At 46.9% G+C, this 230,102-nt stretch overlaps 2 protein-coding genes across 4 annotated transcripts in view; one reads left to right on the plus strand and one right to left on the minus strand.

Annotated features, from left to right (window-relative positions):
* Positions 1-18,450, minus strand: part of ZC3H3 (zinc finger CCCH-type containing 3) — a 367,048-nt gene extending 348,598 nt beyond the window's left edge. For both annotated transcript variants that reach the window (XM_068238126.1, XM_068238125.1), the window contains exons 1-3: positions 18,118-18,450; positions 12,044-13,739; positions 5,117-5,304 (exon numbers count right to left, since the gene is read on the minus strand). In XM_068238126.1, the coding sequence (XP_068094227.1) occupies positions 5,117-5,304; positions 12,044-13,739; positions 18,118-18,421 (2,188 nt within the window). In that variant the 5' untranslated portion in view covers positions 18,422-18,450. The remainder of the gene's footprint in view (positions 1-5,116; positions 5,305-12,043; positions 13,740-18,117) is intronic.
* A 19,468-nt stretch (positions 18,451-37,918) lies between these two features.
* LOC137519253 (1-phosphatidylinositol 4,5-bisphosphate phosphodiesterase gamma-1-like) lies at positions 37,919-213,584 on the plus strand. Of its 2 annotated transcripts, none has more exons than XM_068238128.1 (32): positions 37,919-39,068; positions 100,031-100,180; positions 106,059-106,152; positions 113,591-113,638; positions 117,663-117,747; positions 124,760-124,840; positions 130,578-130,612; positions 131,766-131,838; positions 132,466-132,567; positions 133,019-133,137; positions 134,658-134,743; positions 139,557-139,677; positions 146,713-146,881; positions 147,346-147,465; positions 148,159-148,266; positions 150,681-150,868; positions 165,570-165,770; positions 168,997-169,116; positions 170,147-170,330; positions 171,039-171,116; positions 172,146-172,249; positions 173,272-173,368; positions 176,414-176,498; positions 176,575-176,738; positions 179,723-179,819; positions 181,181-181,405; positions 184,025-184,173; positions 184,760-184,874; positions 191,928-192,089; positions 199,195-199,283; positions 200,470-200,696; positions 208,752-213,584. In XM_068238128.1, the coding sequence occupies exons 1-31, from the start codon at positions 38,849-38,851 to the stop codon at positions 200,656-200,658; spliced, it is 3,858 nt and encodes a 1,285-aa protein (XP_068094229.1). In that variant the 5' UTR covers positions 37,919-38,848; the 3' UTR covers positions 200,659-200,696; positions 208,752-213,584. The 2 variants fall into 2 exon arrangements, with proteins under 2 accessions (XP_068094229.1, XP_068094228.1); XM_068238127.1 differs by having other exon boundaries at positions 200,470-200,654.
* Positions 213,585-230,102: the final 16,518 nt, after the last annotated feature.

Consider the following 230,102-nt stretch of genomic DNA (forward strand, 5'->3'; position numbering starts at 1 on the left):
TGCCTACCTTTTCTGATGCCAGAAGAGAGGCGCGGGACTCTCCTTAGTATGTGCCTACCTTCTCTGACGCCAGGAGAGGGAGGCGGGACTCTCCTTAGTATCTGCCTACCTTCTCTGATGCCAGGAGGCGGGACTGTTCTAAGTATGTGCCTACCTTCTCTGACGCCAGGAGAGGGAGGCGGGACTCTCCTTAATATCTGCCTACCTTTTCTGACTCCAGGAGAGAGGTGCGGGATTCTCCTCAGTATGTGCCTACCATCTCTGACGCTAGGAGAGGAAGGCGGACTCTCCTTAGTCTCTGCCTACCTTTTCTGACGCCAGGAGAGGGAGGCGGGACTCTCCTTAATATCTGCCTACCTTTTCTGATGCCAGAAGAGAGGCGCGGGACTCTCCTCAGTATGTGCCTACCATCTCTGACGCCAGGAGAGGGAGGCGGGACTCTCCTATGTGCCTACCTTCTCTGACGCCAGGAGAGGGAGGCGGGACTCTCCTTAGTATCTGCCTACCTTCTCTGACGACAGGAGGCGGGACTATCCTAAGTATGTGCCTACCATCTCTGACGCCAGGAGAGGGAGGCGGGACTCTCCTTAAAGGGAACCAGAGACGAAGCACCCTTGTGTATTTTACCATGTATATCAGTAAGAACATTAGAGAAAACACTTACCATGCTCTCTGTTTCCTCCTCACTGCTAAAAGTGTCTGTTAACAGCAGTCACAAGAATCCCAGACTGAGCAATTAAATCTGGCTTTGCTGGGAATGATTATAGCTGAGTCATTATAGCAAAGCCACAAGGGGGCAGGCTTGGGCTTGAAATAACACCACAGAATACAGACTTAGCTATAATCTTTCTGTAGCAAAGCTAGACGGAGCAGCCTGACTTCTCAGTCGGGGATTCTTATCAGACGTGATAACAGTCAGATTACACAGAGAACAATGAAACAAAGGGCAGATTAGGTGTTTACTGTCATGTTCCCACTGATTTATAAGGTAAAATACAAGAGGGTGCTTCATCTCTGGTTCTCTTTAATATCTGCCTACCTTTTCTGACGCCAGGAGAGAGGTGCGGGACTCTCCTCAGTATGTGCCTACCATCTCTGACGCTAGGAGAGGAAGGCGGACTCTCCTTAGTATCTGCCTACCTTTTCTGACGCCAGGAGAGAGGTGCGGGACTCTCCTCAGTATGTGCCTACCATCTCTGATGCCAAGAGAGGGAGGCGGGACTCTCCTCAGAATGTTGCATGCTACACAAGAAAAAGGGATGTGTGCTCTAACCAGTCAACACCTGACTTATATACTGGCTGCCTCAACTCAACTGATTAAAATGGCAAAGCGTTTGTTTGTAGTATTCACCTACCAGAATATGCAGGATCTAAAGCTACCTCCATGCTCTTCCTGCAGGAGTTGGCCCACGCAATATACATTGCATCTCAACAGGGGTGCTGCGTGTAGGCCTCCTTGTACCCCCAAGAAAGGAAGGGCAGCGCAGACACCTCCACAAGGCATCCACTGCCCAGGAGCGCTGCAACTGCCCCTCAGGGAGGAGGGAGTGAGAGAACATGGCTGGTACACCCCCTCCCAGACACGGACGATGGCTGGGGGGGGGGGGGAGAACGACCCATGCTGCCCCCCCCCCAAAAGAATAGATTCCCTACCTTTGCAAATTTTACTTACCTGTGGTGCAGATTGCATGCCCTGGGTGGTCCCCCCTGAACGTCAGCCGTGTCTTTGGGGGCGGGGGTTGTACCAGCCATGTTCTCTCGCACCACCTCCCTGAGGGGCAGTTGCGGCGCTCCCGGGCAGTGGATGCCTTGTAGAGGGGTCTGTGCTGCTCTTCATTTCTTGGGGGTACAAGTAGGCCTACACGCAGCACCCCGCGTACGAGATGAATAGGCACCAGGAGATTTGGGTGCAGGATACAGCCGGTATGTGGCTGATCCTGCTGCCGCACAAGTCCCGGGCATGTTAAATACTATTCCCCCTCCAGGCCGCCATGGATGGTGGGGAATGAAATATTGTCTTTTAAAAGTAACTTCAGCTCCGTCTTCCGATGGCGTCGAAGTTACTCCCTGTGCGCCCAAGTCTCCTGCGCTGGATTCACTGTGTTCGCAGCACCCCTGTTGAGATGCAATGTATATTGCGTGGGCCAACTCCTGCAGGAAAAGCAGGGAGATAGTTTTAGAACCTTCATATTCTGGTAGGCGAATGCCACACGCAAACGCTGTCCCATTTTAACTAGTCAATTGATTTGAGGCAGCCAGTGTTTAAGTCAGGTGTTGGCTGGTCAGAGCACACATCCCTTTTCCTTGTGCAGCATACTCTCCAAAGTGTGTGCCTACCTTCTCTGACGCCAAGAGAGGGAGGCGGGACTCTCCAAAGTGTGTGCCTACCTTCTCTTATGCCAGGAGAAGGAGGCGGGACTCTCCTCAGTATATGCCTACCTTCTCTGACGCCAGGAGATGGAGGCGGGACTCTCCTCAGTATGTGCCTACCTTCTCTGACGCCAGGAGAGGGAGGCGGGACTCTCCTCAGTATGTGCCTACCTTCTCTGACGCCAGGAGATAGAGGTGGGACTCTCCTCAGTATGTGCCTACCTTCTCTGACGCCGAGAGGGAGGCGGGACTCTCCAAAGTGTGTGCCTACCTTCTCTTATGCCAGGAGAAGGAGGCGGGACTCTCCTCAGTATATGCCTACCTTCTCTGACGCCAGGAGATGGAGGCGGGACTCTCCTCAGTATGTGCCTACCTTCTCTGACGCCAGGAGAGGGAGGCGGGACTCTCCTCAGTATGTGCCTACCTTCTCTGACGCCAGGAGAGGGAGGCGGGACTCTCCTCAGTATGTGCCTACCTTCTCTTATGCCAGGAGAAGGAGGCGGGACTCTCCTCAGTATGTGCCTACCTTCTCTGACGCCAGGAGAAGGAGGCGGGACTCTCCTCAGTATGTGCCTACCTTCTCTGACGCCAGGAGAAGGAGGCGGGACTCTCCTCAGTATGTGCCTACCTTCTCTGACGCCAGGAGATGGAGGCGGGACTCTCCTCAGTATGTGCCTACCTTCTCTTATGCCAGGAGGAGGCGGGACTCTCCTCAGTATGTGCCTACCTTCTCTTATGCCAGGAGATAGAGGTGGGACTCTCCTCAGTATGTGCCTACCTTCTCTTATGCCAGGAGAAGGAGGCGGGACTCTCCTCAGTATGTGCCTACCTTCTCTGACGCCAGGAGAGGGAGGCAGGACTCTCCTCAGTATGTGCCTACCTTCTCTTATGCCAGGAGGAGGCGGGACTCTCCTCAGTATGTGCCTACCTTCTCTTATGCCAGGAGATAGAGGTGGGACTCTCCTCAGTATGTGCCTACCTTCTCTTATGCCAGGAGAAGGAGGCGGGACTCTCCTAAGTATGTGCCTACCTTCTCTGACGCCGGGAGAGGGAGGTGGGACTCTCCTCAGTATGTGTCTACCTTCTCTGACGCCAGGAGATGGAGGCGGGACTCTCCTCAGTATGTGCCTACCTTCTCTGACGCCAGGAGAGGGAGGCAGGACTCTCCTCAGTATGTGCCTACCTTCTCTTATGCCAGGAGGAGGCGGGACTCTCCTCAGTATGTGCCTACCTTCTCTTATGCCAGGAGATAGAGGTGGGACTCTCCTCAGTATGTGCCTACCTTCTCTTATGCCAGGAGAAGGAGGCGGGACTCTCCTAAGTATGTGCCTACCTTCTCTGACGCCGGGAGAGGGAGGTGGGACTCTCCTCAGTATGTGTCTACCTTCTCTGACGCCAGGAGATGGAGGCGGGACTCTCCTCAGTATGTGCCTACCTTCTCTGACGCCAGGAGAGGGAGGCAGGACTCTCCTCAGTATGTGCCTACCTTCTCTTATGCCAGGAGGAGGCGGGACTCTCCTCAGTATGTGCCTACCTTCTCTTATGCCAGGAGATAGAGGTGGGACTCTCCTCAGTATGTGCCTACCTTCTCTTATGCCAGGAGAAGGAGGCGGGACTCTCCTAAGTATGTGCCTACCTTCTCTGACGCCGGGAGAGGGAGGTGGGACTCTCCTCAGTATGTGTCTACCTTCTCTGACGCCAGGAGATGGAGGCGGGACTCTCCTCAGTATGTGCCTACCTTCTCTGACGCCAGGAGAGGGAGGCAGGACTCTCCTCAGTATGTGCCTACCTTCTCTTATGCCAGGAGATAGAGGTGGGACTCTCCTCAGTATGTGCCTACCTTCTCTTATGCCAGGAGAAGGAGGCGGGACTCTCCTAAGTATGTGCCTACCTTCTCTGACGCCGGGAGAGGGAGGTGGGACTCTCCTCAGTATGTGTCTACCTTCTCTGACGCCAGGAGATGGAGGCGGGACTCTCCTCAGTATGTGCCTACCTTCTCTGACGCCAGGAGAGGGAGGCAGGACTCTCCTCAGTATGTGCCTACCTTCTCTTATGCCAGGAGGAGGCGGGACTCTCCTCAGTATGTGCCTACCTTCTCTTATGCCAGGAGATAGAGGTGGGACTCTCCTCAGTATGTGCCTACCTTCTCTTATGCCAGGAGAAGGAGGCGGGACTCTCCTAAGTATGTGCCTACCTTCTCTGACGCCGGGAGAGGGAGGTGGGACTCTCAGTATGTGTCTACCTTCTCTGACGCCAGGAGATGGAGGCGGGACTCTCCCCAGTATGTGCCTACCTTCTCTGACGCCAGGAGAGGGAGGCAGGACTCTCCTCAGTATGTGCCTACCTTCTCTTATGCCAGGAGGAGGCGGGACTCTCCTCAGTATGTGCCTACCTTCTCTTATGCCAGGAGATAGAGGTGGGACTCTCCTCAGTATGTGCCTACCTTCTCTTATGCCAGGAGAAGGAGGCGGGACTCTCCTTAGTATGTGCCTACCTTCTCTGACGCCGGGAGAAGGAGGTGGGACTCTCCTCAGTATGTGTCTACCTTCTCTGACGCCAGGAGATGGAGGCGGGACTCTCCTCAGTATGTGCCTACCTTCTCTGACGCCAGGAGATGGAGGCGGGACTCTCCTCAGTATGTGTCTACCTTCTCTTATGCCAGGAGGAGGCGGGACTCTCCTCAGTATGTGCCTACCTTCTCTTATGCCAGGAGAAGGAGGCGGGACTCTCCTTAGTATGTGCCTACCTTCTCTGACGCCGGGAGAGGGAGGCGGGACTCTCCTCAGACGATGCTTGGAGATGTGGACCAGCCCCCGCGGGGAGACTCTTCTCACCGTTACTGGTGACTTTACTCGCGGTGAGCTCTTCCTGAGGCTATAACGACTCTTCACAGTGTGAGATGGGAGCGGAGGAGCCTTCTTCTCTACAGGAGACCTGAAAATCGGAGGACATAGTCAGAAAGTGTGTGGGTGGAGTCAGACCTATGAATAAAAGAGGGAGGTGCAAAGTCTTCCTATGTACAGGAGACCAAGAACTAGGAGAAGATAGTCACAGAGGATCGGGTGGAGTCAAACCTATGTCAGAGAGAGAGAGGGCACTGACTGCCACGTGTCATTGAAAGGGGGACTAGAGGTCTGTTTTAAAGCCCAATTAAACCCAAAAATAAACAAGACAAAGACTAACAGCAGCCATGCCTTGGTGTTCTGAGGAGGTGTAGCAACAGGCAAAACAGCTGTCGGCACAGGTGGCTTAAAGAGGAACTCCAGCCTAAACAAACATACTGTCATTAAGTTACATTAGTTATGTTAATTAAAATAGATAGGTAATATAATCTCTTAACCACACTGTTTTAAAAGAACAGGCAAATGTTTGATTTCATGAGGGCAGCCATCTTTTTGGTTGAAAGGAGGTGACAGGGAGCATGATACACAGTTCCAACTGTCCTGTGTCCTGATCACCTCTCCCAGTTGCTAGGCAACGTAAATAAAAACATAGGAAATCCCATCATGCTTTGCACAGCATCAAGGAAAAAAGCTCGGACTTTTTTTCTTTGATGGGTGGAGCTTAGCTGAAAATGCAGCTAAAAATGATGCTTTGGTAAGAAAAACAAAGTGCTGATGCTGTGAAACTGTAAAAGAAACACCAAGCCTATTCGGTGCTGCTGAGTAGATTTTTAGTCCGGAAGTTCACTTTAATGACTAAGGAAAGACGTGTCCCTATGGGGAACGCACTGTGGGAAGGGGGGGGAAGCCTTTGGATGCTGAAACGGCTTCGTCTGTCCATCTCCAGGCACTGGGACCCCCGTAAAGCAGCTTGTCGGCAGCTTGTGCATGTGTACCGGCACAGACCTGCTTGGACTTCAGCAGGAAAAGCTGAGCCCGATGGGGTCCGTACTGCTGCGCATGTGCAAACCGCCAGTAACATGGACACCACTGCGCTTGGCATTTCCCACCTGACCCCGAGCGGGTTCGTGCTGCTGCACAGGCACAGTGCGGCCGCCCGTCAGGGGTCCTAGCATTGTATCAGACTGGGTGAGGAGGAGGGTGGAAGGCCCCTGAGGTAAGTATTGAAATACGCCTGCAGCAAACCTCACAAGATTATCAGTAATGGAGATGAAGATTGTGCGGCGCTTCCCTATGCGGTACAAACAGACAGCGGAGGCAAAATGGTATCTCACCACTGCTGTGGTCTCCCCAGATTATCTGAGGTGTACTCCACTGAGCAGTAGGAAGAAAGATGCTCATATGTGGATTAGAAGCGTCCTCGCCTCCTCCTGGACACTTGGTCACGGTGCGTTCATGGAACACAGCATGACCAAGCTTCCAGACGCAGGTGAAACGGCCGTCGCAGGTCCCACCATAGCCCCCGACCAGCCACCGCAGCTCCCACTGCTGATCTTACTACACAAGATGTCTATGCGAGTCAAGTGTATGGATTATTGACTTCTACAGGATGCAATAAACCAAGCTTGGTTCAGGACAAATGGTGCGTGTGCCTTTGTCTTCTAATCAACATATAAAACCTCACAGGATTGCTTTATTATCGACAGAGTCCTTGATAGAATTTCTGTTTCATGGGAGAAACGTGCTTGTCTCCGCCTTACAGCCTGCCTCCTATCCCGCCTGGATTTAGCTGCTGGGCGGGTCACTCAGACTACACTTCCTGAATTACAGTAGAAGACATGTGGCTGAAGGTGGTGACAGGGGGCGGTGATGAGGGTGGAGTATGGGAATAGTTTGTACGTTTGTTTGTTTTTTCCTGCACAGTTCCCCAACCACCTCATCCATATTCAGATTTATGCAAAAGAGATGGGCGGAGCTTGTGTCAGTGACTGCTGTAGTTCACAGGAAGTAGAATCCCAAAGCCTAGTAGTATTGATCAGTAAATCAGGAAATTCCAGAGCTCTTGTGACTGTACAGACAGGTGCACAGCTGCAGGCAAGCGCAGCCATCAATTCAGATTTATTTCATTTATCTTTTAAGTTTAGAAAATGCAGAGCCAAAAGTAATACTTAAAATTAAGGCTAACAATTCATTTTCAGAATTTAACTACTTAAAGTGAACCAGAGACGAAGCACCCTCATGTATTTTACCATATATATCAGTGGGAACAGAGAAATCACCTACCCTGCTCTCTGTTTCATTCTGCACTGCACAGCTTGTTTCTTATCAGCCCTGATAAAATCCTGACTGAGCATTCAGTCTGGCTTTGCTATAATGACTCAGCTATAATGATTCCTGAGCAGAGCCAGCAGGGGGCAGGCTTGGACTTGAAAAGACATGAGAGAACACAGACTGAGCTATAAATATTCCTGAGCAAAGCCAGACTGAATGCTCAGCTGGGGATTTTATCAGGGCTGATTAGAAGCAAGCTGTGCAGTGCAGAATGAAACAGAGAGCAGGGTAGGGGTTTTCTCTAATGTTCCCACTGATATATATGGTAAAATACATGAGGGTGCTTCCTCTCTGGTTCCCTTTAAACAATACCAGTTACGTGGCAGCCCTGCTGGTCTATTTGGCTGCAGTAGTGCCTGAACACCACCAGAAACAAGCATGCAGCTAATTCTGTTAGATCTGACAATAATGTCAGAAACACTGATATGCTGCATGTTTGTTCAGGGGCTATGGCTAATAGTATTAGAGGCAGAGGATCAGCAGGATAGGGAGGCAAATGGTGTTGCTTAAAAGTAAATAAATATGGCAGCCTCCATATCCCTCTCACTTCAGGTTCCCTTTCAGTCTTGGATTTAGTGGGACTTTGAACAGATGTAAATGATGGTTTTATTTATAAAGCTGTGCTGAATTGTGCGGGGTCTGTGAATTATCCATATTGCCTATATTAGTCCATTGAAACGTGCCAAGAACGATGCTGATACTACTGCTCTAGACCCTGTCATTCTTGTTTATGTGCACAAGAGGGCAGCATTGTGCTAAAGATCATCTTACATAAGCATATGGATACCGATTTAAAGGGCAACTGAAGTGAGAGGTAAATGGAGGCTGACACATTTATTTTCTTTCAAACAATACCAGTTGCCTGGCTGTGCTCCTAGTCTATTTGGCTGCAGTAATGACTGAATCACACCTAAAACAAGCATGCAGCTAATCTTGTCAGATAATAATAATGGCAGTATTTGTATAGCGCCTTTCTCCTGTCGGACTCAAAGCGCTTGCGAGGCAGCCACTAGAGCGCACTCAGTAGGCAGTAGCAGTGTTAGGGAGTCTTGCCCAATGAACTCCTTACTGAATTACTGGCTTACTGAACAGGCAGAGCCGAGATTCGAACCCAGGTCTCCCATGTCAGAGGCAGAGCCCTTAACCAGTACACCATCCAGCCACTGATCTGACAATAATGACAGAAACACCTGATCTGCTGCATGCTTGTTCAGGGGCCATGGCTAATGGTATTAGAGGCAGAGGATCAGCAGGGCTGCCAGGCAACTGGTATTGCTTAAAAGGAAATAAATATGGCAGCCTCCATATACCTCTCACTACAGTTGTCCTTTAATTACAATCTGCTCACAATATCGATTTTTAAAAAATCTAAAGAAATTGTCTGAATGGCTTTATGCTAAATAAATAAATGATTTCACTTTTATTACTTTGCTATTATATTTACCTTGAAAGTTACCAAAATCAAATGCATCTTGCTAAAATGTCAATTCCATCCAAATATTTACTGTATAAAATGACACCTGAAGTAAGAGATACATGGAGGCTGCCATATTTATTCCTTTTAAACAATACCAGTTGCCTGGCAGCCCTGCTGATCTATTTAAAGTTGAAGAGAAATCGAGAGCCCAATATGGTTAGTATGTCAAAATTGATTGGATAAATGAAACAGTGAGATGGTAATACTCACAAACACGGGTTACCACCTAGGTAACCACTCATTAGGCAGGTGAGGAGATTAGACCTGTCCTCACTCAGGATTAAGAAGTCGCTCTCTGTAGATAGGAAGAAAGGGGGTAGATCACCCCTCCACCTGGGGTGGACTCAAATATATTGGTAGGTGAACAGAGGCGCCAGAAGGATAAAAGTACATAAACAATTTTAAAAAATTGCTGGGAGGAAGTGGTGGACTCGCCTCCCTTAAAGCAGACACCAAGGACTGTAAATATATAGATATACACATTTATTGAAAATACCCCAAAGATGCAACGCGTTTCGCGGGCACAGCCCACTTCTTCAGGCAATAAGCAGGGGATAAACAACAGCAATTCAGTTATAGCAAGCAGAGCACCTCTGGGGTGAGGTGCTCTGAGGTGCTCTGCTTGCTATAACTGAATTGCTGTTGTTTATCCCCTGCTTATTGCCTGAAGAAGTGGGCTGTGCCCGCGAAACGCGTTGCATCTTTGGGGTATTTTCAATAAATGTGTATATCTATATATTTACAGTCCTTGGTGTCTGCTTTAACGGAGGCGAGTCCACCATTTCCTCCCAGCAATTTTTTTTAAAAGTTTATGTACTTTTATCCTTCTGGCGCCTCTGTTCACCTACCAATATACTGCTGATCTATTTGGCTGCAGTAATGCCTGAATCACAGCAGAAACAAGCCTGCGGATAATGCAGTCACACGTCAGTCATAGACACCTGATCTGCTGCATGCTTGTTCAGGGGCTGTGGCTAAATGTATCAGAGGCAGGGGATGAGTGTGGGAGTGTGTTTGGGCGGAGCTACAAACAGCAAATCAGATTTCACCCATTCAAGTCAACGGAAAAAATGTAAAAGGCTGCCATTCTCACAGTAATCAAGCCAGAGTCCCCACACTTGGCACAGTTGGTCACTTGGTGACTGAGGTTACAAATCCAGGAAAAGTGGGCGGAGCATAAAACAGCCAATCAAATTTCAGCCATTCATTTTAAATGGGAAAATGTAAACTGCAGCCATTCTTAGACTGTTAATCGCAGGGTTCGTTTTGTACCGCGTAATCGAGCCGCTGATGGCTCAATTGATAATTTCCGACCTGTCCGATGCCTCACCGGATCGATTCCCCGCTCGATACCGCAGGCAGGACAATAGTAAAAAACGAAAAGAAGATAAAAAGCCGCCCGCGGGGATGAGCGTGGACGCGCTGGAATCTATCGCGCGGCTCGATACGCGGTTCAAAACGAACAGTGTATTCCCAGCATAAAGGGGCCTGTATATGACTGGAGCTTCCTGTTTGATCGACTGCTCGATTTGACCATTTTATCAGATTGTCTGAGAATGGATTGCGTTCCATTCTGCTCGATTGATGGAAATTGGCTGATATCTGCCTGAATTGGCAAATGTACTCGATTGAGCAGGGTGGAAAATATCGGTGCATCGTCAAGGAATTGGCTATTGTTCACATGATTTCGATCGCCACAGAATCGATTTTTGGTTACAGAACTCTGTTCCAATGAATTGGTGAGAGAGAATCGGCAGGATCTCGCTCGCAGTGTGTGGGCCACTGGTCAATTTACTTTGGATTGACCGCACTGTTGTTGACAGTCCAATAAAGCTTAACCCCTCGATAGAAAAAACAGGTAATGTATGGACACCTTTATTTTACCCATCAGGCCCTCTAGTGGTGATGAGGTGTCACTGCCCGGTACCCCAGGTGTGACCCCACTACAGACATTATACCCTTTCTTTCAAAGATTACTTTTTAAAGGATACCCGAGGTGACATGATGAGATAGACATGTGTATGTACAGTGCCAGGCACACAAATAACTAGGCTGTGCTCCTTTTTTTCTTTCTCTGCCTGAAAGAGTTAAACATCAGGTATGTAAGTGTCAGTTCCTGTCAGAGTCAGGACTGAAAGTTGCTTCTGAGAGCAGGAAAGAGATAAAAAGGGTCAATAGTTCAGAGATTTTAGCTCTGGCATAGTACAATGAATTTGTCTTTGAGCAAAAGCAAAAAACAGTAAAAACTTAAAAAGTAGATTTAAATATAAAATAAAACTGTGGAATATCTTAAACAGTCATTTTAAGAGAAGGAGGATAGATACAATTGTTTATTTCATTCGTTTATGTTCACCTTGGGTGTCCTTTAAATTACGCTACATACAGATATCCAACTTCTGATGGCCCAAATGACTGTTCCTGACCATTTGACTGCCAGTGTGATAAGCAACCAGCCAGACCGGTTATTTTTGACCAAATGACAGGGCATTTGGTTAAAAATATCCAGTCTAACACAGGAGTCCACTGCCTCCAGCCTCCCCTCCCCTCTCCATAGTACAGCACACACCACTCAACCAAGATAAATGCGTGTGAACTGTCACTGCCTGGCTGCATACTGTCAGCTGAAATGATCACAAATGGTTATTTTGGTTGGCAGAAGATATGTCAGTATATGGTGTTATTTTCGTTGTTATGACAAGTGATAGACCTTCTGCTGAAAAGTCCTGAAAAAGATCATATCAGCTGAGGATTGACCCATACTGTAAAAATGCCTCACTCTATCTGGCCCTAGATATAAGAATCTGTCAACCTTTCCCCATAAAACACAACCTTCAAACCTCTGCAGCCAGGGTTCCAGAAACCTTCTACACCTACAATAACACTTAGGTTTGAAAATTCCATGGTTCTTTGGCACCCTCTCCAGCAAGTGGTGCCCCAGGAAACTGCCCAATCTGCCCATGCCTAAAAAGGGCCCTGCAGCAAACAGTAGTGTTTAACCACCCACCCCACAGTAGCAGTATACCTGGAAGTGCTCCTCCTCCTCACTAGCTTGGTCCGGCTCTTGATCTTGTAGCTGGAGTTTGTGGCATCTCTGAAAGACTCAGCAGTCCTCACAGAAGGTGCCACCTTAGAGTACAGGGATTGTGACCCTGGCCTCTGCACAGTCCTGTGAACAGCAGCCTGGCCAGGAGTTGGGGGTGCAGAGGTTGAAGGTTCCGCTTTCCACTTATAGCGATTTTTGGGGGAAGCCTTTTGCTGGGACACCTTCTTCCCTTTTGGAAAGTTTGGTGCCGGTGGAGATTTGACCCTCTCCAGATTCCCACTCTTTCCGACAGGACTGGGTCTTTTCCCGGGAAGGTTTGTTTTGGAAGAGGCCACCCAGGTGTATTTAGTCCGCACGGATTTTGAGGGCCTGGCAGGTGTCGCAGCTGGTAAGGTACTTTTAGGTAGATTTGGGGAAGGGGAACTGGAGATGGGTCGTTTCTTGGTAGCACCACGATCCGAGACGGTCGCAACAGATTTCGTAAGAGCAGCAGAAGGCTTCTTAGAAGGTGGCAGTGTTTTGGTAGATCCCTGAGCTGGGCTCCTAACCTCCTCGGAGGTCCATGTAAGCTTTCCCTGGGCTGTTTTGGTAGATCCGTGAGCTGAGCTCCTAACGTCTTGGGAGGTCCATGAAAGCTTTCCCTGGGGTGTTTTGGAAGCTCCCTGAGCTGGGCTCCTAACGTCCTGGGAGGGCCATGAAAGCTTTCCCTGGGCTGTTTTGGTAGATCCGTGAGCTGAGCTCCTAACGTCCTGGGAGGTCCATGAAAGCTTTCCCTGGGCTGTTTTGGTAGATCCGTGAGCTGAGCTCATAACGTCCTGGGAGGTCCATGAAAGCTTTCCCTGGGGTGTTTTGGTAGATCCGTGAGCTGGGCTCCTAACATCCTGGGAGGGCCATGTAAGCTTTTCCTGGGGTGTTTTGGTAGATCCGTGAGCTGGGCTCCTAACGTCCTGGGAGGTCCATGTAAGCTTTCCCTGGGCTGTTTTGGTAGATCCGTGAGCTGGGCTCCTAACGTCCTGGGAGGTCCATGAAAGCTTTCCCTGGGGTGTTTTAGTAGATCCGTGAGCTGGGCTCCTAACGTCCTGGGAGGTCCATGAAAGCTTTTCCTGGGGTGTTTTGGTAGATCCGTGAGCTGGGCTCCTAACATCCTGGGAGGTCCATGTAAGCTTTCCCTGGGGTGCCGTCCTGGAAGACGACTCTTGTGCACTTGCCCTCGTTCTGTTGCCCCAATCTGCAGAGGTAGACGGCAGAGCTGGATTGTCTCTAGCCATGGCAGGTTGGCATTTCGTTTTAGGCACTACGACTGTTTTATGATTGATGAATGAGAGGTTTCCCGACATTGCCGGATTGCTGAGGGTTCCCGACTTTGGTAGGTTGTAGTCCGTGGTAGCTTTGTGCACGTGTCCCCCCACCGGGAAGCGTGGGGCGTGGCTTGAGGGATTCACCACGGGAGGGGGCACTGTGAGCTCTGCTGGAGTCCGATTTACCAGGGAATACTGCGCCCTCCAGGTCTTATTCTGCCCAGGCTGCCGGGGTTGGTACCCTGTCGTAGCTGCTGCCCCGCGGAACGTCCTCTGAGGCCTGTACTGAGGCTGGGATGGGTTCCGCCATCTTAAATGTGCTGGTGCCACAGGAGCGGGGGCATCTCCATGTACGTGCTTGTGCCTGCTAATAAGACCTGCCAGACACAAGACATGTTCATTGAACAGGTGTTAGAGAGGACACTACATTCTAGTGAACAAATACAGTAGAAGCTCGTTATAGTAAAACTGCAATATAGTAAAATGCTGGATATAGTAAACTCGACCGTCAGGTCACAGCAAGTGTGTCTGTATACATATACCATGTATGACCAATTCTGATATAGTAAACAACTTTTCCTGGTCCCTTGGAGTTTGCTACAAAGGGATTTGACTCCCTCTATGACCCTCCCCCATGGCCATTCTCCCCCTGTGCCCTTCCCCCATGGCCTCTCTCCCCCAGGACCCCTCCCCCATGACATTTCTCCCCTGTTATCATACACCTTTGGGACTCCTCCGAAGGCTTCAGAAGTACTGGTATACTCCCGCGTGTATCCAAAGACGAGCCAAACGGTACTGCATAGTACAGACTCTCCTGTGGGCAGGATAGATCTGCAAGTCTTAGGAGGTACTCAGGGATATGAGTGCTTCCCAAGGCAGCGCCAGGAGTATCATAGGCGTATTCACCTTCCAGTACAAATAACTTGAACGGGGCCCGGCAGACAAACATCTAAAAAAGCCACGGCCAAACTTCGGTGCAGGGTGAAGGGGAAAGACAGCTCACCCTGTACCTGGAGAAAGGCCAGAGTAGCTTAATGCTATTCCCCTTCCAATTGTTGAAACCTGGGAGGGGGGGGGGGGGGGGGGGGGCACGTAATTTGGACAATATTTCAAACACACTCAAAAGAACGGGGAACCAAAGTTCTCTTATTTATTCTTCATACTTTATCTCTTCAGATTGCGGATAATAAGACTCTCTTGTAGCCCATTCAGCTATGGGATCCAGTGTTCTCCCCAGGCTCTTTTAGCTGGGCGCTCCACCCGGCTAGTTTTGGTGAGCACCCGGCTGTCATCAGCTCACCTCCTCCTATGCTGTAAGCAGAGTTGTGCAGAAAAAGCGCATGTCCAGCATTGTCTCATCTCGCCCCATCCTGCTATTTTTTCCTGCCACCAGGCTACTATTTGATGCCAGCCGGCTGGAAAAAAAAATCTAGGGAGAACACTGGGATCACCGCTGATTGCAGCTTCATTCTAGACTGCAGATTGCGGCTAGGAGCTTGACGTAGGTCCACGGATGTTCTGTATACGGTGTGCCTCTGAGGAAGCGGCTGTAGGCCGTGAAACATGTGTCAGGCATTTTGTGATGTGAAGTGAAGGTCTAATGTTGTATCTACACATATTATCTGCAATCTGAAGAGATAACGTATGAAGAATAAATAAGAGAACTTTGGTTCATAAAAAAACTGTTTTTTTTAGTGTTTGAAATATTGTATATTTTGGGGTGGGACCGCACCATTTTTTATTGTGTCAGTGCTACTTAATTTGGACACCGGCTATTACCAGTGGCCTTATTACCTCGTCCAGCAATCTCCAGTGCCCAAATCATAAGCGCAGCTCTGCGCTAAAATTAGCTCCCTCATTACAGCGGTGGAGCGACAGCATAGAAAGTGAGAAGCTGGAGGGCCTATGGGATCCAGAGAATACCCTCTACATGGCGAACACAGTAAATGCAGCGCTGGACACTTGGGCGCAGCAGCGCAGGAGACTTGGGCGCAGCCGGCACCACCGTAGGCCGTAATAGGAACTATAGCTATCGCAGGCACAGGGAGTAACTTCAGCGCCGTCAGAAGACTACTACCACTATCCATGTCGGCCTGGAGGGGGAATAGTAATTAACACGGCCCGGACTTGTGCGGCAGCAGGATCAGCCATATACTGGCTGTGTCCTGCGCCCAAGTCTCCGGCGCCATTCTCTCTCGTACGCCTACATGGGGGAGTATCTAACGATTTCTCATCCTACTTCAGGTTCAGTTTCACCAACTTTCCAGTAGAAATAACGACCAACAGTTTCCCTATGAGGATTCCCCGGGGTTTAACTCAAGCATACTAACTCCCACAGCCCCCCCTCACCTCCCCCCTCATACCCCTCTCCCCCTGTCACCCGTACCCCTCTCTCTGGGCCACCCCCACCCTCCCCCCTCATACAATATCTATAAAGCTTTATTGGCAGGACCAAATACATTCAGCATTGCCAAAGCAAAACTAAGCAATAAATGATACAGGATGTCAAGAAAACCTAATATGCAGTGGGTAGGGGAGTAACAGCTAAAACTTAACACTCCTTCCATTCAGCCGCCGTTCTCCTGTAATCCTTCCCGGTCTTCTCCGCAAATCAGACTCCTCTCCTGGCTTGTATTCCGGACATACTGCACCGCGCATGCGCAGTATGTCCTTCCTGCTTTTCCGTGGCTGAGCATAATGGTTGCTTTGTCATTATGCACGGCCACGGAGAAGCAGGAAGGACATACTACACGTGTGCCGCATTATGTCCGGAATACAAGTCAGGAGAGTCGTGTGACTTGCAGAGAAGACCAGGAAGGATTACAGGAGAACGGCTGCTGACTGAGTGTAACGGAATGAGCGGTAACTATTAGCTCTTACTTCCCTACCACCTGCATATTAGATTTTTTTGTCATGTGTTATCCTTTAACATGGGGAGGGGGGGGGGATTGTGGGAATAGAGGGTTAAGATATACAGTCTATAGGGGTGTGGAGATTGTAAGGGACAGTATAAGGGGCGGGGATATACAGTCCATAGGGGTGAGGAGGGTATGATTGGCAGTATTAAGGGTATACAGTCCATAGGGGTGTGGAGGTTGCAGGGGACAGTATGGGGGGCTGGGATATACAGTCCATAGGGGTGTGGAGGTTGTAAGGGACAGTATAGGGGTAGGGATATACAGTCCATAGGGGTGAAGAAGGTATGGGGGGCAGTATTAGGGATATACAGTCCATAGGGGTGAGGAGGGTATGGGGGGCAGTATTAGAGGTATACAGTCCATAGGGGTGTGGAGGTTATGATTGGCAGTATTCGGGGTATATAGTCCATAGGGGTGAGGAAGGTATGGGGGGCAGTATTAGGGATATACAGTCCATAGGGGTGAGGAGGGTATGGGGGGGGCAGTATTAGGGATATACAGTCCATAGGGGTGAGGAAGGTATGGGGGGCAGTATTAGGGATATACAGTCCATAGGGGTGAGGAGGGTATGGGGGGGCAGTATTAGGGATATACAGTCCATAGGGGTGAGGAAGGTATGGGGGGGCAGTATTAGGGATATACAGTCCATAGGGGTGAGGAAGGTATGGGGGGCAGTATTAGGGATATACAGTCCATAGGGGTGAGGAGGGTATGGGGGGGCAGTATTAGGGATATACAGTCCATAGGGGTGAGGAAGGTATGGGGGGCAGTATTAGGGATATACAGTCCATAGGGGTGAGGAGGGTATGGGGGGGGCAGTATTAGGGATATACAGTCCATAGGGGTGAGGAAGGTATGGGGGGCAGTATTAGGGATATACAGTCCATAGGGGTGAGGAGGGTATGGGGGGCAGTATTAGGGATATACAGTCCATAGGGGTGAGGAGGGTATGGGGGGCAGTATTAGAGGTATACAGCAGTGTTGCCAACTCATCCCTTTAAATACAGACGCTTATGAATTATACATGTCCCGTGGCTAGTTAGATGCAGTTTAGGCACTGATTATGTGTGAGAAGCCCCAGAACCTGTATAACTTAGATGTGTCAGTATTTAAAGGGATGAGTTGGCAACCCTGGTATACAGTCCATAGGGGTGTGGAGGGTATGATTGGCAGTATTCGGGGTATATAGTCCATAGAGGTAACGAAGGTATGGGGGTCAGTATTAGGGATAAACAGTCCATAGGGGTGTGGAGGTTGTAAGGGACAGTATGGGGGCTGGGGTGTATAGTCCATAGGGGAGGTTGTAGGGGACAGTATGGGGAGCTGGAATATACAGTGCATAGAGCTGAGGAGGGTATACTGGGCAGTATGAAGGGTATACAGTCCATAGGGGTGAGGAGGGTATGATTGGCAGTATTAGGGGTATACAGTCCATAGGGGTGTGGAGGTTGTAGGGGACAGTATGGGGGCTGGGATATACAGTGCATAGAGCTGAGGAGGGTATACTGGGCAGTATGAAGGGTATACAGTCCGTAGGGGTGAAGAGGGTATGATTGGCAGTATTAGGGGTATACAGTCCATAGGGGTGAGGAGGTTGTAGGGGACAGTATGGGATGGCTGGTATATACAGTACATAGGGGTGTGGAGGTTGTAGGGGACAGTATGGGGGCTGGTATATATAGTACATAGGGGTGAGGAGGTTGTAGGGGATAGTATGGGGGGCAGTATTAGGGATATACAGTCCATAGGGGAGGGGGGTATAGGGGGCAGTATAAACAGTCCATGGGGTATGTTCCCCTCAGTTGGTGGCATACCCCCCCAGGCCAGCCCCTCTTACCCTGCAGCTGCTGGATCTGCCTCCTCAGGCTCTCCCTCTCCTCCGCCATGTCTGCTGCTTGTGTGATCTCCGTCACCAGCGCTGCGCCGCCGTTACCCCCTAACAGCTGCCGGGCGGCCATATTGGAATCTGGCAGACGCCCAAAGCCCGGGCGGCTGACCATCCACAGCGGCTCCTCGCACCGCGCACAGTCCCGGCTCGCCTTGCCCCGCCCCCCGCACACAGCGGAGCGGCTCCAAGCGCCGCCTCCCTCCGTCTCCGCTGCGGCGGAACTCCGCCCAGCCCGTCTGCCAGCTTCCAACATGGCGGAGCCCGGCTGCGCGGGAGGGTCACGTGACGCAGCCTGCTGCCCGTATCCTGGCAACCAGGCAAACAGCTGGAGCACGTCACGTGAGCTGCCAGAGGCGCCAGCAGCTGTCACACGTGTCATGCCTGGCCTCCTGTGCTGAACTACAAGACCCAGCATTACATGGCAGCACAAATCCTAGAGAAAAACCCCATGTACATTGATAGGCTGGGCTGATCAGAGCCAAATCCTCCAATATTCCTAAAGGTGGCCACTAACAATGCAATATGGCGATCAATCGTTATTAATGGACGAAAATCTAACCAATCCGATCATATTAATGAAATCGATACGATTTTCAGATCAATCTCGTAAAACTGATCAGATTGGTTAGGGGAATTGTCCGCTAGTGGTCCCAAAAAAATAATTTCCAAATAATAATTTGTAAACAATTGTTCAGCAAATTGTATTGTTAGTGGTGGCCTTAAAGGGAACCTGAAGTGAGTAAAATTATTTAAAGGTAACCTGTACTGAGTAAAATTATTTCAAATAAACACATGAGGTAACTTCAGATGAACATTACATAGTTACCTCGCCATCAGTTCCTCTCAGAAGCTCACCATTTTCTTCTGACAATGATCCCTTCCAGTTCTGACAATATTTTGTCAGAAATGAAATATATCAGTTGCTGTCAGTTATATATTAGTTGCTGTCAGTTACAGCTGAGAGGAGAACTGATGTACCAGGTAATGTCCATGTTTCCCTATGGCTCAAGTGGGCGATGTTACAGTTTAACTGTGTGCTGACCAGAAAGCCGTTATGGAGTAATGGGCATTTTCAAAATGGAGGACAGAAAATTTCATTGATCACAGTGGACGAACAGGACGCAGGAGAGGAGAAAGAGATTAATAAGTAGAGTACACGGAAGGTAAGTATGACTTGTGCATGTTTATTTTGACTTTTAATTTTCAGTTCAGGTTTTCTTTAAAATAAACATGACGTAGCTGCAAATTAATATTACATACTAACCTCACCATCAGTTCCTCTCAGAAGCTCACCATTCTCTCCTTACAGTGATCCCTTCCAGTTCTGACAATATTTTGTCAGAACTGAAATATACCAGTTGCTGTTAGTTATATATCAGTTGCTTTCAGTTATAACTGAATGTGCAAGGTAATATCCATGTTTCCCCGTGGCTCAAGTGGGTGATATTACAGTTTAACAGTGTGCTGACCAGGAAGCTGTTAGGGGGTAATGGCCATTTTTAAAATGGAGGACGGAGAATTCCATTGATCAAAGTGGAAAAATGGGACGCAGGAGAGGAGAAAGAGTTGGAGGAGTAGACTACACAGGAGGTAAGTATGACCTGTGTATGGTTATTTTGACTCTTTATTTTCAGTTCAGGTTCTCTTTAAAGCAGTGCAAGCTAGACTTTGTACATACCTCCCAACTTTTTGAGATAAGAAAGACGGATACGTTAAAACACGCCCCTGCCACAGCCCTGATCACGCGACCACCTAGTCATGCTTACCACTAAATATTCATAAGCAAAAGATGTAATTTTAGAATTTAAACCACACTGGTCTGAATCACACCAGGAACAAGCATGCAGCTAATCTTGTCACACCTGACAATAATGTCAGAAACACCTGATCTGCTGCATGCTTGTTCAGGGGCTATGGCTAAAAGTATTAGAGGCAGAAGATCAGCAGGACAGCCAGGCAACTGGTATCAGGAAATAAATATGGCAGGCTCCATATACCTCTCACTAGTAGTTGCCCTATATATCAATTTCAAGGATGGGAATAAAGTTTACAGTCAATAAAACACATTTTGCAGTAGAAAAATACATATATTTACACAGATCCGTACATCAGCAGGGGCAAACATAGGATTTTCAAGGGGGGGATTCCAAAAAGGTCTCCCTCAGCCACAGACACTGCAGTATAATAATATGGTAGGACATCATGCTGGGTACACATAATGCAATTTCCCATCTGACTCACAGGATCTAACAATTATTTCCTAAATATCCAATCTGCTCCCGATCGTAAACGGGATCTATCAGGAGCAATTTAGATACAGATAATAATGAGGACAGCTGACATTGGTAATGAAGGGGAAAGTGAAGCATTCACACATCAGGGCACAGGGCTGTGCTCATACCTGTTAAGTTCCCCAGAGCTTCTCCATGCTCTGTACACACTGCTGCTCTATGCTCTGTACACACGCTGCTGCTCCATGCTCTGTACACATGCTGCTGCTCCATGCTCTGTACACATGCTGCTGCTCCATGCTCTGTACACACGCTGCTGCTCCATGCTCTGTACACACGCTGCTGCTCCATGCTCTGTACACACGCTGCTGCTTCATGCTCTGTACACACGCTGCTGCTTCATGCTCTGTACACACGCTGCTGCTCCATGCTCTGTACACACGCTGCTGCTTCATGCTCTGTACACACGCTGCTGCTCCATGCTCTGTACACACGCTGCTGCTTCATGCTCTGTACACACGCTGCTGCTTCATGCTCTGTACACACGCTGCTGCTTCATGCTCTGTACACACGCTGCTGCTCCATGCTCTGTACACACGCTGCTGCTCCATGCTCTGGACACACACTGCTGCTCCATGCTCTGTACACACACTGCTGCTCCATGCTCTGTACACACGCTGCTGCTTCATGCTCTGTACACACGCTGCTGCTTCATGCTCTGTACACACGCTGCTGCTCCATGCTCTGTACACACGCTGCTGCTCCATCCAATGTCAACTGTAGCAGGGAAATAAAGGGGGCAGTGCTGTGAGCTGCAGGATGCCTGCAGATATTCTGGTGTCTCAACTCATGCCTGTCCCCAGACACTGCACTGGCCCTGGTCTGAGGGGGGATTCTGGGCAGCTGTAATATCCCCCTGCGTTTGCCTATGATCAGTCCTGAAATAGGGACAAATAAAGAATAAAGAGGGACAGAGGAATTTGGTTCCCAAAGAGGGAATGTCACTTTGAAAAAGGGACAGTTTGGAGCTATGTTTGTAGCAGCCCAGCCAGAGGTTTGTAGAGAATAAGCCCCGTCCTGCAGCTGTGTAATGTGACTGAATGGCAGCGGTTGTCACCACAAAGCGAATCCGCAAATGGCAGCAATGTGCTCACTGCACAACACAAAATATTCTCATATCAAGCCTGACAGCCCCTAATATACAGTATTAATGTCTGGGGCAGGCAACCCATTACCCCCCCAACCCCCCCCCCCCCCCCCCCCCCCCCGGCCGCCTGTGCCGGGCACCTAGAGTGACCAGACGCCCTCCTACAAGAGGACATGTCCTCCTTTTTAACTCGGTTTCCTCCATCCTTCAGGCATTCCAAAATTTAATAAATATGTCCTCCTTTCACAGAATCATGGACAGAGTTGGCCATGTTTTACTAATTACATATTACATATAGTGCCAACACTCCCATTAAAGAGAACCTGAAATAAAAAGTCAAAATAACCATACACAGGCCATACTTACCTCCTGTGTAGTCTACTCACCAATCTCTTTCTCCTCTCCTGCGTCCCATGTGTCCTCTGTGATCAATGGAATTCTCCATCCTCCATTTTAAAAATCACCATCACCCCATAACAGCTTCCTGGTCAGCACACTGTTACACTGTAATATCACCCACTTGAGCCATAGGGAAACATGGATATTACTTTGAACATTCAGTTGTAACTGACAGCTGCTGATATATAACTGACAGCAACTGGTATATTTCAGTTCTGACAAAATCTTGTCAGAACTGGAAGGGATCACTGTCAGAAGAAAATGGTGAGCTTCTGAGAGGAGCTGACAGTGAGGTTAGTACAGGCGTGGGCAACCTCGGCCCTCCAGCTGTTGAGGAACTACAAGTCCCACACTGCATTGCAGGAGTCTGACAGCCACAGTCATAACTCATAAAGGCAAATGCATTGTGGGATTTGTAGTTCCGTAACAGCTGGAGGGCCGAGTTTGCCCATGTCTGGGTTAGTATGTAGTATTCATTTGCAGCTACGTCATGTGTTTATTTTAAATAATTTGACTCAGTTCAGGTTCCCTTTAAGGCAAAGGGGCAATTGCCCCAAGACCCCTGACCAGCGCCGAGCCCCCCTCACCACAGTGCAGTCTTCTTCATTCTATTGATGTCCTTGAATTTTGTGATTTGCATGCAATTAGAAATGGATCACAAACTGCAGCAAATCGAAAGTAGGTGTAAAACAGCCCTAAAGCTGTCTTCTGGAATGATGGGCAATGCTTGTTCGAGACGCCAGCAAGGCCTTTTATCGGGGGATGGGCGGCTGTTGGGCGGGCTTACTGGTCCACTCCGCCTCTGATCTGGGGGCCACAGAGCAGCTTCCGGCTAGAATACAGTATAATGCAGCCGATTGGTAGCATTTGGAACCCTTCGCATGTAAGCGACTACGTATGGCACCTTATGGTTACCTGGCAGCAAGAAACCCCTTCATTTGGCGTATGAGTCTGGCTGCATTCCGATGGGTCCTTGTGAGATAGATACCTCCTAACTGCTCATATCTGACGCTTCCTAGCACCGACCGGGTGCACCGGATCAGCTGAGGATGGTCGTAGTCAGCCAACTTCGCTGGAACTACACGTAGTTTTACGCAATTACGCTTTGTCAAACTACGGCTTCGAAATCAAATATACGCTTCGTATGCATTTCGTAGACTACGCGTTAAAATACGCAATTACGCGTAGTGTGAAGTGCACGGGAACTCTTCTATGCATACATTCCCCTTTCAAATGCGTAAATTTGTAAGCATACGATCACACGCGAAAAATTAGACGCAAGTAACGCGTTCGTAACATGTTAACTACACATAGTGGGCGTAAGCTACGCATAGCGGTACTTCGCTACGCGTAAATTCATAAGCGTAGTTTTGAAACTTCACCTACGAACTACGATGTGTAAATTCGCATTGGCGTAGTTTCTTCTCATCCCCAGTGTTGCCAACTCATCCCTTTAATTACTGACACATATGAATTATACAGGTTTCGTGGCTAGGTAGATGCACGCACTGATTATGTGTAAGTAGCCCCAGAACCTGTATAACTTAGATGTGTCAGTAATTAAAGGGATGAGATGGCAACACTGCTCATCCCTGAATTATTCATGGCCTTCAGCTGATGTGCAAAACGGCCCCAACACAGAGTGTGAACCAGGCTCTAGTTCTGCTGGAACTGGAAGCCCAGATGCCTCTGCACTGTGAGGTGAGGAGGGCGTCCTGGTCCTACTGAAACCCGTTGCTCAACTATGCTTCAAATCCCCCAGGCAGTGGCACAGCAATATAGCTAGGGGGTGCAGAGGAGGATGCTACAGCATTGGGAGCACTTTGTGAATATGCACTACATAGGACACATCTCCGGGCTGCGCCTGCGCACTGCTCACCGACCCGCCTGACCCGGAAGTAAGCTTCAGAGGGCCGTTAGAACATAACAGAGGGGGACAGAGGAGAACGGGGGGTGTGATCGGAGTGAGGAGAGCCTCCTGCACATGCTTGATCCCCCCTGTTTTCAAATTTTGAAAAGGGCTAAGGTATCCTTTCGGGAGTTAATGATTGGTTCTTCTTGCAGTCCAAGCAGGGCCGGTTCTAGTAATAATGCAGACCCTGGGCGAAATTAACCACTGAAGCCTATCTGGCCGAGTATTCTCGTCCAGATAGGTGCCGCTAAAGGCAAACTGGAAAAGTATTCTCGGCCAGTGTTTAAAGAGGAACTCCTGTGAAAATAATGTAGTAAAAAAAAGTGCTTCATTTTTTACCATAATTATGTATAAATGGTTTAGTCAGTGTTTGCTCATTGTAAAATCTTTCCTCTCCCTAATTTACATTCTGACATGTATTACATGGTGACATTGTTACTGTGGGCAGGTTATGTAGCTGCTCCTAGCTGTTTTGGCTGTTAGAGACAGCTGTAAACAGCTAATTCCTGTCTGTGAGCCTTGTTACATTGTGGCAGTTTGCCCAGAGTATAGCGGTACTCAGAGCTTCTTGTGGGAGGGGTTTCAGCACAAAATCAGTCATACAGCGCCCCCTGATGGTCTGTTTGTGAAAAGCATTATATTTTTCATGTAATGCTTTTCACAAATTTCACATATTTTTCATTTCAGCTACTGATTGGGATAAAGTTCAATTCTAGGTTGGAGTTTCTCTTTAAGTGGAGGTGCGCACACATGCGGCAGTATTTCCGTGTCCACGGTTGAGGAAAAGAAGCAAGGGTTCCCCCGAAGCAATCACAGTGCCTGTAATGAATGGACACATGACCCCGATCAGGGGCCATGTCCATTCATAAGTAAGAACGTGAATGGGCAAATAAAATAGGTGTGTTTTATTTATAGTAACATTGCTTATTTTAAATCTACAGGAGATGGAATTGGAGAAATAGTGTATTGTTTGTAGTGCGCATGTGCGCACGCAGTACATTGAACCGCTGGGACAGGAAGACGGGCCAGGGAGCAGGGCGGACGGACGGGTGCGCGCACACTGACTGGCGGTGGTGGCGCGTGAAGAGACCTAGAGCCCGTTTTTAAACTGCTTAGGTCAACTAGTTTGCCTATAAATTGCATAGAAAATAAAGTAATTACTGAAAACAAGTATCACCTACGAAAAGCTTAATTTGCGGCGATAAAAACAAGATACAGATAATTTATGTGTGATGACTGATGAGTAGTGATAAAGTTATTGGCGAATGAATGGGAGGAGTGCTGACAGGGCAAAATTGCTTCCAACCTGAAGGTCAAAAGACCTGCAGGCTGAAGTGGTTAACTCCCCCCCCCCCCAATGGACCCCTCCCTTCACTGACCAAAAGGTGGTATTAGGGCCCTTTGTTGCAGCCAAATTTCCCCACAGAGCCCCTGAGTTGGCTGCCGAGTCCCCCAAATCACCCCCCAACTGAACTGAACTCTGGCAGAGTGGCATCTCACCTGTCGTGGTGAACACACTCCTCCGTTAGTCAGTGGCTTCATGCACTCCCTGACTTCACCCACCATTGGCCGCATCTTCTCTGTGACCCGCAGCGTAATATCACATAATATTTTGCCGCCAGATCACAGGGGAAAAAAATAAAAAAATACATATATCCAGGGCAGGCACATCGCCTCTAGTTAGGACATTAAATACGTTATTAAGGAAAGGGAGGTGCTGAAGGGGGTGTGGCTAGAAAACAGCAAAAATCTATTAACCCTTCGCACACTCGCATGCAAATGTTCAAACAAATGCATTCACAGATTCACTCATCCAGGCACAACTGTTATCCCTACAGCTAAGTTAAAAGCCGGGTTTTTAGTTCACAGAAGAATGCATTCTTATGCTTAGTCACCTATACTGCGCAGAAGTACCCAGGTAAACATAGGTGTCCTAACTCTGGCCCTGTAACATGCATAGTGCAGACATGCAAACACATTCATTGCATCAAACCTATCAATGGATTAGGAGCACACATCCTGACGTCCTCTCCTGGGACAGATAGTGCATCTTACCAATCGCACAAGGGAGCTAACGTTATGTATCCATGTGCACCATGCCCATACAACAGCATAAGCTGTGTGCATGCTGACAAACACATACAGGGGAAGGAGGGAGTGCACTGAATTAGACCCTAGCCACAGGGGTCAGTAACAAGAAAAAAATACATATATCCAGGCACATCGCCTCTAGTTAGGACACCTATGTTTACCTGGGTACTTCTGCGCAGTATAGGTGACTAAGCATAAGAATGCATTCTTCTGTGAACTAAAACCCCGGCTTTTAACTTAGCTGTAGGGATAACAGTTGTGCCTGGATGAGTAAATCTGTGAATGCATTTGTTTGAACATTTGCATGCGAGTGTGCGAAGGGTTAATAGATTTTTGCAGATCACAGGGGAGGCGCCCCTGAGAGGTTGAAGACGAGAGTGCATGAAGCCACGGGCTGACAGAGTAGTGCGCCTGCTAGAACATGTAAGACACCACTCTGCCGAAGACATTGCAGGTGCATACCTTCCAACTTTTTGAGATGAGAAAGAGGGACCCTTAAGCCACACCCCTGCCACACCCCTGATCATGCCTCCGCCACGCCCCTAGTCACGCATACCATAAAGATTTCATGAGAAAAATATGTTGTTTTATAATTCAGGTTTGCATATGTTTATCAGCGCCAAGGAAACAAAGTGGCCGCTGCTGAAAGAAGAACAACGTCCAGAGTTCACAAACAGGTCAATTATAAATGATCAGCGCAGAGTCCTGTCAGGAACCGGCCCCGCGGCACGCCTGCAGATACGGTTCCCGACTGCGGCTTTGACCAGATCGAGAGGGGAAGCAGCCTTATTCAAGCTACAACAAGGCTGTCGCCCCTCAAAGCACTTCTCACTGCCACCACTAGCTGCTGCTAGACACTTCACGATTCTCACTCTGCTGTCGAGTGATCTACACACAGTCCGCGTTTTCTTATTTGGGTCAGCTTTGCACTGTAGGATGAATACGGGAACGCCACGCACACACACACAGTACAATCGTACAGTAGCAAGGCACAATCAGGCACTGAACTTTGTAACGCAAGTTACACTGCAGACTCTCTCTAGGCTATGAGCGTTGGCTTAGTACAGCAGAAGTCAAACTTATTAAATAAAGGTTTAATATTCCAGAAAAAAAGTGGAACAATGCAGAAAATAATATATACAAAAGATTTACAAAAACAAAGTAAAAATTACAAAGGATAAAAGTTACAAAGATACACAAGACAGTTTGCATAAAATAAAATGGGGATAAACGTTATCGGCATATAGATCTGAGCGTTGTTTGCGAGGAGAACGCAGTTCTGGTCAGGAACTAGGATTGTCCTAGCGTGTTGCTATCTCCAAAGAACTATCAGTTGTGACTATCCTAGCTGATGTTTTATAGCAAAATGTGTGGCCCGGGGCCACTCAAATGTCCAGATCCAGGAATTTCCTCAGGTGTGACAGCCCATCCTTGCTGGCTATGACATGCCACTTCAAAGCTTTTCCTGTTCATACACATAGACTTCAAAACACTTCACACACTTCCAGCAGGCTGTCATATGTAAACTTCAAACGTTTCTGTGTTAGCTTCCAATGGTCCATACTCATTTAGTCCGGATTGTATATTTGGTCAACAGGTACTGGGGTACTGTACTAGCCATGCTGGGCACTATACTAGCCATCCCGGGCACTATACTAGCCATGCTGGGCACTATACTAGCCATACTGGGGCACTATACTAGCTATACTGGGCACTCTACTAGTTGTACTGGACACTATATTAGCTATACTGGGCACTATACTGGGGCACTACCTACCCATACTGGGACTATACTAGCTATACTGGTCACTATACTAGCTATACTGGGGCACTATACTGGGGTAACTATACTAGCCATACTGGGGCAACTAAACTACCTATGCTTGGGCAACTATGCTAGCAACGCAGCTGCACCCCAGAACCCCCCCCCCCCCGGAACCCGCTGCGCACGACACTGTTCACTAGGTCGCGCACCACACTCATTACCCCATAACACCCCCTCCCCCCCCCCCACCGGGCCCCGGTGAAAAATTTGGTCAGAAAGCGGTCCCCGGGCCGGAAAAGGTTGGGGACCCCTGGTTTATGGTATACACGGCATAAGTGTATAGCAAACAAAGGAGACACACATATGGGGATTACAGCATTGGTTCAGCGATGCTGGGGTTCTAGAGAGGTTGGTGTGGGAGGTTTTGCTGGGGAGGGAGCTGGAGTTCAGGAGGAGGATTGCTTGGAAGAAGAAGGTGTTCTTGTACCTGTAGGATTTGGCGGGGATGGACTTGTAGTGCTGGCCTGAAGGGAGAAGGTTGAAGAACTGACTGCCGGGTGGGAGGGTTTCTGCATTATCCTGTTTGCCCTGGACCTCAGTGTAGATGTGTGGAGGAGGTCCAGCGGTGGCAGGGGTGACCTGATGATCTTCTCCTCAGAGTTGATTACTCTTTGAAGCTTTTTTCGGTCTCTTGCAGTTGCGCTCATGTACTAGACGATGATGGAGGAGCAGAGGATACATTCGATGGTGGCAGCTGGTCAGCAGCTCCTGCGGCGTTCCAAACTTTCTTAGTTGTCTCAGGTAGAACAACCTTTGCTAAACCTTCCTTTGTATTTTGGTGGTGTTCTCTGCCCATCTCAGATGGTTTGTGATGGTAGTTAGAGTTGGGCCGAACGGTTCGCCTGCGAACGGTTCCATGCGAACTTCAGTGGTTCGCGTTCGCGTCCCGCAGGCGAACCTTTGCGGAAGTTCGGTTCGCCCCATAATGCACATGGAGGGTCAACTTTGACCCTCTACATCACAGTCAGCAGGCCCAGTGTAGCCAATTAGGCTACACTAGCCCCTGGAGCCCCACCCCCCCCCCTTATATAAGGCAGGCAGCGGCGGCCATTACGGTCACTCGTGTGCTGCCTGCGTTAGTGAGAGTAGGGCGAGCTGCTGCAGACTGTCTCTCAGGGAAAGATTAGTTAGGCTTAACTTGTTCCTGTCTGGCTGCATACCTGTTCTGTGAACCCACCACTGCATACCTGTGCTGTGAACCCACCACTGCATACCTGTGCTGTGAACCCACCACTGCATACCTGTGCTGTGAACCCACCACTGCATACCTGTGCTGTGAACCCACCACTGCATACCTGTTCAGTGAACCCACCACTGCGCACCTGTGCTGTGAACCCACCACTGCATACCTGTTCAGTGAACCTGCCACTGCATACCTGTTCTGTTCAGTGGACCCGCCACTGTATACCTGTTCATTGAACCCACCACTGCATACCTGTGCTGTGAACCCACCACTGCATACCTGTTCTGTGAACCCACCACTGCATACCTGTGCTGTGAACCCACCACTGCATACCTGTTCTGTGAACCTGCCACTGCATACCTGTTCTGTTCAGTGGACCCGCCACTGTATACCTGTTCATTGAACCCACCACTGCATACCTGTGCTGTGAACCCACCACTGCATACCTGTTCTGTGAACCCACCACTGCATACCTGTTCAGTGAACCTGCCACTGCATACCTGTTCTGTGAACCCGCCACTGTATACCTGTTCTGTTTAGTGAACCCGCCACTGTATACCTGTTCTGTTTAGTGAACCCGCCACTGCATACCTGTTCTGTTCAGTGGACCCGCCACTGTATACCTGTTCAGTGAACCCGCCACTGCATACCTGTTGTGTTCAGTGAACCTGCCACTGCATACCTGTTCTGTGAACCCGCCACTGTATACCTGTTCTGTTTAGTGAACCCGCCACTGCATACCTGTTCTGTTCAGTGGACCCGCCACTGTATACCTGTTCAGTGAACCCGCCACTGCATACCTGTTGTGTTCAGTGAACCTGCCACTGCATACCTGTTCTGTGAACCCGCCACTGTATACCTGTTCTGTTTAGTGAACCCGCCACTGTATACCTGTTCTGTTTAGTGAACCCGCCACTGCATACCTGTTCTGTTCAGTGGACCCGCCACTGTATACCTGTTCAGTGAACCCGCCACTGCATACCTGTTCTGTTCAGTGGACCCGCCACTGTATACCTGTTCAGTGAACCCGCCACTGCATACCTGTTGTGTTCAGTGAACCTGCCACTGCATACCTGTTCTGTGAACCCGCCACTGTATACCTGTTCTGTTTAGTGAACCCGCCACTGTATACCTGTTCTGTTTAGTGAACCCGCCACTGCATACCTGTTCTGTTCAGTGGACCCGCCACTGTATACCTGTTCAGTGAACCCGCCACTGCATACCTGTTGTGTTCAGTGAACCTGCCACTGCATACCTGTTCTGTGAACCCGCCACTGTATACCTGTTCTGTTTAGTGAACCCGCCACTGTATACCTGTTCTGTTTAGTGAACCCGCCACTGTATACCTGTTCAGTGAACCCGCCACTGCATACCTGTTGTGTTCAGTGAACCTGCCACTGCATACCTGTTCTGTGAACCCGCCACTGTATACCTGTTCTGTTCAGTGAACCCACCGCATCAGTGCGCATACCTGTGCAGTTAAGTGAACCCACCTACCTACGTGAGTGCACGCAGTGTGATATACCACTCCGTGCATACCCGATATGGACAAAACAGGTAGAGGAAGAGGTAGTGCCAGAGCCAGAGGAAGGCCACCCGGCAGGTCTGCGCGAGGTCGTGTAAATGTAATTTCGTGTGGACCTGGCCCACAGTACAGTGCTCGGAAGAAGGCACGTCCCATCACCTCCCAAGATTGTCAGGACGTGGTTGAGTATTTAGCGACATAGAACACCTCATCTTGCTCAGCCACCAGCGCTACTACTAGCACCACTTCCGCTGCATTTGACACTTCGCAAGAATTATTTAGTGGTGAAATCACTGATGCACAGCCATTGTTGTTACAGCCAGATTAATTTTCACCAGCTCATATGTCTGAGTTACGCGGCAACACTATGGATGTAACGTGTCAGGAGGATGAAGGACCTACTGATGGTGCAAGTTTGGATTTGTCTGAGGCAAGCGAAGCTGGGCAGGATGACTACGATGATGACGGTAATTGGGATCCTCTGTATGTTCCCAATAGAGGAGATGAAGAGGGGGACAGTTCAGAGGGGGAGTCAGAGAGTAGTAGGAGGAGAGAAGTTGCTGAAAGAAGCTGGGGCAGCTCTTCGTCAGAAACAGCTGGTGGCAGAGTCCGGCACCATGTATCGCCACCTATGTACAGCCAGCCAACTTGCCCTTCAGCATCAGCTGCTGAGGTCCCCATAGTGCCCACATCCCAGGGTGGCTCAGCGGTGTGGACATTTTTTAATGTGTGTGCCTCAGATCGGACCAAAGCCATCTGTTCGCTCTGCCAACAAAAATTGAGCCGTGGAAAGGCCAACACTCACGTAGGGACAAGTGCCTTACGAAGGCACCTGGAGAAAAGGCACAAACAGCAATGGGATGGCCAGTGCCACCTGAGCAAAAGCAGCAGCAGCACACAAAAGCAAAGCCACCCTCCTTCTCCTCTTCCTCCTCCATCAGGTGCATCATCTGCTTCTGCCGCTTTCTCCCTTCCACCTTCACAGGCACCCTCCTCCACTCCGCCTCTGCCCTTGAGCGCTTCCTGCTCCTCTGCCCACAGCAGCAGTCAGGTGTCCGTGAAGGAAATGTTTGAGCGGAAGAAGCCAATTTCGGCCAGTCACCCCCTTGCCCGGCGTCTGACAGCTGGCGTGGCGGAACTGTTAGCTCGGCAGCTGTTACCATACCGGCTGGTGGACTCTGAGGCCTTCCGTAAATTTGTGGCCATCGGAACACCGCAGTGGAAGATGCCAGGCCGCACTTATTTTTCGAGAAAGGCCATACCCCAACTGCACCGTGAAGTTGAGAGGCAAGTGGTGTCATCTCTTGCGAAGAGCGTTGGGTCAAGGGTACACCTGACCACGGATGCCTGGTCTGCCAAGCACGGGCAGGGCCGCTACATTACCTACACAGCCCATTGGGTGAACCTGGTGGTGAACGATGGCAAGCAGAAAGCGGCGGACCAAATTGTGACACCTCCACGGCTTGCAGGCAGGCCTCCTGCCACCTCCTCTCCTCCTGCTACATGCTCTTCGCTGTCCTCCTCCTCCTTGGCTGAGTGGCAGTTCTCCTCTCCAGCTACACAGCCCCAGCTCCGCAGGGCCTATGCTGCATGCCAGGTAAGACGGTGTCACGCCATCTTAGACATGTCTTGTCTCAAAGCGGAGAGTCACACTGGAGCAGCTCTCCTGGCTGCTCTTAAGAAACAGGTGGATGAGTGGCTGACCCCGCACCACCTGGAGATAGGCAACGTGGTGTGCGACAACGGCAGTAATCTGCTTGCCGCTTTGCATATGGGGAAGCTGACACACATACCCTGCATGGCACATGTCATGAATCTAGTGGTTCAAAGATTTGTGGCAAAGTACCCTGGCTTAGCGAATGTCCTGAAGCAGGCCAGGAAGTTCTGTGGGCATTTGAGGCGGTCTTACACAGCCATGGCACGCTTTGCGGAAATTCAGCGCAAAAACAACATGCCGGTGAGACGCCTCATTTGCGATAGCCCGACTCGCTGGAACTCCCGCCTGCTAGAACAGAAGAAAGCCGTGACCCACTACCTCTACAACTACAGTAGAATGAAACAGTCTGGGAAGATGGGGATGTTCTGGCCCGACAACTGGACACTGATGGAAAATGCATGCAGGCTCATGCGGCCGTTTGAGGAGGTGACCAACCTGGTGAGCCGCAGTGAGGGCACCATCAGCGACTTAATTCCCTACGCTTACTTCTTGGAGCGTGCTGTGCGTAGAGTGGCGGATGAAGCTGTGAATGAGCGTGACCAGGAACCGTTACGGCAGGAACAGGCATGGGACCAATTTTCATCAGACCCAGCTGTTTCCTCAACACCTGCGGCAGCACAGAGGGGAGAGGAGGAGGAAGAAGAGAAGTCGTGTGCAGAAGACGAGTCAGACTCAGAGGATGATGAGCAAGGTGTTTCTTTGGGGGAGGAGGAGGAGGAGGAGGGGACAGCGGCAGGAGAACAACCTCAGCAGGCATCGCAAGGGGCTTGTGCTGCTCAACCTTCCCGTGGTATTGTTCGCGGCTGGGGGGAGGAGGTTGACTTACCTGACGTCACTGAGGAAGAGCAAGAGGAGATGGAGGGTACTGGATCCGACTTTGTGCAGATGTCGTCTTTTATGCTGTCCTGCCTGTTGAGGGACCCCCGTATAAAAAACCTCAAGGGGAATGAGCTGTACTGGGTGGCCACACTACTAGACCCTCGGTACAGGCACAAAGTGGCGGACCTGTTACCAACTCACCGGAAGGTGGAAAGGATGCAGCACATGCAGAACCAGCTGTCAACTATGCTTTACAATGCCTTTAAGGGTGATGTGACGGCACAACGCCAGCAAGGTACCACTGCCACTAATCCTCCTCCCGTGTCCACGCAGTCAAAGACAGGACGCTCCAGCGATCTCATGGTGATGTCGGACATGCGGACGTTCTTTAGTCCAACGCCTCGCCGTAGCCCTTCTGGATCCACCCTCCACCAACGCCTGGAACGGCAGGTAGACGACTACCTGGCCTTAAGTGTGGATGTAGACACTGCTGTGAACAGCGATGAGGAACCCTTGAACTACTGGGTGCGCAGGCTTGACCTGTGGCCAGAGCTGTCCCAATTTGCCATCCAACTTCTCTCCTGCCCTGCCGCAAGCGTCCTGTCAGAAAGGACCTTCAGCGCAGCTGGAGGCATTGTCACAGAGAAGAGAAGTCGCCTAAGTCACAAAAGTGTTAAGTACCTCACTTTTATCAAAATGAATGAGGCATGGATCCCGGAGGGCTGCTGCCCGCCCCAAGACTAAGTCAGTCCCTGCACACACAGCATCTCTGCCTGCACGCCGTGTGACTGGCTGCCTGGCCTGCCCCAAGAAGACTAAGTCGCTCCCAGTCCCTCCACACAGCATGTCTGCCTGCAGGCCGCTTGACTACCTTCTCCGCCACCACCAACAGGGTCCGGGACTCCAGGCGGATTGCTGAATTTTTTAGGCCGCTGCTAGCAGCGGCCGCTGTAATAATTTTTCTGGTGCGTGAACATGACTGCCTAATTTTTCTGGCTGCACTGCGGGCAGCTGCAACAACAAAAGAAAAGGCATGTACATGCGCCCATTCCCCTTCGTGATCATTACCTTGCCGGGGTGAAGGGGCTTGCGTATTACAATGAAGCAATGACCGGCGCCTAGATGAGTGTCTCGGGGGGCACACCCACGATAATAAGGTCGTTGCCTCATTGTGGTCAGACCAAATTTGATCAGCTGGACAGTCACTGTTCTGTCATTCAGCTACATCAGCCAGGCGACCATATGGGCTGTAAAGCCACCAAAACCTGCACTCTCGCCATGGTGCGCACCAGTCCAGCACGGCCGTCACTACACAAACAGCTGTTTGCGGTGCGTTACACGGTGAGTTTGGTGTGTCAGTGTGAAGCAGTACCTTAATTACACTACCTGATTGATGTATACACATGCAAGATGTTTGAAAGCACTTTAGGCCTGTCATTTAGCATTCAATGTGATTTCTGCCCTTAAAACGCTGCTTTGCGTCAAATCCAGATTTTTCCCCGGGACTTTTGGCATGTATCCCACTCCGCCATGCCCCCCTCCAGGTGTTAGACCCCTTGAAACATCTTTTCCATCACTTTTGTGGCCAGCATAATTATTTTTTTTTTCAAAGTTCGCATCCCCATTGAAGTCTATTGCGGTTCGCGAACTTTAACGCGAACCGAACCTTCCGCGGAAGTTCGCGAACCAGGTTCGCGAACCTAAAATCGGAGGTTCGGCCCAACTCTAATGGTAGTGCCCAGGAACCGAACGCTTGGTAACCTGGGAACCTCAGTGCCATCGATGGTGATCCAGTTGAGTGTGGCTGGGTTCCTTCTGAAGTTTATGCCGTGTTTAGGACGAGATTGTTGTCTTTGAACCAATTTCAGATTCAGAAATCTCTCTGCGGTATGCATGCTCCCCATTATCCCTGATGAGGCCATGGATGGCGGTATCATCCACAAATCTGATGACCTTGAGTTGACAGATGAGGTACAGCTATATATAGTTACATAGTTACATACTTATTTTGGTTGAAAAAAGACATACGTCCATCGAGTTCAACCAGTACAAAGTACAACACCAGCCTGCTCCCTAACATATCCCTGTTGATCCAGAGGAAGGCGAAAAAACCCCCACAAGGCATGGTCCAATTAGCCCCAAAAGGGAAAAATTCATTCCTGACTCCAGATGGCAATCAGATAAAATCCCTGGATCAACATCATTAGGCATAACCTAGTAATTGTAGCCATGGATGTCTTTCAACGCAAGGAAAGCATCTAAGCCCCCTTTAAATGCAGGTATAGAGTTTGCCATAACGACTTCCTGTGGCAATGCATTCCACATCTTAATCACTCTTACTGTAAAGAACCCTTTCCTAAATAAATGGCTAAAACGTTTTTTCTCCATGCGCAGATCATGTCCTCTAGTCCTTTGAGAAGGCCTAGGGACAAAAAGCTCATCCGCCAAGCTATTATATTGCCCTCTGATGTATTTATACATGTTAATTAGATCTCCTCTAAGGCGTCTTTTCTCTAGACTAAATAAACCCAGTTTATCTAACCTTTCTTGGTAAGCGAGACCTTCCATCCCACGTATCAATTTTGTAGCTCGTCTCTGCACCTGCTCTAAAACTGCAATATCTTTTTTGTAATGTGGTGCCCAGAACTGAATTCCATATTCCAGATGTGGCCTTACTAGAGAGTTAAAGAGGGGCAATATTATGCTAGCATCTCGAGTTTTTATTTCCCTTTTAATGCATCCCAAAATTTTGTTCGCTTTAGCTGCAGCGGCTTGGCATTGAGTACGATTATTTAACTTGTTGTCGATGAGTACTCCTAAGCAGTGCCGGTGCCGAGGCATAGGCTGGAGAGGCTCCAGCCTCAGGGCACATTGTAAGAGGGGGCGCAGAATTCATTCAGCTGTCATTCCTAATTGTGTTTAAAGCAGAAAGAAATAAGAAAAGGGGATACATGGCAGTGACTGCAAGCCAGATAACTAGATATTAAGGTGTTGGGGAGGTTGTGGGCCCTGTGGCGCCTCTTAGTCTAATAGCAGTCAGTATGTGATGGCTGGGGTGGGAGGGATGGGAGGGGCCTCTTAGTCTAATAGCAATCAGTGTGTGACGGCTGGGGTGGCAGGGATGGAGGGGCGCACTTTGGTGTCTCAGCCTTGGGTGCTGGAGGACCTTGTCCCGGCTCTGCTCCTAAGTCCTTTTCCAAGTTTGATGTCCCCAACTGTATCCCATTTATTTTGTATGGTGCTAGACCATTGGTACGACCAAAATGCATGACTTTACATTTGTCAACATTGAATTTCATCTGCCATTTATGTGCCCATATAGGCTAGCCATCCTATCCAGATCCTGTTGCAATATGACACTATCTTCCTGAGAGTTGATGATTCTGCACAATTTTGTATTATCTGCAAAAATAGCAACATTGCTCACTACTGTATCTACTAGGTCATTAATAAATAAATTGAAGAGCACTGGACCCAGTACAGACCCCTGTGGGACCCCACTGTTAACAGTCTCCCATTTTGAGTACGATCCATTGACCACAACTCTTTGTTTTCTGTCCATTAGCCAGTTCCCTATCCATGAACACAGACTCTTCCCCAGTCCTTGCATCCTCAACTTTCGCACCAGACTTCTGTGGGGAACAGTGTCGGAGGCCTTTGCAAAGTCCAAGTATATCACATCTACAGCATTCCCAATATCCATATTAGCATTCACTACCTCATAAAAGCTGAGCATGTTAGTCAAACAGGACCTGTCTTTAGTAAACCCATGTTGATGCTGAGAAATAAGATTATTTTCTACTATGAAGTCATGTATAGTATCTCTCAGTAACCCCTCGAATATTTTGCATACAACTGATGTTAAGCTTACAGGTCTATAATTTCCTGGATCAGATTTTTTGCCCTTCTTAAATAATGGGAAAACGTGGGCTGTACGCCAATCCACTGGGACTCTGCCAGTTGCAAGAGAGTCACAAAAGATAAGATAAAGGGGTTTAGCTATAACTGAACTTAATTCCCTTAGGACCCGAGGATGCATGCCATCCGGGCCAGGTGCCTTGTCTATTTTTAATTTATGTGTGTTACCCCTGTTCTATCCTTCATGTGTACATGAAGGATGGAACAGGGATAACACACATCCTTGCAGAGTGCCTGTGTTAGTGTTCCTTACACCCGAGGCGCAGCTGCAAACTTTGATAAGTTGCGTTGTGTGCAACCACCCATTCCATGTGCAGCCCCCTTCTGTATAGAGCAATTATTATTATTTTATTATTATTATTTAGTATTTATATAGAGCTGACATCTTCCGCAGCGCTGTACAGAGTATATAGTCTTGTCACTACCTGTCCCTCTGAGGGGCTCACAATCTAATCCCTACCATAGTCATATGTCTAGTGTAGTGTATGTATCATAGTCTAGGGCCAATTTTTGGGGGAAGCCAATTAACCTATCTGTATGTTTTTGGGATATGGGAGGAAACCGGAGTGCCCGGAGGAAACCCAGGCAGACCCGGGAAGAACATACAAACTCCTAGCAGATGTTGATCTGGCTAGGATTCGAACCGGGGACCCAGCGCTGCAAGGCGAGAGCGCTAACCGCTATGCCACCGTGTGCAGCCCATTCTGTAGTGCAGCCACCATTCTTTTTAGTGCAGCCCCTTCCTCTATGTGTAAAATCCTTGAACAGCAACTCCTTTTTTCATGTACAGCTAATGGTGGAGTTTCACTTTAAATACTGTGTAATAAAAGTACACCTGTTTTTTGGCTCCTTTCCCTCCAGTTCCCACCAGTCTCCACTAGATGGCGCCCTCAGCCTCCATTTCCTGCTCCTCACTCCTGTTTTTTTCCTCTTCACTCCAAGATCCAGCAAATATTTATTTTTTTAGAAAAACATTCTTTTCGGTGCTCTTTCCGGCCATGTGTGATCGCTGTTTCCTCTGGGCGTCCATTGTAGCGAGCTGGGAGCAGAGACCAGCTGAGAGCAGCAAGATAAGGAGGACTGCAGTGACCTGCCACCCCCCCCCCCTCCCTCTCCCCCATGCACAGGATCTCTGCCCAGCACAACCCTGGGGGAGGAAGATGTGTGCAGAAGCTGCCCTCTCCTCCTGTCACTGGCTGCCAGGCACCTTGCACAGCACTGGGGCTCCAGGCAATAGCTGCTGAAATTGGATTACACTGATGACTAGCTGCTAACCCCTTCCTACCCCTTCCTCCTGCCATTTACGCTGGACATTATCGTTGTCATGCGCGCAGGAACGCCGGCACCATTACCCAGACCAGCCTCAGTCTCCCAGGAGCATCTCAGATAGTGGAGATTATCCCTGTAAGTCCATTAGCGCTCTCCGCCGCCTCTTTTAACCCCTGAAGGACCTGGAGGGCGTTGAGAACCTCACACGTCCTCGGCGGAGCAGGCTTGGGTGTAGATTGCATCGTGTGACAGCACAGGACGAAGGAGGGGTCTGTCCCAAGGGCCATGCATCCGATCTGCCTATCAGGAGGGTGGGACTAGGAGGGATTAGGAACCTTCATCAGGATCCAACAACATTTACTCAACACAGGGCTGCTATCCCATAACACCGGAATAGAACTTTGCATCACAGTTTTCGGAATCAAGTCCCCCCTTTAATGAACGTGACCGATCAGGATCTGGCCCGCCGCTGCCGGACTTTCCACCGGACAGAGGAACGTTATCCTACCCTTGGTCAGAATTGTTCCTAATCGTGACACTTGTAATGAGGGGCGTCCTGGCTTGGCGGATTGAGCTGAGAGTTTGGAAAGACTCAGGTTCTGGACCGTGAGGGGGACCTCCACACTTCGTTTCTGGGGCTCGGAATGTCGGGGTGCTGGATGGCCATCATGAACGGGTTTGTGGGAGACCACAGGATGGAGACCGGCGACATCAACCGGATCATGAGGTGGTTGGAAACCGGGACGGTGCTGACCCTCTTCTACCAGAAGAAGTCCCAACGACCGGAGAGGAGGACCTTCCAGGTGAAGATGGACACAAGACAGGTTGTCTGGTTCCGGACATCGGAGAAGGTGGAAGGAGACAGTAAGTACTTGGGAAGTTTGCAGCTCATATTTTGGGTTATGCAGGTCTCAGAGTGTAAGGTTGCCAAGAAGGTTCCCAAATTATGGATAATAATCTAATATCACAGTATGGGACGTATTACATATATATAGAAAATGTTGTGTATGTTTATATATCTGCCCCCCCCCCCCCCTTCCCATGACTTTCTTATGCCAACGTTCCTTTACTTCACAAGCCAGCGTCATTACTGATGGAAAACACAACGAGACGCCAAACATTGTGTCCGTTCCATTATCTGGAACATCAAGTGATGAGTCAATGGGAGACTGTCTGATTCCAGCTTCCTCTCTGAATGTTATCATCCCTCCATCTCCAAGAGAAGGAAATAGCTTATCTGCCCACCCAATAGGAATGTCTGAGCCAAAGCCAAACAAGAATGTTATATCCAAGGCAAGAAGACCCCATAGGCCACCACTACAAAAACTATGGAGGAGGGTTGTCCTATCTGAGAGAAATGCATGAATCATGTCTGTAAAAATAGATCTGTCCATTTCATATACGCTCCTGACAAACCTATGGATTAGATATTTTGGCCATGTTACAGAAACAGGCCAATCGTGCCTGAGGACATCCTTATTCTAGACACACAGTTTGTCTTTGAGAAACAACGTTCTAAAAAACAGTGTTTTGTAACAACCGTTGAGATGATATGAGCCCCCAAGAAACATAAATAAAATAGCATTGCCAATACCAGTCTTGCAGAAGTGTCTGTGCCAGTGTGGGGAAATACAAATGCCATAGCTGTAGAAGATGCAGTCCCTGTGGTCACCGGTACGGAGGGAGGGATGGGATCAGATTGGGATCATTTTTTCGTCTCATGCTAGGTGGTGATGTAATAATTCGTCAGTCACTTGTTTCGGGAGCTGTGTTTAGTGAATCAGCATGAAATATTAGAGATGTGAAGGGGACTTCACTGACCACATGACCATCTCCTGGCCTGTGGCTGGTCCCCACTGACCACCAAGATGAGGTCCACTGATAACGGAGTGAATGAGCCCCAGGAATCTGATCCATCATGTGTAGGCGGGCTACGGAATAAGTTCCCCTATATGTGGTCTGAGTGGGATGAGCACAGATGTTTTGTATGTTTAAGGCCACGAAATAAAGAGGATATTTTTTCCAAAAATTGAGATTCTGGAATAAACGTGGAAGCCCCTGTTTCAGGGGGACCTGCAGCGGTTTGTTGAGGGAACGGGTCCTTTCTTTTCACACAGAATCTCTTAGCTACACTACGGGGCCTATTGATAATGATTGATATGGAGAATGCCTTGTCACACTGAGGGTTAAGTCAGTGATGTCATTGTGTATTGCACCTCTTGTCATAGCGGGTGCCAGAGAGGAGGGGGAGTCAGCGTGGTGCGTACCAGCGGATGCAGGAGAGGAGGGGGAGTCAGCGTGGTGTGTACCAGCGGATGCAGTAGAGGAGGGGAAGTCAGCGTGGTGCGTACCAGCGGATGCCGGAGAGGAGGGGGAGTCAACGTGGTGCGTACCAGCGGATGCAGGAGAGGAGGGGGAGTCAGCGTGGTGTGTACCAGCGGATGCAGTAGAGGAGGGGAAGTCAGCATGGTGAGTACCAGCAGATGCCGGAGAGGAGGGGGAGTCAGCATGGTGCGTACCAGCGGATGCCGGGGAGGAGGGGGAGTCAGCATGGTGCGTACCAGCGGATGCCGGAGTGGAGGGGGAGTTAGCGTGGTGCGTACCAGCAGATGCCGGAGAGGAGGGGGAGTCAGCGTAGTGCGTACCAGCGGATGCCGGGGAGGAGGGGGAGTCAGCATGGTGCGTACCAGCGGATGCCGGAGTGGAGGGGGAGTTAGCGTGGTGCGTACCAGCAGATGCCGGAGAGGAGGGGGAGTCAGCGTAGTGCGCACCAGCGGATGCCGGAGAGAAGGGGAGGGGGAGTTAGCGTGGTGCGTACCAGCGGATGCCGGAGAGGAGGGGAAGTAAGCATGGTGCGTACCAGCGGATGCAGGAGAGGAGGGGGAGTCAGCATGGTGCGTACCAGCGGATGCCGGGGAGGAGGGGGAGTCAGCGTGGTGCATACCAGCGGATGCCGGAGAGGAGGGGGAGTCAGCGTAGTGCGCACCAGCGGATGCCGGAGAGAAGGGGAGGGGGAGTTAGCGTGGTGCGTACCAGCGGATGCCGGAGAGGAGGGGAAGTCAGCGTGGTGCATACCAGCGGATGCTGGAGAGGAGGAGGAGTCAGCGTGGTGCGTACCAGCGGATGCCGGAGAGGAGGGGGAGTCAGCGTGGTGCGTACCAACGGACGGTGGAGAGGAGGGGGGAGTCAGTGTGGTGTATACCAGCAGATGGTGGAGAGGAGGGGGAGTCAGCGTGGTGTGTACCAACGGACGGTGGAGAGGAGGGGGAGTCAGCGTGGTGTGTACCAGCGGATGGTGGAGAGGAGGGGGAGTCAGCGTAGTGCGCACCAACCTCCTAAAATAAAAAAGTTAGATACTCACCTAAGATGAGGGAAGGCTCTTGATCCCTTAGAGCCCTCTTGCTACTCTTTGCGTTCCCTCATTCCTCCGCTGGGCCCCGTTCAAACTTCCCGCTGGCTGCATCTTCGGGTCTCCTCAGAACTACTCTGGTCTCCAAATACTTCCGAAGACAAGTGTCTCCATACCGCGTGAGCACGAGCTGCTTGTTTTTATGATTATTAAAGAGAGGCTGAAGTGATTTAGAATACCTGTTTTTATTCAGCAGGCAGCTTCAGCATCATAATCCAAACTGATTCACTGCATTCCCATGGCAGAATGAGGTCTTAAACCCCCTGAAATCCCTGGGGCTAAATTCTGATTCTGCTTCCTGGTAGAGGCAAAGCTTTGCGCAGTAGCTCTGCCTCTGCTCCAGTCACTCTCTACCGATCTCCACCTGTCCCCGCCCCTCTCAGTCTTCTTTCACTGAGAGGGGCGGGGGAGAGGCAGAGATTGACTGTACTGGAGGAAGAGCTACTGCGCACAGCTCTGCCTCCCCCAGGCAGCAAAATCTGCGACTTGGAAAGTCGTGGAAATTTGTCCCCGGGATTTCATGGGGATTAAGACCCCTGTTCTGCTGACGGAATGCGACTATTCAGTTTGGATTGTAATGCTGAAGCTGCCTGCTGAATAAAAACAGGTATTCTAAATCACTTCAGTCTCTCTTTAAGAGACCCGAGTACTTCCACGGCCTTCCGAGGTGACCCGCAGGCCTCTTTGACATTGTTGGAGGATGGAACGGGGGGGGCCCACTGGTGGAGCGAGGGGACACAGAGAGGAACGAGAAGGCTCTGGGGCCCCATTCACCTACCAGCTGCATTCACGATTTTGCATTGTGATTTTTCAGCGATTGCATTTTGCGATTCTCATTGTAGTGAATGAGAATCAGGATGCAATCGCCAGGACAATGCTACATGCAGCACGTCTGCGACTGTTGGAAATCGCGCAGCCAGACATCGGCCAATCCCTGGAGAGCTTGGACCTCCTGCTGCTGTCTTCTTCCTGGGGAGTAGCAGTGTAATGACACATCTTGATGCCCTACTGCTGCCCTGTCACTGCGCCGTGCGACATCATGCGTATACTCAGTGTAATCTTCAATAGAGTCAATTCTTTAAAGAGACACTGAAGCGAGACTAAATCTCGCTTCAGCTCTCATATAGTGCGCCCCTGCTAAAACGCCGCTATCCCGCGGCTGCACAAGGGTCCCTGACCCCCCAACCCACCCCCCGCATACCTTGGTCGCAGATTTGGTCGTGATTTATTGCTTCCTGGAGGCAAGGCTAATGGCTGCGGCCCTGCCTCCAGTCGCGTCTATCAGACGCGCATCGCCGCCTCTCCCCCGCCCCTCTCAGTGAAGGAAGACTGAGAGGGGCGGGGGAGAGGCGGAGATACGCGCTGACAGACGCGCGTGGGGCAGGGCTGCGGCGGTTAGCCCTGCCCCAATGCGGAAGCGCTCCCCCGCATTACGGATGGGATTTTGGGGGACAGGGACCCCCGTTAAGCCGCGGGATAGCGGCGTTTTAGCAGGGGCACACGTGCCCCTGCTATATATGAGGTCTGAAGCGAGATCTATTCTCGCTTCAGACTCTCTTTAAAGCAAACTTAAAGCAAGAAAAAACAAAAACTTATCATATAATGACTTGTACGTGTAGTACGGATGATTTATAGAACAATAGTAGCAAAGAAAATAGTCTCATATTTTTTATTTTCAGTCACATAGCTTTTTTTTATAACATTTCATCATTAAGTCATATTTGCAATTACAAGCCAAGCTATTGAACAGAGCAGAGCAAATTACCCTTTCAACTTCTCTGTGGTAGAAATCTTATCTAAATCTGTCTCTGACTGTTTCTTTGATGTATAAGTGCTTCAGGAAACTAGCCGACTCAAGTTGGGTCGGAGAGCTCAGAGAAGCTCTTTTGCACAGATAACAGCTGAAGTTTCTTAAAAAAAAAACGTAACCTAGAATTGAACTTCATCCCAATCAGTGGCAGATACCCCCTTTTACATGAGAAATGTATGCCTTTTCACAAACGGATCATCAGGGGGCGCTGTATGACTGATATTGTGATGAAACCCCTCCCACAGTGTGATGTCAGGACCGTGGTTCTCACAGTTTCCTGTCTGTGAACCTCATTGCATGGTGGGAAATAACAGCTGTTTCCACCTGCCAAAAAAGCAAGCAACATCTTCCAGTGACATCACCTGCCAGCAGTAAAAATGTCACCATGTGATAAATGTCAGAATGTAAATCAGGGAGAGGAAAGATTTTACAATGAGCAAACACTGACTAAATCATTTATACATCATTATTGTAAAAAGGAAGCACTTTTTTATTGCATTATTTTCACTGGAGTTCCTCTTTAGCTCTTCCTGTACTGGAAACAATATGAGACTCATATTTGTGCTACGAATGCTCAATTTCTCAGCTGCACTACAAATACAGTTCATTATTGCATACGTTTATTTTCACTTCAGATTCCCTTTAAAGAGAAACTCCGACCAAGAATTGAACTTTATCCCAATCAGTAGCTGATACCCCCTTTTACATGAGAAATATAATGCTTTTCACAAACAGACCATCAGGGGGCGCTGTATGGCTGATATTGTGGTGAAACCCCTCCCACAAGAAGCTCTGAGGACCGTGGTACTCCTGGCAGTTTCCTGTCTGTGAACCTTGTTACATTGTGGGAAATAGCTGTTTACAACTGTTTCCAACTGCCAAAAAAGCATGCAGCATCTCCTTCCACTGACATCACCTGCCAGCAGTAAAAATGTCGCCATGTGATAAAGGTCAGAATGTAAATCGGGGAGAGGAAAACTTTTACAAAGGGCAAACACTGACTAAATAATGTATACATAATTATTGTAAAAATGAAGCACTTTTTTTTATTACATTATTTTCATTGGAGTTCCTCTTTAAGGGCTCGTTTCCACTAGCGCGGAAACCGAATCTGCTGAGTTTCCCCGCAGGCAAATCGCTCGGGGAAACTCTGCCATAGGAAATAATGGGCCGCTGGCCGAATCGCTTGCCCTAGCGATTTGGCCGGTATTGCCTTCAGATTTTGCGCGGGAGGCTGCGAATCCCATAGCCATGCCGGCTTCTAGGATTCGTCAGCGTTCCCCGCTGACCAGGAAGTGCCACCGTGCGTCTCGCAGTGACCATTGGAAACGGGCCCTAAGTGTTTCAGAAAACAGCACTGTAGCCACCCAGCTTGGGTTGAAGTGCTCAGAGAAGCTCTTTTTCATAGATAACAACTGACGGCTTTTAACTCTTTCTGTACTCGAAAACCACATGAGACTTTTCTTTGCTACTAATGTTCTATTTTTTAGCTGTGCTACACATACAATTCCTTATATCATAAGTTTATTTTAAATTCAGGTTTACTATAAATACTATACCTCCTACACACCCCAAATTATGCAGCCCCCCGAGTCCCGCTGCTTCACAAGATAGGTTCATACGCCATATCTTGGGCACAGGAGTAGTTCAGGGGGGTCCCCTACATGCCCACAAAACGTGGAGCGGATAGGAGGCGTGGGATATCGGGCCTCAAATATTATCAGCACAAACTGATAGAAAATATGGCAGCACAGGGTCCTACTGCTAGAAAACGCTGACGTGGTAGGAAAATAGGATCATTCTGCGCATGCGCGCCAGAAAACAAGATGATGTAGTAGGAAAACAGGATGCTACTGCACATGCGCGCTAGAAAACAAGATGATGTAGTAGGAAAACAGGATACTACTGCACAAGCATGAAAGAAAATACAACAACAAACAACATTTGTAGAGCGCTTTTCTCCCGTAGGACTCAAAGCGCATAAGCATCGCTCCGACCATCGTGAATTTTATAAGTCCGGAAATGCCAGGCTAAACAGGTGGCTTTTCAGTCTGGATTTGAATAGCTCCAGGGATGGTGCTGTCTTTACTGGGTGTGGCAGGGAGTTCCAAAGAGTAGGGGCAGCATGACAGAAGGCTCTATCTCCAGATTTTTTGCACTCTGGGAGTGACCAAGTTTATAGAACCTGCTGATCTGAGATTGTGAGAGGTGTGGTGCAGCTTTAGCAGGTCCTTCATGTATCCAGGGCCCAGATTGTGCAGGGATTTGAATGTCAGCAGTCCAATCTTGAAGAGTATTCTCCATTCTACTGTATACAATACAGTTTACAATATACAATAACATTGTTGGAACAGCAACACATATATGGGGATGCCCAATTTTTCCTTTTCTCTATAGGAGAGGGAAGTGTTTGGCACCCTGTAGATGACACTTCTCTATTGCGCACTGCAGTGAATTCCTGCCGTTCGGCTATGATACAGGTTGGGGGGGATGCTTAGTAGAATGTAGCGCTCTAGTTGAGACTTTGCTTCTTAGTTTTGGGTGAGTAGAGGAGGTTTAAAACATTCACTAAGGCTTCTTTCCTTTCCTTCTAACATTACTCTGAGATAAAGTGTTTTGATTGTTGTACGTGTCGCTGCTGCAGAGAGCCCGTCTCACTTCCTGTTATTGGCGGCCTTGTCCATGGAACAGGAAGTGATGCGGGATATCGCCAGCTGGAATACACACAGAAATTCAATCCTGAGGCCAGAGGTCCAGTATACTGTAAGTGAAGAATGGCTGTAACTTTGCAGCATTTTACAATTGCAAAAGTACCCAAAAGTTGGTGAAAAACTACTCTCAAAATTATTCTGAGTATTTTCTTGCTGGTGGCATACAAGGCATTTTATGACAAGTTGTGAAAAACTCAGGAATTGCGTATGGGCCCAGGTCCACTTTAAAAGGAGATAACTATGGCAGCCTCGATATATCTCTCACTACAGTTGTCCTTTAAGGCCACATTTCCACCACTGCAATTACCATCAGATTTCCCGCACATGAATACAGATGCAATTTTTCAGCCTATTGAACTCAATAGGCTGCATCCAAATTCACCTGCGGGGAAAAAATGGCAGGCAGCATAAAACCACATCACTCGTCTGTATCTATAGCCATGCGTGGCACGGCTAAAAGGATTCTGATGTAATCTCGGATCACAGCAAGTGCCGGCATCACATCTCACAGACACATGCCGGTACAATGGAAATGGCCACAAAGAAAAGAACATCGTGCCTACTGTGAAACATGGCGAAGGCTCAGCTGTGATCTGGAATTGCATTGCTGCCCTTGGAACAGGGTGCTCTGAGTCTGCAGAAAACTGTGAAACTTCAAAACTTTACAGACATTCTGGAGCAAAAAGTACAGCATACTGTCTTACAGAGGACCTGTGGTGGAAATGACTTAAAGAGAACCAGAGCTGTTGAAGAAAAAAATGTTATAGATACCTGGGGCTTCGTCCAGCCCCATAAGCCTGGATCGCTCCCACGCCGCCATCCTCCGCTTCCTCTATCCTCCGGTACCGGGTCCCGTACTTTCGGCCAGTCGACGTAAGCGTAGTGCGTCACGGCTGGCGGACGCGGCCAATTTTCCGCATCACAGGGGCTCCCTCCATATACTTGCGCAGGCGCCTTCATACTGCGCAGGCGCATGCATAAGGATATGGAGGGACCCCTGTTCATGCGGAAAATTGTCCGCGTCCGCCGGAAGTGACGGAACCCGGTACCGGCGATAGAGGCAGCTGAGGACGGCGGCATGGGAGCGATCCAGGCTTATGGGGCTGGAGGAAGCCCCAGGTATGTATAAAAGCTTTTCCTTTTTTTCAATATAGGTCGTCTCTGGTTCCCTTTAACTAGTATAGCTGCTTCTTTTTTAACAATATTAATTTAAAAATTCTTTAGTCAGTGTTTGCCCATTGGAAAAAATGTCCTCTCTCTGATTTACATTCTGAAATGTATCCCTGGTGGCAACATCTTTATTCTGCCAGGTGCGTCTGTGCTAAATGTTTGTTTACTGAGAGTTCCAAAGCCAGTAAAAATAATGCCTTGTCTCCCTGAGGGGAGGAACACACTAGGCAGAATCGATTTGCATATGTGTTTTTCATAGCACAAAGTGGAAAACGCATATACGATTCTGCCTAGTGTGTTCCTACCCTGTATGCTCTGGGGGGAGCCACTGGCGTAGGGCCTGTGGTCGCAACGGTCGCCGTGGCGACTGGGCCCACCTCCTGGAGATTCGGGGGAGGGGCCCGGGGGCCTGGACCCCCAAGGTGTGGAAATCCCCGCAGCACACTGCAGGGACTGGCTCCCGGAGGCAGAGCAGGGCTACGAGAAGATGGCTGCCGAAGCCCTGCACTGGAGACTATTTGTGTCTCCAGTACAGGGCTTCGGGCGCCATCTTCCCGTAGCCCTGCACTCAGCGCGGGAGAAACTGGCTGCAGGAGAGGATCGTCGCTGGAGGAGCTGCAAGGGGGAGGCTGGCTGCACGTCGGGGAGCTCACGTCAGAGGCTGGCCAGGTGAGTGAATTTTTCTTTTATTTGTACGGGTATTTTTCTGGTGACTGCTCCCCACATAGCGTTTATTTTCTGGTGACTGCTCCCCACATAGCGTTTATTTTCTGGTGACTGCTCCCCACATAGCGTTTATTTTCTGGTGACTGCTCCCCACATAGCGTTTATTTTCTGGTGAATGCTCCCCGCAAAGCGATTATTTTCTGGTGAATGCTCCCCACATAGCGTTTATTTTCTGGTAACTGCTCCCCACATAGCGTTTATTTTCTGGTGACTGCTCCCACATAGCGATTATTTTCTGGTGAATGCTGCGCACATATCGATTATTTTCTGGTGAATGCTCCCCACATAGCGATTATTTTCTGGCTATTGCTCCCACATAGCGATTATTTTCTGGTGAATGCTGCGCACATATCGATTATTTTCTGGTGACTGTCCCCACATAACGATTATTTTCTGGTGACTGCTCCCCACATAGCGTTTATTTTCTGGTGACTGCTCCCACATAGCGATTATTTTCTGGTGAATGCTGCGCACATATCGATTATTTTCTGGTGAATGCTTCCCACATAACGATTATTTTCTGGTGACTGCTCCCACATAGCGATTATTTTCTGGTGAATGCTGCGCACATATCGATTATTTTCTGGTCACTGTCCCCACATAACGATTATTTTCTGGTGACTGCTCCCCACATAGCGTTTATTTTCTGGTGACTGCTCCCACATAGTGATTATTTTCTGGTGAATGCTGCGCACATATCGATTATTTTCTGGTGAATGCTCCCCACATAGCGATTATTTTCTGGTGACTGCTCCCCACATAACTATTATTTTCTGGTGAATGCTCCCACATAACGATTATTTTCTGGTGAATTCCCCCACATTGCGTTTATTTTCTGGTGAATGCTCCCACATAGCGATTATTTTCTGGTGAATGCCCCCACGTTGCGTTTATTTTCTGGTGAATGCTCCCACATAGTGATTATTTTCTGGTGAATGCTCCCCACATAGCATTTATTTTCTGGTGAATGCTCCCACATAGCGATTATTTTCTGGTGAATGCTCCCCACATAGCATTTATTTTCTGGTGAATGCCCCCACATTGCGTTTGTTTTCTGGTGAATGCTCCCACATAGCGATTATTTTCTGGTGAATGCTCCCACATAGCGATTATTTTCTGGTGAATGCTGCACACATATCGATTATTTTCTTGTGAATGCTCCCCACATTGCGATTATTTTCTGGTGACTGCTCCCCACATAACTATTATTTTCTGGTGAATGCTCCCACATTGCGTTTATTTTCTTGTGAATGCTCCCACATAGCGATTATTTTGTGGTGAATGCCCCCACATTGTGTTTATTTTTTGGTGAATGCTCCCACATAGCGATTATTTTCTGGTGAATGCTCCCCACATAGCATTTATTTTCTGGTGAATGCTCCCATATAGCGATTATTTTCTGGTGAATGCTCCCACATAGCGTTTATTTTGTGGTGAATGCTCCCACATAGCGTTTATTTTCTGGTGAATGCTCCCACATTGCGTTTATTTTCCGGTGAATGCCCCCACATAGCGTTTATTTTCTGGCGAATGTTCCCACATAACGATTATTTTCTGGTGAATGCTCCCCACATAGCGTTTATTTTCTGGTGAATACTCCCCACATAGCGTTTATTTTCTGGTGAATGCTCCCACATAGCGATTATTTTCTGGTGAATGCTGCACACATAATGATTATTTTCTGGTGAATGCTCCCCACATAGCTATTATTTTCTGGTGAAAGCTCCCACATAACGATTATTTTCTGGTGAATGCTCCCCACATAATGATTATTTTCTGGTGAATGCTGCGCACATAACGATTATTTTCTGGTGAATGCTGCACACATAGCTATTATTTTCTGGCGAATGCTCCCACATAGCGTTTATTTTGTGGTGAATGCTCCCACATAGCGTTTACTTTCTGGTGAATGCTCCCACATTGCGTTTATTTTCCGGTGAATGCCCCCACATAGCGATTATTTTCTGGCGAATGTTCCCACATAACGATTATTTTCTGGTGAATGCTCCTCACATAGCGTTTATTTTCTGGTGAATACTCCCCACATAGCGTTTATTTTCTGGTGAATGCTCCCACATAGCGATTATTTTCTGGTGAATGCTGCACACATAACGATTATTTTCTGGTGAATGCCCCCACATAGCGTTTATTTTCTGGCGAATGTTCCCACATAACGATTATTTTCTGGTGAATGCTCCCCACATAGCGTTTATTTTCTGGTGAATACTCCCCACATAGCGTTTATTTTCTGGTGAATGCTCCCACATAGCGATTATTTTCTGGTGAATGCTGCACACATAACGATTATTTTCTGGTGAATGCTCCCCACATAGCTATTATTTTCTGGTGAAAGCTCCCACATAACGATTATTTTCTGGTGAATGCTCCCCACATAATGATTATTTTCTGGTGAATGCTGCGCACATAACGATTATTTTCTGGTGAATGCTCCCCACATAGCTATTATTTTCTGGCAAATGCTCCCACATAGCGTTTATTTTGTGGTGAATGCTCCCACATAGCGTTTATTTTCTGGTGAATGCTCCCACATTGCGTTTATTTTCCGGTGAATGCCCCCACATAGCGATTATTTTCTGGCGAATGTTCCCACATAACGATTATTTTCTGGTGAATGCTCCCCACATAGCGTTTATTTTCTGGTGAATACTCCCCACATAGCGTTTATTTTCTGGTGAATGCTCCCACATAGCGATTATTTTCTGGTGAATGCTGCACACATAACGATTATTTTCTGGTGAATGCTCCCCACATAGCTATTATTTTCTGGTGAAAGCTCCCACATAACGATTATTTTCTGGTGAATGCTCCCCACATAATGATTATTTTCTGGTGAATGCTGCGCACATAACGATTATTTTCTGGTGAATGCTGCACACATAACGATTATTTTCTGGTGAATGCTCCCCACATAACTATTATTTTCTGGCGAATGTTCCCACATAACGATTATTTTCTGGTGAATGCTCCCCACATAATGATTCTTTTCTGGTGAATGCTGCGCACATAACGATTATTTTCTGGTGAATGCTCCCCACATAGCGATTATTTTCTGGTGAATGCTGCGCACATATCGATTATTTTCTGGTGAATGCTCCCCACATAGCGATTATTTTCTGGTGACTGCTCCCCACATAACTATTATTTTCTCGTGAATGCTCCCACATAACGATTATTTTCTGGTGAATGCCCCCACATTGCGTTTATTTTCTGGTGAATGCTCCCACATAGCGATTATTTTCTGGTGAATGCTTCCCACATTGCGTTTATTTTCTGGTGAATGCTCCCACATAGCGATTATTTTCTGGTGAATGCTCCCCACATAGCATTTATTTTCTGGTGAATGCTCCCACATAGCGATTATTTTCTGGTGAATGCTCCCACATAGCGTTTATTTTGTGGTGAATGCTCCCACATAGCGTTTATTTTGTGGTGAATGCTCCCACATAGCGTTTATTTTGTGGTGAATGCTCCCACATAGCGTTTATTTTCTGGTGAATGCTCCCACATAGCGTTTATTTTCCGGTGAATGCCCCCACATAACGATTATTTTCTGGTGAATGCTCCCCACATAGCGTTTATTTTCTGGTGAATACTCCCCACATAGCGTTTATTTTCTGGTGAATGCTCCCACATAGCGATTATTTTCTGGTGAATGCTGCACACATAACGATTATTTTCTGGTGAATGCTCCCCACATAGCTATTATTTTCTGGTGAAAGCTCCCACATAACGATTATTTTCTGGTGAATGCTCCCCACATAATGATTATTTTCTGGTGAATGCTGCGCACATAACGATTATTTTCTGGTGAATGCTGCACACATAACGATTATTTTCTGGTGAATGCTCCCCACATAGCTATTATTTTCTGGCGAATGTTCCCACATAACGATTATTTTCTGGTGAATGCTCCCCACATAATGATTCTTTTCTGGTGAATGCTGCGCACATAACGATTATTTTCTGGTGAATGCTCCCCACATAGCTATTATTTTCTGGCGAATGTTCCCACATAACGATTATTTTCTGGTGAATGCTGCGCACATATCTATTATTTTCTGGTGAATGCTCCCCTCATAATGATTATTTTCTGGTGAATGCTGCGCACATAACGATTATTTTATGGTGAATGCTCCCCACATAGCTATTATTTTCTGGCGAATGTTCCCACATAACGATTATTTTCTGGTGAATGCTTCCCACATAGCGATTATTTTCTGGTGAATGCCCCCACATAGCGTTTATTTTCTGGCGAATGTTCCCACATAACGATTATTTTCTGGTTAATGCTCCCACATAGCGATTATTTTCTGGTGAATGCTTCCCACATAGCGATTATTTTCTGGTGAATGCTGCGCACATAACGATTATTTTCTGGTGAATGCTGCGCACATAACAATTATTTTCTGGTGAATGCTGCGCACATAATGATTATTACCTGGTGAATGCTGCGCACATAACGATTATTTTCCTTCAGACTGGCATCTTGCTACTAATTGCCCTATTTCCTCTGGGTGCTGCGTATGTTTGCAAATTGAACGCCACGTGCTGCTGGAAAGCGGAATTGATATAGCCATGCCATGCACAGCTATGGGGATTCGGATATGTGTGTGCTTCGGGTGTTGCGGGGGGGGGGGGGCTGTTGTTGCCGGGAGGGGGGGGCCCACATCCAGATTCCGCATTGGGGCCCAGAGGTTTGTAGCTACGCCACTGGGGGGAGCATACCACATAGCTGAACAATACAGGAATACAAGAAAACCAGATCACACAGCACAATATGAGTACAAGGTAATGCTTAGTCACTGGATGGAGCATGGAGATCACACAGCACAGTATGAGTACAAGGTAATGCTTAGTCACTGGATGGGAGCATGGAGATCACACAGCACAGTATGAGTACAAGGTAATGCTTAGTCACTGGATGCAGCATGGAGATCACACAGCACAGTATGAGTACAAGGTAATGCTTAGTCACTGGATGGGAGCATGGAGATCACACAGCACAATATGAGTACAAGGTAATGCTTAGTCACTGGATGGAGCATGGAGATCACACAGCACAGTATGAGTACAAGGTAATGCTTAGTCACTGGATGGTAGCATGGAGATCACACAGCACAGTATGAGTACCAGGTAATGCTTAGTCACTGGAGGGAGCATGGAGATCACACAGCACAGTATGAGTACAAGGTAATGCTTAGTCACTGGATGGAGCATGGAGATCACACAGCACAGTATGAGTACCAGGTAATGCTTAGTCACTGGAGGGGAGCATGGAGATCACACAGCACAGTATGAGTACAAGGTAATGCTTAGTCACTGGATGGTAGCATGGAGATCACACAGCACAGTATGAGTACAAGGTAATGCTTAGTCACTGGATGGTAGCATGGAGATCACACAGCACAGTATGAGTACCAGGTAATGCTTAGTCACTGGAGGGGAGCATGGAGATCACACAGCACAGTATGAGTACAAGGTAATGCTTAGTCACTGGATGGAGCATGGAGATCACACAGCACAGTATGAGTACCAGGTAATGCTTAGTCACTGGAGGGAGCATGGAGATCACACAGCACAGTATGAGTACAAGGTAATGCTTAGTCACTGGATGGGGCATGGAGATCACACAGCACAGTATGAGTACAAGGTAATGCTTAGTCACTGGATGGGAGCATGGAGATCACACAGCACAGTATGAGTACAAGGTAATGCTTAGTCACTGGAGGGTAGCATGGAGATCACACAGCACAGTATGAGTACATGGTAATGCTTAGTCAGTCACTGGATGGGAGCATGGAGATCACACAGCACAGTATGAGTACAAGGTAATGCTTAGTCACTGGATGGGAGCATGGAGATCACACAGCACAGTATAAGTACAAGGTAATGCTTAGTCAGTCACTGGATGGGAGCATGGAGATCACACAGCGCAGTATGAGTACAAGGTAATGCTTAGTCACTGGATGGAGCATGGAGATCACACAGCACAGTATGAGTACAAGGTAATGCTTAGTCACTGGATGGAGCATGGAGATCACACAGCACAGTATGAGTACAAGGTAATGCTTAGTCACTGGATGGGGCATGGAGATCACACAGCACAGTATGAGTACAAGGTAATGCTTAGTCACTGGATGGAGCATGGAGATCACACAGCACAGTATGAGTACAAGGTAATGCTTAGTCACTGGATGGAGCATGGAGAGTATGAGTACAAGGTAATGCTTAGTCACTGGATGGAGCATGGAGATCACACAGCACAGTATGAGTACAAGGTAATGCTTAGTCACTGGATGGGAGCATGGAGATCACACAGCACAGTATGAGTACAAGGTAATGCTTAGTCACTGGATGGGAGCATGGAGATCACGCAGCACAGTATGAGTACAAGGTAATGCTTAGTCACTGGAGGGGAGCATGGAGATCACACAGCACAGTATGAGTACAAGGTAATGCTTAGTCACTGGAGGGGAGCATGGAGATCACACAGCACAGTATGAGTACAAGGTAATGCTTAGTCACTGGATGGAGCATGGAGATCACACAGCACAGTATGAGTACAAGGTAATGCTTAGTCACTGGATGGGGCATGGAGATCACACAGCACAGTATGAGTACAAGGTAATCCTTAGTCACTGGATGGAGCATGGAGATCACACAGCACAGTATGAGTACAAGGTAATGCTTAGTCACTGGATGGAGCATGGAGATTACACAGCACAGTATGAGTACAAGGTAATGCTTAGTCACTGGATGGAGCATGGAGATCACACAGCACAGTATGAGTACAAGGTAATGCTTAGTCACTGGATGGGAGCATGGAGATCACACAGCACAGTATGAGTACAAGGTAATGCTTAGTCACTGGATGGGAGCATGGAGATCACGCAGCACAGTATGAGTACAAGGTAATGCTTAGTCACTGGAGGGGAGCATGGAGATCACACAGCACAGTATGAGTACAAGGTAATGCTTAGTCACTGGAGGGGAGAATGGAGATCACACAGCACAGTATGAGTACAAGGTAATGCTTAGTCACTGGAGGGGAGCATGGAGATCACACAGCACAGTATGAGTACAAGGTAATGCTTAGTCACTGGATGGGAGCATGGAGATCACGCAGCACAGTATGAGTACAAGGTAATGCTTAGTCACTGGAGGGGAGCATGGAGATCACACAGCACAGTATGAGTACAAGGTAATGCTTAGTCACTGGAGGGGAGAATGGAGATCACACAGCACAGTATGAGTACAAGGTAATGCTTAGTCACTGGAGGGGAGCATGGAGATCACACAGCACAGTATGAGTACAAGGTAATGCTTAGTCACTGGATGGGAGCATGGAGATCACGCAGCACAGTATGAGTACAAGGTAATGCTTAGTCACTGGAGGGGAGCATGGAGATCACACAGCACAGTATGAGTACAAGGTAATGCTTAGTCACTGGAGGGGAGCATGGAGATCACACAGCACAGTATGAGTACGAGGTAATGCTTAGTCACTGGAGGGGAGCATGGAGATCGCACAGCACAGTATGAGTACAAGGTAATGCTTAGTCAGTCACTGGATGGAGCATGGAGATCACACAGCACAGTATGAGTACAAGGTAATGCTTAGTCACTGGATGGGGCATGGAGGTCACACAGCACAGTATGAGTACAAGGTAATGCTTAGTCACTGGATGGGGCATGGAGATCACACAGCACAGTATGAGTACAAGGTAATGCTTAGTCACTGGATGGGAGCATGGCGATCACACAGCACAGTATGAGTACAAGGTAATGCTTAGTCACTGGATGGGAGCATGGAGATCACACAGCACAGTATGAGTACAAGGTAATGCTTAGTCAGTCACTGGATGGAGCATGGAGATCACACAGCACAGTATGAGTACAAGGTAATGCTTAGTCACTGGATGGGGCATGGAGATCACACAGCACAGTATGAGTACAAGGTAATGCTTAGTCACTGGAGGGGAGCATGGAGATCACACAGCACAGTATGAGTACAAGGTAATGCTTAGTCACTGGAGGGGAGCATGGAGATCACACAGCACAGTATGAGTACAAGGTAATGCTTAGTCACTGGATGGGAGCATGGAGATCACACAGCACAGTATGAGTACAAGGTAATGCTTAGTCACTGGAGGGGAGCATGGAGATCACACAGCACAGTATGAGTACAAGGTAATGCTTAGTCAGTCACTGGATGGAGCATGGAGATCACACAGCACAGTATGAGTACAAGGTAATGCTTAGTCACAGTATGGAACATGGAGATCACACAGCGCAGTATGAGTACAAGGTAATGCTTAGTCACTGGATGGAGCATGGAGATCACACAGCACAGTATGAGTACAAGGTAATGCTTAGTCACTGGATGGAGCATGGAGATCACACAGCACAGTATGAGTACAAGGTAATGCTTAGTCACTGGATGGGAGCATGGAGATCACGCAGCACAGTATGAGTACAAGGTAATGCTTAGTCACTGGAGGGGAGCATGGAGATCACACAGCACAGTATGAGTACAAGGTAATGCTTAGTCACTGGAGGGGAGCATGGAGATCACACAGCACAGTATGAGTACAAGGTAATGCTCAGTCACTGGATGGAGCATGGAGATCACACAGCACAGTATGAGTACAAGGTAATGCTCAGTCACTGGATGGAGCATGGAGATCACACAGCACAGTATGAGTACAAGGTAATGCTTAGTCACTGGATGGAGCATGGAGATCACACAGCACAGTATGAGTACAAGGTAATGCTTAGTCACTGGATGGAGCATGGAGATCACACAGCACAGTATGAGTACAAGGTAATGCTTAGTCACTGGATGGAGCATGGAGATCACACAGCACAGTATGAGTACAAGGTAATGCTTAGTCACTGGATGGAGCATGGAGATCACACAGCACAGTATGAGTACAAGGTAATGCTTAGTCACTGGATGGAGCATGGAGATCACACAGCACAGTATGAGTACAAGGTAATGCTTAGTCAGCCACTGGATGGAGCATGGAGATTAGGCAAGTTAGGTTCACTCAGATGCATAGCATGGGTTCACAGTAATGGAGGTGCATGATCAGGTAGGACACAAAAGGAGGAGGACCCTGCCCAAAGGCTTACAATCTAGAGGGAGAGGTAGGGACACGAAAGGTAGGGGTCCAGAGTTCAGCTGCAGGTTTAGAGCACCAGTGAGGGGTGATAGGTCAGAGTGAAAAGGTGAGTTTTGAGGGCCTTTTTGAAGATGTTAAGGGAGGGGGGAACCCTAATGGGTGGAGGTAGGAAGTTCCATAGTGTTGGAGCAGCTCTTGATAAGTCCTGGAGACGTGTATGGGACTGGGTGATGCAGGGGCGGTCAGGCGAACTTCATTGGAGGAGTGGAGTGAGCGGCTAGGCGTGGACTAGACTAGATAGGAAGCCAGTGGAGGGGTTCACGGAGGGGAGCCGCTGTGGTTAAGCGATGGGAGGAGTGGATAATTCTGGCTGCTGCATTCATGATGGACTGCAGTGGGGCAATTCAGGTCAAAGGGAGACCATACTGAAGGGCGTGGCAGTAGTCAAGGCGGGAAATGATGAGGGCATGGATGAGGAGTTTGGTGGTGGCAGAGGTCAGGAAAGGGCGGATCTTGCAGATGTTACGGAGGTGGAAGTTGCAGGACTTTGTGAGGTTTTAGATGTGGGGGTTGAAGGAGAGTGCGGAGTCCAGGATAATTACCATAAAATTTGTATCCTGTATAATTGACTGCATTTTACTATATGTCACTACAGGGCCTCATAACATTTTTTATCTTTTAAATTCAATCAATTTTTCTGATTGATTGATCAATCTCAATGAAAATAAAAATCACAATGTTTGGAAGAATAATTTTCCATCCTGGCCAGTAGATCAAATGGTAGGTTGGATTTTTCTGTACAGTCAATTTTATTATGATATATTGATCATTTTCGTTGATTGTTTGGCCACCTTTAGTCACAGGTCATGGATCCTCCAATAGGATAATGACCCAAAAGATTTTTCCAACATGTCCGATCAGATCTTTATGGAAAAAAAGGGATAATCGTTCGTTTTTCTTGATTGAAAAAAAGATTATTTTTTACTTTCATTCCATTTGATCGTTTTGGTTGAATAAACGGGAAAATGTAACGCTTTTATTGTACCGTGTATGGGCACTGTAAGGTTTTGTTCACATCTAAAATCGAAATTGCTGATGCCCGCGGTTTGCTGTTTTTTTGCACGATTTTTTTTCACACGCGCTGCGTTTTTAGGCAGGCGTTTTGTAACCGTTTTTTGGGGGGGCGATTTGCAATTTTTAGCTAGTTTTTGGCCAGATTTAAAGAGCCTCTTAAAGTGAATGTTTACCGCTATAAAAATCAAAAAGTCAGATACTCACCTAAAGAGAGGGAAGGTTCGGTCCTAATGAGCCTTCCCTCTCCTCTCCCGGTGCCCTCGGTGCTGCGCAGGATCCCCCGTGGCAGTATTCTACCAGTTCGGTCAAATACTGCCACTTCCGCAGCCGAAGGGATGTTTCGGAAGCCTTCAGGAGCACTCGGGCTCCCGATGACGTGGCCGCTCCATACTACGCATGCGCGAGCGCCCTCTATGATGCACTCCCGCGTGCGTAGTATGGAGCGGCCCGTCTTCGGAAGCCCAAGTGCTCCCGAAGACCTCCGAAGTCCCTGCGGCGGCGGACGCGAACGGGGAGCCAGCGCAGCACCGAGGGCACCGGGAGAGGAGAGGGAAGGCTCATTAGGACCGAGCCTTCCCTCTCCTTAGGTGAGCATCTGACTTTTTTTTTTTTTTACATGGTACCCATTGGCTTTAACTAAACACTTCACATTGAAATAGTCACGGAACAAAAAGCGTGAACGCAATGGATGCATAAAGCGATTTTGTGAGCATTTTGCGATTTTCCTATACCTTCCATTATAGTAAAATCACCCCAAAAATGGTGCAGGCAGCGCTTTCGTCAGCAGAAAGAAGACGAAACGCGCAGATACGAAGAGTCCCATAAGGAATCATTGCACAATTGCTTTTAGGTTGATTTTGAAAATGGCCACCGCTGAAAAATAGCGAAAAACGCCCTAGGTGTGAACAAGTCCTTATGGTGGCCATACATGGTACAATAAAAACGTTAGATTATCCCGTTTATTCCATCTAAATGATCGAATCGAATGAAAGTTGAAAATATTTTTTTTTCGATCAAGAAATTCGAACGGTTATCCTGTTTTTTCGAGAAAAATCAGATCGGACATGCTGGAAAAATCTTTATATTCGATCTAACGGAATTATCAAACTAAATTATCTAATCGAAAAAAAATGAAAAATTGTACCATGTATGGCCACCCTTAGGGAGAGTTCTGCACCAGCCAGCAGGTAGATTGGCTGACTCTTCCTGAACTGACTGCTCCGGCTCTGTCAGGCTCTGTAGAGGGATTTCACAGAAAACCTGCTTCAGTTCTGCCCATAGATATCCCATCGCATTCACATCAGGGATCAGAGGAGGCCACATAGTCCAATGTGTACATTTAGCTATATATTCCATCTAACAAAATCATCATATATGGGCACCATTAGAGGGATTCCTTGTTTGCAGTGATTAAAGGACAACTGAAGTAAAAGGTATACGGAGGCTGCCATATTTATTTTTTCTTGAACAATACCAGTTGCCTGGCAGCCCTGCTGATCTATTTGGCTGCAGTAGTGTCTGAATCACACACCAGAAACAAGCATGCAGCTAATCTTGTCAGATTTGACAATAATGTCTGAAACACCTGATCTGCTGCATGCTTGTTCAGGGGCTATGGCTAAACGTATTAGAGGCAGAGGATCAGCAGGACAGCCGGGCAACTGGTATTGCTTAAAGGATACCCGAGGTGACATGTGACATGATAAGATAGACGTGTATGTACAGTGCCTAGCACACAAATAACTATGCTGTGTTTCTTTTTTTCTTTCTTTGCCTGGAAGAGTTAAATATCAGGTATGTAAGTGACTGACTCAGTCCTGACTACAGTGCCTGAAGTGTGACCCTCACTGATAAGAAATTCCAACTATAGAACACTTTCCTAGCAGAAAATGGCTTTTGAGAGATAAAAAGGGTCAATAGTTCATAGATGTTAGCTCTGGCATACTTCAATGAATGTGTCATTGAGCAAAAACAATACAACAGTTAAAACTTAACAAGTAGATTTAAACATAAAATAAAACTGTGGAATATCTTGAAAAGTCATTTTTAGGAGAAGGAAGATAGATACAATTGTTTATTTCATTAGTTTATTTTCGCTTCGGGTGTCCTTCAAAAGTAAATAAATATGGCAGCCTCTATGTCCTTCATGCTTCAGTTATACTTTAAGGTTAAGTGTCTCATCAATTTTTTCTTATTTTGTGAAATATCTGGTTAAATTAAAACTCTAAATGGAAGCCTGTTTTTTGCTAAATAAACATTGATGGGTGGGAATTTACTTTTATCAGTTTTAAATTATTTCAGATACAATTCTGTGGTATAAAAATGCCGAGCTTTCTACAAAGCTGCTGAGAAGGAGCTGTAAGCTGCTGTTCCTGGCCACACTCGGGTACAGCGGTATAGATCCCTTCGGGGGGATGTTGGCGAGAGTGGTACGTAGCCATGGTATTCTGGTTCACTGCTGAGGGTTGTGGGTTGAGACACGGCCAGTAGACAGCTTATTTTCATAGTGATCATGTCCGCAACGGGTAGAATGGTTTTTGATTCTGGGAGACTGGCCATTTGCGGACTTAAAGTAATGGTCCAAGCAAAAATGAAAATCAAAATCCACTTACCTGGGGTTTCCTCCAGCCCGTGGCAGCCGTCCTGTGCCCTCGACGCAGCTCCGGTGGCTCCCGGTCTTCTCTGCTGGCGCAGTAGTCCTGCGCCTGCGCAGTACAGACCTGATGACGTCGGCAGGACCACGTGACCCGCGCCATGGAGCGCACATGAAGCCGACCCGGAAGCCGATCTGGCGAGGTCGGCTTCTGCAGCGCAGGACACCGGGAGCCACCGGAGTTGGGGTGAGAGCACAGGACGGCTGCCACGGGCTGGAGGAAGCCCCAGGTAAGTGGATTTTGATTTTAATTTTTGCTTGGATGTTTCTTTTAAAGCATAGCTGAATTCAGGAACACCTTTACAGACAAAGCTGTGGGGGAGTCCTCTTCACAAAGAGTATTCCACACATTTTTTTCAGTTGCATGTCTACAGCGGTTAAAAAATAATGGCAGTGGATTGCTGCTGGTGAGTGAGGACTGTGTTAGGGTGGGAGAGGATAGTGTTAAGGTGAAGGTGAGTGAGGACAGTGTTAGGGTTAGGGCTTGATTCACAAAGCGGTGCTAACTGTTAGCACGCCTGTGAAAACCCCCTTAGCACGTCTAAACCAGCTTTTCGCACGCAAAACTTTATGCGCGTAAAACTGCGAAGTGCCCATTAAAGCCTATGGGACTTAGCGCGCGCATAGGACTTTGCGCGCAAAACTTTGCGCGCTATCTGATTGAGAAATATGGTCCTAACCTACTTAACACCCTGGTTAACACGTCTAAAGACTTTAGACATGCTAAGTAGGTTAGCACTGTTTTGTGAATCAAGCCCTTAGAGTGGGTGAGGACAGTGTTAGGGTGAGGGTTGGTGAGGATAGGGTTAGGGGGAGGATAGGGTTAGGGTGAATGAGTGAGGACAGTGTTAGGGTGAAGGCGGGTGAGGATAGGGTTAGGGTGAGGATAGGGTTAGGGTGAGGATAGGGTTAGGATGAGGATAGGGTTAGGGTCAGGATAGGGTTAGGGTGAATGAGGACAGTGTTAGGGTGAGGGTAGGTGAGGATAGGGTGAGGACAGTGTTAGGGTGAGGGTTGGTGAGGATAGGGTTAGGGTGAGGATAGGGTTAGGGTGAATGAGTGAGGACAGTGTTAGGGTGAAGGCGGGTGAGGATAGGGTTAGAGTGAGGATAGGGTTAGGGTGAGGATAGGGTTAGGATGAGGATAGGGTTAGGGTGAGGATAGGGTTAGGGTGAATGAGTGAGGACAGTGTTAGGGTGAAGGCGGGTGAGGATAGGGTTAGAGTGAGGATAGGGTTAGGGTGAGGATAGGGTTAGGATGAGGATAGGGTTAGGGTGAGGATAGGGTTAGGGTGAATGAGTGAGGACAGTGTTAGGGTGAAGGCGGGTGAGGATAGGGTTAGAGTGAGGATAGGGTTAGGGTGAGGATAGGGTTAGGATGAGGATAGGGTTAGAGTGAGGATAGGGTTAGGATGAGGATAGGGTTAGAGTGAGGATAGGGTTAGGGTGAATGAGTGAGGACAGTGTTAGGGTGAAGGCGGGTGAGGATAGGGTTAGAGTGAGGATAGGGTTAGGGTGAGGATAGGGTTAGGATGAGGATAGGGTTAGGGTGAGGATAGGGTTAGGGTGAATGAGTGAGGACAGTGTTAGGGTGAAGGCGGGTGAGGATAGGGTTAGAGTGAGGATAGGGTTAGGGTGAGGATAGGGTTAGGATGAGGATAGGGTTAGAGTGAGGATAGGGTTAGGATGAGGATAGGGTTAGAGTGAGGATAGGGTTAGGGTGAATGAGTGAGGACAGTGTTAGGGTGAAGGCGGGTGAGGATAGGGTTAGAGTGAGGATAGGGTTAGGGTGAGGATAGGGTTAGGATGAGGATAGGGTTAGAGTGAGGATAGGGTTAGGATGAGGATAGGGTTAGAGTGAGGATAGGGTTAGGGTGAATGAGTGAGGACAGTGTTAGGGTGAAGGCGGGTGAGGATAGGGTTAGAGTGAGGATAGGGTTAGGGTGAGGATAGGGTTAGGATGAGGATAGGGTTAGAGTGAGGATAGGGTTAGGATGAGGATAGGGTTAGAGTGAGGATAGGGTTAGGGTGAATGAGTGAGGACAGTGTTAGGGTGAAGGCGGGTGAGGATAGGGTTAGAGTGAGGATAGGGTTAGGGTGAGGATAGGGTTAGGATGAGGATAGGGTTAGAGTGAGGATAGGGTTAGGATGAGGATAGGGTTAGAGTGAGGATAGGGTTAGGGTGAATGAGTGAGGACAGTGTTAGGGTGAAGGCGGGTGAGGATAGGGTTAGAGTGAGGATAGGGTTAGGGTGAGGATAGGGTTAGGATGAGGATAGGGTTAGAGTGAGGATAGGGTTAGGGTGAGGATAGGGTTAGGATGAGGATAGGGTTAGGGTGAGGATAGGGTTAGGGTGAGGGTTGGTGAGGATAGGGTTAGGGTGAGGATAGGGTTAGGGTGAGGGTTGTTGAGGATAGGGTTAGGGTGAGGATAGGGTTAGGGTGAATGAGGACAGTGTTAGGGTGAAGGCGGGTGAGGGTAGGGTTAGGGTGAGGATAGGGTTAGGGTGAGGGTAGGTGAGGATAGGGTTAGGGTGAGGATAGGGTTAGGGTGATGATAGGGTGAGGGTGAATGAGGACAGTGTTAGGGTGAAGGCGGGTGAGGACAGTGTTAGGGTGAGGGTTGGTGAGGATAGGGTTAGGGTGAGGATAGGGTTAGGGTGAATGAGGACAGTGTTAGGGTGAGGGTAGGTGAGGATAGGGTGAGGATAGGGTTAGGGAGAGCATAGGGTTAGGGTGAGGATAGGGTTAGGGTGAGGATAGGGCGAGGATAGAGTTAGGGTGAGGATAGGGTTAGGGTGAGGATAGGGTTAGGGTGAATGAGGACAGTGTTAGGGTGAGGGTAGGTGAGGATAGGGTGAGGATAGGGTTAGGGAGAGCATAGGGTTAGGGTGAGGATAGGGTTAGGGTGAGGATAGGGCGAGGATAGAGTTAGGGTGAGGATAGGGTTAGGGTGAGGATAGGGTTAGGGTGAATGAGGACAGTGTTAGGGTGAGGGTAGATGAGGATAGGGAGAGCATAGGGTTAGGGTGAGGACAGTGTTAGGGTGAGGGTAGGTGAGGATAGAGTTAGGGTGAGGATAGGGTTAGGGTGAGGGTTGGTGAGGATAGGGTTAGGGTGAGGATAGGGTTAGGGTGAGGATAGGGTTAGGGTGAGGGTTGGTGAGGATAGGGTTAGGGTGAGGGTTGGTGAGGATAGGGTTAGGGTGAGGATAGGGTTAGGATGAGGATAGGGTTAGGGTGATGATAGGGTTAGGGTGAGGGTAGGTGAGGATAGGGCGAGGATAGAGTTAGGGTGAGGATAGGGTTAGGGTTAGGGTTGGTGAGGATAGGGTTAGGGTGAGGATAGGGTTAGGGTGAGGGTTGGTGAGGATAGGGTTAGGGTGAGGATAGGGTTAGGGTGAGGATAGGGTTAGGGTGAGGGTTGGTGAGGATAGGGTTAGGGTGAGGATAGGGTTAGGGTGAGGATAGGGTTAGGGTGAGGGTTGGTGAGGATAGGGTTAGGGTGAGGGTTGGTGAGGATAGGGTTAGGGTGATGATAGGGTTAGGGTGAATGAGGACAGTGTTAGGGTGAAGGTAGGTGAGGATAGGGTGAGGATAGGGTTAGGGTGAGGATAGGGTTAGGGTGAGGGTTGGTGAGGATAGGGTTAGGGTGAGGATAGGGTTAGGGTGAGGATAGGGTTAGGGTGAGGATAGGGTTAGGGTGAGGATAGGGTTAGGGTGAGGATAGGGTTAGGGTGATGATAGGGTTAGGGTGAATGAGGACAGTGTTAGGGTGAGGGTAGGTGAGGATAGTGGATGCCAATGTGTTAATAAACAGGATCAGTTAACGCTGCGTCTCGTCTGGTATGTCTGTGCTGTATACAACCACAATAACAATAATAATATACATCCCTAATAGTAATAACTGTACACATCCACAATAATGATAGTGATCCAGTAGAGATCTCTCTCTTGCCCCCTCCCGTGTACATAGATGAGGACTGTGGCGGCGCTGGACTTTGGCGTGCGGTCGCGGAACGATGCACATGGGCGGTCAGTGTGAGTGGAAAGTGCGCTGTGACGGCAGGCTAAGCACACACGTGTTCCGTACATACATTGTGAGTCACGTGCTGACCCCACCCATGTGCCGGCAGGCTGAGCACACACGTGTTCCGTACATACATTGTGAGTCACGTGCTGACCCCACCCATGTGCCGGCAGGCTAAGCACACACGTGTTCCGTACATACATTGTGAGTCACGTGCTGACCCCACCCATGTGCCGGCAGGCTGAGCACACACGTGTTCCGTACATACATTGTGAGTCACGTGCTGACCTCACCCATGTGCCGGCAGGCCGAGCACACACGTGTTCTGTACATACATTGTGAGTCACGTGCTGACCTCACCCATGTGCCGGCAGGCTGAGCACACACGTGTTCTGTACATACATTGTGAGTCACGTGCTGACCCCACCCATGTGCCGGCAGGCTGAGCACACACGTGTTCCGTACATACATTGTGAGTCACGTGCTGACCCCGCCCATGTGCCGGCAGGCTGAGCACACACGTGTTCCGTACATACATTGTGAGTCACGTGCTGACCCCACCCATGTGCCGGCAGGCTGAGCACACACGTGTTCTGTACATACATTGTGAGTCACGTGCTGACCTCACCCATGTGCCGGCAGGCCGAGCACACACGTGTTCTGTACATACATTGTGAGTCACGTGCTGACCCCACCCATGTGCCGGAGACCCACTAGAAAAGCAATCACGACCGCTACGCGCTTTTCTGTAGCGATTTTAGCAGCGTTTTCCAGAGCCATTTCTGAGGATTTTAAAGCACTTTTAAATGTTATGCTAATGATTTGTACAGCGATTGCGATTGTAAAATCGCATTGTATGGCGATTGAAAAGCGATCTTGCTGTGATTCTAACCTTTATATTAAAGCCCCATAGCTCCAAAAATTCAGCAGGACCTGCGATTGGGGAGATCGCTCCTGTGGAATGACCCCAATTGCCTCTCATTCGCTTTTGTAACTATGCGTCTGAAAGTGTTCCTGCGGGCCCCATCCTTTACTGCACCGGGGTCTGGGGGTCGCTCTCCAGCCTGCGTAGCTCCCAACTGTCCCTCTTTCGGACGGACAGTCCCTCTTTGGGAGGCCTGTCCCTCTGTCCCTTTTTCCTCTTCATTTGTCCCACTTTCAGGACTTTGTCCCTCTTTCTATGTAAATATATATATATTTCTCTACTAAAAAATGTGTTTGACTGACTCTAAACTTTATTCCCATCCTTTAAATGGATATATTACTAATTTTAAAATGTTAATATGAAGGGAAATGAACCAGGATAGAAAGGACCAGTGTGGTTTGAATTATAAAACAACATATTTTTCTTATGAAATCTTTATGGTATGCGACACTATGGTTGTGAAAGGGGCATGGTCAGGGGTGTGCAAAGCATTCAACTATTCACAGATTACAAAAAGAAGAATAGCACTCAATATACACTGGACAATAACATCCACAGCCTAGCAGAGGAACTTAACAACTTCTTTGCTAGATTTGAAAAAGACAACAATCGGCCTCCAGTCAACTTTGGGCCCAGTACAGACTCACAGTCATTAATCCTTCACATACATGAAGTGCAGCAAGCACTCACAAATATCAACACCAGGAAAGCTGCAGGTCCTGATGGTGTGCAAGGACGTGTGCTCCAGGCCTGTGCTGGTCAACTAGCGAAAGTTTTTACACAAATATTCAACCTCTCTCTGTTCTTGGGTGTAGTCCCATCATGCCTTAAATCCACAACCATTGTGCCAGTTCCAAAAAATCCTAGGATAACCTGTCTTAATGATTATCGACCAGTTGCTCTAACCCCTGTCATCGCCAAGTGCTTACCGAACAAATAGATCGACTGAGGATGCCATCTGTGTAGCTCTCCATGCTGCCCTCTCACACCTGGAAAAGCCCAACTGCTATATTAGGATGCTCTTTGTTGACTACAGCTCAGCATTTAACACCATTGTACCTAGCCAGCTGACCAACAAACTCCATGCATTAGGTCTTGCTCCCTCCATATGTACTTGGTTATTGGACTTCCTTACTAATCGCCCTCAAACTGTCAGACTAGGAAAACAGACATCCTCCACCCTTACCCTGAGCACTGGCGTGCCACAGGGCTGTGTATTAAGCCCTCTCCTCTATGCACTTTTCACCCATGACTGCCAGCCTATCCATACCTCAAACATAATTGTTAAGTTTGCAGATGATACGACTGTCATTGGGCTTATATCAGACAATGAGGAAGCTGCATACTGAGAAGAAGTTAGGAACCTGACTGCATGGTGCGACATTAACAACCTGTTATTAAATACAAAGAAGACCAAAGAAATTATTCTGGACTTTAGGACCACCAAAAAGACCACTCACCTACCGCTAATGATCAATGCAGAGGCTGTGGAGAGAGTTTCCAGCTTCAAATTTTTGGGAGTCGCCATCGCAGAGAACCTGTCCTGGGCTGACAATGCTTTAGCTCTAACCGGCAAAGCACAACAATGCCTCTACTTTCTGAGAAAACTAAGGAGCGCTAACCTCCCACAGAAGCTGCTGGTTAATTTCTACAGATGCACTATAGAAAGCGTTCTGACCAATTGCATGACGGCCTGGTACAACAGCTGCACCAAGGCTACTAGAGAAGCCCTGCAGCGAGTTGTTAAAACAGCAGAAGCCATTATTGGCACTGAACTACCATCACTGGAACTCTTGTATAATACTCGCAGCGTAAGAAGGGCCAAAAACATTATCAAGGACAACACTCACCCTGGAAATGCCCTGTTTGAGCTCCTTCCATCAGGTAAACGTTTTAGATCAACCCGCACACACACAAACAGACTGAAAGACAGCTTTTTCCCATCCGCCATAAACTTGATGAACTCTAAGGGCCCTTTTCCACCAGCGCGTTTGTGCTGGCTGAATCGCAAAATCGCAAACCGCTAGCGATTTTACAATCGCTACGGTTTGCTTTTTAACATAGGAATCGCGGTAGGTCATTTCCACTACCGCGATTCGCTTTTGTCGGGAACGCGAACGCGCGGCGGAGCGATAATTGCCGCGATTTTGCTATGCAGTGCATAGCATAGCAAAATCGCGGCCGCAAACGTCGGGGGAATCGCCGGTTTTGCGATTCAGCAATCGCTAGCGTTCAGCATGAACGCTAGCGATTGCAGGTGGAAAAGGGCCCTGAATCCTCTCTGAAATAATTAACACTGTGTACAAATTGTTTAAACATCTGTAATACCTGGCATACTTGTATAATTTCTTCTCTTCCTTGTTACTATCACTATGTTCCCTATATGCACCGTGGGGTTGTCATGAAAAGTAATTTAGTTGTGTTACACAATGACAATAAAGTGAATTGAATTGAATTGTGGCTTAAGTGTCCTTCTTTCTCATCTCAAAAAGTTGGGAGGTATGAGCCTGCCAGCCTGCCGGGCGTGTCTCTCAGTTTGTGCCCCTTCCTCACATAATCTTAAAAGAAGATTTGCTGCTCTCTAATTAAAGGGGAGGAAAATGACCTGTCCTCTTGTGAGGTGTAATGTTTATTAGTTTATATATATTGTACAGCCATTCCTCTGTGTTCCGGAGCAGAGCTGGGAGATGGTGATGCCAGTAAATCGATTATATCAGGTATTTCAAATGAGTGACAGTGGCTCCTGCTCTGTGTAGCCTAGGGCTCCTGTAATTTTTGGTTTCTCTGCCCCCTCCCTGTGTCTCTCTGCCCCCTCCCTGTGTCTCTCTGCTCCCTCCCTGTGTCTCTCTGCCCCCCTCCCTGTGTCTCTCTGCCCCCCCCCCCCCTCCCTGTGTCTCTCTGCACACTCCCTGTGTCTCTCTGCCCCCTCCCTGTGTCTCTCTGCCCCCCTCCCTGTGTCTCTCTGCCCCATCCCTGTGTCTCTCTGCTCCCTCCCTGTGTCTCTCTGCCCCCTCCCTGTCTCTGCCCCTCCCTGTATCTCTCTGCCCCCCTCCCTGTGTCTCTCTGCACACTCCCTGTGTCTCTCTGCCCCCTCCCTGTGTCTCTCTGCCCCCCTCCCTGTGTCTCTCTGCCCCCTCCCTGTGTCTCTCTGCCCCCCTCCCTGTGTCTCTCTGCACACTCCCTGTGTCTTTCTGCCCCCTCCCTGTGTCTCTCTGCCCCCCTCCCTGTGTCTCTCTGCCCCCCTCCCTGTGTCTCTCTGCCCCCTCCCTGTGTCTCTGCCCCCTCCCTGTATCTCTTTGCCCCCCTCCCTGTGTCTCTCTGCCCCCCTCCCTGTGTCTCTCTGCCCCCCTCCCTGTGTCTCTTGTCTCCTAGCTGTACACAGATGACTGTCAGTGTTTGTCCAGCCTTCTGTTTCCGGATGGAGCTGAGAATAGAGATTCCCGGAGGGGTGGAAGCAGCGCAGGATTCAGCTACTCTTGCTTTTAACTTTTTCCCTGCTGAAAATCAGCCGTGAGTGAAATAAACAGACCACAGTTATCAATAAAGGTTTATATACGGTCCTCATAAGTACGCTGCTAAGATACAGGACTGCTGTGCAAAATCTGGCCATTCAGCCCCCAGCCTCACTGCCTCCCTCTCACCCAGACTCACTGCCTCCCTATCATCTGGCCTCACTGCCTCCCTCTCACCCAGACTCACTGCCTCCCTATCATCTGGCCTCACTACCTCCCTATCGTCCAGCCTTAATACCTCCCTCTAGCCAAGCCTCACCACCTCCCCATCATCTGGCCTTACTGCCTCCCCATCATTCAGCCTCACTGCCTCCCTATCATCCAGCTTCACTGCCGCCCTATCATTCATCCTCACTGCCTCCCCATCATCTGGCCTCACTGCCTCCCTATCATCCAGCCTCACTGCCTCCCTATCACCCAGCCTCACTGCCTCCCTATCACCCAGCCTCACTGCCACCCTCTCACCCAGCCTCACTGCCTCCCTCTCACCCAGCCTCACTGCCTCCCTCTCACCCAGCCTCACTGCCTCCCTCTCACCCAGCCTCACTGCCTCCCTCTCACCTAGCCTCACTGCCTCCCTCTCACCCAGCCTCACTGCCTCCCCATCATCTGGCCTCACTGCCTCCCCATCATCTGGCCTCGCTGCCTCCCTATCATCCAGCCTCACTGCCTCCCTCTCACCCAGCCTCACTGCCTTCCTCTCACCCAGCCTCACTGCCTCCCTCTCACCCAGCCTCACTGCCTCCCTCTCACCCAGCCTCACTGCCTCCCCATCATCTGGCCTCACTGCCTCCCCATCATCTGGCCTCGCTGCCTCCCTATCATCCAGCCTCACTGCCTCCCTCTCACCCAGCCTCACTGCCTCCCCATCATCTGGCCTCACTGCCTCCCCATCATCTGGCCTCACTGCCTCCCCATCATCTGGCCTCGCTGCCTCCCTATCATCCAGCCTCACTGCCTCCCTCTCACCCAGCCTCACTGTCTCCCTCTCACCCAGCCTCACTGCCTCCCTCTCACCTAGCCTCACTGCCTCCCTATCATCTGCCTGTCTACCGTTGGCACTGAGCGCTAGCGAGCGTCTAGCGTGTAGGATGAGGAGCTGACTGTGTACCACCGGCACCAAGCACTAGCGAGCATCCAGCGTGAACAGGAGCAGCTGACAGGCTGAAATTCACCTCCAGCCTCCCGGGCTATACAGATCTAACAAGCAGTACTGAACTCCCACTACTCCCCCTTTACAATAAAACTGATTGAAGTCTCTATACCCTTTAAATTGTAATAATAAATTATTGGCGTGTACAGGTCTTCCTGTACATCAGTACCGCCACACAGGTAAAGGCCTCACTTCCTGTTTCCATCTACATCAACAGCTGATGGGGAAACAGGAACTGAACTCTGACTCCTGGCTGCATCCAGCGATGACTCCAGCGAGTGTGTGGGGAGGGGTTGGTCTGAGCGTTAGTTATTGTTATTAAAGCTCTAGGTCCAAATAAACAATCAACTATTATAATATATGTTACATCTTCTGAAGCACTTTACAGAGTACATAGTCATGTCACTGACTGTCCTCAGAGGAACTCACACTCTAATCCTACCATAGTCATAGTCTAATGTCCTACCATATTATTATTATGTATTTATATAGCACTGACATCTTCTGTAGCACATTATAGAGTACATAGTCATGTCACTGACTGTCCTCAGAGGAACTCACACTCTAATCCTACCATAGTCATAGTCTAATGTCCTGCCATATTATTATTATGTATTTATATAGCACTGACATCTCCTGCAGCACATTACAGAGTACATAGTCATGTCGCTGACTGTCCTCAGAGGAGCTCACACTCTAATCCTACCATAGTCATAGCCTAATGTCCTACCATATTATTATTATGTATTTATATAGCACTGACATCTTCTGCAGCACATTACAGAGTACATAGTCATGTCACTGACTGTCCTCAGAGGAGCTCACAATCTAATCCTACCATAGTCATAGTCTAATGTCCTACCATATTATTATTATGTATTTATATAGCACTGCCATCTTCTGCAGCACTTTACAGAGTACATAGTCATGTCACTGACTGTCCTCAGAGGAGCTCACAATCTAATCCTACCATAGTCATAGTCTAATGTCCTGCCATATTATTATTATGTATTTATATAACACTGACATCTTTTTCAGCACTTTACAGAGTACATAGTCATGTCGCTGACTGTCCTCAGAGGAGCTGACAATCTAATCCCTAGCATAGTCATAGTATAACTTTCTACCATACTTAGTTACATAGTTACATAGTTATTTTGGTTAAAAAAAGACATACGTCCATCGAGTTCAACCAGTACAAAGTACAACACCAGCCTGCTCCCTCACATATCCCTGCTGATCCAGAGGAAGGCGAAAAAACCCTTACAAGGCATGGTCCAATTAGCCCCAAAAGGGAAAAATTCCTTCCCGACTCCAGATGGCAATCAGATAAAATCCCTGGATCAACATCATTAGGCATTACCTAGTAATTGTAGCCATGGATGTCTTTCAACGCAAGGAAAGCATCTAAGCCCCCTTTAAATGCAGGTATAGAGTTTGCTATAACGACTTCCTGTGGCAATGCATTCCACATCTTAATCACTCTTACTGTAAAGAACCCTTTCCTAAATAAATGGCTAAAACGTTTTTCCTCCATGCGCAGGTCATGTCCTCTAGTCCCTAGGTTCTCAACGTGTGGTACGCGTACCCCAGGGGGTACTTCTGATCATTCCAGGGGGTACTCGGGCTTGAAAAACTTAACCAAGAATAACTAATTTAGAGTTTTAGAAAAGGATAAATACTATTTAAACAACACCAAATTAGTGTTTTAGCTAATTAAAAGCAATTGTAAATGCTTAGAAATTGTTCAGAACCAATTATCATGTACTATGATTAAATATATATTTCTCAAGGGGTACTTGGAATAATGTTTACTATGCTAGGGGGTGCTTTGCAAGTACAGGGTTTGAAAAGGGGTACATACCAATAAAATGTTGAGAAACACTGCTCTAGTCCTTTGAGAAGACCTAGGGACAAAAAGCTCATCCGCCAAGCTATTATATTGCCCTCTGATGTATTTATACATGTTAATTAGATCTCCTCTAAGGCGTCTTTTCTCTAGACTAAATAAACCCAGTTTATCTAACCTTTCTTGGTAAGCGAGACCTTCCATCCCACGTATCAATTTTGTTGCTCGTCTCTGCACCTGCTCTAAAACTGCAATATCTTTCCTGTAATGTGGTGCCCAGAACTGAATTCCATATTCCAGATGTGGCCTAACTAGAGAGTTAAACAGGGGCAATATTATGCTCGCATCTCGAGTTTTTATTTCCCTTTTAATGCATCTCAAAATTTTGTTAGCTTTAGCTGCAGCGGCTTGGCATTGAGTACGATTATTTAACTTGTTGTCAATGAGTACTCCTAAGTCCTTCTCCAAGTTTGATGTCCCCAACTGTATCCCATTTATTTTGTATGGTGCTAGACCATTAGTACGTCCAAAATGCATGACTTTACATTTTTCAACATTGAATTTCATCTGCCATGTATGTGCCCATATAGCCATCCTATCCAGATCCTGTTGCAATATGACACTATCTTCCTGAGAGTTGATGATTCTGCACAATTTTGTATCATCTGCAAAAATAGCAACATTGCTCACTACTGCATCTACTAGGTCATTAATAAATAAATTGAAGAGCACTGGACCCAGTACAGACCCCTGTATTATTATTATGTATTTATATAGCACTGACATATTCTGCAGCACTGTACAGAGTACATGGTCATGTCACTGACTGTCCTCAGAGGAGCTCACAATCTAATCCTACCATAGTCATAGTCTAATATCCTACCATATTAATATTATGTATTTATATAGCACTGACATCTCCTGCAGCACATTACAGAGTACATAGTCATGTCACTGACTGTCCTCAGAGAATCTCACAATCTAATCCTACCATAGTCATAGTGTAATGTCCTACCATATTATTATTATTATGTATTTATATAGCACTGACATCTTCTGCAGCACATTACAGAGTACATAGTCATGTCACTGACTGTTCTCAGAGGAGCTCACACTCTAATACTGCCATAGTCATAGTCTAATGTCCTACCATATTATTATTATGTATTTATATAGCACTGACATCTTCTGCAGCACATTACAGAGTACATAGTCATGTCACTGACTGTTCTCAGAGGAGCTCACACTCTAATCCTGCCGTAGTCATAGTCTAATGTCCTACCATATTATTATTATGTATTTATATAGCACTGACATCTTCTGCAGCACATTACAGATTACATAGTCATGTCACTGACTGTCCTCAGAGGAGCTCACACTCTAATCCTACCATAGTCATAGTCTAATGTCCTACCATATTATTATTATGTATTTATATAGCACTGACATCTTCTGCAGCACATTACAGGGTACATAGTCATGTCACTGACTGTCCTCAGAGGAGCTCACACTCTAATCCTACCATAGTCATAGTCTAATGTCCTACCATATTATTATTATGTATTTATATAACACTGACATCTTCTGCAGCACATTACAGAGTACATAGTCATGTCACTAATTGTCCTCAGAGGAGCTCACAATCTAATCCTACCATAGTCATAGTCTAATGTCCTACCATATTATTATTATGTATTTATATAGCACTGACATCTTCTGCAGCACGTTACAGAGTACATAGTCATGTCACTGACTGTCCTCAGAGGAGCTCACACTCTAATCCTATTATAGTCATAGTCTAATGTCCTACCATATTATTATTATGTATTTATATAGCACTGACATCTTCTGTAGCACATTACAGAGTACATAGTCATGTCACTGACTGTCCTCAGAGGAGCTTATAATCTAATTAAGTGGAAACAGCTGAATGATTTTCACTGGACGGTCACGGTGAATGCAGATTGTGCATACGTTAGTGGCCAGAATTCAGATACAAGATGGCCCCGAACTATCGCCTCGGCTGAGTTCAGCCTAGCTTTTGTCTGAGGTTCTAGAGTCAGCTGGGCTGCAAAACGGAACAAATGTCTTCCGTTTGCTTGTTTAAACCTCCACAAGCCTTATATCCTCTGGTAGGTAAGCATGCCCTCTAACGAATTTTGCGGGTTTCGGTCAAAAAAAAGTTGTAACTGACTGTACAGGAGCCGCCGAACGGCCGCAATTTCGGGTCCGTCAGCCATCTTGGTTCTGCTCTGCAGGTCGTTTCTTCCTCCTCATTGGAGGGATTGTTGGGTGGGAGCATGCCAGCTTCTGTCAGCAGCTAACAAAGCCTCCAATGAGGAGGAACAAAGGACCTGCACAGCAGAACGAAGATGGCCGACGGAACCGAGATGAAGGCCGTTCGGCAGCTCCTACACAGCCCATTTCAACTCTTTTTTGGACCGAAAACCTCACAATTCGTTAGAGGATATGCTTACCTATCCATGGGTATAAGGCTTGTGGGGGTTTAAACAAGGTGAAAGCGGACATTTGTTCCGTTTCTGCAGCCCAGCTGAAAGTGTCTATGGGGATTTGCGGTGGGTCCCCTAAAGTAGACTAGCTCCCAATCACCGGCAACAGTTGTTGCAGCAACCGTCCCTAGTTTCAAGTCGGTGCGGTCGTGTGTATGCTAGTCTCTAGCAACTCTTGTGAGTCCGACAGTTCATTGAACCTGCGACAGAAGTTGCTGAGCAGCAGTTTCCGCTATGTTGCAGGCAGGTTGTTGCCGCGTGTATACAATCGTTGCTTGTATACAACTGTTGTTGCTGGAGACTTTCACCTGTTGCTTGTCTCCGTGCAACTGCAGACATCCGTGCCTCGTGTGTATGTAGCTTAACAGCTAATCAGTTACGGTGCCCATAGATCTAGCAATTTATGGGCAGATCGGCTAAGAGACAGATCTCTCTTTGATGGAATCTGATCGTAGAGAAATCTGTTGGCTGCCCATACACCGCAGCAGATTCCCAATAGATATCAGCTTTGTGACTCCGCCTGGCCACTGTCCCCCCAAATCTTAACGTAACCCTACCCCCCCCCCCCCCCTCCCCATTGCCCATGCATTCTAATCTCATCTGCTGCAGCTGCCCTGACAACTGATCTCCTTGTGAAGCATGTGTGTCATTACGCATGCACCAGGGGGCGCTCACGGGAGATCGGGATCGCTGCAGCGCGAGCAGGTGGTGTTTACAGTGCCGGGGCACCAGGGAAGACATTTGCAGTTGTGGGGACAGCGGCTGGGGGTCCGTCATGTTTGTTGGTTGTGGCGATATCACACACCATTACCCACACGCACCTGACCGATCATATTGGAGTGAGATTTTCCAGCTTGCTCGATCGATACATTTGACCAATTTCAACTGAAAATTGGTTGAATTGTCGATTGGGCGTACTTATTGCACCCCCGATTTTCAACATAACCGATAAAACTATCAAATCGGATGATCGATCGGGCTGCAATATCGTCAGATGTTTGGCCAGCTTTAGAAAACTGCACTGTGTGGCTGGCCTCATAAAGACACAAGAAAGGGCAGCTCAAGGAAGGGGCTGCACATTGAAGAAGGGACTGCACAGCGAATGGAGGGGTTGCACAATGAATGGGGGCGCACAGACACAGCTGCGGGTTTTGCAGAATGTCGTGCTCTTTGTCCACAGAAGATTAGCTGTGATGTCGGCGGGCTGCACTTAAAATGGTGGCTGCACATTGAATGGGGGCTCACAGACCCACCTGTGGGTTTTGCAGAATGCTGTTCCCTTTGTCCACAGAACTTTAGCTGTGATGTTGGTGGGCTGCACATAGAATGAGGGGGTTGCACATTGAACGGGAGCTCACAGACGGAGCTGCGGTTTTGCAGAATGCTGTTCCCTTTGTCCACAGAACTTTAGCTGTGATGTTGGTGGGCTGCACATAGAATGAGGGGGTTGCACATTGAACAGGGGGCTCGCAGACGGAGCTGCGGGTTTTGCAGAGCGGCATGCCCTTTGTCCACATAGCATTAGCTGTGATTTTAGCGGGCTGCACATAGAATGGGGGGCTGCACATTGAACGGGGGGCTTTCAGAAGCACCTGGGGGTTTTGCAGAACGCCGTGCCCTTTGTCCACAGAAGATTAGCTGTGATGTTGGCGGGCTGCACATAGAATGGGGGCTGCACATTTAATGGGGGGCTGCAGGTTTTGCAGATTTTTGTTTCCTTTGTCCACAGAAGATTTGCTGTGATGTTGGCGGGCTGCACATATAATGGGGGCTGCACATAGAATGGGGGCTGCACATTGAAAGGGGGACTGCGGGTTTTGCAGAATATTGTGCCCTTTGTCCACAGAGCATTAGCTGTGATGTTGGCGGGCTGCACATTGAATAGGGGGCTGCACATTGAATGGGGGCAGACAGAAGCACCTGTGGGTTTTGCAGAATATCGTCCCCCTTGTCCACAGAGCATAAGCTGTGATGTTGGCGGGCTGCACATAGAATGGGGGCAGACAGAAGCACCTGCGGGTTTTGCAGAACGCCGTGCCCTTTGTCAACAGAACATTAGCTGTAATGTTGGCGGACTGCACATTGGACGGGGGCTGCACATTGAACGGGGGCTGCAGGTTTTGCAGAGCGCCGTGTCTTTTGTCCACAGAGCATTAGCTGTGATGTTGGCGGGCTGAACATAGAATGGGGGCTGCACATTGAATGGGGACTGCAGGTTTTGCTGAATATTGTGCCCTTTGTCCACAGAGCATTAGCTGTGATGTTGGCTGGATTTTCCGTAGTCTGTTCCGTCACCTTCCTGTTTCCAGGCTGTAAACCTGCTTCTGGTGTGTTGCACAATATCCTGTGCGGTACGTGAGGCCTTGGCTGCGGGCGCCATCCGTATCGCACGTACTTCATATGTCTTTATTGCCACCTGCTCTTATTAAACCCATTATAGGTCATTATCCGCCATCCGCTTCATGTCTTATCTCCTGGACTGACTTTAATGAACACATCTGTGTCTGCAGATCACAGGACGACATCAGCGCGGTCACGCCAGCAACGCCAGTGTTTATGGTTCATATACAGCCTGGGTAAACTCAGAGATAATGAAAAGGAGCAGAGCCCTTACTGTACTCCGCTACCCATCCCCCTTATACTGCTGTCACCCCGGTGGCATACAGTTCTCATAAGTGCTCATAAGTTTGCACACCACAGCAGAATTTGTGAAGCAGTGTCCTTTTTGTTGCTGTTTGTTAGTTTTATTTAATTTTTTTATAAAATATGATTGGGTAACACGGCTGCCTAGTGGTTAGCGCTTTCGCCTTGCAGCGCTGGGTGCCCAGTTCGAATCCCAGTCAGGGTACTACCTGCCCTTAGTTTGTATGTTCTCCCTTTGTCTGTGTGGGTTTCCTCTGGGCACTCTGGTTTCCTCCCACATCCTAAAAGCATACAGATAAATTTAATTGGCTTCCCCCTAAATTAGCCATAAACTATGATACACACACAGACATAGGACTATGGTAGGGATTAGATTGTGAGGTTCTCTGAAGGACAGCTATGTAACAAGACAGTATACTGTGTACAGCACCGCAGAAGATGTCAGCGCTATATACTGTAAATACTAAATAATAATGATTGACCTTCTCCAGAATGATTGGAAGCCCAAACTGCCTTGAAAAAGGTTTGCAGCTTTGGACTGATATTTAACTCACGGGTTTCACTGAATATTAAAAGGATCAGATTATCAAAAATGTATCTACCGGTACTTACCTCACCCCATCCTCCTCCATCCAAGTGCTGGAACCCCAGAAGGTCCACAGAGCTCCTTCATACTGCATAGTAGTTTGGAGTCGCTGTTTGGGCTGAAGAGGCAGACCCTGCTCAGCTGTGCCGGTGCGCAAGCCATTTGCACATGAGAAGTGCAGGAGAGCTCGTCGACAAGGGCATGCGGGAGTCTCAGTGCTAGAATGGCGAGCAAAAGGGCATTGGGGAAGATTCTGGAAGATTCCCCGAGATATGTACCCAAATTGAGGTGTTTTTTCCCTTCCAGCATACTTTTAGGCTGCTTTTACATTGGGGCGTTACAGGCGCACGTTAGAGCAGCCTGTAATGCAGCCCAACTCATAGTAATGAAAAATCAATGGGCTGTTCACAGTGCCCACGTTGCGTTACAGTGTTACGCTGGACGTTTAAAGAAAGTGCAGCATGCTGTGCGTTATACGCGGTTTTAGCCGCGTTAACTGTTTGCACATTCTCAGTAATGTGTGTTTTTTTTATTTTTTTGTGCAGGAGAGGAGGAGGGGAGAGTCCGCTATTGTGGTCAGCCACATGGCTAATTAATATGCACTGCACTGCAGTGTTTACTTCCTGGAGCGGCCGCTTATTGGCTGGCGGGGTCACGTGATGCGGAGTGTTCCGATCACGTGGTCTCCACAGTCTATACAACAAAAACGGCGCACCAAGAGCCGCATAACGCGGCTCTATGTAGCGTCCTACATAAACACCACCATACGTTGCGTTAGGGGCACGTTTTGCCACCTAAACGTCCCCTCTAACACAACGTCCCACTGTGAAAGCAGCCTCAAGGTCCTCACCTGTGACTTGTTTGCTTGCAATTATTGTAGTATCTTGTTAAAAAGTCAGGGAGATTCTGGGCTCCCGACAGTCACCCAGGGCTGTGGAGTCGAGGAGTCGGAGAATTTTGGGTACCTGGAGGCGTAGTTGGTGATTTCCTAAACTGATTTTTGTACTGACTCCATAGCCCTGCAGTCACCTCTACATTTCAGCCCTAGGGAAAGCAAAAGAACGGTCAAAGGACCTGTGAGAGAAGGTTGATCAACTTTAAAAAACATGAAAAAGGATATAAAAAGATATCCAAAAAGTTGAAAAAGCCAACCAGCAGTGTTCAAACTCTCATAAAGCAGAGGAAATTGAGGGGTTCTGTTGACACCAAGCCATGGTAAGGTAGACCAACACAAATTCCAGCCAGAACTGCCAGGAGAATTGTTCGGGACACAAAGAAAAAGGTAACTTCCGATGTCATCCAAGCTGCTCAGAAAAGTGGATGTTTACAGATGCTCAATAAAGAGGCTATTGAAGACAAATGGGCAGTTAAAGCACATCCTGTTCGTTTCAAATCAAATCCGTTGTGATTATGTATAGAGCCAAAAATGTTAGAATGGTGTCGATGTCCCAAAATTTATGGACCCGACTGTAATTCACTTTTTTCTCCTAAGTGGTCATTTCTAATCTTCTGTTTACAATAACTTTTCAGCACTTTAAAAGTGTAAAAATGCCAAAAAGTGGGTGAAACAGAACTAAAAAGTAGGTGAAACAGTACTGTTGAAATTATTTGGAGCATTTTCTTGCTTGCTGGTGGCTTAAACGGCATTTTATTTACGAGAATATATCACCTTGGAGAAAAACTCAGGACAAAAAGTGAATTGCATATGGGCCATGTCCTTTTTCTCCTGAGTTTTCACCTAGGAGATCATTTTTCAACTTCAATTTAAAATACCTTTTCAGCACTTAGCAATGGAAAAAGTACCCAAAGTGGTGAAAAAGTACTGCCAAAATAATTTTGAGTATTTGTTTACTTTTTAGTGGATCACCCAGGAGAGAAAAATGAAACCGTGAATTACATATATGGGCCCAGGAGAGAAAACTCTTGAGAAAAGAATGTTGGAAACAACCCTTGTGTAGGAACGGGCGCTGACTTGTGAACGTTTGTCCAATGTTTGGGAATGGCCCCGGAATCCGCAGCGTCCCTCGTGGTTACCACCGTGCCCGGTGTGTGTCAGGTCTTCATACGGGACTTGCTGGAGATTTTTTATCTTCTTTTTTGGCTCAGGATTTTATTGGCTCCTTGTCCCCCAGTCTAGTAGCAGTGTTTCCTTCCTCTTAGGAGGATTTTATTGGCTCCTTGTCCCCCAGTCTAGTAGCAGTGTTTCCTGCCTCTTAGGAGGATTTTATTTGCTCGTTGTCCCCAGTCTAGTAGCAGTGTTTCCTTCCTCTTAGGAGGATTTTATTGGCTCCTTGTCCCCCAGTCTAGTAGCAGTGTTTCCTTCCTGTTAGGAGGATTTTATTGGCTTGTTGTCCCCCAGTCTAGTAGCAGTGTTTCCATCCTCTTAGGAGGATATTATTGGCTTGTTGTCCCCCAGTCTAGTAGCAGTGTTTCCTTCCTCTTAGGAGGATGTTATTGGCTCCTTGTCCCCCAGTCTAGTAGCAGTGTTTCCTGCCTCTTAGGAGGATATTATTGGCTCCTTGTCCCCCAGTCTAGTAGCAGTGTTTCCTGCCTCTTAGGAGGATTTTATTGGCTCCTTGTCCCCCAGTCTAGTAGCAGTGTTTCCATCCTCTTAGGAGGATGTTATTGGCTCCTTGTCCCCAGTCTAGTAGCAGTGTTTCCTTCCTCTTAGGAGGATTTTATTTGCTCGTTGTCCCCAGTCTAGTAGCAGTGTTTCCTGCCTCTTAGGAGGATTTTATTTGCTCGTTGTCCTCCAGTGTAGCAGCAGTGTTTCCTTCCTCTTAAGCCGCATCTACACGCGTAGATGCGGCTGCGATGCTCCTTATCAATCGAGCCGCTAATGCGGCTCGATTGATAAGATCCGACAGGACGGATCTCCGCACCGCCGATTTCCTGCTCGCTCCCCGCGAGGGGACAATGGCAGGGAATCGAGCGGAAGATAAGCGGCGCCGGCAGGCACGAGCGGGGAATCGAATGCGGCGCACGCGCGGCGAGCGGGGACGCGGCGGGCACGCGGAAGAGGCGATCCGGCGGCTAATCGAGCCCCGTGTAGACGGGGCTTTAGGAGGATTTTATTGGCTCGTTGTCCCCCAGTCTAGTAGCAGTGTTTCCTGCCTCTTAGGAGGATTTTATTGGCTCCTTGTCCCCCAGTCTAGTAGCAGTGTTTCCTTCCTCTTAGGAGGATTTTATTGGCTCGTTGTCCCCAGTCTAGTAGCAGTGTTTCCTGCCTCTTAGGAGGATTTTATTGGCTCATTGTCCCCCAGTCTAGTAGCAGTGTTTCCTTCCTCTTAGGATGATTTTATTGGCTCGTTGTCCCCCAGTCTAGTAGCAGTGTTTCCTGCCTCTTAGGAGGATTTTATTGGCTCATTGTCCCCCAGTCTAGTAGCAGTGTTTCCTTCCTCTTAGGATGATTTTATTGGCTCGTTGTCCCCCAGTCTAGTAGCAGTGTTTCCTGCCTCTTAGGAGGATTTTATTGGCTCCTTGTCCCCCAGTCTAGTAGCAGTGTTTCCTTCCTCTAAGGAGGATTTTATTGGCTCCTTGTCCCCCAGTCTAGTAGCAGTGTTTCCTTCCTCTTAGGAGGATTTTATTGGCTCCTTGTCCCCAGTCTAGTAGCAGTGTTTCCTGCCTCTTAGGAGGATTTTATTGGCTCATTGTCCCCCAGTCTAGTAGCAGTGTTTCCTTCCTCTTAGGATGATTTTATTGGCTCGTTGTCCCCCAGTCTAGTAGCAGTGTTTCCTGCCTCTTAGGAGGATTTTATTGGCTCCTTGTCCCCCAGTCTAGTAGCAGTGTTTCCTTCCTCTAAGGAGGATTTTATTGGCTCCTTGTCCCCCAGTCTAGTAGCAGTGTTTCCTTCCTCTTAGGAGGATTTTATTGGCTCCTTGTCCCCAGTCTAGTAGCAGTGTTTCCTGCCTCTTAGGAGGATATTATTGGCTCGTTGTCCCCAGTCTAGTAGCAGTGTTTCCTTCCTCTTAGGAGGATTTTATTGGCTCCTTGTCCCCAGTCTAGTAGCAGTGTTTCCTGCCTCTTAGGAGGATTTTATTGGCTCCTTGTCCCCAGTCTAGTAGCAGTGTTTCCTGCCTCTTAGGAGGATTTTATTGGCTCCTTGTCCCCAGTCTAGTAGCAGTGTTTCCTGCCTCTTAGGAGGATTTTATTTGCTTGTTGTCCCCCAGTGTAGCAGCAGTGTTTCCTTCCTCTTAGGAGGATTTTATTGGCTCGTTGTCCCCAGTCTAGTAGCAGTGTTTCCTTCCTCTTAGGAGGATTTTATTGGCTCGTTGTCCCCCAGTCTAGTAGCAGTGTTTCCTGCCTCTTAGGAGGATATTATTGGCTTGTTGTCCCCCAGTCTAGTAGCAGTGTTTCCTGCCTCTTAGGAGGATATTATTGGCTCGTTGTCCCTAGTCTAGTAGCAGTGTTTCCCTTCCTCTTAGGAGGATGTTATTGGCTTGTTGTCCCCAGTCTAGTAGCAGTGTTTCCTTCCTCTTAGGAGGATATTATTGGCTTGTTGTCCCCAGTCTAGTAGCAGTGTTTCCTGCCTCTTAGGAGGATATTATTGGCTTGTTGTCCCCAGTCTAGTAGCAGTGTTTCCTGCCTCTTAGGAGGATTTTATTGGCTTGTTGTCCCCAGTCTAGTAGCAGTGTTTCCTGCCTCTTAGGAGGATTTTATTGGCTCATTGTCCCCAGTCTAGTAGCAGTGTTTCCTGCCTCTTAGGAGGATATTATTGGCTGGTTGTCCCCCAGTCTAGTAGCAGTGTTTCCTGCCTCTTAGGAGGATTTTATTGGCTTCTTGTCCCCCAGTCTAGTAGCAGTGTTTCCTTCCTCTTAGGAGGATATTATTGGCTTGTTGTCCCCCAGTCTAGTAGCAGTGTTTCCTGCCTCTTAGGAGGATATTATTTGCTCGTTGTCCCCCAGTCTAGTAGCAGTGTTTCCTTCCTCTTAGGAGGATTTTATTGGCTTGTTGTCCCCAGTCTAGTAGCAGTGTTTCCTGCCTCTTAGGAGGATATTATTTGCTCGTTGTCCCCCAGTCTAGTAGCAGTGTTTCCTTCCTCTTAGGAGGATTTTATTGGCTTGTTGTCCCCAGTCTAGTAGCAGTGTTTCCTTCCTCTTAGGAGGATGTTATTGGCTTGTTGTCCCCAATCTAGTAGCAGTGTTTCCTGCCCCTTAGGAGGATTTTATTGGCTTGTTGTCCCCAGTCTAGCAGCAGTGTTTCCTGCCTCTTAGGAGGATTTTATTTGCTCGTTGTCCCCCAGTCTAGTAGCAGTGTTTCCTTCCTCTTAGGAGGATTTTATTGGCTTGTTGTCCCCAGTCTAGCAGCAGTGTTTCCTGCCTCTTAGGAGGATTTTATTTGCTCGTTGTCCCCCAGTCTAGTAGCAGTGTTTCCTGCCTCTTAGGAGGATATTATTTGCTCGTTGTCCCCCAGTCTAGTAGCAGTGTTTCCTGCCTCTTAGGAGGATATTATTGGCTTGTTGTCCCCCAGTCTAGTAGCAGTGTTTCCTGCCTCTTAGGGGGATATTATTGGCTTGTTGTCCCCCAGTCTAGTAGCAGTGTTTCCTTCCTCTTAGGAGGATATTATTGGCTTGTTGTCCCCAGTCTAGTAGCAGTGTTTCCTGCCTCTTAGGAGGATATTATTGGCTTGTTGTCCCCAGTCTAGTAGCAGTGTTTCCTGCCTCTTAGGAGGATATTATTGGCTCCTTGTCCCCCAGTCTAGTAGCAGTGTTTCCTGCCTCTTAGGAGGATTTTATTGGCTTGTTGTCCCCCAGTCTAGTAGCAGTGTTTCCTGCCTCTTAGGAGGATATTATTGGCTTGTTGTCCCCCAGTCTAGTAGCAGTGTTTCCTGCCTCTTAGGAGGATTTTATTGGCTTCTTGTCCCCCAGTCTAGTAGCAGTGTTTCCTTCCTCTTAGGAGGATTTTATTTGCTCGTTGTCCCCAGTCTAGTAGCAGTGTTTCCTGCCTCTTAGGAGGATTTTATTTGCTCGTTGTCCCCAGTCTAGTAGCAGTGTTTCCTTCCTCTTAGGAGGATTTTATTGGCTTGTTGTCTCCAGTCTAGTAGCAGTGTTTCCTGCCTCTTAGGAGGATTTTATTGGCTCGTTGTCCCCAGTCTAGTAGCAGTGTTTCCTTCCTCTTAGGAGGATTTTATTGGCTCATTGTCCCCCAGTCTAGTAGCAGTGTTTCCTTCCTGTTAGGAGGATTTTATTTGCTCGTGTTCCCCAGTCTAGTAGCAGTGTTTCCTGCCTCTTAGGAGGATTTTATTGGCTTGTTGTCCCCAGTCTAGTAGCAGTGTTTCCTTCCTCTTAGGAGGATTTTATTGGCTTGTTGTCCCCAGTCTAGTAGCAGTGTTTCCTTCCTCTTAGGAGGATTTTATTGGCTTGTTGTCCCCCAGTCTAGTAGCAGTGTTTCCTGCCTCTTAGGAGGATTTTATTGGCTCCTTGTCCCCCAGTCTAGTAGCAGTGTTTCCTTCCTCTTAGGAGGATTTTATTGGCTTGTTGTCCCCCAGTCTAGTAGCAGTGTTTCCTTCCTCTTAGGAGGATTTTATTGGCTTGTTGTCCCCAGTCTAGTAGCAGTGTTTCCTGCCTCTTAGGAGGATTTTATTGGCTCCTTGTCCCCAGTCTAGTAGCAGTGTTTCCTTCCTCTTAGGAGGATTTTATTTGCTCGTGTTCCCCAGTCTAGTAGCAGTGTTTCCTTCCTCTTAGGAGGATTTTATTGGCTTGTTGTCCCCCAGTATAGTAGCAGTGTTTCCTTCCTCTTAGGAGGATTTTATTGGCTTGTTGTCCCCAGTCTAGTAGCAGTGTTTCCTGCCTCTTAGGAGGATTTTATTGGCTCCTTGTCCCCAGTCTAGTAGCAGTGTTTCCTTCCTCTAAGGAGGATTTTATTTGCTCGTGTCCCCCAGTCTAGTAGCAGTGTTTCCTGCCTCTTAGGAGGATATTATTGGCTTGTTGTCCCCCAGTCTAGTAGCAGTGTTTCCTGCCTCTTAGGAGGATATTATTGGCTTGTTGTCCCCCAGTCTAGTAGCAGTGTTTCCATCCTCTTAGGAGGATATTATTGGCTTGTTGTCCCCAGTCTAGTAGCAGTGTTTCCTGCCTCTTAGGAGGATATTATTGGCTTGTTGTCCCCCAGTCTAGTAGCAGTGTTTCCTTCCTCTTAGGAGGATGTTATTGGCTTGTTGTCCCCAGTCTAGTAGCAGTGTTTCCTGCCTCTTAGGAGGATGTTATTGGCTTGTTGTCCCCAGTCTAGTAGCAGTGTTTCCTGCCTCTTAGGAGGATATTATTGGCTCGTTGTCCCTAGTCTAGTAGCAGTGTTTCCCTTCCTCTTAGGAGGATGTTATTGGCTTGTTGTCCCCAGTCTAGTAGCAGTGTTTCCTGCCTCTTAGGAGGATGTTATTGGCTTGTTGTCCCCAGTCTAGTAGCAGTGTTTCCTGCCTCTTAGGAGGATATTATTGGCTTGTTGTCCCCAGTCTAGTAGCAGTGTTTCCTGCCTCTTAGGGGGATATTATTGGCTTGTTGTCCCCCAGTCTAGTAGCAGTGTTTCCTGCCTCTTAGGAGGATATTATTGGCTTGTTGTCCCCAGTCTAGTAGCAGTGTTTCCTGCCCCTTAGGAGGATATTATTGGCTTGTTGTCCCCAGTCTAGTAGCAGTGTTTCCTGCCTCTTAGGAGGATTTTATTGCCTCCTTGTCCCCCAGTCTAGTAGCAGTGTTTCCTGCCTCTTAGGAGGATATTATTGGCTTGTGGTCCCCAGTCTAGTAGCAGTGTTTCCCTTCCTCTTAGGAGGATGTTATTGGCTCGTTGTCCCCCAGTGTAGCAGCAGTGTTTCCTGCCTCTTAGGAGGATGTTATTGGCTTGTTGTCCCCAGTCTAGTAGCAGTGTTTCCTGCCTCTTAGGAGGATATTATTGGCTCGTTGTCCCCCAGTCTAGTAGCAGTGTTTCCTGCCTCTTAGGGGGATATTATTGGCTTGTTGTCCCCAGTCTAGTAGCAGTGTTTCCTGCCTCTTAGGAGGATGTTATTGGCTTGTTGTCCCCAGTCTAGTAGCAGTGTTTCCTTCCTCTTAGGAGGATTTTATTGACTCGTTGTCCCCCAGTCTAGTAGCAGTGTTTCCTGCCTCTTAGGAGGATATTATTGGCTTGTTGTCCCCAGTCTAGTAGCAGTGTTTCCTTCCTCTTAGGAGGATTTTATTGACTCGTTGTCCCCCAGTCTAGTAGCAGTGTTTCCTGCCTCTTAGGAGGATGTTATTGGCTTGTTGTCCCCCAGTCTAGTAGCAGTGTTTCCTGCCTCTTAGGAGGATGTTATTGGCTGGTTGTCCCCAGTCTAGTAGCAGTGTTTCCTGCCTCTTAGGAGGATTTTATTGGCTTGTTGTCCCCAGTCTAGTAGCAGTGTTTCCTGCCTCTTAGGAGGATTTTATTGGCTCCTTGTCCCCCAGTCTAGTAGCAGTGTTTCCTGCCTCTTAGGAGGATTTTGTTTCTCGGCCTGTAATCCAGTGCTAGCCAGCGATGGCTCCAAAGTCCTCCGGTCACTGGGTTACCATGGAAACCGCCCAGCCAGAGGCCCGACCCGATGGACTGTCCCGGCTTCCGGATTACTCCTCACAATGGCCAGCAGGAAGGAATGGCTTAGAGGCATTCTGCCGTAGAATGTTTGGAAACAATGTAGACGTCACCGATACTGGTGACATTTGTGCTGCTGACCCCCGGCTAGCAGGGGACCCCCTCCCCCTCCTGTGTGGCTGTAATCACCTCTGGTTAACACGTCTTGAGCTCTGATTGTTACATTATTGTTCTGTGAAATACTGTTTATTCATTCACACCAAAGTATTGTAACATTTATTTCTTCCAAAAAGATACATCTCATTTTCTGTGTCAGTACTGGAAATTAACATAATGGGTTTGGCTATACTGGAGGGATACTACATGGTGGGTGTGGCTATACTGGATGGGTACTACCTGATGGGTGGGGCTATACTGGGTGATACTACATGATGGGTGGGGCTATGCTGGAGGGGTACTACATGATGGGTGTGGCTATACTGGAGGGATACTACATGATAAGTGGGGCTATACTGAGGGATACTACATAATGGGTGTGGCTATACTGGAGGGATACTACCTGATGGGTGGGGCTATACTGGGGGATACTACATGATGGGTGGGGCTATACTGGAGGGGTGCTACATGATGGGTGTGGCTATACTGGAGGGGTGCTACATGATGGGTGTGGCTATGCTGGGGGATACTACATGATGGGTGTGGCTACACTGGAGAAGTACTACAGTGGGATGCGAAAGTTTGGGCAACCTTGTTAATCATAATTTTCCTGTATATATCGTTGGTTGTTGCAATGAAAATGTCAGGTAAATATATCATATAGGAGACACACACAGTGATATTTGAGAAGTGAATGAAGTTTATTGGATTTACAGAAAGTGCGCAATAATTGTTTAAACAAAATTAGGCAGGTGCATAAATTTGGTCACTGTTGTCATTTTTTTTTTTTTATTCCCAAATCTTTAGAAATTATCGTAACGCAAATTGGCTTGGTAAGCTCAGTGACCCCTGACCTACATACACAGCTGAATCCAATTATGAAAATTAGTATTTAAGGGGGTCAATTGTAAGTTTCCCTCTTCTTTTAAATTTATCTGAAGAGTAGCAACATGGAGGACTCAAAACAACTCTCAAATGACCTGAAGACAAAGATTGTTCACCATCACGGTTTAGGGGAAGGATACAGAAAGCTGTCTCTGAGATTTCAGCTGTCTGTTTCCACAGTTAGGAACATATTGAGGAAATGGAAGACCACAGGCTCAGTTCAAGTTATGGCTCGAAGTGGCAGACCAAGAAAAATCTTGGATAAACAGATGCGATGAATGGTGAGAACAGTCAGAGTCAACCCACAGACCAGCACCAAAGTGTAATGGATTGCGGAGACACCGCCGCGCGGCTGTCTCCGCGTTCAGACTGGCGGTTTCCGCACAGCAGCATGCGTCTGGTTTGTCTGAGCCTAGTAGTGCACACAGATGGAGAGCTACGCGCGCGCGCTAGGAGGCAGGACCTTTATGCCAATAGGAGAGGGATCAGCTGATCAGGATGATCAGCCGATCCCATCGTAGTAGGTGATTGGCTAAGTGGGGCTGGGCGGCGCTGAGGAGCGCTGCTCGATATATACATCTTGCCTGTCAGTTGCTGGTTGTCTGCCGTTGCGAATACTAACGTGTGAGCACTCAGACCAGTCAGATCCCACAGTGTGTTAGAACCAGGAGGACCTGGGAATTCACACTTAGCCAGATTACGTTTGTGTTATATGTTAGACCAGTTCCAGGGTGTTGTGACCACGGACCTCACACCCAAGCTTAGGGATACTGTGTCATTGCTGTGTTATACTTTAGACCAGTTCCAGGCTGTCGAGACCACGGATCTCACACCCAAGCTTAGGGATACTGTGTCATTGCTGTGTTATACCTTAGACCAGTTCCAGGGTGTTGTGACCAAGGACCTCACACCCAAGCTTAGGGACTCTGTGTCAATACTGTGTTATACTCTAGACTAGTTCCCGGGTGTCGAGATCAAGGAGCTCACACCCCAGTCTAGGACTGTTATATTTATAATTTATGACCATTTGCTCTGTCGACCTTTCTCTTGCTTTCTGATTCGGTACCTCTGCATATCTGTCTATCTGTTGTCGACCTGGCCTGCCCGACCACCCTAGCTGTCACTCTCTCTGAGTGTTCAGTTTACCAGTATTAGCAGTGACACCATTCCTCCAGGTGTCAGCTGCAACCAGGACTCCCGCACCTCAGAGAGTCCGGCCTGTTAGCAGCCAGTAGTCACTTCCTTTGGCTGCAGTACAGTTTACCATCTAATACTGTTATCCCTGGTTACCAGGCTCTCACTATCTAAGAGATAGTTTCTGCACTGCCCAGAGCCACCTGCCCCTCAGGTGGCTCTTAGGCCCGGTTCACATTAGCGGTCGCCGTCCGGAATCGCCGTGCCGGAGCCGGACCGCATGCAGAACGGACGGAACGGACGCACGGCATAGCAATGAAAGTCTATGCGTCCGTTCACATGCGTCCGTTTCGTCCGGACCGGATCCGGACTCCGGCATAAGACCCAACATGCGCTATTTTTTGGTCCGGCTCCTCCGGCAGACGTATTCGGAGCGGAGCCGGACTGCATCATCCGGCCAATACAAACCAATGAGAACCGGAGAGCGCACAACACACTGGCTATAAAATCCGGATGTTCTACCCCACTTCCTATGCGTATTGTAGCGGCGATTTTGGATGGGGACACATGGGCAAGCATTTTGGAGTGGAGCAGCAGTGACTTTAAACGTGCTGGAGATGTTGGCAGTATGTCGGAGGTGGAGGTGAGTGCTAAACAGCGGAGGGCCTGATTCCACAGGTCCACCTTCTGCTGACCTCTCAGACCCCAACATTTTTATTTTATTTCTACTCTCTTTTGCCAAACGGATCCGGATCGCATCCTGATGTACACCTGATGCAAACTGACCGGATCCGGATCGGATCCGGATCAGAACCGTACGGTTCCGATCCGGATCCGGTCCGGATCCGGGCAGGTCATCCGGTCCGTTTGGCAGAGAACCGCAAGTGTGAACCGGGCCTTAGCTGAGTCACTTATATCTCCCGCTCCTCGGGAGATAGCCTACAGTTCATCAAACACATTAACTCATTAGGTGTCCAGAGGTTAGTCATACATGTATTATTGGTGATTCTGCAGATCATCCATAATCAAGTATACATCTGTATTGTTGATGATTCTGCAGATCATCAACAATCAGATTCTCTCTGTGTGCTGACACCTATCGTTACACAAAGACCTACAACATCATCTTGCTGCAGATGGAGTCACTGTGCATCGTTCATCCATTCGGTGCACTTTACAGAAGGAGATGCTATATGTGAGAGTGATGCAGAGGAAGCCTTTTCTCTACCCACAGCACAAACAGAGCTGCTTGAGGTATATGGAATAAGGTGCTGTGGATTGATGAAACTAAAATTGCTATTGCTCCGTTGTTATTGCCTGATGAAGCGGGATCAAACCGCGAAACGCGTTGCATATTTGGAGTTCCTAAATACAATATATTGACTGTGTTTACTACAGTCATTGTGTGTCTACTTGGAGGAGGTAAGTCCACCACTACCTCCTCTATTTACCAAGAATTTGGTTTTTAAGCTCACTTACCGTATTTTTCGGACCATAAGACGCACTTTTTTTCTCCCAAAACTGGGGAGAAAAAGTAACTGCGTCTTATGGTCCGAATATACCATGGGTATGGTCCGGAGTGCCCAGATTTTCAATAGATCACACTGGCTAATATGAGCAAATAGTGCCGAGCCTGAATCGGCACTCGAGGAGGCTTTATTACCTTGATACATAAATCCTCAGAGGTCATTCAGAGCATCCTGCGCTATTAGGAAGAGCCAGTAATTTAAAATGCTTTAATTTGACTGGCCCGATGGTCTCTGAGGCAGGATGATGGCTGTGTCATTGGACCAATCACTGTACAGTCACTGCACAGCGATTGGCCCAATGGCAGAGCCATGATCCCGCCTCCGAGACCATCGGATCCAGTAAAATAAAAGCATTTTAAAATTAACAGCTTTTCCCTCAAAGCCCGCTCCTTGCAGATGAGGTGAATCGCCTGTCACGACCCGCACTTCCCACTGAGAGAGGAGGCAGAGAAACGTCCAAAAGCTGCAGGGCAGGCAGAGCACACAGGATTCATGGCAACGGGCTGAGTGATCCAGAGCCGTCTCAGCTGAAGAGCGTCAGCTGCTTTACAGGGACACTGGATCATAACCTCAGCCTCTCCTTCTCTTTCTGGCTGGAAACAAGTATCAGATTTTTTTCCAGCTTTTTGTCCTCTAAACCCAGGTGCGTCTTATGGTCCGGAGCGTCTTATAGTCCGAAAAATACGGTAGCTTCCTTTTATCCTTTTGGCGCCTCTGTTCTCCTGCATATTGCAGAGGAACAGGTACAACGTTCTGGAATGGCCATCTCAGTCCCCAGACCTGAATATAATTGAAAATCTGTGGTGTGAGCTAAAGAGAGCTGTCCATGCTCGGAAGCCATCAAACCTGAATGGACTAGAGATGTTTTGTAAAGAGGAATGGTCCAAAATACCTTCACCCAGAATCCAGACTCTCATTGGAACCTGCAGGAAACATTTAGAGGCTGTAATTTCTGCAAAAGTAGGATCTACTAAATATTGATTTCATTTCTTTTTTGTGGTGCCCAAATTTATGCACCTGCCTAATTTTGTTTAAACAATTATTGCGCACTTTATGTAAATCCAATAAACTTCATTTCACTTCTTAAATATCACTGTGTGTCTTTTATATGATATATTTAACTGACATTTTTGATTGTAACAACCAACGATTTATACAGGAAAATCATGAGAATAAACTTCTGGTGGTTTGCGTTCGCGGAGAACCGCAAACTTTTCCAGAAGTTCGGTTCGCCCCCATAATGCACCGTTAGGGTCAATTTTGACCCTCTACATCACAGTCAACAGGCACATTGTAGCCAATCAGGCTACACTCCCTCCTGGAGCCACTCCCCCCCTTATAAAAGGCAGGCCATTTTACTCACTCGTGTGCTGCTGCTGCTGCTGCTCCAGACTCTCGTAGAGAAAGATTAGTTAGGCTGTTATAGGCTTCTTAGCTTGCTCCTGGCTGATTCTTATTGCTAAAATAGCACCCCACAACAGCTCTTTTGAGAGCTAATCTTGTTCTTGTGATCTATTTTTTTTCTGTGTGTCCCACTGACACTTGTGTTGCATAGACAGCCTTGATAATCCATACTATGTGTGTGTCACTGCCAGGCCCAGCACATTCAGTGACTACCTGTGTGTGTGACAGGTGCACATTGTAATACCCATTACTGCATATACCTACCTACCTGTTGTTCACAGTGCACCTACCTACCTACATGAGCTGAGCGCACGCAGTGTCACTGTGCCTGTCCAGTATCTGTCTGTGTGTGACAGGTGCACATTGTAATACCCATTACTGCATATACCTACCTACCTGTTGTTCACAGTGCACCCACTATATGAGTGTCTTGGGGGTGGCACACCAAAGATAATAAGGTTGTTGCTTCATTGTGGACAGACCAAATTTGATCAGCAGGACAGTCACTGTTCTGTCATTCAGCTACCTCAGCCCGGCAACCATATGGGCTGGAAAGCCGCCATCACCTGCACTCTCATCATGGTGCGCACCAGTCCAGCATGGCCGTCACTACACAAACAGCTGTTTGCAGTCACTGCATACCTTTCACTGCATCTGTGACTGCACATTGTATTATACTTGGCAGTCAGTGCATACCTTTCACTTGAATGGATGGCAGACTTGCCCTCCATAACAGATTCTTGTTAAAGGATTTACATTTGATTCATCTCATATACAGCAGGGCCTCGAAAGTCCTCCTGTATTGTTATTTTTGGTCACTACCTCGGGACGTGCATGCCTGCCTGCTGCCTTCCTTGGATGTGTGGTGGTGTAGCCATTTCTTAGGCTCCCACTCCGAACCGGAATCAAACCAGGATTCCCCGGCCATTACCCGCCGTGGTCACTCGCAATGGCAGACTTGCCCTCCATAAAAGATTCTCAATGCAGGTACTGAACAGCAAGCAGAACAAGTATTTAAAAAAATAGACGTAAGCTTTATCAATGGTAGAGAAAGAGCCATTGAAAGTTGATAAGGCAGTCAGACATTACCTGATATCACTGAGGAAGAGCAATCTCGCCATGTTGCGCAGTAGTCCAGCACGGCCGTCACTACGCAAACAGCTGTTTGTGGTGCGTTACACAGTGAGTTTGGTGTGTCAGTGTGAAGCAGAACTCTAATTACACTCCCTGATTGATGTATACCCATGCAAGATGTGTTAAAGCACTTTAGGCCTGCAATTTAATATTCAATGTGATTTCTGCCCTTAAAACGCTGCTGTGCGTCACATCCAGATTTTTCCCCGGGACTTTTGGCGTCTATCCCACTCCGCCATGCCCCCCTCCAGGTGTTAGACCCCCTGAAACAACTTTTCCATCACTTTTGTGGCCAGCATAAATTTTTCTAGTTTTCATAGTTCGCCTCCCCATTGAAGTCTATTGCAGTTCGCGAAAGTTTGCACGAACCGAACATTGGCGGGAAGTTAGCGAACCTAAAATCGGAGGTTCGGGCCATCTCTATTGATAATTTACCGCATGAGAAAAATCTAATTTTGAATTCACTAAGGTGTTATAGATTTATTGAACGTTTTATAGATAAGACATTCGATAAATCTATAACACCTTAGTGAATTCAAAATTAGATTTTACCCATGAGGTAAATTATCAAAGTTTGATAAAGTGTTTGATAACGCTTAGTGAATTGAGGCCATTGTGTGGATAGCAGTGTCGCAGCAAAGGGGCGTGTCCATGAAGCATTGTACTCTGTGTCGTGACTGTGACGCGAAGGGGCGCGTCCCTGAAGCATTGTGCTCTGTCATGTGACTGTGACGCTGCTGTACATCAATAAACAGGAAATCGCATGCTGGGTGCAGCTTCCAGGCTCTGAGAATTTCCCTCTGTGATGTTTGTGGTGGTGAAATCTTCATTATATATTATGAAGTCATGATACAGTCTGTGGATATTGCTTGTTCTCATCAGTGATCTGGATTCCCAGAATATTGTACCATGACAGCCATCAGTTAAGGAAGAGGCTTCTGGATCCGGATAATATTGTTCACTGGATAACTGAAAGGGTACCTAAAGTGAAGAAAAGATGCCAGTTTAACTTGAAGCTTCTTCCAGCCCCCTGATCTCCTCCTTGTCCCACGCCGTCATTTTGCGCTGCTCAGTTCTGCGGCAGCGGCCGTCTGAAAGCTGTCCGACTTGGCCAGTGGCGGGCTACTGTGCGTACCTCCTCAGTTGCAGTCCTGTATCCAGCACCGTTCTGTGTATGGGTACTTTCAATTTTAATGGTCTGCGCAAGTGCAGAATGCTCCCGGCCATGGGCTGCGATCAGGAGGTGTGCGGCCACGCATGCAGCTGTCAGAAGGGCTTATCGGAGGAGTGAGAAATAATGGGAGTACCAGGTAAGTATCTTTTACCTTGCTTTAGGTTCCCTTCAAAGATGAACTTTACTTACCGTATAGACTCGCATATAAGCCAACCCGTGTATAAGCCGAGGTACCCACTTTTCCCTCAGACACCAGGAAAAGTGATTGACTCATGTATAATCCCCTCCCCAATGTAGCCCCCTCCACAGTAGCCAGATGTGCCTCCAGTACAAGTCAGCCCCCCTCCCCATAGCCAAATGTGCCCCAGGATCATACAGCTGTGTCTCAGGACGCCACCAGGTGGCGTCATAGATATGAGACACAGCAATTGACGCACAGGAAGAATCCCCGATCATTGCACCGCTGACACGTTGCTTGCACGCTCCGCTCCACAAGCCGGGGGACACATGTAGCCTTGAGCAGAGCACTCTGCACACCATGTTACAGGGGATGGGGGGGACACAGCAGGGAGCAAGCTGGCAAGAGCAGGATCACTAGTGCACAATCCTTACACTCCTCTGCCAGTAACAAAACCTGCTCCACCATCCGTTCTGCTCCACTGACTCGCATATAAGCCGAGGGGGTCACTTTTCAGCACATCGTTTATGATGAAAAACTAGGCTTATACGCGAGTATATACAGTATTTAGTCAGCATTTACCCATTGTAAAATCTTTCCTCACCCTGATTTACATTCTGCAATGTATCACAGCTGGCAAAATCGTTACTGCTGGCAGGTGCATCATTGCAGAATGTTCGGTTACTGGAAGTTCTGAAACACTAGATCTCCCAGAGTGCTGTGGGAGGATAATTCTGCATAATAAACAGCCTAAGCTATGACATCACTGGGAGGGCGGGGCTGCGTAAGAATTTACCAGCAACACAGTGCAAAGCTTTAGGAAGTGTTTCTGATGCAGAATTACATTCTGCTAAATGTTGTTACGGTGCCTTCTTCAGACAACCTTGTTCTGTTTATTCTTATATAACTCGTACATCCAAAGCCAGCATGCAGCTTGTTTTACTAATACAAAGCAATGGGCATGAATCACTAAGCTTTTTCACCTGCTTTCCTCTGTTTTCACCTTATCTTTGTTACATTTTTAAGCTACCAAAGAGCAAAAGTATAAAATAATTAAAATAAGAAAAGTAATATTGAATGAAGTTAAACAGAGACTTTGGCCTAGTGCACACCAAAACCCGCTAGCAATCCGCAAAATGCTAGCAGATTTTGAAACGCTTTTTCTTCTTTTTTTGTAGCGTTTCAGCTAGCATTTTGCGGTTTTGTGTAGCGGTTTTGGTGTAGTAGATTTCATGTATTGTTACAGTAAAGCTGTTACTGAACAGCTACTGTAACAAAAAACGCCTGCAAAACCGCTCTGAACTGCCGTTTTTCAGAGCGGTTTGCGGTTTTCCTATACTTAACATTGAGGCAGAAACGCATCCGCAATCCAAAATCTGCAGCAGCCCGGGAGTATGCGTTTCTGCAAAACGCCTCCCGCTCTGGTGTGCACCAGCCCATTGAAATACATTACCCTAGCGGATCCGCACCCGTAAGCAGATCGCAAACCGCAGCGGAAACGCTCCGGTGTGCACTAGGCCTTTGAGTGATTGTTTTGCTTGTAAATGGCCTGAAAGGTAATTTTTATCAGTTAGGTGATAGATAAAGCATTTGTGAGAAGTTTTGTGAATAGAGCCCAACGGCCCTTGGTTCGTAAAGCATTACCGCATGCGGAAAACAGCTGACTTTACCGAGCACTTAGGAAAGTGTCAATTCATAAAAGCTGTTACTGCATGAAAAGCTGAAATTCCCGAGCAGTGCAGTAGATTACCGCCTTGTGCAGTGATAACCTCTACACATGTCAGTAACTGTCAATTCGTAAAGATTAGAACAGGTGATAAAGCACAGAAACAATACCGCCTGCTTTGAATGGGTGATAAGAGAGTGATAGGTGAGGGGGACTGTGTGATGTTAATGGAGACTCAGCAGAAGCAGTGAGATCTCCCCCCAGGAAGCAGCAGAGCGATCGGAACAAGCAAGGCTTCCCCTGAATACCCTGGGCTGTGTTTTAACCTCTTGGGTACCTGTTTTTCAGCTGTGTATTTGTCTGGAGGTGAACATCAAAAGCCAGGCATGTGTAAAGTTTCTTGAAGTTCTTCTGAGCTGCGGCAATTAGATTGTTTAGAAAGACTAATAGACAGATTCAGCGTAGATTCAGGGCAAACAGAGGCAGTATTACAAAACATGCACATCTAAAGGGAAGTTGGGGATACCTCTTTTATTGTAATGCTGTCTCTGCAGGGAGAACAGCCAAATGTAACAACAGCCAGATACTCTTCTCATGTTACCGACAGTTTAGCTCAGTAAATTCCCGCATTTCTATCCCAGCTGGGAAAATGTTTATGAATTAGCACACAGAAGTCTAAGGCCCCGTTCACACTTGCGGTTTAGTAAAAACCGCACCGGATGTCCGGACCGCACCGTATCCGGACCGGACCTGATCCGTACGGTTCCTATTCGGATCCGGTCCGTTTGCACCCGGTTTCCGTGCGGTGTGAACACGGTTGCGGTCCGGATCCGGTTTCTTAAGGAGATAACATCCTTTTAATTACCTGGGGTCTGGGAGGTCAGTAGAAGGGTCTGGGGTCATTGTTGGAGACAGGTGGACGTGTGGAGACCATCCGTGGATACAGAGACTGCAGTTGGGACCATGGATCCAGGCATTTTTTACTCGTAAACCTGGGAATTCTCTCTGTTGTTCGCCTCCTTCAGACATATCAGACATGTTGCTGGCAAAAAGAGCTCCAGCATGAAATCGCTGCTGCCCCACTCTTCGCTGGGCCCATGTGGTCCCCATCCAAAATGCATAGGAAGTGGGGTAGAACGTCCGGTTTTTGTAGCCAGTGTGTTGTGCGCTCTCCGGCTCTCATTGCTTTGTATTGGCCGGATGGTGCAGTCCGGCTCCGCTCCGGATACGGCTGCCGGAGGAGCCGGACCAAAAAATAGCGCATGTTGGAACGGACGCCGGAGTCCGGATCCGGCCCGGATCCGGTCCGGCTCCGGTCCGGCAGAACGGACGCATGTGAACGGACGCATAGGCTTTCATTGCCATGCCGTGCGTCTGTTCCGTCCGTTCTGAAAGCGGTCCGGCTCCGGCACGGCGATTCCGGACGGCCACCGCTAATGTGAACCGGGCCTTAAATACCAAATGCGATATTTTCACGACCAGATTTTTTTACCGCACAGCCATTTATGAATTAACACCAATGTCTTTAACGTGATCAAACGTTAGTTCCAACAACCAGATACATCCTCCTGAGTACTTCTTGTAAACTCTGGGAAGTCTGATCATAAATCCACGACTCATTCAGAAAAGAGGAAACAGCAGATTCAGTATTTTTTAGACGGAACAGAGATGAGTACATCACATTCAGCCTAAATCACGCATGCTCAAACACTGATCTGTGTTCAGTCCTAGAACAAATGGAACCCCAGATGAGAGGGAAAGTCCTAGAACAAATGTTTTTAAGAATTTAAAGGGAACCAGAGGTGAGAGGTATATGGAGGCTGCCATATTTATTTCCTTTTAAACAATACCAGTTGCCTGGCAGTCCTGCTGATCCTGTGTCTCTAATACTTTTAGCCATAGACCCTGAACAAGCATGCAGATCAGGTGCTCTGACTCAGCTGACTCCAATTTTACTGGATTAGCCATATGCTTTTTCCAGGGTTTCGACTCAGACACTTCTTATGCAATGGGCAAACACTGACTAAATCATTTATACATAATTATTGTAAAAATTAAGCACTTTTTTATTACATTATTTTCACTGGAGTTCCTCTTTAAGCCACACCCCTGGCACACCCCCAGTCACACATACCATAAATATATCATAAGAAAAATATGTTGTTTTATAATTCAGACCACACTGATCCTTTCTATCCTGTTTCATTTTCCTTCCTGTTAACATTTGAAAATAAAAAATACATCAATGTAAAGGTTGGGAATTAAAGCGGAATATAACCCTGCATTTCAACTTTGCTCTAAAACATTATTTACAGTATATTATATGCAACCAGCATTTTTTTTTTTTACTAGACCAGCATTGGAAGGGTTACACAGAGCTTTCAAGTTCCTGGACAGAACTGCAGACGCATCCGAAGCTGACATAGATACATTTTGTTTACATAAATGTATCTAAGTGTGGAATGTGACTCACTCTCTCTGACTGAGAAGGAGCTGGAGGACAGCCAAAGAGTGTGTAACATTTATCACTTGTTACATTCTATTTAGTTAAATGTATCTAAATGAACTTCTGCATATCTCTCCACGGAACTTTAAACCTCTGTGTTTAACCCTTCCAATGCTGGTCTAGTAAAAAAAAATGCTAGTTGCATATAATATGTTGTAAATAATGTTTTAGAGCAAAGTTCAAATGCAGGGTTATATTCCGCTTTAAGTTTAATCAATTAAACACTTTTTTCAGTAGAAAATTCATATATTTACATAAATCTGTACATCAGTCCTGAAAGAGGGACACATGAGGGAGAAAGAGGGACAGAGGGAGATATGTTCCTGTTGCGTGGCCTCGGCAGTGATGGCGTCAGGTGCTGGAGATGTCAGATCACACTTGTATTGGGTGTGTCGGGAGGAGGCGTGGGACAGCCGCTAATGATTATTTTACAGGGGAAATAAAGCTCTTTTGTCTCTGTTACAAACCCTTTCTTTTCCTGGGAGTTCCACAGCGCAGCCGACACAATCCTCTATTCTCCGTGAGTGTCAGAGGTAGTCACCTGACCGTCCCAGGGGATTGTGGAGGATTGGTGTTCGGGCGTGGCGCAGCAGAGAAGCCAAGGACCCCATTGTTTGTGCTGCCTCTGGCTGCCTATATAACCGTACAAAGGCTTTACAATATATCTGCAGAAGCACCAGGATTCTCATAGTCTGTTATAGCGTAGTACACATGCCACCTAGAGGGGTGGTTGTTGGGTTCAAGGGGTACCTGGAATCCACGGGCAACCCTACATACAGTCTAATCCTCAGTCGAGGTCTACATAGGCTTTCTCCTCCATACATTTCCTTATAAATCTCCAGATATCATCCATCTCGAGACCTTCGCTCCTCCCAAGAGTCCCTCTAGTTGTCCAGCCTGGTCAACTCTTCGCACTCTCACATTCAGGACTTCTCACGAGTGTCACCTCGCTCCCACAGCCTGTCCCTCATGTTCCAAGCCTGAAAATTTTCAAACATTCTCTCAAAACACCCCTTGTCAGACAGGCGTATCATTTGTTACATCTAGAATTTAAGGCTCATTGCCTTGTCCACCCACCATATCCCCACTACACTCTATTGACTGACCGCAAGTATGGTTGCTAAGGTTGCAAGGAAGACCAGGTTGAGGTCAATTCCAGATTTGAAAATTCAGAGCTTGCTGCGGATTGAAATGGAACAATCATTTGTAATTCAATTCAAGCATTTTATTGTCATCCTGCAACACAATAAAGTTACTTTTTATGACTTCACCACAGACCACAGTGCATATAAAGAACATAGTGGAAGTTATAAGGAACATAGTGATAGTAACAAAGGTAGAAATAGGGGACTTATACAAGTATGCCAGGTATTACAAATATTTAATCAATTTGTACACAGTGATAATATTTTCAGCGTTTACAAGTTTATGGCAGATGGGAAAAAGCTGTTTTTCAGTCTGTTTGTATGCGGATTGATCTAAAGTGTTTACCTGATGGAAGGAGCTCAAGCGGGGCGTTTCCCGGGTAAATTAAAGGAAGATTTGTGCAGCGATAAGGTATGCGTATGGTAAATGTGTAATGATGCTGGATTTTAATTACTGACACATATGATCTCGTTGCTTTGCAGTTGATATCCGGGAGATAAAAGAGATCCGACCAGGGAAGAATTCGCGAGATTTTGAGCGGTACCCGGAAGATGCGCGGAAAGTGGACTCCTCCCTCTGCTTCATCATATTGTACGGCGCGGACTTCAGACTGAAGACCCTCAGCGTTGCAGGTATGTGAGAGTTCGCTGCTATATATTAGACATAGATATGGGGGTATTACAGCGCTGCATGCTGGGTAATAGCCGATCAGCTGATAGGATCCATAAGCAGGAGTTCTAGGGTGGGCTGTGCCCGCTGAGGGATGTGGAGTGATGACAGAGGCATGATGGGAAAGGTGAGGTTTTCCTGCAGGAATAGAACATATACTTTCACATCATGGAAAGCGATCATTATTTAGTCGTAAGGCAAACACATCGCCCACCTTCCAGCCATAACCTGTGTCTGGAATACTCACCCTGCGATCTGCGCCCTCCTCCACAATTACGAGATGTTTATTTGTAACACATTGCCCAGCTTCCAGCCATAACCTGTGCCCAGAATACTCACCCTGCGGTTTTCGCCCTCCTCTACGGCTCCCATCTGTTTATTTGTAACACATCCTCCATCCATCCAGAACCTGTGCCCAGAATACTCGCCCTGCGGTTTTCGCCCTCCTCCACAGCTCCCAGCTGTTTATTTGTGGAGCTGGGCGGGGCTGCAGGCAAACATCGGAGGTGCAGCATGAAAATACTCATAATAACTCTAACTGCAGCCGGTACAGCTAACTGACACTTCTTTAGAATGGTCAGCGAGGCTTTAAGGGGAACCTGAAATAAGAAAAAAAAAATAGTTTCACTTACCTGGGGCTTCTGCCAGCCCCCTGCAGCTTCCCTGTGCCCGTGCCGTTACCAAATGATCCTCCGGTCCCCCGCCACAGCTCAGTTTTGATTCTAGCAGTCGATGACCACAGCGCCTGCATGGCCTTGGCCGCGCACATCCTCGTTCATGCTTCCGTAGCCAGGTGCGTCCCGCGCAGGCGCAGTGACCGTCTGCCTGCAAGTCGGTGGTAACAAAACTTAGCCGCGGCGGGGACTGGAGGGTTGTTCCAGGATGGCGCGGGGTGTGCAAGCCCCAAATAAGTGAAACTCTTTTTTTTAAAGTTATTTCAGGTTCCCTTTAACAATTCAAGTTGATGCAAATGCTATGCCAATCTTAGGTGAATGTACAAAATTTCCGTTGTTACGTGAAACAGATTCTGATTGGTCGCAGTGAGCCATTGCAGCAGTTCACCACCAGTGTTACCACGAATCAGGGCTACTGTGGCGGAAACACATGGGGGAACATTATGGCGGGATGAGATGGGGGCCCCTGTGGCCAGGGGCGTAGCAATAGGGGGTGCAGAGGTAGCGACCGCACCGGGGCCCTTGGGCCAGAGGGGCCCCGAAGGGTCCACCCTCTATCACAGTATTAGCTCTCTATTGGTCCTGTGCTGGTAATAATCACTTCTATAGATGCTTTGAATAGTAGTAATCCTTAACACACAGTTCCCAATCCCCTTCTTGCACCTCTGACACTGGGGTTGTCCTTGGCAAGTTTTGGTGCGCTGTATCAATTGCTATGTATAAAGTTCTTGGGGGGCCCCATGTAAAACCTGCACCAGGGCCCACAGCTCCTTAGCTACGCCACTGCCTGTGGCGGGATCAGATTGGGGCTACGAGATGCAGAGTTTCTGTGGTCTCAGTTGGTGGAAAATGATGGTATCCCCATGAGAGTTCTAGTGATGTTTTAGTGATAGAGGAATTGCTGTAATGTTCTGGCTGCCTTTGCTATATTGATCTGTTCACTGATCACACGGGAGAGGTAACGGCACAATCACTGCCTACATAATGCACGGAACACACTTTCCACCGCACACCGGATATTACCTTCCTCGTTTATAGAACACTGGAATATTCATGGAAAACAATCACCTGAGTTTCCTCTGCTTATGTCCATACCGTCCTCCTGAGTGGTTGTCACATAGAAACCGCACTAAGGAATTATATCCCAAATAAACAACTCTGATAGCAGCTGTGCACCTCTCCATACAGGCTTACACCTCTCCTGCCTGCAGCTGTGCACCTCTCCATACAGGCTTACACCTCTCCCCCCTGCAGCTGTGCACCTCTCCATGCAGGCTTACACCTCTCCTGTCTGCAGCTGTGCACCTCTCCATACAGGCTTACACCTCTCCTGCCTGCAGCTGTGCACCTATCCATACAGGCTTACACCTCTCCTGCCTGCAGCTGTGCACCTCTCCATACAGGCTTACACCTCTCCTGCCTGCAGCTGTGCACCTATCCATACAGGCTTACAGCTCTCCTGCCTGCAGCTGTGCACCTCTCCATACAGGCTTACACCTCTCCTGCCTGCAGCTGTGCCCCTATCCATACAGGCTTACACCCTTCCTGCCTGCAGCTGTGCACCTCTCCATACAGGCTTACACCTCTCCTGCCTGCAGCTGTGCACCTATCCATACAGGCTTACACCTCACCCGCCTGCAGCTGTGCACCTCTCCATACAGGCTTACACCTCTCCTGCCTGCAGCTGTGCACCTCTCCTGCCTGCAGCTGTGCACCTATCCATACAGGCTTACACCTCTCCTACCTGCAGCTGTGCATCCCTCCATACAGGCTTACACCTCTCCTGCCTGCAGCTGTGCACCTATCCATACAGGTTTACACCTCTCCTCCCTGCAGCTGTGCACCTCTTCATACAGGCTTACACCTCTCCTGCCTGCAGCTGTGCACCTTTCCATACAGGCTTACACCTCTCCTGCCTGCAGCTGTGCCCCTATCCATACAGGCTTACACCTCTCCTCCCTGCAGCTGTGCACCTCTCCATACAGGCTTACACCTCTCCTGCCTGCAGCTGTGCCCCTATCCATACAGGCTTACACCTCTCCTGCCTGCAGCTGTGCACCTATCCATACAGGCTTACACCTCACCCGCCTGCAACTGTGCACCTCTCCATACAGGCTTACACCTCTCCTGCCTGTAGCTGTACACCTCTCCATACAGGCTTACACCTCTCCCCCCTGCAGCTGTGCACCTATCCATACAGGCTTACACCTCTCCCCCCTGCAGCTGTGCACCTATCCATACAGACTTACACCTCTCCTGCCTGCAGCTGTGCACCTCTCCATACAGGCTTACACCTCTCCCGCCTGCAGCTGTGCACCTCTCCATACAGGCTTACACCTCTCCCCTCTGCAGCTGTGCACCTCTCCATACAGGCTTACACCTCTCCTGCCTGCAGCTGTGCACCTATCCATACAGGCTTACACCTCTCCTCCCTGCAGCTGTGCACCTCTCCATACAGGCTTACACCTCTCCCCCCTGCAGCTGTGCACCTCTCCATACAGGCTTACACCTCTCCCCTCTGCAGCTGTGCACCTCTCCATACAGGCTTACACCTCTCCTGCCTGCAGCTGTGCACCTCTCCATACAGGCTTACACCTCTCCCCCCTGCAGCTGTGCACCTATCCATACAGGCTTACACCTCTCCTGCCTGCAGCTGTGCACCTCTCCATACAGGCTTACACCTCTCCTGCCTGCAGCTGTACACCTCTCCATACAGGCTTACACCTCTCCCGCCTGCAGCTGTGCACCTATCCATACAGGCTTACACCTCTCCTGCCTGCAGCTGTGCACCTCTCCATACAGGCTTACACCTCTCCTGCCTGCAGCTGTGCACCTATCCATACAGGCTTACACCTCTCCTGCCTGCAGCTGTGCACCTATCCATACAGGCTTACACCTCTCCTGCCTGCAGCTGTGCACCTATCCATACAGGCTTACACCTCTCCTCCCTGCAGCTGTGCACCTATCCATACAGGCTTACAGCTCTCCTGCCTGCAGCTGTGCACCTATCCATACAGGCTTACACCTCTCCCCCCTGCAGCTGTGTGCCTCTCCATACAGGCTTACACCTCTCCTGCCTGCAGCTGTTGTGCACCTCTCCATACAGGCTTACACCTCTCCTCCCTGCAGCTGTGCACCTATCCATACAGGCTTACACCTCCCCCCCCCCCCTGCAGCTGTGCACCTCTCCATACAGGCTTACACCTCTCCCCCTGCAGCTGTGCACCTATCCATACAGGCTTACACCTCTCCCCCCTGCAGCTGTGCACCTCTCCATACAGGCTTACACCTCTCCTGCCTGCAGCTGTGCACCTATCCATACAGGCTTACACCTCTCCTGCCTGCAGCTGTGCACCTCTCCATACATGCTTACACCTCTCCTGCCTGCAGCTGTGCACCTCTCCATACAGGCTTACACCTCTCCCCTCTGCAGCTGTGCACCTCTCCATACAGGCTTACACCTCTCCTGTCTGCAGCTGTGCACCTATCCATACAGGCTTACACCTCTCCTGCCTGCAGCTGTGCCCCTATCCATACAGGCTTACACCTCTCCTCCCTGCAGCTGTGCACCTCTCCATACAGGCTTACACCTCTCCTGCCTGCAGCTGTGCCCCTATCCATACAGGCTTACACCTCTCCTGCCTGCAGCTGTGCACCTATCCATACAGGCTTACACCTCACCCGCCTGCAACTGTGCACCTCTCCATACAGGCTTACACCTCTCCTGCCTGTAGCTGTACACCTCTCCATACAGGCTTACACCTCTCCCCCCTGCAGCTGTGCACCTATCCATACAGGCTTACACCTCTCCCCCCTGCAGCTGTGCACCTATCCATACAGACTTACACCTCTCCTGCCTGCAGCTGTGCACCTCTCCATACAGGCTTACACCTCTCCCGCCTGCAGCTGTGCACCTCTCCATACAGGCTTACACCTCTCCCCTCTGCAGCTGTGCACCTCTCCATACAGGCTTACACCTCTCCTGCCTGCAGCTGTGCACCTATCCATACAGGCTTACACCTCTCCTCCCTGCAGCTGTGCACCTCTCCATACAGGCTTACACCTCTCCCCCCTGCAGCTGTGCACCTCTCCATACAGGCTTACACCTCTCCCCTCTGCAGCTGTGCACCTCTCCATACAGGCTTACACCTCTCCTGCCTGCAGCTGTGCACCTCTCCATACAGGCTTACACCTCTCCCCCCTGCAGCTGTGCACCTATCCATACAGGCTTACACCTCTCCTGCCTGCAGCTGTGCACCTCTCCATACAGGCTTACACCTCTCCTGCCTGCAGCTGTACACCTCTCCATACAGGCTTACACCTCTCCCGCCTGCAGCTGTGCACCTATCCATACAGGCTTACACCTCTCCTGCCTGCAGCTGTGCACCTCTCCATACAGGCTTACACCTCTCCTGCCTGCAGCTGTGCACCTATCCATACAGGCTTACACCTCTCCTGCCTGCAGCTGTGCACCTATCCATACAGGCTTACACCTCTCCTGCCTGCAGCTGTGCACCTATCCATACAGGCTTACACCTCTCCTCCCTGCAGCTGTGCACCTATCCATACAGGCTTACAGCTCTCCTGCCTGCAGCTGTGCACCTATCCATACAGGCTTACACCTCTCCCCCCTGCAGCTGTGTGCCTCTCCATACAGGCTTACACCTCTCCTGCCTGCAGCTGTTGTGCACCTCTCCATACAGGCTTACACCTCTCCTCCCTGCAGCTGTGCACCTATCCATACAGGCTTACACCTCCCCCCCCCCCCTGCAGCTGTGCACCTCTCCATACAGGCTTACACCTCTCCCCCTGCAGCTGTGCACCTATCCATACAGGCTTACACCTCTCCCCCCTGCAGCTGTGCACCTCTCCATACAGGCTTACACCTCTCCTGTCTGCAGCTGTGCACCTATCCATACAGGCTTACACCTCTCCTGCCTGCAGCTGTGCACCTCTCCATACAGGCTTACACCTCTCCTGCGTGCAGCTGTGCACCTCTGTCTAGCAATTATGCAAATGGAGCAATGCAATGGCTGGAATTCTTCTGTCTCTGGGATACTACAAGTCCCAGCATGCCCTGACATCATGTAGATGTATGATGTGATAATGGTTCTTTTATCCTCATCTTGTTAGCTCACACTGACATCTTCTCGTCTTTTCCTGGCAGCCTTCAGTGAGGAGGAGGTGAATCTGTGGATCAGTGGCCTGAACTGGGTGTTGGCAGACACAGCGCGGTCCCCGGGGCCCCTGCAGGTGGAAAGGTAAGCACTGATCCTGTGCTGTGTGCTGTGTATATGGCGTCACAGTCCAGTGGGGTCCGCAGCGCCCCGAACGCTGAGCTTACAGGGGCGCTGTGATCAAATATCTAACAGAGGAACTGGAGGGAAAATGATGTATGGAATACATTTTTTACCCAATTTTCATTTATACATTATTTAGTCAGTGTTTGCCCATTGTAACATCTTTCCTCTCCCTGATTTACATTCTGACATTATTAACATCTTTAGTCCTGGGAGGTGATCTCTGCTGAATGTTCGTTTACTGAGAGTTTTAAAGCCAGTAGAAAAATGTCTGATCTGCCAGAATTCTCTGGCAGGAAATTTCTGCATATCTAAACAGCCTAGGCTAAGCATTACTGGGCGGATGGGGCTACATGCCAATTTACAGCAATATATAGATGTAGGGGGTGTTTGTGATGCTGAGACCAGGTTATTTAATGTAAAAGTAGATATCCTGAATCACTCCCTCAGGGGAGAAGCTCAGTGCTGGCTTTTTATAGAAAGCATACAAACTGCAACGCAAGGCTGTGGAAGGATAAGCAAAGCAGTCTAATGTCCTTTCACAACCGCCCTGTGGCCCAAGACTATGGTAAGAATATTGGTAGGGACATTAGACTATGACTATGGTAGGATCAGAGTGTGAGCTCCTCTGAGGACAGTCAGTGACATGACTATGTACTCTGTACAATGCTGCAGGAGATGTCAGTGCTATATAAATACATAACAATAATATGGTAGGACATTAGACTATGACTATGGTAGGATTAGAGTGTGAGCTCCTCTGAGGACAGTCAGTGACATGACTATGTACTCTGTAATGTGCTGCAGAAGGTGTCAGTGCTATATAAATACATAATAATAATATGGTAGGACATTATACTATGACTATGGTAGGATTAGTGTGTGAGCTCCTCTGAGGACAGTCAGTGACATGACTATGTACTCTGTAATGTGCTGCAGGAGATGTCAGTGCTATATAAATACATAATAATAATATGGTAGGACATTAGGCTATGACTATGGTAGGATTAGAGTGTGAGCCCCTCTAAGGACAGTCAGTGACATGACTATGTACTCTGTAATGTGCTGCAGAAGATGTCAGTGCTATATAAATACATGATAATAATATGGTAGGACATTAGACTATGACTATGGTAGGATTAGAGTGTGAGCTCCTCTGAGGACAGTCAGTGACATGACTATGTACTCTGTAATGTGCTGCAGAAGATGTCACTGCTATATAAATACATAATAATAATATGGTAGGACATTAGACTATGACTATGGTAGGATTAGAGTGTGAGCTCCTCTGAGGACAGTCAGTGACATGACTATGTACTCTGTAATGTGCTGCAGGAGATGCCAGTGCTATATAAAGACATAATAATAATGTGGTAGGACATTACACTATGACTATGGTAGGATTAGAGTGTGAGCTCCTCTGAGGACAGTCAGTGACATGACTATGTACTCTGTAATGTGCTGCAGGAGATGTCACTGCTATATAAATACATAATAATAATATGGTAGGACATTATACTATGACTATGGTAGGATTAGATTGTGAGCTCCTCTAAAGGCAGTCAGTGACATGACTATGTACTCTGTAACGTGCTGCAGGAGATGTCAGTGATATATAAATACATAATAATAATATGATAGGACATTAGACTATGACTATGGTAGGATTAGAGTGTGAGCTCCTCTGAGGACAGTCAGTGACATGACTATGTACTCTGTAAAGTGCTGCAGAAGATGTCAGTGCTATATAAATACATGATAATAATATGGTAGGACATTAGACTATGACTATGGTAGGATTAGAGTGTGAGCTCCTCTGAGGACAGTCAGTGACATGACTATGTACTCTGTAATGTGCTGCAGAAGGGGTCAGTGCTATATAAATACACAATAATAATATGGTAGGACATTAGACTATGACTATGGTAGGATTAGATAGTGAGCTGCTCTGAGGACAGTCAGTGACATGACTATGTACTCTGTAATGTGCTGCAGGAGATGTCAGAGCTATATAAATACATAATAATAATATGGTAGGACATTATACTATGACTATGGTAGGATTAGATTGTGAGCTCCTCTAAAGGCAGTCAGTGACATGACTATGTACTCTGTAACGTGCTGCAGGAGATGTCAGTGATATATAAATACATAATAATAATATGGTAGGACATTAGACTATGACTATGGTAGGATTAGAGTGTGATCTCCTCTGAGGACACTCAGTGACATGACTATGTACTCTGTAATGTGCTGCAGAAGATGTCAGTGCTATATAAATACATAATAATAATATGGTAGGACATTAGACTATGACTATGGTAGGATTAGATAGTGAGCTGCTCTGAGGACAGTCAGTGACATGACTATGTACTCTGTAATGTGCTGCAGGAGATGTCACTGCTATATAAATACATAATAATAATATGGTAGGACATTAGACTATGACTATGGTAGGATTAGAGTGTGAGCTCCTCTGAGGACAGTCAGTGACATGACTATGTACTCTAATGTGCTGCAGGAGATGTCAGTGCTATATAAATACATAATAATAATATGGTAGGACATTAGACTATGACTATGGTAGGATTAGAGTGTGAGCTCCTCTGAGGACAGTCAGTGACATGACTATGTACTCTGTAAAGTGCTGCAGAAGATGTCAGTGCTATATAAATACATGATAATAATATGGTAGGACATTAGACTATGACTATGGTAGGATTAGAGTGTGAGCTCCTCTGAGGACAGTCAGTGACATGACTATGTACTCTGTAATGTGCTGCAGAAGGGGTCAGTGCTATATAAATACACAATAATAATATGGTAGGACATTAGACTATGACTATGGTAGGATTAGATAGTGAGCTGCTCTGAGGACAGTCAGTGACATGACTATGTACTCTGTAATGTGCTGCAGGAGATGTCAGAGCTATATAAATACATAATAATAATATGGTAGGACATTATACTATGACTATGGTAGGATTAGATTGTGAGCTCCTCTAAAGGCAGTCAGTGACATGACTATGTACTCTGTAACGTGCTGCAGGAGATGTCAGTGATATATAAATACATAATAATAATATGGTAGGACATTAGACTATGACTATGGTAGGATTAGAGTGTGATCTCCTCTGAGGACACTCAGTGACATGACTATGTACTCTGTAATGTGCTGCAGAAGATGTCAGTGCTATATAAATACATAATAATAATATGGTAGGACATTAGACTATGACTATGGTAGGATTAGATAGTGAGCTGCTCTGAGGACAGTCAGTGACATGACTATGTACTCTGTAATGTGCTGCAGGAGATGTCACTGCTATATAAATACATAATAATAATATGGTAGGACATTAGACTATGACTATGGTAGGATTAGAGTGTGAGCTCCTCTGAGGACAGTCAGTGACATGACTATGTACTCTAATGTGCTGCAGGAGATGTCAGTGCTATATAAATACATAATAATAATATGGTAGGACATTAGACTATGACTATGGTAGGATTAGAGTGTGAGCTCCTCTGAGGACAGTCAGTGACATGACTATGTACTCTGTAAAGTGCTGCAGAAGATGTCAGTGCTATATAAATACATGATAATAATATGGTAGGACATTAGACTATGACTATGGTAGGATTAGAGTGTGAGCTCCTCTGAGGACAGTCAGTGACATGACTATGTACTCTGTATAGTGCTGCAGGAGATGTCAGTGCTATATAAATACATAATAATAATATGGTAGGACATTACACTATGACTATGGTAGGATTAGAGTGTGAGCTCCTCTGAGGACAGTCAGTGACATGACTATGCACTCTGTAATGTGCTGCAGAAGGGGTCAGTGCTATATAAATACACAATAATAATATGGTAGGACATTAGACTATGACTATGGTAGGGATTAGAGTGTGATCTCCTCTGAGGACAGTCAGTGACATGACTATGTACTCTGTAATGTGCTGCAGGAGATGTCAGAGCTATATAAATACATAATAATGATTATGTCAGCGGCATTGAGAAGTGTAGGAACAAAACACAAGATAGAAGCTCTTATGAGGCACCTGTACCTAGAATTAAGATACAAAAACATTTGCAGTACAGTCAAGTTTGGCATACATTTCTCAACCTAGCGGCTGATCAACCATCCGATTTGATAATTATTATCGAATCGGATGAAAAGCGGTTGCTACCAAACCCATATTTGATTGACGATACAACCACATTTGGTCCGAATCCGGTCGCATGTATCGACTGGACATGCTGCAAGATGTAGGGCCAACTTACTCGATCGGGTGCGCGGCGGTAACGGTCAGCGATATCGGGACGAGCGCTGAACATGACGGAGCCCCCGAGCTGTCTCCCCTATTGTAACATGTATCCCCTTCCATGTCTGCCGCTGTCTTTATACATGTGCCGGCGTAACACAGGCATGCGTGTGACATCACTGACGCGCCCACGTATATGCCGTCACACCACGTGGGGCGTGTGTACAAAGACAGAGCCAGCAGCGGACACGGACAGGTAATGTACAGTGCACCGGGGGGGGGGGGGGGGGGGTGTCATTTTACATTAGCGGGGACAGCAGCGGATGTGGCACCACAAGGAGAGATTTAGGCTGAAATTGATCAGGAATTGGCCTGCAGTTTATGGACAGGAACCAGATCTCTCTCCAATCAGATTGGATCAGAGAGAGATCTGTCTTTTTGGTCGATCTGTCCACATATCTTCTGATGTATGGCTACCTTAAAGCCTGGTACACACCATGCAATTTCCCGTCAGATAGATGGGTCGAATAGATCATTTCCGACAGGTCCGATTTGATTACGATTCAATTTCCTGATCGATTTGCAGAAAATCGATCAGAAAAACGATCGGAAACCCGATCAGATGTGTATGAAATTATCTACCGACCCATCTATCTGATGGGAAATTGCATGGTGTGTCCCCAGCAGTAGAGGAATGAGGATCCATACTAGCAGGCTGCACAGCTCCGCCTCTCACTGGTGGCAGTGACAGCACTATCTCCTCCACCCTCTTAGATAAATATCTCTGTGTCTGACAGGACCTCCTTTGTCACAAGTCTGTGTGGCAGAGGTGACGGTCACTGGAGAGCAGCCTGAGTAAACACTTCAGTGACACGTGGTTTGTGAGGGTGGGAGGAAGTCAGGTGGGGGGGGGGGGGGGAGGCCGGAAGGTAATGATTTGTTCAGGAGTATTTTTAGTACCTGCGGAGTTCATACAACAGCAGCACAGAGGAGACATTTAGCTATGGTGACCTCCTAGGATACTGTTATAAGGAACTCTGAGGGATAAGTCATACTAAAACAGCTATGTTAAATGGGAATTTTTGCTCTTAAAGGATACCACAACTGACATGTGGCATAATGAGATAGACATGTGTATGTACACTGCCTAGCACACAAATAACTAGGCTGTGTTCCTTTTTTTCTTTCTCTGCCTGAAAGAGGTAAATATCAGGTATGTAAGTGGCAGACTCAGTCCTGACTCAGACAGGAAGTGACTACAGTGTGACCTTCACTGATAAGAAATTCCAACTATAAAACACTTTCCTAGAAGAAAATGGCTTCTGAGAGCAAGAAAGAGATAAAAAAGGGGGAAATTATTATCAGTGAGGGTCACACTGTAGTCACTTCCTGTCTGAGTCAGGACTGAGTCAGCCACTTACATACCTGATATTTACCTCTTTCAGGCAGAGAAAGAAAAAAAGGAACACAGCCTAGTTATTTGTGTGCTAGGCACTGTACATACCCATGTCTATCTCATTATGCCACATGTCAGTTGTGGTATCCTTTAAAACAGAAGGTATTTGCAGCTGTTCAACTATATGGAAGACAGATTTCCCATGATGCATTACTGCTAAATATGCAAATCATCTCTTTATGCACACCTTACATTTCCTTTTAAACAATGCAGAGTGCCTGGGCTATATGGAGGCTGGCATATTTATTTCCTTTTAAGCAATACTAGTTGCCTGGCTATCCTGCTGGTCTTCTGCCTCTAATACTTTTAGCCACAGCCCCTGAACAAGCATGCAGATTAGATGCTCTGACTGAAGTCTGACTGGATTGGCTGCATGCTTGTTTCAGGTGTTTGATTCAGACACTACTGTAGCCAAATAGATCAGCAGGACTGCCAGGAAACTGGTATTGTTTAAAAGGAAATAAATATGGCAGCCTCCACATCCCTCACACTAGTGGAAACAGGCCCTTACAGAGAACCCACAGCTCATAGTGACCCAGAAATCCTATTCAGACTGTGCGATTATGAGGGGTGCCATAATCTAAGTGCACAGCCCCACAGACCATGCTGGAATCTCTTGGGAATCTTTGTACAGTGTATGGAGGGATTCCATGAGATAGATCCCTCACTGATCAGATAATCATGTGAGAGGGATCCATCTTTTGGCCACATCGACCAGTGTATGGCCAACTTCACTTAAAGGACAACTGTAGTGAGAGGGATATGGAGGCTGCTATATTTGTTTCCTTTTAAGTAATACCAGTTGCCTGGCAGCCCTGCTGACTCTGCCTCTAATACATTTAGCCACAGCCCCTGAACAAGCATGCAGCAGATCAGGAGTTTCTGACATTATTGTCAGGTGTGAGAAGATTAGCTGCATGCTTGTTTCTGGTATGATTCAGACAATACTGCAGCCAAATAGATCAGCAGCACTGCCAGGCAACTGATATTGTTTAACAGGCAATAAATATGTCATCCTCCATATCACTCTCACTTCAGGTGTCCTTTAAGCCTCGTACACACGCCTGGCTTAAGTCTGCTGAGGCGGTCAGTAACGACCATCAGGTGTATGTGCGGTAAACGGCAACCCCCAACCCACTAGCGATTCGCCGGGCAGATCTGCTAACCCCTAGCGACACTGCTCCCCTCGACAATCCTCCGCCGTGTAATGTCGCGCACGGGCCGCTCGTTGTTTCTCTGTTATGCCCCCGCATAGCAACACAGAGTGTCCTCAGCTAAACAGCGATGTCGCCCAGCGGGGCCAGCTCCTGATCCCTAACAGGCAACATCCATTGGAAGTGTGTACGCGGCCTTATGCTGGGCATACACAGTATGTTTTTGCCCGTGTAATCGAGCCGCTGGCGCTTCTTATCTCCTTTTCGTTTTTTACCATTGTCCTGCCCGCGCTATCGAGCGGGGAATCGATCCGCCGAGTGATCGGACACGTCGGAAATTATCAATTGAGCCATCAGCGGCTCGATTACGCGGTACAAAAATGTACCGTGTATTCCCAGCATTAGTGTCCTAGCGTTTGGTGGGCGGGGCACTTTCTGTGTTTGTCATTTAGTAGTGATGTAAGTCCAGCAGTGTTGTCATGCTTGTCCTCTTGTGTCTTCCTCCTCTGCTCTGCAGGTGGCTACGGAAACAGTTTGAGGCGATGGACCGGGGAAAGGACGGCAGGTAATAATAATCTGTCAATAATCTGTCGTGTGTGGCTGGCAGCTCTTCTCTATGCGGCTTCGGGTTTATGTCACCCACATATGAACCTGTCCGTAGTCAGGTGATGGGTTTGGGGCGCTGGTCTTTATAAGACCAATCGATAAAACGCTCTCCAGTGCAGGAAGTATTTCTGCCTGTTGCCCGTGGCAACCAGTCATATTACGTTCGATTTTCAGGCAGCATAATTGATGCTGCTCTTCCGGAGAAATTCCCTTTGGTAATGTTGGTCATGTGACTCAGAGATCTGTGCGCAAAGAACAGAGCTGCCAGCAGAGTGGGCATTTCCATTGCTCTCCAGCTCCTCCCCCTGCTGCTGAAAGATTACCTCTTTGTGGTCAGCACTGCAGCTCAGCAGATTCTTCTTATTATAACACTCTGCTTTAGCTGCAGTGTTGGCCACAAAGTTAATATCTTCCATAGAGGGAGTGAGTAGGTGGGATGGGGGGGCAAACTGGCTGCCGCCCACCCCTAGCTTCTTCCTGACTGCCTCATGAGAGGGGTGATGATGGGATGGGGGAGGAGTCTTGACTACTTTCTGTCCAGTAAAACTGCATCGTCATCTGGACAGGAAGTGAGCCTCGTCCGACAGGTGCCAAACAACCAGTTTATTTCAACAGAGCTGCCACCTGCTCAGAAACTTCCTGTGTGCAGGAATAACAGTAGGATGAACTAGGTAATAATATGAATATATACAGGTCCTCAACTTACGAACACCCGACTTACAAACAACCCGCCGATATGAAAGGGCATAAAATGCCAAAGTTGATTCTGTGGAAACAAATCAAATATTTTTTTTCAAAAAGAGCATGCAGAGCCAGTGTTACCATAGGGGCAATCTGGGCATTGCCCCAGGGCCGCTAGACAGATGCTGAGCCCAGATCTCCCCCCACCTTTACTGTACCCCCCAGGGCCCAGAGTTTTGGGTAGTGTAGCGATTGACCTATGGCTCTGTGAGTTCCCATGTGCTGGGTCACAGTGGGAGGGCGCCCTTGCCAGGACAAGTGAGTTGCTACACTGCTGAAAACGTTGCAGGGCCCCCGGGGACCACAATAAAGTTGAAGAGACCTTAAAGAAAATCTGTGACTAAAACTAAAAAGGTTCCCCTGGGGGGTGCTCACCTCGGGTGGGGGAAGCCTCCGGATCCTATCGAGGCTTCCCCCGTCCTCCTGTGTCACCTGGCGGTCTCGCTGTGCCCCTCCGAACAGCAAGAATGTAAATATTTACCTTCCCGGCTCCAGCGCAGGCGCAGTATCGGCTCTCCGCTCTGAGATAGACAGAAATAGCCGATCGCTGTCGGGCTGCTCTACTGCGCAGGCGCAAGTCTCCTGCAAGTCGCCTGCTCCTGCGTAGTACAGCGGACCCGACAGAGATCAGCTATTTCCGAGCGGAGAGACGCAACACAAAAGGTAAATATTGCACAGCCTGACAAATTGTCGGCTGTGCGTTCCGTGGGCTGCAGCGAGACCGCCGTGGGACGCAGGAGGACGGGGGAAGACTCGATAGGATCCGGAGGCTTCCCCCTACCGAGGTGAGTACCCCCCAGGTGAACTTTTTTTCGTTACAAAGTCTCTTTAATGGGGGTGGGGGGGGGGACTTTAGTAGCCAGATTGGGAGGCCTTGGGGTTGTTGGAAGTATTTGGCAGCAACACAGTTGCCCCTAATGCCCCTTTAGGGGGGCTGTCTGGTCTGTCAGGTGGCCAGTGCCACCCAGGTTGAATTTGCCCGCATTGTAACTAGAACCAACTCTGTAAGTGCGTACTGGGCATGTGCAAGAAAAGTCTATGCATGTCCTATTGAATGAAGCACTCCTTATTTTTTACTGACGACCCTTTATGTCACTGGCAGCCTCCATCTACATGTGATGATAGGAGGGTGTGAGGCACTTTTGTTATACAGTACTCTGGTTTGTGGTGATATTATTTCTTTCACACTTCCTAATAATCGCAGTGGCTGGAAATCCCCTGAATCCCCCCATCTGTGTGGCATGTGTATTGTCACCGCACAATAGTACTGCAGGCCATCTGCCCATGTCAGGAGAGGCCACATCATTGCTTTCTGCTGAAATCACAGCCTCTCCCCACACACAGGAAGTCTGCTGGGAAGTGATAGGAGTCTGTGACAGGAAGTGGAGTGGTTCCCGCTCAGGAAATGGGGAGAGCTGATTGAGGATCATTGTACTGAGCGCAGCACTGATGAGGGCTTCTGACACGAGGCCCTCATTGTGATGTGGGATAAACAGGCCTGTCTGGCCGGAGATGGGGAAGGGAAGAGAACCTGTGCCCCAGATGTGACGCTGCTGCAGATACAACACGTGGGCCGCATCTTCCTGAGAGATACAGGCTGATCAGAAATGGCTGGGCAGTAATTACTAGGAAACTATGAGAACACATCTCTGTCCAGCATGGCTCATTGGCTGCTGGAATGTGCCAGTAATGCGGAAGAATATGGCGCTTGTCGATACCCTTCGATTACCTTTGTGACTGTCCTTTTGTTGGTGTCTTTCGTGTACCTCGCTACGAGCCTCCCTGCTGTCTAGATAGATACATGATGCCTCACCAGCCTCCCTGCTCCATAGCAACAGAATGTGTTGCCACCCTCCCTGCTCCATAGCAACAGAATGCATTGCTAGCCTCCATGCTTTCTAGATACAGAATGCGTCGTTAGCCTCCATGCTCTCTAGATACAGAATGCGTCGTTAGCCTCCCTGCTCTCTAGATACAGAATGTGTTGCTAGCCTCCCTGCTCCATAGCAACAGAATGTGTCGCTAGCCTCCCTGCTCCATAGCAACAGAATGTGTCACCAGCCTCCCTGCTCCATAGCAACAGAATGTGTTGCCACCCTCCCTGCTCCATAGCAACAGAATGCATTGCTAGCCTCCATGCTCTCTAGATACAGAATGCGTCGTTAGCCTCCATGCTCTCTAGATACAGAATGCGTCGTTAGCCTCCCTGCTCTCTAGATACAGAATGTGTTGCTAGCCTCCCTGCTCCATAGCAACAGAATGTGTCGCTAGCCTTCCTGCTCCATAGCAACAGAATGTGTCACCAGCCTCCCTGCTCCATAGCAACAGAATGTGTCACCAGCCTCCCTGCTACATAGCAACAGAATGTGTCGCTAGCCTCCCTGCTCTCTAGATACAGAATGCGTTGCCACCCTCCCTGCTCTCTAGATACAGAGTGCGTTGCCACCCTCCCTGCTCTATAGCAACAGAATGTGTCGCTATCCTCCCTCTTCTGTGGATACAGAATGTCACCAGCCTCCCTGCTCCATGACAACAGTATGTGTCGCCAGCCACCTACTCCATAGCAACAGAATGAGCCACAACCCTCGCTGCTCCATAGCAACAGAAAGCATTGCTAGCCTCCCTTCTGCATAGCAACAGAATGAGTTGCTAGCCTCCCTGCTCCATAGTAACAGAATGAGTCGCAACCCTCCCTGCTCCATAGCAACAGAAAGCATTGCTAGCCTCCCTTTCTGCATAGCAACATAATGAGATGCTAGCCTCCCTGCTCCATAGCAACAGAATGAGTCGCAACCCTCCCTGCTCCATAGCAACAGAAAGCATTGCTAGCCTCCTTTTCTGCATAGCAACAGAATGAGTTGCTAGCCTCCCTGCTCCATAGCAACAGAATGAGTCCCAACCCTCCTTGCTCCATAGCAACAGAAAGCATTGCTAGCCTCCCTTTCTGCATAGCAATGAATTGCGTCATCAGCCTCCCAGCTCCATAGCAACAGAATGTGTCACTAGTGTTGTGTCAGCGTTGTAGTGCCGCCTGGTGGTGGGAAAGGGGTGACGGAAGAGACTCTTTTGTTTGGGAGGGGGGGGGGGGGGTGAAACAAAAGTAATAACAACCTGAATGTAGTAACACAGTTCCCCAGCCTGCTGAAGTGGACATTTAAATGAATGTACATTTGGGGTGGGGTTCCTCTTTAATCTCAGGACAGGAAGCTGTAGTGTGTAACTGCTTGCCTTTGTGTTTGCAGCGTGTCGGTGAAGGATCTGAAGGCTCTGCTTCCTCAGGTGAATTACCGAGTGCCTAACATGAGGTTCCTGCGAGACAAGCTGCAGGTGAGTCGCCGAACTGCCAATCTCTGTATAAAGAGTACCTGTAGTGAAAGGAATGTGGTGGATGTCGTGTTAGATACTTTTCTAGTCAGAGGTAACGATCACAGCTCTGTTTAAGTGAATGGCGCAAAATTTAAAGAGACCCAAAACTCAAACTCAAAACTCACAGATAGCCGGCAGCTAACACAACTTCCCTAATAAAGGAGATTTTGGGATGCTGTGTTATCTGTTTGCCTGGGTCCTTGGATCGTATTCCCACCTTCCTGCCCTGCCCAGGGTCAGATTTAACTCTCAGCACCTTAAGCCCCGCCTCTCTAAAGATTCCACAACCTAAATCCCTCCCTTTGCAATAGTTAGGACTCCTCAAGAAACAGTTGTAGACCAAGAAGCAGATGGATGGCAAGACCTGCTGCAGTTCTCAGTGATACAGGGGATAGTGTGGAGGCTGGTAGGCATGAGTCGCCCTTTGCAAGAAAGGTGATCCTAGGGACGTGCCTGAAGTACGGCCCTGACTCTACCACATTCCATTCCAGAGGTGAAGCAATTGTGAATGTTAGGAGACATTGCTAGACTGCCATCCACTCTACAGGGGGCAAAAACCAGTCACATGCATGTCTAAACCATTGTTTATAAAATGAGTATGTTTTGCCCTCAGCCAGTGACAAACAAGAATAAATATTAAAGAGGCCCTGTAGTGATATATAGCAGAATGCAGTAAAGAGGCCCTGTAGTGACATATAGCAGAATGCAGTAAAGAGGCCCTGTAGTGACATATAGCAGAATGCAGTAAAGAGGCCCTGTAGTGACATATAGCAGAATGCAGTAAAGAGGCCCTGTAGTGACATATAGTAGAATGCAGTAAAGAGGCCCTGTAGTGACATATAGCTGAATGCAGTAAAGAGGCCCTGTAGTGACGTATAGCAGAATGCAGTAAAGAGGCCCTGTAGTGACATATAGCAGAATGCAGTAAAGAGGCTCTGTAGTGACATATAGCAGGATGCAGTAAAGAGGCCCTGTAGTGACATATAGCAGAATGCAGTAAAGAGGACCTGTAGTGACATATAGCAGGATGCAGTAATGAGGCCCTGTAGTGACATATAGCAGAATGCAGTAAGGAGGCCCTGTAGTGACATATAGCAGAATGCAGTAAAGAGGACCTGTAGTGACATATAGCAGGATGCAGTAATGAGGCCCTGTAGTGACATATAGCAGAATGCAGTAAAGAGGCTCTGTAGTGACATATAGCAGAATGCAGTAAAGAGGTCCTGTAGTGACATATAGCAGAATGCAGTAAAGAGGCCCTGTAGTAACATATAGCAGAATGCAGTAAAGAGGCCCTGTAGTGACATATAGTAGAATGCAGTAAATAGGCCCTGTAGTGACCTATAGCAGAATGCAGTAAAGAGGCCCTGTAGTGACATATAGCAGAATGCAGTAAAGAGGCCCTGTAGTGACATATAGCAGAATGCAGTAAAGCGGCCCTGTAGTGACATATAGCAGAATGCAGTAAAGAGGCCCTGTAGTGACATATAGCAGAATGCAGTAAAGAGGCCCTGTAGTGACATATAGCAGAATGTAGTAAAGAGGCCCTGTAGTGACATATAGCAGAATGCAGTAGAGAGGCCCTGTAGTGACATATAGCAGAATGCAGTAAAGAGGCCCTGTAGTGATATATAGCAGAATGCAGTAGAGAGGCCCTGTAGTGACATATAGCAGAATGCAGTAAAGAGACCCTGTAGTGATATATAGCAGAATGCAGTAGAGAGGCCCTGTAGTGACATATAGCAGAATGCAGTAAAGAGGCCCTGTAGTGACATATAGTAGAATGCAGTAAAGAGGCCCTGTAGTGACATATAGCAGAATGCAGTACAGAGGCCCTGTAGTGACATATAGCAGAATGCAGTAAAGAGGCCCTGTAGTGACATATAGCAGAATGCAGTACAGAGGCCCTGTAGTGACATATAGCAGAATGCAGTAAAGAGGCCCTGTAGTGACATATAGTAGAATGCAGTAAAGAGACCCTGTAGTGACATATAGCAGAATGTAGTAAAGAGGCCCTGTAGTGACATATAGCAGAATGCAGTAGAGAGGCCCTGTAGTGACATATAGCGGAATGCAGTAAAGAGGCCCTGTAGTGACATATAGCAGAATGCAGTAAAGAGGCCCTGTAGTGACATATAGCAGAATGCAGTAAAGAGGCTCTGTAGTGACATATAGCAGAATGCAGTAAAGAGGCCCTGTAGTGAAATATAGCAGAATGCAGTAAAGAGGCCCTGTAGTGACATATAGCAGAATGCAGTAATAAGGCCCTGTAGTGAAATATAGCAGAATGCAGTAAAGAGGCCCTGTAGTGACATATAGCAGAATGCAGTAAAGAGGCTCTGTAGTGACATATAGTAGAATGCAGTAAAGAGGCCCTGTAGTGACATATAGCAGAATACAGTAAGGAGGCCCTGTAGTGACATATAGTAGAATGCAGTAAAGAGGCCCTGTAGTGACCTATAGCAGAATGCAGTAAAGAGGCCCTGTAGTGACATATAGTAGAATGCAGTAAAGAGGCCCTGTAGTGACATATAGCAGAATGCAGTAAAGAGGCCCTGTAGTGACATATAGCAGAATGCAGTAAAGCGGCCCTGTAGTGACATATAGCAGAATGCAGTAAAGAGGCCCTGTAGTGACATATAGCAGAATGCAGTAAAGAGGCCCTGTAGTGACATATAGCAGAATGTAGTAAAGAGGCCCTGTAGTGACATATAGCAGAATGCAGTAGAGAGGCCCTGTAGTGACATATAGCAGAATGCAGTAAAGAGGCCCTGTAGTGACATATAGCAGAATGCAGTAAAGAGGCCCTGTAGTGAAATATAGCAGAATGCAGTAAAGAGGTCCTGTAGTGACATATAGCAGAATGCAGTAAAGAGGCTCTGTAGTGACATATAGTAGAATGCAGTAAAGAGGCCCTGTAGTGACATATAGCAGAATACAGTAAGGAGGCCCTGTAGTGACATATAGTAGAATGCAGTAAAGAGGCCCTGTAGTGACCTATAGCAGAATGCAGTAAAGAGGCCCTGTAGTGACATATAGCAGAATGCAGTAAAGAGGCCCTGTAGTGACATATAGCAGAATGCAGTAAAGAGGCCCTGTAGTGACATATAGCAGAATGCAGTAAAGCGGCCCTGTAGTGACATATAGCAGAATGCAGTAAAGAGGCCCTGTAGTGACATATAGCAGAATGCAGTAAAGAGGCCCTGTAGTGACATATAGCAGAATGTAGTAAAGAGGCCCTGTAGTGACATATAGCAGAATGCAGTAGAGAGGCCCTGTAGTGACATATAGCAGAATGCAGTAGAGAGGCCCTGTAGTGACATATAGCAGGGTGCAGTAAAGAGGCCCTGTAGTGACATATAGCAGAATGCAGTACAGAGGCCCTGTAGTGACATATAGCAGAATGCAGTAAAGAGGCCCTGTAGTGACATATAGCAGAATGCAGTACAGAGGCCCTGTAGTGACGTATAGCAGAATGCAGTAAAGAGGCCCTGTAGTGACATATAGCAGAATGCAGTAAAGATGTCCTGTAGTGACATATAGCAGAATGCAGTAAAGAGGCCCTGTAGTGACATATAGCAGAATGCAGTAAAGAGGCTCTGTAGTGACATATAGCAGGATGCAGTAAAGAGGCCCTGTAGTGACATATAGCAGAATGCAGTAAAGAGGCCCTGTAGTGACATATAGCAGAATGCAGTACAGAGGCCCTGTAGTGACATATAGCAGAATGCAGTAAAGAGGCCCTGTAGTGACATATAGCAGAATGCAGTACAGAGGCCCTGTAGTGACGTATAGCAGAATGCAGTAAAGAGGCCCTGTAGTGACATATAGCAGAATGCAGTAAAGAGGCCCTGTAGTGACATATAGCAGAATGCAGTAATGAGGCCCTGTAGTGACATATAGCAGAATGCAGTAAAGAGAACCTGTAGTGACATATAGCAGGATGCAGTAATGAGGCCCTGTAGTGACATATAGCAGAATGCAGTAAAGAGGACCTGTAGTGACATATAGCAGGATGCAGTAATGAGGCCCTGTAGTGACATATAGCAGAATGCAGTAAAGAGGCTCTGTAGTGACATATAGCAGAATGCAGTAAAGAGGTCCTGTAGTGACATATAGCAGAATGCAGTAAAGAGGCCCTGTAGTAACATATAGCCGAATGCAGTAAAGAGGCCCTGTAGTGACATATAGTAGAATGCAGTAAATAGGCCCTGTAGTGACCTATAGCAGAATGCAGTAAAGAGGCCCTGTAGTGACATATAGCAGAATGCAGTAAAGAGGCCCTGTAGTGACATATAGCAGAATGCAGTAAAGAGGCCCTGTAGTGACATATAGCAGAATGCAGTAAAGCGGCCCTGTAGTGACATATAGCAGAATGCAGTAAAGAGGCCCTGTAGTGACATATAGCAGAATGCAGTAAAGAGGCCCTGTAGTGACATATAGCAGAATGTAGTAAAGAGGCCCTGTAGTGACATATAGCAGAATGCAGTAGAGAGGCCCTGTAGTGACATATAGCAGAATGCAGTAAAGAGGCCCTGCAGTGATATATAGCAGAATGCAGTAGAGAGGCCCTGTAGTGACATATAGCAGGATGCAGTAAAGAGGCCCTGTAGTGACATATAGCAGAATGCAGTACAGAGGCCCTGTAGTGACATATAGCAGAATGCAGTAAAGAGGCCCTGTAGTGACATATAGCAGAATGCAGTACAGAGGCCCTGTAGTGACATATAGCAGAATGCAGTAAAGAGGCCCTGTAGTGACATATAGTAGAATGCAGTAAAGAGACCCTGTAGTGACATATAGCAGAATGTAGTAAAGAGGCCCTGTAGTGACATATAGCAGAATGCAGTAGAGAGGCCCTGTAGTGACATATAGCAGAATGCAGTAAAGAGGCCCTGTAGTGATATATAGCAGAATGCAGTAGAGAGGCCCTGTAGTGACATATAGCAGGATGCAGTAAAGAGGCCCTGTAGTGACATATAGCAGAATGCAGTACAGAGGCCCTGTAGTGACATATAGCAGAATGCAGTACAGAGGCCCTGTAGTGACATATAGCAGAATGCGGTGAAGAGGCCCTGTAGTGACATATAGCAGAATGCAGTAAAGAGGCCCTGTAGTGACATATAGTAGAATGCAGTAAAGAGACCCTGTAGTGACATATAGTAGAATGCAGTAAAGAGGCCCTGTAGTGACATATAATAGAATGCAATAAAGAGGCCCTGTAGTGACATATAGCAGAATGCAGTGAAGAGGCCCTGTAGTGACATATAGCAGAATGCAGTACAGAGGCCCTGTAGTGACATATAGCAGAATGTAGTAAAGAGGCCCTGTAGTGACATATAGCAGAATTCAGTAAAGAGGCCCTGTAGTGACATATAGCAGAATGCAGTAAAGAGGCCCTGTAGTGACATATAGCAGAATGCAGTAAAGAGGCTCTGTAGTGACATATAGTAGAATGCAGTAAAGAGGCCCTGTAGTGACATATAGTAGAATGCAGTAAAGAGGCCCTGTAGTGACATATAGTAGAATATATAGTAGAATGCAGTAAATTATTGAGGCTACCCACTTTTATGGTAATTTTCCTGGTTTCTGTATCGGAAACCCTTCCTATATCTATGTATTGCTGTATATTACTATATTAATATTACTAGCCTAGGCTGTTTAGCTATACAGAATTTTTCTCCCAGAGCATTCTGGGAAACCAGGTCTTTTTTGTACTGGCTAAATTATTTATAAACTAGTAAAAAGGCCCGTCCGGTAAGAAACGGGCGCTAAGCCACGGCCGCTAGCATCCGCAATGCGCGCACAGACGCGTCCCACTTGCTCATCCCCCAACACTGTCTGAAGTATATGCACACAGGGAGATGTTGCTTGGCAGTTGGAAAAAGCTGTTCTTTCTCACAATGCAATGAGGTTCTCAGACAGCAAACTGTCCCGTCTGTAAGTAGGGACAGGATGCAGAGACAGGAGGCAGAGACACAGGGACAGGAGACACAGGGACAGGAGACACAGGGACAGGAGACACAGGGACAGAAGACACAGGGACAGGAGACACAGGGACAGGAGGCAGAGACACAGGGACAGGAGACACAGGGACAGAAGACACAGGGACAGGAGACACAGGGACAGGAGACACAGGGACAGGAGACACAGGGACAGAAGACACAGGGACAGGAGACACAGGGACAGGAGGCAGAGACACAGGGACAGGAGACACAGGGACAGGAGACACAGGGACAGGAGGCAGAGACACAGGGACAGGAGACACAGGGACAGGCCGCAGAGACACAGGGACAGGAGACACAGGGACAGGAGACACAGGGACAGGACGCAGAGACACAGGGACAGGAGACACAGGGACAGAAGACACAGGGACAGGAGACACAGGGACAGGACTCAGAGACACAGGGACAGGAGACACAGGGACAGGAGGCAGAGACACAGGGACAGGAGACACAGGGACAGGAGACACAGGGACAGGAGACACAGGGACAGGACGCAGAGACACAGGGACAGGAGACACAGGGACAGGAGACACAGGGACAGGACGCAGAGACACAGGGACAGGAGACACAGGGACAGGAGACACAGGGACAGGACACACACACAGGGACAGGACGCAGAGACACAGGGACAGGAGACACAGGGACAGGAGACACAGGGACAGGACGCAGAGACACAGGGACAGGAGACACAGGAACAGGACGCAGAGACACAGGGACAGGAGACACAGGGACAGGAGACACAGGGGCAGGACACAGAGACACAGGGACAAGAGACACAGGGACAGGAGACACAGGGACAGGACGCAGAGACACAGGGACAGGAGACACAGGGACAGGAGACACAGGGACAGGACACACAGGGACAGGATGCAGAGACACGGGTTTTATTAGATAGGATGAATATTGTAAATAAAGGATATTTTCACTTGAGTTCCGCTGTAATTTCTGTCCTCTCTTCCTTATCGCAGGAGATTGAAGCCCGCAGTGACCTTGCCTTCTCGCACTTCATCCTCTTCTATAAGAACCTGATGTTTGACTCTCAGAAATCGGTACGTGTCGCCGCCAGACTCCCATTAATATTCCGCCGTCTCTCCCTGGTCCGGGGAGCCCCCTGACTGAAATGCTAATTCTCCCTCAGTGACAATACGCCATTGTGTGTGTGCCAGTGTCACTGTTTACTGCAGTGTGGGAGTGAGAGCAGCGGCCTGGGCCATCGCTGGGCATAGAACGGGGGCCTGGGCCATCGCTGGGCATAGAACGGGAGCCTGGGCCATCGCTGGGCATAGAACGGGGGCCTGGGCCATCGCTGGGCATAGAACGGGGGCCTGGGCCATCGCTGGGCATAGAACGGGGGCCTGGGCCATCGCTGGGCATAGAACGGAGGCCTGGGCCATCGCTGGGCATAGAATGGGGGCCTGGGCCATCGCTGGGCATAGAACGGGGGCCTGGGCCATCGCTGGGCATAGCACGGGGGTCCGCAGGGAGCGGTGAGAATGAGAGCTGGGCCATCGCTGGACGTAGAACGGGGGTCCGCAAGGAGCGGTGAGAATGAGAGTTGGGCCATCGCTGGGCATAGAACGGGGGCCTGGGCCATCGCTGGGCATAGAACGGGGGGCCTGGGCCAATGCTGGGTGTAGAACGAGGGCCTGTGCCATCGCTGGGCGTAGCACGGGGGTTCGCAGGGAGCGGTGAGAATGAGAGCTGGGTCATCGCTGGATGTAGAACGGGGGTCCACAGGAAGTGGTGAGAATGAGAGCTGGGTCATCGCTGAACATAGAACGGGGGTCTGCGCCGAGCGGTCAGAATAAGAGCTGGGTCATTGCTGGACGTAGAACGGGGGTCCGCGGCGAGCAGTCAGAATGAGAGCTGGGTCATCGCTGGACGTAGAACGGGGGCCCGCAGCGAGCCCTCAATACACCGCAGAGTTATCCCTCACACGTTCCTAGTGCTGCCTGCCTGAGTGTGTGAAAGTCGTATTATCACCATCCTCTCTATAAACTTCATCCGCAGACAGATCAGCCATTGTGTGGCGTCCTCGGGCCGGCTTATCGCAGAGATCTCACATAAAGGCTTATTCAGCGGGAGTGTCACATGGCCCCTTTGCTTCCGCTATATAGAGCCAGGTGGCTGAGAGCTGCCAGTAAATCCTCCTGGCGGTTCTGGGCGGGCGTCCCGCCATCTCTGCACCGTGTTTACTACCAGAAGTCATGGCTGTAATTATCTGTGTTCAGGTGACCATTAACGGTACATTCTCCTCAACTATCGACCGTGCGATCCATCAGATCGGGCTCTGTTTATGGGGTCCATCGATGGCAAACGATTGTTCTATTGATCGTTCCGGTGATCTGATTTTCTGATCAATCTTTTTAGTTGGATTGTTTACTATCTACCCCTCCAGCTTTGTACGTGTGTTTAACTGTTTAAATGCTGTTTTGCTACCATTTCTTTTTTGGAGAGGGGGTATTAGGGCTTTTTTTGTGTGAAAAGGTGGTGACAAGAAATTGGTAATCGTTTTTTCAGATGACTCCTTTCTTTATAAATAAGGCCCTTTCTGTGAGTAAGCCAGTGACAGGTCCTCTTGTACATCTGGTGCAGTGATGTCACATAACATTGGCCTAAATTTTACACAGTGCTGCACATGGCGATGGCCCACATCTGGCGCAGTGATGTCACATGATGATAGGCCACATCTGGCCCAGTGATGTCACACGATGATGGGCCACATCTGGCGCAGTGATGTCACATGACGATAAGCCACATCTGGCGCAGTGATGTCACATGGCGATAAGCCACATCTGGTGCAGTGATGTCACATGACGATAGGCCATATCTGGCGCAGTGATGTCACATGACCATAGGCCACATCTGGCGCAGTGATGTCACATGACGATAGGCTACATCTGGCGCAGTGATGTCACATGATGATAGGCCACATCTGGTGCAGTGATGTCACATGGCGATTGCCCACATCTGGCCAAGTGATGTCACATGATGAATAGGCCACATCTGGCGCAGTGATGTCACATGATAGGCCACATCTGGCGCAGTGATGTCACATGATAGGCTACATCTGGCGCAGTGATGTCACATGATGATAGGCCACATCTGGTGCAGTGATGTCACATGACGATAGGCCACATCTGGCGCAGTGATGTCACATGACGATAGGCCACATCTGGCGCAGTGATGTCACATGATGATAGGCCACATCTGGTGCAGTGATGTCACATGACGATAGGCCACATCTGGCGCAGTGATGTCACATGACGATAGGCCACATCTGGCGCAGTGATGTCACATGATGATTGGCCATATCTGGCGCAGTGATGTCACATGACGATAGGCTACATCTGGCGCAGTGATGTCACATGACGGTAGGCCACATCTGGCGCAGTGATGTCACATGATGATAAGCCACATCTGGCGCAGTGATGTCACATGATGATAAGCCACATCTGGCGCAGTGATGTCACATGGCGATTGCCCACATCTGGCGCAGTGATGTCACATGACGATAGGCCACATCTGGCGCAGTGATGTCACATGACGATTGCCACATCTAGCGCAGTGATGTCACATGGCGATGGGCCACATCTGGTGCAGTGATGTCACATGACGATAGGCCACATCTGGCGCAGTGATGTCACATGACGATTGCCACATCTAGCGCAGTGATGTCACATGGCGATAGGCCACATCTGGTGCAGTGATGTCACATGACGATAGGCCACATCTGGCGCAGTGATGTCACATGACGATAGGCCACATCTGGCGCAGTGATGTCACATGTTCATAGGCCACATCTGGCGCAGTGATGTCACATGACGATTGCCACATCTAGCGCAGTGATGTCACATGGCGATAGGCCACATCTAGCGCAGTGATGTCACATGGCGATGGGCCACATCTGGCGCAGTGATGTCACATGATGATAGGCCACATCTGGTGCAGTGATGTCACATGATGATGGCCCACATCTGGTGCAGTGATGTCACATGATGATAGGCCACATCTGGCGCAGTGATGTCACATGACGATAGGCCACATCTGGTGCAGTGATGTCACATGATGATAGGCCACATCTGGTGCAGTGATGTCACATGACGATAGGCCACATCTAGCGCAGTGATGTCACATGGCGATGGGCCACATCTGGTGCAGTGATGTCACATGACAATAGGCCATATCTGGCGCAGTGATGTCACATGATGATAGGCCACATCTGGTGCAGTGATGTCACATGATGATAGGCCACATCTGGCGCAGTGATGTCACATGACGATAGGCCACATCTGGTGCAGTGATGTCACATGACGATAGGCCACATCTGGCGCAGTGATGTCACATGACGATAGGCCACATCTGGCGCAGTGATGTCACATGATGATGGCCCACATCTGGTGCAGTGATGTCACATGATGATAGGCTACATCTGGCGCAGTGATGTCACATGATGATAGGCCACATCTGGCGCAGTGATGTCACATGATGATAGGCCACATCTGGCGCAGTGATGTCACATGACGATAGGCCACATCTGGTGCAGTGATGTCACATGACGATAGGCCACATCTGGTGCAGTGATGTCACATGACGATAGGCCACATCTGGCGCAGTGATGTCACATGACGATAGGCCACATCTGGCGCAGTGATGTCACATGACGATAGGCCACATCTGGCGCAGTGATGTCACATGACGATAGGCCACATCTGGTGCAGTGATGTCACATGACGATAGGCCACATCTGGCGCAGTGATGTCACATGACGATAGGCCACATCTGGCGCAGTGATGTCACATGGCGATGGCCCACATCTGGCGCAGTGATGTCACATGACAATAGGCCACATCTGGCGCAGTGATGTCACATGACAATAGGCCACATCTGGTGCAGTGATGTCACATGATGATAGGCCACATCTGGCCCAGTGATGTCACATGATGATAGGCCACATCTGGCGCAGTGATGTCACATGATAGGCCACATCTGGCGCAGTGATGTCACATGATGATAGGCCACATCTGGCGCAGTGATGTCACATGGCGATGGGCCACATCTGGTGCAGTGATGTCACATGATGATAGGCTACATCTGGCCCAGTGATGTCACATGGCGATTGCCCACATCTGGCGCAGTGATGTCACATGACAATAGGCCACATCTGGCGCAGTGATGTCACATGATGATAGGCCACATCTGGTGCAGTGATGTCACATGACGATAGGCCACATCTGGCCAAGTGATGTCACATGATGAATAGGCCACATCTGGCGCAGTGATGTCACATGACGATAGGCCACATCTGGCGCAGTGATGTCACATGACGATAGGCCACATCTGGCGCAGTGATGTCACATGACGATAGGCCACATCTGGCGCAGTGATGTCACATGACGATAGGCCACATCTGGCGCAGTGATGTCACATGATGATAGGCCACATCTGGTGCAGTGATGTCACATGACGGTAGGCCACATCTGGTGCAGTGATGTCACATGATAGGCCACATCTGGCGCAGTGATGTCACATGATGATAGGCTACATCTGGCGCAGTGATGTCACATGACGATAGGCCACATCTGGCGCAGTGATGTCACATGACGATAGGCCACATCTGGCGCAGTGATGTCACATGATGATAGGCCACATCTGGCGCAGTGATGTCACATGATGATAGGCCACATCTGGCGCAGTGATGTCACATGGCGATGGGCCACATCTGGTGCAGTGATGTCACATGATGATAGGCCACATCTGGCCCAGTGATGTCACATGGCGATTGCCCACATCTGGCGCAGTGATGTCACATGACAATAGGCCACATCTGGCGCAGTGATGTCACATGACGATAGGCCACATCTGGCCAAGTGATGTCACATGATGAATAGGCCACATCTGGCGCAGTGATGTCACATGACGATAGGCCACATCTGGCGCAGTGATGTCACATGACGATAGGCCACATCTGGCGCAGTGATGTCACATGACGATAGGCCACATCTGGCGCAGTGATGTCACATGACGATAGGCCACATCTGGCGCAGTGATGTCACATGATGATAGGCCACATCTGGTGCAGTGATGTCACATGACGGTAGGCCACATCTGGTGCAGTGATGTCACATGATAGGCCACATCTGGCGCAGTGATGTCACATGATGATAGGCTACATCTGGCGCAGTGATGTCACATGACGATAGGCCACATCTGGCGCAGTGATGTCACATGGCGATGGCCCACATCTGGCGCAGTGATGTCACATGACGATAGGCCACATCTGGCGCAGTGATGTCACATGACGATAGGCCACATCTGGCGCAGTGATGTCACATGACGATAGGCCACATCTGGCGCAGTGATGTCACATGACGATAGGCCACATCTGGCGCAGTGATGTCACATGGCGATTGCCCACATCTGGCGCAGTGATATCACATGGCGATTGCCCACATCTGGCGCAGTGATGTCACATGACGATAGGCCACATTTGACGCAGTGATGTCACATGGCGATTGCCCACATCTGGCGCAGTGATGTCACATGGCGATTGCCCACATCTGGCGCAGTGATGTCACATGGCGATTGCCCACATCTGGCGCAGTGATGTCACATGACGATAGGCCACATCTGGCGCTGTGATATCACATGGCGATTGGCCACATCTGGCGCAGTGATGTCACATGGCGATGCGCTGGCGGGTATTCCATCCATTCATAGCCTGTATATATTTCCATGGTCGTTATTTTAGCGATGTAATTTCTCTCTGTTTCCCTCTCCTCGCAGATCATCGAGCAGCTGGAATTGTCCTTTCCGTTACGGTGAGTCAGGATTGTGTGTCTGTAGCGTGCAATTAATGCATGACGCTCGCAGATCTCTCCAGACGGGGGGCGTATGTGAGCTGCGTGCGTCTGTGATGATGCATGTCCATAAATAATCCCCTCTCGTCTACCGTCTCTATTCGCTCAGCATTCGCTGCTTTCTTTGGGTGATTTTTTTTTTTTTTGCTGTTATTTTCAGTCAATTGTGCTAAAATAGGTATAATAGACGAGGAGATGCTGTCTATAAATAGCAGTGGGAGCGCTGCCATCTGCTGGCCGGAAGCAGAACAAGCAGTGTGGCTAAATAGTAACTGCATAAGATATGACGGAACAGCACTTTATTACAATGAACATGAAGTGAGAGGGATATGAAGGCTGCCATATTTATTTCCTGTTAAACAATACCAGTTGCCTGGCAGCCCTGCTGGTCTAATTGGCTACAGTAGTGTCTGAATCCCACCAGAAACAAGCATGCAGCTAATCTTGTCAGATCTGACTATAATGTCAGAAACACCTGATATGTTGCATGCTTGTTCAGGGGCTATGGCTAACAGTATTAGAGGCAGAGGATCAGCAGGACAGCCAGGCAACTGGTATTATATGGCAGCCTCCATATCCACTTTGCTTCAGTTGTCCTTAAAGTGAACCAGAGACGAAGCACCATCATGTATTTTTCCATATATATCAGTGGGAACATTAGAGAAAACACCTACCTTGCTTTCTGTTTCATCCTTCATTGCTCAGCCTGATTGTTATCAGCCCTGATCAAATCCCAGACTGAGCATTCAGTCTGGCTTTGCTCGGGAATCATTATAGCTGAGTCTGTCTTCTCTGATGTATTTTTAAGCCCAAGCCTGCCCCCTTGTGACTCTGCTATAATGACTCAGCTATAATGATTCCTGAGCAAAGCCAGACTGAATGTTCAGTCTGGGATTTTATCAGGGCTGATAACAAGCAGGCTGAGCATTGAAGGATGAAACAGAGAGCAGCGTAGGTGATTTCTCTAATGTTCCCACTGATATACTGTAGTGTATATGGTAAAATATATGAGGGTGCTTCGTCTCTGGTTCACTTTTAGAAAAGACTGCTGCAGGAATGAGAAGCGGTTTTGTTTCAGGAACACTAACTACCGTGTCTTCGTGTTTTGTGCCAGGAATGTGGACCGGCCATCTCTGTGCCAGATCTCACTCTACGATTTCCAGCGTTTCCTCCAATACGATCAGAAGGTGAGCGCCAGACAAAATAATGGCAATACAGCAGTGCTGGCACTAGATCTGGGGTGCTGAATAACCTTGTAAAGGGCACCTGTGCTCAAAGTGGAAGCAGATCCATCGATATATGCAGAGAGGAATCGAGCAAGTAGATACCAATTGTTCAAGCTTTATCTTAGAGTTCATTCAATTAAAAGCACCAGACACGATTGGTACAGCAGTGGAGTGAAATACAAACTGTGGCTTAACACGTTTTACTGGGCTACCGCTTCCTCAGAGGCCCTGTGCAGAGTGACCGCTGAAGAAGCGGCCGTCAGGCTGCTGTTTGTTCCTCACCTCACTGCTGCCCTCTTGTGTCTGGTGCTTTTGGTTGACTGAACTCTGGAATGAAGCTGGAACAATTGGTATCTACGTTGCCGGTTCCTCTCTGTAGATATTTTTAGTTCTGCGCTAGATGTATCGTAAGAATAAATTACCAGCACAGCACTGTATACGGCTGTAGGTTACCGAGCGGTGCCTCGTATTCCGGGCTTTAGTACCGCTGGTTTCCGGCAGTCGGCACAACGCGAGCCAGCGAATGAGTGATCCGCGTTCCGCCATGTTCCTCGCCGTGTGATGCCCATTGTCTCTCTCTCATCACAGGAAGCCTGGGCAAGTGACCTTGGTAAAGTGAGGGACTATCTATGCAGTTATCTCCGGGATACAGAGGGCGAGATGTCCGAGCAAGCGCTGCAGCTGGACGAGGTGAGATGTCCTCTCAAACCCCCAAAACACCTCAGCTGAACACTGATAAAGAGGCCCTGTAGTGACACATAGTAGAATGGAGTCCCAATGTTATGTGAATTATACTAGTGTCAGCACCAGAAACACTTCCTATATCTACATATTGATATGTAACCCCACCCTAACAGTGATGTTTTGCCTAGGCTGTTTTACGCGGTGGAATACAGCCCCTTCCCCCCCCCCCCCCATTCTTCAGTAATGCACCTGCCGGCTGTAACGATGACTAAATCATCTTTAGTCAATCACCGACTAATCAAAAATACTTCCTGCCAATGTTTGACAGTTTCGACTCTAAGCATTACATTTTCACACAAACAGGAGTCATTTGCATCTCACTGAGGACCTCTAGAGGAGTTAACATTGACCAAGTTTAGTGTCCTCTGTTGGTGACGTTGTCTGTCTTCTCCCTCAGTTCCTGATGTACCTCTTCTCCAAAGAAAACGGGATTGTGGATTCTAAGTATGACACGGTGGTTCCCGAGGACATGAATTACCCATTGTCCCAGTACTGGATCTCCTCCTCACATAACACGTAAGCTGGACCTCGAAGTGTGTCTGCTGTGTGCATGGCTGTTCTTCTAGGCCAGTAGAACCTGCCTCATTGCTGGTATGGACAGTAGTGGAAGGTCCTCAATAGAGATGACATATTGCAGTCCAACATGGCTAGGGTGATATAGAGGAACTCTACCTTAGAAGAATCACAGAGACAGTGGGGGCCCACATGGTGTAGTATGTTAGTATGGGCATAAAGTGCAGGTATTTCGAGAATAATACTCACAAAATGAGGTTGCTATTCAGGGCAACCAACCAATAAGGCAGGTGGGGAAAACAGTCCTCTCCACTCCAGGTCTCTTGATGTTCAGTCGCTCTCTTGAGAAATCCCATTGTCCTGACTGATTGCCATCCTCCGAAGGACAACAGGGAAAGAGAGGAGCCTAGAAGTGATCAAATATATTAACAACAATAAAAGTTTTGAAAAAAGGGAGGTGACTTACCTCAAGGATGGCGCAATTTTTTAGTGGATAAACAGGAAATTTTATTTTCACTATGGCAACGCCTTTGGTGAGTACTTAGGACTGACTTCCTCAGGTGAAAAAAAATCAGTCCCTGAGGAAGTTAGTCCTATGTACTCACGAAATGCGTTGCTGTAGAAAAAGGGGCACAAAGGTAATTTGGGTGCCCAACTTCAGCTAGTAGAATATTGGTAACATTTACAGATATTCTACATTTTAAAAGTGTAAATTAACATAGTAAAATATTGGTAAATAATTTAAATGTTACTACTTCTCTTAAATGTTAACACTTCTCTCACACAGAACCCTCCCTCCCTAAGCATCAACATCATTGTTTGTAAAGCGCTTTTCTCCCATCAGACCCATGGCTTGTCTCCATTCAGTAATTAGTGACAGGATAGACTTTGCCACGGAGGAAAGAGCTACATGTCTGTAAATGCCTAACTGAACAGATGAGCTCTCCATCTGGATTTAACCCCCTCCAGGGATGGAGCTGTCCTGACTGAGTGGGGTAAGGAGTTCCATAAGGTAGGGGCAGCACCACAGAAGGTTTTGAGGTAGATTTTGGAAATGACCAAATGATCAGACTTTCCTATTGACAGTAATGTAAGATATGCAGCCATGGCTGGGGCCGTACTGTACTACTAGGTCAGTGAATAAGAGGGTCTTGAGTTTCTCATTAAATAACTGGACACTTTTTGGAGAAGGCCTTATTACACCTGCAAAGCACACAAAAAAGCACAAGCAGTTTTTTGCTTGCGATGGGTTTTCCAGTTTACTTGCAGGCCTCAATGGGACGTGCAGTGGGGGCAAGGACATAACTGTAGATTGTAAGCTCAGTTGGGGAGGTCCCCCTCCTTCTCCCGTGTCATAGCTTTTACCTGTTGCATATGCAGATATGTCTTTTTCTCCCCTGTTTATTGCACTGCTCCAGATAGTATAATACTGCAAGCAGCTCCATTTCCCGCTTGTAGTTTTGTATTTGCTGATTTCCAATGTATATTGTACAATACTAACCCCCCGCCTGTCCTCCCCGCAGATATCTGACAGGAGACCAGTTCTCCAGCGAGTCGTCCCTGGAGGCGTACGCACGCTGTCTGCGCGTGGGCTGCCGCTGCATCGAGCGTGAGTGACTCCGCCCCCAACCTGCTCAAACGCCATTTACCAAGGTCGGCCAGGCTGGAGATACCCGCTGAGAATGAGGGGATCTGTCAACCTGGCCTGTGTTAAAGGAACACTATCGCCAAAAATTGTAAAATTTAAAGTACATGCAAACATAAACAAATAAGAAATATGTTTCTTATAGAGTAATATTAGCTATAAATTGTTTTTCTCCTATGTTGCTATCTTCCCCCCCCCCCCCCCCCTCAAACCTGTATGCACACTATTCTGGCAGTTGGACAGAGCAACTGCTGTTCCCTAAGAATCCTCCATGAGGTGATGGGCTAGTCCAAAATCTGTTAGATTTTTACTACCTACTGTAAGTGACAACAACATAGGAGAAAAGTTATTTGTATCACATTTTACTCTGGGAGAAATGTACTTTTTATGTATGTGTTGACATGTATTATTATTATGATTATTATTATAATTTTTTTTTTGCTATAGTTTTCCTTTAAAGCCTGTCTCCCGTGTAGTGACATCATTATTATTATCTATATATATATATAAAATCGTGTGTGTGTGTGTGTGTGTGTGTGTGTGTGTGTGTGTGTGTGTGTGTGTGTGTGTGTGTGTGTGTGTGTGTGTGTGTGTGTGTGTGTGTGTGTGTGTGTGTGTGTGTGTGTGTGTGTGTGTGTGTGTGTGTGTGTGTGTGTGTGTGTGTGTGTGTGTGTGTGTGTGTGTGTGTGTGTGTGTGTGTGTTGTGTGTGTGTGTGTGTGTGTATGTGCCGCGATCACGCGAAAACGGCTTGACCGATTTGAACGAAACTTGGTACACAGATCCCTTACTACCTGGGATGATATGTTCTGGGGGTCTCGCGGCCCCCCTGCACACCTGGGCGGAGCTACAAACAGCAAATCAGATTCCACCCATTCAAGTCAAAGGAAAAATGTAAAAGGCTGCCATTCTCACAGTAATCAAGCCAGAGTCCCCACACTTTGCACAGTTGGTCACTTGGTGACCGAGGTTACAAATCCAGGAAAAGTGGGCGGAGCATAAAACAGCCAATCAAATTTCAGCCGTTCATTTTAAATGGGAAAATGTAAACTGCAGCCATTCTTAGACTGTTAATCGCAGGGTTCTCAAACTTGCTACAGTTGGTCACTGGGTGAATGAGATTAAGATTCAAGAAAGTGGGTGGAGCCTACAACAGCCAATCAAAATTCACCTATTGATTTTCAAGGGGAATATTTAAACTGCTGCTATTCTTACACTTTTAATGGCAGAGGCTTCAAACTTGCTACAGTCGGTCATTGGGTGACTGGGGTCAAAGTTCACTAAAGGGGCGGGGCCACATACAGCCAATCAGATTTCCTTGGTGGATAAACTGCTTCCATTCACACATTTTTGATGCCTTGAACCTGACAGCTCACAAACTTGGTCATTGAGTGACTGTGTGTCAAGGTTACAAAAAGTGGGCGGAGCCAAAACAACTTTTACTGGGAAAATATAAACGGCAGCCATTCTTACATCGTTAATGGCAGGGTTCTCAAACTTTGCACAGTTGGTCATTGGGTCACAGATTAAGATTTTGGAAGGTGGGTGGAGCCTACAACAGCCAATAAAAATTCCCCTTTTGATTTTCAAAGGGAATATTTCATCTGCTACCATTCTCTTATACTGGTAAAAGCAGATGCCTCAAACCTGGTACAGTTGGTCACTGGGTGACTGGGGTCCAAATTCAGGAAGGGGGCGGAGCCACAAACAGCCAGATTTGTTTATTTTTCAATGGGAATATACAAAGTATTGATACCAAGGATCCCAAAGCTGATAAACTTGATAATTGAGTGACTGTATGTCAAGGTTAGAAAAAGTGGCCGGTGCCAACAACTTCATTTTTTACATTGCAGGGTTCCCAAACTTTACACAATTGGCCACTGGGTGACTGGGATGAATATTCAGAAATGTGGGTGGAGCCTACAGCAGCCAATCAAAATGTACCTATTAATTTTCAATGGGAATATTCACATTGCTACCATTCTTACACTGTTAGTGGCAGAGGCCTCAAACCTGGTACAGTCAGTCATTGGGTGACTGGGATCCAAATTCACTAAAGGGGTGGAGCCACAAACAGCCAATCAGATTTGTTAGATTGATTTCAGCCATTCTGTTATTGCCAGGGTTCTCAAACATGACACAGTTGGCCACTGGGTGACTGTGACTAATATTCAGAAAAGTGGGTGGAGCCTACAGCAGCCAATCAAAATTCACCTTTTGATTTTCAAGGGGACTATTTACTTTGCTGCCATTCATGCACTCTTAATGGCAGAGGCCTAACATCTGCTACAGTCAGTCACTGGGAGACTGAAATTTAAATTCTGAAGGGAGCGGGCCAAAAACAGCCAATCAGATTTGTTTAATTTCAATGGTAAAATGCAACTTATTGATGCCAAAGACCCCAAAGCTCATAAACTTTGTCATTAAGTGACTGTATGTCAAAATTAGAAATAGTGGGCAGAGCCAAAAACAACTAACTTTTTACATGGGAAAATGTAAACTGCAGCTTTTCTTACACTGTTAATGGCAGGGTTCTCAAACTTCACACAGTTGGTCTCTGGGTGACTAGGATTAATATTCGGAAAAGTAGGTGGAGCCTACAAGAGCCAATCAAAATTCACCTATTGATTTTCAAGGGGAATATTGAAACTGCAGCCATTCTCACACTGTTAATAGCAGAGGCCTCAAACCTGCTACAGTCAGTCTTAACGACTCAAATTCAGTAAAGGGGCAGAGCCAAAAACAGCCAGATTTCTTTGCTGGATAAGCTGCTTCCATTAGCACAATTTTGATGCCAGGAACCCAAAAGCTCACAAACTTGGACATTGGGTAGTGACTGTGTGTCCAGGTTACAAAAAGTGGGTGGAGTTAAAAACAGATTTTTCTGGTAAATTGTAAACTGCAGCCCTTCTTCACTGTTAATGGCAGGGTTCTCAAACTTAGCATAGCTGGTTACTGGGTGACTGGGATTAATAATCAGAAAAGTGGGTGGAGCCTAAAAATGCCAATCAAAAATCACATGTCGCTTTTCAAGGAGAATATTTAAATTGCTGCCATTCTTGCACTGTTAATGGCACAAGCCTCACACCTGGTATAGTTGGTCATTGGGTCACTGAGGTTCAAATTCAGAAAAGGGGACAGAGCCACAAACAGTGAATCAGATTTGTTTCATTTCATGGGAAAATACAAATTATTGATGCCAAGGACCCCAAAACTCACAAACTTGGGCATTGAGTAGTGACTTTGTGTCCAGGTTACAAAAAGTGGGCGGAGCCAAAAACAAATTTCACTGGGAAAGTGTAAACTGCAGCCCTTCTTACACTGTTTATTTCAGGGTTCCCAATCTTTGCCCAGATGGTCACTAAGTGACTGAGATTAATATTCAGGGAAGTGGGTGGAGCCTATAATAGCCAATCAAAATTCACCTGTTGATTTTCAAGTGGAATATTTAAATTGCTGCCATTTTTACACTGTTAATAGCAGATGCCTCAAACCTGCTACAGTTGGTCATTGGGTGACTGGGGTTCAAATGCTGGAGAGGGGTGGAGCCACAAACAGCCTATCTGATTTGTTTAATTTCTATGGGAATATACAAATTATTGATGCCAAGGACTCCAAAGCTCACAAACTTGGTCATTGAGTGTTTGTGTGTTAGGGTTAGAAAGTGGGCGGAGCCAACACCAGTCAAATACATACCCGGGCAACGCCGGGTCATCAATGGGTGGAGACAAATACAAATTTCACTGGGAAAATGTACACTGCAGCCATTCTGTTAATGGCAGGGTTTTTAAACTTTGCACAGTTGGTCACTGGGTGACTGGGATTAATATTCAGAAAAGTGGGTGGAGCCTACAAAAGTGAATCAAACTTCACCTGTTGCTTTTCAAGGGGAATATTTAATTGCTACCATTCTTGAACTGTTAATGGCACAGGCCTCAAACCTGGTACAGTTGGTTATTGGGTGACTGGGGTTCAAATTCAGAAAAGGGGGTGGAGCCACACACACTCAATCAGATTTGTTTCATTTCAATGCAGATTATTGATACCAAAGACCGCAAAGCTCACAAACCTTGGTCAGTGAGTAATTGTGTGTTAGGGTTAGAAAAAGTAGGCGGAGCCAACACCAGCCAAATACATACACGGGCAACGCCGGGCAATCAGCTAGTTATTAATAATAACAGACTTTATTTATAAAGTGTTTGCATATTACAAAGCATGTACAATAGACAGGGAGACATTATATTACACGAGGACTAATATTACAGCGATAAACAATGCTACACAGAATAGAGATGTAACATTCAATAAGGAAACACAAGAAAAAAGTCCCAACAGTCTCACCAGGATGGTTGCCATGGAGATATATCAACATGTACTAAAGAGAGAGTATTCATCAGGGCACAAGTAAATAGCCCAGGCTCATAAGAGTAGCACATTTATTGAAGGAACAAGACGTGTGGCCCGAGGTCTCCCAGCATGTCCAATCAATACATTCTTCTCATTTCAGCCTAAAATCAGTTGAATCGTCAATCGGGCGTGCTTGTTGTAACACCGTTTTTCCTCCGCACTGTTATTACCCTGATGCACCACTGATTAAAGGGCAACGGAAGTGAGAGGGATATAGAGGCTGCCATATTTATTTCCTTTTAAACAATGCATATTGCCTGGCTGTCCTGCTGATCCTCTGCCTGTAGTACATGTAGCCATAGCCCCTGAACAAGTATGCAGCCGATCAGGTGCTCTGACTGAGACTCATTTTTCTCTTTTCTGATTGGGTAGTGGATTGTTGGGATGGGCCAGACGACCTGCCAATCATCTACCATGGACACACCCTCACCTCCAAGATCAAGTTCCTGGACGTCCTGTACACCATCAAGGAGAACGCCTTTGTTACCTCTGAGTAAGGCGCCTGCACTCTATACATACAGCTACTAGTAATAATATACTGCAAGTGTGTGCAATGTCATTATGAGACTGGTATGATGAGCAGAAAATTATTCTAACTTGTTGCATAGAAGGAGCACCAGGTTGTGTAGTAGCAGACTGTGAAGTGGCAGGATTGTAGTTGCAGGTTGTGTAGTGGCAGGTTGTGTTGTGTCAGGTTGTTTTGTGTCAGGTTGTGAAGTGGCAGGTTGTGAAGTGGCAGGTTGAATAGTAGCAGGTTGTGAAGTGGCAGGTTGAATAGTAGCAGGTTGTGACGTGGCAGGTTGTGTAGTGGCAGGTTGTGTAGTGGCAGGTTGTGTAGTGGCAGGTTGTGTAGTGGCAGGTTGTGTAGTGGCAGGTTGTGTAGTGGCAGGTTGTGTAGTGGCAGGTTGTGTAGTGGCAGGTTGTGTAGTGGCAGGCTGTGAAGTGGCAGGTTGTGTTGTGTCAGGTTGTGACGTGGCAGGTTGTGTAGTGGCAGGTTGTGTAGTGGCAGGCTGTGAAGTGGCAGGTTGTGTAGTGGCAGGCTGTGAAGTGGCAGATTTTGTTGTGGCAGGTTGTGATGTGGCAGGTTGTGTAGTGGCAGGTTGTGTTGTGTCAGGTTGGTAGTGGCAGTTGTGAAGCAGTAGGTGGTGAAGTGGCAGGTTGTGTTGTGTCAGGTTGTGTTGCGTCAGGTATTAAGTGGCAGGATGGTAGTGACAGGTTGTGACATGGCAGGTTGTGACATGGCATGTTGTGTACTGGTAGGTTGTGTACTGGTAGGTTGTGTTGTGGTAGGTTGTGTTGTGGCAGGTTGTGTTGTGGCAGGTTGCGTTGTCTCAGGTTGTGTAGTGGCAGGTTGTGAATTGGCAGGTTGTTTAGTGTCAGGTTGTGTAGTGGCAGGTTGTAACATGGCAGGTTGTCTAGTGGCAGGTTGTGTACTGGTAGGTTGTGTTGTGTCAGGTTGTGCTGTGTCAGGTTGTGAAGTGGCAGGTTGTGTAGTGGCAGGTTGTGAATTGGCAGGTTGTTTAGTGTCAGGTTGTGAATTGGCAGGTTGGTAGTGGCAGGTTGTGTAGTGGCAGGTTGTTTAGCGGCAGGTTGTGAAGCGTTAGGTGGTGAAGTGGCAGGTTTGCACATGGGTAACTACATGTAAGAGGTGCGCTAGGTGTGGAGTTAGGTCTTCTTCTGCACATGTGTGTTGCATTATGTAGAATATGTCTGCGGCTGCACATGGTAGAGGGGGGATGACACACATTAATATTATTAAACTTTTTTTTTATAAAGTTCTATCATTACTCAGCGCTGTACACAAGGTAGGGGAGACATTACAGCGTTACACAATGTCACACACAGAGACATTACAGCGTTACACAATGTCACACACAGAGACATTACAACATTACACAATGTCACACACAGAGACATTACAGCGTTACACAATGTCACAAACAGAGACATTACAGCGTTACACAATGTCACACACAGAGACATTACAGCGTTACACAATGTCACACACAGAGACATTACAGCGTTACACAATGTCACACACAGAGACATTACAACATTACACAATGTCACACACAGAGACATTACAGCGTTACACAATGTCACACACAGAGACATTACAGCGTTACACAATGTCACACACAGAGACATTACAGCGTTACACAATGTCACACACAGAGACATTACAGCGTTACACAATGTCATACACAGAGACATTACAGCGTTACACAATGTCACACACAGAGACATTACAGCGTTACACAATGTCACACACAGAGACATTACAGAGTTACACAATGTCACACACAGAGACATTACAGCGTTACACAATGTCACACACAGAGACATTACAGCGTTACACAATATCACACACAGAGACATTACAACATTACACAATGTCACACACAGAGACATTACAGCGTTACACAATGTCACACACAGAGACATTACAGCGTTACACAATGTCACACACAGAGACATTACAGCGTTACACAATGTCACACACAGAGACATTACAGCGTTACACAATGTCATACACAGAGACATTACAGCGTTACACAATGTCACACACAGAGACATTACAGCGTTACACAATGTCACACACAGAGACATTACAGAGTTACACAATGTCACACACAGAGACATTACAGCGTTACACAGTGTCACACACAGAGACATTACAACATTACACAATGTCACACACAGAGACATTACAGAGTTACACAATGTCACACACAGAGACATTACAACATTACACAATGTCACACACAGAGACATTACAGCGTTACTCAATGTTACACACACAGTCATTACAGCGTTACACAATGTCACACACAGATACATTACAGAGTTACACAATTTTACACACAGAGACATTACAGCGTTACACAATGTCACACACAGAGACATTACAGAGTTACACAATGTCACACACAGAGACATTACAGCGTTACACAATGTCACACACAGAGACATTACAGCGTTACACAATGTCACACACAGAGACATTACAGAGTTACACAATGTCACACACAGAGACATTACAGCGTTACACAATGTCACACACAGAGACATTACAGCGTTACACAATGTCACACACAGAGACATTACAGCGTTTCACAATGTCACACACAGAGACATTACAGCGTTACACAATGTCACACACAGAGACATTACAGCGTTACACAATGTCATACACAGAGACATTACAGCGTTACACAATGTCACACACAGAGACATTACAGCGTTACACAATGTCACACACAGAGACATTACAGAGTTACACAATGTCACACACAGAGACATTACAGCGTTACACAGTGTCACACACAGAGACATTACAACATTACACAATGTCACACACAGAGACATTACAGAGTTACACAATGTCACACACAGAGACATTACAACATTACACAATGTCACACACAGAGACATTACAGCGTTACTCAATGTTACACACACAGTCATTACAGCGTTACACAATGTCACACACAGATACATTACAGAGTTACACAATTTTACACACAGAGACATTACAGCGTTACACAATGTCACACACAGAGACATTACAGAGTTACACAATGTCACACACAGAGACATTACAGCGTTACACAATGTCACACACAGAGACATTACAGCGTTACACAATGTCACACACAGAGACATTACAGAGTTACACAATGTCACACACAGAGACATTACAGCGTTACACAATGTCACACACAGAGACATTACAGCGTTACACAATGTCACACACAGAGACATTACAGCGTTTCACAATGTCACACACAGAGACATTACAGAGTTACACAATGTCACACACAGAGACATTACAGCGTTTCACAATGTCACACACAGAGACATTACAGAGTTACACAATGTCACACACACAGACATTACAGCGTTACACAATGTCACACACAGAGACATTACAGCGTTACACAACGGTACACAGAGACATTACAGCGTTACACAATGTCACACACAGAGACATTACAGAGTTACACAATGTCACACACAGAGACATTACAGCGTTACACAATGTCACACACAGAGACATTACAGCGTTACACAATGTCACACACAGAGACATTACAGAGTTACACAATGTCACACACAGAGACATTACAGAGTTACACAATGTCACACACAGAGACATTACAGAGTTACACAATGTCACACACAGAGACATTACAGAGTTACACAATGTCACACACAGAGACATTACAGAGTTACACAATGTCACACACAGAGACATTACAGAGTTACACAATGTCACACACAGAGACATTACAGCGTTACACAATGTCACACACAGAGACATTACAGCGTTACACAATGTCACACACAGAGACATTACAGAGTTACACAATGTCACACACAGAGACATTACAACATTACACAATGTCACACACAGAGACATTACAGCGTTACACAATGTCACAAACAGAGACATTACAGCGTTACACAATGTCACACACAGAGACATTACAGCGTTACACAATGTCACACACAGAGACATTACAGCGTTACACAATGTCACACACAGAGACATTACAGCGTTACACAATGTCACACACAGAGACATTACAACGTTACACAATGTCACACACAGAGACATTACAGCGTTACACAATGTCACACACAGAGACATTACAGCGTTACACAATGTCACACACAGAGACATTACAGCGTTACACAATGTCACACACAGACATTACAGCGTTACACAATGTCACACACAGAGACATTACAGCGTTACACAATGTCACACACAGAGACATTACAGCGTTACACAATGTCACACACAGAGACATTACAGCGTTACACAATGTCACACACAGAGACATTACAGCGTTACACAATGTCACACACAGAGACATTACAGCGTTACACAATGTCACACACAGAGACATTACAGCGTTACACAATGTCACACACAGAGACATTACAGAGTTACACAATGTCACACACAGAGACATTACAGCGTTACACAATGTCACACACAGAGACATTATAGCGTTACACAATGTCACACACAGAGACATTACAGAGTTACACAATGTCACACACAGAGACATTACAGCGTTACACAATGTCACACACAGAGACATTACAGCGTTACAAAATGTCACACACAGAGACATTACAGAGTTACACAATGTCACACACAGAGACATTACAGAGTTACACAATGTCACACACAGAGACATTACAGAGTTACACAATGTCACACACAGAGACATTACAGCGTTACACAATGTCACATACAGACATTACAACATTACACAATGTCACACACAGAGACATTACAGCGTTACACAATGTCACACACAGAGACATTACAGCGTTACACAATGTCACACACAGAGACATTACAGCGTTACACAATGTCACACACAGAGACATTACAGAGTTACACAATGTCACACACAGAGACATTACAGCGTTACACAATGTCACACACAGAGACATTACAGCGTTACACAATGTCACACACAGAGACATTACAGCGTTACACAATGTCACACACAGAGACATTACAGCGTTACACAATGTCACACACAGAGACATTACAGCGTTACACAATGTCACACACAGAGACATTACAACGTTACACAATGTCACACACAGAGACATTACAGCGTTACACAATGTCACACACAGAGACATTACAGCGTTACACAATGTCACACACAGAGACATTACAGCGTTACACAATGTCACACACAGAGACATTACAGCGTTACACAATGTCACACACAGAGACATTACAGCGTTACACAATGTCACACACAGAGACATTACAGCGTTACACAATGTCACACACAGAGACATTACAGCGTTACACAATGTCACACAGAATAGTGACGTAACAATAAACAATGGTGTGCAGATTGCAATGTAGGGATAAATATAGCAGACCAGTCACTGAGTCCATATGGTGGCGGAGAAGAGCACACTAATGGGTGGCGGAAAGGGACGCATAAAGAAGGCATTTAGGTCCAAAGGAGGTGGATAGAGCTATAAAGATGGGTGAGCAGTGGCGTACAGATGGGTCTTTAAGGCACGCTTGGATGAGTTGAGGGATGGGGAGCCTGATGGGTGAGGGAGGGAGTTCCATAGAGTAGGAGCTGCTCTGGAGAAGTCCTGGAGTCTCCTGAGTTAGCAGGTGATAGGAGAGGAGGACATCCAGAGTGTTGGAGGAGTGGAATGAGCGGGTTTGGGAGTATCTCTGGGAGAGAGCCGAGATGTATGAAGTGGAGGTATGGTGGAGGGATTTCTATGCCAGATACTGCAGTATAAATGTAATTCTGAGGGGGACTGGGAGCCAGTGAAGGGACGAGAGAAGAGGGGCAGCTGAAGAGGAGCAGCAGGAGAAGCGAATGAGCCTGGCAGCTGCATTCATAACAGATTGCAGGGGGCGGAGTCCAGAAAGGAGGGCATTGCAGTGGTCCAGACAGGAGATGTTAAAGAGGAGCTGTCCTTGTCAACCATGCTATCTCAGAAAAAAAACACATAACACATATATAGGTAGATAAATTCTTGCTCTACTTACATAACATGTATTGCACTGGCCATATTTTGATTTTAGTGATTTTTCTACAGTAAAAAAATCCTTCTTAGCATTTCCCATTTTAACTGTGGCTATTTTAAGCTAATCCTGATGTCATTTCCTCCCTTACTCTCCTCTTCCTGATTTTGTATGCATTGCCCGCCCTCCACTATAGAAAGTGCATTGTCTCAGCATGAGGAATATTGGCCAATCTGAGAGGAACAGAGGTGTGGGAGGGGAAAACAGGAGGGAAAGAGGCTTCAGCCAATCAGGCTGCGTTAGTTAAGCCTGAGGGGGGAGTTGAGAAGCAAAAAAAGACAACCCAGCATGCCCTAAAACTTCCTGTTTGTGTACCAAATTTTGTGTGTACCAAATAAGAGTCAGGTAAACTGGGGAATGATCATTTATCAACACGAAAAGTAATAGTGATTTTAACTTTTGGGTTACCTGGTTAGCATCGTTATTACTTGTTTACCAGATAAAAATAGAGAATTGATTTTTGATTTTATGCCCGAAAGTAACACTTTCAGAGCATGGAGCAGGAGACTGGCGGTGTCGGGGTTATGTAGGGGCGGATTTTGGCGCTGTTGCTGAGATGGAATTGGCAGGACCTGGACATGCTCTGGATGTGGTGGGTGAAGGAGAGCGCTGTCCAGAGTGACACCCGGGCAGTGGGCTTGAGGGATAGACGTAGCTGTATATTGAGGAGATCTGGGGCTGCACATGGTAGAGGGTTGCTGCTGTTTATGGAAGAGGGGGTCACCCAAGGAAGGGGGGGTGACAGGACAGGTAATCTGGGGAAAACAGCCCCGCACTGTATGCTGTATGAGGGTTTTTAGCCACATCCACAGAGGGGCAGAGAGGGTTTGGGGGTCCCAATAACACAGTTGATTTTGTGGTCTGTCCACCGAATGTGAGCGTCTATCGTAAAGTAACGTAGCCGCCCCTTTTTCACGCTGTCTCCGCCTCCAGGTACCCCGTCATCCTGTCCATAGAAGACCACTGCAGCGTCATGCAGCAGCGGAACATGGCCTATTACTTCAAGAAAGTCTTCGGAGAAATGCTGCTCATTAAACCCGTGGACATCAATGCCGATGAGCTACCCTCCCCCAACCAGCTGAAGAAGAAGATCCTGATTAAGGTAGAGCTAGCCACACTGTGTGATACGATCCGTGGTGGGTGACCTCACTTTTCTCTTGTGTCCTCCAACAAAGGAGTCAGAATATGCTGATTGGACTGTACAGATCAGCAGCGCACTGATGAGTCATCGCTGTGCTCTCTCCTCCAGTAAGATAGCTGGCAGAGTAAGGGCATGATCACGGTATTCACGCATTATTGCAAGTTTAAGTGATGCTCAATGCAGCGCATCTCTAGACATTACAAGTGGTGGGCGCCCATCCATGGCATCAAGATCCAGACATGTGTATGTATTTGAATAATGGAAGCCTGGGCAGCAGTATTGAGAGGGGGCTTCAGAGCGCTGCACCCTACTGGCCACCCTCTCATACTGCTGCTCTCATTACTGTCTGCACATTACAGTATGAGTGTATTCTGGGTGGAGTTCCCCTTTATATGATATCTGATGAGTCTTATGCCTTTCCACAGCACAAGAAGCTAGTGGAGGGGAACCTGTATGAGGAGGTGTCTACAGCCAGCTATTCTGAGAATGACATCAGTAACTCCATCAAGAACGGCATGCTCTACCTGGAGGACCCCATAGACCATGTAGGTATATGTGTCAGGGGTTACTGACAGGGACAGTGATAGGTGGACTGCAGGGAGACAGGAGGGGAGGGGTTACTGTCAGGGACAGTGATTGGTGGACTGCAGGGAGACAGGAGGGGAGGGGTTACTGTCAGGGACAGTGATAGGTGGACTGCAGGGAGACAGGAGGGGAGGGGTTGCTGTCAGGGACAGTGATAGGTGAACTGCAGGGACACAGGAGGGGAGGGGTTACTATCAGACACAGTGTTAGGTGGATTGCAGGGAGACAGGAGGGGAGGGGTTACTGACAGGGGCAGTGATAGGTGGACTGCAGGGACACAGGAGAGGAGGGGTTACTTTCAGGGACAGTGATTGGTGGACTGCAGAGATCAAGGGGGGAGGGGTTACTGACAGGGACAGTGATTGGTGGACTTCAAGGAGATAGCAGGGGAGGGGTTACTGTCAGGGACAGTGATAGGTGGACTGCAGGGAATCAGGAGGGGCGGAGTTACCTTCAGGGACAGTGATAGGTGGACAGCAGGGGAGAGGTTACTGACAGGGAGCAGCAGGCTGCTTTTTTTAGTATTCCAAAAACAAAATGTGTTTGCATTGTAAATAGTTTTAGGTGTAGAGTTTTTCTGCAGCATCCTTTGTGTGAAATGTAAACATATAACGTGTAGCTGAAAATTCTTCTCTGTATGCTTATGAACACAGACGTGGAGTCCGCACTATTTCGTCCTCACCAGCAACAAGATCTACTACTCGGAGGAGACGTCGCGGTACCAATCCAATGAGGATGAGGAGGAGGCGGAGCCTAAGGAGGTGAGGGTGGGGCTTATAGGAAGTCGCCGTAGATGGTCGATGAGATCATTCCAGCTTGCATTCAGATGACATGAGAATGATATGGGGCTTGGAATTGGGCAATAAAAATAGTGAAACAGTGCATTTGATTGGCCCAATTTATCAAGATTTGTCGGGAAAAGATTGGAGCAGCCGATAGGTCTCAGCTGTTCCGTCCTGCTGGAAACAATCGCTGAAAGCACAGGCAGGTAACAGTATGTCTGCTTCCATGAAAGCAGGAAGTAGACACACTGCAGATTTATTGCAGGATTTGTATCAGCTGTAACGAATGTTTTTCTGTAAAGGCTATTATGCTGTTGCGTATCTTTTAGAGCAGAGAGGAAGGTCTGAGTTCAGGTCCGCTTTAATGCAAATTGTATGCAGGGCCAGCCATAATCAACAGGAAGTTCATGTGATTGGCCTAATTCCATACCTTCTGCATGCAAGGTGAAATAATTAGCATCTCATTAGTCATCTGTTCGGCAGTGACAGCCCAGGTGTTTCCTCTCCCTGCATGAGTAATGATTTCCTGCACTGAGTGATAGGATCAGTGTGGACTCTCCCAGCCGAACACTTTCATCCCAGCGCAGGAGACTTGGGCGCAGCAGGGAGTAACTTCAGCGCCATCAGAAGACAGAGCTGAAGTTACTTATAAAACACAATAATTCGGCCTCCAGGAATTGCTGGAAGCTGAATTATTTCATTCCCTACTATCCATGGCGGCCTGGAGGGGGAATAGTATTTAACATCAATGGGAATTTGTTCAAGAGCAGGATAAGCCATACAGGCTGTATCCTGCGGTCAAGTCTCCTGCGCAGATTCCTCTTGTACGCCTTCCAACCCGTGTTTAATATTTTGGCATACTGGTCAGTTTGTGGTCAAGTCAGTGGCTGCAAGGTCAAAACAAGATCATCCCTCCTCCACCACGCTTTACAGTTGATATGAGATGTTATTGGTGATATAATGTATAAGGTTTTCACCGATTGTGGTGTGGCATTGTAGCCAAAGATCCTAGTTACAGCAGATTTGTGGATAATTCAGATGCAGCTTTACAGACCTACTTTATATACTCGAGTATAAGTCTAGAAATGTAGGTCTGTTTCACTTCATAAAAGTATAGGGGTCGACTTATACACGAGTCACAGGCAACACTGAGCACACTGAGCAATGTGTGCACTAACAGTGACATTCCCATTTACAGCAATGTACTGAGTGGTAAGTGATACTTTGAGGAAAGGAAATGCCAAGAAATCACAGGTGTGAAAGTCCCGGCCACAACATTTAACAAGGAAAGCGGTGGAGTGGGGGGGGGGGGGGGGGGGGATACTGGGCTACAGGAGGGGTGAATAATTGCAGCATTTGGGGGCTTGGAGGAAGTATTGGCTACACTTGAGGGACAGGAGGGGTTAATGCCTGTAATACTGTATGCTGTGCTGTCATTAACCCCTCCTGAGCCCCAAGTGCAGCCATTAACTTTGCTGGGTAGACTTATACTTGAGTCAATAAAAAATTCCAGCTTAAGAGGATTGAATATTGGAGTAGACTTATACTCAAGGTTGACTTGTATTCCAGTATGCACCGGGGGAAAGAGGCGATTAACCAAAATATGAGTCATGTTTGGGCTTTACTGTAAGTTGTACTTTTTGAGATGAAGTCCGTTGTTCAATTTAATTTTTATCCTAGATCATTTTTCATCTTCTGTTTAAAGTAACTTTTCATTACTCTGCAAATGAAACAGTGCCGAAATGTAAAAGAAAGAAAAGAGTATTCTCTTGCTTGCTGGTGGATAAAAAGGCACTTTATTGATAAGGGCCCGTATGCAATTCACTTTTTCCCCTAAGTTTTCTCCAAGGTGATATTTTCACAACTTTCCAATAAAATGTCTTTTAAACCACCAGCAAGCAAGAAAATACTCAGAATCATTTTGACAGTACTTTCTCACCTACTTTTTGGTACTTTTCCAATTGGAAAGTGCTGAAAAGTTATTTTAAAGAGCAGATGAAAAATTATCTCCTGGGAGAAAAGGGGCCTATATGCAATTCTCTTTTTCTCCTGAGTTTTCTCCTAGGAGATAATTATTCATCTTCAATTTAAAATACCTTTTTAGCACTTTACAATGGTAAAAGTACCAAAAAGTAGATGAAAAAGTACTGTCAAAAGTATTTTGAGTATTTATTTGCTTGCTGGTGGTTTAAAGGGTATTTTATTTACAAGTTGGGAAAATATCACCCAGGCAGGGAAAAACTTAGGAGGAAAGGTGAATGGAATATGGGGTGAGGTCTGTAACTCAGGTTTAGAGCCTCCAGAAGGCGTATATTATCCAGCACTTGTTCATTTCATTACCCAATAAGTGGTGACATTTTTATTCTCAGCCTTCTGCTCTGATTGGTCCACAGGAGTTGAATAACAATGAGCTGCACTTTAGCGAGAAGTGGTTCCACGGTAAGCTGGGCGGCGGCCGCGACGGACGGCAGATCGCGGAGAAGCTGCTGCACGAATACTGCACAGAGACCGGCGGGAAGGACGGGACGTTTCTGGTGCGAGAGAGCGAGACGTTCGTGGGAGATTACACCCTGTCCTTCTGGTGAGATGCGCAAGGGCTTGCTTCCTACAAAAAGAATATAATGTCAATACTTCATTATAAAAATAATAAGGTTGATGTTTGTAGTCCTCTACGGCCGCGCAAACCATCAAAATAGGGGCTTCAGCCCCGTATAGAATATTCTTTGTTTGCACTAACGATGTTTTCTTGAAGGATTCGCATTTGGAGGTAATTCAGGACTGGGATTGAGCAGAAATTTTCTTTATAGTAATTTTCACATCGAAATTTACATTTTTGCCTGAGAAGTATTTTCATATAAACTCTCTGGCCCCTTATATAATTCACTTTTCCTCCTAAGTTTACTCCTAGGAGATCATTTTTCATCTTCTGTTTAAAATAACTTTTTAGTACTCTGCTATTGAAAAAGTACCATAAAGTAGGTGGAAAAGTACTGCCAAGACTATTCTGAGTATTTTCTTGCTTGCTGGTAGCATTTTATTGAAAAGCTGTGAAGATATCACCTAGGAGAAAACGTATGCCCGGTACACACCATGCAATTTCCCATCAGACAGACGGGTCGAATCGATAATCTCCAACAGGTCTGATCTGATTTCTGATCGTTTTTCTGATTGATTTCCGATGACTTCTATACAAAATTGATCAGAAAAACGATCGGGAATCAGATCAGACATGTCGGAAATTATTAATTTGTCCCGTCTGTCTGATGGGAAATTACTTTATGTGTACCAGGCATTAGGAGGAACAGTGAATTGCACCTGATCTATAATGTTTCTGTAAGGATTCGCTCAGCTGGCTGCACAGGCAGACAGCTGTTTGCCCATGCCTTATGTCTGAGGGATGCAGGTCTCTGGAAAGGTGACCTGGCTTCATCTTGCAACTTTCAGAGTTGCTTTGCTGAGGGATTTGCATACATGCAAATTACCCAGCTGTCTCCTTTGAGGGCTGGCAGTATAAAGACCTATGCTTTCCCAGAGTCCTTTGCTGGTCATTCCCCTTCATGGTTTGTTTGAAACACTCCTGGAGTGTCAGCCATTGTTGATCTGTTAAAGTTTACCTTAGGGTAATTCTTGGAACTGTACTAGGCAGTTTCCTAGTGCAGTTAGATTGCATATCTGTTTTGTCTGTCTGTTGCGATTGTCCTGTCCCAGCGGTGGTCGACAGGAAATCGTTCTGTTTGTCTGGGTGCTAACCGGGGCAGCGGTTGCTACCGGTAGCCCCTTCTGATCTGTCTTGCTTGGATCACACTAGCCTCTAGCGGTAGTGGCAGTGGATCCTTCTGATCTGTCTTGCTTGGATCGCACTAGTCTTGCGCTAGTGCTGTGGATGCTTCGGTTCTGTTTTCCTGGAGTATAGCTGGAGCAGCGGTTGCTACCAGCTATCTCATCTGCCTGTCTTGCTTGGATCGCACTAGCCCCTAGCGGTAGCGGCTGTGGATCCTTCTGTTCTGTTTTCCTGGATAGCACTAGCCTCTAGCGGTAGTGCTGTGGATCCTTCTGATCTGTCTTGCCTGGATCGCACTAGCCTTGCGCTAGTGCTGTGGATGCTTCGGTTCTGTTTTCCTGGAGTATAGCTGGAGCAGCGGTTGCTACCAGCTATCTCATCTGCCTGTCTTGCTTGGATCGCACTAGCCCCTAGCGGTAGCGGCTGTGGATCCTTCTGATCTGCAATTCTGTTTCTGTACCTGGATCGCACTCGCTCTGGCGGTAAGAGCAGTGGATCATTCCTAGCTTATTCCTGTTTCCCGTTTGTCTGTCTTGTCTGATACGAACGCTTGCTGTAGCCTCGGTGAGGTAACCGTTAAGCAAGCTCTCGCGTTCTCTGTTTCGTGTTTGGGTGGCGGAGGCTAGTTAGGCGTGCTTGTCTCTGTTGTGCTTAACACGCGGAGACCGCGCTGTAAACGCGTTCGCTGTTGCGAATGAGTGCGGTGTTCGCATTTAGTTAGCGTTTGTTATTTTCCTTATCTTCTCATTGTATGATTTGCTGTGCCTTTGCTACTCTCGTGCCCTGTCTTGCTTAAGCCTTGTGTCACCTCTGGCAATCGCCTCTCTCGCGATTGCGTTCCTACTTTTGTTTCTGCTGATGTGTGTTCACCGTCGCTGGGTCGCGACTGGATTGGTGAACACACATTCATCCTGTACCTGTGCTCTTTCTCTTTAAGGGCTGTTCAGCCCCGCATTGTCTTGATCTGTACAATCCCCATCTGGCATCTGTGGCCGTGCAGCGGTTGTACTTGTCTGCACTCCACAGCGCCATCTGCCGGTGGGAATTGCCCTCTACTGGTGCTTGCACCAAAGCTGGGTTCCCCCCTTCATACGCTTGTGGAGGATTTTCGCCATGTCAGCGCACGCCCTGATAATGGAGATTATTCCGCAATCGTTACAGTTTCATTATGGATCATATTATCTCTTGAAAATGAGTTTTCTCATGCCCATAGATTTTTGTTAAAATTCTCCTCTTTGCAAAAATTGGATAATTTTTGTGGGTAGAAACAAAGAAAGTTTTGTAAAAGTAAAACCTTTTAATGGCTAGCTGATAAAGTAAAATGATGCAAGCTTTCAGGGATCTTGCCCCCTTCTTCAGGCATATTTTCAGATGTTAGCTTAACCACTTCAGCCTTCAGTTGATTTTCACCTTATGCACCCGAGCAATTTTCACGTCCCATTCATTCGCCAATAACTTTATCGCTACTTATCACAATTAATTGATCTATATCTTGTTTTTTCCGCCACCAATTAGGCTTTTTTTGGGTGGTACATTTTGCTAAGAATTATTTTTTTTCTAAATGCATTTTAACAGGAATATTAAGGAAAAAATGGAAAAAAAACATTATTTCTCAGTTTTTGGCCACTATAGCTTTAAAGGATACCCGAAGTGACATGTAGGCATGGTCGGAATAGCCCATTTCCGTTTCCGGCACAATTCCGCATTCCGTCATATAGAAATTCCGTTACCGTAATTCCGTTTAAGTCGGAATTCCGCCGGAAAAATTCTCTCTCTCTCTCTCTATATCATGCAGTAGGGAATTGCAGATTTTCAAAACAGCTTGTATACCATAGCTGGGATTTGAACCCAGAACCTAGTGTGTAGTAGGTATCTGTCTTAACCTCTAGACCATGACCCACACTACATGCTAAAGCTGGCGGTAGCATAAACCATACTTCCATTATGATCAATTCGATAGAAAAAGTAGCATGATTAAGGATTTGTACTTTTTGAAAAGCATGCTTATATACCATAGCTGGGATTTGAACCAAGGACCTAGTGTATAGTAGGTATCTGTCTTAACCTCTAGACCATGACCCACACTACATGCTAAAGCTGGCGGTAGCATAAACCATACTTCCATTATGATCAATTCGATAGAAAAAGTAGCATGATTAAGGATTTGTACTTTTTGAAAAGCATGCTTATATACCATAGCTGGGATTTGAACCAAGGACCTAGTGTATAGTAGGTATCTGTCTTAACCTCTAGACCATGACCCACACTACATGCTAAAGCTGGCGGTAGCATAAACCATACTTCCATTATGATCAATTCGATAGAAAAAGTAGCATGATTAAGGATTTGTACTTTTTGAAAAGCATGCTTATATACCATAGCTGGGTTTTGAACCAAGGACCTAGTGTATAGTAGGTATCTGTCTTAACCTCTAGACCATGACCCACACTACATGCTAAAGCTGGCGGTAGCATAAACCATACTTCCATTATGATCAATTCGATAGAAAAAGTAGCATGATTAAGGATTTGTACTTTTTGAAAAGCATGCTTATATACCATAGCTGGGATTTGAACCAAGGACCTAGTGTATAGTAGGTATCTGTCTTAACCTCTAGACCATGACCCACACTACATGCTAAAGCTGGCGGTAGCATAAACCATACTTCCATTATGATCAATTCGATAGAAAAAGTAGCATGATTAAGGATTTGTACTTTTTGAAAAGCATGCTTATATACCATAGCTGGGATTTGAACCAAGGACCTAGTGTATAGTAGGTATCTGTCTTAACCTCTAGACCATGACCCACAGTACATGCTAAAGCTGGCGGTAGCATAAACCATACTTCCATTATGATCAATTCGATAGAAAAAGTAGCATGATTAAGGATTTGTACTTTTTGAAAAGCATGCTTATATACCATAGCTGGGATTTGAACCAAGGACCTAGTGTATAGTAGGTATCTGTCTTAACCTCTAGACCATGACCCACACTACATGCTAAAGCTGGCGGTAGCATAAACCATACTTCCATTATGATCAATTCGATAGAAAAAGTAGCATGATTAAGGATTTGTACTTTTTGAAAAGCATGCTTATATACCATAGCTGGGATTTGAACCAAGGACCTAGTGTATAGTAGGTATCTGTCTTAACCTCTAGACCATGACCCATACTACATGCTAAAGCTGGCGGTAGCATAAACCATACTTCCATTATGATCAATTCGATAGAAAAAGTAGCATGATTAAGGATTTGTACTTTTTGAAAAGCATGCTTATATACCATAGCTGGGATTTGAACCAAGGACCTAGTGTATAGTAGGTATCTGTCTTAACCTCTAGACCATGACCCACACTACATGCTAAAGCTGGCGGTAGCATAAACCATACTTCCATTATGATCAATTCGATAGAAAAAGTAGCATGATTAAGGATTTGTACTTTTTGAACAGCATGCTTATATACCATAGCTGGGATTTGAACCAAGGACCTAGTGTATAGTAGGTATCTGTCTTAACCTCTAGACCATGACCCACACTACATGCTAAAGCTGGCGGTAGCATAAACCATACTTCCATTATGATCAATTCGATAGAAAAAGTAGCATGATTAAGGATTTGTACTTTTTGAAAAGCATGCTTATATACCATAGCTGGGATTTGAACCAAGGACCTAGTGTATAGTAGGTATCTGTCTTAACCTCTAGACCATGACCCACACTACATGCTAAAGCTGGCGGTAGCATAAACCATACTTCCATTATGATCAATTCGATAGAAAAAGTAGCATGATTAAGGATTTGTACTTTTTGAAAAGCATGCTTATATACCATAGCTGGGATTTGAACCAAGGACCTAGTGTATAGTAGGTATCTGTCTTAACCTCTAGACCATGACCCACACTACATGCTAAAGCTGGCGGTAGCATAAACCATACTTCCATTATGATCAATTCGATAGAAAAAGTAGCATGATTAAGGTTTTTTACTTTTTGAAAAGCATGCTTATATACCATAGCTGGGATTTGAACCAAGGACCTAGTGTATAGTAGGTATCTGTCTTAACCTCTAGACCATGACCCACACTACATGCTAAAACTGGCGGTAGCATAAACCATACTTCCATTATGATCAATTCGATAGAAAAAGTAGCATGATTAAGGATTTGTACTTTTTGAAAAGCATGCTTATATACCATAGCTGGGATTTGAACCAAGGACCTAGTGTATAGTAGGTATCTGTCTTAACCTCTAGACCATGACCCACACTACATGCTAAAGCTGGCGGTAGCATAAACCATACTTCCATTATGATCAATTCGATAGAAAAAGTAGCATGATTAAAGATTTGTACTTTTTGAAAAGCATGCTTTTATACCATAGCTGGGATTTGAACCAAGGACCTAGTGTATAGTAGGTATCTGTCTTAACCTCTAGACCATGACCCACACTACATGCTAAAGCTGGCGGTAGCATAAACCATACTTCCATTACGATCAATTCGATAGAAAAAGTAGCATGATTAAGGATTTGTACTTTTTGAAAAGCATGCTTATATACCATAGCTGGGATTTGAACCAAGGACCTAGTGTATAGTAGGTATCTGTCTTAACCTCTAGACCATGACCCACACTACATGCTAAAGCTGGCGGTAGCATAAACCATACTTCCATTATGATCAATTCGATAGAAAAAGTAGCATGATTAAGGATTTGTACTTTTTGAAAAGCATGCTTATATACCATAGCTGGGATTTGAACCAAGGACCTAGTGTATAGTAGGTATCTGTCTTAACCTCTAGACCATGACCCACACTACATGCTAAAACTGGCGGTAGCATAAACCATACTTCCATTATGATCAATTCGATAGAAAAAGTAGCATGATTAAGGATTTGTACTTTTTGAAAAGCATGCTTATATACCATAGCTGGGATTTGAACCAAGGACCTAGTGTATAGTAGGTATCTGTCTTAACCTCTAGACCATGACCCACACTACATGCTAAAGCTGGCGGTAGCATAAACCATACTTCCATTATGATCAATTCGATAGAAAAATTAGCATGATTAAGGATTTGTACTTTTTGAAAAGCATGCTTTTATACCATAGCTGGGATTTGAACCAAGGACCTAGTGTATAGTAGGTATCTGTCTTAACCTCTAGACCATGACCCACACTACATGCTAAAGCTGGCGGTAGCATAAACCATACTTCCATTATGATCAATTCGATAGAAAAAGTAGCATGATTAAGGATTTGTACTTTTTGAAAAGCATGCTTATATACCATAGCTGGGATTTGAACCAAGGACCTAGTGTATAGTAGGTATCTGTCTTAACCTCTAGACCATGACCCACACTACATGCTAAAGCTGGCGGTAGCATAAACCATACTTCCATTATGATCAATTCGATAGAAAAAGTAGCATGATTAAGGATTTGTACTTTTTGAAAAGCATGCTTATATACCATAGCTGGGATTTGAACCAAGGACCTAGTGTATAGTAGGTATCTGTCTTAACCTCTAGACCATGACCCACACTACATGCTAAAGCTGGCGGTAGCATAAACCATACTTCCATTATGATCAATTCGATAGAAAAAGTAGCATGATTAAGGATTTGTACTTTTTGAAAAGCATGCTTATATACCATAGCTGGGATTTGAACCAAGGACCTAGTGTATAGTAGGTATCTGTCTTAACCTCTAGACCATGACCCACACTACATGCTAAAGCTGGCGGTAGCATAAACCATACTTCCATTATGATCAATTCGATAGAAAAAGTAGCATGATTAAGGATTTGTACTTTTTGAAAAGCATGCTTATATACCATAGCTGGGATTTGAACCAAGGACCTAGTGTATAGTAGGTATCTGTCTTAACCTCTAGACCATGACCCACACTACATGCTAAAGCTGGCGGTAGCATAAACCATACTTCCATTATGATCAATTCGATAGAAAAAGTAGCATGATTAAGGATTTGTACTTTTTGAAAAGCATGCTTATATACCATAGCTGGGATTTGAACCAAGGACCTAGTGTATAGTAGGTATCTGTCTTAACCTCTAGACCATGACCCACACTACATGCTAAAGCTGGCGGTAGCATAAACCATACTTCCATTATGATCAATTCGATAGAAAAAGTAGCATGATTAAGGATTTGTACTTTTTGAAAAGCATGCTTATATACCATAGCTGGGATTTGAACCAAGGACCTAGTGTATAGTAGGTATCTGTCTTAACCTCTAGACCATGACCCACACTACATGCTAAAGCTGGCGGTAGCATAAACCATACTTCCATTATGATCAATTCGATAGAAAAAGTAGCATGATTAAGGATTTGTACTTTTTGAACAGCATGCTTATATACCATAGCTGGGATTTGAACCAAGGACCTAGTGTATAGTAGGTATCTGTCTTAACCTCTAGACCATGACCCACACTACATGCTAAAGCTGGCGGTAGCATAAACCATACTTCCATTATGATCAATTCGATAGAAAAAGTAGCATGATTAAGGATTTGTACTTTTTGAAAAGCATGCTTATATACCATAGCTGGGATTTGAACCAAGGACCTAGTGTATAGTAGGTATCTGTCTTAACCTCTAGACCATGACCCACACTACATGCTAAAGCTGGCGGTAGCATAAACCATACTTCCATTATGATCAATTCGATAGAAAAAGTAGCATGATTAAGGATTTGTACTTTTTGAAAAGCATGCTTATATACCATAGCTGGGATTTGAACCAAGGACCTAGTGTATAGTAGGTATCTGTCTTAACCTCTAGACCATGACCCACACTACATGCTAAAGCTGGCGGTAGCATAAACCATACTTCCATTATGATCAATTCGATAGAAAAAGTAGCATGATTAAGGTTTTTTTACTTTTTGAAAAGCATGCTTATATACCATAGCTGGGATTTGAACCAAGGACCTAGTGTATAGTAGGTATCTGTCTTAACCTCTAGACCATGACCCACACTACATGCTAAAACTGGCGGTAGCATAAACCATACTTCCATTATGATCAATTCGATAGAAAAAGTAGCATGATTAAGGATTTGTACTTTTTGAAAAGCATGCTTATATACCATAGCTGGGATTTGAACCAAGGACCTAGTGTATAGTAGGTATCTGTCTTAACCTCTAGACCATGACCCACACTACATGCTAAAGCTGGCGGTAGCATAAACCATACTTCCATTATGATCAATTCGATAGAAAAAGTAGCATGATTAAAGATTTGTACTTTTTGAAAAGCATGCTTTTATACCATAGCTGGGATTTGAACCAAGGACCTAGTGTATAGTAGGTATCTGTCTTAACCTCTAGACCATGACCCACACTACATGCTAAAGCTGGCGGTAGCATAAACCATACTTCCATTACGATCAATTCGATAGAAAAAGTAGCATGATTAAGGATTTGTACTTTTTGAAAAGCATGCTTATATACCATAGCTGGGATTTGAACCAAGGACCTAGTGTATAGTAGGTATCTGTCTTAACCTCTAGACCATGACCCACAGTACATGCTAAAGCTGGCGGTAGCATAAACCATACTTCCATTATGATCAATTCGATAGAAAAAGTAGCATGATTAAGGATTTGTACTTTTTGAAAAGCATGCTTATATACCATAGCTGGGATTTGAACCAAGGACCTAGTGTATAGTAGGTATCTGTCTTAACCTCTAGACCATGACCCACACTACATGCTAAAACTGGCGGTAGCATAAACCATACTTCCATTATGATCAATTCGATAGAAAAAGTAGCATGATTAAGGATTTGTACTTTTTGAAAAGCATGCTTATATACCATAGCTGGGATTTGAACCAAGGACCTAGTGTATAGTAGGTATCTGTCTTAACCTCTAGACCATGACCCACACTACATGCTAAAGCTGGCGGTAGCATAAACCATACTTCCATTATGATCAATTCGATAGAAAAAGTAGCATGATTAAGGATTTGTACTTTTTGAAAAGCATGCTTTTATACCATAGCTGGGATTTGAACCAAGGACCTAGTGTATAGTAGGTATCTGTCTTAACCTCTAGACCATGACCCACACTACATGCTAAAGGTGGCGGTAGCATAAACCATACTTCCATTATGATCAATTCGATAGAAAAAGTAGCATGATTAAGGATTTGTACTTTTTGAAAAGCATGCTTATATACCATAGCTGGGATTTGAACCAAGGACCTAGTGTATAGTAGGTATCTGTCTTAACCTCTAGACCATGACCCACACTACATGCTAAAGCTGGCGGTAGCATAAACCATACTTCCATTATGATCAATTCGATAGAAAAAGTAGCATGATTAAGGATTTGTACTTTTTGAAAAGCATGCTTATATACCATAGCTGGGTTTTGAACCAAGGACCTAGTGTATAGTAGGTATCTGTCTTAACCTCTAGACCATGACCCACACTACATGCTAAAGCTGGCGGTAGCATAAACCATACTTCCATTATGATCAATTCGATAGAAAAAGTAGCATGATTAAGGATTTGTACTTTTTGAAAAGCATGCTTATATACCATAGCTGGGATTTGAACCAAGGACCTAGTGTATAGTAGGTATCTGTCTTAACCTCTAGACCATGACCCACACTACATGCTAAAGCTGGCGTTAGCATAAACCATACTTCCATTATGATCAATTCGATAGAAAAAGTAGCATGATTAAGGATTTGTACTTTTTGAAAAGCATGCTTATATACCATAGCTGGGATTTGAACCAAGGACCTAGTGTATAGTAGGTATCTGTCTTAACCTCTAGACCATGACCCACACTACATGCTAAAGCTGGCGGTAGCATAAACCATACTTCCATTATGATCAATTCGATAGAAAAAGTAGCATGATTAAGGATTTGTACTTTTTGAAAAGCATGCTTATATACCATAGCTGGGATTTGAACCAAGGACCTAGTGTATAGTAGGTATCTGTCTTAACCTCTAGACCATGACCCACACTACATGCTAAAGCTGGCGGTAGCATAAACCATACTTCCATTATGATCAATTCGATAGAAAAAGTAGCATGGTTAAGGATTTGTACTTTTTGAAAAGCATGCTTATATACCATAGCTGGGATTTGAACCAAGGACCTAGTGTATAGTAGGTATCTGTCTTAACCTCTAGACCATGACCCACACTACATGCTAAAGCTGGCGGTAGCATAAACCATACTTCCATTATGATCAATTCGATAGAAAAAGTAGCATGATTAAGGATTTGTACTTTTTGAAAAGCATGCTTATATACCATAGCTGGGATTTGAACCAAGGACCTAGTGTATAGTAGGTATCTGTCTTAACCTCTAGACCATGACCCACACTACATGCTAAAGCTGGCGGTATTATAAACCATACTTCCATTATGATCAATTCGATAGAAAAAGTAGCATGATTAAGGATTTGTACTTTTTGAAAAGCATGCTTATATACCATAGCTGGGATTTGAACCAAGGACCTAGTGTATAGTAGGTATCTGTCTTAACCTCTAGACCATGACCCACACTACATGCTAAAGCTGGCGGTAGCATAAACCATACTTCCATTATGATCAATTCGATAGAAAAAGTAGCATGGTTAAGGATTTGTACTTTTTGAAAAGCATGCTTATATACCATAGCTGGGATTTGAACCAAGGACCTAGTGTATAGTAGGTATCTGTCTTAACCTCTAGACCATGACCCACACTACATGCTAAAGCTGGCGGTAGCATAAACCATACTTCCATTATGATCAATTCGATAGAAAAAGTAGCATGATTAAGGATTTTTACTTTTTGAAAAGCATGCTTATATACCATAGCTGGGATTTGAACCAAGGACCTAGTGTATAGTAGGTATCTGTCTTAACCTCTAGACCATGACCCACACTACATGCTAAAGCTGGCGGTAGCATAAACCATACTTCCATTATGATCAATTCGATAGAAAAAGTAGCATGATTAAGGATTTTTACTTTTTGAAAAGCATGCTTATATACCATAGCTGGGATTTGAACCAAGGACCTAGTGTATAGTAGGTATCTGTCTTAACCTCTAGACCATGACCCACACTACATGCTAAAGCTGGCGGTAGCATAAACCATACTTCCATTATGATCAATTCGATAGAAAAAGTAGCATGATTAAGGATTTGTACTTTTTGAAAAGCATGCTTATATACCATAGCTGGGATTTGAACCAAGGACCTAGTGTATAGTAGGTATCTGTCTTAACCTCTAGACCATGACCCACACTACATGCTAAAGCTGGCGGTAGCATAAACCATACTTCCATTATGATCAATTCGATAGAAAAAGTAGCATGATTAAGGATTTGTACTTTTTGAAAAGCATGCTTTTATACCATAGCTGGGATTTGAACCAAGGACCTAGTGTATAGTAGGTATCTGTCTTAACCTCTAGACCATGACCCACACTACATGCTAAAGCTGGCGGTAGCATAAACCATACTTCCATTATGATCAATTCGATAGAAAAAGTAGCATGATTAAGGATTTGTACTTTTTGAAAAGCATGCTTATATACCATAGCTGGGATTTGAACCAAGGACCTAGTGTATAGTAGGTATCTGTCTTAACCTCTAGACCATGACCCACACTACATGCTAAAACTGGCGGTAGCATAAACCATACTTCCATTATGATCAATTCGATAGAAAAAGTAGCATGATTAAGGATTTGTACTTTTTGAAAAGCATGCTTATATACCATAGCTGGGATTTGAACCAAGGACCTAGTGTATAGTAGGTATCTGTCTTAACCTCTAGACCATGACCCACACTACATGCTAAAGCTGGCGGTAGCATAAACCATACTTCCATTATGATCAATTCGATAGAAAAAGTAGCATGATTAAGGATTTGTACTTTTTGAAAAGCATGCTTTTATACCATAGCTGGGATTTGAACCAAGGACCTAGTGTATAGTAGGTATCTGTCTTAACCTCTAGACCATGACCCACACTACATGCTAAAGCTGGCGGTAGCATAAACCATACTTCCATTATGATCAATTCGATAGAAAAAGTAGCATGATTAAGGATTTGTACTTTTTGAAAAGCATGCTTATATACCATAGCTGGGATTTGAACCAAGGACCTAGTGTATAGTAGGTATCTGTCTTAACCTCTAGACCATGACCCACACTACATGCTAAAGCTGGCGGTAGCATAAACCATACTTCCATTATGATCAATTCGATAGAAAAAGTAGCATGATTAAGGATTTTTACTTTTTGAAAAGCATGCTTATATACCATAGCTGGGATTTGAACCAAGGACCTAGTGTATAGTAGGTATCTGTCTTAACCTCTAGACCATGACCCACACTACATGCTAAAGCTGGCGGTAGCATAAACCATACTTCCATTATGATCAATTCGATAGAAAAAGTAACATGATTAAGGATTTGTACTTTTTGAAAAGCATGCTTATATACCATAGCTGGGATTTGAACCCAGGACACAGTGTGTAGTAGGTATCTGTCTTAACCTCTAGACCATGACCCACACTACATGCTAAAGCTGGCGGTAGCATAAACCATACTTCCATTATGATCAATTCGATAGAAAAAGTAGCATGATTAAGGATTTGTACTTTCTGGCTTCCATGTGGATGGGGGGTGCTGCACTGCTATTCCATATGTGGACCACCAATATTTAAAGATGTAGCTGACTGCATTTATAAGCAATACATTTTCTGTGTGGGGGGCCGGTAAGAAAGCCTTAGGGGGCCACATTCGGCCTGCGGGCCTTAGTTTGAGGACCACTGCTCTAGACCATCAACCACACTCAGGGCCAGGCTTTAGCATGTAGTGTGGTCAGAGGTGGGACAAGGTCCTTCAGCACCCAAGGCTGAGACAGCAAAGTGCGCCCCCCCATCCCTCCCACCCCAGCTGTCACACACTGATTGCTATTACACTAAGAGGTGCTCCAGGGCCCCCCACCCCCAACACCTTAATCTCTACTTATCTGGCTTGCAGTCGCTGCCATGTATCACCTTTTCTTATTTCTTTCTGCTTCAAACACAATTGGGAATGACAGCTGAATGAATTGTGCACCCCCTCCTACACTGCGCCCTGAGGCTGCAGCCTCTCCCTTACTAGTGGGTAAGACAGGTACCTACTACTATGCAGTGTGGGTCATGGTCTAGAGGTTAAGACAGATACCTACTACACACTAGGTCCTGGGTTCAAATCCCAGCTATGGTATATAAGCATGCATTTCAAAAAGTACAAATCCTTAATCATGCTACTTTTTCTATCGAATTGATCATAATGGAAGTATGGTTTATGCTACTGCCAGCTTTAGCATCTAGTGTGGGTCATGGTCTAGAGGTTAAGCCACATACCTACTACACACTAGGTTCTGGGGTCAAATCCCAGCTATGGTATATAAGCTGTTTTGAAAATCTGCAATTCCCTACTGCATGATATGGAGAGAGAGAGAGAGAGAGACAGAGAGAGAGAGAGTGTGACCCTCACTGATAAGAAATTCCCCCTTTTTACCTCTTTCTTGCTCTCAGAAGCCATTTTCTACTAGGAAAGTGTTTTATAGTTGGAATTTCTTATCAGTGAGGGTCACAGTGTAGTCACTTCCTGTCTGAGTCAGGACTGAGTCAGCCACTTGCATACCTGATATTTAACTCTTTCAGGCAGAGAAAGAAAAAAAGGAACACAGCCTAGTTATTTGTGTGCTAGGCACTGTACATACCCATGTCTATCTCATCATGTCACATGTCACCTCGGGTATCCTTTAAACGCAATAGTATCCAAGGGCTGTGTTTAAAAACTTTATTGCAACGCGTTTCACAGGGGAGCATCCCTGCTTTATCAAGCATAACAGTGATTTTATGCTTAATCAAGCAGGGGAGCGCCAATGTCAAACACGTCGCAATAAAGTTTTTAAACACAGCCTCGTCATATCATTGTCACTTACAGTAAATAGTAGAAATCTAACAGAACCGAAAGGTTTTGGACTAGCTCATCTCCTCATGGGGGGTTCTCAGGCTTTTCTTTATTTTCAAAAGCATTTAGTGAATGTTAGGTGCCTCGTCCAACTGCCAAAATAGTGTGCAGCGAGCAGGGAGGCTGGCCAGCATCTTTGCATAAATCCTTTTCACGGAGTGTCTTTATAAAGAATAAAGGCCATGCTGAGAATCCCCCATGAAGAGATTGGCTAGTCCAAAGCCTGTCGGTAATGTCAGATTTCTACTACCTACTGTAAGTGACAGCAACATAGCAGAGAAGTAATTTATGGCTCATTTTACTCTGGAAGAAACGTACTTCTTATCTGTATTTTACATTTTAAGATTTTTGGCACAGTGGTCCTTTAAATTTTGTGAAATTGATGGTGAAGTGGAAATGGCCCTATTTACTCATCACTATTCTAGACTATATCGTTGGCGCCAAATCATAGCATGTATAGTGGATTCGGATATGAAGCGTCCTTCTTGTCTCTGCAGGCGCTCTAACCGTGTCCAGCACTGCCGCATACACTCCAGGCAAGAGGCCGGCAACACCAAATTCTACCTGACGGACAACCTGGTGTTCGATAGCCTGTACAGCCTGATCAGCCATTACCGGGAGGTGCCGCTGCGCTGCAATGAGTTTGAGATGCGTCTGACGGACCCGGTGCCTCAACCCAACGCCCATGAGAGTAAAGAGTACGTCATTCCTGTCAGTCTGTCCTTGTTTATTGAAGGGAAAAAAAAAAAGTAAAAAAAAAAGATTTTAACTTACCTGGGGCTTCTTCTGGCCCTCTGGACTCCTACTGTGCCCACAACGCCCTCCTGATCCCCTCCAGGCAGCGGCGGCGACTTCCACAAAGCTGGGCTACTGCGCATGTGAGGCCCTTAGCCATGCGCACCCTGGTTGTGCTCCCAGCGCCAGGAGCGTGACCAGGGACTGCACGGCTAGAGACCACATGTGTGCAGTAGCTACCGACTGCCAGCGATAGCCACGTTTTTGGGGTGTTGCCGCTGCTGCCTGGAGGGAATTGCCTGGAGGGATCAGGAAGACGTTGTGAGCACAGTAGGAGTCCTGGGGGCTGGAAGAATCCCCAGGTAAGTTAACCACTTAAGTACCAGCGGTCTCTGCCCGCTTAAAGGGAAGGTTCAAGCAAAATAAAAAAATGAGTTTCACTTACCTGGGGCTTCTACCAGCCCCATGCAGCCATCCTGTGCCCTCGTAGTCACTCACTGCTGCTCCAGTCCCCCGCTGGCAGCTTGACGACCTCGGAGGTCGGCAGGACGCATTGCGTAAATTTTTACGCATTCCCGCTAGTGCAGGAACATTAACACATACATTTTTACGCATTGAACCAGTAATGCGTAAAAATGTATGTGTTAATATTCCTGCACTAGCGGGAATGCGTAAAAATGTACGCAATGCGGCCCGCCGACCTCCGAGGTCGTCAAGCTGCCAGCGGGGGACTGGAGCAGCAGTGAGTGACTACGAGGGCACAGGATGGCTGCATGGGGCTGGTAGAAGCAGAACTAGCTGGTGGCGGGGGACTGGAGCAGCAGTGAGTGACTACGAGGGCACAGGATGGCTGCATGGGGCTGGTAGAAGCAGAACTAGCTGGTGGCGGGGGACTGGAGCAGCAGTGAGTGACTACGAGGGCACAGGATGGCTGCAGGGGGCTGGTAGAAGCCCCAGGTAAGTGGAACTCATTTTTTTATTTTGCTTGGACATTCCCTTTAAAGATAACCCGAGGTGGGATTTAATTATGTTAGTGGGGCACAGAGGCTGGTTGTGCACACTAACACCAGCCTCTGTTGCCCCATGGTGTGCTTCCAGGACCCCCTGCGCGCCGCTATCCCCTCCGCAGTGCTGGCGACACACAGCGTGTCGCCAGCACAATGTTTACCTATGCCTCTCTGTCAGCGCCGCTCCCCCGCCTCCTCTGTATCGGCGCTACCCGCCCGCGTCCCTTCCCTCCAGTCAGCGGGAAGGAAGGGACGCGGGCGGGTAGCGCCGATACAGAGGAGGAGGGGGAGCGTCGCTAACAGACAGGCATAGGTAAACATTGTGCTGGCGACACGCTGTGTGTCGCTAGCACTGCGGAGGGGATAGCGGCGCGCAGGGGGGTCCTGGAGGCACACCATGGGGCAACAGAGGCTGGTGTTAGTGTGCACAACCAGCCTCTGTGCCCCACTAACATAATTAAATCCCACCAGAGGCCGCTGGTACAAGAAACGGTGGAAGAACGATGAATCGCCGCACATACCTGCCGCAATCGCCCTCCACGCCACAAGCCGGTAACCTCAGCCACCCACTCTGCCGTCTATATGACAGCAGAGTTCCTGTGAGCTGGTCAGGAGCTGCTTTCATTGGCTCCTGACCCTGCCTATCAATGTAAGCCAATGGGAGCGGCTTACGTTGATAGACAGGGTCAGGAGCCAATGAAATCGGCTCCTGACCCACTCACAGGGCTTTGCCGTTATAGAGACGGCAGAGCGAGTGAGCTGCGGCAGGGAGACATCGGTGAGATCGTCGGGAGCAACGAAAGTGGCGAGAATTTGCTGTGTCGTGTATTGAAATCTACGCCCTGGCAGCCAGATAGCCATCAACACAGGGCATAGATTTCAAGTAGCGCGGTCCTTAACTACTGTAGTTTAAAACTTTTTTTTTTTTACTTAAGTTTCCTTTTCAGCCACTGGGGGGGGGGGGGGGGGGGGGGGATACAAAACTGCAGACATAGCCAATGCTAGAAGCTACATGCAGCATCTGAAAAAATTAGCTCACCCGCGACATGAATGCTTTGAGATGAACAATCCCATTCATCTTAATGCAGAACATGGTACATCCCGGTGGTTGACGTGTACAGATGCTGACAACACTCCGTCTAAATCGGCCCTAATGCCGTGCAGCCGGCGACGCCTGCCCTTCCTCCCCCGCCTGCTCATGGACTTTTCCGATGTCTCCAGCCAGGGTCTGGTCAGTTGGTATTTGGTTGAACATTGATGGAAGGATTGCTGCAAGCAACATATTTCTGGGAGATCAAAATGAAAACTGCAATGAGTACATTGAGGGTTAAAAGTCTTATTTTGTTGTCACATTCATGTGTAAAAGCAAGAAGCGATCACAGCCAATCAGAGGCTTGCAAATCGATCAGCTGATCAGACCGGTCACATGCTCTCCATGCGTTCTGCTACACATGTGCAGCTCCAGGTAAAACCTCAGTTTTAAGAAAGTACGTAGCTGGGAAATTCTGCAGGGAACCCTCCATAGTGTGTACTATGCAGCCTTATCCTCCCCACAGCACTGTCCGCACTGCTACACACAGCCGGTGTTGTGTCTGATTGCGCTGCCTGTTAATTTGCGCTGACCCGCATGCGCAATAGGAGACTGAGTGCGGCTACATTTCCTATTTCATTATACTGCTGGTGGTAAAATACTAAATATTTCCACTTCCACACATCCTACACTCCCCAAATTTTCAGGGTAGGGAAGGGACCCCCCGAACTACATCTATGCCAAATTGCAGACCCCGAGCCCCGCTGGTTCCCAAGATAGGTTTCTGTAATCTATCTCCTGAACCAGCAGGTCCCTACCCTGAACATTTGGGGAGTGTAGGATGTGTGGAAGCGGAAATATTTAGTATTTTACCATCAGCAGCATCATTAACTTCACTCTAGATGAGCCCCTTATGAAAAAAAGCATGCGTGCTACTCAGTGTGGAAGGGAGCTTCCAGGCAGCGCAATAAGACATTACACCCGATAGGAGCTCAGTGGCTTCCTGACTCCAGCCACTCCCCTTCCTGTGCATCCCACGCCCCTTCCTGCCCATGCCACGCCTCCTTTTGAAATCACTGAAAGGTCTAATGCCACCATGACTTTATTCTTATATTTCAAGTTGTTCTGTTTTTCCCCCATTATCTCTGGCAGGTGGTACCACACCAATCTGACCCGCCTGCAGGCGGAGCACATGCTGATGAGAGTGCCGCGTGATGGGGCCTTTCTGGTGCGCAAGAGGAACGAACCAAACTCCTATGCCATTTCTTTCAGGTAAGGATGTAAAGAAGGCGGAGCTGGAGGTTGTATCTTGCAAGCGTGTGGAGGAGGGTGAGAGCATTCAGGGAGAACGTAAGAGGGCAGAGCGTGCAGGGAGAGCGTAAGAGTGCAGAGCGTGCAGGAAGAGCGTGAGAGTGCAGAGCGTGCAGGAAGAGCGTGAGAGTGCAGAGCGTGCAGGGAGAGCATAAGAGTGCAGAGCGTGCAGGGAGAGCGTGAGAGTGCAGAGCGTGCAGGGAGAACGTAAGAGTGCAGGGAGAGCGTGAGACTGCGGAGCATGCAGGGAGAGCGTGAGTGTGCAGAGCGCGCAGTGTTAGTGCAGAGCGTGCAGGGAGAGTGTGAGAGTGCAGAGCGTGCAGGGAGAGCGTGAGAGTGCAGAGCGTGCAGTGAGAGTGCAGAGCGTGCAGGGAGAGCGTGAGAGTGCAGAGCGTGCAGGGAGAGCGTGAGAGTGAAGAGCGTGCAGGGAGAGAGTGAGAGTGCAGAGCGTGCAGGGAGAGCGTGAGAGTGCAGAGCGTGCAGTGAGAGTGCAGAGCGTGCAGGGAGAGCATAAGAGTGCAGAGCATGCAGGGAGAGCGTAAGAGTACAGAGCGTGCAGGGAGAGCGTGAGAGTGCAGAGCGTGCAGGGAGAGCGTGAGAGTGTAGAGCGTGCAGGGAGAACGTAAGAGTACAGGGAGAGCGTGAGACTGCGGAGCGTGCAGGGAGAGCGTGAGAGTGCAGAGCGTGCAGGGAGAGCGTGAGAGTGCAGAGCGTGCAGGGAGAGCGTGAGAGTGCAGACCGTGCAGGGAGAGCATGAGTGTGCAGAGCGTGCAGGGAGAGCGTGAGAGTGCAGAGCGTGCAGGGAGAGCGTGAGAGTGCAGAGCGTGCAGGGAGAGCGTGAGAGTGCAGAGCGTGCAGGGAGAGCGTGAGAGTGCAGAGCGTGCAGGGAGAGCGTGAGAGTGCAGGGAGAGCGTGTCCCTGAGGATGGAGATTAGTGAGGAGGCGGTATTTTCCACACAGAGATAATTTCCCATGATTCCTTGTGTCGCAGGGCAGAGGGGAAGATTAAGCACTGCCGCATCCAGCAGGAGGGCCGCCTCTTCATGCTCGGGAGCTCCGCGGAATTTGAGAGCCTGGTGGACCTGGTCAGCTATTATGAGAAGCACCCTCTGTATCGCAAGATGAAGCTCCGCTACCCAATCAATGAGGAGGCCCTGGAGAAGATGGGCACAGCGGTGCGTATATCACCTGAGCAAATCACTAACTAGCATGCCAGCCCTGTGCGATGTTATGTACATTACGTTATTGCCAGTGTACCAGTTTCTAGCATTGTTCCATTGGTCAGGCCATCATACACTATGAGAATAGGTATGGGGGGGGGAGGGGGGAGAAGTGTCTGTGTCCCCGCCCCTGGTGAGTTTTGAAAGCTCACCTGTCCACTGACGCGCCACCCGACCTCCGTCAGCACCGGTACCATGTGACATTGACGCATGTAGTGACATCACTAAGGTATCACGGGGTACCGGTGCTCGCGGTGGCACTTTAAAATATGCCGTACACCGGAGGCGTGGGCACAGGAGGGGGACACATACACTTGGGGGGCGGGGGCACCAGCCAGGGGTCTGTTGGTCGTTGGGCGATCGAACAACGCTACCGCCATGCACCCAATTGAGCCCTTGTGACTGAGATTTTCCAGTATGTCTGATCAATCCATTTGACCAACTTCGTCTGGAAAACGATTGAAGCAATTGATCGGATTGGCAATGTTGCAGCATCAATATCTGCCATATTTAATTATTTTGATTGAATCATCCGGCTATTGATTCTGAAGATTGAGTAATGTATGAGGACCCTTACCCCCTCCCATAATCACGAGTACCCCTTGGGGGATGTGCGGCTCTCGTTGATAAGTAATTGTTCTGATAAAACGTTTTTCTCCGCAGGAACTGGATTATGGAGCTCTGTATGAAGTCCGGACCCCTCATCACTACGTGGAAGCCAACAAAATGCCGACATCTCGGGTAAGAGGGGAATGGTTTGTGATCGGAGCAGTGAGAGCCCCACGTCACGTGACATTCATCCAAATCACATGACATTCATCTCCGTCACATGACATTCATCCGCGTCACGTGACATTCATCCGCGTCACGTGACATCCATGTCACGTGACATCCACGTCACATGACATTCATGCAGAGTCTAGTCAGTTACTTACATCAGGTGATGATGGGCAGATTCGTTCAAGAGACAAATCTGATCTCAGAGAGTACTGTCAGCAGCCCATACACCACAAGCCGATTCCATGTCGATTTAAGCATAAAATCTTGCGGGAATCAGCCTAGTGATGCCGCCTTGATGTCTTGTCGCCCTTGTGTAAAATGTCCCCTTCCGGTGCTCCGAGCATGAATACTTTACCTGTCGGTGTCAGCCGATGGCTCTATTTCCTCCAATACATGCGCCCTATGTGGTTGCCAACGTAGCATGTGTGTACATGCAACCAATTTCGGATGGTCGCATTGTCGATCGGGCATGCTCTTGGCAGCACCTAATTTTGTTTGATTATAATAATTGAATCAGATAGTCAATCGCCTGCCAAGTCGCCTGATGTACGGCCACCTTTACTTGCCACTTTGTGTCCATCTGCCGGCAGTACAAAGCTTCCTGTGCCCCTCCTGTCTGCTGCTGCTTGACATGGAAGTAGCATGATGACAAATGATGATTTTTGTGGTGAAAATAGAGTGCACATAGGTGTAGCTGCAGGCCTTACGATTGTCTTCTGATGTGGTTTATATGCACCAGTTCTGGCAGTTGCTTCTCTATAAGCTCTTAGTGAAGTATAGCGAACTTGGCTGCTGTGGGTTATAATTTGGCACAGCAAATAATACAAAAAGCATATGCCTAGGTGCATGCTACTAAGGTAATCCCTTTCCACCTGAACTATTGTAACAGCTTTCCACCTGAACTATTGTAACAGCTTCCCACCTGAACTATTGTAACAGCTTCCCACCTGAACCTTTTGTAACAATGTTGTGTGTTTTGTATCTGCACAGGGTATGGTCAAAGCTCTGTACGACTACAAAGCCCAGCGCGAGGACGAGCTCTCCTTCTGCAAACAGGCTATCATAAATAATGTGGACAAGCAGGAGGGCGGCTGGTGAGTTTATAAATGCCTTTCCAATGTTTGATTGGATCATTTACAGTCTGTCACACATGCATCAATTTTTCTGATTGATTTCTGACCAATTTAATCACTCAATCAGATATACATGGATGTTACACATGGCAGAGTGGGCTGCACATGGAATGGGAAGAGGGCTGCTATACATGGATGTTACACATGGGAGAGGGGGCTGCACATGGAATGGGAGGGGGGCTGCTGTACATGCATGTTACACATGGAAGAGGGGGCTGCACATGGAATGGGAAGAGGGCTGCTATACATGGATGTTACACATGGGAGAGGGGGCTGCACATGGAATGGGAAGAGGGCTGCTATACATGGATGTTACACATGGGAGAGGGGGCTGCACATGGAATGGGAGGGGGGCTGCTGTACATGCATGTTACACATTGAAGAGGGGGCTGCATATGGAATGGGAGGGGCTGCTGTACATGGATGTTACACATGGAAGAGGGGGCTGCTGTACATGGATGTTACACATGGAAGAGGGGGCTGCATATGGAATGGGAGGGGGGCTGCTGTACTTGGATGTTACACATGGCAGAGGGGACTGCACATGGAATGGGAGGGGCTGCTGTACGTGGATGTTACACATTGAAGAGGGGGCTGCATATGGAATGGGAGGGGCTGCTGTACATGGATGTTACACATGGAAGAGGGGGCTGCTGTACATGGATGTTACACATGGAAGAGGGGGCTGCATATGGAATGGGAGGGGGGCTGCTGTACTTGGATGTTACACATGGCAGAGGGGACTGCACATGGAATGGGAGGGGCTGCTGTACGTGGATGTTACACGTGGAAGAGGGGGCTGCACATGGAATGGGAGGGGGGCTGCAGTACATGGAGGAGGGGGCTGCACATGAAATGGGAGGAGGGCTGCTATACATGGATGTTACACATGGAAGAGGGGGCTGCACATGGAATGGGAGGGGCTGCTGCACACACAAGTGTGTAGCTCCTGTGCTCTCTCATCTCCCTGTGATGTCCCGCAGGTGGCGAGGGGATTATGGCGGGAAGAAGCAGCTCTGGTTCCCGGCAAACTACGTGGAAGAGATGAGCGGCAGCGAGACCACAGAGCAGGAGGACTCGGTAAGTGTCGATACTCTCCAGACTGTGTGTGACTCGTGTGTAGCAGAAATCACAGAGGAGCATGTGATCAGTGTGGTCAGGTGATAGAATTATAAGGCTCTGATTCGCTGTCATCACTTCCTGCTTTCCTTTACACAGGAAGCAGATGTAAAACAAGAACAGAAAACCAGAGCCTTACAAATCTATCACACTGATCACACTGATCACATGCTCCATCATGTCTTCCACTACACACAATTAAAGGGAACCTAAAGTCATTGAAAAAAAAGCCAGTTTAATTTACCTGCCCCCTGCAGCCACCCTGCGCCCGTGCCGTCACTGAGCGTTCCTCCAGTCCACCCCGCAGCACCCCACTTTAGGTTCCGGCGGCTCAGCGAGTAGATGGCCACTGCGCCCATGCAGCTCTGGGCGCGCGTCCTCGATTCCCGTTCTGCGCAGATGCAGTAGAGATTTTTACGTGCACTGGAGCGCAATCAGGTGGCACGTGGACCATCCAAATGACAGAGGGTCGCTGCAAGGGACCAGTTTGGCACGTCGCAGGCACAGGGCAACTGCTGGGGAACGGAGGATCGGTTTGGCACGGCGCAGGCACAGGGCAGCTGCGGGGGACCGGAGGATCGGTTTGGCATGGCACAGACACAGGGCAGCTGCGGAGGATCGGTTTGGCACGTCGCAGGCACAGGGCAACTGCGGGGGACCGGAGGATCGGTTTGGCACGTCGCAGGCACAGGGCAACTGCGGGGGACCGGAGGATCGGTTTGGCATGGCACAGGCACAGGGCAACTGCGGGGGACCGGAGGATCGGTTTGGAACAGGGCAGCTGCGGGGGACCGGAGGATCGGTTTGACACGGCGCAGGCACAGGGCAGCTGCGGGGGATGGAAGGATCGGTTTGGCACAGGGCAGCTGCGGGGGACCGGAGGATTGGTTTGGCACAGGCACAGGGCAGCTGCGGGGGACCAGAGGATCGGTTTGGCACGGCGCAGGCACAGGGCAGCTGCACGGGACCGGAGGATCGGTTTGACACGGCGCAGGCACAGGGCAGCTGCGGGGGATGGAAGGATCGGTTTGGCACAGGGCAGCTGCGGGGGACCGGAGGATCAGTTTTGCACAGGGCAGGCACAGGGCAGCTGCGGGGGACCAGAGGATCGGTTTGGCACGGCACAGGCACAGGGCAGCTGCGGGGGACCAGAGGATCGGTTTGGCACGGCGCAGGCACAGGGCAGCTGCACGGGACCGGAGGATCGGTTTTGCACAGGACAGCTGCGGGGGACCGGAGGATCGGTTTGGCACGGCGCAGGCACTGGGCAGCTGCGGGGGACCGGAGGATCGGTTTGGCACAGGGCAGCTGCAGGGGACCGGAGGATTGGTTTGGCACGGCGCAGGCACAGGGCAGCTGCGGGGGACCGGAGGATCGGTTTGGCATGGCGCAGGCACAGGGCAGCTGCGGGGGACCAGAGGATCGGTTTGGCACGGCGCAGGCACAGGGCAGCTGCAGGGTACCGGAGGATCGGTTTGGCACGGCGCAGGCACAGGGCAGCTGCGGGGGACTGGAGGATCGGTTTGGCACGGCGCAGGCACAGGGCAGCTGCGGGGGACCGGAGGATCAGTTTGGCACGCCGCAGGCACAGGGCAGCTGCGGAGGATCGGTTTGGCACAGGGCAGCTGCGGGAGGCCGGAGGATCGGTTTGGCACGGGGCAGCTGCAGGGGGCTGGTAGAAGCACCGGGTAAGTTAGTCTTTTTTTTTTTTTTTTTACTTTAGTTTAGATTCACTTTAAAGTGGATCTAAACTTAAGGTGCCCATAGATCTAGCGGTGTGTAGGCAAGGGACCGATCTCTCTCTGATTGAATCTGGTTGGAGAGAAATCTGTTGCCAATGCCTGCCCATACATGCCGCATCCGCCACATCAGGCCGCTGCCCCCCTAGTGTACATGTACCCTCCTCCCCTTCCCTTCTGCCCCCGCATTAATACTTTACCTCTCCGCCGATATGTCCGGACTCCTCTTCGCACCCCACGTGATTGCTGGCACGTATCTCACCACATGCGGCATCAGCAACTGATAAACTAGCGTGTGTACAGCATCTCCAGTCTCTCTCTGCATGATGGCGAGCATTGACCTTGGGCATTATTTGTTCTACTCGCTCCACCCTGTGACACTCCTCATGTGCTGCTGTATTGCACTTCCTCCCCGTGCATAGCAACAGTATACCTCACTAGCCTGGTGACTAGTAACGCGTCTGTACAGCTTCGTTCCTGCACTGCTGCTCGAGAGAGCGATTCCCTAGCCATGCCAGGCGACATGCATCATATCCATAGTTGCATAGTTATTTGGGTTGAAAAAAAACATACACCAGCCTGCTCCCTCACATATCCCTGTTGATCCAGAGGAAGGCGAAAAAACCCTTACAAGGCATGGTCCAATTAGCCCCAAAAGGGAAAAATTCCTTCCCGACTCCAGATGGCAATCAGATAAAATCCCTGGATCAACATCATTAGGCATTACCTAGTAATTGTAGCCATGGATGTCTTTCAACGCAAGGAAAGCATCTAAGCCCCCTTTAAATGCAGTTATAGAATTTGCCATAACGACTTCCTGTGGCAATGCATTCCACATCTTAATCACTCTAACTGTAAAGAACCCTTTCCTAAATAAGTGGCTAAAACGCTTTTCCTCCATGCGCAGATCATGTCCTCTAGTCCTTTAAGAAGGCCTAGGGACAAAAAGCTCATCCGCCAAGTCTTCCAGGTCACATTGAGGAACAATCAACTCTGCCTGGGAGACTTTGTTGGCATAGTAAGAGGTGTAGCAACACCTGGAAGACCATTTAAACTCGGGAGAAGGCCCACTAAAAAGACCATGTCATCACATACAAACCAGGAAAGCCGGTTTTCAAAGAATCTGTGATAACTGATATTATTTGGGGAATACTCGTATGCAGTGCATTGTGGGAGTCGGTGTCATTAGTTATGAAGAAGGCGGGGCTGTCTCCATGGTGCGCACTGGATGTAACTGTCTCCTCCATGACTGCTTTCTTTCCCTCAGACGCTGTATTTCGGGCAGTCGGCAGAGAACAGCCCCCTGGGAAGTTTCTTAAAGGGATACATTGACGTCCCCTCCTGCCACATTGGTGAGTATTGGGGTTCCTGATCCCCTTTTTTGGTGATAAAATACAACCTGACCCTCCTCTCCCCTCCTCTCCGCAGTGTTGTCTAAAGAAGGACGGGGTCCTCGGCCGTTCATCTTCACCATCCACTCCCAGCAGGTGTCGCTCCCCTTCCAGTCTCTGGATGTGGCGGCAGACTCACTGGAGGAACTCAACGATTGGATATCGAAGATTCGAGAGGCCACGCAGAATGCTGACGCCAGAGTAAGTCTGAACACCCAGCACATCTACGGATGTCTATATACAGCGCCAAGGAAGATGCCTGGTGGGTTTCTAGGGCCCGGGCTGGTCCCTTTCCTGATTCCCATTCCCCATTTTACCTTACCAAAAAAGCCAGGTGGCCAGCAGGGGGAGCCAAAAATTGCTATCTTGCCTAGGACTGCATTTCATGTTAACCCCAATCTACACGATACGATTCTTTGTGCGATTCAATTACGATCCGATTAAATCCAACATGTCTGATCGGGATTCGATTCAATTCGATTTGCCATTGCAAAACAATGGCAAATCGCATTAAATCGAATCCTGGTCGGACATGTCGGATTTAATTGGATCGTAAATAGAATCGTAATCGAGTCACATCGTGTAGATGGGGCTTTAGTGTTTCTCTGTCAATAACAATGTAGGTTTTCAGTCACTTCTCTGGGCCGTATATGAGCGCATGCAGATGTCAACAAAACTCCCTGAATTTCTTGATTTTAATTTTCCATACCGACAGTGGTCTGATTGTAGCAGTCGTTATGGGTAATCATTACTATTGGGGATTCAATCTACACAAATGTGATCTGTCACTTGTAGAATCTTGTTATAGTAAACCCCTGGATATAGTAAACTCAGCCCTCAGGTCCCAGCAACTGTGTCTGTATAAATATACAATGCATGACCAATTCTGATATAGCAAACTACTTCTCCTGGTCCCTTGGAGTTCACTATAAAGGGATTCTACTGTATTCTGACTTGTGTGCAAATTGTGGCAACCCAATAAGCTTTCTGTTGATTTTGATTGGCTGTATTCAGAAAAAAATCGCTCTGATGATTAATATAACACGTAACATAGATAAGGAATGAAGAACTTGTCATTGACAAGTCGTGGAGCAACTAAAACTATGACTTTTAGGGCTCGTTTCCACTATAGCGAATCCGCATGCGGGCACTGCATGCGGATTTGCATACTCAATGTTGGTGGATGGGGCTGTTTCCACGTGTGCGGCGGCGGCGGCATTTTTCGGTGCGGGAAAAATCTGCACGACAGGGTCGTCAGATTTTGCGTGCGGCAGGAATGCGGGCGAATCGCCGCTAATGCATTCAATAGGGAAATCGCATGCGGCTTTGTAATGCGGATTTCCCCGCGATTTCGCATGCGATTTCGCATGAAAGGCAATGGAACTTTACACAGGCAGTGACATGGTTAAATTCGCCTGGCTCCTTGCCATGCGAAATCGCATGCGAAATCGCGGGTAAATCCGCATGGGGTAACGCAGCCACATGCGATTTCTTCAGCGGTGGAATCCAGGCGATTCCGCACCGCTACAGTGGAAACGAGCCCTTAGAAAAGCAAAGTTGAATCAACTTAGGCAGGCACCAAGTTTGGTGAACTGGGATAATGTACTTCAAGGGGAGGACACTGAAGGGAAATGGCAAGCTTTTAAAAATATACTCAATGAATATTGTAGTATGTATATCCCATATGGAAACATCTAGGAATTACAAAAAAAACCTATATGGATGAATAGAAAGGTTAGAGATAAAATGAAGTGGAAAAAGAAGGTCTTAAAACAGGAGGGGACCGAGGCTGCATTAAAGGGACTCCGAGCAGTGCATAAACTATGGGAAGATGCATATCATTTTAAAGATCTCTTTCTCCTCTTTCTGACGACACCTAAATCGTCACCCTACGCCTTTTAGTTTTCGCTATTTTCACGATTGAAATTGCAGCGATTTCGATCGTGAAAATAGAGAAAACTAAAAGGCGTAGGGCGGCGGTTTAGGTGTCGTCAGAAAGAGGAGAAAGAGAGCTTTAAAATGATATCCATCTTTCCATAGTTACATTGTATTACACAGGGCCACTTTTTCTGCTGAATGGAGCTGCTGACTTTGAGAAAAAAGTCGTCCTGTGTAATACAATGTAACTATGGAAAGATGCATATCATTTTAAAGCTCTCTTTCTCCTCTTTCTGACGACACCTAAACCGCCGCCCTACGCCTTTTAGTTTTCTCTATTTTCACAATCGAAATCGCGGCCGCGGCAATTTCAATCGCGAAAATAGCGAAAACTAAAAGGCGTAGGATGTCGGTTTATATATCATTGGAAAGAGGAGAAAGAGAGCTTTAAAATGATATGCATCTTTCCATAGTTTCTGCACTGCTCAGAGTCCCTTTAAGCAATTATAAAGATTGCAATAAAAGTTGTAAAATAGAAATTAGGCTGGCAAAAATTGAAGTTGAAAATCAAATCTAACCCAAAGAAGTTTTACAAGTACATCAACTCTAAAAAAAGAAAAGGTTGACTGTATAGGACTCCTTAAAGTGGACCCAAATCAAAAATGCAAGATTTCAGAAATAAAATCTATTTTCTAACTTATAATAATAAATAGCATCCTTTTTTCAGCTGCATGATGACAAATATAAAATATTTTACATTTATTGGAGGAACCCCTCCCTTTCTTTCATATTGCCGGGACAGAATCCGGCAGACTGGTGGAGGAGATAAAAAACAAAACACAGGCTGCTACTGATGATGTCACAGGGGAGGTGATCTCAGCTTGTGTGAGATTTCACATAGACGACGCCCCTGTGAGGGAGGGTAGCTGATGACAAACACACCCATGATCTAAAACCTCCTGCTAAGCTCAGAAGTAATGGCTGCCACCTGTATGACCCTAGTTATGGAAAGAGAAGGGTGAAAAGCATGCACTGAAATGCTCATAGGCTTGAAGGAGTGTTTATTTATCTTTGTATGTGTCAGAGTGCCTGCAACTAAATATTTTGAATTAAAAAAATGTTTGGTTTGGGTCCGCTTTAAAGGACAGATCCAACAAAAGAAAAAAAAAGCCACCTTTAACTTTGCATCTTGCATTAAACAGGGACTCTGCCTTTAGAAACTGGCGCCTGTAAGTGAATTCAGGCCTGTAGGCAGGAGGCTCCCCTTTATAGGCGTGTAGATTGTGATTGTGTGTGTGTGTCCGCAGATGCAGGAAGGGAAGATCATGGAGCGGAGGAAGAAGATCGCTCTGGAGCTGTCGGAGCTGGTCGTGTATTGCCGCCCTGTGCCTTTCGATGAGGAAAGTAAGATAATCTGACTCATCTCATATCTTCTGCATGTCTGTCCAGTGCAGTCTGTTAAGGCTGGTACACACCATGCAATGCTATGGCCAATCGAAAAAATGATCAGACCAGGAAAAAAAGTACACAGCCTACTGACTGCCAAAAATCGATCCCGCTCTCGATCGGACTTTCAGGAAATTATCTATCAAAATACTGGCTATCATTTCTTGTGTATGGCCTTTCGATCCATTTTTGGATCGAAAGGCCTGATCGGAATTTTAAATCTAATCGATATTAGATCTGAATATCAATATTTTTCTCAACCGGAAATCGATTTAGTACCCCGATGTCATGTATTTGTGTGCGCAGCGTGTGTACCCCAATGTCATGTACCTGTGTGTGTGTGTGTGCGCCTTAATGTCATGAACGTGTGTGTGTGTGTAGTATGTGTGTGTACAGTGTGTGTGTGTGTGTGTGTGTGTGTGTGTGTGTGTGTGTGTGTGTGTGTGTGTGTAGTATGTGTGTGCACAGTGTGTAGTATGTGTGTGTGTGTGTGTGTGTGTGTGTGTGTACAGTGTGTGTTTGTGTGTGTATAGTGTGTAGTATGTGTGTGCACAGTGTGTAGTATGTGTGTGTGCACAGTGTGTAGTATGTGTGTGTGTGTGTGTGTACAGTGTGTGTGTGTACAGTGTGTGTTTGTGTGTGTATAGTGTGTAGTATGTGTGTGTATAGTGTGTAGTATGTGTGTGCACAGTGTGTAGTATGTGTGTGTGCACAGTGTGTAGTATGTGTGTGTGTGTGTGTGTACAGTGTGTGTGTGTGTACAGTGTGTGTTTGTGTGTGTATAGTGTGTAGTATGTGTGTGTATAGTGTGTAGTATGTGTGTGCACAGTGTGTAGTATGTGTGTGTGTACTGTGTGTGTGTGTGTGTGTGTGTGTGTGTGTGTGTGTCTGTGTCTGTGTGTGTGTCTGTGTGTGTGTCTGTGTGTGTGTGTGTGTGTGTGTGTGTGTGTGTGTCTGTGTGTGTGTGTGTGTGTGAGAGTGTGTGTGTGTGTGTGTGTGTGTGTCTGTGTGTGTGTGTGTGTGTGTGTGTGTGTGTGTGTGTGTGTGTGTGTGTGTGTGTGTGTGTGTGTGTGAGAGTGTGTGTGTTTAATCTGACTAAAATATACTTATTTGCCTGACGCCACTGAACGTGTCGGAAATAATAATGGTAAAATATTCCTAAAAGGAGCAGCCTTATTGTAGGAAATGATATTTTGCAGTTTCCGCTGAATAATATACTGTAGATTATGAGCAGTACAAGGAGGTGACTCTTGACTGACAAATTGATGGCGTACGAGAGCGATGTGACTATCTGTAAATCATGTGACTTCTCTTTTCAGAGATCGGGACGGAGAAAGCGTGTTACCGCGACATGTCGTCCTTCCCGGAGACCAAGGCGGAAAAATACGCCAATCGCAGCAAAGGAAAGAAGTTCCTGCAGTACAACCGGCGCCAGCTGAGCCGCGTCTACCCCAAAGGGCAGCGCCTGGACTCGTCCAACTACGACCCGCTGCCCATGTGGGTCTGCGGCAGCCAGCTGGTGGCGCTAAACTTCCAGACGCCAGGTACCGCCCCTGTTCAGTGAACTCTCATTCTGAGCTCAGCTTATAAAGGATGGCAGCTGGTGGCGCTGAACTTCCAGACGCCAGGTACCGCCCCAGATCACAGTGAACTGTCATTATAAAGGATGGCAGCTGGTGGCGCTAAACTTCCACATGCCAGGTACTGCCCCTGATCACAGTGAACTGTCATTATAAAGGATGGGAGCTGGTGGCGCTGAACTTCCAGACGCCAGGTACCGCCCCTGTTCTGTGAACTGTCATGTGAGCTCTGCTTATAAAGGAGGGGAATATTTCAGGAGCTTTTTCATTTTGCACCTTCTCAGAACTCCTCTGTGTTAATGAAACAACCCAAACAGCTCCTTATTTGTAACTGCTGCCCAGAGAGGGATTCAGAGGAGACAGGGCCTGGTGAGGTAATAGCTGAGGCTCTCCATGAGAGTGTTCCTGGTAAGCTGAGGTGGAGGAAGGTCAAAGAAGATGGGAGTTGGGCCCTTTGACACCCATTAAGCTCTGTGCAGTTGCCTAGCTTACCTTGTGGGATGATCCAGCTCTGCGCCCTAGGCAGCTGCCTAGGTTGCCTTGTGGGATGATCCTGCTCTACGCCCTAGGCAGCTGCCTAGGTTGCCTTGTGGAGGATACTGTTCTGCGCCCTAGGCAGCTGCCTAGCTTGCCTTGTGAGATATTCCTGCTCTGCGCCCTAGGCAGCTGCCTAGGTTACCTTGTGGGATGATCCTGCTCTGCGCCATAGGCAGCTGCCTATGTGCCTTGTGGGATGATCCTGCTCTGCGCCCTAGGCAGCTGCCTAGCTTGCCTTGTGGGATGATCCTGCTTTGCGCCCTAGGCAGCTGTCTAGGTTGCCTTGTGGATGATCCTGCTCTGTGCTCTAGGCAGCTGCCTAGGTTGCCTTGTGGGATGATCCTGCTCTGCGCCCTAGGCAGCTGCCTAGCTTGCCTTGTGGGATGATCCTGCTTTGCGCCCTAGGCAGCTGTCTAGGTTGCCTTGTGGATGATCCTGCTCTGTGCTCTAGGCAGCTGCCTAGGTTGCCTTGTGGAGGATACTGTTCTGCGCCCTAGGCAGCTGCCTAGCTTGCCTTGTGAGATATTCCTGCTCTGCGCCCTAGGCAGCTGCCTAGGTTACCTTGTGGGATGATCCTGCTCTGCGCCATAGGCAGCTGCCTATGTGCCTTGTGGGATGATCCTGCTCTGCGCCCTAGGCAGCTGCCTAGCTTGCCTTGTGGGATGATCCTGCTTTGCGCCCTAGGCAGCTGTCTAGGTTGCCTTGTGGATGATCCTGCTCTGTGCTCTAGGCAGCTGTCTAGGTTGCCTTGTGGATGATCCTGCTCTGTGCCCTAGGCAGCTGTCTAGGTTGCCTTGTGGATGATCCTGCTCTGTGCCCTAGGCAGCTGTCTAGGTTGCCTTGTGGATGATCCTGCTCTGTGCCCTAGGCCGCTGCCTAGCTTGCCTTGTGGATGATCCGGCTCTGCACCCTAGGCAGCTGCCTAGCTTGCTTTGTGGATGATCCTGCTCTGTGCCCTAGGCAGCTGCCTAGCTTGCTTTGTGGATGATCCTGCTCTGCACCCTAGGCAGCCCGCCTAGCTTACCTTGTGGATAATACTATGATCCTGCTCTGCGCCCTAGGCAGCTGCCTAGCTTGCCTGGTGGATACTGCTGCTCTGTTACCTCACTAACTGCAGATTATTTTACCTTCGGTGCTTCCGTGCCTGGAGATAAAATAACGGCCATTTGATTATTTTGTAACTCAGGCCATCTTATCACTCTCGCGGAGAGGTACCTGCGGACACACGTGGGCCTGTAGGTGGCGGTGGGGGGTTAGGGGGAGTATAGTAGTCGCTGAACACAATTTATTTATCCGCTGCACCTCTGCATAATAGACTGCAGGCCACCTCTTCACTGGGATACATGGATTGGTCTTCTTCCAGCTGTGGTGCAGTGACATCTAGTGGCCAGACGCCGCACTCGCATCTTATGCAAACAAACTGCTGCCGGTTGCTGCGGGTAAAAATGGGTGGGGGGGTTAGTTTTGAGAGGAGCGACTGGGGCGTTTTAAAATAAAACTTACTGAGGCCTGCGTGGCACTACAGCAGTTTTGGAATCGCCGGCAATCCTAAAGACACTATGATTGAAAGTCTATGGACTGGAACACACAGTAGCAATGAGATTTCCTGAAATCGCTGATTTTGCCTGTAGCTTTTCTGGAATATTTGAAATGCTTCAATGCAAAGTACAGGATCGCTGAAAAATTGCATTCCAATCGCCGTACCAATCGATTTAGCAGCGATTTCACCCCCTCATTGCTACTTACTGGCAGCCTGGTGTGTATTGAATAGTTACATACAAGTTATTCAGGTTGAATACAATTTGACAATCTATTACACGCCATACAATTCTTGCTAAATTTAGTCTACATTTTTCAACACGTTCAATCTAAAAAAGAAAGTAAAAAATAGAAAAAATAAGTTATCAGATTTCTCGGTTGAATATAAAAAAAAAGCTTTAGTTTTCTGTATAAACGATCATTTTTTATTGTGTTGCAGTAAAATAGAAGAGAAAAGTTGTAAGGTGTGTGTATGGCGTATTTGTGATCCTGTCCTCGTGTTTGCAGACAAGCCGATGCAGCTGAACCAGGCGCTCTTCATGTTGGGGGGGCAGAGCGGATACGTCCTCCAGCCCGATATCATGAGAGACGACCTCTTTGATCCGTTTGATAAGAACAGCCTGAAGATTGTGGAGCCGATCACAGTGCAGATCCAGGTAGCTACAGAACGTTTCTGACAGCGCGTCCTGCCGCCATCCTGCGTGATAAATGTCGCACGCCGGCGGTCATTAGAGAAAACCGTTACTTGAAATGAGATGTTTTACCCTTTGTCACATAGTTATGGGATTTATATGTTTTATAGAAGTCAGAGAATGTGATAATCCCCATTTATTACCCACACGGGTCACAGCGGCGGGATTTTAGGACTGGAACTCACTAGAGCGATTTTATGAGCGTTTAGGGAGCGATTCAAACTGCTAGCGATTTTCCCTAAACGCTCAGGAGGAGAGGTGAGGAGAAACACATCTCTCCATAATAAGTCCCCCGATGGGAGGAATTACTCCTGACTGATGCGTAAGCAGAGTCGTCATCCCCATAGATGTTAAGGATTGCGCCAACCTGTGGAATGAATGTAAAACATGTAAGAATTCATGATGCTAATACGCTGTCATAAAAAGTTTCTGTACATTTCATTTTCACCTTGGAAAGCTCAACCTTCATGTCTTTATTTATACTGAGTTTTTTGTACTAAAGTTTAGTGACCCTTTAATCCTGATTGTAGTTTTATATATTGATTTACAGATCCTGGGCGCCAGACACCTGCCTAAAAACGGCCGAAGCATCGTCTGCCCCTTTGTGGAAGTGGAGGTCTGCGGGTCAGAATTCGACAATAGCAAAAACAAGACTGACGTAGTCGGTGAGTGCAAACCAGAAGATGATACGTCTAATGTCAGTGCTATATAAATCTATATATATAAAATCGGATGTATGTATGTATGTATGTATGTATGTGTGTATGTGCCGTGATCACTCGAAAACGGCTTGACCGATCTGAACGAAACTTGGTATACAGATCCCTTACTACCTGGGATGATATGTTCTGGGGGTCTCGCGGCCCCCCTGCACACGTGGGCGGAGCTACAAACAGCAAATCAGATTTTACCCATTCACGTCAATGGAAAAAATGTAAAAGGCTGCCATTCTCACAGTAATCAAGCCAGAGTCCCCACACTTGGCACAGTTGGTCACTTGGTGACCGAGGTTACAAATCCAGGAAAAGTGGGCGGAGCATAAAACAGCCAATCAAATTGCAGCTATTCATTTTAAATGGGAAAATGTAAACTGCAGCCATTCTTAGACTGTTAATCGCAGGGTTCTCAAACGTGGCACACTTGGTCACTGGGCGAATTAGATTAAAATTCAAGAAAGTGGGTGGAGCCTACATCAGCCAATCAAAATTCACCTATTGATTTTCAAGGGGAATATTTAAACTGCTGCCATTCTTACACTGTTAATGGCAGAGGCTTCAAACTTGCTACAGTCGGTCATTGGGTGACTGGGATCCAAGTTCAATAAAGGAGCGGGACCACATACAGCCAATCAGATTTTCTTGGTGGATAAACTGCTTCCATTCACACATTTTTGATGCCAGGAACCTGAAAGCTCACAAACTTGGTCATTGAGTGACTGTGTGTTCAGTTTACAAAAAGTGGGTGGAGCCAAAAACAAATTGTACTGGGAAAATATAAACTGCAGCCATTCTTACACCGTTAATGGCAGGGTTCTCAAACTTTGCACAGTTGGTCACTGGGTGAATGAGATTAATATTTTGGAAGGTGGGTGGAGCCTACAACAGCCAATAAAAAAATGCTACCATTCTCTTATACTGTTGATAGCAGATGCCTCAAACCTGGTACAGTTGGTCACTGGGTGACTAGGGTTTAAATTCAGAAAGGGGGCGGAGCAACAATCAGATTTGTTTATTTTTCAATGGGAATATACAAAGTATTGATACCAAGGACCCCAAAGCTGATAAACTTGATAATTGAGTGACTGTATGTCAAGGTTAGAAAAAGTGGGCGGTGCCAACAACTAACTTTTTAACATGGCAGGGTTCCCAAACTTTACACAATTGGCCACTGGGTGACTGGGATGAATATTCAGAAATGTGGGTGGAGCCTACAACAGCCAATCAACATTTACCTATTGATTTTCAAGGGGAATATTCACATTGCTACCATTCTTACAAACCTGAAGCCTCAAACCTGATACAGTCGGTCATTGGGTGACTGGGGTCCAAATTCAACAAAGGGGTGGAGCCACAAACAGCCAATCAGATTTGTTAGATTGATTTCAGCCATTCTGTTATTGGCAGGGTTCTCAAACTTGACAGTTTGCCACTGGGTGTCTGGGACTAATATTCAGGAAAGTGGGTGGAGCCTACAGCAGCCAATCAAAATTCACCTTTTGATTTTCAAGGGGAATATTTACATTGCTGCCATTCATACATTCTTAATGGCAGAGGCCTAACATCTGCTACAGTCAGTCACTGGTAGACTGGGTTTTAAATTCTCTTAAAAGGGAGTGGGCCAAAAACAGCCAATCAGATTTGTTTAGTTTCAATGGTAAAATGCAACTTATTTATTCCAAGGACCCCAAAGCTCATAAACTTGGTCATTGAGTGACTGTATGTCAAGTGGGCGGAGCCAAAACAACTAACTTTATACATGGGAAAATATAAACTGCAGCTTTTCTTACACTGTTAATGGCAGGGTTCTCAAACTTGAATGCAATGTGAAACGTACCTGCCGGCCACAGAGGGTGCTTTATATCACACGGGGAGTCCAGTGCAGTGAGAGGCCCATCACACCTCACAAACAAAGTCCAATGTGTAGTAACGATCCACATAGGACTCAAACCTTCAAGGAGTGATTTCCAACAAAATATTTATTTGTGCATAGCGGTCATACAGCATACAGATACGCACAACGTTTCGGGCAAAGGCCCTTTCTCAAGTGCTCAAATGATCTGGTAAAACCATGTGGAATATAAAACAAACCTTAACACACCACACCCAAATCATTGGGGGGCGGGCACATACTTAAAGATACATCAACCCTTTTAGGGTCAGAGAACGGCAAAAAATATATTCATAAGAAGCATCTGAGACTGAAATGTTCGTTTAAGCCATATGGTGACTGAGTGCCCAGCCTCTCCATCCACCAAGCCTCACGTCTCAGCAAGGCAGTCCTGCGGTCCTGACCTTCATGAAATTGCACTACCTCCAAAACCAACCATCTCAGCTGACTAACATTATGACCTAAATCCTTAAAATGTCTTGCTAAAGGGCTATTTATTGGCCACCAGCTGTCATCCCAAGCCACTGGTGAATGGGCTCCCTAAGAGCCAATATGTCAGAGTGCGGAGGATTACATCCTCAGATGTTTTATATTCCACATGGTTTTACCAGATCATTTCAGCACTTGAGAAAGGGCCTTTGCCCGAAACGTTGTGCGTATCTGTATGCTGTATGACCGCTATGCACAAATAAATCTTTTGTTGGAAATCACTCCTTGAAGGGTTGAGTCCTATGTGGATCGTTACTACAGATAGGGTTCTCAAACTTCACACAGTTGGTCACTGGGTGACTAGGATTAATATTTGGAAAAGTAGGTGGAGCCTACAAGAGCCAATCAAAATTCACTTATTGATTTTCAAGGGGAATATTGAAACTGCAGCCATTCTTACACTGTTAATGGCAGAGGCCTCAAACCTGCTACAGTTGGTCATTAAATGTCTGGGGTTCAAATTCAGTAAAGGGGCAGAGCCAAACACAGCCAGATTTATTTGCTGAATAAACTGCTTCCATTAGCACAATTTTGATGCCAGGAACCCAAAAGCTCACAAACTTGGTCATTGAGTGACTGTGTGTCAAGGTTACAAAACGTGGGTGGAGTCAAAAACAGATTTTTCTGGGAAATTGTAAACTGCAGCCTTTCTTCACTGTTAATGGCAGGGTTCTCAAACTTTGTACAGTTTGTTACTGGGTGACTGGGATTAATATTCAGGAAAGTGGGTGGAGCCTAAAAAAGCGAATCAAAAATCACATGTCGCTTTTCAAGGGGAATATTAAAATTGCTGCCATTCTTGCACTGTTAATGGCACAAGTCTCAAACCTGGTACAGTTGGTCATCGGGTCACTGGGGTTCAAATTCAGAAAAGGGGACAGAGCCACAAACAGTGAATCAGCTGTGTTTCATTTCATGGGAAAATACAAATCATTGATGCCAAGGACCCCAAAGCTCACAAACTTGGTCATTAAGTTGTGACTGTGTGTCCAGGCTACAAAGAGTGGGCGGAGCCATAACCAAATTTCACTGGGAAAATGTAAACTACAGCCCTTCTTACACTGTTTATGGCAGGGTTCCCAAACTTTGCCCAGATGGTCACTGAGTGACTGAGATTAATATTCAGGGAAGTGGGTGGAGCCTATAATAGCCAATCAAAATTCACCTGTTGATTTTCAGGGGGAATATTTAAATTGCTGCCATTTTTACACTGTTAATAGCAGATGCCTTAAACCTGCTACAGTTGGTCATTGGGTGACTGGGGTTCAAATGCTGGAGTGGGGCACAGCCACAAACAGCCAATCTGATTTGTTTAATTTCTATGGGAATATGCAAATTATTGATGCTAAAGACCCCAAAGCTCACAAACTTGGTAATTGAGTAATTGTGTGTTAGGGTTAGAAAAAGTGGGCGGAACCAACACCAGTCAAATATATACCCGGGCAACGCCGGGTTATCAGTGGGTGGAGACAAATACAAATTTTACTGGGAAAATGTAAACTGCAGCCATTCTTGCACTGTTAATGGCACAAGCCTCAAACCTGGTACAGTTGGTCATTGGGTGACTGGGGTTCAAATTGAGCCAATCATGTTTTTTTCATTTCAATGCAAATTATTGATGCCAAAGACCACAAAGCTCACAAACGTGGTCATTGAGTAATTGTGTGTTAGGGTTAGAAAAAGTGGGCGGAGCCAACACCAGCCAAATACATACCCGGGCAACGCCGGGCAATCAACTAGTACCTAATAATAATATGGTAGGACATAGACTATGACTGTGGTAGGATTAGATTGTGAGCTCCTCTGAGGACAGTCAGTGACATGACTATGTACTCTGTACAGTGCTGCAGAAGATGTCAGTGCTATATAAACACATAATAATAATATGGTAGGACATTAGACTATGACTATGGTGGGATTAGATTGTGAGCTCCTCTGAGGACAGTCAGTGACAGGACTATGTACTCTGTAATGTGCTGCAGAAGATGTCAGTGCTATATAAATACATAATAATAATATGGTAGGACATAGACTATGACTGTGGTAGGATTAGATTGTGAGCTCCTCTGAGGACAGCCAGTGACATGACTATGTACTCTGTAAAGTGCTGCAGGAGATGTCAGTGCTATATAAATACATAATAATAATATGGTAGGACATTATACTATGACTATGGTAGGATTAGGGTGTGAGCTCCTCTGAGGACAGTCAGTGACATGACTATGTAGTCTGTAAAGTGCTGCAGAAGATGTCAGTGCTATATAAATACATAATAATATGGTAGGGCATTACACTATGACTATGGTAGGATTAGAGTGTGAGCTCCTCTGAGGACAGTCAGTGACATGGCTATGTACTCTGTAATGTGCTGCAGAAGATGTCAGTGCTATATAAATACATAATAATAATATGGTAGGACATTAGACGATGGGAGGATTAGATTGTGAGCTCCTGAGGACAGTCAGTGACATGACTATGTGCTGCAGAAGATGTCAGTGCTATATAAATACATAATAATAATAATATGGTAGGACATTAGACTATGGCTATGGTGGGATTAGATTGTGAGCTCCTGAGGACAGTCAGTGACATGACTATGTGCTCTGTAATGTGCTGCAGAAGATGTCAGTGCTATATAAATACATAATAATAATATGGTAGGACATTAGACTATGGCTATGGTAGGATTAGAGTGTGAGCTCCTCTGAAGACAGTCAGTGACATGACTATGTAGTCTGTAAAGTGCTGCAGAAGATGTCAGTGCTATATAAATACATAATAATAATATGGTAGGACATTAGACTATGGCTATGGTAAGATTAGATTGTGAGCTCCTGAGGACAGTCAGTGACATGACTATGTACTCTGTAAAGTGCTGCAGAAGATGTCAGTGCTATATAAATACATAATAATAATATGGTAGGACATTATACTATGACTATGGTAGGATTAGGGTGTGAGCTCCTCTGAGGACAGTCAGTGACATGACTATGTAGTCTGTAAAGTGCTGCAGAAGATGTCAGTGCTATATAAATACATAATAATATGGTAGGGCATTACACTATGACTATGGTAGGATTAGAGTGTGAGCTCCTCTGAGGACAGTCAGTGACATGGCTATGTACTCTGTAATGTGCTGCAGAAGATGTCAGTGCTAAATAAATACATAATAATAATATGGTAGGACATTAGATGATGGGAAGATTAGATTGTGAGCTCCTGAGGACAGTCAGTGACATGACTATGTGCTGCAGAAGATGTCAGTGCTATATAAATACATACATAATAATAATATGGTAGGGCATTAGACAATGGGAGGATTAGATTGTGAGCTCCTGAGGACAGTCAGTGACATGACTATGTACTCTGTAAAGTGCTGCAGGAGATGTCAGTACTATATAAATACATAATAATAATATGGTAGGACATTACACTATGACTATGGTAGGATTAGAGTGTGAGCTTCTCTGAGGACAGTCAGTGACATGACTATGTACTCTGTAAAGTGCTGCAGAAGAGGTCAGTGCTATATAAATACATAATAATAATATGGTTAGGACATATGACTATGGTAGGATTAGATTGTGAGCTCCTCTGAGGACAGTCAGTGACATGGCTATGTACTCTGTAAAGTGCTGTGGAAGATGTCAGTGCTATAGAAATACATAATAATAATATGGTAGGACATTAGACTATGACTATGGTAGGATTAGAGTGTGAGCTCCTCTGAGGACAGTCAGTGACATGACTATGTACTCTGTAAAGTGCTGCAGAAGATGTCAGTGCTATATAAATACATAATAATAATATGGTAGGAGATTAGACTATGGCTATGGTAGGATTAGAGTGTGAGCTCCTCTGAGGACAGTCAGTGGCATTACTATGTACTCTGTAAAGTGCTGCAGAAGATGTCAGTGCTATATAAGTACATAATAATAATAATATGGTAGGACATTAGACTATGACTATGGTAGGATTAGAGTGTGAGCTCCTCTGTGGACAGGCAGTGACATGACTATGTACTCTGTAAAGTGCTGCAGAAGATGTCAGTGCTATATAAATACATAATAATAATGTGGTAGGACATCAGACTATGACTATGGTAGGATCAGATTGTGAGCTCCTCTGAGGACAGTCAGTGACATGACTATGTACTCTGTAATGTGCTGCAGAAGATGTCAGTGCTATATAAATACATAATAACAATATGGTAGGACATCAGACTATGACTATGGTAGGATTAGAGTGCGAGCTCCTCTGAGGGCAGTCAGTGACATGACTATGTACTCTGTACAGTGCTGCAGAAGATGTCAGTGCTATATAAATAATAACAATAATAATAACAATATGGTAGGAGATTACACTATGACTATGGTGGGATTAGAGTGTGAGCTCCTCTGAGGACAGTCAGTGACATGACTATGTACTCTGTAATGTGCTGCAGAAGATGCCAGTGCTATATAAATACATAATAATAATATGGTAGGACATTACACTATGACTATGGTAGGATTAGATTGTGAGCTCCTGAGGACAGTCAGTGACATGGCTATTATGGTTATATTGCAGTTAGTACATAGCAATGCCTTGAACAACGTGTTGCGCTTTTCCTCCCCAATCAGCGGATAACGGTTTGAATCCCGTCTGGATGATGAAGGAATTCGTATTCGATATCAATAATCCGGAGTTTGCCTTCCTGAGATTTGTGGTGTATGAGGAGGACATGTTCAGCGACCCGAATTTCCTGGCGCAGGCCACGTTCCCAGTGAAGGCTCTGAAGACCGGTGAGGAATGAGGGATATCGGACCTGTCTGATGGCCAATCAGAGGCTTCGGATCCTGGCTTGCATGCAAATATAATGCAAATTGTATGAAGCTTGCAACTGAGTCTGTAAACATCTGCAGGAAGCGAATGTGATTGGGCGACTTCCAATCTGCATACAATTTGTATTACATTTGCATGCAAGCCAGAAATGTGAGCATCTTATTGTCCATCTCATGGAGAGATGTGTATGCTTTGCAATGAGATGAATGAAGGATAAGGCTGGGTTCACACTTAATAAAAATTGTGTGCAAATGTGCGAATATGGATTTTTTGCACAGATAATGAAAGTCAATGGAGATCCATCCTTCTGCTTTGCACTCACGCGTTCGCATGCGTGAAAAAAAACATAAATTTTTCACCATAAATTTGCACACCGCATGCAAATTGTTATTGACTTTCATTAGCTACTCTGAAAGAATCCGAGCAAAAAAAAAATTATGCTAACACCATCCAGAAAATTGGCATCCGAAAAACGTTTGCGTTCCTGCCTTGATAGGTGTATGTAAACCCTACTGTAGGGCGAGTATAGTGACCTCCCCTTATATAACTGGCCTCTAAGTTTCCCACAGAAACAGTATCTAGAATTTATAGTGAGACATAATAACGGACCACCCCAGCGACAAAAAAGTTAGCAGTTAAAGGGGAACTGAAGTAAGAAGTATATGGAGGCTGACATATTTATTTCCTTTTAAGCAATACCAATTGCCTGGCTGCCCTGCTGGTCTATTTCTCTGCAGTAGTATCTGAATCACACCAGAAACAAGCATGCAGCTAGTATTGTCAGATCTGACTTTAAAGTCTGAAACACCTGAACTGCTGCATGCTTGTTCAGGGTATATGGCTAAATGTATTAGAGGCAGAGGATCATCAGGACAGCCAGGCAACTGGTATTGCTTAAAAGGAAATAAACATGACAGCCTCCATATACCTCTCTCTTCAGTTGTCCTTTCAATTCGGGCAGGTTTTGGACTAGCCCATCTCCTCATAATGAATAGAATGGTATGCTTTTTATTGTAAGAATTTTAGAGTACAGATTCTCTTTAAGGCTCCTAGGAGACAGTGAAACTTATTTGAGACTTAGGGAAAATCCGTTTTTGGTAATTAAGACAAGAGTCAACTTGTTGGTGAATAGGGGAAAAGAACTGGGTGTTTTCACAAAGAATGAGGCTGAATTTTGTAGTGTAACTACTTTTAGGGCCCCCATATTTTGCACTATTCCGAAGATCCACAAGGACAGGAAACAACCTCCGGGCCACCCGATTGTGTCGGGTATTGAGGGCCCATTGGAAAGATTGGGAAACTATCTCGACGGAAAATTGAAGCCACTTGTTGAAGTTTTACCCTCATTCATTAGAGACACAGGAGCTGTGTTGGGGGTCTTGGAGGGGTTTCCTGTCTGTGTCTGTCCATACCCCACGAGGTGGGGATGGCAGCTACAGCCTTTGTCTTGAAGAAGCACTATCCAGATTCCCCGCTACATATAACGGGTTTTTGATTGAAGCTTTGGAATGTATTTTGAAATACAATTGTTTTGTTTTTGATGGTCGGTTCTACCGCCAGACTAGGGGTACGTCAATGGGGGTGTCCTGCGCCCCAGCCTACGCGTGTCTCCATCTCGGGCTGTGGGAACGACAGGACGTCTACCCTATGGACCTCTTCCAGCGACATGTGCGCTTGTGGTTGAGGTTCATAGATGACGTGTTCCTGGTCTGGCGGGGAACAAGTGACCAGCTATGCCAATTCATGCTTGAGTTGGGAAACAACGAGAGAAACCTGAAATTCATATTTGATGTGGATGAAAGGGAATTAACCTTTTTGGGTTTAAGGATTCGTAGGGAGGGTGAGAGATTAGTTACGACATATAGGAAACCCACGGCAGGCAACACATTGTTGCATTTTGGTAGCCATCACCTGATTTCCCAAAAAAGAGCGGTACCAAGGGGCCAGGTTTATCGGCACAGGAGAAATTGTACGCTGGACAGTGATTTTAAAAGAGAGGGTCGTGAGTTGGGGGACCGATTGGTACAAAGGGGATACCCCGGGGAATTGGTTGAGCAAGAATTTCAGAGGATGTGGGAAAAAGGGAGAGATGAGGTCCGCAGCTTACGTTTACCTAAGAAAAAGAAAAAGAAAGTTGTGGGGGAACGGGATCCAAATAGATTCGTGACTATGTATGGATCGCACTGGTATAATTTACAAAATGTGTTACAAAAACATTGGAATGTGCTGATGTTGGATCAGATGATCGCCAGAATAGTTGGTGATAGGCCCCATATGACAGCCAAAAGGGCACAGAATTTAAAGAATATATTGGTGAGGTCTGAATTTAATAGTTGTCAGAAGGAAACATGGTTGGGACGATTCCCACAAAAATTTGGTATGTTTAGCTGCGGAAATTGTTGTGTTCGTAGCCTGGTCGAGAGAGCAAAAACTTTTACCAATGCAAAGGGGACAAGAACATATGAGATTAGAGATAACCATTCGCCCTACCTCTCAAGCCCTCTGTCTGGGTGTCACCCTGGACTCCGCACTCTCCTTCACTCCCCACATCCAAAACCTCACAAAGTCCTGCAACTTCCACCTTCGTAACATCTGTAAGATTCGCCCTTTCCTGACCTCTGCCACCACCAAACTCCTCATCCATGCCCTCATAATTTCCTGCCTTGACTACTGCAATGCCCTTCTGTCTGGTCTCCCTATGACTCGAACAGCCCCTCTGCAGTCCATCATGAATGCAGCAGCCAGAATTATCCACTGCTCCCATCCCTCCACCACGGCAGATCCCCTCCTTGAATCCCTCCACTGGCTTCCTATCCAGTCCAGAATCAGATTCAAGATATTGTGCCTGACCTACAAATCCGTCCACAAAACCTGTCCAACCTACATTTCTGATCTTACTTAGAGATACACACCAAGCCGCTCACTCCGCTCCGCCAATGAACTTCGCCTGACCGTCCCCCGCATCACCCAGTCCCATGCACACCTCCAAGACTTCTCAAGAGCTGCTCCAACACTATGGAACTCCCTACCTCCACCCATTAGGGCAGCCCCCTCCTTCAACACCTTCAAGAAGGCCCTCAAAACTCACCTTTTCACTCTGGCCTACCACCCTTCACAAGTGCTCTAAGCCAACAGCTGAACTCTGGTCCCCTACCTCTCGTGTCCTTACCTCTCCCTCTAGATTGTAAGCCTTTGGGCAGGGTCCTCCTCCTTTTGTGTCCTACCTGATCATGCACCTCCATTACTGTGCACCCATGCTATGCATTTGAGTGAACCTAACTTGCCTAATCTCCATGCTCCATTCAGTGACTAAGCATTACCTTGTACTCATACTGTGCTGTGTGATCTGGTTTTCTTGTATTCCTGTATTGTCATATTGCTGTTTGTCAACCCTAAATATTGTCTGTAACCTAAATTAATGTCCAGCGCTGCGTAATAGGTTGGCGCTTTATAAATGCAATGGCCTCAATTCACTAAGATCATGCTGGAGATAATAAGGCAAGAGAAAACTTACCTCCACACAGTGAGAGAGTTATCCTATCTCTTCATTCCTTAAGTTACCTCCTCTGTAGTTAATTTACCTCCTCTGTAGTTAATTTACCTCCTCTGTAGTTAATTTACCTCCTCTGTAGTTATTTTCACATGTCTTTAACTCTGGAGTTATTTTAAGGATTGGAGAGTTAACTTAAAGACAGAAAAGTTAACTTTAGGTTTGCCTGAGGTAAAATGTTTCCTGAATACTACATGCCTTATCACCATGGTAACAACTCTAGAAGAGTTATTAAAGACAGGAGATAAGCTTAGTGAATTGAGGCCAATAAATAATAATAATAATGGGGGATTCTCAAGGTTTTCTTTGTTTTCAAAAGCATCTCCTGAACAGCAGTTGCAAATTCTAACTGCAAACATAGTGTGCAAGTGAGTAGGGAGTCTGGCTGAGATCTTACTGCTTTGGCAATTAAACTGCTGTTCAGGAAATGCTTGAACAAAAACCTGAGAATCCCCCATGAGGAGATGGACTAGTCCAAAACCTGTCCGAATTTAACCGCTTTAACAGTTTTTCGGATGCCAATTTTCAGTTCTGGCAGATTTTAACTGCTTAGTTTTATCGCTGGAGAGGTCCTTTAGACCAATTGTAGAAAACTAGTAAGAAAAATAAATACACACATTTAGGTACTTACCTTGAGAGAGGGATGCTTCTGGATCCTCCAGACCCCCGTTCTAACACTGGACCCCCGGAGTTCACCTTACACCTGCGCGGTAGCATGGAGCCGACACTCTGGCTCAGTGGTAAAAGCCGCGTCCGCATGGCTCGGTGCTAGTGATGCGAACCACCTGCGCAGGGCGGCTGCGTGTCATCAGCGAGCCTGTGTCGATGGGCTTGCGGGGGTCTCCGTGCTGGAACTACGAGGTGGGGGGCGATGGGGGAAGCCGGACACCTCTGGAGGACCCTCGCCCGAGGTAAGCACTCAAAGGGCTTGATTCACAAAGCGGTGCTAACTGTTAGCACGCTTGTGAAAAGGCCATTATCACGCCTAAACTCAGTTTGGGCGTGATAAGTTCTAAATGCAAGCAAAGTTTTGCATGTGCACAGCGCGCAGCACAGTGCGCGCCAAGTGCCCATTCACCTCTATGCAACGTTTCGCGCGCACCACGCTGGGACTTTGCGCGCGATCAGGTAGTCACAGCGGTGCTAACCGAGTTAGCACCCTAGTTATCACGCCTAAAGTTTTTAGGCATGCTAACTGGGTTAGCATCGCTTTGTGAATCAAGCCCAAAGTGTATATATAGATTTTGGGAGAAGGTAGGAGGCGCCTGTAGACATATATCAATAGTAGGTAATATGATAATAGGAAAGAAGGTTCTCTTGTTCCTACCTTATAGTAGTGAAACTCACACGTAAGGCAGTAGTAAATACTTCTTCAATTTTATTGGGGCACAAATGACAACGCGTTTCTCGGCCACAGCCGCTTCCTCAGGTCTATAGAAGTGCCTTTAAATATAAATGGTAATATTGAAGATAGACACATAACACTCAGCACCAGTAACACTAAATTTAAATATAAACAATATGTTAAAAAAAAGCAATAAAACAGTAGGATATAATCCATTAAAATAATCAACATAATGAATAAAACAATACAACAAGTAAAATATAATCCATAAGCCCCGGTGATTGTAGGTGAACATCGGTAGCTCCCATAAGAACAATAAATATAGTGTGTTCTCAAATCATCGGAAGCAGACACTTCTCAAGATAGGAATTCATACCCATAAATACATATACAATTAGGGAATGTCGAAATCTCATACAGTGTATAAAAAATTGAGAATATTAATAAAACTATATATATAAATATATATACACACATAAAATAGAGTTTGCATACACGATGTGCTTAGGCAAGCTAAATAAAATGTCCAATATCTGTTTCAGACCTCTATATCTCACAGATATTGGACATTGTTTATTTAGCTTGCCCATGTATTTATGGGTATGAATTCCTATCTTGAGAAGTGTCTGCTTCCGATGATTTGAGAACACACTATATTTATTGTTCTTATGGGAGCTACCGATGTTCACCTACAATCACCGGGGCTTATGGATTATATTTTACTTGTTGTATTGTTTTATTCATTATGTTGATTATTTTAATGGATTATATCCTACTGTTTTATTGCTTTTTTTATCATATTGTTTATATTTAAATTTAGTGTTACTGGTGCTGAGTGTTATGTGTCTATCTTCAATATTACCATTTATATTTAAAGGCACTTCTATAGACCTGAGGAAGCGTCTGTGGCCGAGAAACGCGTTGTCATTTGTGCCCCAATAAAATTGAAGAAGTATTTACTACTGCCTTACGTGTGAGTTTCACTACTATAAGGTAGGAACAAGAGAACCTTCTTTCCTATTATCATATTACCTACTATTGATATTTGTCTATGGGCGCCTCCTACCTTCTCCCAATCTCTGCCACCCCTGTATAGCGGAGTGCACACTTGGATATTCTCCAAGTGGCCAATTTTTATCTGGAGCTGCGACCAAATTCACTATCAGAAGCAAGGCCGAGTGAGGACGGTACTTCCTCACATGCGAGAAGAGTGGTTGCTTTCTCTAGCAACCCAATTTTGTGAGTATATCTCTGTTTTACACACATATCCTGGTGTCCCTTTGATAATACACCAGATCGGGCTCCCGGTCTCCTTGTGTCTTTTTTTTTTTTTTTTTTTTTTCACAAGAATCAGCCATATATAGATTTTTTTTTTTAATGTGGCATTTATATGGCTGTTTTTTGGTTTGTTTTTTGTTAAATAAGCCGTATAGTGATTTGCATCATTTCTATGGACTGGGCAGTATGTCCTGTTCCGCCTGGGTGGATATTTTGCAGACGTTCTCAGTTACCACTTCCTGTCAGCAGTCAGACGGCCTTTACACGCATCCCCGCAATTTCTGGCCGTATTTTTTCCATTTTGCGTTTTTTTCCGATGCAATTTCTTTCTTTGTTTGATTCGCATTTTGAAGTGATTTTTACGTGGATATCAACAAAGTAAAATTACATAACGCTACGGCTAATTTACTTCAATAAATTTGATGCAATTTTTGTGTAACAAATCAATTCTTTGTGCGTTTCCAATGACTTACATTAGACGCAAATTGCATTTTCATTCTCAAAACCAGCAGAAAAAAATCAAACAACAACACATGTCAAACGCAATGCCATCGACTTTCAGCAAACACAAAAACAGAAAACGCATGCAAATTCTGCTATGTGTGAGAAGTGCCTTGGCTGAGCCAGAGCAGGATCATCTACCTGGCACCCTAGGCAGGTGCCTGGGGCCCAGTGGTTTTCAGGGGCACACCTGCCACCTTCTCTGACCTCATCGTCGGACGCAGATAGCGATGGACAGAGTCTCATCTCTGCCATGAATGAAGTTTTGCCTGTGGGAATATTTGCTATTTTTCTGCACACAAGTTTAGTTGAAAGTAATTCCTCTCCTTGTTATTGTCTGACTTGCTTTATACTTCCTGGTCAGCTGACCCCTGTCACTTCCTGTGTCCAGGTTATCGCTCCGTCCCCCTGCGGAACAGCTACAGCGAGGAGCTCGAGTTGGCCGCCCTGCTGGTGCACATAGAAATCGCCAATGCCAAGGTGCTTTATCTGGACTCTTTGTGAAGGATTTGTTATTGGTCACTTCATGTATACATTGTTAATCTATGCACAGCCTGCTTATGTTATTTAAAGGACACCCGAGGTGAAAATAAACGAATGAAATGAACAATTGTATACTATCCTCCTTCTCCTAAAAATGACTTTTTAAGATATGCCTCAGTTTTATTTTATATTTAAACCTACTTTTTTACGTTTTTACTGTTTTATAGTTTTTGCTCAATGACACATTCATTGAAGTATGCTAGAGCTAAAATCTACGAACTATTGACCCTTTTTATCTCTTTCCTGCTCTCAGAAGCCATTTTCTGCTAGGAAAGTGTTTTATAGTTGGAATTTCTTATCAGTGAGGGTCACACTGTAGTCACTTCCTGTCTGAGTCAGGACTGAGTCAGCCACTTACATACCTGATATTTAACTGTTTCAGGCAGAGAAAGAAAAAAAGGAACACAGCCTAGTTATTTGTGTGCTAGACACTGTACATACAGATGTCTATCTCATCATGTCACATGTCACTTCGGGTATCCTTTAAAGTGTAACTGTATGTTTACTACAAGGTCACATGTAAGATTCTACATTTAATTTAGATCACGTTATGCTGGTAATTAGTCACAGATGAGGGGGACTTAAACTCTCTAAATACTTACAGGGTGCATCTCTCTGTTTTCCTTCAGACCTGTGCAAGAGTTCTGGTCCACTTTAAGGGTTGCTTTAAGACATAATTTAGCACAAGTGTGTTGAAGTGTTGGTAACATCTGCACAGCAGAGATAAGCAGTGCGGGCAAACAGAAGGAAGGGAAGAGGGCCATACACACAACGATTTTCCTGTTTGACTCCCGGCATATTCCATCACCCTGATTGATGCTACTGGGAATCTACTGCACACACATGAGATTGATCATAATATTGATCAATCCTTACCAAAGATTTTTACTGTAATATTGATCAGTTGGGGGCAGGTTAGGCTGAGCAGTGCAATATGCAGTGTGTATCAAGAATCAAATCCTCTTTGATCAGTCCAGAAAGGGGTTGATTGTTTTGCCACATCGAGATGCAATCTGTGTGTGTGTGGCCACCGTAAGGGGTGGAGCTTCTCATTCTTGGTCTTGTTGGATGTTGGTGGGTATCGGATGACGTCTGACACTCGCTTGTTTTCTGCCCCCCGCAGGAGGAAGACGAGGACAACCTCTACACGTCCATCCAGCAGCTGCGGGACCGAGCCAGCGAACTGTCCAATCAGGTGTCCAGCTACGAGCGCGCCAATAACTGCGACTCCCGATACCAGCAGCGGCTGGACGAGCTCCGGGCAGCGCAGGAGAGGCTGCTGGAACTCACCGAAGTGAGAAACAGAAAGTGAGTTCCGATGGGCGGCTGGTAAAGAAGGACGAAACCGCAGTATGTGGCCTGTTTCTACAGATCGATAAACTAACCACTTGTCACATTGTCACATGTCACCTCGGGGCGAGGAAGACACAGAGCGAGAGTCATGCAGCGGCCCACAGCAACCAATCAGCTTCCAGATGCTAATAGAGATTGGAATTGGTTACTCCAGGCAATGCCGTGATTTCTCTTCCTGTGTTTTGATTGGTCAGACCCCGGCTGACCTTCTCTATAAAAATGTTTAACCACTTCAGCTCTAAGGCTTTTTCAGAGCAATTTTCACATTTCAGCGCTGCGTTCATTCATTCGGCAATGAGTTTGTCACCACTTATTACACTGAAAATATCTATACAGTGTTTTTATTTTTTGCCACAAATTAGGCTTTATTTGGGTGGTACTTTTTGATAAGAATTATTTTATTTTATATGCATTTTAAAGTGAATAATACGAAGAAATAAAAAAAAAATCATTTTCTCAGTTCTCAGCTAATATAGTTTTAAAATCGTCCCGGTTATTACACCATTTAATTGTGTCCCTAGTACAATGTGTGGCGACAATATTCTGTTTGGAAATAAAGGTGTATTTTTCCATTATGTGTTTTTGGGTACTCTAACAATAATGTAAGCCCCTATTTGCAAAAATAACAGTGATATACCCACATAGCATACATATTTTAAAAGTGAAGTCCCTAACGTATCAATGTATGCATTGTCATTTAACCACTTCACCCCCCCAGTGCTAAATTTCTCCGTCCCTCTGCGCACCGCTTCACCCCCAGGGACGGAGAAAGGCGCACTTGTTTGTTTACTGGCTGGGAGTGGGCGGGGACCTCGCGCGCACACTCCAGCCAGCCAGCACAGCAGGTGACTAATTGGATGTTAGGAACAAGCGTTCCTAAATCCAATTAGACGCGCCGATTGCGGACACAATGGAGACTGCTTCAAACAGAAGCAATCTCCATTGATAACAATAAAATGTAAACAAACGTGCAGCGCGCGATCGCGCGCCCCCGCGACCCGCGCGCGCACGCACACACCCCCGCTCTGCAGTGCAATGATTGGTTATGGGGACCCCAGTCCCCAATAACCAATCATATCACTGAAAAAAATCAATAGAAGCAGCGCTGCAAAGTACAAATCGCGCTGGTGCTTCAGGGGTGAAACCCCTCCGTTGTGAAGTGGTTAAATTCTGTCACTTTCATTTATTAATTTATTTTTTTTTGTTATGTTATATGGGGCAGGGTGGACTTATAATGAATTATTGGGCTTATTATAGGGATAGGAAATGTATATTTACATTTTCTTTTTATTGTAATATTCCTTTTGGCCACTAGATGTCCCCACACATTTTCCTGTCTGGTTAACTTAGAACACAGTTCCAGCCAGCAACAGGCAATGACAGTGACTGTCATTTTCACAATGAAATGAATACTGTTGCTTGTTGCTACAGCAATCATTTTTATTTTTAACACTTAGATTGGATTCAGGAACATGTGTTCAACCTCGGGTGGTGTGGGGAGGTCGGGGTTGAGAGACAGTATCTACGCCCCTGGGAGCGTTGTCTGAGGTGAGACTTTCAGGGGTGTAGATACTTGTCCCGCAGAAGCTTCCCTTTTTAGTTTTGAAATGGGAATGAGTTGGGACTAGGGTTGCCAGGTGTCCGGTTTTACACCGGACAGTCCGGTTTTTGGCCCCTGTGTCCGGTTTAAAAAAACATGCTAAACCGGACAATTAAGTTGTCCGGTTTTAGAGCCCCCCGCAGCGCAAGAGGAGAACAGCGCAGCAGAGAGAGAGCTGGGAGCAGCGGTGGAGAAAGGGGGCAATCTCCCCCCCCTTCCCTCACCTTAGGGTGCTCTCTCTCCCCCGCTGTCTCCTCCAATATGCTGTGCAGGCTGGCGGGTGGCTGCGGGCGCAACTTACCTCTGTGTCGCTCCAGCGCCGGAAGTTCGGGTCCCGCAGCCGCTGAGAGAGATTTGACTCAAAAAAGATCCGGATCAAAGATCCGAATCATTCATGAGCCGGACAACACTATCAGTCTGAATAGTGTTGTCCGGCTCATGAATGATTCGGATCTTTGATCCGGATCTTTTTTGAGTCAAATCTCTCTCAGCGGCTGCGGGACCCGAACTTCCGGCGCCTGCGACAGAGGTAAGTTCCGCCCGCCACCCGCCAGCCTGCTGCACATGATGGAGGAGACAGCAGGGGAGAGAGACAGCACCCTAAGGTGAGGGAAGGCAAGGGGGGGGAAGATTGCCCCCCTTCTCCACCGCTGCTCCCAGCTCTCTCTCTGCACTGTTCTCCTCCTGCGGGGGGGGGCACCTGGCTACCTACTCTGGGCACATATAGCCCCTGGTTACCTATTCCGGGCACATATACCCCCTGGCTACCTATTCCGGGCACATATACCCCCTGGCTACCTATTCCGGGCACATATACCCCCTGGCTACCTATTCTGGGCACATATAGCCCCTGGCTACCTATTCCGGGCACATATACCCCCTGGCTACCTATTCTGGGCACATATAGCCCCTGGCTACCTATTCTGGGCACATATACCCCCTGGCTACCTATTCCGGGCACATATACCCCCTGGCTACCTATTCTGGGCACATATAGCCCCTGGCTACCTATTCTGGGCACATATACCCCCTGGCTACCTATTCCGGGCACATATACCCCCTGGCTACCTATTCTGGGCACATATAGCCCCTGGCTACCTATTCTGGGCACATATAGCCCCTGGCTACCTATTCCGGGCACATATAGCCCCTGGCTACCTATTCCGGGCACATATACCCCCTGGCTACCTATTCTGGGCACATATACCCCCTGGCTACCTATTCTGGGCACATATAGCCCCTGGCTACCTATTCTGGGCACATATAGCTCCTGGCTACCTATTCTGGGCACATATAGCCCCTGGCTACCTATTCTGGGCACATATAGCCCCTGGCTACCTATTCTGGGCACATATAGCTCCTGGCTACCTATTCTGGGCACATATAGCCCCTGGCTACCTATTCCGGGCACATATAGCCCCTGGCTACCTATTCTGGGCACATATACCCCCTGGCTACCTATTCTGGGCACATATACCCCCTGGCTACCTATTCTGGGCACATATAGCTCCTGGCTACCTATTCTGGGCACATATACCCCCTGGCTACCTATTCTGGGCACATATACCCCCTGGCTACCTATTCTGGGCACATATAGCCCCTGGCTACCTATTCTGGGCACATATAGCCCCTGGCTACCTATTCTGGGCACATATAGCCCCTGGCTACCTATTCTGGGCACATATAGCCCCTGGCTACCTATTCTGGGCACATATAGCCCCTGGCTACCTATTCTGGGCACATATAGCTCCTGGCTACCTATTCTGGGCACATATACCCCCTGGCTACCTATTCTGGGCACATATACCCCCTGGCTACATATACTGGGACATATATACCCCTGCCTACGTATACTGGGACATTTACACCCCTGCCTACATATACTGGGACATATATACCCCCTGGCTACATATACTGGGCACATATATCCCTGGCTACATATACTCGGAACACTGGCTGTTTGTCATTATGTGCATTTAGTGGTGAAAAGCTGTCTCTTTTGTGCATTTACTGGTGAAAAGCTGTGTCTTATTATGTGCATTTACTGGTGAAAAGCTGTCTCTTGTGCATTTACTGGGGAAAAGCTGTCTCTTGTGCATTTACTGGGGAAAAGCTGTCTCTTGTGCATTTACTGGGGAAAAGCTGTCTCTTGTGCATTTACTGGGGAAAAGCTGTCTCTTATTATGTGCATTTACTGGCGAAAAGGTGTCTCTTATAATGTGCATTTACTGGTGAAAAGCTGTCTCTTTTGTGCAGTTACTGTTGAAAAACTGTCTCTTATGTGCACTGGACCAGTACTACTGGTGAGGACAGTTAGTGACATGGCTATGTACTCTGTAATGTGCTGCAGAAGATGTCAGTGCGATATAAATACTATAAATTTTTTTAAAAAAAAGCCCATTGCTTAGCCCCACTCTACATAAAAGTGCGCTTCTGACTCCGCCCCTAACTCCACCCCTAACTCCACCCCCTGTCCGGTTTTCTCCATCAGCCGACCTGGCAACCCTTGGGACATTTAGAGGGGTCTTATTGCCACCTGTGTCCTAGTTGTAGAGATTTTCCTTCACTCCCTGTCCCGAGGAACTCATGCAGCTTTGGCTCTTTAAATGACCGATATTGTGAAAAATTATGAAATTTAAAATACATACATATGAGACGTTCATTTGTCCCTGAATAAAATGCACCATAAATTACTTTTCTCCTATGTTCCTGTCACTTTAAGTAGGCAGTAAAAATCTGACAGGTTTTGGACTAGTCCATCTCCTCATGGGGGATTCGCAGTATTTTATTCTGTGCAAAAGGACTCCCCGGAAAGGATCTATACAAAACATATCAGCCAGTCTGCCCACTCATTTGCTCACGATTTTGGCAGTTGGACTGAGCAACTGCTGTTAAGTGCTTTTGCTATAAAAATATATACGGTACCTGATAATCCCCCATGAGTAGATGGACTAGTCCAAAACCCATCAGATTTTTACTATTTACTGTAAGTGACAGCAACAAAGGGAAAAAAGTAATTTGTAGAACATTTTAGTCTGGGAGAAATCTACATTTTATATGTGCCGGTATATATTTGAAGTTGTAGAATTTATTTATTTCTTTTTGTGATATTAAAACCCGGGAGGAGCGGCAAAAAAACTATTTGAGATTCTTATAACTCTCCTCAAAGGATAACTGAAGTCAGAGGAATATGGAGGCTGCCATATTTATTTCCTGTTAAACAATACCAGTTGCCTGGCAGCCCTGCTAATCTATTTGGCTGCAGTAGTGTCTGAATCCCACCAGAAACAAGCATGCAGCTAATCTTGTCAAATCTGACAATAATGTCAGCGATACCTGATCTGCTGCATGCTTGTTCAGGGTCAGTGACTAAAAGTATTAGAGGCAGAATATCAGCAGGACAGCCAGGCAACTGGTATTGCTTAAAAGGAAATAAATATGGCAGCCTCCACATACCTCTCACTTTAGTTATCATTTAAGTGTAACTGCCTGAATTCCTGTTGGAAAGATATCGCTGCTTCCTGTCTGGGCAGGAAGTGATGGAACTTCCCACAGATGGGAACATAAGACCGCAATAAAAGAGGTTGTAAGCAGTAAACCCCACTGTCCAAAACTAGAATATATTTTTTTTTCCCTGGAATTTGGGATTTCATTCTGCCAGAACTGCTACTGAAGTTTACTTGCAGTGAAAACGACTTCAGTAAATCCGGAGTCACCGACCGCTGAGGAAATAGGTCAAATCTTTTGCAAAAGTCGGGCTTAGCCCCTCCTCCCAAGCACCCTTATTGGTCCTTTAACATGATTGGTGCCTTCAATGACCAATGGAGAAGCTCAGAACCTCGGGATATGTTTAGTTGTTTTTGTTTTTCACTTTAGTTTTGCCTGATTTCAGCAGCTTGTGAACTGCTGGTCATTCAGACATGAAGTTTTATCTAATCTTTTTTTCATCAGTTTGAATCAGATTGGATCCACTTCTTTAAAACAAAATATGGTTATTATCAAAGCCCGTTTGTAATTATCATTGGCCTATTTCAAGCTCATCTGCCAAGCTTTTATATTGCCCTCTGTTGTATTTGGACATGTTCATTACATGTCCTCTAAGGCTTCTTGCACACCAAGACGTTGTGTTAGGTGCCACGTTAAGGTCGCATAACGTGCACCTAACACAACGTATGGTGCTGCAAAAGCCGACGGTAGAGTGAGCCGCGTTCGGCGGCTCGATTCCTATAATGTCTCCCAGAGTGGCGCTGATTGGCCAGCGGGACCACGTGATGCGGAGCGAGACACTCCGCATCACGTGGTCCCGCCGGCCAATCAGCTGCCGCCAGTGCAGTGAATATTAAGTAGCCATGTGCGCGGCTACTGTAGCTGGCTCTCCCCGCCTCCTCTCGCCCCCCACTGAGCACGTGCAAACAGTCTAACGCGGCTATAGCCGCTCCAACGCCGTAGCATGCTGCACTTTGCGGAGAACGTGCAGCATTACATGTAACGCAACGTGGGCTGTGTGAACAGCCCACTTGTGTTACATTGCTGTGCGTTGGGGGAGCGTTACAGGCGCACTAATGTGCGCCTGTAACGTCTTGGTGTGTAAGCAGCCTTATGCTTTATATACACACACTTATACACACCATGCAATTTTCCCATCAGATCAGCCGATGGGTCATTTTCAGCATATCCGATCTCCTTCAGATCGAGAAAGAGAGCAATTTTGTGTAGTATTGATCTCAAAATTGACTTATTTCTCAATCGGACGCAGAATGGCATTGCTGGCATTGATCGATCATTTGGTCGATCTGATGGGAAAATTGCACTGTGTGTTTAAGTCTTAAGACGTCTTTCCTCCAGATTAAATACACCCAGTTTATGTAACCTTTCTTGGTAAGTGAGACCTTCCATCCCATGTATCAATGTTGTTGCTCGTCTCTGCACCTGCTCTAAAGCTGCAATATCTTTCCTGTAATGTGGTGCCCAGAACTGAATTCCATATTCCAGATGTGGCCTTACTAGAGAGTTAAACAGGGGCAATATTATGCTAGCATCTCGAGTTTTTATTTCTCTTTTAATGCATCCTAAAATTTTATTTGCTTTAGCTACAGCGGCTTGGCATTGAATACAATTATTCAACTAGTACTCTTAAGGTGCGTACACACGCACTACTAAATGCAACGACGGGTCCGCTGGACCCTCCCGCTGGGCGTTCTTTAGCCGACAGTATGCGCGTGTGTACGCGCTGTCGGCGGACTGATAAGGCTGTTTCTGAACGATCCGCTCAGCATACTGTCGGCTAAACACCGCCCAGCGGGAGGGTCCGGCGTTGCATTTAGTAGTGCGTGTGTACGCACCTTTAAGTCTCTCTCCAAGTTTGATATCCCATCTGTATCCGGTATGGTGGTAGACCATTGGTATGACCAAAATATCCCCCTTATAAGCAAGTGTTGCACCCTATTTGTCCCCAAATTACCAAGAGTGGCCCTTTGTGTCCTCCTTATTAGCAAGTGTGGCCTCCACCACGTGTACCCCTTATTAGCAGCTGTGCCCACTTTAGTATTTAGCATAACACAGAATTATTTTAGGTCCAATTCCCCTAACACCAGAACTGCTGCTGCTTGTTGTGGAGAATTCTAAGGGCTCGTTTCCACTATTGCGGTGCGGAATCGCCTGGATTCCACCGCTGATGAAATCGCATGCGGATGCGATTTCGCATGCGTTTTTTGCCGCGAATTCGCATAGGTAAGTGTATATGCGATTTTAACCATGTCACTGCCTGTGTGAATTTACATTGGTACCTATGCGAATTCGCGGCAAAAAACGCATGGGAAAAACGCATGCGATTTCCCTATTAAATACATTGTGTGCGATTCGCATGCATTCCACACGCATGAGGGCTCTGCCGTGCAGAAAAATCCTGCACAGAAAAACGCTCAGCAAAACTGACAAGTGGAAACAGGCCCATCCACTTGTACTGGCTGTGCGAATCCGCATGTGGACAACGCATGCAGATTCGCGATAGTGGAAACGGGCCCTAACATGTTATATCTCTTGTGTGAGGGCCCGTTTCCACTCTCGCGGAAACGGCCGCGAATCCGCAGAGTTTCCCCGCAGGCAAATCGCGCGGGGAAACTCTGCCATAGGGGATAACGACGCCGCCGGCCGAATCGCTTGCAGTAGCGATTCGGCCGGAAACCCCCGCAGAATTCGCGGCAGAGGCTGCGATTCCCATAGCCGTGCATGGCACGGCTGATGGGAATCGCCTGCGAACCCGCCCACCCGCTCAGTGCCGGCGTGCGTCTACGAGACGCACGCCGCACTAGTGGAAACGAGCCCTTAATGGTTGCTCACGTCCTTACTGATGTTTTTGTCCTTGCTGGTGTTCTTATGTTTTTGTCCTTGCTGGCGTTCTTACTGATGTTTTTGTCTTTGCTGGCATTCTTACCAATGTTTTTGTCCCTCAGGCTCATGGAGAAGAAGAAGCGGGATCGTCAGATGGCAAACAAGAGGAACTGAGCGCCGTTTATTGGGATTTCCCGCACATGCGATTCCTGAGAACTGTCCCTGAGAGACGTCACCGAGCTGCCTGCAGATATCATACAAAATGGCCGCCGGAAACTTGTGTGGCGCCCCCTATGGAGCCTTGTATATAACGGCCCCCAGGCTGTGGACTTCAGCTCCAGATTTGTGGACGACAGACACGATAACGTCAGCAATATACCCTCCCGCCCCCAACAAGCTTATAGACAGAACTGTGCGCTGGACGGTCAGATGACCTGCAGATGCCTGGCGCCATGCTGGGGCGGCCGATTCCTGTATGCCAGACTCGCCGCGCCATGCAGACATTCTCACGCTTCAGCTCGTCACATCGATGTCCCACAATTCCCTGTTTCCGTTCTGTATGGTTGCTGGTCGAGTATTTAAGGGCTCTGCATTCTACCTGTGATATTCCGTGTATTGGAGTGACGTCGTCCTCAGACAGCCATGCTGAAAACCCCTCAGCGCCATGTATATGACAGAGACTTTACAGTAAATATATATATATTTAAGTGTCAGATCAGCACTCCTGCTGTTGGGTCTGAGTTGTTATACAGAACTGCACTTTATAGGATGAACAGCTCCGGAGCTCCCTCTAGTGGCCGCGTACGTTGGGGTGTTTAGAAAAATACTAGCAGACTTTCATAGTTGCATCTCTACTGTGTCAGTTTGTCCGCTGTCAGACTTTCGTCTTTGTGTCTCCACCGTGTCAGTTTGTCCGCTGGCAGATTGTCATGATTGCGTGTCCACCCTGTCAGTTTGTCCGCTGTGAGAGAAGTTTCAGTTTTGGTGCTCGGAGACCCGGGAACGCGGTATAGGAAACCAGCGGTGGCGGTGGTTCTATAGCATAAGTCGGATGCAGAATATGCTCTGTAATTCTTCTATATACTGATGGCATTTTCCTGAAGACTAAATTCATGGAATGGAACAGCAATTTTCTGATCCGAAATCTGCAGACGGAGGCCTTAAAGAGGACCTGTAGTGAAAATAGCATTAACAACATTTATTATTTATTAAAATATTCATTTAGAAATAATTTAGTCAGTGTTTGCCTATTGTAATATATTTCCTCTCCCTGATTTACATTCTGAAATGTATCACAGGTGGTGACATCTTTACTGCTGGCAGGTGCAGCTCTGCAGAATGTTTGTATACTGAGAGTACCAAAGCCAGTGCAAAATATACCTGATCTCCCAGAGCTAACCAGCCTAGGCTGTGACATCACTAAGAGGGTGGGGCTACATACCAATATATGGATATGGGAAGTATTTCTGATGCTGAAACTAGGATAGTTAGTGTAAAAGTTAGTATCCTGAATAATTTACTGTATTCTACTATATGTCACTACAGGGCCTCTTTACTGCATTCTACTATATGTCACTACAGGGCCTCTTTACTGCATTCTGCTATATGTCACTACAGGGCCTCTTTACTGCATTCTGCTATATGTCACTACATGGCCTCTTTACTGCATTCTGCTATATGTCACTACAGGGCCTCTTTACTGCATTCTGCTATATGTCACTACAGGGCCTCTTTACTGCACCCTGCTATATGTCACTACAGGGCCTCTTTACTGCATTCTGCTATATGTCACTACAGGGCCTCTTTACTGCATTCTGTTATATGTCACTACAGGACCTCTTTACTGCATTCTGCTATATGTCACTACAGGGCCTCTTTACTGCATTCTGTTATATGTCACTACAGGGCCTCTTTACTGCATTCTGCTATATGTCACTACAGGACCTCTTTACTGCATTCTGCTCTATGTCACTACAGGGCCTCTTTACTGCATTCCACTATATGTCACTACAGGACCTCTTTACTGCATTCTACTATATGTCACTACAGGGCCTCTTTACTGCATTCCACTATATGTCACTACAGGACCTCTTTACTGCATTCCGCTATATGTCACTACAGGGCCTCTTTACTGCATTCTGCTATATGTCACTACAGGGCCTCTTTACTGCATTGTGCGATATGTCACTACAGGGCCTCTTTACTGCATTCTGCTATATGTCACTACAGGACCTCTTTACTGCATTCTGCTATATGTCACTACAGGACCTCTTTACTGCATTCTGCTATATGTCACTACAGGGCCTCTTTACTGCATTCTGCTATATGTCACTACAGGGCCTCTTTACTGCATTCTGCTATATGTCACTACAGGGCCTCTTTACTGCATTCTGCTATATGTCACTACAGGGCCTCTTTACTGCATTCTGCTATATGTCACTACAGGACCTCTTAACTGCATTCTGCTATACGTCACTACAGGGCCTCTTTACTGCATTCTGCTATATGTCACTACAAGGCCTCTTTACTGCATTCTGCTCTATGTCACTACAGGGCCTCTTTACTGCATTCTGCTCTATGTCACTACAGGGCCTCTTTACTGCATTCTGCTCTATGTCACTGCAGGGCCTCTTTAATGTAGTCATACACAGGTCAGTTATGGCCCAATGATGTCAGTGATTGATTGGTGCAGCTGTAGTTTCTGCTGAAGTCTGAGCTGCCACAATATCTGTACCAATCCATACAGTATGTAGACCTCTCTCAACCGATTCCGAATTGAAGAAAATGTACCGCCGCTGCCAGTCAGGCTTTCAATTGATAAACTGCCGAAAATCAGTCATCTGTTCACCGATCAGTCGGGTGTTGGGGCCGTTTTCTGGTAGATTCCATCGAATTGATCTGATCTGCCCAGAAGAGTGAGCTGCAGTCAGTTTCCATTCCCTTTTTAGTTAGCCAGATGTACCCCCAAGATCAGGATCCCAGCGCTGAGACGTGAGGTGATCATCCACAAGGCAATCTAGGCAGCTGCCTAGGGCCTGGAGACAGTCTAGGGGCCTGTTGGATGGATGCTAGCCCCACCCACCAAATCTTACTAAAAAGCCTGGTGATCATCAGCAGTAGGCAAACATTGCTATCATGCCCAAGGCCTTATTACATCTGCATCCTTTTCTGAGTAGCACACAGTGCTCCGCCCCACATACTGTGCAAAGTGAGTAAAAAAACAATGCGATCGGCAGTCCCTGTGCCCCGCTAAGGATACAGCATGACGGATATTTAGGTGAAATTGGGGGGCTCCCATACACGCTAGATTCCCGTCTAAGATGGTCTCTATCGACTGGCCTGGACGAGTTTATTCCAGCGTGTGTTTAGAGCCCAGAGCACTGCCTGCCGTCATCCGCATCACTTTACACCAACCGGAGGGAACAGACTCTGACCTGAAAGCAAAAATACGAGAGTCTGTGTGACCAGCAGATCCACACCGCATTCTGAAAACTGCCACTAGGTGGCGTCCATCTCGTGGATCATATCTTATTATAGTGAGGATGGGAAAAGGTAAGGTGGATAGCGGTTAGACAGTAGCCCTATCACATCTGCAATGAGAAATCGCTGCATTAAACCCAGGGCTGCCAGGATATATTATAAAAGAGTAATTGCAGAGCAGGTGCCGCATGCTGTAACTTTATACCGGCTATCATCCTCACCTTTCAGTCATTGTCGCTATGATCTGATATGACCCACACTTGTATGAGTATTCGCTCCCCTCCTGCCTGACACCAGCTGCAGATAAATCAAGTCAGAGAGGCACCGCTGAGGGCCTGTTTCCACATGTGCGGTGCAAATTAGTTGCGGAAAAAGCGAAAAAGGAATTTGCATGCGGATGCAAATTTTACCGAAAATTTGCGTACGTTTTTGCGTATGTTAGTAAGTATGCAAATTTTACCATGTCAGTGCCTGTGTGCTTTTACACTGATTTTATGGCAAAACGTACGCGAATTCGCATAGCGAAAACCCATGCGAATTTCCTATTAATTACATTGCATGCGAATCGCACACTAGCCTTGCGGTGTGCGATTTCTGATGGCTTTTCCTGCACAGAAAAACGCTCTGTTTTCCTGACAAGTGGAAACAGGCTAAGTAACTTGTATTGATTATGCGAATCAGAAAACACATGCAGATTTGCGATAGTGGAAACGGGCCCCGAGTCTTTCTTCTGCTGTAAACATCTTTCGCTGCTTCTTATTGGCTGTGCCTGTGGGACGTCCTCTGAACTGACAGAATCCAGAACAAGCAGTTGTCAGCTAGGAGGGGAGAGAAAGGAGTACCATCCCATACAGATGTTTTCCAAACTCCGCTGGGAGTGCAGTTGTGACCTCGGAGCACCAAAACAGAGTTCAGGTTTTTTTGTTTCTTTTTATCTCAGATATGATGTGTTTGCCTTACGCTGTGGGGTAGTTGGGCAGCTTATGCCCCCTGTTATATAATTATAGTTACCCCGATAGCCTTCTGTGGCTCGATGCCTGTTGCGTCCGTAGAGCTCGCAGTGGTTGGACAGTCGGTTCTGGATGGCGCAAGGCTATTGCGGATTCCATGAACGGGAGTCATAACCTTTCATAGGTCAGGTCGTGGCAAAACTACAAGTCCCAGCATGCCGCTGCCAGGCCAAGTCACTGGGGAGTCTTGTGTTCGCATTATCGGGTGTGTTACCCCAGGAGTGCCTTACAGGAGTCAGATCTGGGTAGTGGGAGCCAGGCAGCGTTATACACTGGAGTGCCTTATTGCCAGGTGCGACACAAAGCGCGAAGCACGGGAGAACGCAGGCGCCACCGCTGTGTCATTTGGCTTTGGTGCACGCAAATGTATTTATCAAGGAGCTCAATGTTGGCATTGCTGGATATTAAACTGGAAGAATTGTGAATAAAGTTGCTCTTAATAAAAAAATAAACTAATTCCCTCCAGACCGTTTTTCTGACTTATTTGCTTTTAATTTTTAAATGTAAAGAGTGTGTGTGTGGGGGGGGGTTCGGTTGGAGTTAGGCTGTGCTGGGGGGTTGGTAAGGGTTAGGTATTGGGGGGGGGGGGGTCGGATGGCGCTATGCTGCACTGAGGGGGTTGATTAGGGATCGGTGGGGGTTGGTAAGGTTTAGGTATGGGGGCAGGGGTTAGGCTGCCAAGGGGGGGGGGTTGATTAGGCATCTGGGGGGCTGGTAAGGGTTAGGTATTGGGTGGGGGGGGGGTCGGTTGGAGTTAGGCTGTGCTGGGGGGTTGGTAAGGGTTAGGTATTGGGGGGGGGGGGGTCGGATGGCGCTATGCTGCACTGAGGGGGTTGATTAGGGATCGGTGGGGGTTGGTAAGGTTTAGGTATGGGGGCAGGGGTTAGGCTGCACAGGGGGGGGGGGGTTGATTAGGCATCTGGGGGGCTGGTAAGGGTTAGGTATTGGGTGGGGGGGGGGTTGGTTGGGGTTAGGCTGCACTGGGGGGGTTGATTAGGCATCTGGGGGGCTGGTAAGGGTTAGGTATTGGGTGGGGGGGGGTTGGTTGGGGTTAGGCTGCTCTCGGGGGTTGATTATGGATCGGTGGGGTTGGTAAGGGTTAGGTATTGGGTGTGGGGGGGGGGGGGTTAGGCTGCACTGGGGGGGTTGATTAGGTGGGGCTGGGTGGTTGGTACGGGTTAGGTATTGGGTGGGGGGGTCGATTGGGGTTAGGCTGTAATGAGGGGTTGATTAGGGATCGGTGGGATCTGGGGGGCTGGTAAGGGTTAATCATTGGGTGTGGGGGGGAGGGGGAGGGGGGGTTGGTTAAGGTTAGGCTGTGCTGGGGGGTTGATTAGGGATCGTTGGGATATGGGGGGCAACCATTAATTGCAACCTAACTGGCCAAATCAAGCAATTTATAAAAATAAGACGTTGGGCTCTATTCACAAAACTTCTCATACATGACTTATTTATCACCTAACTGGGAAAAATAACCTTTCAGCACATTTACAGGCAAAACAATCACTCTGAGTAAGCTGTTCCTGATTAACTTCATTTCAATATTACTTTTCTTACCTTAATTATGTTATATTTTTGCTTTTTGGAAGATTAAAAATGTAACAGATGAGGTGAAAACAGGAAAATGGGTGAACAAGCTTTGTGAATCCTGCCCATTGCGGTGGTGTGTCTCTGTTTTTCAGGACATGGAGCTCTTAGCATAGATCAGAATAATCAGATAGCAAGGGCAAAACTGGAACTGGAATAGATATTTGCGATAATTCAGCTGTAAGTGTGTAACTGTCAATTCCCATGATGCATTACTCCTGACTATGCAAATAATCTGCTTGGGTATTCTGTTGTACTGGTGTACCCAGTATAGAGCAATATCAATCAGGCTGTCTGCATGTGGGATTTATGTGGCTTTGTAAAATGTAAAGCTATAGGCTTGCTAGACACCAGCGGCTCTGTAACATGTATAAGCTACAGGCTCACTATACACCAGCGGCTCTGTAACATGTATAAGTTATAGGCTCACTATACACCAGCAGCTCTGTAACATGTATAAGCTATAGGCTAGCTAGACACCAGCAGCTCTGTAACATGTATAAGCTACAGGCTCACTATACACCAGCGGCTCTGTAACATGTATAAGTTATAGGCTCACTATACACCAGTGGCTCTGTAACATGTATAAGCTATAGGCTTGCTAGACACCAGCAGCTCTGTAACATGTATAAGCTACAGGCTCACTATACACCAGCGGCTCTGTAACATGTATAAGCTACAGGCTCACTATACACCAGCGGCTCTGTAACATGTATAAGCTACAGGCTCACTATACACCAGTGGCTCTGTAACATGTATAAGCTATAGGCTTGCTATACACCAGGGGCTCTGTAACATGTATAAGCTATAGGCTCGCTATACACCTGCGGCTCTGTAACATGTATAAGCTATAGGCTCGCTATACACCTGTGGCTCTGTAACATGTATAAGCTATAGGCTCACTATACACCAGCGGCTCTGTAACATGTATAAGCTATAGGCTTGCTAGACACCAGCAGTCCTGTAACATGTATAAGCTACAGGCTCACTATACACCAGTGGCTCTGTAACATGTATAAGCTATAGGCTTGCTAGACACCAGCGGCTCTGTAACATGTATAAGCTACAAGCTCACTATACACCAGTGGCTCTGTAACATGTATAAGCTATAGGCTCGCTATACACCTGCGGCTCTGTAACATGTATAAGCTATAGGCTCGCTATACACCAGTGGCTCTGTAACATGTATAAGCTATAGGCTCACTATACACCAGCGGCTCTGTAACATGTATAAGCTATAGGCTCACTATACACCAGCAGCTCTGTAACATGTATAAGCTATAGGCTCACTATACACTAACGGCTCTGTAACATGTATAAGCTATAGGCTCACTATACACCAGCAGCTCTGTAACATGTATAAGCTATAGGCTCACTATACACCAGCGGCTCTGTAACATGTATAAGCTATAGGGTTGCAATACACCAGCGGCTCTGTAACATGTATAAGGTATAGGCTCACTATACACCAGCAGCTCTGTAACATGTATAAGCTATAGGCTCGCTATACACCGGTAGTTCTGTAACATGTATAAGCTGTAGGATCACTATACACCAGGGGCTCTGTAAAATGTATAAGGTATAGGCTAGCTATACACCAGCAGCTCTGTAACATGTCGCGAACCTCCGATTTTCGGTTCGCGAACTTTCGCGGAAGGGTCGATTCGCGCGAACTTTCGCGAACCGCAATAGATTTCAATAGGGAGGCGAACTTTAAAATTTTGAAAAATTTCTGCTGACTGGAAAAATGATAGAAAAGATGTTTCAAGGGGTCTAATACCTGGAGGAAGACATGGTTGAGTGAAATACACATCAAAAGCCCCAGAAAAAAATCTGGATTTAATACAAAGCAGTGTTTTAAGGTCAGAAATCTCATTGAATGTTCAATTGCAGGCCAACACTGCTTTATGACATCAGTAATCCCTCTCTCCCTTACTCACTAGGGTCTCATCTTCCAGGGAATTGTAGTATTTCAAAAGCCAGCTTACATACCGTGGCTGGGTATTGAACCCAGGTCTCAGTGTGTGGTAGGTAACTCACCTAACCACTATACCACCAACAACACTACATGCTGAAGCCAGCCTAGCATGTACCATTATGATCAATCCAAGAGAAAAATTAGCTTGCTTAAGGATTTGTAGCATGTCAAAAGCCAACTCACATTGGCTGGGTATCGAACCCAGGCCTACCGCTCTGTAGGCTGCTATCCTAACCATTATACCACCAACACAACACACTACAATGCTACATGCTGAAGCCAGCCTAGCATGCACCATTGTGATATACCCAAGAGAAAAATGAGCTCTCTCTCTCTCTAGGACTTGATGCCATTGAAGTGAATTTTCAGCTTAAAACCATCAACGGATACCGGCAGAATTTTACAGGCAATATCGGAATTCCGCCAGATTGAAAAAGCAATTCCGTTCTGACCAAACGGAACGGAATGACCAATTTCCGCCTTAAGTTGCGGAAAATACAATTCCGCGGGAAGCGGTGACCATCCCTACTAGAGAGAGAGAGAGAGATGAATCTACATGGCTATCTGGGGTTCTTTTCGGACAACTGTTGTACACAAAAGGCCCGGCCATGCCTGGGTGGGCTTGAACCACCTTTTTCTGTCAAAGTAATCCTGCGCTCACATGTATCTCCTCCACTCCGTGATTGTATCATTCATAGAAAACAAAGAGAGAACACAAAACATAGCATAATACTGTTTCAATAACCTATTTCTTATTAAACAATTCCCGGTGCCTTGCATACACTCATAGATCCACCAATGATCAGTTGTCATAGGCCCTCACCATGTGTCACCGTTGCCGAGCCACAGAAAACAGAAAAGGCCTTGTATAGTGAGCATTCACTCCAAACTGCCCAAAACTGTGAAACAGACACTTCCGCAGTGATTACACCATATACAGGGTCTCACAGGTCCTCACTATCTGCTCTGGCCGCCCAAGCACAGACAGCAATAAAAGCATAGACCCACGAGCTCAGATCACCTCCTCATATGTGTAAGTTATTACACCACCACCTCTAGCCTCTCACCTTTTTGACTGCTGCCCAGATTATAAGACAGCAACCACGCTTTACTTTTATCACCGATAATCTCCACAGCGTTTCTTCAGCGGTACAGATAAATCTCCCAGCTTAAATGCTTATTTAGACCTAATGACTGAAGGAGCTTGACATAGTGTAAAACTGTAACATTTATTAAAAAATTAAAAGTAGTGGCCCCTGATGAGTACGGAGGTACGAAACGCGTTGGGCGGAGCTTAGAGGCGTGGGCGAGTCGGCATGCTGGATCTGTCTTGTTGATATGCGCAATTTTACTGGGGAGATGTGAGTGCACTACTTTTAATTTTTTAATAAATGTAATGCGTCCTGCGCATTACGGAGAGAGGGAGGGAGGGAGGTAAGGAGGCAGAGGGCGGAAATGGCTGCGGAGGGGGGCTTTGAGGAGCCCCCCCCGCAAAACGCAGATGGCCGGCGGCGATCAGACCCCCCCGGCAGGACATCCCCCTAGTGGGGAAAAAAGGGGGGAAGTCTGATCGCCCTGGCATAACACTGAGCTGTGCTGCGGGCTGGAGAGCCCACGCAGCACAGATCAGGCAAATCACCCCTGGTCGGCAAGTGGTTAAGCAAGCTAATTTTTCTCTTGCATTGATCATAATGGTACATGCTAGGCTGGCTTCAGCATGTAGTGTTGTTGGTGGTATAGTGGTTAAGTGAGTTACCTACCACACACTGAGACCTGGGTTCAATTCCCAGCCACGGTATGTAAGCTGGCTTTTGAAATACTACAATTCCCTGGAAGATGAGAAGGGTAATAATATAAGAAATAACAATCAGCTAGGAACAAACCTACAAGAGTCTAATTAAACTCTCCCTAGAAGAGTCTGTCAGCAGCTGTCCCTTAACTAATTACTGTAGGCAGACGATGAGTAAAACGACAGGAGAACCTTGTCTTTTATAAGGGAGGGAGTAGCCCCAGGAGTGAGTGAAGTCTGATTGGTGACAATGTGACTGCTGACTGTGATGTAGAGGGTCAAAGTTCTGCTCAATGGAGCATTATGGGGTGAATCGAACTTCCGCAAAAGTTCACCTGGTGCAGGCGAACACGAACCACCTAAAGTTTGCCTGGAACCGTTCGCGGGTGAACCGTTCAGGACATCTCTATAAGCTATAGGCTCACTATACACCAGCAGCTCTGTAACATGTATAAGCTATAGGCTCACTATACACCAGCGGCTCTGTAACATTTATAAGCTATAGGCTCACTATACACCAGCGGCTCTGTAACATGTATAAGCTATAGGCTCAATATACACCAGCGGCTCTGTAACATGTATAAGCTATAGGCTCACTATACACCAGCGGCTCTGTAACATGTATAAGCTATAGACTTGCTATACACCAGGGGCTCTGTAAAATGTATAAGCTATAGACTTGCTATACACCAGCGGCTCTGTAACATGTATAAGCTATAGACTTGCTATACACCAGGGGCTCTGTAACATGTATAAGCTATAGACTTGCTATACACCAGGGGCTCTGTAACATGTATAAGCTATAGGCTTACTATACACCTGCGGCTCTGTAACATGTATAAGCTATAGGCTCACTATACACCAGGGGCTCTGTAACATGTATAAGCTATAGGCTTGCTAGACACCAGCAGCTCTGTAACATGTATAAGCTATAGGCTCACTATACACCAGCAGCTCTGTAACATGTATAAGTTATAGGCTTGCTATACACCAGCGGTCCTGTAACATGTATAAGCTATAGACTTGCTATACACCAGCGGCTCTGTAACATGTATAAGCTATAGGCTCACTATACACCAGCAGCTCTGTAACATGTATAAGCTATAGGCTCACTATACACCAGGGGCTCTGTAAAATGTATAAGCTATAGGCTCACTATACACCAGGGGCTCTGTAACATGTATAAGCTATAGGCTCACTATACACCAGCGGCTCTGTAACATGTATAAGCTATAGGCTCGCTATACACCAGCAGCTCTGTAACATGTATAAGCTATAGGCTCACTATACACCAGCGGCTCTGTAACATGTATAAGCTATAGGCTTGCTATACACCAGCGGTCCTGTAACATGTATAAGCTATAGACTTGCTATACACCAGCGGCTCTGTAACATGTATAAGCTATAGACTTGCTATACACCAGGGGCTCTGTAACATGTATGAGCTATAGGCTCACTATACACCAGCGGCTCTGTAAAATGTATAAGCTATAGACTTGCTATACACCAGGGGCTCTGTAACATGTATAAGCTATAGACTTGCTATACACCAGGGGCTCTGTAACATGTATAAGCTTATAGGATCACTATACACCAGGGGCTCTGTAACATGTATAAGCTATAGGCTCACTATACACCAGCAGCTCTGGATGTAAGCCTGGTTGCATAGAGAGGGGGCATAGAGAGATAATTTTCATATTCAGCAGTGAGGCATCATGGGAAACCACTGTTGTGCATGTTAAGCTGAATTATCACAAATACCTCTCCTCAGGTTCAATGCCAGTGGTGCTCGGATACCCCCAATCACGGCAGTATCGAAATCCGGATATGGCGTGATCGTGATCCGGACCGAATTCGACTCAGATTTTAACTGTGATTAAAAGTGATATCCGTGATCACAGCCGTGATCACGGATTTGACTTTAATGTTAATAGCAAAGCCCCTATACCTGCTGCAATCACCAAAACTGCATGGATTATAAAGGTGAGAAGTGACTACAACATAAAAAAAAATTCAAAAAGAACTTTTAGTTTTTGAGAAAATCGATTTGAGTAGTTTGAAAGTTTGAGTAAAAATGTATCACTTTAAATGCGGTTATTAATAATAGTAATAACTCATTTTAAACACGGAAATACACTTTAAGCAATCACAGGGTCCCTAGCAAACTACAGCCATGCAGGCAGGTGAGGTGATGAGTCCCAATGGCACCTGGCGGTGGTACCACTGGAGGACGACATCACAAAAACACCCAGAGAAGTTTTTGTAATTCTTTTTTTTGCAGCGATAGCAATGACATGGCAGCAGAGTTGTCCGTGGACCCTGGCGGTGGGAACACAGACTGCAGGAGGGTAAGATAAAAGCGTCAGCAGCAGGAGAAGTAAGGTGTGGTGGCAGACTAGGCCGTGCTCCCTGGCGGTGGTACCACAGACTGTAGTAGGGAAATACAACATCAACGGCAGCAGGAGGAGGAGGACTAAGGTGTGTCAGCAGCAGCACAGAAGGGCATGGCACCCAACTGGTGGTACCACAGCATGATAATTGTGGCCAAAAATTGTAAGTGTCCGTGTACCCTGGCCGTGGGAACATAGACTGTAGTAGTTAGATACAATATCAGCGGCAGCAGGAGGAGGACTAAGCACTCAGCAGCAGCAGCAGCACAGAAGGACATGGCACCTCACTGGTGGTACCTCAGCATGATAATTGTGCCCAAAAATTGTAAGCATCCGTGTACCCTGGAGGTGGGAACACAGACTTTAGTAGTTAGATACAACATCAGCGGCAGTAGGAGGAGGACTAATTACTTAGCAGCAGCACTGAAAGGCATCGCATCTAACTGGTGGTACCACAGCATGATTATTGTGGCCAAAAATTTTAAGCATCCGTGGACCCTAGCAGTGGGAACACAGACTGCAGTAGTTAAAGGAGAACTGTAGAGAGAGGTGTATGGAGGCTGCCATATTTATTTCCATTTAAGCAATACCAGTTACCTGGCTCTCCTGCTGATCCTCTGCCTCTAATACTTTCATCCATAGACCCTGAACAAACATGCAGCAGATCAGGTTTTTCTGACAATTTTGACAGATATGGCAAGATTAGCTGCATGCTTGTTTCTGGTGTGATTCAGCCTCTACTTCAGCCAAATAGATCAGCAGGGCTGACAGGCAACTGGTATTGCTTAAATGGAAATAAATATGGCAGCCTCCATAAACCGCTCACTACAGTTCTCCTTTAAATACCACATCAGCGGCAGCAGGAGGAGGAGGACTAAGCACTCAGCAGCAGCACAGAAGACTGTGGCACCTCACTGGTGGTACCACAGCATGATAATTCTGCCCTAAAATGTAACCATCCGTGAACCCTGGCAGTGGGAACACAGACTGCAGTAGGGAAATGGAGCAGCAGGAGGAGTAGCACGTGTCAGCAGCAGCAGCATCTGGGGCCATGGGACTTGACGGGTGTCACGACAGCAAAAAATAAAATAAACCAGGCCAAATAGGAGTACTAGGTTCTAACTTGCGTTGGAAAGGCAGGCATGATTATAATTCCCAACCACTTCATGTCCTCCTGTTGCCGACAGCAGGGGCCAGGAACTCACCTTCCACCCAAGCCTGGTTAATTTTGAGGAAGGTGAGTTTGTCCACAGGGTGTGAGAGAACGCGGAAAAGCCGCCGCGTGTACTGGCGGCATGGTGGCTGATTCCGCGTCCAGCGCGGCGGTTTGTCCGCAGCAGCGTGCGTCTGGTGTGGCTGGGTCTGTTAGTTCACACAGATTAAGGAATACGCGCGCTGAGAGGCAGAACCTTTATGACAAACAAGGAGGGATCAGCTGACCAGGTCGGTCAGCTGACCTCAAGGCAAGTGGCTATTGGTTGATCGCTGATGGATGGCGCCGGAGAGCGCCGTCCTATATATAGTCACTGCTGGCCAGTCTCAGGTTGTCTGCCGTTGCGAACACTTATGTGGAAGCACTCAGACCTTAGTCAGATCCAACAGTGTGTTAGAACCAGGAGGACCTGGGAATTCACACTGAGCCAGATTACTTGTGTTATTATTCTGTTATACTTCAGACTAGTTCCAGGGTGTCGAGACCACGGACCTCACACCCAAGATTAGGGACTCTGTGTTATCATTCTGTTATACTTCAGACTAGTTCCAGGGTGTCGAGACCACGGACCTCACACCCAAGATTAGGGACTCTGTGTTATCATTCTGTTATACTTCAGACTAGTTCCAGGGTGTCGAGACCACGGACCTCACAGCCAAGTCTAGGAATACTCTGTACCATCATATTATACTCCAGACTAGTTCCAGGGTGTAGAGACCACGGACCTCACACCCAAGACTAGGCATTGTTGTTGTTATCTGTTGTTACCTATTGCATTCCTGACTATCCCTCTGCTTTCTGATTCGGTACCTACGTATATCTGATTACCTGTTGCCAAACCCTGCCTGCCTTGGATACCGAATCAGTCTTCTGCCTTTGTACTTTATCTGTCTGTGTGTTGCCGACCTGGCTTGCCCGGCCAAGAGAGCTATCTCTCACCTTAAGAGATAGTCTCCAGACCTGCTAGTGACATCCACCTTTCAGGTGTCACTCACTCACAGGTCCTTCCTACTTTCACCCTGGGACTCCACCCCTTTGGAGGTCTCAGGCTGATGGAAGGTTGTTGTACTTACCAATAGGCAGTATCGCCCGTACTGCCAAAGACCACCTGCTCCTCGGGTGGTCTTACTCAAAGTCATTACTGTTGCCCCAAAACACTCACACTATAAAGGTGTCCAGAGGTTAGTTATACTTGGATTATCGGTGATTCTGCAGATCATCAATAATCAGGTATAATCTGTATTCTTGGTGATTCTGCAGATCACCAATAATCAGATTCTCTCTGTGTGCTGACACCGATCGTTACAGAACGGCAGACCAAAACCAAATGGACGCACTTAACAGCCATCTTGATGCGCTCACCACTACGGTGGAGAATTACACCCGGGTGCTGGACAGTCATGAGACCCAGATCAACACTTTGTCTTTCAGACGGCTGTAAATGCAGTGCGATCTCCTCCAAGTACAGACTTACGTATGCCTGTACCCGAAAGGTTTTCTGGTCACAGATCTGACTTTCAGAATTTTAGAAATCGAGTGTTATCGTACCTTGAGTTGAGACCTACTTTGTCGGAAACCGTGGCACAGAGAATCACGTTCATTAAGACTCTGCTGTCAGGGGATTCCCAGACCTGGGCATATGGTCTTCAGATAGGGAATAAGGCCCTAGCATCGGTTGAGGAATTTTTTAAAGCTATGGCTATAATTTATGATGATCCGGACATCGCCTCTACCGCTCAGGGTTGCTCGTAAACTATGCCAGGGCGAATCTACGCATCGTAGTACGCAACTACGCATCGTAGTTCGTAGGCGAAGTTTAAGAACTACACGTACGCATTTCCGCGTAGTCGTAGTCCCGCTATGCGTAGCTTCGCCCGCTATGCGTAGTTGACGTATGTATTGCGAAGTCAACTACGCATGCGGTAACTGCATTTATATGGGTCATTGTGCATGCGCAGAAATTTTATTGCCCTTTATACGCATACAATTCCGCATTGGATGTTGGAATGTATGCTTATATTAGTTTGTGTATGCGCATAGTTAGATTATTGCGGAAAGTTTTCCGCATAAGGGCATAAGCGGTCGCATCAACTACGCTACGCAATACGTGCAGCTTGCGTATTTTAATGCATAGTCTACGATATGCTAATGTAGCGAAGTGGCTGATTTCGGAGCCGTAGATTACGAAACGTATTTGCGAAAAAATACGCGTAGTTCCAGCGTAGCGAAGTTGGCTGACTACGACCATCCCTGCTACCGCTGAGCGGAAGCTCAAGAGTTTGCGGCAGGGATCCGGTTGAAGTTTACGCAGCTGAGTTCAGGAAATGGGCAGTTTCAGCTAGATGGGGGTCATTTGCACTTCTGGACTGTTTCTTGTCAGGGTTATCAGACGCAGTATCCAATCTAATGCTGGGTCATCCAGAGCCAAAATCTATTGATGAGGCCATTTCATTAGCAATCAGGGTTGATTGTCGTCTACGTTACCGGAAATAGACTCGGGGTAGAAACAATGTGAGATATGTTTCCTACGCCTCATCTCCACCCGTTTCACCCCCACCGGAACCAATGCAGCTTGGTCGGTCAAAATTGTCCCGGGTGGAGCAGAATCGCAGAAAAGCAGAACAGCTCTGTTTATACTGTGCAGAGGAAGGTCACAGAGTACAGAATTGTCTCAAGAAGTCGGGAAACACTGCCGCCTAGGTGTAGTCGGAGGTAATACCGGAGGTCTTTACCTCTAGACGATAAACGTTTGCTCCTCCCTTGTACTGTATCTTGGGGAGATCAAACAGTGACCACTGAGGCCTTCCTAGATTCTGGCTCAGCAGCCAACTTTGTGGATTACGAATTTGCTAAGAAATTAGGGATTCCTATTTCTCCTTTGAATCAACGGATTCTGGTCACTGCAGTGGACGACTCTCCTCTGCAGAGTGACTACCCTCTGTCTCAGACCCCAGAGTTAAGGGTTACGGTGGGGGTGTTACACAAAGAGAATTTGCAGTTTCTGGTTTTGCGAATGACAACTTCCACGATCATTCTTGGCATGCCATGGTTACAACTTCACTCTCCTAAGATCAATTGGGCTTCAGGTCAGCTAACGAGCTGGTCTACCCATTGTCATCATCATTGTTTAGCGAAGGTAACCTTGGGTAACACCAAGATTCAAGTGGAGGGTTTGCCAAGCCAGTATTCAGAATTTGCGGACGTGCTTAGTCCCAAATCAGCAGATAAACTCCCTCCTCACCGTCCTTTTGATTGTCCCATCGATCTCAGGTCTGGTTGTATGCCCCCTAGAGGTCATCTTTATAATATGTCTGGACCAGAGAAATTGGCCATGCAATAATACATCCGAGAAAATCTAACTAAAGGTTTTATTCGTCCCTCTCGGTCACCAGCAGAGGCAGGATTCTTTTTTGTGAAAAAGAAGGACGGAGGCCTCCACCCATGTATCGATTTTCGGGGCTTGAATAAGATTACAGTAAAAAATCGTTATCCTTTGCCTTTAATTGACGATTTGTTTACCCAGGTCACCAATGCTAAGATTTTCTCGAAGCTGGATTTGAGGGGTGCATACAATCTTGTGCGTATCAGGGACGGTGATGAATGGAAGACGGCCTTTAACACACCCGATGGGCATTACGAGTACCTGGTGATGCCCTTCGGGTTGTGTAACGCTCCGGCCGTCTTCCAGGAGCTGATTAACGAGGTGTTCAGAGAAGTGTTGGGCAAATTCTTCTTGGTATACTTAGACGATATATTGATTTTTTCTTCCAACCTCTCGGAACACAGGAAACATGTTGGATTTGTGCTATGGAAGTTGAGACAGAATATGCTGTATGCTAAACTGGAAAAATGCATTTCCGAGGTGACTTCTGTCGCCTTTCTGGGGTACACAAATCTCGACCTCTGGCCTCTCTATGGACCCTGGAAAGGTTTCTGCTGTCCTGGAGTGGCCTCAGCCTGTGGGACTGAAGGCACTCCAGAGATTCCTGGGGTTCGCCAACTACTACAGGAGGTTCATAACTCTACGGTGATCTCGCCTCTCACCAGTCTCACCAAGAAAAGGGCAGACACTCACCACTGGTCCCCAGAGGCCCATGCTGCTTTCTCCACTCCATATTGAGACATGTAGACGTCACCTTTCCCTTTATCGTGGAGGTGGATGCCTCAGAGGTAGGGGCTGTGCTGTCTCAGCGTTCTGGTTTGCAGGGGAAACTTCACCCCTGTGCCTATTTTTCCTGTAGATTTTCACCCGCAGAGAAAAACTACGATATAGGCAACCGGGAACTTCTAGCCATCAAGTTGGCCTTTGAAGAATGGCGGCATTGGCTAGAAGGGGCAGAACACACCATTACAGTTTACACTGACCACAAAAGTTTGGAGTACATTGAGGGCGCTAAGAGACTTAGCCCCCGACAGGCCCGGTGGTCGTTATTCTTTTCAAGATTCAGATTTGTAATCACGTATACCCCTGGTAGTAGGAACATCAAGGCTGATGCCTTATCCAGGTATTTTGAACCCAAGACAGCACAGCCCTCAGCCCTTGAGACTATTATCCCACAAAAAATGGTCCTGGCAGCCACTGAAACCTGGAAAGACTGGACTGTCACTCTGAGTCCATTTCAACAGGATGTTCCAGAGGGCGGGGAAGCCTGAGGGGGTCTTGTTTGTACCATTGCCTTTTCGCCTACAACTATTGCAGCTGTTTCATTCCCACAAGAATGCTGGGACCACCAGAACTCAGGATCTACTTGCTAGATTTGCTTGGTGGCCGTCATTAGCAACAGACTGTAAAGAGTTTGTGAGAGAGTGTGCAGTGTGTGCTAGAAGCAAACCTTCCCGTCAGGCACCTGTTGGAACATTGCAGTCTTTACCAGTTCCGAGTGAACCTTGGACCCATTTGTCCATGGATTTTGTGGGCAAACTCCCCAGGTCTGAGGGCATGACGGTCATTTGGGTGGTAGTCGATCGATTCAGTAAGATGGCTCATTTTGTCCTTCTGAAAGGACTCCCCTCGGCCCAGGAATTGGCTGATGTCTTCATCCAGCACATTTTCCGGCTGCATGGCATTCCGGAAAATATAGTGTCAGATCGGGAAGTCCAATTTGTATCTAAATTTTGGAGGGCATTTTGCCATCAGCTAGATATGGATCTTTCATTTTCATCAGGCTACCACCCACAGACCAATGGCCAGACCGAAAGAGTCAATCAATCCCTGGAACAGTTTCTGAGATGTTATGTTGCAGGTGCACAAACTGACTGGGTTAAATTCTTGCCGTTTGCAGAATTTGCACACAACAATCTGAAAAGTTCCTCGTCAGGATTTTCCCCATTTCAGGTGGTGACAGGAAGGTCACCTAAGTTTGCCCCATTGCCAGTAGCCTCTACTCCGTTTCCAGCCCTGGAGAATTGGCAGAAGTCCTTGAAGCAAATTTGGGGAATAGTCAAAATAAATTTGGGGAGGGCTTTTCAGAACCAGAAAAAACAGGCTGACAAGAGACGTTCTATAGAATGGGAATTGTCTCCAGGGGACTTGGTCTGGGTGTCCACACGACATTTGGCTTTAAAGCAACTGTCACCCAAACATGGCCCTAAATTTGTGGGTCCTTTTCCAGTGACCAGAAAGATCAATAATGTCACTTATGCCATTGATCTCCCTACCAGCATGCGAGGTGTGAGATCATTTCATGTGTCCTTGCTCAAGCCGGCAGTGCACGTGGATTCCGCTCCCCCCCCCCCCCCCTCGTGTTGATTGATGACCAACCTGAGTATGAGATTGAAAAGATTCTGGACTCCCGGCTTGTGCAGAACTCCGTGCAGTATCTGGTGCACTGGAAGGGATATGGCATAGAGGAGAGAACTTGGGTGCCAGATTGTCGTATGCATGCAGAGGAATTGAAGAATGAATTCCCTGACCTGCACCCTGGAAAGCCTGGTGGCAAGTGTCCGGAGTCCACTCCTCAGGAAGGGGGGGTACTGTGAGAGAACGCGGAAAAGCCGCCGCATGTAATGGCGGCTGATTCCGCGTCCAGCGCGGCGGTTTGTCCGCAGCAGCGTGCGTCTGGTGTGGCTGGGTCTGTTAGTTCACACAGATTGAGGAATACGCGCAGGGTCGGACTGGGACCCTGGGGGCCCACCAGAGAAATTTCAACCTGGGGCCCACATATCCCATTACTGCGGTGAAAAAAGGAACATGACCATGCATCGGAAGGTGGGCATGGTCATGATGTATCATGGACAGGGCCAAATGTACATGAACTTAGCAGCATTGTAATTAAGAAACACTGCTACCCAGTAAAACTTTGCATAGAGTCCCCCTTTAATATAATGTCCCAGTTGCCATACATATGACATGGATTAGATTGTGAGCTCCTCTGAGGACAGTCAGTGACACGACTATGTCAATTAATCTAAGTCAATAAATCTAAGAATCTAAGGCCTCCTTTCCACGGACTGCTGATAGGCAGTGAAATGCCTCTCAAACTCTCTCAACTGCTTACTGCTGCCTGGTAACTGCTTGTTGCTGCATGATAACTGCTTACTTCTGCCTGGTAACTGCTTGCTGAGCACACAGCTCAACAGTTCGTGGAAAGGAGGCCTCAGTCAATCTAAAATCAATTACCTGGTGGGTGGCCTAATATCAATTACCTGGAGGGTGGGTGGCCTAATATCAATTACCTGGAGGGTGGGTGGCCTAATATCAATTACCTGGAGGGTGGGCTAATATCAATTACCTGGTGGGTGGGCTAATATCAATTACCTGGTGGGTGGGCTAATATCAATTACCTGGAGGGTGGGCTAATATCAATTACCTGGAGGGTGGGCTAATATCAATTACCAGGGGGGTGGGCTAATATCAATAACCCGGTGGGTGGGCTAATATCAATTACCCGGTGGGTGGGCTAATATCAATTACCCGGAGGGTGGGCTAATATCAAGTACCTGGAGGGTGGGCGAATGTCAATTATCCAGAGGGTGGGCTAATATCAAGTACCTGGAGCGTGGGCTAATGTCAATTACCTGGAGGGTGGGTGGGCTAATATCAATTACCTGGAGGGTGGGTGGCCTAATGTCAATTACCTGGAGGGTGGGCTAATATCAATAACCCGGCGGGTGGGCTAATATCAATAACTCGGTGGGTGGGCTAATATCAATTACCTGGAGGGTGGGCTAATATCAATTACCTGGAGGGTGGGCTAATATCAATAACCCGGTGGGTGGGCTAATGTCAATTACCTGGAGGGTGGGCTAATATCAATTACCAGGTGGGTGGGCTAATATCAATTACCAGGTGGGTGGGCTAATATCAATTACCTGGAGGGTGGGCTAATATTAATTACCCGGTGGGTTGGCTAATATCAATTGCCAGGTGGGTGGGCTAATATCAATTACCAGGTGGGTGGGCTAATATCAATTACCTGGAAGGTGGGCTCACACAAGCCTAAGTAAGGCAGAGTGGGTGATCTAATAAGTGAGCATACACTTTGAAACGTCTTATGTACATAGGCAAAAGAGGTTAGTATGTTAGTATTAGGCAGAGTTAAGAGGGAAGGTTAGTGTCAAGGTGGCCATTAACGATACAATTCTCCAGATGATCGACCATCTGATTCGATCGTAATATCGATCGGAAACAATCATTCAAGATCACTAACAGAAGTAATGATGCTAACCAATTTGATCAGACCAATGAAATTGATCCAGAAAATAAATCTATTCCATTAATCTGATCAAATTGCATAGAAGCTTTCATTCCGCTAGTGGGACCGAACGATCATCTCCAAAAGATATTGAGATTAGGTGATCGTCTGGAGAATTGTATCGCTAATGATCATTAGCAGAGGAGAGAAAAATAAATGCAATGCAGGTAGGTAATCCACACAAATAGATGTGTTAAATGGATAGGACTTACTGCAATTCAGTGACAATAACTGCACAAAATAATCATAAATAAAAAGTGCAAATGCTATAATCATACACCAGGAATACAATAAACTGCATAACCTGAACAACCAGGGCAAACAATACATTG

The sequence above is a fragment of the Hyperolius riggenbachi genome, chromosome 5 (assembly GCF_040937935.1).
Source record: "Hyperolius riggenbachi isolate aHypRig1 chromosome 5, aHypRig1.pri, whole genome shotgun sequence".
Taxonomy (NCBI): Eukaryota; Metazoa; Chordata; class Amphibia; order Anura; family Hyperoliidae; genus Hyperolius; species Hyperolius riggenbachi.

What these genes read in the sequence shown, in the direction of transcription:
- LOC137519253 (XM_068238127.1), top strand. Translation starts at nt 38,849, where the DNA reads ATGTCGGGGTGCTGGATGGCCATCATGAACGGGTTTGTGGGAGACCAC. An exon ending in GGAGAAGGTGGAAGGAGACA is followed by an intron (nt 39,069 to 100,030) that starts GTAAGTACTTGG and finishes GTTGCTTTGCAG; the next exon opens with TTGATATCCGGGAGATAAAA. An exon ending in TCCTATGCCATTTCTTTCAG is followed by an intron (nt 169,117 to 170,146) that starts GTAAGGATGTAA and finishes CTTGTGTCGCAG; the next exon opens with GGCAGAGGGGAAGATTAAGC.